This window comes from Pelophylax lessonae (genome assembly GCF_965119305.1).
Source record: "Pelophylax lessonae genome assembly, chromosome: 2".
NCBI lineage: Eukaryota > Metazoa > Chordata > Amphibia > Anura > Ranidae > Pelophylax > Pelophylax lessonae.
The window spans coordinates 660969601-661257958 of NC_138769.1; positions in this window are offsets into that span (position 1 = coordinate 660969601).

The following is a 288358-nucleotide window of genomic DNA, read 5'->3' on the forward strand; positions in this document are numbered from 1 at the left end:
AATTTTCATTGATCAATATGGACCATTCTAGACTCAAAGTCCTTTCTACGTTGTTTACCCATTCTTTGAACAAAAATGATAAAGATAAAAAGACAAGGCGCCTCTAAGTGCAGTAGGCTCTGAGTATTTATTAGGTTAAAAGTATAAAAGCACTCACATTTGGTAAATGTGACATGGGCATAGCAAAGATCTGTCTGGAGTCTTCCTACTCGCTGTGCTGAGTGGTTGCAATGGGGACATCCGGTGATCCGCTTCCTGTAGATGCGTCCTTTCGTCTGTGTCTCAGCTTAGTCGGCATGAGATTTCCTGAAGGCAGGGTGTGGACGCAGCGGCTGGTGTCCAATAGAACGGGTGGATGGCGGTTACATGTTTCAGAGCTCAGCTCCTTCGTCAGAAGGGGGTCTGACGAAGGAGCTGAGCTCCGAAACATGTAATAATCTAAATTATTGGATTCATTGTAAGATTTGTTCTGCCCCTTGTATGTGTTTGGAATCACCACATGAATTAACACACATTTTCTTTTCACTTTTAGGGCTTAAATATTCATAAAAAGATAACAATAATTTACATGCAGCATTAAACTTAGTTGTTTCTTTGCTAAACATGTTGTTGTATCAATTCCAAATAGTACAGGTACATGTTTATACTTCTGAGCTTGAGATGTTAACCATTCCATTTTATCTACTTATATGAACAAACACACTCACCCCTATTAAGAATGACACTTCTGTGCGCACTTACAGAAAAACAAGAGATGAGTAGGGTCTTTTTGCTTTTGCCTTTTGTTCTTTCTTTTGTCCTTGGACTTCCCTCTTAAATATTCAGAATCCGACTTCCAAACTTGTCTCATCCAAAAAGAACATCTGCCGGGTTTTCTGTAATGATGGGCTTTAACCACTTGCCGACCGCCGCAAGTAGATTTACTGCGGCGGTCAGCCCCTCACAGGCAAAGTGACGTATATTTACGTCACTAGCCTGTGAGGCTCTGGGGAGCGATGCGCGCGCCACCGGCGGCGCGCTCCCACTCCTGCGCGGTCACGGACCCTCCCGCGCGTGTTACCGGCGGACCCGATGTTCGCCGCTCACTCTGCGATCGTCGGGGGAGAGGGAGAAAGGCAGGCAGCTTGTGTAAACAAGCTGCCTGTCATTCTCCCCTGTGTAGAAACACTGATCATAGGGTTCTACTATGTAGGACCGTTGATCAGTGTAACTACAGCTCAAGCCACAGCCAATCACAGTTAACGCCATTACGCATTAAAAAAAAAAACAACAAAAATCTTTCCCTTTGTTAGTAAACGCAATGACTTTTGCGCAAACCAATCAAAATACGCTTTTTGCATTTTTTTTTACCAAACATATGTAGCATAAAACAAATTGGCCGAAAATGTTAAAAAATTTTGATTTTTACTTTTTTTTGGGGGGGAATTTCATATAAAAAAATGTGAAAAATATTGTTATTTTTGCAAAATTGATGCTCTTTTTTGTTTATAGCGCGTGATCAAAAAATCGCACAGGTGATCAAATACCACCAAAAGAAAGCTCTGTTTGTGGAAAAAAAAGGACGTCAAATCCGTTTAGGTACAGCGCCGCATGACCGCGCAATTGTCCGTTAAAGTCACGCTGGTCAGGAAGGGGGTAAAATCTTCCAGGGCTTAAGTGGTTAAAAAATAACACATATAAAAAAACAAGGCAATGGTCATGGGACTTTAAATGAGGTAGGTCACTAGATAGATGCAACCTAAGTACAAATAATAATTTATTACAAATTCCATCATAAACAATTACGCATTAGAATGATTTGCATTGATGATACAACCATATACAGTAAAAAGTAACATAGGAAAATCCATATATGATAAAACACCACATGTATAATAATGTTCATAAAACTCCAAAGTAAAATACACAGTAGGTCTGTAAATGAACAGATATATCTTGGCCTCTCTGGGGCTCTACACATTTTGTGGCTCCTAGTAAGGTTCACTCATCAGGAGTTTGATGCAACAAGGTGTCTATAAATAGGTAAAAATAATCTCATGTAAGTTTGAGATGTAGAAAGGAGATGTAATTTATGGTACTCCACAATAAAAAGGGAGGAAGTCAAATAAGTAGCCTTACTACTTACATGTGGGCTCAGGTCTTGTTCTTTTTTTTTTCTTCCCCTTGCTGAACCGCAAGCTGTTAATGGGTGAGAAACACAGACAAAAAACTCACCCCGATAGTAGGATCAGTAACTGGAGTCAGATAAATATACTTCATTCAGGTCTGCATTTTTCACCAAAATGTTCGAAATAGACTTCTCAGCTATCACAATACTTCAGGAAAGTTGTTTATTTTCTTAAAGTAAAGCAAAACATAAAAAACATAATAAAATAAAAATGGACAGAAGGAGAGAGAGATTTTACGTTTCCTCAGAGTGTAAGGCTTCTTTCACACGGTCCGCCTCCGCAGGCGGATCCGTGTTGCTCAGGGGGGATCGATCCGCGATCCCCGCTGAGCCGGGCGGATGACAGCTCCGTCTCCGCTTGCTTCCCCCTCTATGGGGGATCGGAGGAGAGCGGACCGCTTGTCCGCTCTCATCAGATCCACTCCGCTCCGATTACTGAACGGATGGAAAAATAGGGTTTCCATCCGTCCAGATTTCAGCACAGGATCCGATGCGGATGGCAGCGGGTGTCAGCGGAGGTCACCTCCGCTGACACCCGCTGCCCCATAGAGCTGCATGGAGGATCCGATCAGATCCGCCTAAAAAACTGACAGGCGGATCTGATCGGACCGCCCGTGTGAAAGAGCCCTAAGATGTTATTTTCTCGTCTCTCTCGCTAGAACAGGGGTCTTCAAATTACGGCCCTCCAGTTATTTGGGAACTACAATTCTCATCATGCCTAGTCATGTCTGGGCATGTTAGAGTTTTACAATGCCTCATGGGATGTGTAGTTCCACAACAGCTGGAGGGCCGTAGATTGAGGATCCCTGCTCTAGAACATTTAACATGGTGTATTATTATACTGTATGTAAAGACGATGTCAGCAAAAAGTGTGTCCCAAGAAGGTAGTAATTCTAAATATAAAAGTAACACACACTTTTGCATATATGGTTTCAATTTATAGTAAGACACAACTCCACCAAACATACTGACATAGAAACTCAGAATACATACATAGCAAAATAGCTTCTCTGTCCTTCACAAAGACATAATAAAGTAGCCTTCAAAAACTAACATTTTACATTATAACATTCATATGTATTTCAGAGACTTTTATTATTTTAAATAATATTAAACTCTAAATCTCTAACGGGGGGGACCTTTGCCACAGCCGTTCTATCCATGCTGGCTGTCATCTCCGATTGGCAGCTCAACCGGCCTGCTGTGGGAGGGGGGGGTATGGGGGGGAATCAAGAAGATCAATGCAGATCCAGCAGAGCACTTGGCTATATATTTAATGCCAATACTTTTTCTTCAGTTTTGTATAACTTAGGGATTGGTTAAAACCTCAAATCTTCATTTACATGGGTAAACTGCTTTCATTTGGGATGCAGCAGCTGCAGGGACATTGACTACGTTTGGGTAACCTGACTGTCAAATTGGGAGCAGTGTCTCAGCAGTAGTGATGAGCCGAACACCCCCCTGTTCGGTTCGCACCAGAACATCCAGAACAGGGGAAATGTTCTAGCGAACATACAAACTCTATTAAAGTATATGGGTAGGGTTGAGCGAACACCTAGATGTCCGTGTTCGACGGGTTCGGCCGAACTTTAAAAAAAAGTCCGGGTCCGTGTCCCGGACTTTTACCGAACTTTTCCCGGACGCCGAACCCCATTGAAGTCAATGGGGACCCGAACTTTAAGGCACTAAAATGGCTCTAAAACACCAAAGGAAAGGGCTAGAGTGCTGCAAATGGCAGCAAAACGTAATTAAGAGCATGGCAAGTGCTCTGCAAACAAATGTGGATAGGGAAATAACTTAAAACAACAAAAAAAAACAGAAAAATAAAACAATGTTCTTCTTCATCTCTGAAGGACGAGGCCCATATGGAGTAGGAGGGAGGTTAAGGTGGTGGTGGATGTGGCGGTGACATAGGCGTGCGCACAGGGTGTGCTGGGTGTGCCTGGGCACACCCTAATCACCTAGGGCACATAGCATTGCCAGTGAGGAGATGGGAAAGATCTCCCTGGGACCTGCTCTGCTCTATTTCTCCTTGCCTACAGGTACATGGCCCCGATACATTACTCTCCCTGCTGGCAAACACATGCATGTGTATTTCAACTTTGGGGTGCACACCTTAATGCAATAGGGTGCGCACACCTATGGGCGGTGTAGGTGGAAGCGGCGGTGGAGGAGGACCAGGGCCGGATTAACAGCATCATGGGCTTGGTGCTGAGGATTTTGAAGGGCCTTAGGGCCGTGCCTTGCCATGCACCCAGAGGAGGAAGGGTGCAGCCATGCATGCCTAATTCAACATGGGATGCTGTCTCTGAAGCCCATAAACACATCCATGCATCGCCAACTGTCCCTCCTTGTCCGGCCTTCACGCTGTGTGGGGAGGTTCTGAGGGTGCTGCCTGGGGAAGCGAGCATAGAAGCCAGACTTCTGTGTTTACAAGTGACAGAAGAGCGGTAACAGTGAATATGGCCAACCCGGGGCCTATATAAAAGGTAGGGGCCTGGAGCTGCAGCTCCAATAGCCCCTACATTAATCTGGCCCTGAGGAGGAGGACGAGGTAGCCAACACTGCTTCTTTTCACAAATTTTAAATGAGGGTACACCCCAAAAGAGTGAGAAAGAGCAAAAATGGAACAATGGGTGGGTAAGGTCGGTATCCATTGCTATTCTGCATAAGGTACGGAAAAGTCCCGTGGGATCCATGCCTGGTTCATTTTAATGAACGTGAGCTTGTCCACATTGTCTCTGGACAGGCGGCTGCGCTTGTCTGTTATAACGCCCCCAGCCGTGCTAAATACCCGTTCAGATAATACACTGGCTGCAGGGCACGCCAGCACCTCCAAGGCGTAAAGGGCAAGCTCAGGCCATGTGCCCAATTTGGAGACCCAGAAGTTGAAGGGGGCAGACCCGTCATTCACTACATGTAGGCGTGTGCACACATACTGCTCCACCATGTTGGTAAAATGCTGCCTCCTGCTAAGACGTTCCATCTGAGCTGCTGGTGCTGCTGTTTGTTGTGGCGTGCTGACAAAGCTTTTCCACATTTCGGCCATGCTAACCCTGCCTTCTGAGGTGCTGGCGGTGCCCTGGTTGCGTTGGCGACCTCCTCCTCCTCCTCCTCTGCCTTGTGCTTCCACTGTGGCCCCGCTGTCAGATGGGAATGCCAGCAGCATGGCGTCTACCAGCGTGCGCTTGTACTCGCGCATCTTGCGATCGCGCTCCAGTGAGTGAATTAAGGACGGTACGTTGTCCTTGTAACGGGGATCCAGCAGCGTGGCCACCCAGTAATCAGCACAAGTTAGAATGTGGGCAACTCGGCGGTCGTTGTGGAGACACTGCAGCATGTAATCGCTCATGTGTGCCAGGCTGCCCAGAGGCAACGAAAGGCTGTCCTCTGTGGGAGGTGTATGGTCCGTGTCCTCTGTATCCCCCCAGCCACGCACCAGTGATGGCCATGAGCTGGCCTGGGTGAACCCTGCTGTGAACATGGTTCCATCTCCTCCTCCAGCTCCTCCTCCTCCTCATCCTCCTCATCCTCCAGAACTGTGCCCCTGCTGGACAATTGCGTCCCTGGCGTTTGCGTGTGCAGGAACCCACCCTCGGAGCCCCTTGCGAATGACTGCCCTGAAAGCCTTGGAAATGTTACCTCTTCATCCTCCTCCTCCTCCTCATCCTGTGCCACATCCTCTTCCATCATCGCCCGAATTGTTTTTTCAAGGAGGCATAGAAGTGGGATAGTTAAGCTGAGAACGGCGTCATTGCCACTGGCCATGTTGGTGGAGTACTCAAAACAGCGCAACAAGGCACACAGGTCTCGCATGGAGGCCCAGTTAAATTAAATAGCGGAATAGAAAATATGATCCAAAAAAAGTGTATGTATATCACACGTACACAACCACACTAGGCCCCAATTACTATTGTTTGTACCCCTAAAAGGCTAGATGAGGAGTAGGGGGAGTATGGAACAGGCAGCACCCTCAAACCTTCAGAAGTATGAGATGAACCCCAACAACTTGGAAAGGTGGATCTCTCTCACACGTACCGACACAGACTATCCCGCAATTCAATTGATCCTCAAAGGTTTTTATTGAATAGCGGAATAGGAAATATGATCAAAAAAAGTGTATGTATCTCGCACGTACACAACCACACTAGGCCCCAATTACTATTGTTTGTACCCCTAAAAGGCTAGATGAGGAGTAGGGGGGGTATGGAACAGGCAGCACCCTCAAACCTTCAGAAGTATGAAATGAACCCCAACAACTTGGAAAGGTGGATCTCTCTCACACGTACCGACACAGACTATCCCGCAATTCAATTGATCCTCAAAGGTTTTTATTGAATAGCGGAATAGGAAATATGATCAAAAAAAGTGTATGTATCTCGCACGTACACAACCACACTAGGCCCCAATTACTATTGTTTGTACCCCTAAAAGGCTAGGAGTAGGGGGAGTATGGAACAGGCAGCACCCTCAAACCTTCAGAAGTATGAGATGAACCCCAACAACTTGGAAAGGTGGATCTCTCTCACACGTACCAACACAGACTATCCCCCAATTTAACTGATCCCCAAAGGTTTTTGATTAAATAGCGGAATAGAAAATATGATCCCAAAAAAGTGTATGTATATCACACGTACACAACCACACTAGGCCCCAATTACTATTGTTTGTACCCCTAAAAGGCTAGGAGTAGGGGGAGTATGGAACAGGCAGCACCCTCAAACCTTCAGAAGTATGAGATGAACCCCAACAACTTGGAAAGGTGGATCTCTCTCACACGTACCAACACAGACTATCCCCCAATTTAACTGATCCCCAGAGGTTTTTGATTAAATAGCGGAATAGAAAATATGATCCCAAAAAAGTGTATGTATATCACACGTACACAACCACACTAGGCCCCAATTACTATTGTTTGTACCCCTAAAAGGCTAGGAGTAGGGGGAGTATGGAACAGGCAGCACCCTCAAACCTTCAGAAGTATGAGATGAACCCCAACAACTTGGAAAGGTGGATCTCTCTCACACGTACCAACACAGACTATCCCCCAATTTAACTGATCCCCAAAGGTTTTTGATTAAATAGCGGAATAGAAAATATGATCCCAAAAAAGTGTATGTATATCACACGTACACAACCACACTAGGCCCCAATTACTATTGTTTGTACCCCTAAAAGGCTAGGAGTAGGGGGAGTATGGAACAGGCAGCACCCTCAAACCTTCAGAAGTATGAGATGAACCCCAACAACTTGGAAAGGTGGATCTCTCTCACACGTACCAACACAGACTATCCCCCAATTTAACTGATCCCCAGAGGTTTTTGATTAAATAGCGGAATAGAAAATATGATCCCAAAAAAGTGTATGTATATCACACGTACACAACCACACTAGGCCCCAATTACTATTGTTTGTACCCCTAAAAGGCTAGGAGTAGGGGGAGTATGGAACAGGCAGCACCCTCAAACCTTCAGAAGTATGAGATGAACCTCAACAACTTGGAAAGGTGGATCTCTCTCACACGTACCAACACAGACTATCCCCCAATTTAACTGATCCCCAAAGGTTTTTGATTAAATAGCGGAATAGAAAATATGATCCCAAAAAAGTGTATGTATATCACACGTACACAACCACACTAGGCCCCAATTACTATTGTTTGTACCCCTAAAAGGCTAGGAGTAGGGGGAGTATGGAACAGGCAGCACCCTCAAACCTTCAGAAGTATGAGATGAACCCCAACAACTTGGAAAGGTGGATCTCTCTCACACGTACCAACACAGACTATCCCCCAATTTAACTGATCCCCAAAGGTTTTTGATTAAATAGCGGAATAGAAAATATGATCCCAAAAAAGTGTATGTATATCACACGTACACAACCACACTAGGCCCCAATTACTATTGTTTGTACCCCTAAAAGGCTAGGAGTAGGGGGAGTATGGAACAGGCAGCACCCTCAAACCTTCAGAAGTATGAGATGAACCCCAACAACTTGGAAAGGTGGATCTCTCTCACACGTACCAACACAGACTATCCCCCAATTTAACTGATCCCCAAAGGTTTTTGATTAAATAGCGGAATAGAAAATATGATCCCAAAAAAGTGTATGTATATCACACGTACACAACCACACTAGGCCCCAATTACTATTGTTTGTACCCCTAAAAGGCTAGATGAGGAGTAGGGGGAGTATGGAACAGGCAGCACCCTCAAACCTTCAGTATGAGATTGTGTTCACTGTACCCCACAAAGATTGAGTTCACTGCACCCCACAATGATTGTGTTCACTGCACCCCACAAAGATTGTGTTCACTGCACCTCACAAAGATTGTGTTCACTGTACCCCCCAAAGATTGTGTTCACTGCACCCCACAAAGATTCTGTTCACTGTACCCCACAAAGATTGTGTTCACTGCACCCCAAAAAGATTGTGTTCACTGCACCCCAAAAAGGATGTTGTTCACTGCACCCCAAAAAGGATGTTGTTCACTCCACCCCAAAAAGATTGTGTTCACTGCACCCCACAAAGATTGTGTTCACTGCACCCCAAAAAGATTGTGTTCACTGCACCCCAAAAATGATTTTGTTCACTGCACCCCAAAAAGGATTTTGTTCACTGCACCCCAAAAAGGATGTTGTTCACTCCACCCCAAAAAGATTGTGTTCACTGCACCCCAAAAAGATTGTGTTCACTGCACCCCACAAAGGATTTTGTTCACTGCACCCCAAAAAGATTGTGTTCACTGCACCCCAAAAAGGATGTTGTTCACTGCACCCCAAAAAGGATTTTGTTCACTGCACCCCAAAAAGATTGTGTTCACTGCACCCCACAAAGGATTTTGTTCACTGCACCCCACAAAGATTGTGTTCACTGCACACCAAAAAGGATTGTGTTCACTGCACCCCAAAAAGATTTTGTTCACTGCACCCCAAAAAGATTGTGTTCACTGCAGCCCAAAAAGATTGTGTTCACTGCAGCCCAAAAAGATTGTGTTCACTGCAGCCCAAAAAGATTGTGTTCACTGCAGCCCAAAAAGATTGTGTTCACTGCAGCCCAAAAAGATTGTGTTCACTGCAGCTCACACACAGAAAAATGGATGTGGATCACTGACACCTGCCTATCTCCAATCCCACACCACACAGCAATATCGATTGTAGTTTGTAGAACACAGTTTCCCTAAAATTCAGCAGACTCTGTCCCTAACAGGATTGAGAAGAGATCGTAGATCAGGATTGAGTGCAGATTCACCCCACCCCCCACACAGCAATATCGATTGTAGTTTGTAGAAGACACTGACCCTATATAATTCAGCAGACTCTATCCCTAAAATGCCTACAACTCGCCCTGCCTAAACACTCCGACCTGTCCCTCAATTCTATCCGGACACAAATGGTTTTTTCCTGCCTATCTTTCCCTAATCAGCAGCCAGCACGTTGATGTGTGCTCTGTCCCTGAATCTAAGCAGCATAATGACGCCGCTGCGGCTGCCTCGAACTTATAAAGACTTGGTCACATGCTTCAGACGGCCAATCACAGCTACTGAGACATTTGCAGGCATGGCTGGGATGGCTTAAGGCACACCAGTTAAACGATTGTTGATTGGCTGTTGAAAGCCCGCCATGAAAAGAGCGCCAAAGCATGCAAAACCCGGAAATAAAACGACCGAACACGGATTTTTACCCGAACATACAGTAAAGTGTCCGTGTCCGTGTTCGGGTACAAAAAATCCAATTATTCGGTACGAACACGAATAATACAGTCCGTGTTCGCTCAACACTATATATGGGACATGAACATAAAAAATCAAAAGTCCTCATTTTAAAGGCTTAAATGCAAGTTATTGACCAAAAAAAGTGTATGGGGACCTGGGTACTGCCCTGGGGGACATGAATCAATGCAAAAAAATGTTTTTAAAACAATCATTTTTTCAGGAGCAGTGATTTTATTAATGCTTAAAGTGAAACAATAAAAACGAAAAATTCCTTTAAATATCATGCCTGGGGGGCCCCCTTAATGTGCCTGTAAAGTGGCACATTTGTGCGATGTATGCAGCCTGCTGCAGCAATACTGACATTTCTAAACGAAAAAATGTCATTTAACCACTTAGCGACCACTCACCGCAGTCTTACTGCGGCAGCCAGCTGCTCCTGGGCAAAGCGACGTAGTACTCTGTCGCTCGCTCAGGAGACTCTAGAGGGTGAGTGCGGGGCGCGCTCCTGCCCCCGCTCGTCATCTGGGGAGCCAGCACGTGTGACCGGCGGGTCCGATGTCCGCCGGCCACTCGCGATCTCCCGCCACTGACAGAGATGGACGGACGGCTGATGTAAACACAGCCGTCTGTCATTCTCCCTGAAGTGATCACAGAGGCTATGTGATCCTGCTATATAGGATCTCATGTCTCTGTGATGATCTCACAAGCCACTCCCCTCTACAGTTAGAATCACGCCCCTAGGGTCACATTAAACCCCTTGATCACCAGTACAGTTAACCCCTTCCCTGCCAGTGTCATTTTTACAGTAACAGTGCATATTTTTAGCACTGATTACTGTAATAATGTCACTGGTACCCCCAAAAGTGTCATAAATGTCAGTTAGGGGTCCGAGCTGTACTCCGCAATGTCACAGTCCCGCAAAAAATCGCAGATCGCCGCCATTACTAGTAAAAAAAAGAAAAAAACAATAAAAATTACATAAATCTTTCCCGTAGTTAGTAAACGCAATAACTTTTGCGCAAACCAATCAAAATACGCTTATTGCGATTTTTTTTACCAAAAATATGTAACAGAAAACAAATTGGCCTAAAATGTTAAAAAAATTAGATTTTTAATTTTTTTTTTTAATTTCATATAAAAGAATGTACAAAATACTGTTATTTTTTCAAAATTGTCGCTATTTTTTTGTTTATAGCGCAAAAAATAAAAATTGCACAGGTGATCAAATACCACCAAAAGAAAGCTCTATTTGTGGGAAAAAAAGGACATCAATTTAGTTTGGGTATAGCGTCGCAAGACCACGCAATTATCTGTTAAAGTAACGCAGTGCCGAACCACAAAATAGGGCCTAGTCATTGAGCAGCCAAATCCTCCTGTCTTAAAGTGGTTAAACTTGCTCGCGGCTGTAATGTATTGTCGGCTCCCAGAAATACAGATAAAAAAATGAAAAAAAAAGGGTGCCAAAATTAAAATAAAAACGGTGTGGGGTTCCCCCTAAGATCCATACCAGACCCTTATCCGAGCACACAGCCTGGCTGGCCAGGATGGGGGTGGGGGCGAGCGAGCGTCCCCCCTCCTCAACCATACCAGGCCACATGCCCTCAACATGCAGGGTTGGGTGCTTTGGGGCAGGAGGGGCTCTGCCCCCCATCCCAAAGCACCTTGCCCCCATGTTGCTGGGGACAGGGGTCTCTTCCCCACAACCCTGGGCTGTGGTTGTGGGGGTCTGCGGGGGGAGGCTTATCGGAATCTGGAAGCCCCCTTTAACAAAGGGGGCTCCCAGATCCCCCCCATGTGAATGGATATCGGGTACATACCCATTCACTAAAAAAGTGTACAAAAAAAAATAAAGACAAAAGCCAGTTTTGGACAAGTCCTTTATTAAAAAATAAAAATATAAAAATAGTGTCCCCCAATGTTTGATTCAAACTCGAAGCTCATCCCTAATCAGCACCAGAAAGTAATGGTAGATATCTGCAGAGTGATGGCATTCCTATCTTAGATGGTTGTCACCGAAAGAGGTATTCCGATTGGAATTCCGATTGGAATCTTTACCATCACCACCAGTGTTGGTCATCTTACTTTAAAAAAGTAATTAGTTACAGTTACAAATGACTTCTCCCAAAAAGTAATTGAGTTAGTGGCTCAGTTACCACATTGAAAAAGTAATTAGTTACTCAGCAAAGTAACTGACTTTTTTTTTTACTATTCTATAATGCAATTATGTTCTATAAGATCTTTAATAGTGGTGGCGATGTGGCACATTGTGGGGGTCTGAGTCCTGAGTCCTCCTGACTGTGTGAGTAAGAGTCCATTCACACTGCCGCGACTTGTGAGGCGACTTGTGTGCCCTCAAATTGCCCCAAGTTGCTTGACATAACAAAAGCAATGTAAATCAATGAGAGCCATCTTAATTGGCACTACTCAAGTCGCTCCGACTTCAGAAAAGGGTCCTGTACTACTTTGAGGCGACTTGTATCCGACTTGTCCCAATAGACTTCAATGGGAGTCGCCTCCAAGTCGGATCCTTATCTTATTTGAAATGACTTGTGATCCGACTTTCCAGGAAGAAGAAGGAAAATTAACCATGTATTCCCCACATTGCAGCCATGCTTACAGTTCCTATATACCATTATTTCTGCCTGGTCTGTGTGAGTGGCACTGGTGGACACAGATAAGTGGCACTGGTGGGCAGTGGCACTGGTGGACACTGATACGTGGCATTGGTGGACACTGATTCATGGCACTGGTGGACACTGATTCGTGGCACTGATACATGGCACTGATATGTGGCACTGGTGGACACTGATATGTGGCACTGATACGTGGCACTGGTGGACACTGATTTGTGGCACTGATACATGGCACTGGTGGACACTGATACGTGGCACTGATACGTGGCACTGGTGGACACTGATTTGTGGCACTGATACATGGCACTGGTGGACACTGATACGTGGCACTGATACGTGGCAATGGTGGACACTGATTTGTGGCACTGATACGTGGCACTGATATGTGGCACTGGTGGACACTGATGCGTGGCACTGATATGTGGCACTGGTGGGCACTGATTCGTGGCACTGATATGTGGCACTGGTGGACACTGATACGTGGCACTGATACGTGGCACTGGTGGACACTGATTCGTGGCACTGATACGTGGCACTGATATGTGGCACTGGTGGACACTGATACGTGGCACTGATACGTGGCACTGGTGGACACTGATACGTGGCACTGGTGGACACTTAGTGTGAGGAAAGGGATATGCAGTGTAGTTAGGGTACTATATACCACTATTGTTAGATTCAATAATCTAGTTTCTGTAGGGAAAGTGTTAAGTGTCAGGGTGACCGTAGTGTAGTTTAGGGTGAACTGACTCTGACTGCTATGCCAGGGTGACATAACTCATCCATGTCAGGGTGACCGCCATAAGAAAAAGATAATTTTTCTTAGAATTATTAGTAGAGCAGGGATGGGGCTCTGCTCCTTTTATGCCAGGGTGACAGAACTCATCCATGTCAGGGTGACCGCCATAAGAAAAAGATAATTTTTCTTAGAATTATTAGTAGAGCAGGGATGGGGCTCCGCTCCTTTTATACCAGGGTGACAGAACTCATCCATGTCAGGGTGACCGGCATAAGAAAAAATAATTTTTCTTAGAATTATTAATAGAGCAGGGTTGTGGCTCCGCTCCTTTTACACCTGGGCGTTTTTGTTTCAGGTGTTTATTGGGCTTTTATGTGGACGTCTTTGGAGGCAGGCATGACATCTGAACTTCTGTATAGGGGTATATATACACACACACATATATATATATATATATATATATATATATATATATATATATATATATATACTGTACACATACACACATATAGGTGTGAAAGGAGCGGAACCCTATCCCTGCACTACTGAAATTATTTGCAGGGATGGTGTTACCCTCCTTTCACACCTATATGTGTGTTTGTGTATATATATATATATATATATATATATATATATATATATATGTGTGTGTGTGTATATATACCCCTATACAGAAGTTCAGATGTCATGCCTGCCTCCAAAGATGCCCAAAAAATGCCTAATAAACGCCTGAAACAAAAACGCCCGGGTGTGAAAGGAGCGGAGTCCCATCCCTGCTCTAATAAAAATTCTAAGAAAAATTATCTTTTTTTTCTGGTTCTGGACATGCTACAGAGCTGAAACTTCACGGGTACACTTTTTAGACCCCGCAGACACTAAATCCAAAGAAATCTAATTTTTTTTTTTTTTTTTCAATAATTGGCTCTCTATCAAAAACGACAATTTTTAAGAACTTTTTTTTGGTGGGCAATGAGGAAATGACAACACATCATATTCTGATTGGCCAAATACAAAGTCGTACAAAGTCGTCTATCATACAAGTCGCGCTGAAGTCGCGCTAAAGTATGGCTAAGTCGCGCTGAAGTTGCGCTGAAAGTCGTGCTAAAGTATCGCTAAGTCGCGCTATAGTCGCGCTGAAAGTCGCGCTAACAAGTCGCCCCTTATGAGGCGATTTAGGGGTCGCGGTAGTGTGAACCGGCTCTAACTGTATTTTGTTTTGTTTTTTGATACCTGCTGCCTGGAGTTGCTGGCTGGTGGTGGTCTGGCACACGGGTGGTGGGGGTGTGGCACACTGGTGGAGGTGATGGCGGTGTGGCACACTGGTGGTGGCAGTGTGGCACGGTGGTGGTAGTGTGGCACACTGGTGGTGGTGTGGCACACTGGTGGTGGTGATGGCAGTGTGGCACAGTGGTGATGGTGGTGTGGCACACTGGTGGTGGTGGTGGCAGTGTGGCACACTGGTGGTGGTGGTGGCAATGTGGCACACTGGTGGTGGCGGTGTGGCACACTGGTGGTGGTGGGGGTCTGAGTCCTGACTGTGACTGAGTCTGAGACTGAGGTTTTTGTTTTTTGGTACCTGCTGTGCTGGCTGCTGGTGGTGGTGTGGCCTGCCCAGGCACTGGCACACTGTGGTCGGGGTCAGTCCGGGTCCGTCTGGCTTTGTCCTCCTCCAGGCCTGTCTGTCTGTGCCTCTCTTCTCTTCTGGGCTGGCTGTGTGCGGTGGTGGACTGGTGGTGGACTTCCTGCTGCCCTGGTGGAGTCCTGGTCCTTGACTATATTTTTTTATACTTACTTTATCTATCTATATGGCCGGCCAGGCTGGCAAAGTGGCAGAGGGTCGCCGCATGCTCTGGCATGCCCTCCTCCTGGGCCTGGCGCGCTGTGCTCTCTCTGCCTCTTGCCTCTCTTCTCTCACACTCTGAGTCTTCTCCTCCTCTCTCTCCAGTAACGCGGACAGCGGTCATAGAGGAGAGGGGGAATTACAATTACATCTACTGCCATCTAGTGGCGGTAGATGTAATTGCGGTAACGCAGCCGAAAATAGCGGCAACGGTGTTACAGGGAGGGGATGGGTAATCAATTAGATTACTCGTTACCCTCAAAAGTAACTGCGTTAAGTAACACCGTTTACTTAAACGCAGTTACTACCATCACTGGCTGTTACTATGTATTTATGTGCTTCCATCAGGGGCAGGCAAATAAACATTGTGGAGGCAACAGAACCACAAGCTAACCCCTCAGTACCAGAAAATAGAGGGCAAAACTGTACATAAAAGCTTAACATACAATGTTCCGTAGGCACTTGCTTACAGCCTTTCTTGAAATAGGAAAGAAAATTGGAAAACAAAAAAGACAGGCATGACTGATCATTTCTGATGTGTCAAATAGGACTATGTAATACATAACTGCTGCTAATGAAACATGTAATTATGCAGAGCAACTAAGGCATTCTTCTCCTAATGCAGGTGAGTCTATTCAAGATCTAAATTATATCATTGCTTTTAACAAAGAAAGACACTACAACTTTCTAAAAGCCAGGGTTTGGGTAGAGGACAAAATGTTACAATTCTATGAAACAACATCTCTTTACTTGACATGCTAGGAGTTATTAAAACTTATAAGATTGTGTGCAGAACCTGAGGCCACCAAGGTACCAGCTGTCTTTGCAGAAAGTAGGGTAGAAATGGTGTCAGAAACTGCTGATATCCAGGCACAAGCTGTACTAAAGGAGACAGAAGCTGCCTATAAGAAAGTAGAAATAGACACAGAAACTGCCCACAAGAAAGCTGAAAAGAAGGACCTGCAAAGGAAATGTGACTAAGCTACAGCCAAAGTGAGGCTAAGAGTATTAGAACAAGCTGTTACCTGGTAACAGCTTGGTGAGGTAGTGTCAGCTTTGCAAAACAGAAGAACCCTTAGAGCGCACTAAGAGCTATGTTAGCTTATTAGCTAATTCTCAGCTACCTTTGATGCTCCTGGGTCTGGCGCGCTGTGCTCTCTCTGCCGCTCGCCTCTCCTCTCTCACAGTCTGAGTCTCCTCCTCTCTCTTCAGTACCGCGGACAGTGGTTATAGAGGAGAGGGGGAATTACAATTACATCTACTGCCATCTAGTGGCGGTAGATGTAATTGTGGTAACGCAGCCGAAAGTAGCGGCAACGGTGTTACAGGGAGGGGACGGGTAATCAATTAGATTACTCGTTACCCTCAAAAGTAACTGCGTTAAGTAATGCAGTTTACTTAAACGCAGTTACTACCATCACTGATCACCACTGTTCTGGTGTCAACTGTAGAAGTTTGGATTTCCTATCAATTCCTGTTATGATGACAGTGGTAATCAGGACTAATAATGATGGTGAATCTCTAAATACTGAACATGCTGCATGAGTAGAAACACAAAAACACATTTTTTGTGTTTCTGTGTATATTAGGGGTAGGGGCCTTTGAACTGTAATTTTTTTCTCAAATGCTGCAAGAGTAATCAACAAAACAACTGGGACTGCTGCATCGATTTTGACCTATAACAACCTCTATATATGTGTGATACAGCAGTTGCATGTCCTCATTATGTATGTTTCAGACTGTAGTAATATTTCCCAACATGAGCAGATCAGGCGTAACAGGTGATAGAGCAACCTAGCTATAGTCAGACTGTGCTTTCAGCAGTAAAGGGTTAAATGGCAAGAATAGTGTAGGTTCAAGCAAGGGTCAAGCCTATTACTAACCATGAAAGTGTCAGGAACATAGATAGGAATAGTGTACCAATGGTATTGGAAACCAAGCCTCATAAATAGGGTTGAGCGGACACCTAGATGTCCGTGTTCGACGGGTTCGGCCGAACTTTAAAAAAAAGTCCGGGTCCGTGTCCCGGACTTTTACCGAACTTTTCCCGGACACCGAACCCCATTGAAGTCAATGGGGACCCGAACTTTAAGGCACTAAAATGGCTCTAAAACACCAAAGGAAAGGGCTAGAGTGCTGCAAATGGCAGCAAAACGTAATTAAGAGCATGGCAAGTGCTCTGCAAACAAATGTGGATAGGGAAATAACTTAAAACAACAAAAAAAAACAGAAAAATAAAACAATGTTCTTCTTCATCTCTGAAGGACGAGGCCCATATGGAGTAGGAGGGAGGTTGAGGTGGTGGTGGATGTGGCGGTGACATAGGCGTGCGCACAGGGTGTGCTGGGTGTGCCTGGGCACACCCTAATCACCTAGGGCACATAGCATTGCCAGTGAGGAGATGGGAAAGATCTCCCTGGGACCTGCTCTGCTCTATTTCTCCTTGCCTACAGGTACATGGCCCCGATACATTACTCTCCCTGCTGGCAAACACATGCATGTGTATTTCAACTTTGGGGTGCACACCTTAATGCAATAGGCTGCGCACACCTATGGGCGGTGTAGGTGGAAGCGGCGGTGGAGGAGGACCAGGGCCGGATTAACAGCATCATGGGCTTGGTGCTGAGGATTTTGAAGGGCCTTAGGGCCGTGCCTTGCCATGCACCCAGAGGAGGAAGGGTGCAGCCATGCATGCCTAATTCAACATGGGATGCTGTCTCTGAAGCCCATAAACACATCCATGCATCGCCAACTGTCCCTCCTTGTCCGGCCTTCACGCTGTGTGGGGAGGTTCTGAGGGTGCTGCCTGGGGAAGCGAGCATAGAAGCCAGACTTCTGTGTTTACAAGTGACAGAAGAGCGGTAACAGTGAATATGGCCAACCCGGGGCCTATATAAAAGGTAGGGGCCTGGAGCTGCAGCTCCAATAGACCCTACATTAATCTGGCCCTGAGGAGGAGGACGAGGTAGCCAACACTGCTTCTTTTCACAAATTTTAAATGAGGGTACACCCCAAAAGAGTGAGAAAGAGCAAAAATGGAACAATGGGTGGGTAAGGTCGGTATCCATTGCTATTCTGCATAAGGTACGGAAAAGTCCCGTGGGATCCATGCCTGGTTCATTTTAATGAACGTGAGCTTGTCCACATTGTCTCTGGACAGGCGGCTGCGCTTGTCTGTTATAACGCCCCCAGCCGTGCTAAATACCCGTTCAGATAATACACTGGCTGCAGGGCACGCCAGCACCTCCAAGGCGTAAAGGGCAAGCTCAGGCCATGTGCCCAATTTGGAGACCCAGAAGTTGAAGGGGGCAGACCCGTCATTCACTACATGTAGGCGTGTGCACACATACTGCTCCACCATGTTGGTAAAATGCTGCCTCCTGCTAAGACGTTCCATCTGAGCTGCTGGTGCTGCTGTTTGTTGTGGCGTGCTGACAAAGCTTTTCCACATTTCGGCCATGCTAACCCTGCCTTCTGAGGTGCTGGCGGTGCCCTGGTTGCGTTGGCGACCTCCTCCTCCTCCTCCTCTGCCTTGTGCTTCCACTGTGGCCCCGCTGTCAGATGGGAATGCCAGCAGCATGGCGTCTACCAGCGTGCGCTTGTACTCGCGCATCTTGCGATCGCGCTCCAGTGAGTGAATTAAGGACGGTACGTTGTCCTTGTAACGGGGATCCAGCAGCGTGGCCACCCAGTAATCAGCACAAGTTAGAATGTGGGCAACTCGGCGGTCGTTGTGGAGACACTGCAGCATGTAATCGCTCATGTGTGCCAGGCTGCCCAGAGGCAACGAAAGGCTGTCCTCTGTGGGAGGTGTATGGTCCGTGTCCTCTGTATCCCCCCAGCCACGCACCAGTGATGGCCATGAGCTGGCCTGGGTGAACCCTGCTGTGAACATGGTTCCATCTCCTCCTCCAGCTCCTCCTCCTCCTCATCCTCCTCATCCTCCAGAACTGTGCCCCTGCTGGACAATTGCGTCCCTGGCGTTTGCGTGTGCAGGAACCCACCCTCGGAGCCCCTTGCGAATGACTGCCCTGAAAGCCTTGGAAATGTTACCTCTTCATCCTCCTCCTCCTCCTCATCCTGTGCCACATCCTCTTCCATCATCGCCCGAATTGTTTTTTCAAGGAGGCATAGAAGTGGGATAGTTAAGCTGAGAACGGCGTCATTGCCACTGGCCATGTTGGTGGAGTACTCAAAACAGCGCAACAAGGCACACAGGTCTCGCATGGAGGCCCAGTTAAATTAAATAGCGGAATAGAAAATATGATCCAAAAAAAGTGTATGTATATCACACGTACACAACCACACTAGGCCCCAATTACTATTGTTTGTACCCCTAAAAGGCTAGATGAGGAGTAGGGGGAGTATGGAACAGGCAGCACCCTCAAACCTTCAGAAGTATGAGATGAACCCCAACAACTTGGAAAGGTGGATCTCTCTCACACGTACCGACACAGACTATCCCGCAATTCAATTGATCCTCAAAGGTTTTTATTGAATAGCGGAATAGGAAATATGATCAAAAAAAGTGTATGTATCTCGCACGTACACAACCACACTAGGCCCCAATTACTATTGTTTGTACCCCTAAAAGGCTAGATGAGGAGTAGGGGGGGTATGGAACAGGCAGCACCCTCAAACCTTCAGAAGTATGAAATGAACCCCAACAACTTGGAAAGGTGGATCTCTCTCACACGTACCGACACAGACTATCCCGCAATTCAATTGATCCTCAAAGGTTTTTATTGAATAGCGGAATAGGAAATATGATCAAAAAAAGTGTATGTATCTCGCACGTACACAACCACACTAGGCCCCAATTACTATTGTTTGTACCCCTAAAAGGCTAGGAGTAGGGGGAGTATGGAACAGGCAGCACCCTCAAACCTTCAGAAGTATGAGATGAACCCCAACAACTTGGAAAGGTGGATCTCTCTCACACGTACCAACACAGACTATCCCCCAATTTAACTGATCCCCAAAGGTTTTTGATTAAATAGCGGAATAGAAAATATGATCCCAAAAAAGTGTATGTATATCACACGTACACAACCACACTAGGCCCCAATTACTATTGTTTGTACCCCTAAAAGGCTAGGAGTAGGGGGAGTATGGAACAGGCAGCACCCTCAAACCTTCAGAAGTATGAGATGAACCCCAACAACTTGGAAAGGTGGATCTCTCTCACACGTACCAACACAGACTATCCCCCAATTTAACTGATCCCCAGAGGTTTTTGATTAAATAGCGGAATAGAAAATATGATCCCAAAAAAGTGTATGTATATCACACGTACACAACCACACTAGGCCCCAATTACTATTGTTTGTACCCCTAAAAGGCTAGGAGTAGGGGGAGTATGGAACAGGCAGCACCCTCAAACCTTCAGAAGTATGAGATGAACCCCAACAACTTGGAAAGGTGGATCTCTCTCACACGTACCAACACAGACTATCCCCCAATTTAACTGATCCCCAAAGGTTTTTGATTAAATAGCGGAATAGAAAATATGATCCCAAAAAAGTGTATGTATATCACACGTACACAACCACACTAGGCCCCAATTACTATTGTTTGTACCCCTAAAAGGCTAGGAGTAGGGGGAGTATGGAACAGGCAGCACCCTCAAACCTTCAGAAGTATGAGATGAACCCCAACAACTTGGAAAGGTGGATCTCTCTCACACGTACCAACACAGACTATCCCCCAATTTAACTGATCCCCAGAGGTTTTTGATTAAATAGCGGAATAGAAAATATGATCCCAAAAAAGTGTATGTATATCACACGTACACAACCACACTAGGCCCCAATTACTATTGTTTGTACCCCTAAAAGGCTAGGAGTAGGGGGAGTATGGAACAGGCAGCACCCTCAAACCTTCAGAAGTATGAGATGAACCTCAACAACTTGGAAAGGTGGATCTCTCTCACACGTACCAACACAGACTATCCCCCAATTTAACTGATCCCCAAAGGTTTTTGATTAAATAGCGGAATAGAAAATATGATCCCAAAAAAGTGTATGTATATCACACGTACACAACCACACTAGGCCCCAATTACTATTGTTTGTACCCCTAAAAGGCTAGGAGTAGGGGGAGTATGGAACAGGCAGCACCCTCAAACCTTCAGAAGTATGAGATGAACCCCAACAACTTGGAAAGGTGGATCTCTCTCACACGTACCAACACAGACTATCCCCCAATTTAACTGATCCCCAAAGGTTTTTGATTAAATAGCGGAATAGAAAATATGATCCCAAAAAAGTGTATGTATATCACACGTACACAACCACACTAGGCCCCAATTACTATTGTTTGTACCCCTAAAAGGCTAGGAGTAGGGGGAGTATGGAACAGGCAGCACCCTCAAACCTTCAGAAGTATGAGATGAACCCCAACAACTTGGAAAGGTGGATCTCTCTCACACGTACCAACACAGACTATCCCCCAATTTAACTGATCCCCAAAGGTTTTTGATTAAATAGCGGAATAGAAAATATGATCCCAAAAAAGTGTATGTATATCACACGTACACAACCACACTAGGCCCCAATTACTATTGTTTGTACCCCTAAAAGGCTAGATGAGGAGTAGGGGGAGTATGGAACAGGCAGCACCCTCAAACCTTCAGTATGAGATTGTGTTCACTGTACCCCACAAAGATTGAGTTCACTGCACCCCACAATGATTGTGTTCACTGCACCCCACAAAGATTGTGTTCACTGCACCTCACAAAGATTGTGTTCACTGTACCCCCCAAAGATTGTGTTCACTGCACCCCACAAAGATTCTGTTCACTGTACCCCACAAAGATTGTGTTCACTGCACCCCAAAAAGATTGTGTTCACTGCACCCCAAAAAGGATGTTGTTCACTGCACCCCAAAAAGGATGTTGTTCACTCCACCCCAAAAAGATTGTGTTCACTGCACCCCACAAAGATTGTGTTCACTGCACCCCAAAAAGATTGTGTTCACTGCACCCCAAAAATGATTTTGTTCACTGCACCCCAAAAAGGATTTTGTTCACTGCACCCCAAAAAGGATGTTGTTCACTCCACCCCAAAAAGATTGTGTTCACTGCACCCCAAAAAGATTGTGTTCACTGCACCCCACAAAGGATTTTGTTCACTGCACCCCAAAAAGATTGTGTTCACTGCACCCCAAAAAGGATGTTGTTCACTGCACCCCAAAAAGGATTTTGTTCACTGCACCCCAAAAAGATTGTGTTCACTGCACCCCACAAAGGATTTTGTTCACTGCACCCCACAAAGATTGTGTTCACTGCACACCAAAAAGGATTGTGTTCACTGCACCCCAAAAAGATTTTGTTCACTGCACCCCAAAAAGATTGTGTTCACTGCAGCCCAAAAAGATTGTGTTCACTGCAGCCCAAAAAGATTGTGTTCACTGCAGCCCAAAAAGATTGTGTTCACTGCAGCCCAAAAAGATTGTGTTCACTGCAGCTCACACACAGAAAAATGGATGTGGATCACTGACACCTGCCTATCTCCAATCCCACACCACACAGCAATATCGATTGTAGTTTGTAGAACACAGTTTCCCTAAAATTCAGCAGACTCTGTCCCTAACAGGATTGAGAAGAGATCGTAGATCAGGATTGAGTGCAGATTCACCCCACCCCCCACACAGCAATATCGATTGTAGTTTGTAGAAGACACTGACCCTATATAATTCAGCAGACTCTATCCCTAAAATGCCTACAACTCGCCCTGCCTAAACACTCCGACCTGTCCCTCAATTCTATCCGGACACAAATGGTTTTTTCCTGCCTATCTTTCCCTAATCAGCAGCCAGCACGTTGATGTGTGCTCTGTCCCTGAATCTAAGCAGCATAATGACGCCGCTGCGGCTGCCTCGAACTTATAAAGACTTGGTCACATGCTTCAGACGGCCAATCACAGCTACTGAGACATTTGCAGGCATGGCTGGGATGGCTTAAGGCACACCAGTTAAACGATTGTTGATTGGCTGTTGAAAGCCCGCCATGAAAAGAGCGCCAAAGCATGCAAAACCCGGAAATAAAACGACCGAACACGGATTTTTACCCGAACATACAGTAAAGTGTCCGTGTCCGTGTTCGGGTACAAAAAATCCAATTATTCGGTACGAACACGAATAATACAGTCCGTGTTCGCTCAACACTATATATGGGACATGAACATAAAAAATCAAAAGTCCTCATTTTAAAGGCTTAAATGCAAGTTATTGACCAAAAAAAGTGTATGGGGACCTGGGTACTGCCCTGGGGGACATGAATCAATGCAAAAAAATGTTTTTAAAACAATCATTTTTTCAGGAGCAGTGATTTTATTAATGCTTAAAGTGAAACAATAAAAACGAAAAATTCCTTTAAATATCATGCCTGGGGGGCCCCCTTAATGTGCCTGTAAAGTGGCACATTTGTGCGATGTATGCAGCCTGCTGCAGCAATACTGACATTTCTAAACGAAAAAATGTCATTTAACCACTTAGCGACCACTCACCGCAGTCTTACTGCGGCAGCCAGCTGCTCCTGGGCAAAGCGACGTAGTACTCTGTCGCTCGCTCAGGAGACTCTAGAGGGTGAGTGCGGGGCGCGCTCCTGCCCCCGCTCGTCATCTGGGGAGCCAGCACGTGTGACCGGCGGGTCCGATGTCCGCCGGCCACTCGCGATCTCCCGCCACTGACAGAGATGGACGGACGGCTGATGTAAACACAGCCGTCTGTCATTCTCCCTGAAGTGATCACAGAGGCTATGTGATCCTGCTATATAGGATCTCATGTCTCTGTGATGATCTCACAAGCCACTCCCCTCTACAGTTAGAATCACGCCCCTAGGGTCACATTAAACCCCTTGATCACCAGTACAGTTAACCCCTTCCCTGCCAGTGTCATTTTTACAGTAACAGTGCATATTTTTAGCACTGATTACTGTAATAATGTCACTGGTACCCCCAAAAGTGTCATAAATGTCAGTTAGGGGTCCGAGCTGTACTCCGCAATGTCACAGTCCCGCAAAAAATCGCAGATCGCCGCCATTACTAGTAAAAAAAAGAAAAAAACAATAAAAATTACATAAATCTTTCCCGTAGTTAGTAAACGCAATAACTTTTGCGCAAACCAATCAAAATACGCTTATTGCGATTTTTTTTACCAAAAATATGTAACAGAAAACAAATTGGCCTAAAATGTTAAAAAAATTAGATTTTTAATTTTTTTTTTTAATTTCATATAAAAGAATGTACAAAATACTGTTATTTTTTCAAAATTGTCGCTATTTTTTTGTTTATAGCGCAAAAAATAAAAATTGCACAGGTGATCAAATACCACCAAAAGAAAGCTCTATTTGTGGGAAAAAAAGGACATCAATTTAGTTTGGGTATAGCGTCGCAAGACCACGCAATTATCTGTTAAAGTAACGCAGTGCCGAACCACAAAATAGGGCCTAGTCATTGAGCAGCCAAATCCTCCTGTCTTAAAGTGGTTAAACTTGCTCGCGGCTGTAATGTATTGTCGGCTCCCAGAAATACAGATAAAAAAATGAAAAAAAAAGGGTGCCAAAATTAAAATAAAAACGGTGTGGGGTTCCCCCTAAGATCCATACCAGACCCTTATCCGAGCACACAGCCTGGCTGGCCAGGATGGGGGTGGGGGCGAGCGAGCGTCCCCCCTCCTCAACCATACCAGGCCACATGCCCTCAACATGCAGGGTTGGGTGCTTTGGGGCAGGAGGGGCTCTGCCCCCCATCCCAAAGCACCTTGCCCCCATGTTGCTGGGGACAGGGGTCTCTTCCCCACAACCCTGGGCTGTGGTTGTGGGGGTCTGCGGGGGGAGGCTTATCGGAATCTGGAAGCCCCCTTTAACAAAGGGGGCTCCCAGATCCCCCCCATGTGAATGGATATCGGGTACATACCCATTCACTAAAAAAGTGTACAAAAAAAAATAAAGACAAAAGCCAGTTTTGGACAAGTCCTTTATTAAAAAATAAAAATATAAAAATAGTGTCCCCCAATGTTTGATTCAAACTCGAAGCTCATCCCTAATCAGCACCAGAAAGTAATGGTAGATATCTGCAGAGTGATGGCATTCCTATCTTAGATGGTTGTCACCGAAAGAGGTATTCCGATTGGAATTCCGATTGGAATCTTTACCATCACCACCAGTGTTGGTCATCTTACTTTAAAAAAGTAATTAGTTACAGTTACAAATGACTTCTCCCAAAAAGTAATTGAGTTAGTGGCTCAGTTACCACATTGAAAAAGTAATTAGTTACTCAGCAAAGTAACTGACTTTTTTTTTTACTATTCTATAATGCAATTATGTTCTATAAGATCTTTAATAGTGGTGGCGATGTGGCACATTGTGGGGGTCTGAGTCCTGAGTCCTCCTGACTGTGTGAGTAAGAGTCCATTCACACTGCCGCGACTTGTGAGGCGACTTGTGTGCCCTCAAATTGCCCCAAGTTGCTTGACATAACAAAAGCAATGTAAATCAATGAGAGCCATCTTAATTGGCACTACTCAAGTCGCTCCGACTTCAGAAAAGGGTCCTGTACTACTTTGAGGCGACTTGTATCCGACTTGTCCCAATAGACTTCAATGGGAGTCGCCTCCAAGTCGGATCCTTATCTTATTTGAAATGACTTGTGATCCGACTTTCCAGGAAGAAGAAGGAAAATTAACCATGTATTCCCCACATTGCAGCCATGCTTACAGTTCCTATATACCATTATTTCTGCCTGGTCTGTGTGAGTGGCACTGGTGGACACAGATAAGTGGCACTGGTGGGCAGTGGCACTGGTGGACACTGATACGTGGCATTGGTGGACACTGATTCATGGCACTGGTGGACACTGATTCGTGGCACTGATACATGGCACTGATATGTGGCACTGGTGGACACTGATATGTGGCACTGATACGTGGCACTGGTGGACACTGATTTGTGGCACTGATACATGGCACTGGTGGACACTGATACGTGGCACTGATACGTGGCACTGGTGGACACTGATTTGTGGCACTGATACATGGCACTGGTGGACACTGATACGTGGCACTGATACGTGGCAATGGTGGACACTGATTTGTGGCACTGATACGTGGCACTGATATGTGGCACTGGTGGACACTGATGCGTGGCACTGATATGTGGCACTGGTGGGCACTGATTCGTGGCACTGATATGTGGCACTGGTGGACACTGATACGTGGCACTGATACGTGGCACTGGTGGACACTGATTCGTGGCACTGATACGTGGCACTGATATGTGGCACTGGTGGACACTGATACGTGGCACTGATACGTGGCACTGGTGGACACTGATACGTGGCACTGGTGGACACTTAGTGTGAGGAAAGGGATATGCAGTGTAGTTAGGGTACTATATACCACTATTGTTAGATTCAATAATCTAGTTTCTGTAGGGAAAGTGTTAAGTGTCAGGGTGACCGTAGTGTAGTTTAGGGTGAACTGACTCTGACTGCTATGCCAGGGTGACATAACTCATCCATGTCAGGGTGACCGCCATAAGAAAAAGATAATTTTTCTTAGAATTATTAGTAGAGCAGGGATGGGGCTCTGCTCCTTTTATGCCAGGGTGACAGAACTCATCCATGTCAGGGTGACCGCCATAAGAAAAAGATAATTTTTCTTAGAATTATTAGTAGAGCAGGGATGGGGCTCCGCTCCTTTTATACCAGGGTGACAGAACTCATCCATGTCAGGGTGACCGGCATAAGAAAAAATAATTTTTCTTAGAATTATTAATAGAGCAGGGTTGTGGCTCCGCTCCTTTTACACCTGGGCGTTTTTGTTTCAGGTGTTTATTGGGCTTTTATGTGGACGTCTTTGGAGGCAGGCATGACATCTGAACTTCTGTATAGGGGTATATATACACACACACATATATATATATATGTATATATATATATATATATATATATATATATATATATATATATATATATACTGTACACATACACACATATAGGTGTGAAAGGAGCGGAACCCTATCCCTGCACTACTGAAATTATTTGCAGGGATGGTGTTACCCTCCTTTCACACCTATATGTGTGTTTGTGTATATATATATATATATATATATATATATATATATATATATGTGTGTGTGTGTATATATACCCCTATACAGAAGTTCAGATGTCATGCCTGCCTCCAAAGATGCCCAAAAAATGCCTAATAAACGCCTGAAACAAAAACGCCCGGGTGTGAAAGGAGCGGAGTCCCATCCCTGCTCTAATAAAAATTCTAAGAAAAATTATCTTTTTTTTCTGGTTCTGGACATGCTACAGAGCTGAAACTTCACGGGTACACTTTTTAGACCCCGCAGACACTAAATCCAAAGAAATCTAATTTTTTTTTTTTTTTTTCAATAATTGGCTCTCTATCAAAAACGACAATTTTTAAGAACTTTTTTTTGGTGGGCAATGAGGAAATGACAACACATCATATTCTGATTGGCCAAATACAAAGTCGTACAAAGTCGTCTATCATACAAGTCGCGCTGAAGTCGCGCTAAAGTATGGCTAAGTCGCGCTGAAGTTGCGCTGAAAGTCGTGCTAAAGTATCGCTAAGTCGCGCTATAGTCGCGCTGAAAGTCGCGCTAACAAGTCGCCCCTTATGAGGCGATTTAGGGGTCGCGGTAGTGTGAACCGGCTCTAACTGTATTTTGTTTTGTTTTTTGATACCTGCTGCCTGGAGTTGCTGGCTGGTGGTGGTCTGGCACACGGGTGGTGGGGGTGTGGCACACTGGTGGAGGTGATGGCGGTGTGGCACACTGGTGGTGGCAGTGTGGCACGGTGGTGGTAGTGTGGCACACTGGTGGTGGTGTGGCACACTGGTGGTGGTGATGGCAGTGTGGCACAGTGGTGATGGTGGTGTGGCACACTGGTGGTGGTGGTGGCAGTGTGGCACACTGGTGGTGGTGGTGGCAATGTGGCACACTGGTGGTGGCGGTGTGGCACACTGGTGGTGGTGGGGGTCTGAGTCCTGACTGTGACTGAGTCTGAGACTGAGGTTTTTGTTTTTTGGTACCTGCTGTGCTGGCTGCTGGTGGTGGTGTGGCCTGCCCAGGCACTGGCACACTGTGGTCGGGGTCAGTCCGGGTCCGTCTGGCTTTGTCCTCCTCCAGGCCTGTCTGTCTGTGCCTCTCTTCTCTTCTGGGCTGGCTGTGTGCGGTGGTGGACTGGTGGTGGACTTCCTGCTGCCCTGGTGGAGTCCTGGTCCTTGACTATATTTTTTTATACTTACTTTATCTATCTATATGGCCGGCCAGGCTGGCAAAGTGGCAGAGGGTCGCCGCATGCTCTGGCATGCCCTCCTCCTGGGCCTGGCGCGCTGTGCTCTCTCTGCCTCTTGCCTCTCTTCTCTCACACTCTGAGTCTTCTCCTCCTCTCTCTCCAGTAACGCGGACAGCGGTCATAGAGGAGAGGGGGAATTACAATTACATCTACTGCCATCTAGTGGCGGTAGATGTAATTGCGGTAACGCAGCCGAAAATAGCGGCAACGGTGTTACAGGGAGGGGATGGGTAATCAATTAGATTACTCGTTACCCTCAAAAGTAACTGCGTTAAGTAACACCGTTTACTTAAACGCAGTTACTACCATCACTGGCTGTTACTATGTATTTATGTGCTTCCATCAGGGGCAGGCAAATAAACATTGTGGAGGCAACAGAACCACAAGCTAACCCCTCAGTACCAGAAAATAGAGGGCAAAACTGTACATAAAAGCTTAACATACAATGTTCCGTAGGCACTTGCTTACAGCCTTTCTTGAAATAGGAAAGAAAATTGGAAAACAAAAAAGACAGGCATGACTGATCATTTCTGATGTGTCAAATAGGACTATGTAATACATAACTGCTGCTAATGAAACATGTAATTATGCAGAGCAACTAAGGCATTCTTCTCCTAATGCAGGTGAGTCTATTCAAGATCTAAATTATATCATTGCTTTTAACAAAGAAAGACACTACAACTTTCTAAAAGCCAGGGTTTGGGTAGAGGACAAAATGTTACAATTCTATGAAACAACATCTCTTTACTTGACATGCTAGGAGTTATTAAAACTTATAAGATTGTGTGCAGAACCTGAGGCCACCAAGGTACCAGCTGTCTTTGCAGAAAGTAGGGTAGAAATGGTGTCAGAAACTGCTGATATCCAGGCACAAGCTGTACTAAAGGAGACAGAAGCTGCCTATAAGAAAGTAGAAATAGACACAGAAACTGCCCACAAGAAAGCTGAAAAGAAGGACCTGCAAAGGAAATGTGACTAAGCTACAGCCAAAGTGAGGCTAAGAGTATTAGAACAAGCTGTTACCTGGTAACAGCTTGGTGAGGTAGTGTCAGCTTTGCAAAACAGAAGAACCCTTAGAGCGCACTAAGAGCTATGTTAGCTTATTAGCTAATTCTCAGCTACCTTTGATGCTCCTGGGTCTGGCGCGCTGTGCTCTCTCTGCCGCTCGCCTCTCCTCTCTCACAGTCTGAGTCTCCTCCTCTCTCTTCAGTACCGCGGACAGTGGTTATAGAGGAGAGGGGGAATTACAATTACATCTACTGCCATCTAGTGGCGGTAGATGTAATTGTGGTAACGCAGCCGAAAGTAGCGGCAACGGTGTTACAGGGAGGGGACGGGTAATCAATTAGATTACTCGTTACCCTCAAAAGTAACTGCGTTAAGTAATGCAGTTTACTTAAACGCAGTTACTACCATCACTGATCACCACTGTTCTGGTGTCAACTGTAGAAGTTTGGATTTCCTATCAATTCCTGTTATGATGACAGTGGTAATCAGGACTAATAATGATGGTGAATCTCTAAATACTGAACATGCTGCATGAGTAGAAACACAAAAACACATTTTTTGTGTTTCTGTGTATATTAGGGGTAGGGGCCTTTGAACTGTAATTTTTTTCTCAAATGCTGCAAGAGTAATCAACAAAACAACTGGGACTGCTGCATCGATTTTGACCTATAACAACCTCTATATATGTGTGATACAGCAGTTGCATGTCCTCATTATGTATGTTTCAGACTGTAGTAATATTTCCCAACATGAGCAGATCAGGCGTAACAGGTGATAGAGCAACCTAGCTATAGTCAGACTGTGCTTTCAGCAGTAAAGGGTTAAATGGCAAGAATAGTGTAGGTTCAAGCAAGGGTCAAGCCTATTACTAACCATGAAAGTGTCAGGAACATAGATAGGAATAGTGTACCAATGGTATTGGAAACCAAGCCTCATAAATAGGGTTGAGCGGACACCTAGATGTCCGTGTTCGACGGGTTCGGCCGAACTTTAAAAAAAAGTCCGGGTCCGTGTCCCGGACTTTTACCGAACTTTTCCCGGACACCGAACCCCATTGAAGTCAATGGGGACCCGAACTTTAAGGCACTAAAATGGCTCTAAAACACCAAAGGAAAGGGCTAGAGTGCTGCAAATGGCAGCAAAACGTAATTAAGAGCATGGCAAGTGCTCTGCAAACAAATGTGGATAGGGAAATAACTTAAAACAACAAAAAAAAACAGAAAAATAAAACAATGTTCTTCTTCATCTCTGAAGGACGAGGCCCATATGGAGTAGGAGGGAGGTTGAGGTGGTGGTGGATGTGGCGGTGACATAGGCGTGCGCACAGGGTGTGCTGGGTGTGCCTGGGCACACCCTAATCACCTAGGGCACATAGCATTGCCAGTGAGGAGATGGGAAAGATCTCCCTGGGACCTGCTCTGCTCTATTTCTCCTTGCCTACAGGTACATGGCCCCGATACATTACTCTCCCTGCTGGCAAACACATGCATGTGTATTTCAACTTTGGGGTGCACACCTTAATGCAATAGGCTGCGCACACCTATGGGCGGTGTAGGTGGAAGCGGCGGTGGAGGAGGACCAGGGCCGGATTAACAGCATCATGGGCTTGGTGCTGAGGATTTTGAAGGGCCTTAGGGCCGTGCCTTGCCATGCACCCAGAGGAGGAAGGGTGCAGCCATGCATGCCTAATTCAACATGGGATGCTGTCTCTGAAGCCCATAAACACATCCATGCATCGCCAACTGTCCCTCCTTGTCCGGCCTTCACGCTGTGTGGGGAGGTTCTGAGGGTGCTGCCTGGGGAAGCGAGCATAGAAGCCAGACTTCTGTGTTTACAAGTGACAGAAGAGCGGTAACAGTGAATATGGCCAACCCGGGGCCTATATAAAAGGTAGGGGCCTGGAGCTGCAGCTCCAATAGACCCTACATTAATCTGGCCCTGAGGAGGAGGACGAGGTAGCCAACACTGCTTCTTTTCACAAATTTTAAATGAGGGTACACCCCAAAAGAGTGAGAAAGAGCAAAAATGGAACAATGGGTGGGTAAGGTCGGTATCCATTGCTATTCTGCATAAGGTACGGAAAAGTCCCGTGGGATCCATGCCTGGTTCATTTTAATGAACGTGAGCTTGTCCACATTGTCTCTGGACAGGCGGCTGCGCTTGTCTGTTATAACGCCCCCAGCCGTGCTAAATACCCGTTCAGATAATACACTGGCTGCAGGGCACGCCAGCACCTCCAAGGCGTAAAGGGCAAGCTCAGGCCATGTGCCCAATTTGGAGACCCAGAAGTTGAAGGGGGCAGACCCGTCATTCACTACATGTAGGCGTGTGCACACATACTGCTCCACCATGTTGGTAAAATGCTGCCTCCTGCTAAGACGTTCCATCTGAGCTGCTGGTGCTGCTGTTTGTTGTGGCGTGCTGACAAAGCTTTTCCACATTTCGGCCATGCTAACCCTGCCTTCTGAGGTGCTGGCGGTGCCCTGGTTGCGTTGGCGACCTCCTCCTCCTCTGCCTTGTGCTTCCACTGTGGCCCCGCTGTCAGATGGGAATGCCAGCAGCATGGCGTCTACCAGCGTGCGCTTGTACTCGCGCATCTTGCGATCGCGCTCCAGTGAGTGAATTAAGGACGGTACGTTGTCCTTGTAACGGGGATCCAGCAGCGTGGCCACCCAGTAATCAGCACAAGTTAGAATGTGGGCAACTCGGCGGTCGTTGTGGAGACACTGCAGCATGTAATCGCTCATGTGTGCCAGGCTGCCCAGAGGCAACGAAAGGCTGTCCTCTGTGGGAGGTGTATGGTCCGTGTCCTCTGTATCCCCCCAGCCACGCACCAGTGATGGCCATGAGCTGGCCTGGGTGCCACCCTGCTGTGAACATGGTTCCATCTCCTCCTCCAGCTCCTCCTCCTCCTCATCCTCCTCATCCTCCAGAACTGTGCCCCTGCTGGACAATTGCGTCCCTGGCGTTTGCGTGTGCAGGAACCCACCCTCGGAGCCCCTTGCGAATGACTGCCCTGAAAGCCTTGGAAATGTTACCTCTTCATCCTCCTCCTCCTCCTCATCCTGTGCCACATCCTCTTCCATCATCGCCCGAATTGTTTTTTCAAGGAGGCATAGAAGTGGGATAGTTAAGCTGAGAACGGCGTCATTGCCACTGGCCATGTTGGTGGAGTACTCAAAACAGCGCAACAAGGCACACAGGTCTCGCATGGAGGCCCAGTTATTGGTGGTGAAGTGGTGCTGTTCCGCAGAGCGACTCACGCGTGCGTGCTGCAGCTGAAACTCCACTATGGCCTGCTGCTGCTCGCACAGTCTTTCCAGCATGTGCAAGGTGGAGTTCCACCTTGTGGGCACGTCACATATGAGGCGGTGAGCGGGAAGGCCGAAGTTACGCTGCAGCGCTGCCAGGCGAGCAGCAGCAGGGTGAGAACGCCGAAAGTGCGCACAAACGGCCCGCACTTTCTGCAGCAGCTCTGACATATCGGGGTAGTTTTTAAGGAACCTCTGCACCACCAAATTCAGCACATGCGCCAGGCAAGGGATGTGCGTCAAACCGGCTAGGCCCAGAGCTGCTATGAGATTTCGCCCGTTATCGCACACCACCAGGCCGGGCTTGAGGCTCGCTGGCAGCAACCACTCATTTGTCTGCTGTTCCATGCTCCTCCACAACTCCTGCGCGGTGTGTGGTTTGTCCCCCAAACAGGCAAGTTGTAAAACTGCCTGCTGTCGTTTACCCCTGGCCGTGCTGAAGTTGGTGGTGAAGGTGTTACGCTGTCCGGATGAGGAGGCGGTAGAGGATGAGGAAGCGGAGTAGGAGGAGTTAGGAACAGGAGGCAAACTGAAGCGCCCTGCAATCCTCGGTGGTGGAAGGACATGCGCCAAATTGCTATCCGCCTCAGGCCCATCCGCCACTGCATTTACCCAGTGTGCCGTTAGGGAGATATAACGCCCCTGACCGTGCTTACTGGTCCACGTATCCGTAGTTAGGTGGACCTTGGCACAGATGGCGTTGCGCAGTGCACACCTGATTTTTTCCCCCACTTGGTTGTGCAGGGAAGGGATGGCTTGCCTGGAAAAGTAGTGGCGGCTGGGCACGACGTACTGTGGGACAGCCACCGACATAAGGTTTTTAAAACTGTGCGTCTCCACCAGACGGAATGACAGCATTTCAAAGGCCAATAATTTTGAAATGCTGGCATTCAGGGCCAGGGATCGCGGGTGGGTAGGGGGGTACTTCCTCTTCCTCTCAAGTGTTTGGGAGATGGAAAGCTGAACGCTTCCACGGGACATTGTGGAGATGGTTGTTGGTGACCCAGGTGGTGGTGTTGCTGACAGATCGTCTGTTTGCGGGGTGGCAGGTGCCGGTATCACTACAGATGTGGCTGGAGCGGCCGAGACTGCAGCAGAAGAGGAAGCAGGATGAGCCAGAGACGTTTCTTGGTTTTGAAGGTGTGTACTCCACTGCAGCTCGTGCTTTGCACTTAGATGCCTGATCATGCAGGTTGTGCTCAGGTTGAGAAGGTTCATGCCTCGCTTCAAGCTCTGATTGCACAGGGTGCAAACCACTCGTGTCCTGTCATCAGCACATTTTCTAAAGAACTTCCACGCTAGAGAACTCCTTTGAGCTGACTTTGGTGCGCTCGTTCCCTTGCTGCGTTGGGCAGTAGCGGGCGTAGTGTCTAGGGCACGGCCGCTCCGCTTCTGCACCCTGCTCCCTCTTCTGCTGTGCTGGTGGCTCTGTGCGACCACCGCCTCTTCCTCCAAACTACTCAGTTCACCTGCATGACGTTCATTCCATGTGGGGTCGAGGACCTCATCGTCCTCCACATCATCTTCCACCCAGTCTTCACCCCTGCCCTCCTTGTCGGTCTCCACAATGCTGAACGCCGCAGCAGTTGGCACCTGCGTTTCGTCATCATCGGAGACGTGCTGCGATGATCCTTGCATGTACTCATCTTGAGGAATAAGTGGTTGGGCATCGCTGCACTCAATCTCTTCCACTTCTGGGGCAGGGCTAGGTGGATGGCCCTGGGAAACCCTGCTGACAGAGTCCTCAAAAAGAATAAGAGACTGCTGTATGGCTTGGGGCTCAGACTGCTGGCCTGATTTGCAAGGGGGTGAGGTGAAAGACGGTTGGACATTGGCTGCAGGTGCCAACTCTGACCTTTCTGCAGTAGACTGGGTGGGAGACAATGTGAAGGAACTGGAGGCACTGTCAGCAGCAAACCAATCTACTATCGCCTCAACTTGTTCTGGCCTCATCACTTCTAGGGGCGTTTGATGCCCTACCAAATACTGATGCAGGTTCTGTCGCCTACTCACACTTGAGGAAGGTGTTTCACTTGTGCGTGTAGCTGGCACAGATCGACCATGTCCTCTCCTTGCAACAGGAGCTCTACCAGCAGCACCACGACCCAGGCCACGGCCCTTATTTGACGGTCTCCTCATATTTCTGTAATTTAAGATCTTGCCCTAGAAAGGTTTTTATTGAATAGCGGAATAGAAAATATGATCCAAAAAAAGTGTATGTATATCACACGTACACAACCACACTAGGCCCCAATTACTATTGTTTGTACCCCTAAAAGGCTAGATGAGGAGTAGGGGGAGTATGGAACAGGCAGCACCCTCAAACCTTCAGAAGTATGAGATGAACCCCAACAACTTGGAAAGGTGGATCTCTCTCACACGTACCGACACAGACTATCCCGCAATTCAATTGATCCTCAAAGGTTTTTATTGAATAGCGGAATAGGAAATATGATCAAAAAAAGTGTATGTATCTCGCACGTACACAACCACACTAGGCCCCAATTACTATTGTTTGTACCCCTAAAAGGCTAGATGAGGAGTAGGGGGGGTATGGAACAGGCAGCACCCTCAAACCTTCAGAAGTATGAGATGAACCCCAACAACTTGGAAAGGTGGATCTCTCTCACACGTACCGACACAGACTATCCCGCAATTCAATTGATCCTCAAAGGTTTTTATTGAATAGCGGAATAGGAAATATGATCAAAAAAAGTGTATGTATCTCGCACGTACACAACCACACTAGGCCCCAATTACTATTGTTTGTACCCCTAAAAGGCTAGATGAGGAGTAGGGGGGGTATGGAACAGGCAGCACCCTCAAACCTTCAGAAGTATGAGATGAACCCCAACAACTTGGAAAGGTGGATCTCTCTCACACGTACCAACACAGACTATCCCCCAATTTAACTGATCCCCAAAGGTTTTTGATTAAATAGCGGAATAGAAAATATGATCCCAAAAAAGTGTATGTATATCACACGTACACAACCACACTAGGCCCCAATTACTATTGTTTGTACCCCTAAAAGGCTAGGAGTAGGGGGGAGTATGGAACAGGCAGCACCCTCAAACCTTCAGAAGTATGAGATGAACCCCAACAACTTGGAAAGGTGGATCTCTCTCACACGTACCAACACAGACTATCCCCCAATTTAACTGATCCCCAGAGGTTTTTGATTAAATAGCGGAATAGAAAATATGATCCCAAAAAAGTGTATGTATATCACACGTACACAACCACACTAGGCCCCAATTACTATTGTTTGTACCCCTAAAAGGCTAGGAGTAGGGGGAGTATGGAACAGGCAGCACCCTCAAACCTTCAGAAGTATGAGATGAACCCCAACAACTTGGAAAGGTGGATCTCTCTCACACGTACCAACACAGACTATCCCCCAATTTAACTGATCCCCAAAGGTTTTTGATTAAATAGCGGAATAGAAAATATGATCCCAAAAAAGTGTATGTATATCACACGTACACAACCACACTAGGCCCCAATTACTATTGTTTGTACCCCTAAAAGGCTAGGAGTAGGGGGAGTATGGAACAGGCAGCACCCTCAAACCTTCAGAAGTATGAGATGAACCCCAACAACTTGGAAAGGTGGATCTCTCTCACACGTACCAACACAGACTATCCCCCAATTTAACTGATCCCCAGAGGTTTTTGATTAAATAGCGGAATAGAAAATATGATCCCAAAAAAGTGTATGTATATCACACGTACACAACCACACTAGGCCCCAATTACTATTGTTTGTACCCCTAAAAGGCTAGGAGTAGGGGGAGTATGGAACAGGCAGCACCCTCAAACCTTCAGAAGTATGAGATGAACCCCAACAACTTGGAAAGGTGGATCTCTCTCACACGTACCAACACAGACTATCCCCCAATTTAACTGATCCCCAGAGGTTTTTGATTAAATAGCGGAATAGAAAATATGATCCCAAAAAAGTGTATGTATATCACACGTACACAACCACACTAGGCCCCAATTACTATTGTTTGTACCCCTAAAAGGCTAGGAGTAGGGGGAGTATGGAACAGGCAGCACCCTCAAACCTTCAGAAGTATGAGATGAACCCCAACAACTTGGAAAGGTGGATCTCTCTCACACGTACCAACACAGACTATCCCCCAATTTAACTGATCCCCAGAGGTTTTTGATTAAATAGCGGAATAGAAAATATGATCCCAAAAAAGTGTATGTATATCACACGTACACAACCACACTAGGCCCCAATTACTATTGTTTGTACCCCTAAAAGGCTAGGAGTAGGGGGAGTATGGAACAGGCAGCACCCTCAAACCTTCAGAAGTATGAGATGAACCCCAACAACTTGGAAAGGTGGATCTCTCTCACACGTACCAACACAGACTATCCCCCAATTTAACTGATCCCCAAAGGTTTTTGATTAAATAGCGGAATAGAAAATATGATCCCAAAAAAGTGTATGTATATCACACGTACACAACCACACTAGGCCCCAATTACTATTGTTTGTACCCCTAAAAGGCTAGGAGTAGGGGGAGTATGGAACAGGCAGCACCCTCAAACCTTCAGAAGTATGAGATGAACCCCAACAACTTGGAAAGGTGGATCTCTCTCACACGTACCAACACAGACTATCCCCCAATTTAACTGATCCCCAGAGGTTTTTGATTAAATAGCGGAATAGAAAATATGATCCCAAAAAAGTGTATGTATATCACACGTACACAACCACACTAGGCCCCAATTACTATTGTTTGTACCCCTAAAAGGCTAGGAGTAGGGGGAGTATGGAACAGGCAGCACCCTCAAACCTTCAGAAGTATGAGATGAACCCCAACAACTTGGAAAGGTGGATCTCTCTCACACGTACCAACACAGACTATCCCCCAATTTAACTGATCCCCAGAGGTTTTTGATTAAATAGCGGAATAGAAAATATGATCCCAAAAAAGTGTATGTATATCACACGTACACAACCACACTAGGCCCCAATTACTATTGTTTGTACCCCTAAAAGGCTAGGAGTAGGGGGAGTATGGAACAGGCAGCACCCTCAAACCTTCAGAAGTATGAGATGAACCCCAACAACTTGGAAAGGTGGATCTCTCTCACACGTACCAACACAGACTATCCCCCAATTTAACTGATCCCCAAAGGTTTTTGATTAAATAGCGGAATAGAAAATATGATCCCAAAAAAGTGTATGTATATCACACTTACACAACCACACTAGGCCCCAATTACTATTGTTTGTACCCCTAAAAGGCTAGGAGTAGGGGGAGTATGGAACAGGCAGCACCCTCAAACCTTCAGAAGTATGAGATGAACCCCAACAACTTGGAAAGGTGGATCTCTCTCACACGTACCAACACAGACTATCCCCCAATTTAACTGATCCCCAGAGGTTTTTGATTAAATAGCGGAATAGAAAATATGATCCCAAAAAAGTGTATGTATATCACACGTACACAACCACACTAGGCCCCAATTACTATTGTTTGTACCCCTAAAAGGCTAGGAGTAGGGGGAGTATGGAACAGGCAGCACCCTCAAACCTTCAGAAGTATGAGATGAACCCCAACAACTTGGAAAGGTGGATCTCTCTCACACGTACCAACACAGACTATCCCCCAATTTAACTGATCCCCAGAGGTTTTTGATTAAATAGCGGAATAGAAAATATGATCCCAAAAAAGTGTATGTATATCACACGTACACAACCACACTAGGCCCCAATTACTATTGTTTGTACCCCTAAAAGGCTAGGAGTAGGGGGAGTATGGAACAGGCAGCACCCTCAAACCTTCAGAAGTATGAGATGAACCCCAACAACTTGGAAAGGTGGATCTCTCTCACACGTACCAACACAGACTATCCCCCAATTTAACTGATCCCCAGAGGTTTTTGATTAAATAGCGGAATAGAAAATATGATCCCAAAAAAGTGTATGTATATCACACGTACACAACCACACTAGGCCCCAATTACTATTGTTTGTACCCCTAAAAGGCTAGGAGTAGGGGGGAGTATGGAACAGGCAGCACCCTCAAACCTTCAGAAGTATGAGATGAACCCCAACAACTTGGAAAGGTGGATCTCTCTCACACGTACCAACACAGACTATCCCCCAATTTAACTGATCCCCAAAGGTTTTTGATTAAATAGCGGAATAGAAAATATGATCCCAAAAAAGTGTATGTATATCACACGTACACAACCACACTAGGCCCCAATTACTATTGTTTGTACCCCTAAAAGGCTAGATGAGGAGTAGGGGGAGTATGGAACAGGCAGCACCCTCAAACCTTCAGTATGAGATTGTGTTCACTGTACCCCACAAAGATTGAGTTCACTGCACCCCACAATGATTGTGTTCACTGCACCCCACAAAGATTGTGTTCACTGCACCTCACAAAGATTGTGTTCACTGTACCCCCCAAAGATTTTGTTCACTGCACCCCACAAAGATTCTGTTCACTGTACCCCACAAAGATTGTGTTCACTGCACCCCAAAAAGATTGTGTTCACTGCACCCCAAAAAGGATGTTGTTCACTGCACCCCAAAAAGGATGTTGTTCACTCCACCCCAAAAAGATTGTGTTCACTGCACCCCACAAAGATTGTGTTCACTGCACCCCAAAAAGATTGTGTTCACTGCACCCCAAAAAGGTTTTTGTTCACTGCACCCCAAAAAGGATTTTGTTCACTGCACCCCAAAAAGGATGTTGTTCACTCCACCCCAAAAAGATTGTGTTCACTGCACCCCAAAAAGATTGTGTTCACTGCACCCCACAAAGGATTTTGTTCACTGCACCCCAAAAAGATTGTGTTCACTGCACCCCAAAAAGGATGTTGTTCACTGCACCCCAAAAAGGATTTTGTTCACTGCACCCCAAAAAGATTGTGTTCACTGCACCCCACAAAGGATTTTGTTCACTGCACCCCACAAAGATTGTGTTCACTGCACACCAAAAAGGATTGTGTTCACTGCACCCCAAAAAGATTTTGTTCACTGCACCCCAAAAAGATTGTGTTCACTGCAGCCCAAAAAGATTGTGTTCACTGCAGCCCAAAAAGATTGTGTTCACTGCAGCCCAAAAAGATTGTGTTCACTGCAGCCCAAAAAGATTGTGTTCACTGCAGCCCAAAAAGATTGTGTTCACTGCAGCTCACACACAGAAAAATGGATGTGGATCACTGACACCTGCCTATCTCCAATCCCACACCACACAGCAATATCGATTGTAGTTTGTAGAACACAGTTTCCCTAAAATTCAGCAGACTCTGTCCCTAACAGGATTGAGAAGAGATCGTAGATCAGGATTGAGTGCAGATTCACCCCACCCCCCACACAGCAATATCGATTGTAGTTTGTAGAACACAGTTTCCCTAAAATTCTGCAGACTCTGTCCCTAACAGGATTGAGAAGAGATCGTAGATCAGGATTGAGTGCAGATTCACCCCACCCCCCACACAGCAATATCGATTGTAGTTTGTAGAACACAGTTTCCCTAAAATTCAGCAGACTCTGTCCCTAACAGGATTGAGAAGAGATCGTAGATCAGGATTGAGTGCAGATTCACCCCACCCCCCACACAGCAATATCGATTGTAGTTTGTAGAAGACACTGACCCTATATAATTCAGCAGACTCTATCCCTAAAATGCCTACAACTCGCCCTGCCTAAACACTCCGACCTGTCCCTCAATTCTATCCGGACACAAATGGTTTTTTCCTGCCTATCTTTCCCTAATCAGCAGCCAGCACGTTGATGTGTGCTCTCTGTCCCTGAATCTAAGCAGCATAATGACGCCGCTGCGGCTGCCTCGAACTTATAAAGACTTGGTCACATGCTTCAGACGGCCAATCACAGCTACTGAGACATTTGCAGGCATGGCTGGGATGGCTTAAGGCACACCAGTTAAACGATTGTTGATTGGCTGTTGAAAGCCCGCCATGAAAAGAGCGCCAAAGCATGCAAAACCCGGAAATAAAACGACCGAACACGGATTTTTACCCGAACATACAGTAAAGTGTCCGTGTCCGTGTTCGGGTACAAAAAATCCAATTATTCGGTACGAACACGAATAATACAGTCCGTGTTCGCTCAACACTACTCATAAACAATTCATGGAACAAAGTTGTATGTAAAAAATGCCAACGGAGTGTAAAAAATATACCTAATAATTTTTAATGAGCATTTAAATGGATAAAAAATGTGTTTAATAGATATCTGAAGATTTGATGGTCCTTTCAATAAGTGCTGCACTGCAAAACATAATGCTGATATTCATGGTACAGCATTCTGTATGAAAACATATGATGTACTGTACATGTGTAGAGAAGTCAGAAGGACAGTCAGTAATGTTATTGTAAACTCACACTGGGATCTGCTGGTGAATTCATTAGCCCCGGGTTGTCACCTAGTGAACCTAATTATCCAGCACATAAATTAGATTTCATTTTAGTCATTGGCCAGCATATAAATTAGCTCTTTTTATGTGACTTTTAATGTTTTTGTGGGTATGCCCTTCAGAATAACCTTTAAATAAGTGTTTTGCAGCAAATATTTTGGGATTTGGGTAGCTGGTGAAAAAAGGGAGAATCGTAATGATGAGCATGATGGTTCCCAACAACTTATCTCTGTGAGACTGTCCTTGTATAAACTATGAAGCTTAATATAAGGAACTGTCAAGAAAATTGGACTTCTGCCCTATGCTTTTTGTAAAATCAGTTTATTATTATACTTCTGTAAAGCATAAAAATATCTTGCATAAAAATACTGTATCCGTCAACGATCTGCACATCAACACTTGGATGCTTTTATATTCCTGGATGAGATCTATTTTTGTATTCTCTGTATTGTTGCACATATGTTATTCTTCTGAAAAACTATTGTCATATAATTGCATAAAAATGTTATAATCAAAATACATGGAGTGGGGCTGAACCTGTTTCAATGTGTAACAAAAAATAATAAGGTGCTAAAATTTACATATAGAAATGAATATACATAAAACAATGAAATAGGAACAATTAATCAGAATGCCACTCAAAAGTGACAACAATATCCAATAAAAACGTGAATATCAAAACAAATGATGAATAAATACTAGTGTTGAGCGAACACGGACTGTATTATTCGTGTTCGTACCGAATAATTGGATTTTTTGTACCCGAACACGGACACGGACACTTTACTGTATGTTCGGGTAAAAATCCGTGTTCGGTCGTTTTATTTCCGGGTTTTGCATGCTTTGGCGCTCTTTTCATGGCGGGCTTTCAACAGCCAATCAACAATCGTTTAACTGGTGTGCCTTAAGCCATCCCAGCCATGCCTGCAAATGTCTCAGTAGCTGTGATTGGCCGTCTGAAGCATGTGACCAAGTCTTTATAAGTTCGAGGCAGCCGCAGCGGCGTCATTATGCTGCTTAGATTCAGGGACAGAGAGCACACATCAACGTGCTGGCTGCTGATTAGGGAAAGATAGGCAGGAAAAAACCATTTGTGTCCGGATAGAATTGAGGGACAGGTCGGAGTGTTTAGGCAGGGCGAGTTGTAGGCATTTTAGGGATAGAGTCTGCTGAATTATATAGGGTCAGTGTCTTCTACAAACTACAATCGATATTGCTGTGTGGGGGGTGGGGTGAATCTGCACTCAATCCTGATCTACGATCTCTTCTCAATCCTGTTAGGGACAGAGTCTGCTGAATTTTAGGGAAACTGTGTTCTACAAACTACAATCGATATTGCTGTGTGGGGGGTGGGGTGAATCTGCACTCAATCCTGATCTACGATCTCTTCTCAATCCTGTTAGGGACAGAGTCTGCTGAATTTTAGGGAAACTGTGTTCTACAAACTACAATCGATATTGCTGTGTGGGGGGTGGGGTGAATCTGCACTCAATCCTGATCTACGATCTCTTCTCAATCCTGTTAGGGACAGAGTCTGCTGAATTTTAGGGAAACTGTGTTCTACAAACTACAATCGATATTGCTGTGTGGTGTGGGATTGGAGATAGGCAGGTGTCAGTGATCCACATCCATTTTTCTGTGTGTGAGCTGCAGTGAACACAATCTTTTTGGGCTGCAGTGAACACAATCTTTTTGGGCTGCAGTGAACACAATCTTTTTGGGCTGCAGTGAACACAATCTTTTTGGGCTGCAGTGAACACAATCTTTTTGGGCTGCAGTGAACACAATCTTTTTGGGGTGCAGTGAACAAAATCTTTTTGGGGTGCAGTGAACACAATCCTTTTTGGTGTGCAGTGAACACAATCTTTGTGGGGTGCAGTGAACAAAATCCTTTGTGGGGTGCAGTGAACACAATCTTTTTGGGGTGCAGTGAACAAAATCCTTTTTGGGGTGCAGTGAACAACATCCTTTTTGGGGTGCAGTGAACACAATCTTTTTGGGGTGCAGTGAACAAAATCCTTTGTGGGGTGCAGTGAACACAATCTTTTTGGGGTGCAGTGAACACAATCTTTTTGGGGTGGAGTGAACAACATCCTTTTTGGGGTGCAGTGAACAAAATCCTTTTTGGGGTGCAGTGAACAAAATCATTTTTGGGGTGCAGTGAACACAATCTTTTTGGGGTGCAGTGAACACAATCTTTGTGGGGTGCAGTGAACACAATCTTTTTGGGGTGGAGTGAACAACATCCTTTTTGGGGTGCAGTGAACAACATCCTTTTTGGGGTGCAGTGAACACAATCTTTTTGGGGTGCAGTGAACACAATCTTTGTGGGGTACAGTGAACAGAATCTTTGTGGGGTGCAGTGAACAAAATCTTTGGGGGGTACAGTGAACACAATCTTTGTGAGGTGCAGTGAACACAATCTTTGTGGGGTGCAGTGAACACAATCATTGTGGGGTGCAGTGAACTCAATCTTTGTGGGGTACAGTGAACACAATCTCATACTGAAGGTTTGAGGGTGCTGCCTGTTCCATACTCCCCCTACTCCTCATCTAGCCTTTTAGGGGTACAAACAATAGTAATTGGGGCCTAGTGTGGTTGTGTACGTGTGATATACATACACTTTTTTGGGATCATATTTTCTATTCCGCTATTTAATCAAAAACCTTTGGGGATCAGTTAAATTGGGGGATAGTCTGTGTTGGTACGTGTGAGAGAGATCCACCTTTCCAAGTTGTTGGGGTTCATCTCATACTTCTGAAGGTTTGAGGGTGCTGCCTGTTCCATACTCCCCCCTACTCCTAGCCTTTTAGGGGTACAAACAATAGTAATTGGGGCCTAGTGTGGTTGTGTACGTGTGATATACATACACTTTTTTGGGATCATATTTTCTATTCCGCTATTTAATCAAAAACCTCTGGGGATCAGTTAAATTGGGGGATAGTCTGTGTTGGTACGTGTGAGAGAGATCCACCTTTCCAAGTTGTTGGGGTTCATCTCATACTTCTGAAGGTTTGAGGGTGCTGCCTGTTCCATACTCCCCCCTACTCCTAGCCTTTTAGGGGTACAAACAATAGTAATTGGGGCCTAGTGTGGTTGTGTACGTGTGATATACATACACTTTTTTGGGATCATATTTTCTATTCCGCTATTTAATCAAAAACCTCTGGGGATCAGTTAAATTGGGGGATAGTCTGTGTTGGTACGTGTGAGAGAGATCCACCTTTCCAAGTTGTTGGGGTTCATCTCATACTTCTGAAGGTTTGAGGGTGCTGCCTGTTCCATACTCCCCCTACTCCTAGCCTTTTAGGGGTACAAACAATAGTAATTGGGGCCTAGTGTGGTTGTGTACGTGTGATATACATACACTTTTTTGGGATCATATTTTCTATTCCGCTATTTAATCAAAAACCTCTGGGGATCAGTTAAATTGGGGGATAGTCTGTGTTGGTACGTGTGAGAGAGATCCACCTTTCCAAGTTGTTGGGGTTCATCTCATACTTCTGAAGGTTTGAGGGTGCTGCCTGTTCCATACTCCCCCTACTCCTAGCCTTTTAGGGGTACAAACAATAGTAATTGGGGCCTAGTGTGGTTGTGTACGTGTGATATACATACACTTTTTTGGGATCATATTTTCTATTCCGCTATTTAATCAAAAACCTTTGGGGATCAGTTAAATTGGGGGATAGTCTGTGTTGGTACGTGTGAGAGAGATCCACCTTTCCAAGTTGTTGGGGTTCATCTCATACTTCTGAAGGTTTGAGGGTGCTGCCTGTTCCATACTCCCCCTACTCCTAGCCTTTTAGGGGTACAAACAATAGTAATTGGGGCCTAGTGTGGTTGTGTACGTGTGATATACATACACTTTTTTGGGATCATATTTTCTATTCCGCTATTTAATCAAAAACCTTTGGGGATCAGTTAAATTGGGGGATAGTCTGTGTTGGTACGTATGAGAGAGATCCACCTTTCCAAGTTGTTGGGGTTCATCTCATACTTCTGAAGGTTTGAGGGTGCTGCCTGTTCCATACTCCCCCTACTCCTAGCCTTTTAGGGGTACAAACAATAGTAATTGGGGCCTAGTGTGGTTGTGTACGTGTGATATACATACACTTTTTTGGGATCATATTTTCTATTCCGCTATTTAATCAAAAACCTCTGGGGATCAGTTAAATTGGGGGATAGTCTGTGTTGGTACGTGTGAGAGAGATCCACCTTTCCAAGTTGTTGGGGTTCATCTCATACTTCTGAAGGTTTGAGGGTGCTGCCTGTTCCATACTCCCCCTACTCCTAGCCTTTTAGGGGTACAAACAATAGTAATTGGGGCCTAGTGTGGTTGTGTACGTGTGATATACATACACTTTTTTGGGATCATATTTTCTATTCCGCTATTTAATCAAAAACCTCTGGGGATCAGTTAAATTGGGGGATAGTCTGTGTTGGTACGTGTGAGAGAGATCCACCTTTCCAAGTTGTTGGGGTTCATCTCATACTTCTGAAGGTTTGAGGGTGCTGCCTGTTCCATACTCCCCCTACTCCTAGCCTTTTAGGGGTACAAACAATAGTAATTGGGGCCTAGTGTGGTTGTGTACGTGTGATATACATACACTTTTTTGGGATCATATTTTCTATTCCGCTATTTAATCAAAAACCTTTGGGGATCAGTTAAATTGGGGGATAGTCTGTGTTGGTACGTGTGAGAGAGATCCACCTTTCCAAGTTGTTGGGGTTCATCTCATACTTCTGAAGGTTTGAGGGTGCTGCCTGTTCCATACTCCCCCTACTCCTAGCCTTTTAGGGGTACAAACAATAGTAATTGGGGCCTAGTGTGGTTGTGTACGTGTGATATACATACACTTTTTTGGGATCATATTTTCTATTCCGCTATTTAATCAAAAACCTCTGGGGATCAGTTAAATTGGGGGATAGTCTGTGTTGGTACGTGTGAGAGAGATCCACCTTTCCAAGTTGTTGGGGTTCATCTCATACTTCTGAAGGTTTGAGGGTGCTGCCTGTTCCATACTCCCCCCTACTCCTAGCCTTTTCGGGGTACAAACAATAGTAATTGGGGCCTAGTGTGGTTGTGTACGTGTGATATACATACACTTTTTTGGGATCATATTTTCTATTCCGCTATTTAATCAAAAACCTTTGGGGATCAGTTAAATTGGGGGATAGTCTGTGTTGGTACGTGTGAGAGAGATCCACCTTTCCAAGTTGTTGGGGTTCATCTCATACTTCTGAAGGTTTGAGGGTGCTGCCTGTTCCATACTCCCCCTACTCCTAGCCTTTTAGGGGTACAAACAATAGTAATTGGGGCCTAGTGTGGTTGTGTACGTGTGATATACATACACTTTTTTGGGATCATATTTTCTATTCCGCTATTTAATCAAAAACCTCTGGGGATCAGTTAAATTGGGGGATAGTCTGTGTTGGTACGTGTGAGAGAGATCCACCTTTCCAAGTTGTTGGGGTTCATCTCATACTTCTGAAGGTTTGAGGGTGCTGCCTGTTCCATACTCCCCCCTACTCCTAGCCTTTTAGGGGTACAAACAATAGTAATTGGGGCCTAGTGTGGTTGTGTACGTGTGATATACATACACTTTTTTGGGATCATATTTTCTATTCCGCTATTTAATCAAAAACCTTTGGGGATCAGTTAAATTGGGGGATAGTCTGTGTTGGTACGTGTGAGAGAGATCCACCTTTCCAAGTTGTTGGGGTTCATCTCATACTTCTGAAGGTTTGAGGGTGCTGCCTGTTCCATACCCCCCCTACTCCTCATCTAGCCTTTTAGGGGTACAAACAATAGTAATTGGGGCCTAGTGTGGTTGTGTACGTGCGAGATACATACACTTTTTTTGATCATATTTCCTATTCCGCTATTCAATAAAAACCTTTGAGGATCAATTGAATTGCGGGATAGTCTGTGTCGGTACGTGTGAGAGAGATCCACCTTTCCAAGTTGTTGGGGTTCATCTCATACTTCTGAAGGTTTGAGGGTGCTGCCTGTTCCATACCCCCCCTACTCCTCATCTAGCCTTTTAGGGGTACAAACAATAGTAATTGGGGCCTAGTGTGGTTGTGTACGTGCGAGATACATACACTTTTTTTGATCATATTTCCTATTCCGCTATTCAATAAAAACCTTTGGGGATCAATTAAATTGCGGGATAGTCTGTGTCGGTACGTGTGAGATCCACCTTTCCAAGTTTTTGGGGTTCATCTCATACTTCTGAAGCTTTGAGGGTGCTGCCTGTTCCATACTCCTCCTCCTCCTCATCCATCCTTTTAGGTGTACAAACAATAGTAATTGGGGCCTAGTGTGCTTCTGTACGTGTGAGATACATACACATTTTTTGATCATATTTCCTATTCCGCTATTCAATAAAAACCTTTGGGGATCAATTAAATTGCGGAATAGTCTGTGTCGGTACGTGTGAGATCCACCTTTCCAAGTTTTTGGGGTTCATCTCATACTTCTGAAGCTTTGAGGGTGCTGCCTGTTCCATACTCCTCCTCCTCCTCATCCATCCTTTTAGGTGTACAAACAATAGTAATTGGGGCCTAGTGTGTTTCTGTACGTGCGAGATACATACACTTTTTTTGATCATATTTCCTATTCCGCTATTCAATAAAAACCTTTGGGGATCAATTAAATTGCGGGATAGTCTGTGTCGGTACGTGTGAGATCCACCTTTCCAAGTTTTTGGGGTTCATCTCATACTTCTGAAGCTTTGAGGGTGCTGCCTGTTCCATACTCCTCCTCCTCCTCATCCATCCTTTTAGGTGTACAAACAATAGTAATTGGGGCCTAGTGTGCTTCTGTACGTGTGAGATACATACACATTTTTTGATCATATTTCCTATTCCGCTATTCAATAAAAACCTTTGGGGATCAATTAAATTGCGGAATAGTCTGTGTCGGTACGTGTGAGATCCACCTTTCCAAGTTTTTGGGGTTCATCTCATACTTCTGAAGCTTTGAGGGTGCTGCCTGTTCCATACTCCTCCTCCTCCTCATCCATCCTTTTAGGTGTACAAACAATAGTAATTGGGGCCTAGTGTGTTTCTGTACGTGCGAGATACATACACTTTTTTTGATCATATTTCCTATTCCGCTATTCAATAAAAACCTTTGGGGATCAATTAAATTGCGGGATAGTCTGTGTCGGTACGTGTGAGATCCACCTTTCCAAGTTTTTGGGGTTCATCTCATACTTCTGAAGCTTTGAGGGTGCTGCCTGTTCCATACTCCTCCTCCTCCTCATCCATCCTTTTAGGTGTACAAACAATAGTAATTGGGGCCTAGTGTGCTTCTGTACGTGTGAGATACATACACATTTTTTGATCATATTTCCTATTCCGCTATTCAATAAAAACCTTTGGGGATCAATTAAATTGCGGGATAGTCTGTGTCGGTACGTGTGAGATCCACCTTTCCAAGTTTTTGGGGTTCATCTCATACTTCTGAAGCTTTGAGGGTGCTGCCTGTTCCATACTCCTCCTCCTCCTCATCCATCCTTTTAGGTGTACAAACAATAGTAATTGGGGCCTAGTGTGTTTCTGTACGTGTGAGATACATACACTTTTTTTGATCATATTTCCTATTCCGCTATTCAATAAAAACCTTTGGGGATCAATTGAATTGCGGGATAGTCTGTGTCGGTACGTGTGAGAGAGATCCACCTTTCCAAGTTGTTGGGGTTCATCTCATACTTCTGAAGGTTTGAGGGTGCTGCCTGTTCCATACCCCCCCTACTCCTCATCTAGCCTTTTAGGGGTACAAACAATAGTAATTGGGGCCTAGTGTGGTTGTGTACGTGCGAGATACATACACTTTTTTTGATCATATTTCCTATTCCGCTATTCAATAAAAACCTTTGAGGATCAATTGAATTGCGGGATAGTCTGTGTCGGTACGTGTGAGAGAGATCCACCTTTCCAAGTTGTTGGGGTTCATCTCATACTTCTGAAGGTTTGAGGGTGCTGCCTGTTCCATACTCCCCCTACTCCTCATCTAGCCTTTTAGGGGTACAAACAATAGTAATTGGGGCCTAGTGTGGTTGTGTACGTGTGATATACATACACTTTTTTTGGATCATATTTTCTATTCCGCTATTCAATAAAAACCTTTCTAGGGCAAGATCTTAAATTACAGAAATATGAGGAGACCGTCAAATAAGGGCCGTGGCCTGGGTCGTGGTGCTGCTGGTAGAGCTCCTGTTGCAAGGAGAGGACATGGTCGATCTGTGCCAGCTACACGCACAAGTGAAACACCTTCCTCAAGTGTGAGTAGGCGACAGAACCTGCATCAGTATTTGGTAGGGCATCAAACGCCCCTAGAAGTGATGAGGCCAGAACAAGTTGAGGCGATAGTAGATTGGTTTGCTGCTGACAGTGCCTCCAGTTCCTTCACATTGTCTCCCACCCAGTCTACTGCAGAAAGGTCAGAGTTGGCACCTGCAGCCAATGTCCAACCGTCTTTCACCTCACCCCCTTGCAAATCAGGCCAGCAGTCTGAGCCCCAAGCCATACAGCAGTTTCTTATTCTTTTTGAGGACTCTGTCAGCAGGGTTTCCCAGGGCCATCCACCTAGCCCTGCCCCAGAAGTGGAAGAGATTGAGTGCAGCGATGCCCAACCACTTATTCCTCAAGATGAGTACATGCAAGGATCATCGCAGCACGTCTCCGATGATGACGAAACGCAGGTGCCAACTGCTGCGGCGTTCAGCATTGTGGAGACCGACAAGGAGGGCAGGGGTGAAGACTGGGTGGAAGATGATGTGGAGGACGATGAGGTCCTCGACCCCACATGGAATGAACGTCATGCAGGTGAACTGAGTAGTTTGGAGGAAGAGGCGGTGGTCGCACAGAGCCACCAGCACAGCAGAAGAGGGAGCAGGGTGCAGAAGCGGAGCGGCCGTGCCCTAGACACTACGCCCGCTACTGCCCAACGCAGCAAGGGAACGAGCGCACCAAAGTCAGCTCAAAGGAGTTCTCTAGCGTGGAAGTTCTTTAGAAAATGTGCTGATGACAGGACACGAGTGGTTTGCACCCTGTGCAATCAGAGCTTGAAGCGAGGCATGAACCTTCTCAACCTGAGCACAACCTGCATGATCAGGCATCTAAGTGCAAAGCACGAGCTGCAGTGGAGTACACACCTTCAAAACCAAGAAACGTCTCTGGCTCATCCTGCTTCCTCTTCTGCTGCAGTCTCGGCCGCTCCAGCCACATCTGTAGTGATACCGGCACCTGCCACCCCGCAAACAGACGATCTGTCAGCAACACCACCACCTGGGTCACCAACAACCATCTCCACAATGTCCCGTGGAAGCGTTCAGCTTTCCATCTCCCAAACACTTGAGAGGAAGAGGAAGTACCCCCCTACCCACCCGCGATCCCTGGCCCTGAATGCCAGCATTTCAAAATTATTGGCCTTTGAAATGCTGTCATTCCGTCTGGTGGAGACGCACAGTTTTAAAAACCTTATGTCGGTGGCTGTCCCACAGTACGTCGTGCCCAGCCGCCACTACTTTTCCAGGCAAGCCATCCCTTCCCTGCACAACCAAGTGGGGGAAAAAATCAGGTGTGCACTGCGCAACGCCATCTGTGCCAAGGTCCACCTAACTACGGATACGTGGACCAGTAAGCACGGTCAGGGGCGTTATATCTCCCTAACGGCACACTGGGTAAATGCAGTGGCGGATGGGCCTGAGGCGGATAGCAATTTGGCGCATGTCCTTCCACCACCGAGGATTGCAGGGCGCTTCAGTTTGCCTCCTGTTCCTAACTCCTCCTACTCCGCTTCCTCATCCTCTACCGCCTCCTCATCCGGACAGCGTAACACCTTCACCACCAACTTCAGCACGGCCAGGGGTAAACGACAGCAGGCAGTTTTACAACTTGCCTGTTTGGGGGACAAACCACACACCGCGCAGGAGTTGTGGAGGAGCATGGAACAGCAGACAAATGAGTGGTTGCTGCCAGCGAGCCTCAAGCCCGGCCTGGTGGTGTGCGATAACGGGCGAAATCTCATAGCAGCTCTGGGCCTAGCCGGTTTGACGCACATCCCTTGCCTGGCGCATGTGCTGAATTTGGTGGTGCAGAGGTTCCTTAAAAACTACCCCGATATGTCAGAGCTGCTGCAGAAAGTGCGGGCCGTTTGTGCGCACTTTCGGCGTTCTCACCCTGCTGCTGCTCGCCTGGCAGCGCTGCAGCGTAACTTCGGCCTTCCCGCTCACCGCCTCATATGTGACGTGCCCACAAGGTGGAACTCCACCTTGCACATGCTGGAAAGACTGTGCGAGCAGCAGCAGGCCATAGTGGAGTTTCAGCTGCAGCACGCACGCGTGAGTCGCTCTGCGGAACAGCACCACTTCACCACCAATAACTGGGCCTCCATGCGAGACCTGTGTGCCTTGTTGCGCTGTTTTGAGTACTCCACCAACATGGCCAGTGGCAATGACGCCGTTCTCAGCTTAACTATCCCACTTCTATGCCTCCTTGAAAAAACAATTCGGGCGATGATGGAAGAGGATGTGGCACAGGATGAGGAGGAGGAGGAGGATGAAGAGGTAACATTTCCAAGGCTTTCAGGGCAGTCATTCGCAAGGGGCTCCGAGGGTGGGTTCCTGCACACGCAAACGCCAGGGACGCAATTGTCCAGCAGGGGCACAGTTCTGGAGGATGAGGAGGATGAGGAGGAGGAGGAGCTGGAGGAGGAGATGGAACCATGTTCACAGCAGGGTGGCACCCAGGCCAGCTCATGGCCATCACTGGTGCGTGGCTGGGGGGATACAGAGGACACGGACCATACACCTCCCACAGAGGACAGCCTTTCGTTGCCTCTGGGCAGCCTGGCACACATGAGCGATTACATGCTGCAGTGTCTCCACAACGACCGCCGAGTTGCCCACATTCTAACTTGTGCTGATTACTGGGTGGCCACGCTGCTGGATCCCCGTTACAAGGACAACGTACCGTCCTTAATTCACTCACTGGAGCGCGATCGCAAGATGCGCGAGTACAAGCGCACGCTGGTAGACGCCATGCTGCTGGCATTCCCATCTGACAGCGGGGCCACAGTGGAAGCACAAGGCAGAGGAGGAGGAGGAGGAGGAGGTCGCCAACGCAACCAGGGCACCGCCAGCACCTCAGAAGGCAGGGTTAGCATGGCCGAAATGTGGAAAAGCTTTGTCAGCACGCCACAACAAACAGCAGCACCAGCAGCTCAGATGGAACGTCTTAGCAGGAGGCAGCATTTTACCAACATGGTGGAGCAGTATGTGTGCACACGCCTACATGTAGTGAATGACGGGTCTGCCCCCTTCAACTTCTGGGTCTCCAAATTGGGCACATGGCCTGAGCTTGCCCTTTACGCCTTGGAGGTGCTGGCGTGCCCTGCAGCCAGTGTATTATCTGAACGGGTATTTAGCACGGCTGGGGGCGTTATAACAGACAAGCGCAGCCGCCTGTCCAGAGACAATGTGGACAAGCTCACGTTCATTAAAATGAACCAGGCATGGATCCCACGGGACTTTTCCGTACCTTATGCAGAATAGCAATGGATACCGACCTTACCCACCCATTGTTCCATTTTTGCTCTTTCTCACTCTTTTGGGGTGTACCCTCATTTAAAATTTGTGAAAAGAAGCAGTGTTGGCTACCTCGTCCTCCTCCTCAGGGCCAGATTAATGTAGGGTCTATTGGAGCTGCAGCTCCAGGCCCCTACCTTTTATATAGGCCCCGGGTTGGCCATATTCACTGTTACCGCTCTTCTGTCACTTGTAAACACAGAAGTCTGGCTTCTATGCTCGCTTCCCCAGGCAGCACCCTCAGAACCTCCCCACACAGCGTGAAGGCCGGACAAGGAGGGACAGTTGGCGATGCATGGATGTGTTTATGGGCTTCAGAGACAGCATCCCATGTTGAATTAGGCATGCATGGCTGCACCCTTCCTCCTCTGGGTGCATGGCAAGGCACGGCCCTAAGGCCCTTCAAAATCCTCAGCACCAAGCCCATGATGCTGTTAATCCGGCCCTGGTCCTCCTCCACCGCCGCTTCCACCTACACCGCCCATAGGTGTGCGCAGCCTATTGCATTAAGGTGTGCACCCCAAAGTTGAAATACACATGCATGTGTTTGCCAGCAGGGAGAGTAATGTATCGGGGCCATGTACCTGTAGGCAAGGAGAAATAGAGCAGAGCAGGTCCCAGGGAGATCTTTCCCATCTCCTCACTGGCAATGCTATGTGCCCTAGGTGATTAGGGTGTGCCCAGGCACACCCAGCACACCCTGTGCGCACGCCTATGTCACCGCCACATCCACCACCACCTCAACCTCCCTCCTACTCCATATGGGCCTCGTCCTTCAGAGATGAAGAAGAACATTGTTTTATTTTTCTGTTTTTTTTTGTTGTTTTAAGTTATTTCCCTATCCACATTTGTTTGCAGAGCACTTGCCATGCTCTTAATTACGTTTTGCTGCCATTTGCAGCACTCTAGCCCTTTCCTTTGGTGTTTTAGAGCCATTTTAGTGCCTTAAAGTTCGGGTCCCCATTGACTTCAATGGGGTTCGGTGTCCGGGAAAAGTTCGGTAAAAGTCCGGGACACGGACCCGGACTTTTTTTTAAAGTTCGGCCGAACCCGTCGAACACGGACATCTAGGTGTCCGCTCAACCCTAATAAATACCAAATACTACTCAGAAGTGACCACAATGTGTGGAATAGTGAAAGTCCAGTGCAAAACACATTAATTATCACAATAATAAGACACAGTTCTTAGTGAGAGTGCTAAATAAATGCTTCAGAATCCAGTGATAAAAAAAAATCGCTCGTGCAGTCCGGAGCTCAATCCGAAAAAATAAACACACTCCACCAATAGGTGCAATGGCTGCTCACCTTAAAGCGGAGTTCCACCCTGGGACATTTTTTTTAATAAAAATACCCCCGAGACAGTCAGGGCTAGTGCATTCCACAATGGCTAGCCTCTGATCTGTCCCGGGTTGCACTTACCTGCAAGAAGAAATACTTACCTTGAAAATGTATTGTCCAGCGCTGCCATCTCAGGTGTGGGCAGCTTGAAGCCAGCGCGATCCTCTTCTGTGTCCTCTTCCGTCTTCTTCGGTCCCACGATGCACTGCACCGGCCCCGCTGTCACTTCCGGTTTGACAGCGTCATCCCTGCACAGCTTCTGGGCATGCCCAGAAGCTGTTTAGCAAGGTATGACGGCGCCTGCACCGGAACTGACGTCGGGCGCATTGATTCCTGGGAGCGATGACGTTAAGCTCCCAGGAATCATTGCAAAGCCAGGAAATGATGAATCACCGTGGCCGCCGAGGGGAGGAAGAGGAAGTAAGGTAAGTATATTTTCTTCGAAACGAGGTAAGTAAAAAAAAAAAAAAAAATTGCGATTATCCATTTGTTTTTCAGGTGATCCGGAGCGAGAAGATGGAGGGAAGTTTAATTTTAGGGTGGAACTCCGCTTTAAGTAACAGGAATTGGATCAAACACTGGTCTCCATAAAGTATCTGTCACTCAATCAGGGTGGTGATTGAACAGCTCGTGTATAAAAAATAATAAGTGACATCACCCGACTCCCATGTGTCACCATAGGAAGCAGTTTACTACGGTGGCACATGTACATAAGGAGGAGCAGAGATCACTGGCAGGGGACTTGAGAAGAAGAGGATCAAGGCTGCTTTGTGCAATACCATTGCACAAAGCAGGTAAGTATGTCATGCTTGTTTTTTTTAAAGAGAAAAAAAAAACTTTACAATCACTTTAAGCCCAGCTCCTGGATATTAGGACATTAGCAAGAAAGTATCAACATGCCCATTTTATTTGAAGCCACTGTCATATGATGATCCTTCTCTCATCTTCTGTTTACTTTCTATGGTTCTTCTCATAGGCTCCAGAGTCAGGGGAACTCATGGGGCATGGAGGAAATACACCTTGTCCCCAGGGCACATAATTAGCTTGGCTCATAAATGAAACTGTGATTTGATTCATTAAACAGCAGGATGGCTTAGGTAAAGGTGTTTGAAATCAAGACTGTGAAGTAAGGTAATTGATGCACAATGCACTTTTAACTGTAATTTTTGTCTGGAGTTGGGCCCTAAAGTACTACCGTACCTTTATTAATTAATGAAATACAGAAGCTACCCTACTGAGTGCAGCCACCTGATGGAATACTTACATTTCACCCCATTCCAGTAATCCTCACTGTGATGCCCTGCATGGAGCAGAGCCTTTCCAAGATAAAAGTCCCAGGCAGGTCTTCTTTTTACTGCACACGTGCCACAGTTCCATTCAATTTTTTTGGATGAGCCATACTCATGACGGCCTCCAGATTTTTAGTGCAGTATAGCTCATTTATAGGATTCAATGGGACTGTGGCATGCATGAGCTATATGAAGAAGAACCGGTGGAGGTGGAGGCATCTTTCCTGCAAATGCTGAGGGGTGGCGGGTAAGGGACTGAAGCAGCTGGAGCTGAAAGCGTAACTCCACTTTTGTTGAGAAAAAAACATTCCCCTCTGGGTGATCTACAGCCCTGGTCCCCAACCCTGGTCCTCAGGGCCCACTAACAGGCCAGGTTTGCAAGATAACTGAAATACATCCCAGGTGATATAATTTGCTGCTCAGTGATTGCAGTATTCTAGTCTGCATCTCCCCAGGGTAATACTTAAAATCTGGCCTGTTAGTGGGCCCTGAGGACCGGAGTTGAGGACCACTGATCTACAGTATGTAGTTTGCAAGGATTTTAACCAACTTTTGGTATTCTGCAGAAATCACTGTTTGTTACTCCACTGTTTGTTGTGCCCCTATGCTGAGTGAGTCTTATGGGAGTGGTTTCATAATTATCAACCAGTTGCAAAGCACTAACAAGAAAAATTGCAGGGTCTGCGTCCCTTTAGACGTGTTCCTATTGGGAGAATCTCACCAGAATGAAATTTTTGTTGCAGGGGATGCCTGAAATAGGATTTGTTTCTTAGTGCAGACTTCTGGGAAAATCAGTGAGCCAATCACACAAACGGGAAATTATGTTTCTGGGGGAGGTTCTATACACATTCACATTCATAGCCATATTGCATAGCGTTTTCGGGAAATTACAGCAGCTGCAGATTAAAAAGGAAAGGTAATTTTTAATAACAATCAATTACAATATGACTTGTGTCACAGTTTTTTATGCTACATTATTTTTTCTTTATTTGAGTTTTTTTTCCCCATGAAAGTGGAGTTACACTTTAAGGCCAGGGGAGATGGCAATGGGAGCTGCTGGAGCCTAAAGCGTTTATTACCCTAAAAAAAAAAAAAAAAAAAAATTGATTCTGTTCCTTTAAAGCATGTTATGCAGCACAGTGCTTGTGCTGTGTAGTATGGCCCCCTGTATCAATTAAAATATCTGGTTGATCCTGCCTGGTTATGCCCAACCCCCTGTGAACTGACCATGGTTGATCATGGCTGCTGAGCCCTGACACTGTGGTCAGTTTACATGCCTCAATCATCCACAGCTCTCCTTTGTCCTTCTCTGTCCTCCTCTGTCCTTCTCTCCCCCACCCCGCCACCTGTCAGCTCATGACAGTGTCTTCTCCTTCCCCTCCTGCTGCTCTCATAATTGTTTTATGTTTATACAATCCCCTGTGTTTAATAAAGATATGTGCCCCAGTGTCTGTGCTTTATAAAAAAATATGGTGATTTCTACCTTATTTCACACCTGCCTCTCTCCTCCTCTCCTTTCCTCCTCCCCGGCTGATGTCAGTGGGATTTCTCAGCTCCTCCCACTGTAGTTGACAGTCCGGGAAAGGAGAGAGCTGAGCAGTCACGTGAGCACTGGGAGAAATTGTCATACTTTTTATAAAGCACAGACACTGGGGCACATATCATTATTAAACACAGTGGATTGTACTGTATGTTCCTAAACAAGTGGCTTTAAAACCACTTTAAGGTCAAAGGAGCTGTGGACTGAAGCTCCTGGACCTGAAGATCTGAGTAGAAGGGCATTATGGCTCCTAAACACCAAGAGCTACATAGTAGGTAGCTAGTAGATAAAACCCTTGGGGGTGGGGGGGGGGGGGGTGAGTCTGCAATAAAATAATGAGTGTATTTAGAAGGAGAACCATGGAGAAGGGAAGTAAGGACAGCTTTTAGAATGAACAGTAGGGCACGTGCTAGTTCCCTAGTACAGTATACACTATATTACCAAAAGTATTGGGATGCTTGCCTTTACACGCACATGAACCTTAATGGCATCCCAGTCTTAGTCTATAGGGTTCCACTTGCTTTGTGCACTGGTCAAAATCATTGATGGAGGGGGGTTGATGGTGTGGGGTTGTTTTTTTTATTGATTGGGCTTGGCCCCTTAGTTCCAGTGAAGGGAACTCTTAAGGCGTCAGTATACCAAGACATTTTGGACCATTTCATGCTCCCAACTTTGTGGGAACAAAGCAAGGTCCATAAAGACATGGGTGAGTGAGTTTGGGGTGGAGGAACTTGACTGGCCTGCACAGAGTCCTGACCGCAACCCGATAGAACACCTTTGGGATTAATTCGAGTGGAGACTGTGATCCAGGCCTTCTCTCTAACAGCAGTGCCTGACCTCACTGATGCGCTTCTGGAAGAACAGTCAAACATTCCCATAGATACACTCATAAACTTTGTGGACAGCCTTTCCAGAATAGTTGAAGCTGTTATAGCTGCAAAGCTTGGGCCAACTCAATACTGAACCCTACAGACTAAGACTGGGATGCCATTAAAGTTCATGTGCGTGTAAAGGAAGGTGTCCCAATACTTTTGACAATATAATATAAGAGTTTACAGGCACATTAGAAGAAGAGCATTTACAGGCTGAAAAAAAGAAAAACATCAAACGTGCATTCAGGAAAGAAGCTTTTGAGAGAAAATGCTTGACGCGTCTAAACGTGCTTAAATGCATTTAGGCGCTTTTTAGCATTAATGCATTCCAATAGCCAGAATAAATTAATGTTCTGGGCAATGGAATCCATTAACAACTAAATGCTTGACACACCTTAATGTGTGTAAATGTGCCTGCCTAAAAACATGTGTAATACAGGGTTTTGGAGCGTTTTTTAAGCAGCTTTTCTCCTGCCTGGAGTTCTAGCTTTCAGAAGAGAAAAGCAAATGCCCTGTGAGCGAGAGGGCTTATTTTGTAAGGTGATATACAAACTGTTATTGCTACATAGATTATGTATAATAATAATAATAATAATAATTAGCATTGGCCTCAGAGCCTATTTTTTTAAAGAGGCCAGCATTCACAGCGACCACATTTGTCTAATGACTGATTTCCTTAAAGAGATGTTCAGGGATTTTTTTGGGGATGGAAAAATCTCTCCAAGCGCAATTGTGTCTGCTGCAGACCCCCCCCCCCCCCCCCTAGACTTTTGGTGTAGTTATCAACTTCGACACTTCCTACGTCAATGCCTCTGTTCACCAGGTATTCCCCGGCAACTTACGGAGCTAGAATGCATTTGTCGGAGGGAGGAACCAATTAGCCACAGCCTATCAATCTTATACACCGCCCTGCTTCACCCGACACCTGACTTTTGTCCCCCATTTCTTTTCTGTTGAGAATCCAACCTCGTCACTACCTTTGCGGCCTCTCAGAGGGAGAAGATCCTATATTTTGCGCAAAAATCCTCCATAGCCTCGAAAGTCCAAGAATCTGGCTACAAGATTCTGATTGGTGGTACAGGGTGCCCACAACTTTACATCTATACTTTCCACAGGTTCCTGATACATGTTGGCGGTGTAATGCCAATCGGGGCACCATACTGCACATTTTTGGGGATTGCCCAAAAGTCAAACATTTTTGGCAGGCAGTGACTAGCACCATTAAACATCTGACCAATGTGGATCTGGTGGACGACCCAGTGGCATGCTTGCTTCACCTCACGCAATGGCCAATCCAGAAATATAAATCTTCCCTTACCATTCAGCCCTGGAACGCGGCCAGGGCCTGCATCCCCCTCTGTTGGAGATCAGTACACCCACCAATGAGGTCTCTCTGGTTTTCTAAAATCAATGAACTCAGGGACATGGAAGACCTTACAGCCTCTCACCTGGAGACCATGGCAATACTTTGTCGGTACGGATGCATACATACAAAAGTACGCACAACATGGTGTCTCGACATAAGTACTGCCTGGCGGCTTCGGGTGGGGGAGCCTATCGGCACAGTCTTTCTTATCCCCTACAGTCTGTTTACCCTCTCGCTTCTTCTTTCCACCTACTTATATACCTAATGTACTTCCCCTTCAATCTCTGAAAAGTTGACGTTCCCATTTTACCCCCTTTACCACAAAACCCACGATTCTTCTCATGCAGTCATGTTACGATTCCCTAACTTCAGACTACTTCCTTATTGAATACACATCCCCCACTCGGCACCTACACAGTATATCTCTGTGCCGGGGGTTGTACCTCCTGAGGCATTAACTGCACATTATCTACTGTTCATTCAAAAGGGTTATTGCTACCAAGACAAGGTGGTTCCTTGTATAGGAATTCACCGACCCTTTTCTATCCATGTACTCTGGTTTTATGTTTTGCCATCTTGATTTGGAACTGTTCACATAGCTCTAACATCCTGTGTGGAACTTTTACTACTGTTGTCTTTGTTGCATATCACTTGTTTACACCGGTTGGCCTTAAATCGTTGTATCCCTGTACATTGTCCTCTGCCTATTTAATACTGTACAATGCAATTTTGGATAAATAAAGAAATAAAAAAAAAGAGAGATATTCAGGGTTTTAAAAAACATTTATACTCCACTACGTGGATGCAGCATTAATCGAATGCTGTATCTGTACCCCGCCAGCTCTGTAGTTAGAACTGATCGCACAGCTCGCCCCCTCTGCTCTGAGCAGAGAGCCGTGACTGTCAGTCAGGGGCTCTCTGCTCTCTCCTCCAGTGCTCACTGGAGCACTGGGCTGTGGAGGGGGCAGGAGGGGAAGGAGGGGCTGGCTCAGGCTCTCAGCATCAAAAAAGCTTTGGCCATACTTCTTTAAATTAACTGTTAAGTCAGCACATGCCTGAGAACTCGGATCGGATCACATGCCTGATGAACTGCCATCGGATCGGAGGACTGAGCCAATGAGCACCAGGTAACTGAGGTAACAGGGGGTTGCCAGGAATGGTGAGGGACTGTGCCTATTTTGCCACTGTTTATTTATTTACTGCAAATTTAAAGGGACGGTAATTAGGTGCACCACCGTACAAATTGGTGTTAGCCAGCTGAAGTTGCAAATCAGACACCAGATCCTGTGCAACTATTTTCCAGGGGTAGCCCTTTATCCAATCAACAGGCTGCAGAAAAGAAGGTGACACCAATGTATTTCTAAGTGATTCTAAAGGCTGAAGATTTTTTCATAGAATGCATGAAGGTAAAAAATACTTGAGTGTGCAACTTTATCCTCAGCCCCCTTAATACTTACCCAAGCCCCGATTGTGATCCAGCGATGTGAACAAGAGCAGTGACTATCCTGGGTCTCTTCCTCCTCATTGGCCATAAGCCCCCTTCTGCTGTCAATTACGGCCAGTGAGGAAGGAGGGGGGGGGGGGGCAGGGCTGATCCATGCTCTCTGTATCTTATGGACAAAGAGAGCCAGCTCAGAAGCGAGCATTCTCCAGTTCTCCCATAGGAAGGGGCTTACTATGGGGGAAATCAACAACAGATCTGATAAGAGGAGGATGGGGCAGCTCTGTGCAAAACCGTAAGGTAAGTATGACATGGTTGTTATTTTTAAAAAAAATCCTTTAAAAACACTTTAATGCTCAAAGAGAAAGTCATCCTCTTGGCTGTGCTATCAAGCGGAGGATTGTAAATAACCAAAGTAGATGGATATAAATACAAATCCTTTGCTGGATAAAATAATTCACATATGTTTATTAAAACATGTATATTTGGCTGTAGTTCATCTTTAAATAAGATTCTGGTTTTCTAATCCACAACTTGCCATTATACAGATTTTGCATCTGAATTTAGAATGTTCAAAATAATAGTTATTGAATATGCTGCATGTGAGTTGGCATAATTATTAGGCACAAGTAAATAGTGAAATTTGCTAATCTCAGTAGTCACAAACCGCAAATCATCCCATAAATAGCTGATTGCAGCTAAAAATAGCAATACCATTGATTCTCTAGGATAGAGGTTTGTGCTGTAGTTTGGCTACGCAGGAGAAAGACTGTTATTCATATTACATATTACATGGCTAGTATTCAAGAAACTTGCTGGCTTGAACTGGGCTGGCATAGCAGTAAAGCATTCTCTGGATGCTTGCTGATACGAATCAGCAGCAAAGCCAAGTTCATTACATCAGAAACGCAGGGATAAGCAATGTTTCACATATTTCAACAACTTCACAAGCAATTTAGATTGCACTGCTAGAATGCCATTTTTCAGGCATTATCTGCTTTAATGTTTCCCGGCATTTTTGTGATGCTTTTGCTTTTACCTCTTATTTCTGCTGCTTTCAGTTTTTATTAAAGGTCCACAGAACTGCCCCTAAGATCAGGCAGCCCCCAAAGGTGTGTTGGTGGGGAGAACTGGTGAAACTTCATGCCACCAAGCTGTAGACCCAGGTACCATATAGTAAATGGTTCACACATGCAGGGATAGTTAACAACAACTTGGAAGCCCTGACCGCTCAGGAATTTTAAGTATGGATATTCACAATGTATCACCACAGTTCTGATTGGAATTGACCTCACCTTAGATGAGCCATATCTCCAGGTTTTAGTCTGTGTGCTGTCCTCTACCATGCTCAATCTGAGAGTGGATATCCATACTGACGATTCCTGAGCGATCAGGGCTTCCAAGTTGTTGTTTACTATCCTTTTTTTTTTCAATCAGATTTTTATTAAAGAAAAATTGACAATACAACAAGATAGGTACAATAATCAAAACTCAGACAAATATATATATAGACCAGTTTAACAACAGATCTTTGTACATCCATCAATACATATATATGTGATCATTATTTATCTCTATACAAAAATACCTTCATCTCGTCACATGCACATACTCCTGTACATAACTATTTTTTTTCCATTTTAATTCCTAACTAACTACATTCTTAACATAACCCCCCCCCCCCCCCCCCCAAAAAAAAAATCTATTCTTCCTCTGCCAAGATCGGTATTCTCGGGATCTATATAGTTTTCTCCTGACACATTACATTGGTCTACCTTTTAAGACCTCTGAAAGTCAGTAGTTTTCTAAATTCGAATGGCGGCCAGCTATGTCAGGGCCAACCCCGGAACAGCTAGCATTTGTTCCCAAATATGATCAAATTTTCTAGAACTGTCTCTATGTTTGTATGTGAGATATTCACAAAGTAGTTTCATATTCACCTCCCCAACCCACTCGGAATGACTAGGGGAGAAGGAGAGAGCCACTTCCTCGCAACAAGCTTTCTGGCTAAAAAAAGCACTCCAAGAATTGCCGTCTGTATATATGGAGAATATTCCTTCTCATTCAAGCAACCTAACAGACCTATTTTTGGTTCATAAGGGAGAGTAATATTCCATGTATTATTAATAGTTATTATTGTTTTCCAGAATCGGGTAAGTTTGAGGCATTTCCATAGCATATGAATAAACGTACCATTATGAATCTTACACCGAGGGCATAATGGAGAACCCCTCCTCTGCCATTTATATAAACGAGTAGGGGTGTGGTATGTACGATGCACAATAAATAACTGTGTAAGCTTCTGTGTGGATGAGAGGGAGACCTTAGTCACATTCTCCAAAATATTGGACCATTCCTCATTAGATATGGGACCAATATCCTCCTCCTATCCCTTCCTACATGTTAAACACATCACATTGGATACTTGATTCAAAAAGGAATTATATAAAAATGAGATAGTACCTTTTTTTAATATATTTTCAAATTTTTATAATTTTTTTACAATCCTTACATGTGTGACCCAAATATTGCATGGTACCTGGGTCCACAGCTTCTGGTAAGCACAATACCCTTATCCGTGGTGGTGGGATTGTCACATTGGTGACTATTGGTATCTGGATATCCCTATCTTCATTCAGTTTTTAAGTACTTTAATTCAAGCACTTCTCTAGAATGTGGATTTTATGGACACTTTTTTGGTTGTGATTATGTTGGACTTTTTTTCTTCTTCTTTTTTCATGAACTTTATATTTTTTATTGATTCTTCATGAATGTGTATATATATGATCAATACATATATGTCATTTTTTTAGCGCTGCGCTTTTATTTATAATTTGTTTACACAATTTTTCGTAGATTGTGGTGCTAGCAGCTTTGATTTTCATTTTGTATTTTTTCACTTTTTATGTTAGTGTAGGTACATGTCACGTACCTGGCTGGAGGCTGAAGTAACGAGAGGGCTTCCCCTGTTGCTGAGTGCAGAGTACCCCTGAAGTTATTGACAGTGGGTGCTTTGCCCAAAGATGCACGGGTCACCTGCATCTGAAACTGCCTAATGAAACCAGATGTGAGGACACTGACGGTAGAGAAGGTGGTCAGAGCCAATGGTTCTCCAGAGGTGCATGGTGGTCTTGGCAGTAGGGTAAGCAAGTGTAAGGTCAGAAGCCAGGCTGGGAGTCAAACACTGGATATCAATCAGGATCATAGGCAGGTAGCGGAGTTGAGGTCAAGCCAGCGTCAAACACAGGAAGACAATCTGAAATAGACAGGAGCAGGTCCGTGAAGCAAGCCGGGTTCTGAGTCAGGAGTGAAGCCAGAGCAGGTCAGGGGTAAGCCGGGTCAGTAACTGGTAATCAAACAGAAACACAAGGCAAAGAAACACAGGATACAAGCTGATGATAATCCAGCAATGTATGATAGCCACTGATGTCCTTAAATAGGCCAGTGAACACTGGCAATTAGAACGCTTTGCATACACCAATACGCTGTTGTGTATCACGATTCGCCATTGCGTGCCTTTCTCTAATGTGCATGCGGGAATTAATGCACCCATATTGGGCATTGGCATATTTGCCAGTTCTTCTCCAACTTCTTCCCTGACAGTACATTTTTTGGGTCAGGTGAGTGACTCAGGTAGGCTGGATGACTCAGCAGCTTCTCTGGGGACTCCTCCTGCTATTTGGAAACTTGAAGAAGATTCCCAAAGCAGTTAGGAGGGGTTTAGGAGGAGCTAACTGGAGTGTTCTGAGGGCTCTGTTCAATCCCCAACAGAGGGTTGGCAGGGGCAGGCCCCCTCAAACACTCAGGTTTAGCACAGCTGGGGGGGGGGGGGAATTTGGGTGGAAGCTGGAGATGGAGTGATAGGCTGTGGTGGGAGCTCCCTAGTCTGGGGGGGGGGGGGGAGGGTGACCTTGGGCCTGGGCTCAGGTGTGGACAGGACCCTCTTCAATATCAACCCAAACAAAGCTGCAAGGACTGCTTCTTGTCTATGAAATGTTTGGAAATTTGTGTGCCTGGTTGTTCAGGGTGGGAGACGACCACATACACCAGCGGCCCTTACGGAGGTAGTGCTACACACATTGTTATTCTCTACATGTACTCTTCAACCCAAAACACAGAGAAAGAGATGTACACAGCTCAGGCGGTTGGAGCTCCACAGCCAGCCATGGGGGCAGGACCTCGGATCGCCACCGCAAACAGGATACAAGAGAACTGGCCACACACCAAGCGATGGCTCACGATGAAAGTGAACAAGCACGCTGTGAGTCGTGTGAAACATGTCTACCATCCATTTTGCTGTTCCTTGCATTGTTGTTCAATAAAGCCTTTCATCGTGAGCCATCGCTTGGTGTGCGGCCATTTCTCTTGTATCCTCTTCAACCCAAATGCATGGGGGGAAGCTGTTGTATACTTCATGAGGCCTAGCACACTCATGATCCAGGCCCAGTCCATAAGAGAGTTCTACTACACAGCAGGTCCTGGCCTAGGGTCCTTACCGCATACTTAGGCCATACAGCCCCAATCAAACCCATCTGGCATAGTCCACCATAACCTCCTCTCCAGGACTGTCTGCTTCTTCTTCCTTTTACCTCTTACTTGTTTATCGCCCAGAAGGTTAACATAGAAGTTTACACTTTGTTCCCCATTCCGGTACACTGTAGGGTTTTACTTTCACTCCATACTCCCATTAAATCAGACCAGATGACTCAGTTTACTGAATAAATGGCACAGTTACTCAACTAGCTCTTCAAGTACTGAGGTACAGAGGAGAGATAGCCGCTCAGGTGAAAGCAATTCAGCACTTCAGATCCGCAATACCAGCAACATGTAATCACAAAAGAAGAACCCGCACTCCGGCATGAAAAAATCAATTGATTTATTCACTGTTTCATAAGACAGACATAGAACATCATTGACAAGAACCAAAATAGTTGACGCATTTCATGAATCACATTCGCTTAATAATAATGTGGTATGGTAGTTATGATTAAGCGAATGTGATTCGTGAAACGCGTCAACTATTTTGGTTCCTGTCCATGATGTTCTATGTCTGTCTTATGGAACTGTAAATAAATCAATTGATTCTTTCATGCCGGAGTGCGGTTCTTCTTCTTTTGTGATTACATAGCTCTTCATGTAGTCTGTTTCAGTAATCACATGGTAGTGCAATAGGCATTATGTGAGCAGCAACAAGCATGGTTCTCCTGGGCTATGCTGTAATGTCTCATACCTTTAGCTTGTAATAGTTCCCAATCAGTAGAAAATTCATAGCTACTGTATATAGTCTCATTTTCAGGGTCCTGGAAAGGGGTGGCCAACAAAGTATAATGCTACATCTCCTTGTGTATGATCCTTCTCATTCCCATGACCAATCTCCAACCAGTAACTCTCCACAGACTGATGCTAGGCTCAACCCCCTCCCACTTAAAACCCTATCTATTGGGGATACCGGACACTATGCAAGATTTGGATTCCTGCCTATGCTTGATTTAATGCTATCTTTTACATGTCTTTTACCCCCCCTCCCCATACTACCCTTTTTCTCCTATTACCTTCCTCCTCCTCCTTCCTTCACACCCCCCCCCCCTGTGGTCCTGGAAGTCCTTGACAGCTTGTATTATTGTTATATACATAGTTCCTAGGCCACATATTGATGTATGATCTATGTTTTATACTTACTTCTGTGGTTTTGCATTTTAGAAAATGCAAATAAAATTTATTAAAAAAAAAAAAATACCCTACTTATGGAAATTTCAACAGGCCAAATGGCAGACATAACATAGCAAGTTAACCCTTTCATTACTACACAGTAAACATGTGCAGAACAGAAAAAAAAGTATATTGTTTTGTATATATATTTATTATATTACTAATTTAGTTTTGTTCTGTAATTGGTTTAGTGTGGTTTCAGAATTTGTTAAATTTTGTTTAGTTTTCGTCAAATTTCGTTTAGTTTATTCATTTTCAACTAATTTCCAAATTTGTAGAATGATTCGAATTTGAATCGGTTGAAAAATTATCGAACGATTCAAATTCTATATGAAGTATAGCTGGTTGTTGAGCAGGGAGGCGTGCAGCTGGCCGCCGCATCCTTAAAAACCAATGAGTCATCAGCTGTTAGCTTGCTTCTTCACTGACAGCTGAAATGTAAAACAAAACAATGCTGGAAATAGAAAATTCAGAAAAAAAACTGTGTGAGGCCCCCCCCCCCCACCCCAATTAATACCAGTCCCTTTGGGCCTTTTAGGGATTCTAAGGGGAACCCCATGCCAAAATTTAGAAAAAAAATTGCTCCCCTCAAAATCCATACAAGACCCTTATTTGAGCATGCAGCCTGGCAGGCCAGGAAAGTGGTGGGGCGAGAGAGCGCCCCCCCCTGTACCAGGCAACATGCCCTCAACATGGAGGGGAGGGTGCTTTAGGGCAGGGGAGGCTCTGCCCCTCCACCCCAAATCACCTTATATTGTGGAAAGCCAGGACATCAAGTGGAAGAATGTAAAGCGAAGTTTCCAGCGGAGGTTAGCAATCTAAAATATCCTCTACCTCACAATTGCTACATACCATGTGCTCTCATTTAATCATCTCCCCCTCTTTACAGTGGAATAAAAAGCTTGTGAATCCTAATGCAATGATTGATTCCAGAGCAAGTGGCTGCTTTATGGACACTACATTAGCTAAAGCTTTTTCAGTGCCTATTACCAGTAAAGAAGTACCTACACAAATACGGTTAATAGATGGAACTCCTTTAAAATCTATTCCTATTACCACAGAAACCATTCCTCTAGAAATGACCCTGGGATCATGCCACAGAGAGACACTCTCTTTTAACCTTGTCTGTTCTCCCAATTTTCCGCTGGTATTATGAATAAATTGGTTACGGAGACACAACCCTACCGTAGACTGGCAAACTGGTGTATTAAAGTTTTCTTCTACACACGGTCTATCTAGTTGTCTAAAACCTCAAGCTGTAAATCTGACTTTGAAGCCTACTACTAACGATAACAATATGTTAAAGATTCCTGTACACTATTTGGTCTTTGTTGATGTTTTTGAGAAGAAAGGGGCTGATATTCTCCCTCCTAACCGAAGATTATTATTGTCCTATTGAATTGTTACCAGGGGCTCCAATACCTTATGGCAGGACATATCCCCTTTCAGAGCCTGAATTACAAGTTTTGAAAGAATATATTGATAAAAATTTAAAGAAGGGTTTTATAAGGCTATCTACCTCCCCTGCCGAGGCTGGGATTTTTTTTTTTTTGTAGGAAAGAAAGATGGAGGCCTCTGTCAATGTGTGAATTACTGCTATATCACTATAAAAAATAAATATATACTGCCTTTAATTCCTGAATTAATGGAAATATTGTGTTCTGCCACATTTAGAGCAAGATCGATCTACGGGAAGATTATAACTTATTGAGGATTGGGAATGGAAATGAATGGAAAACTGCCTTCAGTTCTTGTTATGGACATTATGAATAATTGGTAATGCCATTTGGATTTTGTAATGTTCCTGCACATTTCGTTTTGTCAATGATGTTCTGTGGGATATTCTAGATACCGATGTAGTATTATACTTTGGATAATATATTGATGTACTCTTCCACAGGGAAAGAACATGTTGAACATGTTAAGACAGTGTTGCCCCTACTAAGGACTATTATTTGTATGCAAAACTAGAAAAATGTGCTTTTAACGTGAAAAATGTTAATTTCCTGGTGGTACATTATTTTACCTGGTTACATAGAGATGGACACCTCCAAGATTTAAGCCATATTTATTCAGCCAGTACTTACAAACAAAATAGTTCATTGTTGTTTTACTGGCTTTTGTACCTTCTATAGAAGATTCATATGTAATTTCTCAAAGGTTGTTCAGCCAATTACAGCTATCACAAAACAAAAAGGGAAATGTCAATGTACTGAACAAGCCCAACAAGCTTTTGATGAGTTTAGAGGGTTTTTTACTTCCGCACCTATTCTAATTTCACCTGTGCCCAACAAGCCATATTATGTTGAAGTAGATGCTTCAGATACAGCTGCAGGTGCTGTACTATCAGAGAGATCCAGGGAAAAAGAACTCCTACATCCAGTGGCCTTTTTTTCCACGCTTCTTTACTCTCGCTGAGAGAAATTATTATGTGGGGGAAAAATAATTATTAGCAATCAAACTTGCATTAGAAGAGTGGAGACATCTGCTAGAGGGCACTAGCATACTAATCACTGTTTATACAGACTATCGCAATCTTGAAAACTTACGGTCAGCTAAAAGATTAAAACCATTTCAAGCCAGATGGGCTCTTTTCTTCAGCCAGTTCCCGCTGCTTATCCTTGGTCATCCTAGGTCCTGAACCTTCTATTATACTAAGTAAAGACTGTTTTTGGCTATTATGCCATCACTATGGGATACTATAAGATCTCATACTAATGTGAATTATAATCCTTCCACAAAACCCCCCAATGAACTATCAATATGGACTTTTGTTGTAAAAAAGAAGTGTTTATGTTCCTCCTGCTGCAGTCGCTGAAGTTCCTACAATACTGCCACGACACTCCCATAGGGGGTCATGGAGAAATACAAAAAACATGTGAACTGATTCAAAGAACCTTCTAGTGGCCTTCCTTATTATAAAATGTGACATATTACCTGTTCTATTTGTATTCCTGCTAAAGACAGAGACAATCGCCCTCAATGTTCTCTTTTGCATTTGCCTGTTCCTTCCAGGATCTGGACTGTGTTTTTAATAGATTTTATTGTTGAATTAGCCTTGGCACATGGTTACAATACAATAGTGGTAATAGTGGATCGTTTTAGTAAAATGTCTAATTTCATAGCCACTAAGAATTTATCTACTACCAGTCAGATGGCTACTTTATTCATACAAGAAGTGTTACGTCTTCATGGTTTACCAGAATCCATTGTTAAGGAAAGAGGAACTCAATTTACATTGAAATTCTGAGCTTCCTTCTGTAGAGGTCTTCATATCCAAGGCTCATTGTCAACCGCTTTCCATCATTTGGCAAAACAGAGCATACCAACCAAACTTTAGAACAACACCTGCGGTTTTATACAATCTATCTTCAAGACGATTTGGATTCATATCTGTCTGTAGCTGAATTTGCATATAATAATCTATTCTATAGTTCCATCAACTCCTTTCCGTTCTATGCTAATTATGGCTATCATCCCACTATGTTGCCTGGATCCTTAGTTGCTGATACTGTACCTGCTACTAATAAACAGTTTGAAGAAATTGTGAAGAGCTTTTTAGTACTAAAGAAGACTATAACTTACAGTGCATCTGAAAAGTATTCACAGCGCTTCACTTTTTCCACATTTTGTTATGTTACAGTCTTATTCCGAAATGAATTAAATTTATTATTTTCCTCAAAATTCTGCAAACAATACCCCATAATGTCAACATGAAAGAAGTTTGTTTGAAATCTTTGCAAATGTATTAAAAATAAAACATTTACATAAGTATTCACAGCCTTTGCTCAATACTTTGTTGAAGCACCTTTTGCACCAATTACAGCCTCAAGTCTTTTTGAGTATGATGCTACAAGCTTGGCACACTTTTTTTTGGGCAGTTTCTCCCATTCTTCTTTGAAAGACCTCTCAAGCTCCATCAGGTTGGATGGGGAGTGTCGGTGCACAGCCATTTTCAGATCTCTCTAGGAATGTTCAATCGGGCTCAAGTCTGGGCTCTATCTGGGCCACTCAAGGTCATTCACACAGTTGTCCCATAGCCACTCCTTTGTTATCTTGGCTGTGTGCTTAAGGTCATTGTCCTGTTGGAAGATGAACCTTCACCCCAGTTTGAGGTTGAGAGCGCTCTGGAGCAGGTTTTCATCAAGGATGTCCCTGTACATTGCTGCATTCATCTTTCCCTTGATCCTGACTGTCTCCCAGTTCCTGCCGCGGAAGAACATCCCCACAGCATGATGCTGCCACCACCATGCTTTATTGTAGGGATGGTATTGGCCAGTTGATGATGTCACCTGACACCTGACGTCACAAGCCACCCCACAATGCACTGCTCAGATGCAGTGAATAAATTACTTACTGAAAAGGCCCGGAGGTGAACCTGCGCTTAGGAATATGTGATAAATTAAATGTGTATAACAATATATAAATAACGTGATATAAATAATTTTGGTGCTCAAAATATTAACTAAATTTACTTAGGCTGCTGCTGATAAAAAGGAATAAATTCCTTCAAAGTGTCTCTATGCAAATGTGTCAGGGCTGCTCTAAAAATTGTGCAATAATAAATACCTTTTAAATACAATAATTAAATTAATATTATTACTATGCTGAATAGACAATAGCTTAATAAATAATAGTGCCGTTAGCATAAATGGATAAATCTAGTGACTGTATAAATAAATATCAATTTCATGCAGTGACAATAAAGTGATGAGTGCTTGTGCAAAACAATTATATCTGGGCTCCTCCTCCTAATATTTGAGAGTCCTTTCGTCAAACTGTCCAAATGTAAATCAAGGAAGTGGACATTGTCCACTGAGCACACTGGATAACACTCGTGAGTTCACTCTGTGCTGTGTCAGAATTAATTAATAATAATTAATAATATCTCGCTGTGCCTCCATTATGTCAGAATGTTTATACTGCTCTGAATATAACAGTGTTTATTTATGGTTAATAATAAGCAAAGATCTGTGCGAAAGGAGAATCTCAACTTATTCCATAAATCAATATGTAGCGAGTTCTTTTTATTGATTAATTTCTTTTTTAAAGCATATACCAATCTTAGTGAAAACAGTCTACAGTATGGAATATATAAAAGTTTTATTCACGAGACATGTAATCACGATAAATGATCAAATTTGAGATGAAACAAAAAGATAACTTCACAAAAATACAAACTTCAAACAATAACTGCAATGTGATGTGTAGCTCAATAATGAAAGTGAAACTGAAACAAAGTTAAAGTAAAACGAAAGCAAGATTACCATTTCCCCAGATGTAGTAGAAACCATATTTAAGTATACTATACAATCAGACCCCAATTGTCTGCGCAATCACACGGCCGAAAGTCATTCCACTGCAGATGGAATGAGAATAAGCCATGCAAAACGGAAGACGTAAAATTGAAAATAATGCACTTAATCTGATATTAATAAAAATGGATTTTTGTAAAATCTTACCGTAAAATCCTTTTCTCTTAAGCTCATTGACAGACGTAGTCCTCGTTGATTAATAACAACTCGGGTTATACTGCCCTCTACTGGAGTAGGACTAGACAGGAAAGAAAACGTTCTGGCCACACCTTAGGGGCAGTCCCAGAGGGTATATCCTCTCTCTCTCTGCTACAGCAAATCAGTTATGTCACAAAGCAGTGTTTAGAGAATTTAACCCAACCCAACTCCAAAACAGAGGGGCGGGTACTACGTCTGTCAATGAGCTTAAGAGAAAAGGATTTTACGGTAAGATTTTACAAAAATCCATTTTTCTCTGTCGCTCATTGACAGACGTAGTCCTCGTTGATTAATAACAACGAGTCCCAAAGCAGTACCACAAATGAGGGGTGGGAAAATGGAAATCAAAATCCAATCTAGAAGGCCCAACCGGTGCCAACTATAAGTTTTAAAGGCTCATCAATCCCACGATGAGACTCAACTGAAATTCCAACGGAAAAAAACCCTCGAGGTAGACCACCGGTCTCCTCAAATTGCGGCCTGCAAAACCTTGCAGCCAAATGAGGCATCCGCCGATGCCATCATATCAACTTTATAAAATTTCGTAAAGGTATGTACCGACGACCAGGTGGCCGCCTTGCACACCTGGACCACTGACGCCTGATGGCGGTAGGCCCAGGAAGTACTGAGCGCTCGAGTGGAGTGCGCCTTAACAGGGAACGGAGGATTCCGACCCTTAATAGAATAAGCCTGTACCACCGTCTGTCTAATCCATTTGGAGATAGTTGCGGCAGATGCAGGCAACCCCTTTCTGGGGCCATCCGTGATCACAAAAAGTGAATCCGTCTTACGGAACGTTTCCGTAGCCTTCAGGTATACCCTGATTGCCCGAACCACATCCAAGGAATGCAACGCATATTCCCGAGGATGATTGGGCTGAGGACACAAGGAAGGTAGCACAATATCTTCATTCAGATGAAATTCTGAAACCACCTTAGGAAGAAAGGATGGCTTCGGATGAAGAACTACCTTATCCCTATGAACCACTAGATATGGGGAATGGCATGATAATGCAGCCAGTTCTGACACCCTGTGTGCAGAAGTGATAGCCACCAAGAAGGCCACCTTCTGGGATAATGTAAGCAAGGAATCTCCCTGATATTTTCAAAGGGAGATTTCTGCAGAACCGACAAAACCAAATTAAGATCCCAGGGTGGTAAGGGCGCGCGGACTGGCGGAGCCAAGTGCCGTACCCCCTGGATGAAATTCCGCACCAAGGAATGAGTAGCCAAAGGCTTCTGAAAGAAGATTGCTAATGCTGAAACCTGACCCTTGATGGTGCTCAAGGATAGTTTCTGCTCAACCCCCTTTTGCAGAAAAGCCAAGATTCGGGTCACCGAATAGGTACGTGGGGGAAATCCCAAAGATTCACACCACGCAATATAAGTCTTCCATGTGCGATGATAGACTTTGCTGGAAGTCGCTTTCCTTGCTTTAATTAGAGTAGGAATAACTGAAGCTGACAGCCCTCTGTCCTTCAGTACCTGGGTCTCAATGGCCAGGCCATTAAAACCAGCGACTGTAAAGCACGATGGAAGATCGGTCCTTGAGACCGCAGATCCTCCTTGAAAGGAGGTCTCCAAGGAGCGTTCACGACTAGTATTTCCAAGTCGGCCTGACCGGCTTGACGAGGCTAGCCTCGAATTTCCAGGATAACTGGAGTTCCCTCCATCTCTATCCTGCGGAGAAATCTCAGCAGCAATCTGAGAGGAGGGAAGACATATAGTAGCTGACACTGCCTTTACAGGCCGTTCAGCGCGCCTGCTGCGTCCGCTAGAGGATCGCGGGTGCGCGTTGCCCACCTCCGCGCCTTCCTGTTGAGCCGATATGCCAACAGATCCCCCTCCGGGGTGCTCTGATGAAGACACAGATGGTGAAATCCTTGGTGATCGACCTAAGTCATCACCCAGATATTGTCTGACTGGATCCGAGCCAGGCTGCCCTAGAGCTGCTTGGTCCAGGTAATCCGACAAAGTCTGATCGCTCTCTGTTCCCACACATTTATCAGAAACTTGATTCCTATCAGGAGTGGTGATTTCTCCTGGTTGAGCATAAGAGACCGAAGTCACCCGACTAGAGGCTCCTTAGTCCGCTTGCTCAACCGGATCCGCTTCCTGGAGGGAACTGAGAATGATCTTTGGAAAAGGTAAGGAAAATGATCTGTTCAGGGAACGGGAACTATCGCTCCCTGTAGCACCTAAATGTTGGAAGGGAATAATCGCACCGGTAGCAGTGATCGACACTCGATCTTGTATCCTGATCGTATGATCTCCTGAACCCCTTAGTCCGGGATTCAGGAAAGTCCTAGATCTGAACACCGGTGAAGACGTCCCCCCACCCCTAAGCCGGGTGGGGGCGCACCTTCAAGCTGTGTTAGCCTTGACTTCAGGTTTGGCTGAGTCGGCCTTTTGTTTGCCCGACCAGCGCCTCTTGAACCCTCCTAAAGGGGCTTTGCCTTTCCCGCTCGCCCCAGCGGAGCGAACGAACCCTTTATGAGCGGCAAAGAAAGGTCCACGCTTGTTACGAGGTCCTTTAGCTTTAGCAGCCTGCGGCAAAAAAGTGCTCTTGCCCCCAGTGACATCCTTAATGATCTCATCTAGGGTGGCCCCAAATAGGCGATTCCCCTGAAAAGGGAGATTCGCCAAGGTTTTTTTGGAACCTAGATCCGCCGACCAGCACTTTAACCACAGCACACGTCTGAGGACTACCGCTGACATCGATGCATGCCCTAACAAGGGGGTGGCATCCAGGGCTGCGTCACAGACGAACTGCAGTTCTTGTATGATTTGCTCCATCAAATCAGACGCTACCTGGGGGATACCTTCCCCCTTTAGGTCATGGCGTAACAATCTTGCCCATTCCGTTAATGTTTGTGAAACTAAACCAATGACAATCACTGGTCTAAAGGCTGACCCTATCAGGGAAAAAATGGTGCGGGACTCCGCTTCCATTTTCCGATCCACCGTATCCTTAAAGGATGGAGCGTCCTCCAACGGGATAACCGTGGCTTTATTCAGTCTGGAAATAGGTGGATCCACCACTGGTGGTACCGTCCATTTCTTAAAGAGGGATTCCTCAAACGGATAGCGTCTAGCAATGCGCTTGGAAACAGTAAGGGTACGTTTAGGATGATCCCATTCCTCTTTGATTTTATTACCAAAACATTTGGGTAAGGGAAAAACCTTCGCCGTCTTGGTAGGCTTACTAGTACCAAAGGGAATTTCTATCTCGGTTATCTCTGCCGGTAAAACCTCAAGTCTTAAGGTTTCCCGGACCGCCACAACTAGTGCGTCCACCAATACTGCTTCTTGTGCTATGGCGGAGGCAGGAACGTCCTCCTCACTGTCTGAGGGAACTTTACCTGAGACAACAGCCCCTGCAGAGGGACCTGCAGCTGCAATGACCATCTCAGAATCTGAATCTGAAGTATCAGATGAAATAGGGGTAGGCGGGGGTCGCTTCCTCCCCCGTCCCTGACAGGCCATCTCCACCCGGGATACCAAAGACTCCAAAACTGCTGTAAATGCATCAATATTCTGTGAACTGGAGGGTCCTGCGGCCACCTCGAGGGGATCAGGTGGGGGCACTTGTGTGGCAGGGTCCATGATTATTCCAGCACTTGCCGGGGAAAAAAAAAAATTATTTGCAAAAATAAAAAACTTTTTTTTTTTTTCTTTAGACCCCCAGCGCCACAGCGCCCCTTAGTGTTACCTGCTTTAGGACCCCTACAGAGAGAGAGAGAGAGACCCCAAGGCTCACCACTTGATGCTCAGAAGTTTCAATACAACCTGTTCCAGCACTGTCTATTACAGACAGGAAGTCTTTGGCTTGCTTTCCCGGGTAAAAGGAGGCGGCTCCGCCCCTTTACACGCCTGCCGGCGCCTCCCCATAGCTCCTCGAGGTGTTTGGTCACCTCAAACATGGCCGCCCCCATGCTGGAGACATGAGGCTACGCCAATATGGCGGCCTCGTGTGCTCTACCAAACAATGGCGGCGGCCTGTGTGGGATAGCGGCGGCTAGCAGCGGCTAGCAGTGGCCTGTGGGAAGTATGTATTCGGCCTGGCGGCCTGCGGGAGCTTGGCCCCACAAACTTCACCCTGAATGATGAAAAAAGCCTGGCTGGCGGTATAGGACCCTGGTGGGCTGCATGCGGTCCCTGGGCTGCTGGAGGAATGGCGATCTGGACTGCAGTAACTCAGGCTGTGTACACACTCTGACAGGTGGGATACCTTTTACTTCAATAGTAATGCCCTTTTGTACTGCCACTGACTTCAGTCACCTTTACAGTCTTACAATGACTCTAGATTGTCAGCTCCCAAACCAAGCCTCCTGGTTTCTATTCACAAACAATCACACTCAAATAGGGGGATCTGTGACATGTAATAGGATAGAGGGGAGACCCACCTACCATCCCAGAGAGGGCCCGCGTCCACCAACAAACCCGACAGAGGGAGAGGGGGAACATTCTACTCACCATACCGGAACCGGGCGGGCGCCAACTCCTGACAGAACGCCTCTCCACCGGGGTGGGGGGGCTGTCGACCAATACGGACGCCGTGACTCTGTTGGTCATTGGCGTCCAGGCGAGACGTTTAACTCGCAGGGTCAGTCCCCGTCCAGTGGGACTATGTCGCGGCCGACCTAGCGCGACGCTATGGCCTGCACGCACTCGTAGGCTGAACTGGGGTGACCACTGGATCTCAACATCCAGCCCGTCGCCAAGTTCCAGCTTTCTTGCTTGAAGATCTCACAGGAACACTGGAGAAAAAAGCTGTCTAAAAAAATCTTTCTAAGAAAAAAATCCTGCCAGGACCGAAGATCCCAGCAAGGCATCTAGGTCCTTACTCCTAACTAGACAGAAAAAAACTGATTTGCTGTAGCAGAGAGAGAGAGGATATACCCTCTGGGACTGCCCCTAAGGTGTGGCCAGAACGTTTTCTTTCCTGTCTAGTCCTACTCCTGTAGAGGGCAGTATAACCCGAGTTGTTATTAATCAACGAGGACTACGTCTGTCAATGAGCGACAGAGAAAAAATGTTATAAAAACAAAAATCATCTCTTTAGAGAAAAATCTACATATGGTTTATACGGCTGGGATTGTACTCTCGTTACCCTTGAATATGAAATGTAAAACATTTAAGGAAGTATATAAACAATATTGAATAATAATCAAATAAACAGCAAGGCATATTTACCATATTCAAGATGGCCGCTAGCTTAGAATAGTTGTTACCAGGTTCCTTAAGATGGCTGCTTTTCCAAGATGGTGGCCAATTAGGGAGGAGCTTCATTTGGCGTCCCTCAAAGGTTCAGATACATGGCAGATTGAAATGATGTCTGTGTAGATGAGTCTGTGCATGGTTGTAGTAGTGTGTATGTTGTAAGCGTGATGTATATTGGGCAAAATGTGATGTGCCATGTGTCTCTCTCATCTGGGCTTTGATATGGTATAGAACAAAAGACTATTAAAATTACCATAAGTTAAACCCAGAGGGAGTAACATGATCATCATTGGTTGGAACATCTTATTCATTAACTGGTGATGTCATAGGGTGACACCTCTTGGTTAACCAGTATATTAAAATTAAATAAAGATTTCTCCATTTAAGACTATTATAACACAACAAAAATGTAACCATGCTTTCATCTACTAAATGTCCATTTAATCCACCAGGTATCTGAATAAAGAATTAATCTTGGTAACACCATTCTAATATATATATTGGAAATTACTTTTTTAACCCAAGACTTCAATTACTGTAGTAGCATTCAGTGACCAGAGATGGCACTCTTGCATTGCTCTTTAGGTTCAACATACAACAATATTTATCTTCAAATAAACTTCAAACTTTATATTGACAGAGCTTACAATCCAGACCTTCTAAAGTCTAGCAAGGTCAAACAAAATTTTATGATGTTTTCTACATCTTACAATTTACAAATGTTTACTGAAGTCTGTCTTGACATAAAGAGATGAGTCATCAAAATCAGTAAAGTTAGAAGTTAGCAAAATATGAAACAATTATAATATATAACGGTCTTCTACATATCTATGTATGCTAGTTCATATATATATTTCAGTGTTAATATTCCTTTACATATAAGATATAACGTATCTGTAAATCCTATTTTTAAATGAATTTAAACACAGAATACCTGACCAGTGTTTTATGATTACCACATAAACAGGATTACCTTGGTATATTGTCAGCTAGTCTTTATCTTAAAGAAAGTCAACAGACTATTTACTTATTATCTTAGGTCAACACAGCATGTCTGGGGTAAACCTGTGTGTAAGAATTTCCTGAACAGGCATTTTTCTGTTAAAGGAGATTTAACCTTTTAGTAACCTGACAAAAATGGATGTCATAGCTTCATATACATAACAAAATATAACATTTAATTTTCTTCTTATGAAATTAAATCTCCCCAAATAACCCTGACATATCCCCCCCCCCTTTTCTCCCAGTAGGTAGGTGATCAGCCTTAAAACTAACTGGGAGGAAGTTTCATTAAAACGGAAAATGTCCTGTCATCTTTTCTAAGAGAGTAGTTCATATTGGGGATTGTTCATTATAACTTTCAAGCAAAGCAATGAAATGAAAAAGCAGTTCTAAGTGTCAGTTCGTAGCGACTTTGCTATTGTTAGCTATGTCACAACTGTTCCTTGTTAGTCTTTGAGTTTCGATCTTCTAGTAAAGAAACTCAAATTTCCTTGAACCTTAAGTTTGCAAAGTTTTTGATAAATATAGAAATGAACTACTGCGATGGTATTGGCAACAACTTCAAAATGCAGTAAAACAATGTTGGCAAACAGGAATCCGAGAAATCTCCTTTAACGTGGATTGAACAATGAATGGTCTCAGCATGGTCTAGAGTGTCAGACACCCAGACTGAGTTTTGCTCACATGTGCAATGCACCACTCTCACATCTCCTTCAACTGAAAACAGGAGGTAGTGCGATTCATCTTTAGTGGATTTCCTCGGATCAAATGCACAAAGATCTTTTAAAACAAATCTTCCTCTCCGTCAACAAGAATTTTGGGCGTCTCGTAGCATGATTCCTGATTCAATGAGGGGTTCCGTCCTGAGCTCGGCTCCAAGGAGTAAGATGACCCATCCGATTGCCGCGTCTATGGTTAACATCATCGTCTGTACCAATTAACGACCTGGCATGGAAGGTTATTCTCCCTCTATTGGATGAAATATACAGTATGAATATATATTCTCATCAATTGACATTTCAATGTGAGGTTGGTAATCTAAGCTTTCTCAGAGTTCTCCTTTATTCCATTGTGGGATCAGTCTTTTATCTGACCACCACGGAATGTGAGACTATGTATGACACCTTTCCTAGGACGATTGACTCCCGGGGCTCATCAACATGGGGATGTGTTTATCGCCATGGATACCACACATTGAACAATTGTACCATGATACAATATTTTGTTAAAATTACCTACTACTTAGGAGGAAAAATATAATATCTCCCCCTTTGGGGTATCAATACAATTTATTGTATGCAACAAAACTACCTGACATTGAGGATTCCTTCTTGGTTACCGTATACAACCTTTAACCTCTTGACTTCATTAGGTCATTAGAGTTTGATCCTCCTTGGTATCACCGTCATTGGCGATTTTTTTTTAAATGTGCCCGATTTGAGTGACCTGTTTGAGTCAGAGGGATGAAGTGACCACTGAAAAATAGGAGGGCAGTTAGTATCTAACAACCAAGATCCCCCCTGGCAGAGATTTCAGGTTCCTCAATACTGTGACCTGGGGATAAAATGGTGTTAGAACCTCTGTCTCCTATGCCTTCATTCAGTGTATCCCTCTGATTCCTTGCTACTTGGGCATTTAAGGATTTTGTGGCCTTTGGCTGGCCACAGGATTTGTTCCTAAAGAGGGCTTATTTTAGTTCTGGGCTGCAGTGCCCTGAGTGAACCAAGTGATCATCTGATCCAACTTGGCATCTACTCTGCTGAAAACCTTTTCAGAATTGGATTGTTGGCTCCGCCTCCTGCGGTGCCTATGTCTCTCGGGTACAGACAGATGGGACAGATCCCCATCAGAACTACTTGCTCGGTTCTGGCATGGAGTCTGGACCTTAATGTCTCTTGATCTTCCCGAGGATTTTGGGGAGCCCTAAGATGGGGCAAATCCCTATTTATTTGCGGGTCCCCCCCTTTGTTAAGGATATTGGGCATGGCGAGGTTTCCCATCCTCAAAGGTGAATTGGGCTCTTTGGGTATGCTCCCTAGAGATTCTTTTTAAACCTTGGGCCCTGTTCCCTTGGAAGGAAATCCTAAAATGGCCTCTGTTCCCACCCCTCCTAATTGGTGGGGTGTCCGGTGTCCTCCTTGAGGTATCCGGTATAAAATCTTGCTCCTTTTTATTTATTTATTTATTTTTTTTTTTGAGGGTTGAGAGGAAAGATGCGTTTCTGCCACAATTTTGGTGACAGGCTCACGCCTTTCTTTGTATTCACTGGTCTGTTGGATGGAGTACAAATTGTCACTCTCTCTTTTACCAACCATTCCAGTGAACACCTCAACTTGTAGTCCCTTGCCAAACGTATTATTTATGTACATGGGCAATGCCTCAAAGAACAGGGATTTAAATTCCCGGTGGTTGTACTCAGGCGCCTTCATTGAAGGATGTTAGGCACTTTTGAGTATAGCTAAAAATTCAATGGGCTTTGGTGCTGTGTACATTTTAAATTATATATAACAGCTCTAGCAGCAGTAAGGTTTTTTTTTTATGTGTGGGCCGACTTTTAAATTACATCTTTGAGGCACAACACAGAAAGAGTGTTTTCATAGGCCTCAGGCTTATCAGTAATGTCTAAGGACCCTTTCATAACAAAAATCTGGACAGTATTCTTTTTAAAAACTTTTTAAATCTGGAGGTGTATGGTATATTTTTAGGGGTGCTAGTCTTTTTGCAGTGACCTTGATATGACTCATACCTATTTATGCATGGCTGCCCAATTTCTGCCCTCCTATATTAGGAATATGGCTGGGGTAGGACGTGGACTCTTTGCCTGACTTCCCCCCCCCCCCTTGTCTGGGTCATAACCATCAGACTGGGAATCATATCTGGGTCTAATTAATTATTTCATATTTAATGCAGGACTAATAAGCATTACCCTTTTGTATGGACACCATGACCTTTTGGAACTCTCATATTTATTTACTAATGAGTTCCTGTCCTTACTTGAACTGTTACACTTTTTTTTTTTTTTTTCCACTGCTGATTACTCGACAACTTCTGCTAGACAACATTTTTCCTTGCTCAAACACTTCCTAATACTTGTTGCATTAATCATTTACATTTCTCTTACAATTGTTTGCTTTCATTACAGCTTTCTTGATGGGACTTCTGCCACAGTTCTACTTCATTTGCAGTTTCACGCTACATTCTCTTTACTGATGTGTCCCAATAGAGGTTACTTTTACCTGCTCAAGGAGATTCCTTATCTCACTTCCTATTATTTGGAGTGGAGATTAGAACTTTACTATTTTCCTTTTTGCTGAGCCTTCTGGTGCAGTTCCTCACAGAGATACAGTAAGATTGGCCATGATTCTAAAAGTATGTGATCACGCTTCCTGACGTCTTTGGTGTTAGATAAGCTATTGGTGAGTTCATACAGCGGGTTATCCTCTACCCACGTCAGGTGCCCATATTTGGCCCGACTTTTTCTGAGGATTTTGGTATGACTCCAACCAGCCTCTACATATTTCACCATTTCAGACTCAGAGAGGTATTGTCACGGAACCATGAACCAGACGTACAACAGATAAGTGAAAATAAGAAAGCTTTATTGAAAAACAAGCTATAAAGCAAAAGTCCAAACGGATGGCGAAACCGATGCAGAGTCTTGCGAAGCCAGGGGTCAGGAACCAGGAGGGTAGTCAGATGAAGCCGGGATCAGGAACCAGCAGGGTAGTCAGACGAAGCCAGGATCAGGAACCAGCAGGGTAGTCAGACGAAGCCAGGATCAGGAACCAGCAGGGTAGTCAGACGAAGCCAGGAACAGGAACCAGAAGCAGCAGCAGCAGTCTTAGAAGCATGTGAACACAGGAGGACCAAGCAGGGAACTGAAGCCACAGACCTCCTATATATATGAGCTAGGCATCCAGCTCCTCCCAGTGGGAAGGAGGAGCCGCAGGGTGGGAGGCTACAAGAAACCCAGAAACCAAGATGGCCGCCAGCACATGTCAAACGAAGGAGAACAGCAAGAAGGTAAGACCATGACAGTACCTCCCCCTCAAGGGCCCCTCCTCCGCAGAGTAAAGAACGGTTTCTGAGGGAAGCGTGCGTGGAAGGCTCGGAGCAAGGCAGGAGCATGGACATCTGCGGAGGGAACCCAGGAACGCTCCTCTGGACCATAACCACGCCAATGAACCAAAAACTGCACCCGACCGCGGACCAGGCGTGAGTCCAGGATATTGCTGACCTCATACTCCTCACGATTGCCCACTCGGACCGGACGAGGCCGAGGAACCGAGGAAGTGAAACGATTACACACCAGTGGCTTCAACAGGGAGACATGAAACACGTTGGAGATCCGCATGCCAGGAGGAAGCGCAAGGGCATAGGCTACCGGGTTTACCCTGCGAAGCACTCGGAAGGGACCAACAAAGCGAGGCGCCAGCTTGGGAGTGGGTACTCGAAGGTTGAGGTTGCGGGTGGACAACCATACACGGTCTCCGGCCTGGTAGGAAGGAGCAGGCGCTCGTCTGCGATCAGCCTGGAGTCTCTGGCGCTGCGCAGAGACCTCAAGGGACTTCTGGATCTGTACCCAAGAAACACGTAGGACGGAAAGGTGATCCTCCACAGCCGGAATATCCTGGGGAGAGAATACCTCCGGTAACACGGCAGGTTGGAACCCATAGTTGGCCATGAAGGGAGACGTCCCAGAGGAAGAGTTCACCGCCGTGTTCCTGGCAAACTCAGCCCAAGGCAGGAGGTCAACCCAATTGTCTTGGTGATCGGAGACATAGCAACGAAGGAATTGCTCCAAGGCCTGATTGGATCGTTCTGCGGCCCCATTGGACTGAGGGTGGTAGGCCGAGGAGGAGAGATGAATCCCCAACTGGGAGCAAAAGGCGCGCCAGAACCTGGACACAAACTGACTCCCCCGATCCGACACAATCTCCTTGGGCAAACCGTGCAACCGGAAGACCTCCCTGGCAAAAATCGTGGCCAACTCCTGTGCAGAGGGTAACTTCTTGAGAGGAACACAGTGGCACATTTTGGAAAACCGATCCACAATCATGAGAATGACCGTATGGCCTCGGGATGCAGGGAGGTCCACAATGAAATCCATCCCCAGGTGTGACCATGGGCGCTCCCCGGTGGCTAAGGGTTGCAGAAGGCCCAACGGAAGGTGCCGAGGGGACTTACTCTGGGCACAAACGGAGCATGCCGCTACATATGCGGCGATGTCGGAACGTAGGGAAGGCCACCAGAACAGACGTGAAACAGCCCAGGACAGCTGATTCTTTCCAGGATGCCCCGCGGTCTTGGAGTTATGGTAGGTTCGCAACAACCGAGTGCGCAACTCCTCAGGCACAAAACATCTGCCGTTGGGTCTCCCAGAGGGAGCACCAGATTGAGCCGCCAAAATCTGCTCACCCAGGGGAGAGGTCAGGCTGGTGCGAATGGCGGCCAGAATCTGATTCGGAGGTATGACCGAAGTCGGAATCGACTCCTCCCTGGACAGGTCGGAGTACTGCCGTGATAAGGCATCCGCCCTGATGTTCTTGGAACCGGGTAGGTAGGAGACCACGTAATTAAAACGAGACAAGAACAGAGCCCATCTGGCCTGACGTGGTGTCAATCTCTTGGCCTCAGAGAGGTAGGTCAGATTCTTGTGATCCGTCAGGATGAGGACCGGAACCACCGAACCCTCGAGCAAGTGCCTCCATTCTTTAAGAGCCTGCACGATGGCCAATAACTCCCTGTCACCAATCTGGTAGTTGCACTCCGCGGAAGACAGTTTCCGGGAGTAAAACCCACAAGGAAGCAGAGGACCCTCTGGTGTTCTACGCTGAGACAGAAGGGCGCCTACTCCCGTCTCAGACGCGTCCACCTCGAGGACAAAGGGCAACCCAGGGTTGGGATGCGACAGAATCGGAGCCGACACAAAGGCGGACTTTAGAGCCTCAAAAGCTCGGATGGCCTCGGGCGGCCAGACCTGGGAATTACTGCCCTTCCTGGTCAGATCCGTGAGAGGCTTGGCTAGCATGGAAAAGTCCCTGATGAACTTCCGATAATAATTGGCGAAGCCCAAAAAGCGCTGCAGGGAGCGAAGACCACTGGGCTGGGGCCACTGTAAGACAGCCGAAACCTTCTCAGGATCCATGGAGAACCCCTCAGCGGAAATGATGTAACCTAAGAAGGTTACCTGGGATCGGTGAAATTCGCATTTCTCAAGCTTACCGAACAGCTTGTTCTCTCGTAACCGTTGCAACACTCGTTTGACATCCAGAATGTGGGTCTCCATGGACTCAGAATATACCAAGATGTCATCCAAATAGACCACCACACACTGCTGCAACAGGTCACGGAAAACATCGTTGATGAATTCCTGAAAGACTGCGGGCGCATTGCACAGCCCAAAGGGCATAACCAAGGATTCATAATGACCGGTCCTGGTGTTAAACGCGGTCTTCCACTCATCGCCCGCCTTGATCCTTACGAGGTTATATGCCGCCCTCAGGTCGAGTTTGGTAAAGACCGTGGCCCCTTTAAGGCGATCGAACAGCTCGGAAATCAAGGGTATCGGGTAAGCGTTCTTGATCGTGATGCGATTGAGACCCCTGTAATCGATGCAAGGCCTCAACTCACCGCCCTTCTTTTTCACAAAGAAAAATCCAGCCCCTGCCGGGGACGAGGATTTGCGAATGTGTCCGCGTGAAAGCGCCTCCCTCACGTACTCCTCCATGGCCTCATTCTCCGCTACCGACAGTGGATAGACTTTGCCACGAGGAGGAACGGCACCAGATTGTAACTCGATGGCACAATCGTATGGGCGGTGCGGAGGTAGGGCAACCGCGCGCACCTTATCGAATACATCCCGGTACTCCTCGTATTCAGGGGGCAACAGAGAGTCCGAGGAAGTACACAGCAACTTGACAGGCCCATGGATGCAACTAGCCCCACACTGCGGTGACCACGAGAGGATCTCGGCCGATCTCCAATCGAAAATCGGATTATGCTTCTGGAGCCAGGGGTACCCCAAGACCACCGAGTAGTGTGGAGACGAGATAACCTGGAAGCAGACCGACTCTCTGTGGACGGCACCAATGGCTAACCCCACTGGAAGGGTCTCATGAGTCACGTGTGGCGGCAGAAGGGGTCTGCCGTCTATCGCCTCAAGAGCCAGAGGAGAACCTCGAGCCTGCAGAGGAATGGAATTGGCGGCAGCGAACACACTATCAATGAACAAACCACCAGCACCAGAGTCCACCAACGCCTGGGTCGTCAACGAGCCCCCGACCCAGGAGAGGACAACAGTGATCAGTGGTTTGTCAACACGGGAAACCGGGGACGAGGAGACTCCACCCAAGATCTGCCCCCGACAGGATCTCAGGTGCGAGCGTTTCCCGGACGGTTCGGACATGCCAACCGAAAATGCCCACCGAGACCACAGTACATGCATCGGCCCTCGCGTCTCCGGAGTACCCTCTCCCCCTCGGACAGGCGAGCAAACCCCAGCTGCATGGGTTCACCCCCAGACAAGTCATCCCCAGGAGGCGTGGGAGGAGAGGGAGGCACGGGTGGGACAGCAAAGGTAGGCGCCAATCTGTTAGGAGGCCTCCGCAGACTCTCCTTAAAGGAAGGTCTCTCCCTGAGTCTGGTGTCAATCAAAATCAGGAAAGAAATAAGAGACTCGAGCTCCACTGGTAGGTCCTTAGCTGCAACCTCATCCTTCAAGGCATCCGAGAGACCATGAGAGAAAGCAGCGACCAGAGCCTCATTATTCCAGCCCACCTCTGCTGCCAGGGTACGAAACTCAATGGCGTATTCAGCTACGGATCGTGAACCCTGTCTGATGGACATAAGGAGCTTCGCAGCAGAGGCAGCACGAGCCGGCACATCGAATACCTTCCGAAGAGAAGCAACAAAACCGGAAAACTCGGCAACCACCGGATTGTTGTTCTCCCATAAAGGGCTGGCCCAGGCCAAGGCCTTGTCCGAGAGCAGCGAGATTAAGAAGCCCACCTTTGATCTCTCAGTAGGAAAGGCATGTGGCAGCAACTCGAAATAAATGCCCACCTGGTTAAGGAAACCTCGGCACTGAGTTGGCTCTCCCCCAAAGCGCTGTGGAAGGGGGGCAGAACCGGACATACCCCGAAACACCGCAGGCGCAACAACAGGTTTCGGGGTAGACTCTGGCGCAACAACCGGAGCGGCAGTAGGAGCGGGCCCAGGAGCGACAACCGACCCATCGGCAACGGGAGCGAAATGAGCCGTGCGTTCAAGCAGGGTTTGCAACGCCACGGCGAACTGACCCAACAGGTGATCCTGCTGATCAAGTCTGGCAACCAGCGTGGGTAGTGAGGATGGCCCTGTACCGTCAGAATTCATGGCCTGTGGTACCGTGCGTTCAAGCAGGGTTTGCAACGCCACGGCGAACCGACCCAACAGGTGATCCTGCTGATCAAGTCTGGCAACCAGCGTGGGTAGCGAGGATGGCCCTGTACCGTCAGAATTCATGGCTTGGTCCTAATGTCACGGAACCATGAACCAGACGTACAACAGATAAGTGAAAATAAGAAAGCTTTATTGAAAAACAAGCTATAAAGCAAAAGTCCAAACGGATGGCGAAACCGATGCAGAGTCTTGCGAAGCCAGGGGTCAGGAACCAGGAGGGTAGTCAGATGAAGCCGGGATCAGGAACCAGCAGGGTAGTCAGACGAAGCCAGGATCAGGAACCAGCAGGGTAGTCAGACGAAGCCAGGATCAGGAACCAGCAGGGTAGTCAGACGAAGCCAGGAACAGGAACCAGAAGCAGCAGCAGCAGTCTTAGAAGCATGTGAACACAGGAGGACCAAGCAGGGAACTGAAGCCACAGACCTCCTATATATATGAGCTAGGCATCCAGCTCCTCCCAGTGGGAAGGAGGAGCCGCAGGGTGGGAGGCTACAAGAAACCCAGAAACCAAGATGGCCGCCAGCACATGTCAAACGAAGGAGAACAGCAAGAAGGTAAGACCATGACAGGTGTCTCTACATATTTTTGATCTGTGCCGAATCTACTGGGGCTGTGGGATTGACATCTTGCCAGAGTTGGCAGCGTGAACCTTACCTTCTGTAGACATTTTTAAGGCATTTCTATCAACATCACAATCAATACATTTTTTTTTTGAAGTTATGAATTATGTCATCATGATCATAATTATGATTGGCATATGTAAGAAATTATTAATATCTCAGCAGTGCCTCCATTATGTCAGAATTAATTAATAATAATTAATAATATCTCGCTGTGCCTCCATTATGTCAGAATGTTTATACTGCTCTGAATATAACAGTGTTTATTTATGGTTAATAATAAGCAAAGGTCTGTGCGAAAGGAGAATCTCAACTTATTCCATAAATCAATATGTAGCGAGTTCTTTTTATTGATTAATTTCTTTTTAAAAGCATATACCAATCTTAGTGAAAACAGTCTACAGTATGGAATATATAAAAGTTTTATTCACGAGACATGTAATCACGATAAATGATCAAACTTCAGATGACCCAAAAAGACAAACTTCAAACAATAACTGCAATGTGAAGTGTAGCTCAATAATGAAAGTGAAACTGAAACAAAGTTAAAGTAAAACGAAAGCAAGATTACCATTTCCCCAGATGTAGTAGAAACCATATTTAAGTATACTATACAATCAGACCACAATTGTCTGCGCAATCACACGGCCGAAAGTCATTCCACTGCAGATGGAATGAGAATAAGCCATGCAAAACGGAAGACGTAAAATCGAAAATAATGCGCTTAATCTGATATTAATAAAAAATGTTATAAAAACAAAAATCATCTCTTTAGAGAAAAATCTACATATGGTTTATACGGCTGGGATTGTACTCTCGTTACCCTTGAATATGAAATGTAAAACATTTAAGGAAGTATATAAACAATATTGAATAATAATTAAATAAACAGCAAGGCATATTTACCATATTCAAGATGGCCGCTAGCTTAGAATAGTTGTTACCAGGTTCCTTAAGATGGCTGCTTTTCCAAGATGGTGGCCAATTAGGGAGGAGCTTCGTTTGGCGTCCCTCAAAGGTTCAGATATATGGCAGATTGAAATGTAGTCTGTGTAGATGAGTCTGTGCATGGTTGTAGTAGTGTGTATGTTGTAAGTGTGATGTATATTGGGCAAAATGTGATGTGTCATGTGTCTCTCTCATCTGGGCTTTTATATGGTATAGAACAAAAGACTATTAAAATTACCATAAGTTAAACCCAGAGGGAGTAACATGATCATCATTGGTTGGAACATCTTATTCATTAACTGGTGATGTCATAGGGTGACACCTCTTAGTCAACCAGTATATTAAAATTAAATAAAGATTTCTCCATTTAAGACTATTATAACACAACAAAAATGTAACCATGCTTTCATCTACTAAATGTCCATTTAATCCACCAGGTATCTGAATAAAGAATTAATCTTGGTAACACCATTCTAATATTTAATATATCTTATTTATATATATATATATATATATATATATATATATATATATATATACATACATACATACATACATATATATATATATATATATATATATATATATGTATATATATATATATATGTATATATATATATTGGAAATTACTTTTTTAACCCAAGACTTCAATTACCGTAGTAGCATTCAGTGACCAGAGATGGCACTCTTGCATTGCTCTTTAGGTTCAACATACAGCAATATTTATCTTCAAATAAACTTCGAACTTTATATTGACAGAGCTTACAATCCAGACCTTCTAAAGTCTAGCAAGGTCAAACAAAATTTTGGCGCAGGGTTCCCCTTAAAACCTCAGGACTGGTATGGATTTTGGGGGGGACCCCACGCCATCTTTTTAATTTTTTTATCTGTATTGCCAGGAGCCGATAATACATTACAGCTGCGGGCAAGTTTAAATTACATATTTTCCTTTAGATATGTCAGTATTGCTGCAGCAGAGTACAAACATCGCACAAATGCGCTACTTTACATGCACATTGAGAGGGCCCCCCAGGCACGATATTTAAAGGAATTTTACATTTTTAATGTTTCACTATAAGCATTATTAAAATAACTGCCCTGTAAAAAACGATTGTTTTAAAAAAAACATTTTGCATCGATTCACGTCCCCCAGGGCAGTACCCGGACCCCCATACACTTTTTTGGGCCAATAACTTGCATTTTAGGCTCCATGTACACGGGACGTTGTAAATGGCCGTTTAGGAGCAGTTGGGCGTTTTTTTCAGAAGCCCCTGAACCCATCTACATTTTATCTTATCTGTCCATGTGCACAGGGTCGTTTACAGTCATTTGCAGGCAGTTGAGTTCAGGGACGTTTTTTGGAACGCAATTATTTGCGTTCGAACGTGTGTTTCCAGGCGTTTCAAACGCAGAAACGCGGCCGAACGTGACCAAACGTGATGAACGTACGTTCAGCCACGTTATAAGTTTTTTTTCTTCCATTCAAAATCAATGGTTCCCTATGGGAGCCTATTGAATTGAATGGAAGTTGCACCGCAAGTCGGATCAGGATGATTCGACTTGCGGCGCGACTTGCACTGTGAGAATCTTGAGGGGGAACTCCATGCCAAAAATGGGTAAAAAACTGCGTGGGGGTCCCCCCCAGGTTCCAAACCAGGCCCTTCGGGTCTGGTATGGAATTTGAGGGTAGCCCCACGCCGAAAAAATGGCGTGGGCCCCCCCCCAAAATCCATACCAGACCCTTATCCGAGCATGCAGCCCATAGGGAACCATTGATTTTGAATGGAGGCAGAAAAAAACGCTGCTAAAAGCAACGTGGCCAAACGTGCAATAACGCAAATGGAAAAAGCTACTGAAAGCACATTTAACAGCTGCTTTTTCCCAACGTCAGAACAAGCTTTGCAGCACGTTTTTTCTAACGTCCGTGTACATGGAGCCTAAGCCTTTAAAATGAGGACTTTTGATTTTTCATGTTTGTATCCCATAGACTTTAATGGAGTTTGCGCGTTCGCTAGAACATTTCCCCTGCTTGAGATGTTCTAGTCCGAACCGAACAGGAGGATGTTCGGCTCATGACTAATGGAATCATCTAGCACATGTCTAATGACATCCTCATATCAAAATGATAGCACTGAAGTGCTTGCTGTAATAAACAGCAACTGCAGCACTTCCACCGTCTTTCTTGAGATAATTTCCTGTTTGACCACTATAAAGCTGAAGGGTTCCAGAGAGAGAGAGTGTGTTGTTTTAGAGCTGTCCACAGTGTGTACCCGTTGCTAACCCTGTGATTATGTAAGCTGATCTTTGCTATGTTTATTGACTCTGATCCTTTGCTGCCTGCCCTGACCTGATTCTACGTTTGACTTTGATTATGGACTTTCCCTTTTTGTATCACGTTATTGGAAACTGTGCCGGATTCATCTCCTGAGGATCCTTATCCAAGATACGTGCCCCTGCTATTGGGCCCCCATATCTAAACACTGACATAACAACTGAGCCAGTATGGAGTCTGCAGGGTTAACTGAAGCATTAGCGACATTGACTCAACAGATAAACATTCTGACACAGTCTGTACAAAACCTACAAATTACTCAAGCAAACGTACAAGCCAATTGAGCAAGATTGGACAAACTGGTGAATACACCTCCACCTGCTCCTGTGCTGCAGTGTGATATATCCAGAAAGAGGTGCTGCTGCTTCTGAACCCAAAGTTGCATTACCTGATAAATTCAATGGAGATCACTCATCTGATAGAACATTTATAACCTCATGCCAACTCCTCTTTTCTCTACAAACCTGTACCTATGCAACATATTTTGTCAGGATATGACTGGTGATCATCTACATTCTTATGTTACATTGACTTTGATTATGGACTTTCCCTCTTTGTACTACGTTTTTGGAAACTGCCGGATTCATCTTCTGAGTATCCTTATCCAAGGTGTGTGCCCCTGCTATTTGGCTCCCAATATCTAAACACTGACACTTACACAGGACAATAAACTCCTCCCTACCCCTATATGGGGCCTGACGATGATTGGCTGCTCCAGGGTGAGCATTGCATTGCGGGGAGACAGAGAGAGCATCCAATGTGCTCTATACCCAAAGTACAGGGCATTTTTCTAGCATTTGACTGCATGATGGCTTGAAAGATCATTGGCAACTGTAATGAACAAGCAGTTAAATCCAATGCAGCTGCTTGAATTTTGCTTCTGAGGTTGGCTGTCTTAGACAGCGGTAACTGTTTGGGTATTCTGCAGTTGCTCAAGGACATTAAAAAATTGGCCAGATTTGGCGACAATCATCTAATTTCACTTTTAATTGAGATAAGTGTGGTCAGTATTGCAAAAGCACAGTGAATTTTCAAGAAACTCTGACAAAGACAAACTGCAACTGAAGACTGGAATAGGAAGCGAATAAACATTTTGCTCATTTACTTGTGAAGATAAAAATGAAAACGCATTATTTTTAGAGAAACCATTTGTTTTGTTTTAGTTTAAACCCAATAAGCCTCTTAAAAAAAGGCAGTTATCTTCTAGCAATTAAGTTCTGCAAAGTTCTACCAAGAAAAATGACAACAGGGATGTTACATAAGCCTGTTCGAGTAATAATTATATTGGAAGAGATTACTGTGAGAATCTTTTTTTTTTTACCAGAATATTAAAAGAACCACAGGGGAATCATGCGGTGTATGACTAAATTAAAAATAAAAACAAATAGCTCGGGCCACTTTTTTTCCATGAGAGCTGATAGCGGGTGACTGAGAGTATATGATTCATTTGTTTCTTTAATTCATCCATTAGCCGATTAACCCTGAAGGTTTCATAAATCAAGCAGACTGAGATGTTGGGACTCAGGTTAGCCTTTGCCAGGCAACACATTTCAGCTCTTTTTTAAACAATTCCACTGGAATAATCACACCACTGTATTGTGGGCCTTAAGCCCTCCTACCAATCTGGTTCCAGTTCTAGTCTGAGATACCAGCCAACTGAAACACTCCTCACCATTGTATATTATTAACAGAAATGTCCTATTTATAGGTCAACTGTGGGAAAAGAAAAAGTCCTCCCTTGAGTTAAATGCTTGCTTAGACTAGGGAACAGCAAAAGCACTTTTATTTACCTGATCCTCCATTGCAAAGGCACTCCCTACAATCCGGCAGTTGACTGTCAGTTGGCATCCTCACTCTGAACTGGACTTGATGATGTCAGAGGAGCTTAGACTGTCAGAGTGCAGTGGGACAAGAGGATGCAGGGACCAGTCTAGCAATGCGGGGGAGCTTGTTGGAGCAGAGGAAAAAGTAAGTAAAACTGCTTTATGTGGTCCCCCTACACATAAATAAGTAGTTAACCCTTGCAGTGTGGGCGCAACCCCACTGAAAGAGAGTACTTTTAACTTCAGCTATTAGAACATGTAGTGAATGAAGTAATGGCTGCACACTACCGCTAGTCCCAAGGTCCTTTAGTGGAAATCCCAGCGTGACACATACAGGACACTGACAGGCTGCATGATTGACGCGTTTCTCACAATGAAAATGTGCTCGGTTATGATTAAGCACATTTTCATTGTGTGAAACGTATCAACGATGCAGCCTGTCAGTGTCCACGCTTGGACTTCCAATAAAGGACTTTGGGACTATCCATGCTGTGTAGCCATTTCTTCGTTCATTGCATACTATACAAAGGTGAGCCGGAGGGGGGGAATCCATGCGCAGAGTCCATTATTCTTTAACACCTCACCTGGAACGGCCGGTCTATATTATAATCCATAACAGAACAGGTATATGGTTGAATGATCAGACAAGGGGTAAAGCTGGCCATACTCACAGCAAATTTCAGTCAGTTCCTGATGAACTGGCTAAAGTTCAAGTTGTTGGTGGCCCCTACCAACTGACATCCTTCAATCTGAGGAGCCAGGCAGAACATTTTTGACCAAAAAGCTGCTTCCTCCAGCTAGAGTCCAGTTAGTGTTTGCATAATCTGACAGCTACAGGTGTCGGCTGTAAGAATACATTAGGCAGCATGGGAGATATCTCCATTCAGACTGTTTAGCGTGGATAGGGGAATGGGCAGAGTTGCACAGTTAGAAAAAAGAATGCAAAACAGGATGGCAAAAACATGCATAAACTGCAGAAAAATTAAAAAAGGTTTGATGGCGGCAAAGAACATGCAGAATCGAATTATAAAAATGGCATAAACATGGATGCTTCACAGCAAAATCAAGGGTAGCTCACGGGTGAACAGCTGGAGGGAGTCAAGTCAAAAGGACAAGGGGCTACCCTGATGTTACTGGAGTACACTGGGAGCAATCGGGGCAAGTCCCCCTACAGTAGCTTGGTATTCTAGAAAAGCTGCATGCTAATGGAATTTTAGTAGTGGTAGTTTTAGAAGTAGTTTCTGGTGTAGGAAACCATATAACATATGTCAATAAAGTTCATTATATTAAAGCTGAACTAAAGTTATTGACCACTTTAAGTATGCATATCTCATACCTGATGAACTGCTAGAGAAGCTGGTAACTACTACAGTGATAGAAATTATCTTTTGGGTCCAGTTGGGGTCTGTGTGAGTTTCTTCCCCTCTACACACTGACCACAGAGGTTTGTTCACTAGGCACTGCTGCCATTCACAGAAAACCTTGTACTTATTTCAATAAATACAAGGCATTCTCTGGGTGAGGTGGAGATTATGACATCACCACCCCTCCTTTCCACCTTGTCCAATCAGAGAATACCTTGTGTTCATTTAAAAAAAAAAAAGGTATTCTGTAAATGGTGGCAGTGTCGGGACAGCGACCCTCTGTGATCAGGGTGCAAGGGGAAAGTTTCTTGGCACAGGACCTGCAAGACAGCCGCTATTATCAAAAAACTTTAAAAAACTTGCGCTATGTGTATGTGATTCCAAAATGTTTTGCAGCTGCTGTCCACCCAGTGCTAGATAGACCTCAAAAATGCAATTGTAATAATACAGCACTTGTAAACCAAAACATATAATCGTATAACGCAATGTGCTCAAAAAACATGAAAAACATTTACAAAATCAAAGTCTTTCAAAAGCTCTCATATAAAGTGCTCGGTGCTCCAAAATCCATATTAAAGTGCTGAAGTGCTTCATATAAGCATGCTGTGAAGTGTGCCACACTCCCCTCTCGTATTCCCCACTCACCAGAGAAATTGGACTCAGCTTTTCAGTCTGCAGGTAAAACACGCTTGTACAGTATCTGGTATTGTGAATACCAGGCCTCTAAGCGTATTTAATCGGTTCTCCACAATATTACTCTTTGGGCAGCTCTATTATCCACCAAGCTCAATAAAACAGAATGATAATCATAGCAAAGTACTGGAAAAAAAAAGGAGGAGGGGAGAAACATGTTGACATAATTTCAGGTTCCATAAACCAACAATGTCACTTCCATTCTCCATGGAATGCACACCAAGCTGCGGCGAACCCGGAAGAGCCTTATGGTTGTTTTATGCCCGTTTTTATCTACAATTTTGTAAGTTGTTTTGCATTTGCGCAAATAAATATGGTTTTACAGTACTTTACTATGAGTATCATTCTGTTTTATTGAGCTTGATGGATAATAGAGCTGCCCCAAGAGTAATATTGTGGAGACCCGATCAAATACGCTAAGAGACCTGGTATTCGCAAAACCAGATACAAGCGTTTTTGACCCCCAGACTGAAAAGCTGAGAGTCTGATTTCTCTGATGAGTGGGGATTACGAGAGGGGAGTGTGGCACATTTCGCAGCATGTTTACATGAAGCACTTCAGCACCTTTATATGGATTTTGGAGCACCGAGCACTTTATATGAGAGCTTTTAAAAGACTTTGATTTTGTAAATGTTTTTCATGTTTTATTTAGCGCATTAGGTTATATGATTATATGTTTTGATTTGCAAGCGCTGTATTATTACAATTGCATTTTTTGCGGCTATTACTGTAGTAGCACCATCTACTATAGTGATTGTCAGCTTCCCAAGCAGACCCTTAGGTATTAGATGAGCATTTTTATATTGTGCAAAGCTGGATCAAGTGTGCAATAAAGATTATCACTAGAGTTCAGCTTGAATTTGCAAAACAACTATGAGAAAGAAAAGCCAGATACAAAACGTTAATTGTATAGGCTGCAATGACATAAATATTGTTCGATATGACTGCAGTACCCTTTAGCTGTTTCTTTAACCGCAAATGTCTAATTTTTTTATTTGAAGAACCTACTGCCTACCAACTATTAGTGCTTTCAAATCTAGGTCACAAAAAAAGCCTATTCCTTAAAGATTGAAATTTGGTCTGTGGAGCTTAATCATGAGCTGGAATTGTTGTTTTAATAGTCATATTGATCCAGAGGAAATCAAAGGCAAAGAATAGAGTCCCGGAGAGGCATTTAGCATACACCTTTGCCTCCTAAGGGAAAATGAAAGTGTTTCCTTGCTCTGGTCTCGGTGACTAATTCCAGGCCATTCTTCTCTTCTTTGCTGTCCATGCTTTTGTGTGAGCCGCATTTACAGCTATTGTGTTGTATTGACTAAATCACATGTACACTCTTGTAATCTATACAAACAATGAAAGGAAGATAAGTGAGCCAGGACTAGAATCTGAAGATGACGGTTCATTGAGGAACATAAAAGAAAAGAAAGTCTATTTATTTTCTCAAAGAAAAATCTGTCCACAATATGTTTAAAGTAAACCTGCACTTTGTCCATAGTAGGAAGAGAGATGGGTTCACTTTATAGCTATCACAGAAAGCTTGCTATACAGATATACAGTAATTCCATATTCTGTACTGCCTTGTAGGCAGGTGCAGTTAGCTTTCCTGCCTGTAGGTGACTCTGTGCCATTATTACATGAGAAGGAGAGTCTCAAAAGGGAGTTGAGCCTTTAGAGATTCCATACAATATCTCGAGGCAAGAATCAGTTTGATTCAGCGGCGTAACTAGAACCTTCAGTGCCCCGGTGCAAGAAACCATGAAGGGCCCCCTTGGACCCCTGGCCGGGGGGCCTTCCCTTCAAGCCTGGGGCTCTTCCCACTGATCCTGGGGCCCTTTACTCTCGTTATAGTTATATCGTTATTATAGTCTCGCAGTGGGACCCTTTCACAAGTTCTGTAGTGGGCCCCCAACCTGCCATCTTGGGGCCTACCCACGGTGGTGGAATGCCAGGGTGACCTTTGCGATCCTGGAAGTTCACCCACTGGTGTCAGTAGTTTTTGTTGGTATTTTAATCATATTATTTTTTATCATTTTATTTTATTTTTTTACAATGTCACTGACTATGACTCTGTCCATTCAGAAAAGGAAGGAGCTGGTAAATTACATATTTACCGACCCCTTCATGGTTCTATATTGTGACACATCCCCTGCAGCAGCCGGCAGGAGAGGAAAGGGAGCACATTAGGGGGGCAAGACAGTGAGGGGGGGAACCAGGGGAGCACACAGGGGCCCAGAGACAGCAGAACACAAGTGAACTGGATAGGAGTAGTGGCGGGGGCAGCATACAGAGGAACCAATCTCCTCCATTTTCCTCCTGCGGCTACAGGAGTAAAAAGGAAGACAGTGATTTCTCTACATGCTGCCCCCGCCGCCCCTCCTATCCAGGTGTACAGGGGAGCCGCACCAGCCCCCTGGAGCATGGGGCCTGGTTGCAATTACAACCCCTGTAGTTACGTCCCTGGTTTAATTAGACTCTGACTTGTCAAGAGACTTTAGCAACCTTTTTGTGTGAGGGAACCTTTTAATTATGGAAACCCACAATACTTTGTATGCTTCTGGAGAGCGGATGGTCAGGGATGCTAGCTGAAGTCCTCCTCTGGCAACACAGTTGGTGAATACATTACTATACATTGCCTCACTGCTCTGTATATTCTGTACAAATCTATTTATCTGTTCCAAAGACTGTTTGCCTGGGTGTATTGCATGATTACAAGAACTTGGAAAAGGAATACTCTGTTTTATACGAACTGTGTGGCTGGTTACTCTCAAGTCAAGGTATCTAACGTAGGCCCAGCCTCCAATCTTGTCACCTAATTTACTGCCAGAGACCTGTGCTTCTAAGTATGGGGAAACATATAGCACTTCCACTGCTTTCCACAATACAGTGATTGGCACCTGAGTCGCCAGGTGTCAGGCCCAAGCACTGTTATGTAAGACCTCCATTGGAAAACCAGCAATACACCACATGTATCCAATGTTCTCAATTTAAATGTATTGATCCAGATAGTCAATTCAAGCTCCCAAACCTGGATGCTGCTAGTTTCTCCCACCAAATGGGCTTATCCCAAGTTACGAGTTGAAGGATCCAGGTGGGGTCTTGTTTGACCTTTTGGAAAAATAAAGTTTCTTTGAGGACATTAGATACACCTGGGGGTTTAATAAAGATAATAAGCCTGTTTGTTTTGAATGTTTCCTTAGCTTATAAAATGTGGTGAAGCTCTGCTGTCTTCCATCATTCATTTATGTGCCAGCAAAAATACTGTTTTTGTTTGCTCTTTCTGGAACATGACTGGGTTTTATTTGAATAGTCAATTATAAGAATCGTCTGCCATCAACTCTCTGCATTTGTGAGTGTATATCTAAATCATTGTAGCAGAATATCTCTGCCCTGTCTTTGTTATTATTTCACATGCACAGTGCCAGACAGCTAGGTCTATGCTACTGTGTGTATGTAGTGGTCACCTTGCTATACATTAGTAAGTGACCCTGTTTATTGCTATAGAGCTTATATAATGCTCTAGACAATGATAGGGAGGGACTAATTCCAGTGCCCCTCCACAGTTACTGCTGGTGAGATGTTCCATTCCAGGCTGGTTGGACAACAGTTGAAGGATTCCCCCTGTTACTGCTGATCTTGTCTTCAGGTCTCTGACACAAAGACAGATTCTTCATTACCTTAGAAGCCCCTGCAACTGGACTTTGCTGCAACATTTATCTGGAGGTATCTCTATTAACCCCTTCTGGACCAAGCCCATTTCTGACACATGTTGTTTACAAGTTAAAATCTGTATTTTTAGCTGGAAAATTACTTAGAACCCCCAAACACTATATATATTTTTTTGGAAAAGGCTCTGAAGAATAAAATGGTGGTTGTTGCAATATTATTTGTCACGCGGTATTTGCGCAGCGGTCTTTCAAACTCCATTTTTTTGGAAAAAATACATTTCACTGCATTTAAAAAAAACTAAACAGTAAAGTTAGCCCATTTTTTTGTATATTGTGAAAGATGATGCCACGGTGAGTAAATAGATACCTAACAGGTTACGGTTTAAAACCGCGCCCGCAGAATGGTGACAAACTACGGTTAATAAAAATCTCCATAGGCAACACTTTAACATTTTTTAACGGCTACCAGTTTAGAGTTACAGAGTAGCTATTTTTGAGAATGATTGTTCTCGCTCTGGCGATCGCGGTGTGTGGTTTGAACAGCGTTTTCATTGTTGGGCGTGACTTCCGTATGTGTTTCTTTCGTGCACAAGCTCACGGCAACGGTATCGCTTTTAAAAAAAAAAATGTTCCTATTTATTTTATTAAATTTTTCAATTTTAACACATTTAAAAAAATAAATAAATAAATCTGATCACTTTTATTACAGTCACAAGCAATGTAAACATCCCTTGAGACAGTAATAGGCAGTGACAGATACTCTTTATGGAGGGATCGGGAGTCTCAAAGACCCTAGACCCCTCCACTACACGTCTATATATTCAAAATGCAGAAATCAGCATTTTTGAATACTGTCACTATTTTAAATTCAGCGCCTTTAGCAGCCGAGTAATCCGGACTTGACGTCATCACGTCGCTTTCGGGTTACTACATTGGAGACCGGAACAAAGCCGATTACGGCTTTGATCAGGATTCCAACCAGTCGGCGGATGTGCCGGCTGGTTGCTCCGGTCTCCCAGTGGGATGGAAGACCCGGGCAGAGCCGCAGGAGGGGGGGGCATCCCCTCCCGCTCGCTGGGGTAACGGGCGATTGGCTCCTGAGCTAAATCAGCCATTACCACCTGAAAGCTGACCGCCGGCTCTAAAAAAATGTTTGTACATTGGATGTATATACTGTTATCATTCTCTTCTTATATAAATATAAAGCTTGTATTATTTATATACTGGTGTGCATCTATAAATTTATGGTAAATGGTATTTGCTGGTTGCAGTAGTTCATTTGCTCCCATGTGCCTTGTTTAGATTACTGATTCATTTCCCAGAAGGGAATCCCCTCTCTTCTGGTTCTCCCATTCACCTACAGATTTCATGCAATTTCCTGTTTGAGGAGGGCCATTTCTCATAACCCCCCCCAAGATGGGTACACAATTTTTACTAAATTTACTAAGCTATGGGAAAAGCACATTTGCCTTTAACCACTTTACCACTAGAGGATTTTGCTGTCTTACATCTGGGCCACTTTTTGCGATTCGGCGCTGTGCAAATTTAACTGACAATTGCGCGGTCGTGCGATGCCATACCCAAACGAAATTTATGTCCTTTTTTTCCCACAAACAGAGCTTTCTTTTGGTGGTATTTGATCACCTGTGCGATTTTTACTTTTTGCGCTATAAACAAAAAATAGCGTAAATTTTAAAAAAATAACAATATTTTTCACATTTTTTTATATGAAATTCCCCCCGAAAAAATGTAAAAATCAACATTTTTTTAAATTTTTGGCCAATTTGTTTTCTGCTACCTATGTTTGGTAAAAAAAAATCACAATAAGCGTATTTTGATTGGTTTGCGCAAAAGTTATTGCGTTTACTAAGTAAGGGAATGATTTCTGTCATTTTTGGTGTTTTTTTTTTTAAACGAGTAATGGCGGCAATCTGCGATTTTTTTGCGGGACTGCGACATTGCGGCGGACAGATTGGACCCTTGACTAACATTTTTGACACTTTTGGGGCTACCAATGACATTACTGCAGTAATCAGTGCTATATATATGCACTGTTACTGTAAAAATGACACTGGCAGGGAAGGGGTTAATTTTAATGGAGAGGGAGGGGTTAATGTATGCCTGGTGCTTACTGACGTGTGTGGGGGGAGGTGACTGTGTGACACAAGGACAGCTCGAGGGTTCAGCTATGCTGAACCCTGCAATCTGACCCTGCCTGTCACTTAGGAGATCCGCCCGCTCTGTTTACACAAGCAGGCGGATCTCCACACTCGATCCCCGACGATCGGGGAAGAGCAGCGGCGATCGTACGATTTTCACCTAGTGTGTACACAACTTTCAGCAGCCGATGCCGACATTTTCAACGAAAAAAAAAAAGGGAGGGACAAACACCAAAATTTTTATCGTCCATCACCAGATGACCAATTTTCCTTTAATGTGTATGCAGTACGTCAGTGGAAAATCGGATACGAAAGACAGCGCATGATCTGAAGTTGCTGACAACCTGGAAGTCTAGGAACAAATGTGCCCAAAAAAAAAAAAAAATCGGACGAGAAATTTTGTGAACATTTTTGCACTGTCAACTGTATGCATTGCCTAAGCTTTATGTGAAGCTGCACTACTGTGTTAGCTGCCCCATTCACAGCAGGGTGGTCAGAAACCGCTCTCGTGAGGCACATAAGGATCACACACCACCACCAAGGTTCCGACCTGCGGGTGCACCTCCAAGAGCACCTCCCAAACCAATGTAAGGAAATCTGCTCACATGTCTTGTCCAATAAACTGTTAAAAAGGAAAAAAAAAAAAAAACGGTAATGAACGCTGAGCAAGAGAGAGAAAAATCTGAGGATATTTCGTCCGATTTTTGTCAAGTGTGTTCGGGCCTTTAGTAAATCAACCGTATTGGCTTGTGGCTGCTTATCTTATAGTGTTGTTACATTTAGGGAATGGAGTTCTAACCATAGCCAGCAGGGCCGGACTGGGAATAAAATTCAGCCCTGGAAAAAATGTCATACCAGCCCCATAGCATTATTATACCGGTGTTGTAAAATTTTGTCGGACCCGTGAAAAAATCGGACCTCGTCACTTCCGGTCATGGGAGTCTCAAGTGCGCATGCGCACCAGACATTATCTTGGTTTGGTAAACTTATAACACAGAGCGACCAGTTGAATGAGAGGAGGCGGGGCTGAGGTGGGACGGAAGACACCGCCGCGTCATCTGCAGAGCTGAATAGAGGAGGCGGGACGGAGGCGTGGCTGTGTAATAAATGCAGGACTTTAGCGACTCCCTGTTTTATTATCTTTACTAATTATCGTATTATTTATCCTTAGGATTTCATTACATTTAGTATTTCTTATTTTGCATTATAGAAATACTAAATGTCATGAAATCCGAAGGATAAATAATACGATAATTACTAAAGATAATAAAACAGGGAGTCGCTTAAGCCCTGCATATATTACACGGCCGCACCTCCGTCCCGCCTCCTCCGCCAGCTCTGCATATGTGCCTCCGTCCCGTCGCACCTCAGCCCCGCCTTCTCACAATCAGCTGTCCGTTCTCTGTTATAATTTTGCCAAACCTCGAAAAATGTCTTCTGCGCATGCGCACGGACGACTTCTATCAACTGTTTTGTGACGCTCTGTCACCGGAAGTGACGAGGTCCGATTTTTTCACGGGTCCGACAAAATTTTAGAACACCGGCCCAACACCATAACGCCATTATTTTCTTGTTCATAAAAGGGAAAACCATGCATTTTAAAGCAAATTTGAAGAGTGTACTATCATAGATAAGATAGATATAAAAGCAGGGCTTTATATATAAAAGAGCAAATTATAGTTAAAAGTGGTAAAAGTGCGGGCATGATACAGGAGATGTCAGGGGCTGTGCGGACATGGTACAGGAGATGTCAGGGGCTGTGCGGACATGGTACAGGAGATGTCAGGGGCTGTGCGGACATGATACAGGAGATGTCAGGGGCTGTGCGGACATGATACAGGAGAGGTCAGAGGCTGTGCAGACATTGTACAGGAGATGTCAGGGGCTGTGCGGACATGGTACAGGAGATGTCAGAGGCTGTGCGGACATGGTACAGGAGAGGTCAGGGGCTGTGAGGACATGGTGCAGGAGATGTCAGGGGCTGTGCGGACATGGTACAGGAGATGTCAGGGGCTGTGTGGACATGGTACAAGAGATGTCAGAGGCTGTGCAGACATGATACAGGAGAGGTCAGAGGCTGTGTGGACATGGTACAGGAGATGTCAGAGGTTGCAGACATGATGAGGGGGGTGGGATGAGTGGCAGCAGGGGTGGTGGTGAGGGGGGTGGAATCAGTGGAAGCGGTGGTGATGGTGAGGGGGGTGGGATAAGTGGCAGCGGTGATGGTGAGGGGGGTGTGATCGGTGGCAGCAGGGGTGGTGGTGAGGGGGTGGCAGCGATGGTGGTGATGAGGGGGGTGGGTTTGGTGGCAGCGGGGGTGGTGGTGAGGGGGTGGCGGTGAGGGGGTGGCAGCGGTGGTGGTGATGAGGGGGGTGGGGTCGGTGGCAGTGGTGGTGGTGAGGGGGATGGGGATCAGTAGCAGGGGTGGTGGGATCAGTGGCAGGGGTGGTGGCATCAGTGGCAGGGGTGGTGGCATCAGTGGCAGGGGTGGTGGGGGGGATCAGTGGCAGGGGTGGTGGCATCAGTGGCAGGGGTGGTGGCATCAGTGGCAGGGGTGGTGGAGGGGATCAGTAGCAGGGGTGGAGGGGGGGGGGTGGGATCAGTGGCAGGGGTGGTGGGGGGGATGGGATCGGTGGCAGTGGTGGTGGTGAAGGGGATGGGGATCAGTAGCAGGGGTGGTGGGGAGGATGGGATCGGTGGCAGTGGTGGTGGTGAGGGGGATGGGGATCAGTAGCAGGGGTGGTGGGATCAGTGGCAGGGGTGGTGGCATCAGTGGCAGGGGTGGTGGGGGGGGGGATCAGTGGCAGGGGTGGTGGCATCAGTGGCAGGGGTGGTGGGGGGGGATCAGTGGCAGGGGTGGTGGCATCAGTGGCAGGGGTGGTGGGGGGAGGGGATCAGTGGCAGGGGTGGTGGGGGGGGATCAGTGTCAGGGGTGGTGGCATCAGTGGCAGGGGTGGTGAGGGGAGGGGATCAGTGGCAGGGGTGGTGGCATCAGTGGCAGGGGTGGTGGGGGGGGATCAGTGGCAGGGGTGGTGGCATCAGTGGCAGGGGTGGTGGGGGGAATCAGTGGCAGGTGTGGCGAGATCAGTAGGGGCCAGGGGGCAGTGGTGGTCTGGTGGAGGTCGGAGGGTGGGACCAATAATTGCACTGCTGCTGATTTTTATTACTAACTTGGTCCGTCGATCATGCTGCTGCCGTCTGTGTGTGTACTGCCAGACAGTACTGGATGTGGTGTGGGACTCTCGGCGCCGTGACGGTCCGTCTTGCTGAGCCTGGGTCACATGATCCACCGCCGACTCCCGCTCCCGCAGCCGCTCCCGCCAGATGTTATGTCATGCCGCTCATAGCGGCTGACGTCACGTTGGAAAGACTTCACCGGGGCGGGGCTGCAGCGGCCGTCACAGCGCGGCCGCGGCGCGGTCCCAATAGCGGCCGCGTCTTAAAGCGGCCGCGTCTTAAAGCGGCCAAATGAATCTTAAAGCGGCTCCAATCTTAAAGCGGCCCCAGGGCCGGCGGCCCACCGGGAAATTTCCCGCTATCCCGGTCGGCCAGTCCGGCCCTGATAGCCAGCACCTGTTTGTTGGAAGTATGCACTGGTTGGGGACTGCAAACAATATCATTTTTTAAACTGCACAGTATATGTAAAGATTGGAGGGGGCATGAAGAGCCCTGTGAACATCTTAACTTTTTCAGGAGTGTTCGTACTGTCATCGAAGCTCTGAACAACAGTAGCATGTGGAAAAAGTACTTATAGCTTGCATTCTCTGCTACTTAACCAAACCTATAAATTAAACCTGTTGCCTAATATGCCATGATAGAGGTTAATATTGACATGGAATGTCCAGATTTTCAGAGGGACACTTGAAAACTGCAATTATGCTTTGAGAAGGCTTTTGTAGATGTAGCACTATCCCCCAAAGGCTGCTGGTAACTGGTTCCCCTTTTCCTGCACAGCCAGGCAACAAGCATTTTCACTTTCATCCAGACACCAAAAAAGCTTGGTTTTGTTGTTTTATTAGGGATAATAACTTGGATAGGGTAAAGGGGTTATGGGATTCCAAGCTTGACCAAAGCAACGAATAGGGACTTCCTTCCTATGTACAAAATCCTGGACTGGACACCAACAGTCTTTAATGATCAAAAGCAAAAGTCCCTTGAGGACTTAGAGCTCTCAGTCATTGACTTATTGCAGAGAGAAGTGACTAATGCAGACAGCAGAGAGAAATGACACTCAGTAAAGTTCATTCACCCACATATTGCCTTTTGTACTCCGCTGATTTTAGTGTGCCACTGAATGTACCCAGAACCCAGTTCTCTGTGCTCCACAGATAACTAGCAGGGTGTGGGCACATAGCTTAGGTGCCTTTTATTTTATTAGCAATGGCTTTGCATAGAAACATGGAAAAGTGCCGGCAGAAAAAGACAGAGTAGTCCATTGAGTCTGCCCATTTGTTTTGTTTTTGTTTTGTTTCTTTTTTTTTTCTGTTTTTTTTGTTTAGTTTTTTTGGGGGCTTTTTATTTTTTATTTTCCTTTATTGTCTGGGTATAGATCTATGTTTGTCCCAAGCATGTTTGAAGCCATTTACTGTTGATTGTCTCTCTACCTCTGCTGGTAGTTTATTCCAAGCCTTAACTACCCTTTAAGTAAAATACTACTTTATCCACTTGCCGACCGCCGCACGACTATCTACGTCGGCGGTCAGCCCCTCACAGGCAAACTAACGTAGGGCTACGTTGCTTGCTTGTGAGGGTCTAGGGAGCGAGCGCGCGCCCCCGGGGGCGCGCTCCCGCTCCCGCGTGGTCACGGACCCCCCCGCGCGTGTGACCAGCGGACCCGATGTCCGCCGGTCACTCGGCGATCGGCGGGGGAGAGGGAGAATGTCAGGCAGCTTGTTTAAAACAAACTGCCTGTCATTCTCCTCGCTGCAAAGACACTGATAAAACGGATCTGGTATGTAGATCCGTTGATCAGTGTCCTTACAGCTAGAGCCACAGCCAATCACAGTAGAAACCACGCCCCTAGGGACACACACAGCCCCTCCCTTCCAAATAAAGTTAACCCCTTCACTACCAGTGTATTTTTACAGTAACAGTGCATATGTATAGCACTGATTACTGTAGAAATGTCACTGGTAACCCCAAAAGTGTCAAAAATGTCAGTCAAGGGTCCGATCTGTCCGCCGCAATGTCGCAGTACCGCAAAAAAAATCGCAGATCGCCGCCATTACGCGTTAAAAAAAAAAACAACAAAAATGACAAAAATCTTTCCCTTTGTTAGTAAACGCGATAACTTTTGCGCAAACCAATCAAAATACGCTTTTTGCGATTTTTTTTACCAAACATAGGTAGCATAAAACAAATTGGCCGAAAATTTTTAAAAATTTTGATTTTTACATTTTTTTTTGGGGGAATTTCATATAAAAAATGTGAAAAATATTGCTATTTTTGCAAAATTGACGCTCTTTTTTTGTTTATAGCGCGTGATCAAAAAATCGCACAGGTGATCAAATACCACCAAAAGAAAGCTCTGTTTGTGGGAAAAAAAGGACGTCAAATTCGTTTAGGTACAGCGTCGCACGACCGCGCAATTGTGCGTTAAATTCACGCAGTGCCGAATCGCAAAATACCCCCTGGTCGGAATGGGGGTAAAATCTTCCGGGGCTTAAGTGGTTATAAGATTAGTTTTGAACTTTTCTCCATTTAGTTTGAGGTAATGTCCCTGTGTTATTGATTTTGTTTTCATATAGAAAAAACTGCCCTCCTGAACCTTATTCCCCCCCCCCCCCCCCCCCTGATGTATTTAAAGGTTTCATTATGTCTCCCCATTCTCGCTCTCGATATGTTTCATAAAGGAACCCTACATTTCAGTTTCCATTTTCTGATAAAGTGCAAAGTGGGCACAAGTTTACTAAGAGCTTCAGACTCACTCGGAGCAGCTCTGAGGATTTATTGTCTATTTCACAAATCAGAAAAAAAACATTTTATATAAAAAGATAAATAAGTAAAGTATGTTAGTGTCAATTATATTTAATTTAAACACTGAGTTCATAACTCCTATAAATAAGTTAAAGTGATTATTTTTTGTTTAATTTCTTTTTATTGAAAATTTAAAGAAACAAAAACAGAACAATGGCAATACAATCCGACATGAAATAAAAGAAGAAACAATGGAACAATATCATTGAGTGCATGAAAGCCCCAGCATGTGCCGTGCACACATAGTCGTAAAGCAGGTATCTATTGTCTAGATAATCATGGCACAAATAAATCTGGGAAAGCATATCTATAACACAACACTTTGCATAATAAAACCAATGTCGGGATGAGCACAGAGAAAGATGAGGGGATAGTGAAGAACACAAGAGAAAGAAAAGAAAAGAACAGCCAAAAAGAGAAGGGACAACAGGTGAGGGGGGGGGGGTAAGTAGGCCACAGGTGACATATATTCCACATAAGAAAAACATCAAACAGTCAGGTTTGCATTAGAAGGCGGTAAACCAGGTGAGGTGTCCTCAGTGAGCAAAGCAACATAGGACAAAGTGGTTTTGAAGGAGGACCAAGGATACCGGGTAGAACGAAAACGGTCCAATTTATCTCGGGCTATGAAGGTAAGTTCCTCTAGTTGGTATGTCATGTCCACCTTCAGTAGCCATTGTCGCACTGTGGGAATGGTAGGTGTGCCCCAATAGGTGGGTATCAGGGCTTTAGCAGCATTGAGCATATGAGGAATCATTGATTGTTTGTACTTAGATAGTGGCGTGGTAGTTCCATGCAGCAGGACAACCCATGGGTCGAATGGAATAATATCTTCCGTTATTACCTAAATGAGTCGGATAACTTCCAACCAGAATGGCTGTATCACTGAACAGTGCCACCAGATGTGTGCATGTGAAGCGGTATCTCCGCATCCCCTCCAGCATAACGGGGAAATGGCCGGAGAAATATTGTGTAGTTTCCGTGGGGTGTAGTACCATCGGGAAGTTAAAGTGATTATAGAGTCAAACATTTTTTTAAATTAAAATAAAAAAGATGTTATACTTACCTGCTCTGTCCAAGGGCTATGATACAAGATACAAGATACAAGAGAGGCCAACCTCGTTATTTCAGTCTCTGCTTTGGTACATGACATGATGACAGGCACTAGGGGACAGATGCAGCATCCACCTAGGTAAGTATGAATCCTAAAAAAACTAAATAAAAACCATACATCTCTTTTAAGGTAAAAAAAAAAAACCTTTTGACTTTAAAAAACACTTTAAACTTAATGAACAAAGCATATCCTTATACAGTGGGTACTTGCGTCACTCTAAAGCACTTGTTATGATTTCTGTCTGCTGTCTCTTTCCCACTTTCTGAATGAGTCACTTCTGACAGGTTCTGCCAACTCCAAGGGATCCAGGGGGACAAGAATGGCAGCTCCAGCACACCACCTGTGATTGACAGCCTCCATTGTGCATGTTTCCCTATCAGACTGTGTAGAGTGTGGTGTGGCCTTCCCCTCCATTGAGGTCTCAGATTACACTCAGTTTCCTGCTCTGTGTTGTTCAGTATGGGACTTGCTTCCTGGTGCTCAGAAATGTTGCATAAATTGTGTGCTTTAGAAGACTGTAGAGGAGAAGGGGCAGCAGATAAACAGGTACAATTTATGAAGGAGGCTTTGTTTAATCTCTGTGCATCACCTGAGACCAGTCACTTCAGCAGGCACAGTATAAGCCAGGATTTACAACCATGTTAAATTAAATTAAACATCAAATAATGGTGATTCAGATGTCTTTTCCATCACATGTACAAAATAATGTTTTTATTTAGCACGTGTATCCCAAAACAGGATGCTATCCAGCTATCTTCAGAGTTTAATATTGTGCACATTTGTAGGCAGGTGGAGTACTCCTTAAGGGATGCTCCTCCTTTTAGTAGAGCATAGTGGGAGTCCCTATATATAAGTAGGTGGAGTTTAGGCTAAAGAGTCTGGGACTGGAATTCGAGAGAAAGAGGGGAGCCTGCGTAGGGAATTTGTGCTCTCTCCTTTGGTAGAGGAGCTGGAGCAGCTTTCCCATCTTTGGAGCTCATAAGAGCTCCCAGTACGGTCCCCTCTCATTGGGTCCTTCCATTCAGGTCCCAATAAGGCATATAGGTCAAATAAAAAGAAGGAAGGCTCTCCTAGCACAATCTTTTTATTAAAATAACTTAAGAACACTCACATTTACAAAGTGTCAACCCGACACTAGGGAAGTATTGCTTGATTGTGTTACCATTTCTCCCCGACCGAAGATTAGAGCCGTGGGTGTAATCTGGTAAGCTTGGGGATGTCAGCGTCCCTGCCTTTCCCTACGTGTTTCGTCATCTAATGTCTTCTCAGAGCAGAAGGAACCCACTGAGAGGGGATCGTAGATCTTACTGGGAGCTAGCAACTTAGAGTCTAATAGTCTAAAGGGATTAGTAAAAAGTGCAGTGGCTGCTTTTATGAGCCCAGCCATTAACTCCTGTGAGTTAATTTAGGTTGGTATGTGAAAGGTCTCACTGGGTGTCACCTTTATTGTTTGGAATACAGCACTTTCATACAAGACTGATCACTTTTTTTGAGGTTTCATGGGACTTTCTCTGTTTCATCACGGAGGACTTTTTCACTTTATAAACTTTTTAAAATATTTTTTGAGTTATACTGTGTTGTTTTTGCACCGCATTTGCACTTTTTTGTGCATATAGTGCACCTATGATCTAAGGAAATTGTACATTTGTTATATATTGTGTCCCATTATCTTTGCATTGCACTAGCACTTTGTTTGTTTGCATATATTGCATTTCTTAAAAGTAACTTCTATAGTGCTGCATTTTATATACAGTATCTCACAAAAGTGAGTACACCCTCACATTTTTGTAAATATTTTATTATATCTTTTCATGTGACAACACTGAAGAAATTACACTTTGCTACAATGTAAAGTAGTTAGAGTACAGCTTGTATAACAGTGTAAATTTGCGGTCCCCTCAAAATAACTCAACGCACAGCCATTAATGCCTAAACCGCTGGAAACAAATGTGAGTACACCTCTAAGTGAAAATGTCCAAATTGGGTCCAATTAGCCATTTTCCCTCCCCGGTGTCATGTGATTTGTTAGTGTTACAAGGTCTCAAGTGTGAATGGGGAGCAGGTGTGTTAAATTTGGTATTATTGCTCTTATTCTCTCATACTGGTCACTGGAAGTTCAACATGGCACCTCATGACAAAGAACTCTCTGAGGATCTGAAAAAAAGTATTGTTGCTCTACATAAAGATGTCCTAGGCTATACGAAGATTGCCAAGACCCTGAAACTGAGCTGCAGCATGGTGACCAAGACCATACAGGGGTTAAAGAGGACAGGTTACCCTCAGAACAGGCCTCACCATTGTCGACCAAAGAAGTTGAGTGCATGTGCTCAGCATCATATCCAGAGGTTGTCTTTAGGAAATAGACGTATGAGTGCTGCCAGCATTGCTGCAGAGGTTGAAGGGGTGGGGGGCCAGCCTTTCAGTTCTCACACCATATGCTCCACATTGCATCACATTGGTATGGATGGCTGTTGTTCCAGAAAGAAGCCTCTTCTGAAGATGATGTACAAGAAAGCCCGCAAACAGTTTGCTGAAGACAAGCACACTAAGGACATGGATTCCTGGAACCAAGTCCTGTGGTCTGATGAGACCAAGATAAACTTATTTGGTTCAGATGGTGTCAAGCGTGTGTGGCGGCAACCAGGTGAGGAGTACAAAGACAAGTTTGTCTTGCCTACAGTCAACCATGGTGGTGAAAGTGCCATGGTCTGGGGCTGCATGAGTGCTGTCAGCACTGAGCACTCGGAGCTAAAGTTCATTGAGGGAACCATGAATGCCAACATGTACTGTGACATACCGAAGCAGAGCATGATCACCTCCCTTTAGAGACTGGGCTGCAGGGCAGTATTCCAACATGATAACGACCCCAAACACACCTCCAAGATGGCCACTGCCTTGCTAAAGAAGCTGAGGGTAAAGATGATGGACTGGCCAAGCATGTCTCCAGACCTAAACCCTATTGAGGGTCTGTGGGGCATCCCCAAATGGAAGATGGAGGAGCTCAAGGTCTTTAACATCTACCAGCTCCGTGATGTCATGGAGGAGTGGAAGCTCCAATGGCAACCTGTGAAGCCCTGGTGAACTCCATGCCCAAGAGGGTTAAGGCAATGCTGGAAAATAATGGTGTGATGATGTCAGGAACAGTTGGGGGGGGGAAGGCAGGAGCGGCGGGGACCAGTCTGGTGGTCAGCGGATCAGCGGATTAGGTAAGTATATCTTTGTTATGCAATCCCATATACAAAAAGGAGCAGTTAACCCATACAGTGCGGGCACAGGGGGAAATACATTTTTTTCTGGAGTTCTTCTTTAAATTCCAGGGAAGCATTTCGTAGATAATCTTATGAGTTAAAAAAACGACTTTAAATTTTTGACATTCATTTTTACTATTGGGCGAGATGGGTAGAGTAAGGATAGGGAAATCTACCACCGAATCATTGTTTATTTTCTACCATAAAATACTGGCTGACATTTCTCTTGCAGATCAAAGTCTGAAAATACAAAAGAATCCACAGGCAAATGCCACATGTATCATCATTTTGTTTGCTTGCTTTTCCTTTCCCAAATTATGTTTTTTGATTACTAATTGATTATTCTGGTATTTTGCAGAGAAACTTCAGCTGAAACCTTTCAATATCTTACATTTACCCTCTATGTTCTATCAATAGAGGACAGCAGATAAAGGGATTATACTGTATACTAATAGCCAAATGAAAGCCATCTATGGCCCCCCCATAGGGATAAGATAAGGAACGCCAATCTGGTAAATTACCTTTAGTACCAAAATATTCTATAAACAGTAACAATTTTCTGCATTCTTTCCTTGAATAGGTTGCTTAACCACTTCAGCTTCAGTTTTTCCCCCAGGCCATTTTTTGCGATTCGGCACTGCGTTACTTTAACGGACAATTGCACGGTTGTGCGACGCTGTACCCTAATAAAATATATGTCCTTTTTTCCCCCCACAAATAAAGCTTTCTTTTGGTGGTATTTGATCACCTTTGCAATTTTTATTTTATTTTAATTTTATTTGCATCAACAATTCTGAAAAAAATAACTGAAAAAAAAAAAAAAAAATATATATATATATATATATATTTATATATATATATATATATATATATATATTTTTTTTTTTTTTTTTTTTTTACTTTCTGCTATATAACATTTCCAAAAAAAAAATATTTACAAATCCAATTTTTTCATAATGTCAGGCCAATTTGTATTCTGCTACATATTTTTGGTAAAAAAAAAAAAAATCACAATAAGTGTATTTTGATTGGTTTGCGCAAAAGTTATCGTGTCTACAAACTAGGAAAAAGATTTATGTAATTTTTATTTATTAATTTATTTTTTTACTAGTAATGGCAGCGATCTGCGATTTTTAGCGGGACTGCGACATTGCGGCGGACAGATCGGACCCCTAACTGACATTTTTGACACTTTTGGGGGGACCAGTGACATTACTACAGTAATCAGTGCTAAAAATATGCACTGTTACTGTAATAATGACACTGGCAGGGATGGGGTTAACCCTGTGGGTGATCAAGGAGTTAAATGTAAGCCTAGGTGAGTGATTCTAACTGTGGGGGGGCATGGCTTCTGAAATTACCATAGAGACATGTGATCCTATATAGAAGGATCTTATAAGCTCTATGGTCATTGCAGGGAGAAGAACGGTCGGCTGTGTTTACAACAGATGACCGTTCTTCTCTCTCAGTGGGGAACGATTGAGGGGGTCAGGCGGCGGGGTGACCAGTGCATTAGCTTCCCCGTCCCCTAGCTTCCCGTGCGCGACCGACGTAGACCTACATCGGTTTGTGCAGGAGAGCCACCCTGCCGCAGTATAAAGGTGGTGGGTGGTCGGGAAGTGGTTAATATACTTATTTGGCACAGCAATAAGCTTGATGTGTATAGGTTGTTCATCCAAGGGAAAATCAATAATAAATTAATAAATGTAAATAAAATGTATATTTTTTATGGATTTTCCTTCTGTCTCATGCAATGCCAATAAAGTCCAGTACAAGCAGGGTGAGTCCCTGCAAACCCTGCAACCCCCCTAACCCCCCTAACCCCTTTAACCACATTGGGTACCAATCCAACAGCGCCTGCAAGAAGAGGGCATTTTGTACTCCGGATCCAGCATCAGGGAATGCCTAGACCGACAGGTGTCCAACTAGATCGGGTTAACGGCCGATGTGGACACTCTGAGAAGTAATGAACCCCTGGACTACTGGGTGGGAGGGCTTGACCTCTGGCCAGAGCTTGCACAATTTGCAATGGAACTGTTGGCTTGCCCCCCGTCCAGTGTCCTGTCCGAAAAGGACATTCAGCGCAGCAGGGGGGATCGTGACCAATAAGGGCACTTGCCTAATTCATGACAGTGTTGACTACCTCACATTTATAAAAATGAATGAGGCATGGATCTCAGAGGAATTCAACACATGTGACCATTAGACCATGTTTGATAAAAATTCCTCATGACAGGCCACAAATATCCACCAGACAGTCATCCACCCATAACAATTCATGGTCCTTGTCTTCGGTAAATACAGCGGCATAAAAGGCATTTTATGTCCATTGAATGTCTAATTTTTGGGGCCTTTCATGGCCGACAATTATTTATCCTGTCAATGCCTAATGTACCTCCAACAACAGAATACATCATTCTTAGCTGTCAGGTGAACGCTTGTGGGCTAATGTTTGGGGCCTGGAATGGGCGACACTTACTTCTGTATACTGTGAATGTCTAATGTACCTTCAGCCACAGAATACAATGTTCTTAGCTGTCAGGTAAACACATGTAGGCTAATTTTTGGGGCCTGTAATGGCCGAGCGACACTTACTTCTGTATCCTGTGAATGCCTAATGTACCTTCAGCCACAGAATACAACATTCTTAGCTGTCAGGTAAACGCATGTGGGCTAATTTTTGGGGCCTGGAATGGGTGACACTTACTTCTGTATCCTCTGAATGCCTAATGTACCTTCAGCCACAGAATACAACGTTCTTAGCTGTCAGGTAAACGCATGTGGGCTAATTTTTGGGGGCTGTAATGAGCGACACTTACTTATTTATCCTGTGAATGCCTAATGTACCTTCAGCCACAGAATACAACGTTCTTTGCTGTCAGGTAAACGCATGTGGGCTAAATTTTGGGGCCTGGAATGGGCGACACTTACTTCTGTATCCTGTGAATGCCTAATGTACCTTCAGCCACAGAATACAACGTTCTTTGCTGTCAGGTGAAGGCATGTGGTCAAATTTTTAGGGCCTGGAATGGGCGACACTTACTTCTTTATCCTGTGAATGCCTCATTTTTTAGACTGGAATTTAAAATCAATGGGTCTGTAAACGTTCCGCCACATTGTGGAACGGATGCGGACCCATTTTACAGACGTGTGAATGGACCCTATATGTATTTGACATGTATTTACCGGCTGCAGTCAGTTCTGGCTGATTTAGAAAAAAAAAAAATTTTTTTGCTGGAAAAAAAAAAAAAAAACATTTTTATGCCAACTTTTCCAATAGCAATACTTCTGTTATGACAGTGTCCATGTTGTGGGGCTATTTGTGCACAGCTAGTAAGTATTTTGTGGCTGCAAATATGACCTGAAGGTTTTTAAAGTTCGCCTGCCATTAAAGTCAATGGGACCCGCCGCGAACTTGGGGTTCGTGAACATTTGAGAAAGTTGCGGATAACGTTCGAGAACCGCCCCGGCCGATGTTCGTCCATCACTATTAAGGAGTATCTATGGTTATGATTATTTTACCTTTTATTACACCATTACTGTTATTTTAGCACATTAAGTTATTATTAGAAATTTTAATAGCAGTACACTTTCTACACTATTACTGTTACTATTTGTTTGTGGTAACACAAATAAGTGTTAGCAGCAAGCTGTATATGAATTCACATTTATTTATTTATTTATTTTCTTAAGCACTTGAGCACTTTCACTATATTGTAATTTGATTGATTTGGTAGCACAGGAGTACCCACACTAGTTTTTTTCTTCCTAATTCCTAGCATTGGACTTTACATTTCTGGTTTCTATAGAATACAATTTTCTATATATTGGTAGACTATTTTTAAACTAATAAAGTTCTCTTTGTTCAATGAGAGTAAACTCATTGAAGGGAAGTATAAAACAAAAAGTGACCCTGCAGGAGCAGAGCAGACCACCTTTAGCACTATTAGTGCTGCTGCACAGCTCTCTAACCTACTGCTGCAAACTCCATTAAATACGCACACTTCCAAATAAAGGGCAATATGGGTAAATATTTTATACAGGGCAACACCAGTTGAAGCTGTAATTTCACCCTCATCCTAAATTGTCTAGTGCCTTAGCAAGCTAACAAATGGTGCAGGCATTGCCATTGAAGGGGGTGCCTATGACTATGCAAATACTGACTTTAAGAAATGTGGTATTTGCATAGATGCTCCAAGAGGGCTGCAAGCTTTGTTGAATTAACAGATCCTCAAGATAGAGGTAAATCATACCAGCCTATACTCTTCAATCTTCCAGGGCCATTAGTTCAGGAGGATAATTAATCCCAAAGGTTTACTTCGACTAATGCACTTTGAGATGCTTTTCTGCTCCTCTGCAACATAGCTTTAAAGATTTCTACATGTACTCAGATATTTTAGAAGTAATTATTGAAGCTTCTCTGCAGAGCAGTTGAGTGTGTGCCTTCATTAGTTTCCTATCAATGAAGAAACACCAGCTACTGAAATATTATATGCATTGTTGTTGAGTGTCTAGACATTTCTGCAGCATACAGGTAAGGTTAAATTCAGACATGTGTCAGGAAAATAAATTGAAACTCCTTAAGAAATAGGCACAGGGTCATGGAATCTCAGTCTCCATGGTAAAGCAGCTATATAGCAAGAGCACTGAATTATTTTATTTGTAAACCTTTGAAAAGGTGGATTAAGACAGACACTGGCTACCCATGTGGGCTGAATAAACTTTCACACTTAGTTCAGCACAACTAATTATTATCATTGTGTCATATCGTAATTAAGGTATGAAACAGAGAAAAGCCATGAAGTGAGATCTGAAGATCTCACATCCGTTACTCTGAAGTACAGTATCTCCCTCCCAGATTCTCTAGCTCAGAGTTGGAGAATATGGGAGAGAAGCTGGTGCGATTAGCGGGTTTAAAATGAATATAAACACACACACACACACACACATATATATATATATATATATATATATATATATATATACATATATATATATATATATATATATATATATATATATATATATATATACACATATATATACATATATATACACTGTATATATAGTAGATATATATCTATCTACAGTATCTCACAAAAGTGAGTACACCTCTCTCATTTTTGTAAATAATTTATTGATCTTTTCATGTGACAACACTGAAGAAATGACACTTTGCTACAATGTAAAGTAGTGAGTGTACAGCTTGTATAACAGTGTAAATTTGCTGTCCCCTCAAAATAACTCAACACACAGCCATTAATGTCTAAACCGCTGGCAACAAAAGTGAGTATACCCCTCAGTATAAAAAAGTCCAAATTGAGCCCAATTAGCCATATTCCCTCCCTGGTGTCACGTGACTCGTTAGTGTTACAAGGTCTCAGGTGTGAATGGGGAGCAGGTGTGTTAAATTTGGCGTTATCGCTCTCACTCTCTCATACTGGTCACTGGAAGTTCAACATGGCACCTCATGGCAAAGAACTCTCTGAGGGTCAGAAAAAAAGATCTGCTGCTCAACATAAAGATTTCCTAGGCTATAAGAAGATTGTCAAGACACTGAAAGTGAGCTTCAGTACGGTGGCCAAGACCATACAGCGGTTTAACAGGACAGGTTCCACTCAGAACAGGCCTCGCTATGGTTGACCCAAGAAGTTGTGTGCACGTGCAAGGTGTCATATCCAGAGGTTATCTTTGGGAAATAGACGTATGAGTGCTGCCAGCATTGATTCAGAGGTTGAAGGGGTGGGGGGGGGGGTCAGCCTGTCAGCGCTCAGACCATATGCTGCACACTGCATCAAATTGGTCTACATGGCTGTCATCCCAGAAGGAAATCTCTTCTAGAGATAAGGCACAAGAAAACCCACCAACAGTCTGCTGAAGACAAGCAGACTAAGGACATGGATTACTGTAACCATGTCCTGTGGTCTGAGGAGACCAAAATAAACGTATTTAGTTAATATGGTGTCAAGTGTGTGTGGTGGCAACCAGGTGAGAAGTACAAAGACAAGTGTGTCTTGCCTACAGTCAAGTATGGTGGTGGGAGTGTCATATTCTGGGGCTGCATCAGTGCTGCCGGCACTGGGGAGCTACAGTTCATTGAGGGAACCATGAATGCCAACATGTGCTGTGACATACTGAAGAAGAGCATGATCCCCCTCCCTTGGGAGACTGGACCACAAGGCAGTATTCCAACATGATAATGACCTCAGACACACCTCCAAGATGACCATTGCCTTGATAAAGAAGTTGAGGGGAAAGGTGATGGACTAGCCAAGCATGTCTCCAGATCTAAACCCTATTAAACATCTGTGAGGCATCCTCAAATGGAAGGTGGAGGAACGCAAGGTATCTAACATCCACCAGCTCCATAATGTCATCAAAGAGGAGTGGAAGAGGACTCCAGTGGCAACCTGTAAAGCTCTGGTGAGCTCCATGCCCAAGAGCGTTAAGGCAGTGCTGGAAAATAATGGTGGCCACACAAAATATTGACACTTTTGGCCCAATTTGGACATATTTACTTAGGGGTGTACTTACTTTTGTTGCCAGCTGTTAAGACAATAATGGCTGTGTGTTGAGCAAATTTACACTGTTATGCAAGCTGTACACTCATTACTTTACATTGTAGCAAAGTGTAATTTCTTCAGTGTTATCACATGAAAAGATATAAAAAACTATTTACAAAAATTTGAGGGGTGTACTCACTTTTGTGAGATCATGTATAGATATCTATATATACAGTTGTGCTTGTAAGTTTACATACCCTGGCAGAACTTATCATTTCTTGGCCATTTTTCAGTGAATTTGAATGATAACACAAAAACTTTCTTTCACTCATGCTTAGTGTTTGGTTGAAGCTATTTATTATCAATCAACTGTGTTTACTCTTTTTAAATCATAATGACAACAGAAACTACCCAAATGACCCTGATCAAAAGTTTATATACCCTGGTGATTTTGGCCTGATAACATGCACACAAAGTGACAAAAAGAAGTTTGAAAGACTATTAAAGGTAACCATCCTCACCTGTGATCTGTTTGCTTGTAATTAGTGTGTGTGTGTGTGTGTGTGTGTGTGTGTATAAAAGTTCAATGAGTTTCTGGACTCCTAACAGACCCTTGCATCTTTCATCCAGTGCTGCACTGAAGTTTCTAGATTCTGAGTCATGGGGAAAGCAAACAAATTGTCAAAGGATCTGCTGGAAAAGGTAGTTGAACTGTATAAAACAGGAAAGGGATATAAAAAGATATCCAAGGAATTTAGAATGCCAATCAGCAGTATTCAAACTCTAATCAAGAAGTTGAAAATGAGGGGTTCTGTTGAAACCAAACCACGGTCAGGTAGACCAACTAAGATTTCAGCCACAACTGCCAGGAAAATTGTTTGGGATGCAAAGAAAAACCCACAAATAACTTCAGGTGAAATACAGGACTCTCTCAAAAACATGCGGTGTGGCTGTTTCAAGATGCACAATAAGGACGCACTTGAAGAAAGATGGGCTGCATGGTCGAGTCGCCAGAAGAAAGCCATTAATACGCAGATGCTACAAATTATCCCACTTACAATACGCCAAACAGCACAGAGACAAGCCTCAAACCTTCTGGCACAAAGTCATTTGGAGTGATGAGACCAAAATTGAGCATTTTTGCCACAACCATAAACGCTACATTTGGAGAGGAGTCAACAAGGCCTACGATGAAAGGTACACCATTCCTACTGTGAAATACGGCAGTGTATCACTGATGTTTTGGGGATGTGTGAGCTACAAAGGCAGAGGAAATTTTGTCAGAATTGATGGCAAGATGAATGCAGTATGGAGGAAAATTTTCATTCATCAGCCCGGAAGCTGCGCATGGGACGTACTTGGACATTCCAACATGGCAATGATCCTAAACACAAGGCCAAGTCGACCTGTCATTGGCTACAGCAGAATAAAGTGAAGGTTCTGGAGTGGCCATCTCTGTCTCCTGGCCTCAATATCATTGAGCCACACTGGGGAGATCTCAAATGTGTAGTTCATGCAAGACAGCCCAAAAATTTACAGGAACTGAAGGCTTTTTGCCAGGAAAAATGGGCAGCTTTACCATCCAAGAAGATAATGAGCCTCATCCCCAAAATACTTCAAGCTGTCATTGATGTTAAAGGGGGCAATACACGTTTTTAAGAACTGGGGTATGTAAACTTTTGATCAGGGTCATTTGGGTAGTTTCGGTTGTCATTATAATTTAAAAAGGGTAAACACAGTTGGTTGATAATAAATGGCTTCAGCCAAACAATAACCACGAGTGAAAGAACATTTTTTGTGTTATCATTTATATTCTCTGAAAAATGGCCAAGAAATCAAATTCGGCCAGGGTACAGTGGGTACGGAAAGTATTCAGACCCCCTTAAATTTTTCACTCTTTGTTATATTGCAGCCATTTGCTAAAATCATTAAGTTCATTCTTCTTCCTCATGAATGTACACATAGCACCCCATACTGACAGAAAAACACAGAATTGTTGACATTGTTGCAGATTTATTAAAAAAGAAAAACTGAAATATCACATGGTCCTAAGTATTCAGACCCTTTGCTCAGTATTTAGTAGAAGCCCCCTTTTGATCTAATACAGCCAGGAGTCTTTTTGGGAAAGATGCAACAAGTCTTTCACACCTGGATTTGGGGATCCTCTGCCATTCCTCCTTGCAGATCCTCTCCAGTTCTGTCAGGTTGGATGGTAAACGTTGGTGGACAGCCATTTTTAGGTCTCTCCAGAGATGCTCAATTGGGTTTAAGTCAGGGCTCTGTCACGGAGTTGTTGTGAAGCCACTCCTTTGTTATTTTAGCTGTGTGCTTAGGGTCATTGTCTTGTTGGAAGGTAAACCTTCGGCCCAGTCTGAGGTCCAGAGCACTCTGGAGAAGGTTTTTGTCCAGGATATCCCTGTACTTGGCCGCATTCATCTTTCCCTCGATTGCAACCAGTCGTCCTGTCCCTGCAGCTGAAAAACACCCCCACAGCATGATGCTGCCACCAGCATGCTTCACTGTTGGGACTGTATTGGACAGGTAATGAGCAGTGCCTGGTTTTCTCCACACATACCGCTTAGAATTAAGGCCAAAAAGTTCTATTTTGGTCTCATCAGACCAGAGAATCTTATTTCTCACCATCTTGGAGTCCTTCAGGTGTTTTTTTAGCAAACTCCATGTGGGCTTTCATGTGTCTTACACTGAGGAGAGGCTTCCGTCGGGCCACTCTGCCATAAAGCCCCGACTGGTGGAGGGCTGCAGTGATGGTTGACTTTCTACAACTTTCTCCCATCTCCTGACTGCATCTCTGGAGCTCAGCCACAGTGATCTTTGGGTTCTTCTTTACCTCTCTCACCAAGGCTCTTCTCCCCCGATAGCTCAGTTTGGCCGGACGGCCAGCTCTAGGAAGGGTTCTGGTCATCCCAAACATCTTCCATTTGACTATTATGGAGGCCACTGTGCTCTTAGGAACCTTAAGTGCAGCAGAAATCTTTTTGTAACCTTGGCCAGATCTGTGCCTTGCCACAATTCTGTCTCTGAGCTCTTCGGGCAGTTCCTTTGACCTCATGATTCTCATTTGCTCTGACATGCATTGTGATCTGGAAGGTCTTATATAGACAGGTGTGTGGCTTTCCTAATCAAGTCCAATCAGTATAATCAAACACAGCTGGACTCAAATGAAGGTGTAGAACCATCTCAAGGATGATCAGAAGAAATGGAAAGCACCTGAGTTAAATATATGAGTGTCACAGCAAAGGGTCTGAATACTTAGGACCATGTGATATTTCAGTTTTTCTTTTTTAATAAATCTGCAACAATGTCAACAATTCTGTGTTTTTCTGTCAGTATGGGGTGCTATGTGTACATTCATGAGGAAGAAGAATGAACCTAAATGATTTTAGCAAATGGTTGCAATATAACAAAGAGTGAAAAATTTAAGGGGGTCTGAATACTTTCCGTACCCACTGTATGTAAACTTACGAGCACAACTGTATTTATATTTACTTAGCTATTTATCATGTGTCAGAACATGTCATTACATGTTTTACATGGATCTCAGCCATTTTCAGAGGAAAAACTTCTCCTCTATGAAGCGGAGAACTTCAGTTCTCACAGGGAGAACAAGCCGGCTGCAGAGGAGATAATTTTCCTCTGAGAACTGCCGAGAAATATAATGAGAAAAAACTTTAATTTTAATAAAAGGTACATCTAAGTATACTTGCCAAAAACATTTCCTGCCACTACCTCATATTCAATTATTTTTGGCTTTCTCCTATTGAAATCAAACTACTGTATATGTGTAGCACCCTTGTCTTAAGCAGGGTTGCTAGTAAAATTTAGTTTGCTGGGCAGTAACTAGCCTGGCTGATTTATAGCACTGTGGTATATTGGACTTCCTCTTAATCTGGGTTTGGCTGTAGTTCTCCCTTCTGTCAGTAGTTGGCACTGTTGCCTCTGACAGAGTGAGAAATACAGTTTAACAGGCTATGAATATTTATGTCTCTCTTAGCCAATTACATTGCAACTGGTGCATGCTGGGAGAGGCTATTTAACTGGGGGGAATTCCAATGATCGCTCTCTTGCCTCCCCCCCCCCCCGACCCCCTCTGGGGTGGGTGTGTGCATCTATGCTGCTGCTGCTGGGTAGGCATTAAGCCTGGGGCCTAGCCACATGCCTGGGACTCTGCTGAGGAGAGCCAGTGATCTGCATGGAAGTGAGCATCCACAGAGATCCAGCAACCCTTGTGAGTTACCTGCCTGTTTAATATAGAAGACAGCTGTCTAGCCAGTACAGACCACTAAAAGAGATTGGATCTAGGGGAGAGGAGCTGCCTCCCAGATCAATCTGAAGTTTCATGGATACTGAAAGGGACTGGACTCAGGGGAGAGGAGTTTCCTCCCAAGCCAGTCTGAACCTCAAGGTCGGTTATCCTGTACCACTGTCTAAGTGCCTGTCAGTTTTGTAAAGGGAGTCTGCCAATTTGACTGTTCACTAAGGGTGTCCTGTGCCCTACCCCTCTCTCCCTTATCTTATTTTGTCCTGTTAAGAAGAAATAAAACTCTTCTGTTGTTTCAAGCATAAAAGTGACTGGCGCCCATCGTTTCTTCTACTTGTATCATTACCCACCATGCCTGACAATCCACACCCAAAGGAGGTATGTAGGCCCTCTCTGCCTCCACCACTAGGCCCTAGGAGGTTCCAGGGGCCCGCTAAATATGTAAATGCACTTTATTTTTCTCATCAGGTCACAGACAGCAAAAATTACTTGATAGGTTTTGAACACTTCCCTACTTTATCTAAAATAAAAAAATGTTTTTACAAACACTTTACAATGCCTTGAAAAAGTATTTACACCCCTTGAAATGTTTAACATTTTGTCTTGGTACCACCAAAAACGTAAATGTATTTTATTGAGATTTTATGTGATAGACCAACACAAAATGGCATATAATTGTGAAGTGGAAGGAAAATGATAAATGGTTTTCCCATTTTTTTTTTTTTTACAGATGTAGCACCCTCCAATGTAGTTGCTAGGTAAAGTATAGTGGGCCTTGTCTGCTTATCAGCAGGGCCATGTTTTCAGCTAGGCTGGCATGTGCTCCCAGGTGTGACTGTTGTGCTGGGGAGTTTCCCCACTGTATCCCAATGAGGGCTCTCATTGGGCAGTGGAGGAAACCTAGCCAAGAGCACACCAGGGCTTGTATCCATCCTAGAAGGGCAGATTTGGCCACACACCATTCTGGGAGGGGGTATAAGTCCGTGGGTGCGCATGTCAGATTGTCTTTGGCGGGAAGCAGAGTCCCAGGAGGGACGTGACGGCTGTCTCTCCTTCTGTCAGGGAGAATCGGGTGTCCCAGGGGGTTGCCCTGAGTGGACACAGGGCTGAGCTGAGCTGCAGTAAGGATCCAGGTGTGCTGAGGACCAGCGGAGCGTTGGGGTCGAGTTTCAGAAAAGCATTCCGAGTCGTGAGTACTGCAAATTGCCCCCGGGGTCTGCCTAGCAGAGGGGACCACTCCGGAGAAGGTCAAAGGGATCCAGGAGCTAGCTAGCCGGTGCAGGATTATAATAAAGGGGTGCCAGTGATGACCCTGAAGAGTAAGGGGGGGCAGCGGTTGGGCCCTGAAGTGTAAAGTGTTGCAGCAGCATTGCAAGTAGCTACCTCAGTCAGTGAAGACTACAGGGAGCAGTGTAAAGGACTTTTGAGCTGTGAGGAAGTAGCAAAAGTCAAGTTTCAGTTCACAGACCACAAGTCAGATTCACGATCGCCAGTAAGCATTGGTCGGCCTTCAGCCGGCGCCAAGACAGCGCTAGGCGGCATTTTTCTCAAGTGTCCCCGATTTGTACCTAGTTGAGCCAGAGGAGTATGCCACTCATTCCCTTCTCCCATCCAAGTTTCTACAATAAAACTAAAAACCAAAGATGCCGGACTGTTCATTGTCTCAGATCTCACACTTGGGCAACAAGCATAAATGTGGTGTTGGTAGTAACGGTAACCATGGCTGACCCACATCACGCCCAATGCCTGGAAATACTGCTACACAAATAAATATCTAAAAAGCTTGGCGTGCATTTGCATTCAGCCCCCTTAACTCTGATAAAATCTAGTAAAACCAATTGCCTTCAAAAGTCACCTAATTAGTAAATAGAGTCCACTTGTGTGTAATTTAATTTCAGTATAAATACAGCTGTTCTGTGAAGCCCTCAAAAGTTTGTTAGAGAATCTTAGTGAACAAACAGCATCATGAAGGCCAAGGAACACACCAGACAGGTCAGGGATAAAGTTGTGGAGAAGTTTAATGCAGGGTTAGGTTATAAATAAATATCCCAAGCTTTGAGAGATCCACAGCTCAGATGGGAGAATCTGTCAACAGGACAACTATTAGTAGTAATTGAAGAGACAAGGACTCACTGCTCAAGGTGGTGTAATTGCCTGATGACTCACACCGGTGCATGCCCCGGCTCGCCTCCGTGAAAACTTGATCAAGAAAAAGGAATTGGCAGCACTCCAGGTTGAGTCAAAATCCAGATTTATTGACTGGACATCCAAATTATGACAATCGTGACAAGGTAGACGCGTTTCACACACTGACTGGTAATGATTAAGCACACAGTCAGTGTGTGAAACGCGTCTACCTTGTCACGATTGTCATAATTTGGATGTCCAGTCAATAAATCTGGATTTTGACTCAACCTGGAGTGCTGCCAATTCCTTTTCCTTTATCAACTATTAGTTGTGCACTCCACAAATCTGGCCTTTATGGAAGAGTGGCAAGAAGAAAGTCGTTGTTGAAAGAAAGCCGTAAGAAGTCCTTTTTTCAGTTTGCAAAAAGCCAATTTGCTGTTTGCTTAAAAGCTATGTGTGGTGGAAAATTAACACTGCACATCCCCCTGAACACACCATCCCCACCGTGAAACATGGTGGTGGCAGCATCACGTTGTTGGGATGCTTTTCTTCAGCAGGAACAGTGAAGCTGGTCAGAGTTGATGGGAAGATGGATGGAGCCAAATACAGGGCAATCTTAGAAGAAAATGACCCTAAACATACAGCCAGAGCTACAATGGAATGGTTTAGATCAAAGCATATTCATGTGTTCGAATGGCCCAGTTAAAGCCCAGAACTAAATCCAATTGAGAATCTGTGGCAAGACTTGAAAATTGCTGTTCACATATGCTCTCCGTCCAATCTGACTGTCAGGACCCAGACTTGAACTTGGGACATCTACTGTGCCTGGCTCTGCTTGCTGAGCCACCTGGAATGCTGGACAGTTCCCTGGACAAATCCTTGAATGATCCTTCCGTGAATCTTAATTGCCTTGAACCTTGAACCCTTTGCTCCTCCCATGAACTTCCTGATTTATCTTGCTTGTCTCTCCTACTGCCGTCCGTTTCTCTTACTAAATACCTTGGACTGGCTACTTTCCAAAAGGGGGTAATTTGGGGTATTTTTTTTACTGTCTTGGCATTTTCAGGCCTCAAGGAATGAGAAATGAGCCAGTCCATCAGTATAGATCAATTTTCAGATATATACCGTAGTTTGTGGACTCTATAACTTTCCGACTAAATAATAACCTCTGATTTGGGTTATTTTCATCAAAGAAATGTAGCACAATACATTTTGACCTAAATTTATGAAGAAAGCTTATGTTTATTGTTTTTTTAGCAAACAAGAAAAAACCCAGTGGTGAATAAATATAACCAAAAGAGAGTTCTATTTGTGTGAAAAAAAAATGATAAAAAATGTCTTATGGGTACAGTGTTGCATGACAGCGCAATTGTCATTCAAAGTGTGACAGCGCTGAAAGCTGAAAATTGGCCTGGGCAGGAGGGGGGGGGGGGTTAAAGTGCCTGGCATTAAAGTGATTTAACAGTTAATCATCTTGAGAAGGTAAACATGGGACACTGGTGTCTTTTGGTTCTAGGCTTGAAGAGGTTACGTGGCAAGGAACAACTTCATAGGCCGGCGGTTTCTAACCTGCCTCCAAGAGGCAAACTCTCTGTTTCTGTGGCTAATACCCAGGGCCGCTGATAGGGCAGTACAACCGGCCCTGTTGTACCGGGCCCGGCCCCATCAGGGGCCCCGAAAGCTTTGTAGTCAGTGTCTGCCAAATAAAGAAATAGGGCTTACTAAAATACACCCTCCTCACTCTTACATGCTTTGGGGGTGTATAAACACATTTTTCTGGGGCCCATCAGATCAGCTGTGGGGTCCAGGAGGTCGTAGCATTGCAGGGACTTTTTAATCTTTTTCGGGGCGTAAGAACATTCCCTATGCTGCAACCTGCTCTGCTAAGTTATAGTTCTGGTCAGTCAGCTGCCTGCTCTGGCGGAGTGATTTTATGTACATGTCCCGCTCTATCAGGACAGATGCAGAGACCGAGTGGAGGCTGCTGACACTGACAGGGAGAAGCAGCAGCACTAGTTCCAGCTGCGGAGGCAGCATCACACAGTGAGTGACACTAGTATTCGGATACAGTCCCCAGAATCCTCACTGTGTCTTCTGAACATTAGCATTAGTATATACACACAGTACAGCAGGCTCACAGCGCATCACATGGCAGTTCATTGCTGACTTTGCTCAATTATTATGGCTGTACTGAGTGTTACAGACTGCAGCCCAGTACAGCTATGATAAATTCAGCAATGAACTGCCATGTGATGCGCTGTGAGCCTGCTGTACTGTGTGTATATACTAATGCTAATGTTCAGAAGACACAGTAAGAGTATACTGTACATTTGTGTTTTGGGGGGAGGAGCTGTGCATTTTTACTGCCCCAACCACTCCTCTTTAACCCCTTAATGTCAGTGCCTCCATGCTTTTTAAGAGGTTTCTGATGCTGGGAGGTGGGGCAGTGTTCCTGACCATGATTGGCAGACACATGATCGGAAATCTCCCAATTGTAAGTAGAGATTAGGAGCTTTCCATTAATCGCCAATAACTGTCCAGGGAGCGCACAGGGCGCACGCTTTCCGCACAGCAATGTGTACATTCAAGTCCACCAGTCAAGAGGCTGTATTGATGCGTGCGTCCGGCGTGAAGAGGTCAAGAACGTTCCAAGCTTTCCAGTTAGGGCCGCCTGTCAGTTTTTCACGTGGACTTAATTGAAAGCACTCTTTAGGTCTACACCTAGCTTTATGTCCGTTCAGGATAGAAAAAACTATGGAAAAGGACTGCATCTTTTTCTTTTTTTTCCAGAGCAGATTTACAAATCGTCACCCATAGAGCCATCACAATTCCACCCTTGTCCATTGTATGGTGCATGCAAACACAAACTGAACAGGCGGAGTCAAGGGAGGGACCAGGGGTGGGGCAGAGGGCGGGGCCAGGGGTGGGGCAGAGGGCGGGGCCAGGGGTGGGGCAGAGGGCAGGGCCAAGGGTGGGATCAAAGGGGGCCCCATCATGTAGGCTGTAGGGGGCCCCATGATTTCTAACAGCGGCCCTGCTAATACCCTACAACTTGTTCTTTACTGTTAGAACGATATGAATGTGGACTTCTCATGCACAGTTGATGGTTTAAGAGTGTAGATAAATAAAATACCTTTTAGATGTGTTTCTTACGCAGTGTACAGGAATATAGAATATACCGTAATAGTGACAAAAAAAACATACACTTAAGTTGAATCTGATGGACTGGTGTCTTTATTTAACAGTACCAACCATGTAACTATGAATGGAAATGATGTTCTAGGTCTGGTTCTAGGTATGCCATATGTTCTACCATTCTGGCAGGACCTTGATACCTGCTGTGTATGTTTACTGCTGAGTGTAGTACTGCATCTTTTAAAGGTTAGCCAGTGTTGGATAGTTCGTCAATCCATTACCAGCTAAGCAAAAACCAAGGATGTCACCACTTCTACAAGAGGCATGGAGTGACTCAGTGCCATTGCATACTGTTTAGAACTTTAGGGAAGCGCTGGTCTACTAACCTATCATGTCCTGCAACCAAATGGCACAAAGTCCAGAGCAGTCTGTGGAAAGGAAATAATTTGATAGAAAGATGAGCATTTGTGTTGCCCATGGTGACAAAAACGCATTTCTTCAAATGACCTGCATGCAATTTTATATTATACACCAAACAGTGCTCATTGAAAGGAATTCAATATATTTCACCCTGTTTTGTCTGCATATGAAAATAGTTTAGTGGCTGCTTATTTCAGATACATGGCATTGGTATTTACCAGAAATCTTTACAAAACAGTCACTTTGCTTGAGATTTCATATCTCTGCAAGTCTCAGACCCTTTAGCTTTTCATCTTGTTCATTTCCTTATAAGCACAATTTCATGCCACTTTAAAAGAGACTATCAGATCCCTGTCGCTTCTAATAAAAGGTCTCATCTATTCTAAATTTTGGATTTCTTAGACCACAGAGAAAGGGCAATAGTTCCTTTGAAAGAAAAAAAAACAAGCATCCCAAAGTTCACTGCTTCCCTGATAACAGTTTTCAGCATCGAGCAGTGAACATGAATCACAGCTGAAATCCATTTTACAAAACTGCTTTCAATGTTAACATTTAACGTGCGTGAAAGTGCATGGATAAAGAACATTATGTACACCACCGCCAGATTAAAGCTTGTGTTTCCAGAGCATGGTGACATTTAAAGCCTGAGTATTTTCCAGCATGCTCACAAAATAAAGGCTGATTATTTTTAGATGCTATATCCATATTTCTTAAAGTAAATCCTTCATGAAAGGAATACTGTATAAGCACTGCCGTTGCAGACTACTTTTAGAATTTGCTACGATTGCCATACTCATGACTTCATTGATAATGAGCCACTGACATGGAACAGGCATGAATCCAGGGAGGAGGAATATCCTCACTAGGGATGATCGAACGGTTCGGGTCCACCATCGGTTCGGCCCGAACATTGGGTGTTCGAAGTTCGGCCGAATTTAGAACTTTTTGCCCAAAAAGTTCGGAATTCGGCAACCAGAACCGACCAAAATACAATGCTTCAGGAAATGGGCTTTAAAAGCCCGTGATTGGACCAGAACCATTAGCAAAAGCCAATTGAGGGGGCAGGAGAATGCTAGGAATGTGATTGGAGTGACTAGGGGGTCCCTAGACCAATCATTAGTGAATACGCCCCCCAGTATATAAGATCGCCCCCGCCATATTCCTAGCATTGTTATACTGGACATGGAAGAGAGTGGAAGCAGTTCTGTTAATTTTACTTTAAAAGTGTCATTTAGCATTTATTAGTGTGAGGAAAGGGATATCTAGTGTAGTTAAAGTGCTCCTTTACACTTAAGTTAGCTTCAAAAATTTAGTTTCTGTAGGGAAAGTGTTAAGTGTAAGGGGACCGTAGTGTAGTGTAGGGTTAACTGACAGTGACTGCTATGGAAGGGTGACAAAACCCTTCCATAGCAGGGTGACCGCTATAGAGAAATGATCATTTCTCTGAATTGCTTCGGGACAGGAATATGGCTTCTCACCAGCCAAGCATTTTTCATGCTGCAGGGGCTGCCACTGCCAGTGCTTTTTTGAGGACATGTTTGATGTCAGACATGACATCTGAACATGTGTATAGGGGGTATATATACACATATATGTCTGTATGTATACCCCTAGACATATATAGGTGTGATAGTAGCAGAAATATATGCTTGCGCTAATGAAATCATTTACAGTAATATATTTCTGCTACTATCACACCTATATATGGCTAGGTGTCTATATACATATAATTATGTGTGTATATATACCAATATACACAAGTTCAGATGTTTTTCCTGCCTCAAAAGAACCCCAAAAAATGCCAAAAAAATTGCTAGCGTCAAAAAAAAAAAAATGCCCAGGTGTGTTTTTGCTGGCATTTTTTGGGGGTTTTTGGAGGCAGGCAAAACATCAGAACTTGTGTATAGTGGTGTATATACACACATACATATATTTATATACACACCTAGACATATATAGGTGTGACAGTAGCAGAAATATATGCTTGCGCTAATGAAATCATTTACAGTAATATATTTCTGCTACTATCACACCTATATATGGCTAGGTGTCTATATACATATAATTATGTGTGTATATATACCACTATACACAAGTTCAGATGTTTTGCCTGCCTCAAAAGAACCCCAAAAAATGCCCAAAAAAACGCTAGCGTCAAAAAAAAAATGCCCAGGTGTGTTTTTGCTGGCATTTTTTGGGGGTTTTTGGAGGCAGGCAAAACATCAGAACTTGTGTATAGTGGTGTATATACATATATATATCGCTCAAATAGCTGGGGGTCAAAGAACCCAAAAAAATGCCTGCTTTGAAACCGGCAAGGTGTGAAAACCTGCAAAGAACCCAAAAAAATGCCTGCTTTGAAACCGGCAAGGTGTGAAAACCGAGGAGAGAAGCTAACCCCCTGAGCTGAAAGTTTTCTAATACAAACAATCCTTTATTTTCTGGTTCTGGACATGCTACAGAGCTGAAACTTCACAGGTACACCTTTTAGACCCCCCAGACACAAAATCACACAAAAAAAGTTCTTAAAAATTGTCATTTTTGATAAAAAAGCCAATTATTGAAAAAATAAAAAAAAATAAAAAAAGAGATTTTTTTGATTTTGGATTTCAGATCTGGGGGGTCTAAAAAGTGTACATGTGAAGTTTCAGCTCTGTAGCATGTCCAGAACCATAAAAAAAAAGATTGTTTGTATTAGAAAACTTTCAGCGCAGGAGTATGGCTTCGCTGCTGTAACACCTTGCCGGTTTCAAAGCAGGCATTTTTTTGGGTTCTTTGCAGTCAGGAAAAACATCTGAACTTGTGTATAGTGGTACTGTGCACAAGTTCTGATGTTTTGCCTGCCTCCAAAAACTCCCAAAAAATGCCAGCAAAAACACACCTGGGCATTTTTTTTTTTGACGCTAGCGTTTTTTTTGGCATTTTTTTGGGTTCTTTTGAGGCATGCAAAACATCTGAACTTGTGTATAGTGGTATATATACACACATAATTATATGTATATAGACACCTAGTCATATATAGGTGTGATAGTAGCAGAAATATATTACTGTAAATGATTTCATTAGCGCAAGCATATATTTCTGCTACTATCACACCTATATATGTCTAGGTGTGTATATAAATATATGTATGTGTGTATATATACACCACTATACACAAGTTCAGATGTTTTGCCTGCCTCAAAAGAACCCCAAAAAATGCCAAAAAAAAAACGCTAACGTCAAAAACAAAATGCCCAGGTGTGTTTTTGCTGGCATTTTTGGGGGTTTTTGGAGGCAGGCAAAACATCAGAACTTGTGCACAGTACCACTATACACAAGTTCAGATGTTTTTCCTGACTGCAAAGAACCCAAAAAAATGCCTGCTATTTAACCGGCAAGGTGTTACAGCAGCGAAGCCAACCTCCTGTGCTGAAAGTTTTCTAATACAAATGATCTTTTTTTTTATGGTTCTGGACATGCTACAGAGCTGAAACTTCACATGTACACCTTTTAGACCCCCCCAGATACGAAATCCAAAGTAAAAATCAAAAAATCTTTTTTTTTTTTTTTTTTTTTTTTAATTTTTCAATAATTGGCTTTTTTTATCAAAAATGACAATTTTCAAGAACTTTTTTTTGTGATTAATAGTTAATGGGGCATGACCCAGAACCCTAGGCACTTTTTAGGGGCATTTATTGGGTTTTAGGGCTTAAAAATTGTGTTTTTTGATTACCGAAGTTCGGGTCCCATTGATTTCAATGGGGTTCTGAAATCCAGGCCGAACTTTCGGGAAGTTCGGATGTTCTGGCCGAACCGAACTTTTCAAAAGTTCGATCATCCCTAATCTACACCTGTAAATTTGTTCTGGGTCAAAGACTCACTAATAAGTAAAGAAGAGCATGATAGTCCTGCCCTCGGCTGGCTAAATTTAACATATGACTTTCCCTTTAACCACCTAAGCTCCAGTTTACTTTTTAGGTCTGGTCAGGTTTATCCCTAAACTTGGTGGCTAATGCCTCGTACACACGCACCGATTGTTGGCTGACCGATCGGCCGTCTTTTGTCCAGTGTTGTTGTGTTGGTTGAAATGTGCTCTAGACTGCACACAAATTTTCTCGGCCAACAACAACCAACTGCAGAAGTGATGTCATATTCTTGTTTACTTTTCGTGTGTTTTTTCTTCTCTGAGCATGCCCAGTCTTGCTCATCCCATTTTTGTCTGCCGAAATCTGTACTTACTGAAGAACAATTGGCCGTTCTGGTGGCGGCCAACAAAAATTTTATAGCATGCACACCAGATTTTGTTCGGCCGAAAAGTCGCAGTCGGTTGTCGGAAGCATCATACTAACAAGCCGAAAATCGGCCGATCGGACGTTGGCTTAAATTTCACGGCCAACAATCGGTGCGTGTGTACGAGGCATGATTGTTTGTTTTTTTTGTATGTCTTTTAGGGTTCTTTGTGTTAGAAGCAAGGAAGCAATAAAATCTCTGTAGTGTATAAATTTGCATTTTCTAAATAAAATGCTGTACATATAAACTATTACAATTATATGAATACAATACAAGACTGACAGATATACATACAGGGGTCTGGTGCATCCCTGTTCTCTGTTTCGGGGCGAATTAGGCCGGAATTATTGCCTGAATTCGGGCCTGAAATGGAGCCAAAGGTGCCCAGGACCCTGTGCAATCCGCCCTGGAGTGGGGGGGGAATGGCTCCATTGAGAGACAGTCACAATCTCCTGCCATGCGAAGTGGATGATGGGAAACCCGCATCCAATTCGCATAAGTGTGAACCCAGCCTAAAAGTTACTTAGATAAGGTTATAGCAGCTTCATGATCTCTATAGGCAATCAGGACCCCCAGCTATTTGAGCGATTGCAGAAATTGGATGCTAGAATATTCCCCAGGTTGAAGTTTCTTCTGGCACAGACCTTCTTTGTTGTTCCATCATCATGGAGTACTCTTTCAGCTTATGTTGCTTGCCTTTTATTTAAAAAGTTTAGGTAGATAGTCCCATATAGAAATTACTACTTGACATTAACTTTCTATAGGTGAAACATTTCCCAATTCAACCTCTAGTTGGCACTGTTGTATCGTACATGCCATAGGTCATGTATGGCAAAATGTAATGCTATTTTTGACCATTACTTTTACAGCTGTTTGACCAGAACACCTTTAAAACCAATTCAAACAGAGGGGACAGCGAGTGCAAACATTACAAGGACATTTGTTGGATAAAAAAAAAAAATATATATATATTATATATATGGTTCCCTGTCATGGGGTATGTCTTCCAGGATTTTTAACCAGGCAGGCTCGAGGAAGATTATTTAATTTGGGGGCAACTGTGTTTTCAGTTTCCTCTGTGGTTTGTAAAGTTCAGTTGGGGACCTGGAGCCTGGAGATTTTGCAGCGATCTGGGTGGGAGGAAATCTCAAATCCTGGGACCAGGTTTTTGGAACAACCAGGAGATTGATTGTGCAGGTGGGTCCTGGGCTAATAGTAGAGTCAGGACCAGGTTTCTGGCCTCTACCCTCCCGAGGAGTCCAGGTGTGCAAGGGAGAAGCGTGCATTTCTGCACAGTACAGTCGGGACAGAGCAGACAGAGGGCCATAGCATGTGGGCTGGAGCAGCAGGAAGGCTTCGAAAGAGAGTGTCAGCAGAGGTATAGAGTGTGCACGAAAGAGGGACACTGTTACAGGGTCCAGAGGACCGAGACCAAAGCCTGAGCAGTGGTGCTGATCAGAGAGCCAGGTGGCTCAATATTTTTCATTTACATTGTTGCTGTGTAAAGCTAAAAACCCCTGCACGTATAATAAAAGTGGGCCAACAGACCCTTAAACGGTAGAACTGGCGTTGACTGTTTCTCACTGGTAAGCTCTTCACTTAACTTAAATAACCCCCAAGATCACTGACTTCAGGAAACTTACTGAAGAATTCATGCCTGTAGAAGCTCAGCAGAAGAGATTCACTGCTCACTAAGGAAGAGATGCAAAAGTTGTTGCAAGGCTTGCAACTACTTCCATAGGGTCTCAGATTAAGTATCTGTCCCCTCTTCCTTTAGCATAATTTCTGAGGCTGCTACTAAAGGGTCGAATACTGCTGAAACAGGAAAGCTGTCCTCCAAGATTTAGGAAAGCTATCCTCCAAGATTTAGGAAAGCTGTCCTCCAAGATGTATGTGCCTTTGTGTATCCTGCAAAAAATCAAACCTCCCTGCATGCGTAAAAGATCTGCAATTAATCATCAAAAAACACCTCTAGACGAAGACTGCACTATTCGGTGAGCTTCGGGAGGAGCATTGTAAAGTTATTGTGTACCTTTAAAGTTGTGACTTTGAGGGTCAGCATTTATTTTTGTGAACAAAAAAAGTAGAGGAGTTTGAGTAACATTTTTATAATATACTTAATGTTGCGCACCCCACGTAGGAGTCACTGGTGAATAGGGATACCCTACCCTGCACAGCCAGGCACACAAAATTTCCACAGGCACTCTTGAGACAGGAAACAGTCCAGGAAATAGATTTTTGGGTTTTATTTAGGGGATAATATACTTTGATTGGAAAGCCCACATGACTGGAACAAACTTCTTCGGGGACACTTTCCTTCCTCATGCACAAAACTTGCTTGCAAATCCACTGTGCTGTCACCCTAGGAAAAGTCTATAGTACATGTGTCAAACACAAGGCCCGTGGGCCGAATGTGGCCCTCCAGGCCATTTTACATGGCCCTCACACCCAGGGAATGTTTTCAGCTGAAACGTGATGGAAACTCTCACAGATTACTGCCTGCCCTGTACTCATGGCGGGGACAAGGAAGATTCAGATGACAGGTGCAGCGTGGGATGGGGCATCAAGTGGTAAGTAGGGATGGGCCGAACACCCCCCCTGTTTGGTCCGCACCAGAACATCTCGAACAGGGAAAAAGTTCTAGCGAACATGCAAATTCTATTAAAGTCTATGGGACACAAACATGAAAAATCAAAAGTCCTCATTTTAAAGTCTTATATGCAAGTTATTTCCATAAAAACTGTATAGGGACCCAGGTACTACCCTGGGGAACATGTATCAATGCAAACATTTTTTTTTTTTAAAGAACAATCGTTTTTAAAGGAGCAGTGATTTTAATGATGCTTAAAGTGAAACAATAAAAATGAAAAATTCCTTTAAATATCGTGCCTGGGGGGTCCCCTTAATGTGCCTATAAAGTGGCACATCTGTTAAGATGTATGGAGCCTGCTGACATATCTAAAGGAAATAATGTCATTTAAACTTGCATGCAGTTGTAATGTATTGCCGGTGTTCCGTGAAAAAACCATACCCGTGAGAAAACCATACCCTCGTCACTTCCGGTGCAGCTACGGAGGGTATGGATTTCTCACGGTAGTTAAACTTGCGGCGCTTACATTAAAACAGCTCCTATGCAACATAAATTATCTCCGCTCCTTCCCCTGTCACTTCCCTCATCTCCGGTAATAAATATAAAAGCGGATCACGGAGCCGCGATCGCCGTCATTTACATCTCATACACTCGCCGCCGCTTTTATATTTATTACCGGAGATGAGGGAAGTGACAGCGATAGCAGAGGAGATGATTTATGTTGCAGCCGAAGTGTTTTAATGTACCCGCCGCAAGTATAACATTAGAAACGGTGCCGTGATAATTTCATGCCCACCGAGCATGCGCACTTCTCAAATCCTTTCATGTTCAATTAGGTATCCGGGGCCCTTAGCATGCACACTGCTGCGCTGCTCAGCTGTTTCAGACCGGAAGTGACGAGGGTATGGTTTCTTCACGGGGTATGGTTTTTTAACGTTACACCGGCTCATGGCAATACAAATAAAAAAACATGAAAAAACCTCCTGTGTGTTTTGCGGCCCTGCAGGAATGGTATCTGCATAAAAGGGACCTTGTGTGGAAAGGAAGTCCTCCTCTTCCTCCCGCTCTTCTGCCTCAAGTGCCCTGTCCATGATTTCACGAAGTGTGTGCTCCAGCAGGAAGACTTGAGAAATAGTGTCACTGATGAATGCATAAATTCTTGTGGCCTCCTCATATGGTGACAGGACAGTGCATGCATCCTCTATCAGCAGCCACTGGCGTGGCGAAAAGAAGCCAAACTCCCCTGAGCCTGTTCTTGTGCCAAACTCACACATACAGTGGGTACGGAAAGTATTCAGACCCCCTTAAATTTTTCACTCTTTGTTATATTGCAGCCATTTGCTAAAATCATTTAAGTTCATTCTTCTTCCTCATGAATGCAAACATAGCACCCCATACTGACAGAAAAACACAAAATTGTTGACATTGTTGCAGATTTATTAAAAAAGAAAAAAACTGAAATATCACATGGTCCTAAGTATTCAGACCCTTTGCTCAGTATTTAGTAGAAGCCCCCTTTTGATCTAATACAGCCAGGAGTCTTTTTGGGAAAGATGCAACAAGTCTTTCACACCTGGATTTGGGGATCCTCTGCCATTCCTCCTTGCAGAACCTCTCCAGTTCTGTCAGGTTGGATGGTAAACGTTGGTGGACAGCCATTTTTAGGTCTCTCCAGAGATGCTCAATTGGGTTTAAGTCAGGGCTCTGGCTGGGCCATTCAAGAACAGTCACGGAGTTGTTGTGAAGCCACTCCTTCGTTATTTTAGCTGTGTGCTTAGGGTCATTGTCTTGTTGGAAGGTAAACTTTCGGCCCAGTCTGAGGTCCAGAGCACTTTGGAGAAGGTTTTTGTCCAGGATATCCCTGTACTTGGCCGCATTCATCTTTCCCTCGATTGCAACCAGTCGTCCTGTCCCTGCAGCTGAAAAACACCCCCACAGCATGAAGCTGCCACCACCATGCTTTACTGTTGGGACTGTATTGGATAGGTGATGAGCAGTGCCTGGTTTTCTCCACACATACCGCTTAGAATTGAGGCCAAAAAGTTCTATTTTGGTCTCATCAGACCAGAGAATCTTATTTCTCACCATCTTGGAGTCCTTCAGGTGTTTTTTAGCAAACTCCATGTGGGCTTTCATGTGTCTTACACTGAGGAGAGGCTTCTGTCGGGCCACTCTGCCATAAAGCCCCGACTGGTGGAGTGCTGCAGTGATGGTTGTCTTTCTACAACTTTCTCCCATCTCCTGACTGCATCTCTGGAGCTCAGCCACAGTGATCTTTGGGTTCTTCTTTACCTCTCTCACCAAGGCTCTTCTCCCCCGATAGCTCAGTTTGGCCGGACGGCCAGCTCTAGGAAGGGTTCTGGTCGTCCCAAACGTCTTCCATTTGAGGATTATGGAGGCCACTGTGCTCTTAGGAACCTTAAGTGCAGCAGAAATCTTTTTGTAACCTTGGCCAGATCTGTGCCTTGCCACAATTCTGTCTCTGAGCTCTTCAGGCAGTTCCTTTGACCTCATGATTCTCATTTGCTCTGACATGCATTGTGATCTTGAAGGTCTTATATAGACAGGTGTGTGGCTTTCCTAATCAAGTCCAATCAGTATAATCAAACACAGCCTGACTCAAATGAAGGTGTAGAACCATCTCAAGGATGATCAGAAGAAATGGAAAGCACCTGAGTTAAATATATGAGTGTCACAGCAAAGGGTCTGAATACTTAGGATCATGTGATATTTCAGTTTTTCTTTTTTAATAAATCTGCAACAATGTCAACAATTCTGTGTTTTTCTGTCAGTATGGGGTGCTATGTGTACATTCATGAGGAAGAAGAATGAACTTAAATGATTTTAGCAAATGGCTGCAATATAACAAAGAGTGAAACATTTAAGGGGGTCTGAATACTTTCTGTACCCACTGTATACGGTACTCATTGATGGCCCTCTGCTGCATGAGTCAGCAGTAATGTGAACCTTGCTGCTGACTGCTCTATCCAAAGAGGCCAACACATTTCCTTCCACATGATGGTACAGAGCTGGAATGGCCCAACATCAAAAGACGAAAAGGCAGCAGTTGCAGTGCTAGCAATTTGGCCAAGCTAGCATTTCGATGCTGAGCATGTGGATGGCTTAGACAGTATTTTTTTTTTACGGTTCAGCAACTCGGGTGGCGAAATTTGTCTGGTGGTGAAATCAACAGATGATATACTGCTAGCAGATTGGGTGCAAGTACCTGTGGCACCCATTGCTATACCATCATCCCTCTCGGTGCAGGTTTTTGAGAAGACTTGAGGTGTAGTAGGGTAGAGATCCCAGGAGAAGTCTGCATTTTTTTGGTGGGTCTTTTAGGTTCTGTTGCCAACGGACTGCATGGCAGGTCATCATATGTCTTGTCAAGCAGGTGGTGCCCAAGCGGCTGGTGTTCTGGCCATGCTTGCTCCGCTTCAGACAGAGATTGCAAACAGCAACGTTGCGATCTGCTGCACGTTTTTAAAAAAGCCCACACCAATGTGGTGTGATGCAATAGGGTGGCTGCCCTTAAGTCGGCCCCTGGAGGAAATCCTGCCTCTCTTGTGTCTCCTCCTCCTCCTCACTTTCCTCTTCTATTCTCTCAGGCACCCAAGTACAGTCAGTGACCTCATCATCCCTTCCCTCCTCATCACTGGAGCAAACCTGGCAATATGCTGCAGCAGGGGGAACATGACTGCTAGTTTTTGTCTGTCAATGGCACCCCTCTCTTCAGGCTCATGTTATTCCCTTCCTCAACCTGGGAACCAACATCAGATCATTCAAATTGCTGCGCATCCTCCAGCAGCATGTAACTGACACTATGATCGAATAATTCAGGTGACTCCTCCGTGCATGATGGTGGGACTACAGAAGGAGTAGCTGTGGACAAGGAGCCTGTAGAACAGGCCGCTTTGGCAGCTGCGGTGGAAGGCAAACTAGTATGTGCCTGGGTGACATAGGATGAGGAGGATGAGGACGGCTTTGTTATCCACTTGACCAACTCTTCTGCATGTTGTGGCTCAATAACCAGCACCGGAAACAAAGGACAAGTGTGCCCCACCTGCAGAGGATGTACCATGTCTGTGACCATCACATTTCACTGTAGACACAGAGGCTGCTTGCCCTCTTTTAGTGGCCTGTGAGCGTTTCCTACTCCTTGTTGGCCTTTCGGACATGATTGGGACTTTTTGGGGGGGGTTTTATAACTTTTTATTAAAGAGTGTGAGATGGAGAAATGGTGCTTGGGTGAAATACTTTTGTTCACCATAAAACGTTTTATTACTGTTTTTTATTTTTTGGGGGGTGGTTTATAACTTTTTAATATAGAGTGTGGGAAGGGAATATGGTGCTTGGGTGTAAAACATCTGTGCTTGGTGCACTATAAACCGTTGTATTATAGTTTTTGTTTAATAAAGAAATAATTGTTAAAGCCAAAAAAAAGAAAACCACTGCTGACGCAGAAGGAAGATGCACCTGTGATGCAGAAGGCGGGGGACAGTAATTATGCTCTAAATTTTATTAGTGCTGCTGCGCCAAAAAAAAAAAAGAAAACCCGTGCTGATGCAGAAGGAATAGCACCTGCGATGCAGAATGGGGGACAGCAATTATGCCCTAAATATTAATGCTGTTGCGCAATAAAAAAAAAAAAACACTACTGACACAGAAGGAATAGCACCTGTGACACAGAAGGGGGGGCAGCAATTATGCCCTAGCAGCCACATAAAAAAAAATCACTGCTGACACAGAAGGAATAGCACCTGCAACATAGAAGAGGGAGTACTAATAATGCAGCAACATAACCTAATGATGCAAAAAAAAATGAAAAGAAAAAAATATGTCAATGAAAAAAAAAAATGGGTCAGTGGGGTGACACAGATGTGTTGTATACACCAACACTTCAATGGCACCACTACACTTTTTTTACACAAGAATCAGCAAAGCACTACACTTCACTGACTGCACTATACTGACTAAATACACAGTCTACTAACTACCTGTCTAATCTCTACTCCTAACACACTACACAGAGCTGCCTTTTTAGCAATCTTATATAGTGTGGGGCTTAGCCCCTGAGCCATGATTGGCTAAAGGCACCCTGCCTTTGGCCAATCATGCCTCTGACAGGACATTGTGCTGTGAATAGCCAAAGCATACAGGTCAGGTGCATGCTTTGGCCAATCACAAGCACTTAATGCACTGCGATCGCGCAGTGCATTATGGGGCTTTCATTGGCGGACAAACTTCCAACCGAGCGCTGCGGGTGTCCTGCTGTCCTCACTCTTGCTCCTGTGCCTCTGAACAGGACTCCTCTGTGTGTTGTAAGAGGATCCATCCAGCACCTGAGCCCCAGATCACTCCCCCACCCCCAGACTAGGGGGTTACCCTCAAGAGCCACCAGCTGCCTCCTAAGCACTCCATCTCCAGCTTCCACCTAAACTCCACTGCCTCAGGGGGCCTACCCCCTCCCAGATAATTTACTTGGATTGGCAAGAAGGGGAGGTACCAGAGGTGCTGCCTGATGAGTCATCCAGCCTCCCTGAGTCACTCACCCTGACTCAGATTCAACCCAGCCTGGCTCTCGGTCAGGCCAAATTTACCTACACAACAACTAACACTAGCAAACAAAGCTAGAGAGTGCTGTATAAACATAAGTTTAAATCTTGGTGAACATTTCTTTTTAAATATGTTAATACAACAAATATTGAACCCAATACAATTTCTGGTTAATTCCGGGGTCCTGGTCTTCAAAGGTTTGAGGATCACTGGATTAGAAGCCATTGCTCTCTGCAACAGGCACAACATGCTCGGTATAAATCCGAATCTCATTTGCATAGATCGAGCAAGGTTTTTTAAATCTCTTCTGGAGAGGAGAGAGGCTTAGAAAACATCCATGCTTTGCCTGATTACACAATGCACAAGATGCCGTTTAGTTGACACAGAACTACATACAGTACTAACAGATTCTCTTTAAGAACTATGGCTATAGGCAACGAAAATAATTCCAGGCTAAAGCCCCGTACACACGTACCGATGGTCGGCTTACAAATGTTCCTCTTTTCTCCCCGGGATGTCGGTGTCTGCTGAAAAGTGCAAAGACAGCACAAGGACAGCACAAGAATTTTGTCCGCCGACTGCAGAAGTGATGTCATGTAATGGTTAACTTTCCCTGTGTTTTCTATTTTCTGAGCATGCCCAGTCTTGCAAATCTGCGGTCTGTCGGCCGAATTGTGTACTGACAGGCGAACAATCGTCCGTTCTGGTGTCGGCATACAAATATTTTCATGTTTGCACGAAAGACTTTTGTCCGCGGATTGTGCGCAGACATCTGTCGGAGGCACCATACTAACACGCGTACAATCGGCAGATCCTTCGTCCACCGACGTTTGTATGCCGACGATCGGTACGTGTGTACGGGCCTTTAGAAACAGCATTTTGCTTCCTAGTAAACCTGAATTAGGCATCTCACAGGAGCATTTCACAGTCAAAAACAGCTGCAACAAACCACCATTTCATTCCCCAGCCAGCTAATCAGCAGTGCATGTCTGTTGCACACACCGCTTATTTTTAGTAGATACTGGTTCTCAGAGCAATAAGTCATATCACAGTTTGAAGTAATTTTCAATGTATTTGCAGGAGAGGTGGTTCAATCTGATAGAAAAACTAGACAGATGAAAAAGCATCAGCAAGAAGTGACATGTTAATACAGCCTTGGGTGGCCATAGATAGACAAATAAATGGAAATTATGAGCAGCAAGACATTTGCCCATGTTCAAATGAATCATGCACCATGGAAACCTTGTGTAACCTTTTCAATTGGTCAGTGGGAAGATGTGCCACTTATGCAGTTAAACTATTATCCCTTTCCGTCCCTAGAAGGTGAAACAGACAGCTATTGGTGACTAAAAATACTGTATATAGAAATGCCTGACTTTCACTACTCCAAGCTGCTGCACATGTTGACATACAAGTAACCAGGGCCAGGACAAGGGGTGGGCAGGAGGGTCGGCTGCCCTGGGCACTGTGGTGTCATGTGAGGTGGGGGGGGAGGGTCACCAAGAGGAGATGGGAGGAGGGGGAGGGGATTTGTGTTAGGAGGAGGAAATTTAGGGTAATAATGAGGGGAAATTTGGGGATGTGTGCTAGGAGTGGTGATTTGGAGGGATCTGTGTTGGGAGGGGGAACAGAATTTGTTCTAGGAGGGGGTATTTGGGGGGGGAGGGGGTTGTGCTAGAAATGGTGACATGGTGGAGGGGGGAAAGGGATGTGTGCCAGGAGGAGAAATATTTTTTATTTGTTTGGGGGGGGGGGGTGGTATTTGTGCAATTATGGATGTTAGGGGGGTATTTGTGCCAGGAGGGAAACTTTGAGGGGGAGGGATTCATGTTCGGATGGGGAATTGGGGGAGGGGAATTTGTGCTCAGAGAGGACATTTGAGGGGTTTGTGCTAAGAGGGGGGCTCTTTTTGGGGGAGGGGGAATTTGTGCGGGGGGCATATGGGGAGAGAAGATTTTAGCTGAGGGGGGCAAAGATTTGGGAAGAAGGGAATTTCAGTAGGGTGCCAGATTTGTTCTGGGAGGAATTTATGCTTAGGGGGTAAGAATGCAGATTAGTGTTTGATTTGTATGGGGTGGGGGATTTTGCTGACACATAATGGCCATACATCTTGGGGGGGGGGGCGCAATTTGACATGTTTGCCCTGGGCTCTAGATGACCTTGTCCCTGCACTGCAAGTAACGTACACTATTTTATACATGTGAGCACCGCTGTGCACGTGTATAGCTCTTGGATGGTGGTGGAGACCAGTCCACATGACATTTTAAAGTGGTTCTAAAGGCAGAAAGTTTTATACCTTAATGCATTCTATGCAATAAGGTAAAAAAACTTCTGGGTGCAGCTACCCCCCAGCCCCCCTTATACTTACCTGAGCCCCATCTCGATCCAGTGATGTGCATGAGAACAGTGGCTCTCCCAGAACTATCTCCCCTCATTGACTCACACAGCAGTGGGAGCCATTGGCTCTAGCTGCTGTCAATTACAGCCAGTGAGCCAATGAGGAGAGAGTGGGGGCGGGGCTGAGCCACGCTCTGTGTGTTAATAAACAATATCCATTCACAAGAGCGCGGCTCTTGAGCAGGCCGGCTCAAATGACCCCCATAGCAGGAGGCTTGCCATTGAGAACACTCAGTGGGGGGGGGGGGAGGAGCCGGGACCAGCAGCAGGGGACCCAAAAAGAAGAGGATCGAGGGCTGCAGGTAGGTAAGTATAACATGTTTGTTATTTAGAAAAAAAAAAGAAAATCAGGACCTTTAGAATCACTTTAAGCATGGGAGTCTTATTTCCACTAAAATCTGTTGCTTGTCTTAGCAGGGTTATGGCAGCTGAAGATAAAAAAGGGGGTCTGAGAGGCTGCACTGATGGACACTGAAAGGTGGCACTGATGGGCATTGATGAGGGAGCACTGGTGGGCACTGATGAGGCTGCATCGATAGGCAGCACTAAAGGGCACTGATAGGCGGCACTGAGAGGTGGCATTGATGGGCACTAATGAGGTGGCACTGATGGTCGCTGATGAGGCTGCACTGATGGGCACTGATAGGCTGCACTGATGGCCACTGAATGTGGCACTGATGAGGCAGCACTGGTGGGCACTGATGAGGAAGCACCAATAGGTGGCACTAAAGGTCGCTGATAGGCAGCACTGAAGGACACAGAGGTGGCACTGATGGACACTGAGAGGTGGCACTGATGGGCACTGATAGTGACACTGATGAGGTGGCACTGGTGGGAACTGATTGGCAGCACTGGTGATCACTGATTGACAGCACTGGTGGGCACTGATTGGCAACATTGGTGGGCACTGATTGGCAGCACTCGTGGGCACTGCTTGGACTTCACTGATATTCAGGATACTGATAATCAGTGCCCTGATTATCAGTGCACATGTCCTTAACATAAAATGAATACCCACAGGGCCTCAAAACCAAATAAAGAGATTATGGGCAAACCCAATCGCTTTAAGATATGTAATCGTTATGCTACTACTTGTCAAAAATCATGTAAAGTTGGGAAAATAAGAGATTATATAAGAGATTATATAAATATAATTAATTAATTAATTCCAGTAGCGCAGGGATGGTGGCAGTGGTGGGATTCAAAAATTTTAGTAATCAGTTCCGACTTTCAATGCACAGTGACCAGCGTGCCCCCTTTCAATGCACAGTGACCAGCGTGCCCCCTTTCAATGCACAGTAACCAGCGTGCCCCCTTTCAATGCACAGTAACCAGCGTGCCCCCTTTCAATGCACAGTGACCAGCGTGCCCCCTTCAATGCAGTGACCAGCGTGCCCCTTTCAATGCAGTGACCAGCGTGCGTGCCCCCTTCAATGCAGTGACCAGCATGCCCCCTTTCAATGCACAGTGACAAGTGTGCCCCCTTTCAATGCACAGTGACCAACGTGCCCCCTTTCAATGCACAGTGACCAGTGTGCCCCCTTCAAAACAGTGACCAGCGTGCCCCCTTCAAAACAGTGACCAGCGTGCCCCCTTCAATGCAGTGACCAGCGTGCCCCCTTCAATGCAGTGACCAGCATGCCCCCTTCAATGCAGTGACCAGCGTGCCCCCTTCAATGCAGAGACCAGCGTGCCCCCTTCAATGCAGAGACCAGCGTGCCCCCTTCAACGCAGTGACCAGCGTGCCCCCTTTCAATGCAGTGACCAGCGTGCCCCCTTCTATGCAGTGACCAGCGTGCCCCCTTCTATGCAGTGACCAGCGTGCCCCCTTTTAATGCACAGTGACCAGCGTGCCCCCTTTTAATGCACAGTGACCAGCGTGCCCCCTTTCAATGCACAGTGACCAGTGTGCCCCCTTTCAATGCACAGTGATCGGCGTGCCCCCTTTCAATGCAGAGACCAGCATGCTGCGTGCCCCCTTGCAATGCAGAGATCATCGTGCCCCCTTTCAATGCAGAGACCAGCGTGCCCTCTTTCAATGCAGAGATCATCGTGCCCCCTTTCAATGCAGAGACTAGCGTGCGGCGTGCGGGGTGCGGCGTGCCCCCTTCAATGCAGTGACCAGCGTGCCCCCTTCAATGCAGTGACCAGCGTGCCCCCTTCAATGCAGTGACCAGCGTGCCCCCTTCAATGCAGAGACCAACATGCCCCCTTTCAATGCACAGTGACCAGCGTGCCCCCTTTCAATGCACAGTGACCAGCGTGCCCCCTTTCAATGCAGAGACCAGCGTGCTGCATGCCCCCTTTCAATGCAGAGATCATTGTGCCCCCTTTTAATGCAGAGACCAGCGTGCCCCCTTTCAATGCAGAGATCATCGTGCCCTCTTTCAATGCAGAGACCAGCGTGCCCCCTTTCAATGCACAGTGACCAGCGTGCCCCCTTTCAATGCAGAGACCAGCGTGCTGCGTGCCCCCTTTCAATGCAGAGATCATCGTGCCCCCTTTCAATGCAGAGATCATCGTGCCCCCTTTCAATGCAGAGACCAGCGTGCGGCGTGCCCCCTTCAATGCAGAGACCAGCATGCGGCGTGCCCCCTTCAATGCAGAGATCGTCATTCGTGCCCCCTTTCAATGCAGAGACCAGCGTGCCCCCTTCAATGAGATCATCATTCATGCTCCCTTCAATGCAGAGATCATCATTCATGCCCCCTTCAATACAGAGATCATCATTCGTGCCCCCTTCAATGCAGAGACCAGTGTGCCCCCTTCAATGGAGAGACCCGAGTGTCCTTGAGTCCTCCCGCCTCCTTCTTGGCCAATGGCATGGGGTTTGCCTTTCGTCCAATCAAGAAGCGGGTCTTAGACCCGCTTCCTGATTGGCCAGGAGGAGGATCCATGTGACAATAGCAAATTTTTATTCGCTATTGTCACACAATGGGTGGGCTCGGGGCGCACTGCTCTGTGCCCCGGGTCAGCCCTTTCCTGAAGCCTACTAGAGCCAAATTGTAATAGACGGGGACTGTTTGGGAGGCGGCGGCGCGAAGTGGAGAGTGGAGAAGACCAGAGAAGACTCTTCTCTGGTCTTCTCCACTCCAGTCATGACAATCCCAACACGAACAAACTTCAAGTTCTGCGAAGCGTTCTGATGGTTTAGCTGGCAGATGGAAAGTCTGTGCTGTGATTGGTACAAGTGAAGCCAGGATCCGGACTCTGCTTATATCTGTAGAAGGGCTGTCCATGATGATTCATTTGGATGTGGCTATGATCTTTACCCGTTAGATTAACCACAAGAGTGGGTAAGCAACTATATCTGGTGAGTGTGCACTTCAGTCTTTCCCCGGACGCGGTGGTGGTGGAGAGCGGTGATCCAGTATCTTATTTCACATCATCATATTATCCCTTGCATTTTTTGCTCATGGACTTTTATGGACTTTATGTGTTTGATCATTTTGTTCATTTATTTGTGTTTAATGGTACATATTAGTTCATGTTCATGTTCATCGTGTATGGGGGTGATTATACACGATATACTATCACTCCCACAGTTGTAATTGTGTTTAAGTGGTAGTGAGAGGATACCACCATCCCTGCACTACTGGAATTAATTAATTATATTTATATAATCTCTTTTTTCCCCAACTTTACACATGTCCCTTAAATAAGCCGGTTACCGACATGAGAAGAGAAAAGCCAATAACCGGCTTGTGTTTATATCCTGTGATCAGCTGCTGTGATTGGCCCTTTACCCGAATCTGAGTCGCGATCACAGGAGGATGTCCATAGACTGTAGCCATCTTTCTGACCCAGAAGCCAGTGGCAATCACTGTAGTAATGTGCCTACTACTGTGATTTCAAAGTTCGAGGGGGACTGCACAGGTATGGTATATGCATAGTTACATTGGATCAAACTGGACCATTGCAACTTTACAAAAATATCCATAACCTGAATGCAGCTTTAAGCAAAATAGCTAGCTCGAAACATGACCCTTATTGAAGTGCGTCAATGCCTCCCACTGGTAAAAGGTTGTGTGGACGGAGCCCCCACACTCCAAAGCCTGTCAGTTTACCCAGGACTTGTCATAAGGTGATATTCTGTCTGGCAGCATTAGCCCACACACTGTGTATATTACACGGAAACATAGAGAATGGTTATTCATTTCACACTTGTCAGGCAGAAATCACAGGAGCTTTCCAGTTGGTGGCAGATAGAAGTAACAGTGTAATTGGAAGCTATGAAAGGATTGCACACAGAGGTCAATATTCTGGTCTTTAGTATGTAATCTTGTGGGTTCATTTCCTGTCAGAGCCATTTACAGAAATTGAAAAAGTCACTTGTTTCTTTTACCTCCTGATTGTTCAGTGATATACGAGAGGTGGTGGAGCGCTTCAGCAGGCACTGAGACCGCAGTGCTGCTCTCCGCCCTGCTAATATTTTCTATGTGACGTTATTAAAGTCATGTTTTGTCAAATACCTAGAAATATTGGATCCCATACAGCCAGGGGATGTCAGAATGGGTCCTGCTCGTAAGCACCGCTCCCGTAGGTCTGTCACTGACCTCCCCTCACATACACAAAGCTCCCCGCTCAGAATGTACAATTGGATGGATCCTCCTGCTACCTTAACAAGCAGATTTGCATAAATTCTATTACCTCTGAGAAGCAGCTGGTTCCTTGCGAACAAAGGAGAGATAATTACTTTATTCTAATGGAGCTTTAGCTTACAGAAAAGATCTGGGCCATCAGATGTGCAATTTTGTAATTGTGTAGGCAGGAAAAAAGTGTCTTAAATGCCCTGATACGTACCCAAAAACGCTGGTAAAAAAAAAAACATAAAAATCCTTTGGGGTTTACATGAATATTAAAAAGCATGGGGAGGAAAAAATAAAATAAATGTTAAAGTATGATGGAAAAAAAAACAGAACTAATATGGGCAACAAGAGCATGATAAGAATTTTGTGGAAATAGGAGAACGTTTTCTTTTGGGCAACTACTTTTAGAATTACCGTCAGGGAAAAAAATACAAAATGTGCAAAGTTTACAAAAAAATAAAGCTGCCTTCGGTACTCCATGCCAGTTAGATATAAAAGAATCGACCTATCATTCAAATTTACAATTTAGAGCAGATGTCAGCATTACCAAATCACATTATTATTTAAAAGCTGGACTCTGAGCAGATATAAGAGACAGAGAGACATGTTACTGCGGCTCTGTAATTATTAATACAGCATTCAATGTATTTTTAAAGCCTAGGTTTAGCTAAAATCAAAAACATAAATCAAAAACACATGATCCATGACTGAGGGATGGGTGGTTGATTGATAGCTCTGCCCCCTCCATTCATAGAAGTTGTAGCATGGATTCTATTAATGGTGGATCTGGCAGGAAAGATAAGAGTAAAGACAGAGGCATAACTAGAACCTTCAGGGCCCTGATGCAAGAAACCATGAAGGGCCCCAAGCCAGGGCCCTTACTTTCAAGCCTGGGGCTCGTCCCACTGATCCTGGGGCCCTTTACACTCATTGCGGGGCCCTTTATTATGGTCCTGCAGCAGGACCCTTTCACAAGTTCTGCAGTGGGCCCCCTTCCTGCCATCTTGGGGCCTCCCCACGGTGGTGGAATGCCAGGGCCCGGTCACAAGTGTGACCTTTGCGATCCTGGAAGTTCACTCACTGGTGTCAGTAGTATTTATTGTTTGGTATTTTAATTGTATTATTTTTTATATTTTTGTTTTATATTTTTACAATGTCACTGACTATGTCTCTGTCCATTCAGAAAAGGAAGGAGCTGGTAAATTACATATTTACCGACCCCTTCCTGGTTCTCTATTGTGACACATCTACTGCAGCAGCCAGAAGGAGAGGGGAGGGTGCACATTGGGGGGGGCAACACAGTGGAGGGGGGGGACCAGGGGAGCACACAGGGGCCCAGAGACAGCAGAACACAAGTGAACTGGATAGGAGGAGTGGCGGGGGCAGCATCCAGAGGGACCAATCTCCTCCATTTTCCTTCTGCAGCTACAGGAGGAAAAAGGAGGACAGTGATTTCTCTACATGCTGCCCCCATCGCCCCTCCTATCCAGGTGTGCAGGGGAGCCGCACAGGCCCCCTGGAGCATGGGGCCCGGTTGCAATTGCAACCCCTGCAGCCCCTGTAGTTACGCCCCTGAATAAAGATAAACTAAAAGTCCAATTAAAACGTATAAAGACACCAATCCACAAGAGTATTCACAGCAGGGAAGGGACCACCATTGATGATAGATGTAAACCTTAAGGGAAGTAAAAGGGTGACTCAGAATGATAACTTCAAACCCAAAGTGAGTGATATAATCTGCATTAAAAGAATACCCCTTTAATAGGTAGATACAGATTGCACTTGCAAGATTCAAGATGTAAACCAAAGTGAGCAATAGATTCTGCTTACCAGATTATAAAACCACTAAATTATAGGTGGTCAAATGGAGCGTATACCAATAAATATCTCATTGAATTTAGGGGTAAACCCCATTCAGCAGGCACAGTCGAATCCCAGAAAATATAAGACAAATAACGTCTTCTGGGGTTTTGGACCAACCCCAGAAGACGTTATCTGTGACGAAACGCATAGGGGACGTCATCACATTGTTTCCACCTGATTGGCTAGTTTTCCTTTTGGAGTCGAATACACAAGGTGAAACCCACAGGAACGCTGTTGTACACATGTCGTTTACATCTTGGATCTTGTAAGTGCAATCTGTCTCTACCCATTAAAGTGGTATTCTTTTATTGCACATGGAAGCATTTTTTGTCTTATATTTTCTGGGATTTGACTGTGCCTGCTGTTTCGGGGTTTACCCCTACATTCCATGAGAAATTTATTGGTATACGCTCCATTTGACCACCTGGTAAGCAGATTCTATTACTCACTTTGGGTGTGAAGTTACCATTCTGAGTCACCCTTTTACTTCCCTGAATGTTTACATCTGTCATCACCGGCGGTCCCTTCCCTGCTGTGACTACTCTTGTGAATTGGTGTCTTTATACATTTTAATTGGACTTTTAGTTCATATCATTAGTCTCTTTATCTTTTAGCGCTGCACTTTTCTTGTTTGTATAATTTTTGAAATGTGTATGTTTGCTCTTAGTGCTGGTAGCTTTATTTTCACTTTAGCACAGTGTTTTCTTGTCTATTAGGAAACATAAGAGCTCCTGACAGCTTGTTTTTTGTTTTTATAGATAAACGTTATTAGCAGTGCCGGCCGGTGTGTTGGGGGCGCAGGGGCGCCGCCCCCCCTATCAATGCGTCCGGCCTCCTAATCTACATGCGGGGCGCCGTATGCATGGAGTTCAATGGGTTTTTTTTTTAATCACCTGATTAGAGCCAGAGGCTCTAATAGGCTTCAGCAAAGGGTGGACCTGGGGGCGCAGAGCAGTGCGCCCGAGCCCACCCATTGTGTGACAATAGCGAATGAAAACTTGCTATTGTCCCACGGATCCTCCTCCTGCCAATGTCCTCAGTCCTCCCGCCTCCTCCCCAGCCAATGGCATGGGGTTTGCCTTTTGGCCAGTCAGGAAGCGGGAGGACCGTCGCTGCCTGGGGTAAGTGCACTGGTCTCACGGGGGGGGGGGGGACATGCTTACGCTGGTCACTCTGCATTGAAAGGGGGCATGCTGGCATCTCTGCATTGAAAGGGGGCATGCTGGCATCTCTGCATTGAAAGGGGGCATGATGGCATCTCTGCATTGAAAGGGGGCACACTGGTATCTCTGCATTGAAAGGGGGCACATTGGTATCTCTGCATTGAAAGGGGGCACACTGGTATCTCTGCATTGAAAGGGGGCATGCTGGCATCTCCGAATTGAAAGCGGGCACGCTGGCATCTCTGCAATGAAAGGGGGCACGCTGGCATCTCTGCATTGAAAGGGGGCACGATGATCTCTGCATTTAAGGGGGCACACTGGTCACTGCATTGAAAGGGGGCACGCTGGCCTCTGTGCATTGAAAGGGGGCATGCTGGTCTCTGCATTGAAAGGGGGCATGCTGGTCTCTGTGCATTGAAAGGGGGCACGCTGGTATCTCTGCATTGAAGGGGGAGGCACGCTGGTATCTCTGCATTGAAAGGGGCACCCCGCATCTCTGCATTGAAAGGGGGCACAATGGCATCTCTGCATTGAAAGGGGGCACAATGGCATCTCTGCATTGAAAGGGGGCACAATGGCATCTCTGCATTGAAAGGGGGAACGCTGGCACCTCTGTATTGAAAGGGGGAACGCTGGCACCTCTGCATTGAAAGGGGGCACGCTGGTCACTGCATTGAAAGGGGGCACGCTGGTCTCTGTGCATTGAAAGGGGGCATGCTGGTCTCTGTGCATTGAAAGGGGGCACACTGGACTCTGCGCATTGAAAGGGGGCACGCTGGACTCTGCGCATTGAAAGGGGGCACGCTGGTATCTCTGCATTGAAAGGGGGCAAGCTGGCATCTCTGCATTGAAAAGGGGCACGCTGGCATCTATGCATTGAAAGGGGGCACAATGATCTCTGCATTGAAGTGGGCACGCTGGTCTCTCTGCATTGAAAGGGGGCACGCTATACCTTAATTACTGAAGGCCCCTTTCACACTTTTGTGACCTCAAAGTCACACAATTTTTTACAGCGTTTTTTGCCGCAAAGCAATGCCTATTACATTTTTCTGTTTGCGCCCCCCAAAAAAAATTTAAGCACCAGCCGCCACTGGTTATTAGGACAATTACAGCAGTGCACGTGTAAAAAGTAATAAGGACAATCATTACAATACAAGTACGTAGACCAAAAATTGGTAGCAAGTGAAAGATATGGCTCTACACAGAACATTTAGTAGATTTCCAGTAGTCCTTCATATGCACACTAGGAACAAACCAAACTTAAATCTTTAGTGTAGCGTCACAAGCTAAAATACAATACAACATATCTCAAATCTTTGAGTAAGGGGTAGCACACGGGGGGAATGAGGTAGGGTAGGAAAGTAGGAGGGGGAGAAGGGGGGCATAGAGGGGGGGGGGGGGAAGGACAAAGTAAGATAAGGGACGGGGGGAGAATAGGGCACCCAGACCCAGATTGGTGTTAAGTGTAGGATAAGAGCAGGAATACGGTCTAAGGAAGAGAGATAGTATGTAGCAGAAAGAATAACATCACTTGGGAGCACCAAGTGAGCCTGTAAAGAGAAAAGAGCTCCTTAGATTTATGAATCCCTGCGGCACCAGGAGATGGCGGCAAGGATGGGGGGGCAGGATAGAGTAAGATTTCTTTTAAAATAGGAAGCAGCAGCACAAGGGACACATCATATTAACTTTAATTAATGTCCGTTGTGCTGAATTTGATGTTTTTGTAGCTAAATTTAGGCTTTAAATGCAAGCAGCTTAAAGTAGAACTGTAGGAAAAACTTTATTTTAATTTTAGATAGGAGCAAGGGAGGGTTATAACCCCTGTCAGATTTTTTTTCGCCACCTGTGTCCCGTAACTCCCGTTGTGGAGATTTCCCTTCACTTCCTGTCCCATAGCCAAACAGGAAGTGAAAGGAAATCCCTGTAAATCAAGGGAATTCCTTGGGGACCCCCAAGTCATCAGAACTAGTATCCCCATTGGAAGATTTCCCCTCTGACTTTTCTGGGGACAACCCAAAATGTGGGCATTTTTTTTTTACTTTCACTTTCAATAATAATGGTAAACAGGACAAACAGACAGGTGTTCTAATCCCTCTCCACTCTATCCAAAACTAAAAAATAAAAGTTTTGCCTTTAGTTATACTTTAAAGTGTTACTAAATCCAGAACCTGCATTACTATATCTGGTCTCCCGCAGTACACAGAACATGGAAATGCAATTATTTTAGTAAATATAAAAACGGACAAATACCTTTTCTCAACAGCAGTGTATAGCAGCCTTGTGACTTGTATAAGTTCCTAGTAAAGCTTGTAGGAGGAGTTTTCATTCTCCCCTGACCCTATGTCTGGACAGTGCTGATTGGCCCTGTGCTGATCACATACACTCTCCCAAGAAAAAAAAACTCTTTAGCAATACACACCAAAATGAGCATGTGCAGCCCTTCCCCTGGCTCTGTAAATATCAGGTTATTTTTTTGAAGACAGTGAAAGAAGGGGAGGATCAGAGAGACAGGATCAAACAGCCTTTATATGAAGCAAAAAGAGATGACCGCACTCCGATGTAAATCAAAATTGGAGTATATTTATTCCACATCAAACAAATAAGCAAACTGGAAACATCACACTGAGTGCAGGACACAAAGGCAGACGCGTTTCACGACTTAGAGATGTCGCTTATTCATTGCCATGTCCATTCTGTGTGTGAACCTGCCACAGATAAACCTATGTATGCAGCTGAAAGCGTTCAGGTTCATTAGTTGATTGTTCATTCAAACAAGCTGCTTCTACAAATCTGTGGCTTTGATTACACAAACAGGATGGCCCCAAACAAAAACCAAATCAAACACACAATATAGTGATTATATACAGCTAAACATTGATCTGAAATTTAAAATCAAGTGAAATGTGTACTTTTGCTGATTAAAACTCAATACACAATGGTTCTGACAACATTCAAAATATTATCAAAAAACTTTACATGGATGCATTAAAATCACCCGGCAGAAACTTTATGTGTAAACATTAAATGTGTATCAAAAGTGTTTCTCGAATTGTGCTAAAAATACATGTAATAGTGAAAAAATATATGTATATGAACCGTAAAGATTCGAATCCAATGTGAATATAACAAAAATAAATTTGAGTGATTTGAGAGTGTACCAAGTTACTGATCGGTGTTCGATCAAGAAACATTGTGGCCGATATGTGCAAATCCCCAATGTGGTGCCGATAAAGTGAACGGAGTATATACTATGGTGAAAAAATATACACATATATGTACTAAAATTATATATGATAATAAACTCCGGCCCAGAAATATATAAACACTGTTAAAGATTATTATATGAAATGGTGAAATATTAAGGATAAAAATATATATATATAAAAAAAATATATATATCTGTGTGTAGTGAGCTGAAAAAATAAATAATATATGTAAAGGTGTATACATGAAAACATAGAATGTGAATATACATGAAAAATATATAAAAATATATAAAAATTAGTTTGATAAACTGTATCATGTATTGGCGATCCACAGCAATAGGGACCATATATGGTATCTTCCATCGCTATGAAACAACATCTATAAGAATTCATTTGTATATAAGATATTTCTTCAACTCATTCCATGAACAGTGTTTAAAACCACAAAATATGAAAAAACTCACAATATAAAAAGGTAATGCTGGTTAGCAACATAGAAGTATATTTTAGTGAGTATAGAAAAACGGGGGGGGGGGGGGGGGTGAATAGCAGATTAAATCAGATTGCATAGCAATCTATCTGATCCGATTAACCCATTATTGAATGGCTAAAATTGCTGCTAAAGAACCCCCGATGTCTGAAAATCGGCCTGTGTGTGGATAGTGTGGGAAAACATCCAAATCAAATCTGAATCTGACAGAAACATTTGGTTCTAAATCCAGTTCCCTTATCCGGAACCATGTAACACAACGGTATATAAAGACTTCATAAATTGTAGCTGTCAGATTACAGATTGTGGATGAAAGAGCTATAATATGTTTATTCGCTCAATTGCAAAGAAGTATTTAAAAAGCTACTTGTTCCCACTCCACTGGCGGGGAAAAGATAGATTATAAAAAATCTTGTTTGAATGAACCAGCCAGAAGTAGAACCAGGACTATTTTGGCCAATTGTATTTAAAATATTTAAAGTGAATTTTGACAATATTAGAATATAAAATATAAATACAACTATGGGCCTATCATGTAAAGATTGCACAGTAATTTATTGTATGAAAAATTCATTAGATCTATACATATCTAAAAGGATGCATTTTAGGGATAGATCTGGAAAAAGTTATTGAGAGATTAGGTGTAAAAATGTGTCACGTCCCACTCAAAGTTCAAGCCTTCAGGTATTCGTGTACGGAGTTTAAATATCCAGAAAACCTCCCTTTTACAGAGGATCTGGAATAAATCTCCCCCTCTCTTGGGTTTTAGGACTTTTTCTATTACTTGAACCATTACTAGGGAAGTGTCACCTCCATGTAAATCATTGAAGTGGCGGGCCACATTTGTCGATTTTAAGCATCGGATGTCACTTAGGTGTTCCCTAAATCTATCTTTTAGTCTCCTAGTGGTTCTGCCTATGTATTGCATTAAACAACTTTTGCATGTAATCAAATATATAAAGTAATCAGTATTACAGTTAAAGAATTTATTAAGTTTGAAATTACTGCCGTTAGTAGAGGAATGAAAATGGGGGCTTTTCAAAATGTGGGGACAGGTGACACAATCCTGCATTCCACATCTGAAATTGCCCTTGCAATGTAGCCATGTTAGTGATGGGGTGGTGGTTTTTGTTGAAAACAAGCTAGGTGATAATGTATTTCCAAGTGTCACCGCTCTCTTTGCTACAATGTTGACTCCCTTATTTAGGATGTTGTCACATATGTGATCCATATGCAAAATTGGCAGATGTTTTCTGATTATTTGTTTAATATCATTAAATTCCAAACTGTAAGGAAGTGCCAAGGTAACGGAAGGTATGCTTTTATTTTTCTTGGTGTGTTTCTTATGTGTATATAGTTTTTTATCTATTGGCACTAATGAACCATTAGAGTTGGAATGATGATTTGCTGCCATTTGGTTAAACCCTGTAGGCTGTAATAGATCAGTTCGGTTCCTCTGGAGGGCTAGATGGTATGCTCTGTCCAGCATCCATCTAGGATATCCTCTCTGGAGGAACCGCTGATATAAATGAAATGATTCCTTTTTAAAGGCATCAGTGTCACTGCAAATTCTCCTAAGTCTAAGGAACTGTCCTACAGGTATACCTTTTATGGTGTGGAGAGGGTGTCCTGATTTGGCATGCAGTAGTGTTAGGATTGAGTTCCCCTGCTGGTGACACTGTGTTGCCCTGGGCTGAATCCTGCACTTCCATTGTCCACCAGCAGGTGTCTCCCAGAAGCCAGCAGGCTTCTATGATCACCCAAACTGTGTTCAGCTGCCAGGTGGCTATTTAAGGCTGCTCCTCCCTTTCCCAGGCGCGTCACTATTTTGAATGCCTCCTTGCTGCCTGAACCAGTTGTCTGTGATCCTGATCCATACCCTGATCTATCCTGTACCCCTTGCTCCTGCTCTCTGCCTTGTATCCAGTCATCCAGTCTAGTTTGCCCTCTTCCTTGCTACCCTGCTCCCCTTGTCCTGTATAGTGTATATATTTGTAGATAGTTGGTTCTTTAGTTATTGTGTCTTTGGGGTTGGTTTTGTTTACTGGTATTTGCTTTGTTCACTGTTGCTGTGTATATTTGTTTTGTGGTTCACTATAATAAATTTTACTTTAAGGCTATCTATATAGTGTTGGTGTGTAGCTACATGTGTCTGGTCTCCCTAGTTGCTGCTGAACCCTGACAAGTAGACTGTTGCCTGCCTGGGGTTTTCTGTAGAGAGTGGAGGTGACTTTTTTACCTTCATGTTTTAAAGTTACATCAAGAAACTCTATTTTTTCTGGGCTGGAAGATCCCGTAAAGGTAAGGTTCAGATCGTTATCGTTCAAAAAACATAAAAATGTATTGAGGTCAACAGATCTATGGCATACAAACAGTAGATCGTCTATATAACAAAAGTATAAATGTTAGTTCCCTATATGGATTATTACCTCCAAAGATGCGGGACTTCTCCCACCAACCCATGTAAAGATTGGCTAGGGAGGGTGAGAACTTGGCTCCCATCGCTGCCCCGCATCTTTGGAGGTAAAAGACATCATCAAAAGCAAAATAGTTGTGTGTAAGTAAATAATCAAGGACTTCCACCACAAAATCTTGTAAAACAGTAGACATCTCCGTGAACATTTCCAAACTGTATCTAACAGCTTCTAAAGCTAAAGTGTGGGGGATAGACGAGTACAAGCTGGACACATCGCATGTTATCCAGCTGTACTCGTCTGACCACACGAAAGAATCCACAATTGTTAGCAAGTGATTTGTATCTTTTAGATAGCTAGGAAGTATATGCACTATGTGTTGGAGTTGTCCATCCAGCCATTCTCCCAATCGTTCGTTTAGAGACCCAATACCTGCTACGATTGGCCGACCTAATACAGGGTCCAGTCCCTTATGTGTCTTTGGCAAATGATGGAATATTGGTGTTATCGGAAACTCAGGGATCATGTTCTCAAACTCCCTGATGGAGAAAGCTCCTATAGTGGCACCTTTCTTTACCAAATCACTTAGAATATTTTTATACTTGTTGGTCGGGTCACTTTTAAGGGTTTGATATGTCTTAGAGTCCGATAGCTGTCTCATGGCTTCCACTTTATATTGTGCTTTATCCAGGACCACTACAGCTCCTCCCTTATCTGCATTTTTAATGATGATCGAAGAGTCTTCTTGAAGAAGTTTCAAAGACTTCCTTTCTTCTATAGTCAAATTATCCATATTTGATTTAACATATGGAGGTATATTAGATGCCATTTTAAAGATATCTCTTTCAATTAATTTTTGGAACTTATCCATTTCTGCAGATCGAGATTGTATGGGGTAAAACGATGATGGTGTTTTTAGGAGCACCCGACGGGTTCCTTCTTCTCTATCAGCATAAGATGTAGATGATTCATGGATCAGATCTCACAGTGTGATGTTTCCAGTTTGCCTATTTGTTTGATGTGGAATAAATATACTCCAATTTTGATTTACATTGGAGTGCGGTCATCTCTTTTTTGCTTCATACGATTTTAGATTGCGGATCCGACCAGCACCTGACACCCATCCCACCTGGAGCGGTCTCTCCTATCTGGACTCTATCTTAACAGCCTTTATACACAATGCAAAGGATTAACCCCTTAGGTTCCACAGTGAGTATACCAAGCATGTTTTAATGCATATACAGACCTATTTTACTTTTGTGGGTTTATTACACTTACTAGACATGTGTGTTTCATTTGGTTTTGTTTTTTTATTATAAACGCTTTTTATTAAAGTCATAAAGAGAAAAACAACTACAAGAAGTGAGGCAGAAAATACAAAGGCACTAACAGACTATTTGTTTTTTAGACTAAAATTTAATTTTTGGTGATTCGAATGTATACGATTCTCTGAATAGACATAGTAATGAATATCAATGATTCTGAAAAAAATATATATCGAAATTAGCAAATGCATTTTTTTCATTTGTTTTATTCGGATGATGACATATGGTGCAATAGTAGTTCAGGCCCATGGGGAAATTAATTACATTTTCGAATTAGTTCAGATTCGGATAACGAATGTATCCAAATTTCGTTCCATCGGTCAATTCGGATTCACATGATGCCAGACGATATTGTCCAATCAGCTAATGCCATTTCTTTTGTGGGGTTGTACTATTGTCCGAAAATATTGAATTCTTCGGATTCAAATCCATCTGATTCGATAATTTAATGTATTAAATACATAGCAATCTTCCGAAAAAACTGCAACATTTTTCAAATCCACCCGGACCAACGAATTTATGAAACGCATTCCGTAGATATGAAATGAATTCCAAAAACAAATCAGGTTAACATAACGAATGACGAAATGAGAGTCTTCAATGAACAGATGCATCTGAAACAATGGCAGTCCGTCCATAGGGGGAGCAGGGGCGCCGCCCCCCCTATCCATGCGTCCGGCAACCTAATCTACATGCAGGGCCCTGGACGCATGGATTCCAATGTTTTTATTTTTTTAAGCACGTGATTAGAGCCAGAGGCTCTCATAGGCTTCAAAAAATGGTGGGCTTGGGGCGCAAAGCGCTACGCCCTGAGCCCACCCAGTTGTGTGACAATAGCGAATGAATATGTCAAATGGGCCCAGATGCAACCTGCTCTCCGCCATAACCTGCTCCTTAGGGACACGGTTATTGCATGGAAGTATGTAAACTTTTGAAATTGCCTCTCTACTTTTCCAAGTACCTCCCGATCAGGGGCAACCCTGCCTTCCCCCCGGGTATAGATCATGGGTATATAAGGTATGGGAAATGAAAGGACTGAACACCTTCGCTCAACTATGCGACCCCCAAACGGGGACACTGCTCTCTAACTCTGAAATTGTGGCTAAATACAACTTGCGGGCATCGGACTCCTTTTACCTGAACCAATGTCTCCATTTTGTACATACTATCTCAAGCAAGTCTGAGAACAGATTCCGGCTCTCGCTCATTGACAACCTCCTGGACTCTTGCAAATTCACCATTTCGGATATCTATAAACCACTATTGAAGTCGTGTCCACCTGCCTCCTTCACATCCTCCGCCTAAAACTGGCTGAAAGAGTTTCCTGGAGAAGATACCTTGCCTAGCATGATCAGCGGTCTCCGGACCACTCTCGGACTTACCCCTAACTCTACCTGGAAGGAAACCCAGCTTAAAATCTTTCAAAGAGCTCACATTCCTTTCCTCTCTGACAAGACGATCCCGGACGCCCATAAGTGTCCTCTATGCTCTGCCGAGAGGCCTCCCTCTTTCACAAATTTTGGGGCTGTCAGTACATTTCGCTATTCTGGGATCAAGTCCTTGCCTTCATCAAAAGTGTCACTAATTTATCTGCCCCAAAAGACCCTCTCCTACTATTGTTCAGCTACTGGGACAAGCGCTTACAGAAATGGTCGAGCACCTCGGCTGACTCTCCTCATCTCTGGATCCTCACCAGCTTACTTGTTGCCAGACGAATGATCTTGAAGCATTGGATCTCTTCCACACCTCCCCCTATCTGTAGGATTACGTTAGAGCTAACCACACTCCTATCTATTGACCGCCTCAACACACGTTCCATTTGGCCCCCTCGGCGGACCAGTCCTTCCACGCCAAATGGAACACTTTCCTCAATCACCTATCTAAGGACTCGGACTCTCCCCTTGATGATTTCACGTTTCGAGTACGAGACCCCCTTTATTCATGCAACCTCGACATTCCCCGATCCCGCCCACGACTAGGTCATTGAGTTCTGACCATTCCTTCATCCCACCCCTCCTTCCCTTGCTCGCCACGGGCATGCCCTCTACCCCCTTCCTCTCCAATGTACTTGTGTTTTTACTGGTTCAATGTATTTGTCTATACAAGTTTTATATTTTGTTCTACTTGAACATTTTAAATAAAAATAAAAAAATAAAAAATGCTTGCTCTTTTTTTCGCTTTTTTATTACAAAAAAAAAAAAAAACTCAGTGGTGAATAAACACCACCAAAAGAAAGCTATATTTGTGTGAAAAAAAAGGATAAAAATTTTCTTGGGTACAATGTAGCATAACTGAGTAATTGTCATTCAAATTATGGGACCACTGAAAGCTGAAAATTGGTCTGGGCAGGAAGGGGGTAAAAGTGCCCAGTATTTAAAGTTATTCTAAAGGCAGAAGTTTTTTTTATCCTAATGCATTATATGCATTAAAATAAAAAAACCTTCTGTGTGCAGAAACCTTCCTCAGCCCCCCTAATATTTACCTGAGCCCATCTCAATCCAGCCATGTGCAGGAGTGCCTTGGCCATCCGGGACTCTCCCTCTTGATTGGCTGAGACACAGCAGTGGCGCTGTCAATCAAAGTCAGTTAGCCAATCAGGAGAGAGAGGGGGCGGGAAGATGAATCAAAGAAACTCCCATAGTGTGTAGGCTCTTGAGGACGTGATTTTTGCACAAACGCATTTGGCGGAGTCCATGATCGTGACGTTACCACGCTCGCCGACCCCACAAGGCTGTCGGCTTGAATCCTGGGATGGATATACATTGCATATATGCTCATTTTTAACTGCCTCTATGTAAGTAGTTGGTATCTTTTATTTTTAATAAACTTTATACGGTTTCACACTATGGGGGTTTTTTTTCAGCTTACATGCATGATTTGTCGTAGAACCATTGATTATTCAATATGGACACCAAAGAAATGCCACAGAGGTCCCCCGTTTCGCTGCAAAGGAAAAGGGGGGGTTGATGAATCCTGTCTTAAGGATATTCTATCATACTGCGTTCATGACTCTTAAAATCTAGAGTCCATTTCCTCTGGTAAGCGACCATCTCGTATTATATGGTGGAGGCGCACCTGAGTCTTTCACCTTTTTATACGATATTCACTACCAAGGTGTTTTTTTCACATATGTTGAACACGTAATCCCTCACATTTTCCTTGGAGTGATCTACTAGTTTCATGATTGGACTATCACTTTTAATTGGACTGTAATATTTATGGGACTTTCTTTGTCATTTTAGCACATCAATTTTCTGTTTGTACAGTTATGTGTAGAAAGGTTTCCAGGCCTGTGGCCTGATGTGGGTCTGCCGTTGTTACCTCTCCAGCCCATGTGAGCTGCGACCCTGGGTGTGAGAACTAAGACATTGACAACTCCGGCATCTTTTTGTTTTGTTGTTTTATTGGATTTAAGGGGATGGGAGAAGGGAATGAGTGGGATACTCCGTTAGGCTCAACTAATTACACTTGGGACTTAATCCTAGAAAAATGCTCGTTGGCGCTTCCTTGACGCCAGCCATCGCTCTTTAACACTGAGAACACACTGTAGCTTGCTAGAAGTGCAGGATACTCGACTAGAAGTCCAGAAGACCCAAGACTATGAATTGTAGAATTACTGACACTGCTGCACTGCAAAGTCACTGAATACGCGCCCTCCCGCCTTGCACTGGCTTGAGGTAGTACACTGTAGGTTTCTGTGAAGCATCAACTGTTAACTGACACACACTGTACACTTCTGTGCCCAACTGCAGGTGCCCCCTTTAACTTGAATTCTTCGGGGGTTCACTGACTATGTACCCACCTCTGTAACTTCAGGGTCCTCAACGTAGGTACCCCCTTTCAGCTAGCTGGCACTGCATCCCAGAACCTCTTCCGGAGTGGTCCCCTCTGACTCTGGAAGACCCCCAGGGGCAATCCGCAGTACTCACGACCTGTGTAGGCTTTCCTGGGACTGGACCCCTCTCTTTCTCCGCAGGCTCTCGGCACACTGGATCCCCTCAGCTCAGCTCAACACTCTCTGGATCCTCAGGTGACACCCCGAGATATCCACCTCCTCAGACAGGAGGAGAGACAGCCGCACTCTCCCTCCTGGGACTCTGCTCCCGCCAAAGACAACCTGTCACGCACTTCCCCCAAACTTATACCCACTCCCAGAATCCTTTGCAGCAAAATCTGCCTTCTGGGGTAGTTACAAGCTTGGATGTGTCCCCTGATTGGGCTTCCCACACTGCCCTATGAGAAGCCTCTCACAGGAGCCGGTGGGGATACTTCTCCCCTCAGCAGGCACATCTGGAAGCCCTGACACCCTAACTAAATACATCACAGCCCTGCTGTTAGGCAGACAAGGCCCGCTATACATTTACCTAGCACCTACCTGTAGGGTGCTACACCAGCATAACATGTTTGTTACTTTTAAAGAAAACAAAAACGAGAGTTTAGTATAACTTTAGGTGGTTATTCATAAAAAGGTAAAGCTCTTTCGGAAAAAAATTTACGATTGCTGATTTTGTGACCTGCATGGCACACATGGTAGACACATGGTAATGTTCCTAAGTAATACAATATTCATAGCACGAAAAACAACAAATAATTACAAAATAAACATTATAAATATCCAGCTCCAGTTAATTTCTTAACTATTTTCCAAAGTAGGATTAATTTACTGAAGCTTAGAGAATGTTTACAAAGTGCATTAGGTGACATCTTCTTTCACTGTTTCCAAAAAATACCCTGATATTTACAGAGCCAGGGGACGGGCTGCACATGTTCAGTTTTGTGTGTATTGCTAGAGAGTTTTTTTTTTTTTTCTTTGGAGGGTTTATGTAATAAGCACAGGGCCAATCAGCACTGTCCAGACATGTCCAAACAGAGGATGAGGGGAGAATCAAAACTCCTCTTACAAGCTTTACTAGGAACTGACACAAGTCACAAGGTTGCTTTATACTGCTGAAGAAAAAAGGTATTCATCTGTTTATATTCACTAAAATAATTGCATTTCCATGTTTTGTGTATTATTGGAGACCAGATGTAGAGAATGCAGGTTTTGGGTTTAGTAACATTTTAAATGTTGTGGCTGCATTTATTTTCCTTTTTTAGTATTTTTTTCCCTGTAATTTTACCTGGTTATTCTTTCAGTAATATGCCTCCTGTCTTAGGGCGTCTCCACTCTGGATGGAGGAGCAACATAGACACCTTTGGACAGCATCATTGTTAATCTGGGTAGAGTATAGTTTTAGATGTACTAGTAGATTTAGATAGACTTGGCTAACAAATTAAAGCCAAACTCCATTTAGCCAGGTGTTTGGCTAAGAATAGAGAACGTGTGAAACACTGGCTGCAGCTGCTCTCTGTAACTGCAGCCCTGCAATGCTGAATTAATTAACAGCTACAGTGCCTTGAAAAAGTATTCATACCCCTTGAAATTTTTCACATTTCGTCATGTTGCAACCAAAAATGTAAATGTATTCTATTGGCATTTTATGTGATAAATCAACACAAAGTGGCACATAATTGTGAAGTGGAAGGAAAATGATAAATGGTTTTCAACATTTTTTTATAAATAAATATGTGAAAAGTGTGCGGTGCATTTGTATTCTGCCCCTTTACTCTGATACCCCTAACTAAAATCTAGTGCAACCAATTGCCTTCAGAAGTCACCAAATTAGTAAATAGAGTCCACCTGTGTGTAATTTAATATTAGTATAAATTAGTGATCGACCGACTATCGGCAAAGCCGATATATCGAGGGCCGATCTGCACTTTCCCCGATATATCAGAATCGGCCACCAAGGAGACCGATATTGCCAATATTTCAGGAAAGTGCATGTACTGGAGTGATGCCTGCAGCTAGAGGCATCACCCCAGAATTGACGTTCATAGCCGACGGTCGGCTGTCTTGTAATGACAACCGATGCGGCTGAGAAGCCACTCGGCTGTCATTACAAAGAGAGGACGCCTCCCCCCCCCTCCCCCCTCCGAGCAGCTTGACCAGGGCAACCAGCCTGCACAGCCGCTGAAGACCCGATCAAAGCCGCATTCGGCTCTGATCGGGTCTCCATGTAAAAACCCGGAAGTGATGTTATGACATCACTTCCGGGTACTTGGCACCAGATTAAAAAAAATAACAGCATTCAAAACAGCCAAACTTGGCATTTTGAATGCTTTTAAGTGCAGAGGAGGGGTTTGGGGTCTTTTAGACCCCTAGAACCCTCCACAAGACTACCTGTCAAGTGATAAAAATAAAAAAACTTTTAAATGTACGAAAATATCAGCCAATATCGGCCGATACGCAATGGGCAAAATATCGGTATCGGCAACGAAAAAACAATATTGGTCGATCACTAGTATAAATACAGCTGCTCTGTGAAGCCCTCAGTGGTTTGTTAGAAAACCTTAGTGAAAAACAGCATCGTGAAGGCCAAGGAACACACCAGACAGGTCAGGGATAAAGTTGTAGAGAAGTTTAAAGCAGGGTTAGGTTATAAAATAATATACCAAGCTTTGAACATCTCACAGATCACTGTTCAATCCATCATCCAAAAATGAAAGAGTATGGCACAACTGCAAACCCACCAAGACATGGACGCCCATCTAAACTGACAGGCTGGGCAAGGAGAGCATTAATCAGAGAAGCAGCCAAGAGGCTCATGGTAACTCTGGAGGATCTGCAGAGATCCACAGCTGGGAGAATCTGTCAAGAGGACAACTATTTGTCGTGCACTCCACAAATCTGTCCTTTATGGAAGGGTGGCAAGAAGAAAGTCATTGTTGAAAGTAAGCCATAAGAAGTCCTGTTTGCAGTTTGCGGGAAGCCATGTGGGGGACCATAGGCGTGCCCACAGGATGTGCTGGGTGTGCCTGGGCACACCTCATTTACCCTGTGTGTCACCAATTTCCCCTGCTTCCTGGTGTCTGTCCCCTGTCTTTCCCCTGAAGTGCTGCCAGCTTCCCTCCTCTCCCACTGGCTGCTGCGGGGGATGTTTCAGGATGGATGAATGAATGAACACAATGAGTGTTTTTGAACAGGAAGCTGCTTAGCAAAGAGCACTTCCCATTTGTTCATTATGCAGTGCAGCTGGGGCTGCAGAGAAAAGGGACTGGGGAAGCTCTGTCCTCAGTTCCTTTCTTTCTATTTAGACCCTTGATATTTCACCAAAGCCCCCCCAACGGGCCTCCAAAATAAAACATAAAAAATAATATTGTAAAAAATAAACTTCAAAAACAAAATTGTATAAAAAATAAAAACTACCGACAAGGTCCACTGCCCTACTGACACCAATCTCTGCTCTACTGACCCTGTCCACTGCTCTGCTGATATACACACCTGTGTTTGTGCTCTGGGGTGCACACCCTAATGCAATAGGCTGCACACACCAATGTGGGGGACACAGCAAACATGTGGAAGAAGGTGCTCTGGTCAGATGAGACCAAATATTAACTTTTTGGGCTAAAAGCAAAACGCTATGTGTGGCGCAAACTAACACTGAACATCACCCTGAACACACAATCCCCACAGTAAAACATGGTGGTGGCAGCATGATGTTGTGAGGATTCTTTTCTTCAGCAGGGACAGGGAAGCTTGTCAGAGTTGATGGGAAGATGGATGGAGCCAAAAACAGGGCAATCTTAGAAAAAAACCTGTTAGAGTCTGCAAAAGACTTGAAACTGGGGCAGAGGTTCTCCTTCCAGCAGGAGAATGACCCTAAACGTACAGCCAGAGCTGCAATAGAATGGTTTAGACCAAAGCATATTCATGTGTTAGAATGGCCCAGTCAAAGTCCAGACCCAAATCCAATTGAGAATCTGTGTCAAGACTTAAAATTGCTGTTCACAGACCCTCCCCATCCAATCTGACAGAGCTTGAGCAAAGAAGAATGGGCGAAATGTCACTCTCTAGATGTGCAAAGCTGGTAGAGACACCCCCAAAAAGAGTTGCAGCTGTAATTGCAGTGAAAGGTGGTTCTACAAAGTATTGACTCGGGGGGTGAATCCAAATGTACGTCACACTTTTCACATATTTATTTGTAAAACATTTTGAAAACCATTTAGCATTTTCCTATCACATAAAATCCCAATAAAATGAATTGATGTTTTTGGTGGTAACATGATAAAGCAGTGGAAAGTTTCAAGGGTTATGAATACTTTTTTAGGGCACAGTATATCAGCAAGCTTTTGAACTACATTTCTCAGAGAGAGCTTGCCAGATGGTGGGGAGAGAGCTGCATTTTCTCAGGCTGTACAGGACACAGATTCCTCTTGCCCCGAAGGGGATTGGAGTGAGCAAATTGCTGTCCAGCATGCACCATCATGGCCTGAGTCGAATCCTGAGTGCTGAGTTCGAAAACATAGACCAACAGAGTCACCTGGGTGCAGAGCAGAGAGTGGACTAATTACTGTGTGTAACCAGATAGTGAGCTGCATTATCCTTGGGACTGGTGAACTGCTGCTGTGGGGATTTACTATCTTCTGCTAGAGTGACTGGGCCCTTTACGAACTAGCCATACAGCCATTTAGTAGCCTTGTTGCTGCCTGCAGGCTTGACTGAGACTATTCTCATATGCACCAATGGTACAACTGGGCCCCAACACTAGCCAGCTGAAGAGTTATGACTAAAGACTGTCCCTTTACAGCTGCTACACACAGGGCCAGTGCAACCACTAAGCAAACTAGGCAGCTGCCTAAGGCGCACTGCTACCTAGGGCACACTGCCACCTAGGGCGCAGCCACCGCCAGTGCCACATCCCTCTCCTGTCCCCTCCTTGAGGCCCCCCAGGCAATTTCATGTGGCCCTCGCACCTCTCCTGCAGCTGCAGCACCCCCCTTGTTTCTGCCCCCTCCCCTTGTCTCAGTAGTCAGGCAGCAGAGAGAACAGAACTCCTTTGCCAGATCCAGCGCTTTTCTGTGCAGCTGCGGAAAGGCTCGCCTTTACCCCCCCTCCCCCCTTCTCAGCAGTCCAAATCATAGAGGAGATTAGAACTCCACCTACGGATCCTGCACCTCTCTGTGCTCCACCTTGTCTCTGCCTCCTCCAATGACAGAGATAAACAGATATAGAAAACCCAGGAAGACAGAGAAATGTATATACAAGATGGATCACTGGATAGATAGATTTTATATATATATATATATATATATATATATATATATATATATATATGTGTGTGTGTGTATATGTATAAATACTAAATATATACTGTATGTAAATTCTGTATAAACTATGTATATAATTAAATAAATATACAATTATATATATATATATATATATATATATATATATATACACATACACACACACACACACACACTGTATATTTGTATGTATAAAAATACTGTGTGTGTGTATATATATATATATATATATATAAATAATTATTATTATTATTATTATTATGATACAGGATTTATATTATAGCAGCAACAGTTTGCACATTGCTTTACAGCCTATATATTATACAGTATGGATGGATGATGTGAAGGCGCCTTGTTCTTAGGGGATTTTTTGGATTGTAGAACCTGCTGCCCTTTTAATTGCAAGATGCAATACAAGCTAGATAAAAATGGTAAAAAAGGCGCTGGTATCCCTGAATATAAAATAGATATCAATGGTGCACCAATTTTCTGAAAATTATATAAATGTGTAAAAATACAAATATCTGTGACCAATTAATTAATGTTATAAAATTAAAAAATGAATATAAGGTGCAATGCCTGGTGTTTGTCTTTGACGAGGAATAAATTAAGGTAAATAGTAACTTATTCTTAAAAAATTGTAAAAAATATGTAGGTTAAATTTTATAACCACTAATCATATATACCATCATAAACCTTTTTGTAAAGTGCTAGTGCCACAGAATATATTGTGCAAACCCAATAAGGTGCAATAAAGAACCAATAAAGTGCTAGTGATCACTTAATAAACTTCCAATTAGAAAACGTATGTGAATAATAACGCATATACAAAATAATGTATGAATTAAATTGAAAATTGGTTCCACAAGATGCATTTCTAAGGTGCACCTTAATAAACTTCTAATTAAAAAATGTATGTGAAAAAACACATATACAAAATAATATATGAATTAAATTGGAAATTGGTTCCACATATACAAAATAAGGTGCATTTCTAAGGTGCTCAAAGGGTTAAAGCAGTGATCCAACAAAGACAGTTCGTGCAGGGTAGTGAATGATATTGCTTGAATATCAGGTGCTCCAGTGCATAAAGATGCTCACAGGTGTTTTTTAAAGCCCATGTGCAGGGAGACAAATAGAAAGCTCCTAACCACACGCACTGGTACACAGGTCGGATCGCCTATTGGCACCGCTGCACGCTACAGGGAGCAACACAGAGGGATACACAGCAGGAGTCTGCAGATCCTGTCCCCATCCAGCGACCTATAGCAACCAATGCCTATTGCCAAGTGCCGGGTGGGCACAACTAATAGTAAGCAGCCACTTTTTAACTAGATGTATATTTGTTAATAAAGTTGCAGTATTACACTATTTTTGGCTATTTGTCTCCCTGCACATGGGCTTTAAAAAACACCTGTGAGAGGTAATTATTTGGAGGAGTGAGGAGAAGGAGCTAATTATCTTTTTGGAGTCATTCAACTATTATCCAAGAGGAGAGGAGGTGTTCCTATGGTTTGATCCACCAAAGGATAAAGGGATCACAGGCTTGTGGGGTCTGTGTGACCCACCTGTATCCGGTAAGAGGCAAAGATTATCATCTTTATGCACTGGAGCACCTGATATTCAAGCAATATCATTCACTACCTTGCACAAACTGTCTTTGTTGAATCACTGCTTTAACCCTTTGAGCACCTTATTTTATATATGTGGAACCAATTTTCAATTTAATTCATACATTATTTTGTATATGCGTTTTTATTCACATACGTTTTCTAATTAGAAGTTTATTAAGTGATCACTAGCACTTTATTGGTTCTTTATTGCACCTTATTGGGTTTGCACAATATATTCTGTGGCACTAGCACTTTACAAAAAGGTTTATGATGGTATATATGATTAGTGGTTATAAAATTTAACCTACATATTTTTTACCATTTTTTAAGAATAAGTTACTATTTACCTTAATTTATTCCTTGTCACAGACAAACACCAGGCATTGCACCTTATATTCATTTTTTAATTTTATAACATTAATTGGTCACAGATATTTGTATTTTACACATTTATATAATTTTCAGAAAATTGGTGCACCATTGATATCTATCTAATATTCGGGGATACCAGCGCCTTTTTACCATTTTTATCTATATATATATATATTATACAGTATCTCACAAAAGTGAGTACACCCCTCACATTTTTGTAAATAGGTTATATCTTTTCATGGGATAACACTGAAGAAATTACACTTTGTTACAATGTAAAGTAGTGAGTGTACAGTTTATATAACAGTGTACATTTGCTGTCCCCTCAAAATAACTCAACACACAGCCAATAATGTCTAAACCGCTGGCAACAAAAGTGAGTACACCCCTAAGTCAACATGTCGAAATTGGGCCCAAAAGTGTCAATATTTTGTGTGGCCACCATTATTTTCCAGCACTGCCTTAACCCTCTTGGGCATGGAGTTCACCAAAGCTTCACAGGTTGCCACTGGAGTCCTCTTCCACTCCTCCATGGTGACATCACAGAGCTGGTGGATTTTAGAGACCTTGCACTCCTCCACCTTCCGTTTGAGGATGCCCCACAGATGCTCAATAGGGTTTAGGTCTGGAGACATGCTTGGCCAGTCCATCACCTTTACCCTCAGCTTCTTTAGCAAGGCAGTGGTTGTCTTGGAGGTGTGTTCAGGGTCGTTATCATGTTGGAATACTGCCCTGCGGCCCAGTCTCCGAAGGGGGGGGATCATGCTCTCCTTCAGTATGTCACAGTACATGTTGGCATTCATGGTTCCCTCAATGAACTGTAGCTCCCCAGTGCCAGCAGCACTCATGCAGCCCCAGATCATAACACTTCCACCACTATGCTTGACTGTAGGCAAGACACACTTGTCTTTGTACTCCTCACCTGGTTGCCGCCACACGCACTTGACACCATCTGAACCAAATAAGTTTATCTTGGTCCATGGTTCCAGTAATACATGTCCTTAGTCTGCTTGTCTTCAGCAAACTGTTTGCGGGCTTTCTTGTGCATCATCTTTAGAAGAGGCTTCCTTCTGGGACGACAGTCATGCAGACCAATTTGATGCAGTGTATGGTCTGAGCACTGACAGGCTGACCCCCCACCCCTTCAACCTCTGCAGCAGTGCTGGCAGCACTTAGAAATCTATTTCCCAAAGACAACCAATGGATATGACGCTGAGCATGTGCACTCAACTTCTTTGGTTGACCATGGCGAGGCCTGTTCAGAATGGAACCTGTCACGTTAAACCACTGCATGGTCTTGGCTACCGTGCTGCAGCTCAGTTTCAGGGTCTTGGCAATCTTGTTATAGCCTAGGCCATCTTTATGTAGAGAAACAATTCTTATTTTTAGATCCTCAGAGAGTTCTTTGCCATGAGGTGCCATGTTGAACTTCCAGTGACCAGTATGAGAGAGAGTGAGCGATAAAACTAAATTTAACACACCTGCTCCCCATTCACACCTGCACACCTGAGACCTTTTAACACTTAACGAGTCGCATGACACAGGGAAGGGCAAATGGCTAATTGGGCTCAATTGGGACATTGTCACTTGTGGGTGTACTCACTTTTGTTGCCAGCGGTTTAGACATTAATGGCTGTGTGTTGAGTTATTTTGAGGGGACAGCAAATTTACACTGTTATACAAGATGTACACTCACTACTTTACATTGCAGCAAAGTGTCATTTCTGCAGTGTTGTCACATGAAAAGATATAATAAAATATTTACAAAAATGTGAGATAATATATATATATATAGTTATATAAAATAACAATTATTATTATTATTATACAGGCAGCAGCAACAGTTTGCAGTGCATTAAAGCATATATATTATACTGTACATACAGTATATATATATATATATATTTTTTTTTTTATTTTTTTTTTTTATCTGTATATTTACAGTGTATATATATATATATATATATATATATATATATATATATATATATATATATATATGGTGTGCGCTAAACAAATAAATAATGAATATATAACATATCTATATGTGAACCAAATCAACAAAAGTAAATATATATAACATATATCAATCTGTGAAGCCAATTAATAATGCAAATCAATTGGTGCATAAACATAAAAGATCATAAGTGTCCATAAATATTGTGCAGGTGAGTAGAATTGTATTCTATCCAAATAATACGTGTATCCACCACCGAGTGAAATTCATCCTTACCAAACGGAAATAAATAAGGTGCAACTATAGTTTCTTGTGCTGAAAAATTATCCAATCTCCTTGTGAACAAACACCACGTGTAAATCACCAAGAATTAGCCTCTTACCAGATGGTAATAGGTATGCACTTGTTCAGTGAAACCACCGCCTTGCTTCCTCTTTAAAATCCTGAAGTGGGATGTAGAACCGCTCTACCTTTCTTTCTCCACTAGATGGCAACGAGTACCAGCAAGAAACACAGCCTCATCCTTCTTTACAAGCTCACAAAACCACCGTGTATTAAAGGAAAAAGAAGGACTAATAGTGCATTACCCTTAAGATTTATTCAAAAAACAGTTGATAATGCACTTACAATTAGATGTCTTGTATTCAGCATAAACATAGGCATACGAATTCCTGCAAAGGCTTGCGGCCGGCTGCAGCACGGACCGCAAGTTGTGTGTGACGTGTGCGCCTCCTAATCTGACCGGTTTCTTCCCATAGGACTTCTACTGAGACAGGAGTACTGGCGCATCGTCACTTCCGCTTTATTTATACAGGTGGAAGCAAATTGTCTAACTTCCGGTGTCTGCAGAGCAGGTAGTATAAAAACATCGATCCATAGCACATCCTGGTGACACAGGAAGTAAACACTTCACTTCCTGTCTGCACAGGAAGCAAACACTTCACTTCCTGTCTGCAGAGCAAGTGTCTGCAGAGCAGGTATGCTTTGGAACTTCTGGCTGATAGCAATTTAACCGCCTTAGCGGTAATCCCGAGCGTGACTCGGGGTTGATTTTTCATTGCAGGAACGGTAACCCCGAGTCACGCTCGGGGTGGATTGCAGAGAGCGCAGCGGAGCTTCTCTTACCTTATCCTGGCGATCCAGCGATGATCTCTCATTGCTGCGACCGCCAGCCGAGAGTCCCGCCGCTCCTCCGTCCCTCCGTCGGTACGATCACTTCCTAGTTCCGTTCCCTGCAGCAGCAATGCTGCATGGGAGCGGAACTAGGGAGGGAAATTCAAAAAAAAAAAAAAAAACGTTACACAAAACACACTTTATATTATATATATATATGCATATATATATATATATATATATGCATATATATATATATATATATATATATAATATGCACACACACACACACACATATATATATATATATATATATATATATATATATATATATATATATATAAAATTATATTATTGATTCAATTATAATTCATGCGTTATATATTATATATATATATGTGTGTGTATATATATATATATATATATATATATATATATATATATATATACACACACACATATCTGTATATAATATATAATGCATGAATTATAATCTAATCAATAATATAATTTTATTATATATATTATATATTAAATAATAAAATAATATTATTGATTTGATTATAATTCATGCGTTTGTGTTTCAAATTTATCACATCTGGGATGTCTACTAGAGTCTTGTTTTGGTCAGGTTTAAGTCAGTAATTACTAAGAATTGTAGGCCTATAATACATAACGCCAAATTTCCATGAAAAGAATTGTACCGCTTTTGGTATGTAATTCCAGACATAATCATACCGCCAGGGAGGTTAAGGCAAATTACTTAAATATGGGTAACTTTCCTTGTGTTAAAAGGAATGTATAAAAACATACTTTATTATTTGTTAAAAACAAATGTATAAAAACATCAATCTGTGGGACATCCTGGTGACACCGGAAGTAAACACTTTCCTTCCTGTCCTACAACACACTGCTTTAGGAGCGTAGTGGGAAAGGGGTGACACCGGAAATATGTGTATAATAAAATGTATTGAACTATATTAAACTATATGCTCCAATACAAATTTAAAATAAATGTTAAAAGATAAATAAAATATAAAACCTGCCAAAATATATGTGGGGATCAACAGTTATTGATGTGTGCGTTTATATCCCACTCTATGTTGAGTCCCCAGGGTCTGGAGCAGCCGAGCTCATATATCCAGAAGGTTTCCCTCCTGGATATAGACCTCCTCAGATTGCTCCCCCTCCAGTGTGGTGTATATTTCTCAATAACAATGATTTTTAACCTCTTGGGATTTTTTCTGTGACATTGGGCGAAGTGTTGGGATACACTATGCCCAGGAAAAGCTTTGTGTATGTTGGTCAGATGTTCTCCAATACGTATGGCGGCAGTACGTATGGTTCTTCCAACATACTGGTAATTGCACTCACACTGTAAAAGGTATACAACCCCTTTCGTATGGCAGGAAATAAAATTTCTAATGGGGTACTCTTTACCTGTCACAGTTGAATGAAATGTATTAGTCCTGATAGTTTGAGCTTCTTTACACACTCTGCAACTCCTGCAGGGAAAGAAGCCCTTCATATCAGGAAAAAATTTTGGGATGGTAGGAGGATCAATGGGATTGGGGGCTACCAGATCTCGTAAGTTCTGTGCCTTCCTGTAAATGATAGGTGGAACTTCTGGTAGCATGGGTCCTAAAATTTTATCTTTCTGTAGGACTCCCCAGTGTTTCCGGAATACATGATTTAGCCACTTGTAGTTTTGTGAGAATCTCGTAATGAAAGCAAATTCAAACTTGGAACTGGTTTTTCCTGGGTTCTGAACTTCCTTAGGTTGTATCAAACTTCCAATCGGAAGCTCAATGTAGAAACCAATGGAATTTTTAATCTCATTGGGATCACATTGACGAACTCCGAAAAGCATACCCTCAATAAAGGGCTCAAGTACGCTCCAAAAAAACAATTGAATAAATTCGAAACCTTTATTGACATCCACAAGTATGTGAGAAAATTGAATGTCAAGCGGCACTTTTTGTCCAATGCTTATGAAAGAAATCATGTTTCTTATACATCCACCACTTCCATTCCAACAGGTCTTAGGAATGCTTCCTTATTTAACCCCCAAGGAGTACAGAGTCACCATGTGACCATTTTTAAGGACCTAGTTTTAAAGGAATTGGAAGAGAAGGAATTTAAATCACAACCGCAGAGAGATCTGAAAAAAGGTGTGAAATCCCTTTGCGAGAATAAAAACCTTGTGATAAGACCGGCGGATAAAGGTGGGGGTATCGTTCTTCTCAATAAGGAACAATACACTGAAGAAATGGAGAGGTTGTTATCTGATAATGGCACCTATGAAGTTTTGAAAAAAGACCCCACCTTCAAATATAAGAAACAGTTGGAGAAAATAGTGACTAAAGGTTACGAGGAAGGTATTATAAACAAAAAAGAGAAGGAATTCTTGGTACCTTTGGCTCCCAGGATTCCGACCATATATTATCTTCCCAAAGTACATAAAAGCCTCACTAGACCACCTGGGAGGCCCATAGTGAGCGGAATCGATTCCGTTACCTCCAGGATTGGAAGGTATGTGGACCACTTTCTGCAACCCCTGGTCCAAGAAACCCCTTCATATCTTAAAGATACGGCTCAATGTATCAAGGAAGTGACACAATTAGAGGTGGAGGGAGACGTACTGCTGGTCACGGCAGACGTGACGTCTTTATATACCGTGATACCCCACCAGATAGGATATGAAGCGGTATGCACTTTCTTGGACACTGATTATGAAATACCGATGGACCAGAAGAAGTTCATCCTGGATCTACTCATTTTCGGCATGGAGCACAACTATTTTTATTATGGCGAAAAGTTCTACCTACAGAAAATGGGCGTAGCTATGGGGGCCAAGTTTGCCCCCAGCTTAGCCAATTTATTTATGGCACTGTGGGAAGATAGAAACATTTATTCCAACAGACCCAGGCAACTGGTTATGTTGAGAAGGTACATAGATGACACGCTGTTAATATGGCAGGGAGAAGAAGATTCACTGAGAAGGTTCATGAGAGATCTGAATTGTAATAATTGGGGGATCAGGTTTTCTTATGAATTTAGCAAGACCTCAGTGAACTTCTTAGATCCTAGTCATATCCAGGGTAGGTTCCAGTTTTTCCACCCATACCTATTATAAGCCGACTGATAGGAACGGCTTTATAGCCCTGGACAGCTGTCACCATCTAGCCTGGCTCAGATCTGTACCCAAATCACAATTCAGAAGAGTCAGAAGGAATTGTACCGACAGCCAAGTATTCCGGAAACAAGCTATGGTCCTGAAAGAAAAATTTCTGGAAAAAGGCTACAAACCAGAAGTGCTAGAGAAAGAAATTCAGACCCTGGAGTTAGTTGAGCAAAGAAGTTTGATACAACCTAAGGAAGTTCAGAACCCAGGAAAAACCAGTTCCAAGTTTGAATTTGCTTTCATTACGAGATTCTCACAAAACTACAAGTGGCTAAATCATGTATTCCGGAAACACTGGGGAGTCCTACAGAAAGATAAAATTTTAGGACCCATGCTACCAGAAGTTCCACCTATCATTTACAGGAAGGCACAGAACTTACGAGATCTGGTAGCCCCCAATCCCATTGATCCTCCTACCATCCCAAAACTTTTTCCTGATATGAAGGGCTTCTTTCCCTGCAGGAGTTGCAGAGTGTGTAAAGAAGCTCAAACTATCAGGACTAATACATTTCATTCAACTGTGACAAGTAAAGAGTACCCCATTAGAAATTTTATTTCCTGCCATACGAAAGGGGTTGTATACCTTTTACAGTGTGAGTGCAATTACCAGTATGTTGGAAGAACCATACGTACTGCCGCCATACGTATTGGAGAACATCTGACCAACATACACAAAGCTTTTCCTGGGCATAGTGTATCCCAACACTTCGCCCAATGTCACAGAAAAAATCCCAAGAGGTTAAAAATCATCGTTATTGAGAAATATACACCACACTGGAGGGGGAGCAATCTGAGGAGGTCTATATCCAGGAGGGAAACCTTCTGGATATATGAGCTCGGCTGCTCCAGACCCTGGGGACTCAACATAGAGTGGGATATAAACGCACACATCAATAACTGTTGATCCCCACATATATTTTGGCAGGTTTTATATTTTATTTATCTTTTAACATTTATTTTAAATTTGTATTGGAGCATATAGTTTAATATAGTTCAATACATTTTATTATACACATATTTCCGGTGTCACCCCTTTCCCACTACGCTCCTAAAGCAGTGTGTTGTAGGACAGGAAGGAAAGTGTTTACTTCCGGTGTCACCAGGATGTGCCACAGATTGATGTTTTTATACATTTGTTTTTAACAAATAATAAAGTATGTTTTTATACATTCCTTTTAACACAAGGAAAGTTACCCATATTTAAGTAATTTGCCTTAAATTGCTATCAGCCAGAAGTTCCAAAGCATACCTGCTCTGCAGACACTTGCTCTGCAGACAGGAAGTGAAGTGTTTGCTTCCTGTGCAGACAGGAAGTGAAGTGTTTACTTCCTGTGTCACCAGGATGTGCTATGGATCGATGTTTTTATACTACCTGCTCTGCAGACACCGGAAGTTAGACAATTTGCTTCCACCTGTATAAATAAAGCGGAAGTGACGATGCGCCAGTACTCCTGTCTCAGTAGAAGTCCTATGGGAAGAAACCGGTCAGATTAGGAGGCGCACACGTCACACACAACTTGCGGTCCGTGCTGCAGCCGGCCGCAAGCCTTTGCAGGAATTCGTATGCCTATGTTTATGCTGAATACAAGACATCTAATTGTAAGTGCATTATCAACTGTTTTTTGAATAAATCTTAAGGGTAATGCACTATTAGTCCTTCTTTTTCCTTTAATACACGGTGGTTTTGTGAGCTTGTAAAGAAGGATGAGGCTGTGTTTCTTGCTGGTACTCGTTGCCATCTAGTGGAGAAAGAAAGGTAGAGCGGTTCTACATCCCACTTCAGGATTTTAAAGAGGAAGCAAGGCGGTGGTTTCACTGAACAAGTACATACCTATTACCATCTGGTAAGAGGCTAATTCTTGGTGATTTACACGTGGTGTTTGTTCACAAGGAGATTGGATAATTTTTCAGCACAAGAAACTATAGTTGCACCTTATTTATTTCCGTTTGGTAAGGATGAATTTCACTCGGTGGTGGATACACGTATTATTTGGATAGAATACAATTCTACTCACCTGCACAATATTTATGGACACTTATGAACTTTTATGTTTATGCACCAATTGATTTGCATTATTAATTGGCTTCACAGATTGATATATGTTATATATATTTACTTTTGTTGATTTGGTTCACATATAGATATATGTTATATATTCATTATTTATTTGTTGTTTAGCGCACCCCACACCACATATACATTTATCTATATTCAAAAGCACTGAATACCGGGAGCAGCTTCAACACACTATCAGCGCACCCATCCCCCTTACAACATATATATATATATATATATATATATATATATATATATATCCTTGGTGCCTGTGAAAGAATTATTTTATCTGGCTTAAGATAGTTAACTGGTTTTGCCTATTTCTGTCACATATCTTACTTTTTGCTGTTCGGTTCATCCCTTTTTTTCTTTTAATGCTCCAATTTCCTCTGATCTTTTCTAATGGATCTTTCTGAGAAAAATATCAAAAGTGGCTCAAGTAATTTTTTAAAAGGACTGTAGGGAGCACAGATGTGGAAGCTCTGATTTGTAAATGGGTTGTAATAGCAATGATCTCTAGCGGTCTCATGTAATGTGTCTCCATTCTATAACGGTGTCCTGAAGCATTTCCCCAGTCTCCAACAACTCCTCTAGTCTGTTTGTAGTCTCTGAGCATCTTTGCATGTCTGCAGTTCCTGACAGCTTTCTGTAGCATTGCATTCACTGAATATTATGTGCAGTCCTTTGGTAATGTCAGGGGCCACACTTGATGCTCTCTAGATCTAGAAGGTTGACCATCCTAATAAACTGAGTCAGTGGAAAGGATGCTGACCAGCCACATGGTAAATCCCCCAATTTTTTTTTTTTTTGCGGCACTGAAAAAAACAAAGGTACTTAGATAAGCGCTTGCCTATGTACCTTTGTCTGCACTTTGGATTTGCCATTTGACTGTGCAGCATCCTTTCCTTGAATCCTATTTCTTCATAATTGTGTATAGAGCATGTTTGGTGCTTGGCACCCATGCCTGACTGGACATGTGTTAACCCGGCCATAGAGAATTAGACTCTTCCTCTTCCTGCTGAACTGGCCGAGATTCGAACCATGTATGGGAAAGGTGAATGTACCCAAGTTTATCAAAGATAGGGCAAGCAATATTCTCATCCTCCTCCGGATATGCCAGATGACAATCATATGGATCCCATTAATGTGTCGGGGTCTGCTTCCTGCTATATACTGGTGGACTTAATGACTGCTCTGTGTGTAGTTGCCCTGTGGGCAGGCAGCTCTGATACTTCAAGGATGGAGTAAGTCCTGGGATGAGATGTCCAGAGACGTCAGCCTAACAAGGCTGGTGTACAGGGGGAGAGCGCAGTGCAACAGAAGGCCGTGGTCAGTTGTAACCAGGCTGGAACGCAAGCCAACCAGGAGAGCGTGTCCAACCGGCATCTGGCCGTGATAACATCACACATTGGGCAGTTAAGTGGGCGGCAACATGTTTTGGAGCCTCCTAGCTCCTTCGTCAGACCGAATATGGCTTGGCCACGGTCCTTGGCATGATTCAACAGAAGAAGTCCCACCCTCAACATTTATTTTATTTTTTTATAAACATGCATGCAGAGGTCCTAAACTTTCCATATACAGGGTTGTTGTTAGAAATCATGGGGCCCTGGGGGCGTGGCTGGCAGCCGTGGTAGATGGCCGCGTGAGAGTCGAGTCCCGTATCCTTCGATCCCTCTACAGCTTCACAAGCGACGTGGGTAAGCGACACCAGCTCCTTTAGCTACCCTCACCCTCTGTCCACACCCTGCGACCATGGGGAAGAGGAAAAACCACGGGGGACCCCGCAAATTAACAGGCTTTTTTGTGTCAGCCAGCACGCTGCGCTCTCGAAATGGCGCGGAGGCCTGCAGGCAGCGGAGCGGGGCCTCGCGCCTCGAGGTGGAGGATCGGAGCACTCACCATCTCAGGCTCCCCTCTCACCAGGCTCCGGTAGCCACTCATCCCTAGGTCCTTCCCCGACAGACAGTCCATGGAAAGCGGCTCCAAGGCGCTCCTCTGAGCATCACTGTGTGGGGGACACGCCGGCGGGAGACATTTCCCAGGACAGTACTCTGGAGTTTTATGATCACATAAGAGACTTCCCCACTACAGGGCAGCCCCTCAACAATACTAGAATGAAATAAATGCTGCTCACATTAACGGGTTCACTGTATAGGGATCTTATTGCCTGTGTCACTCATCTCAGGACTGATGTGAAAGTTTTAGGTGACCGGGTAGACCATGTTGAGGCGAAAATGGCAGACTCAACTGTCCTGTGTGTGCCTGTCCCCATGTAGGCAGACAGGTGTTCCTGCAGTTGTGGGCTCCCCCTCCGTGGCCTAAGTGGCCTGACAGCAGCGCAGGGCCGACAGGCGCTTGCCACCTGATAAGTTTGGCACACGGGAATCGGGACTAATGCTTGGCTGGGGCTAGGTCCAGTGTGTCCATTCGGTAAGATGGCCCTGCCCATAACGACATCTCTGATGAGATGGAGGCCCTTAAAGCTAAACTGTCCGACTTGGAAGATAGGAATCGGCGGAACAACGTTAAATTGAGGGGAGTGACGGAGACAGTCCCTCCTGCTGAGCTGCGCTCCTATGTTCTAGCCTTCATTATGGCCTTGCCACCTGACACCTTGGTCGGAGAAGTTATCGTGGACAGGGCTCATCGCCTACCTAAGCCCCAACATCTACCTGAAAAAAGTGCCCAGGGATGTAATAGCACGTATACATTTCTTCCATGTGAAAGATGAACTTATGCATTTCGCTAGAAAGACTCCCCCCCCCCCCCCCCCCTCCCAGAACCCTACCATGGGATCTCTGTGTATGCGGACCTCTCTCAATACACTATGACTGCCCGCAAGAAGTTGGTGCCTCTTACAAAATTGCTCAAGAACAACAAGGTGGTCTACTCTTGGGGATACCCCACCAAATTTCTTATCGTCAGAGAAGGACGCACGCATGTTATCCGCACAGAAGAGGAGGGATTTCGCCTGGCCAAGACCTTGGGCCTGCTGCCTGGTTCGGATGCCTCTCCGCCTGTGTCTAAATCTCCCTCTTACCTGGATCCGGAATGGACATTAGTGAAAAAGTCCTGACTTGGCCCCTCTGCCTGTTTACATCGGAAATATGGGGGTGATGCTTCTCGGCTCTGGTGATCTGGAGGTGATCGGAGGGAGGGAGTTGTCCCCCCCCCCCCCCCCTACCCACTACCTGCGATTGATTTTGCATGATGGGGTTTACCCCATGCTCTACCTCTGTTACGTCTTGTGTTTTCTTTGGACTTTTGTTCTTGTTTTGCTTTGTTTTTTCAGCCTCCTCACAAGCTACGATTGGATTGAAGAATATGGACTCCTTCCATCTGCTCAGCTTCCTTTTTTTTTCTGGGATCTGTCATGGACCTGCTCTTGAGGACATACTCTCTTGGTGCGGTGAGGGTACACCTTGTAAACCTGAATCTCTCATTTGTGTGTTTTATTTTTCACGGTTACGGCCTCATCTTAGTGATGAGCTTTGATCATTTGTTTCTTGCTAAATTATGACCATACGGTTTGTGACCTTAAATGCCCATGGTTTGAACAGCCCATTTAAGCGACGCTCTCTCTGGCGAGAGGCCCGTAGTCTTAAAGGGGATGTTGTTTGTGTACAGGAGACCCACTTTGCGAGATCTAAACAACCAAAGTGTTCGGATAGAAGCTACCCCCATGTATTTACATCCTCCGGTACATCCAAAAAGAATGGGGTTCTCATAGCTATTGCCCAATCTGTGGCATTTCAGTTACATGATACTGTAATTGACGAAGCGGGACGCTACTTGGTACTTATTTGTGACATTAATAATGTCACGTATACCATAGTCACCGTCTATGCCCCTAACCAACGCCAACTTCGATTTTTACGGTCACTAACCAAAAAAATAGATCGTGTCAAAAGGGGTCTCCTCCTGTATTGTGGGGATTTCAACTTATCACTGATGCGTTTTTAGACTGTTCTCTTTCTCAGAAACATGCACGTACCACACTGCAGCAGTTCTTGCATTCTTCTGATCTTTATGATTTGTGGAGGTGTGTTAATTCCACAAAGAGGGACTACACTTATTACTCGGCCCCCCACCAGTCGTACTCTAGGTTGGATCTCTTTATAGCGGATCTATCTGTGTTGCGACTGGTGGAGTCAGCCACTATACACCCTATTTCTTGGTCTGATCACGCCCCGGTCTCGATGGTGGTTGCGGAGACCCATAACACTGCCCCTGTGCATCTGTGGCGCAATAACGTTTCTCTTCTCCGGGACCAAGGCCATGGGGAGCGGTTGCGGGGTCAGATCCAAGACTTCTTCCAGCATAAGGATAGGACTGACACGGATATTTTTACCTTGTGGTGTGCCCATACGGCTTATGTTAGGGGCCTCCTTCTTCAGTTGGCCTCCAGGGTAAAAAGAGATCGAACAAGGGCTATGTCCTCTCTCATGTCTAGGCTTAAGGGTTTAGAGGCTCAGCATAAATCCAACCCTACTACTGCACTTCTGCAAGAACTGAACGAGTGCCGGACACTTGTTAGGACTAAATTACTGGAGGAACATCAATCTTTGCTCTTTCGCTCTAAAGCACGGTTTTATGCTCCGGGTAATCGAGCGGGTAGGATGTTGGCTAATTACCTTAGGAAGAGACAACAGCAATCTAAACTGTCATCCATAAGAGATCCTCACACTGTCCATCACCCATCTGAAATAGCCAATGCCTTTGCTAAGTATTATGCTGATCTTTATAACTTAAAGGACGATGCTGTTACGCTATTATTCGGTGGAGGGTATCCAGAGGTTCCTAAGTGGGCTCCGATTGCCAACGGTCTCGGAGGACATGTTGGTTCAATTGAATGCCCCCATAACAGAGCAGGAAATTGATCTGGCAATTGGGTCTCTCCCTTCTAATAAGTCACCAGGGGCGGACGGCTTTTCTGCCGAATACTTCCAAACCTTTAGGTCTATCGTGACACCGTACCTAGCCCGGGTATTTAATGCTGCCATGACTAGATCCTTCTTTCCCGCAGAGATGCTTCAGGCTATTATGGTAGCATTGCCCAAACCGGGGAAAACCCCTGATGCCCCATATCCTTGCTTAATTCGGATCTGAAATTATATGCAAAGATATGGGCGCAGAGACTGGCAAAGGTCACCCCTTATCTAGTGCGCTCTGACCAGGTTGGATTTGTTACGGGCAGGCAGGCCCCCGACGGCACCAGACGGATGTATAACCTCCTGTCAGTGGTGGAGGGATGTAAGGTGCCCTCAGTGTTCCTGACACTTGACGCAGAAAAGGCGTTTGACAGGGTTCACTGGGGGTACCTAAGTGCGACACTCTCAAAGTTTGGGCTTCGGGGTCCTGTCTGCTCGGCCATATTGGCCTTGTACACCATTCCCTCGGCGAAGGTCTACACCAGTAATGCCATGTCTGACTCCTTTAATATCACGAATGGCACCCGCCAGGGGTGCCCCCTATCTCCTCTGATCTTCTCCCTTGTCATGGAGCCGCTGGCGGAGGCCATTTGAAGTGACCCTTCTATCTCAGGCATCAGAGTAGGAGACAAGGAGCATAAAATAGGCTTATTCGCAGATGATGTCATCCTTACCTTTACTTCCCCGATTACATCCCTGCAGAATCTTACTAAGGTCCTGGATATGTTTAGTGCTTTTCCTATTACAAGTTAAACACTGCTAAATCCCAATGCTTATCAATCTATGTGTCCTCTGGAGCCCTGGGGGTGCTGAGGAGGGATCACCCCTTTCAATGGGCCTCTAAGTCCCTTCTGTATCTGGGCATACATTTGTCCTTCCCAACAGCATCTGCTTACTCAGTTAACTATTCTGAGCTTGCTAGGATAGTGCACCAAGACTTATCCCACATTGCTCAGCATGAACTCTCGTGGATGGGCAAAGTTGCGGCGCTTAAAATGATTGTCCTACCAAAAATCTTATACTACTTTAGAACGATACCTTTAGCCCTCCCACATTCCTTTTTTACTGATATGGATAAACAATTTAGGAGATTTCTGTGGAATGGGAAAGTGCCCAAGATTTCCTACTCTACCCTTCTCAAGCCTAGACGGTGGGGTGGGATTACCGGACCTTCGTAGTTATCATGCTGCGGATATTTTAGATCAGGCGAGGGAGTGGTTCAATCCCACCTCTGACAAGTTGTGGGTTCAAATGGAAAAGGCCTTAATAGCAAATAGAGACCTTCCCTCCCTGTTGTTGGCGACTCAGACTGGTCGGGATCTCCAGCTTCCTGAGATCCCGTCCATTCAGGCTACAGTAGCGGGCTGGGGGTCCTTGAGATTGGGATCTGGGATTCCAACCTTATCTAAGGAGCTTACGTTTGCATCTTACGAATTCCTACTCCCCTCGTTACATTGTCCCCACCATCATATCCCGCGCTCCTTTACATACTCCCGAATCCTGCACTCTGTGCGTAATGTACTCGCAAATCCTGCACTCTGTGTGTAATGCACACCTGAATCCTTCCACACTTTAGTGAGACTCTTGCTTGTGGCACAGCAATAAAAGCATATTTCATAGGTACAAAGAAGCCCGGGTTTTGTTTAACCACTTCTTGGCCACGCTATAGCTGAAAGTGCGGGCTTACTTTGCCAGGAGGGCGTCCATGGAAGTCCTCCCGTGATCATGCTGCCAACACGCCCCCTGCGGCACACTCTGTGATCACTGAGTCCTTTGGATTCAGCTGATCACAGATCTGGGTAAAGGGCAATCTCAGTGACCATTTACCAGGTGATCATCTGTGTCCAATGACAGCTGATCACAGATGTAGTAAACACAAGCCGGTTATCGGCTTTTCTTTCCTCGTGCTTACAGCGTGAGGAGAGAAGAAGAGAGCCAATAACCAGCTTGTGTTAAAGGGACATTGGCACAGATTATCAGCGTCCTGATTATCAGTGCAGTCCTAACAGTGCCAACCACTGCTGCCAATCAGTACTCATCAGCGCTACCAATCAGTGCCCATCAGTGCTGCAATCAGTGCCTCCTCATCAGTGTCACCTATTAGTGCTGTCTCCTACCAGTGCCTCCTCATCAGCGCCTACCAGTGCCGCCTCATCAATGCCCCCTATCAGTCCTGATCAGTGCCATCTCATCACTGCCCATCTGTGCAGCATATCAGTGCCCATCAGTGCAGCCTCATCAGCGTACATCGCTTTTGAAACTAGGGCCTGCGGCTGTGTTCACCCCCATAGTTTAACATAGGCTGCCTGCACACAGCTTCACACACATAAACGCAGATCACACTGTACAACCCCCGACACCCCTGTTATTGAGCCCCAATACCTCATTCACACACAGGACTTTTTTTTTTTTTTTTTTACCTCAATACAGTTTTATCTTTTAGATTTAGCAGGAATAGTGTAATGCTGGCCATACACTAGCTGAAAAATCGTTCGAAAATCTGTCATTTGGTCCGTTCGTTCGTTTTATGACCAGTTAATGGGCACAAATAGAAAATCGTTTTTAACTTTTCAGAGTTGGAAGGAACAGTTTGGAAAATTCTGCCGAACGAACGATAAATTGAAAGGTTAATGTGTTTCTTGGCCCAACTGTTTGTACTAGGCATATGTGACAAACTGAATGAAAAACGTCCATTGAACGATTTATCGTTCGAAATTTGGTCATTACATGATGGCACGATCGTCTACTGATTTTTTTTTTTTTGTTTTTTTGTTTTTTTTGTTTTTTCGCCCGATTTTTGTATGGCCAGTTTAAGTTATGTTATGTTTGTGTCTGTTAACCACCTTACGACCGCCTGTCGCAGTCATACTGCAGCAGGCAGCCACTCCTGCACGAACCGCCATAGGTATATTTGGATCCCGCCCCCGCTCGTCAGTGGGGAAGCCGATGCACGGGGAGGGTGGCTCCGATTGCCGCCTGGCACCCGCGATCGTTCCCCAATGAGAGAGAAGGACGGTCGGCTGTTGTAAACACAGCTGAACGTTGTTCTCCCTGGAATGATCATAGAGCCCATGTGATCCTTCTATATAGGAACACAGGTCTCTATGGTCATTTCACAAGCCACGCCCCCACAGTTAGAAACACACCCCTAGGTACACATTTACCCCTTGAGCACCCACAGCATTAACCCCTTCCCTGCCGGTGTCATTATTACAGTAGCAGTGCATATTATTAGCACTGATTACTGTAGTAATGTCACTGGTCCCCCCAAAAGTGTCAAAAATGTCAGTCAAGGGTACGATCTGTCCGTCGCAGTCCCGCAAAGCAAAAAAAACGCAGATCGCTGCCATTACTAGTAAAAAAAAAAAAACAATAAAAATGACATAAATCTTTCCCGTAGTTAGTAGACGCAATAACTTTTGCGCAAACCAATCAAAATATGCTTATTGTGATTTTTTTTTTTTACCAAAATAGCGCAAAAAAAAATCAAATACCACCAAAAGAAAGCTCTATTTGTGAGGAAAAAAATGACGTGGATTTTATTTGGGTACAGCCTAGCACGACCGCGCAATTGTCTCTTAAAGTAACGCAGTACAGAATCGCAAAAAATGGCCTGGTCATTAAGGGGGACAATCTTTACGGTATTAAAATGGTTAATGAGCCCCAATATCTGCCACACACAGGATTTTTTTTTTTTTATTTAATTTACCTCAGTACAGTTTTATCTTTTAGATTTACAAGGAATAGTGTAAGTTATGTTATGTTTGTGTCTGTTAATAATGGTTTTAATATATTTTTTAACGAAAATATCGTTTTTAGAGGGGGGATGGGGTTCTGTCAGGCAGGGCCGTTTGAAGGAATTTGGGGGCCCCAAGCAAAATGGATATGGAGGCCCCCCCCCCCCCCCCCCCCCGCACACACGCAAAGCCTACAGTAACCACAACATATCCATACAGTTTAAGTTCACCCACACTTTATATAAATAAAAAATGAGTACAGTGCAAATACTGCCTGAAAGAATATTTGAAATTTGAACATTTTCAACAATTGAACATTTGCAAAAAACACCACTGTACCATAAAATCAAATATACATTAAAAAGTGCACAATAACTAAATCTAACATACTTACACACACACACTCACATTAACATTTTTAAGTTCTCACAAACCTGTGCAAATTATCTAAAACTGTTGTTTGCGAGCCTTGTTTTCTGCAAAGGCCATCACAATGTCCTCCATGTCCAAAGACTGGCGAACATCACACTCAATTGACATAAGTGCCAGTCCTGTGAGCCTTTCTTGGCCCAAGGTGGACCTCATGTAATTTTTTATCAGCTTCAAAGCTGAAAAGCTCCTCTCACCAGAGGCCACTGACACAGGGAGAGTCAGGAGTAGACGCAAAGCAATGCTTAAATTACTGTACAAATCCAGTAGCTTCTCACTGTATATATAATTAAGCATGTCCAATGGGGAAGTGGCTACATGGTCTGGAAAAGTGTAGAGAGATGAATTGATCTCAAGTGCCAAGTCATCAGCATCAATGTCATGGAGGGTTTATTCCAATTTTTTGCATCGTTCATGAAGTTTTCCATTCTTTATTGTCTGCTTCATGTTGTCCTTTGAGAACAGAAAGTCATAAAGGTCATAAACACCCTTCAATCTTGAAAACCTGTCACTTGGGCTTCTGAGGGCAGTGTCAACCATGGGCAAAAAATGGAGTGACAGACTGTCAGTGTGATCATACCTGTCGCTGGCCTGGTCCGGTCCATGTGTGTGAGGAGGATGTGATGTGATGACTCGTAGTGTGTCTCTCTCTGGCGAAGTTCGCGGGCCTGGTGGGGTGGCGCCACTCCCGCGCACGCTTTAGGTCGCCTAGGCTGGGGCGGGGCTGGTGCGCACTGCGCAGATGTGTGCCGCCGCCGCTCACTCTACACCAAGCGAATCGTCTCGGCCGCGGCGTTTGTGTTTTGGGTTTTTGGGATAATGTCAGTCTGTGTCTTGGGTCTGTTGGGGGCCCCAGGCCAGCTCGGGGCCCCAAGCAATTGCTTGTTTTGCCTGCCTTGACGCGACGGTCCTGCTGTCAGGTGATTTCCAGCAGCAGCCCAGCACAGGTCCCTGGTATATTCTAGAACGGTGTTTTGCAGCCACAGAGCTCTCACACAGCTCCTTATTCATAGAGCTCACATAGTATTATGTATAACGTCATTCACAGGAGAGCAAGACAACAAGGCGTGCACAGCCATAGTATCACCCCGCCCCCCTGCAGCTATCACCCCGCCCATTATCACTTCTCTAATCTGCCTATCGACAACTTTTGACCCGCCCCCTTTAGGCTGGCGGCTCTATTTGTGACCGGCGTATCCGGTGGGCGGTAGCAAATTCAAAACTTGAGCGCCTTGGTTGAGGAAGGGGGACGTTGTGAACGGAAAGTCGGAAGACAAAGCGGGTAAGGCGGCGCCGGTTCTCGGGCGGGAGCGGGCAGATAAGATATATATACATATATAGCCCGGGGCTGGGTGTACCTGAAGCGGCCTGCAGGTGGGGGCTGGGAGTGTGTGCCGTACAGGGAGGAGAGGTCCCGGCATGCAGCGGGCTGGGGAGGTGTGCTTGGACTTGTAGTTGAACTTTGTGGCATAGAGAGCCCTGCCTGCATACTGCCCAGCATTGCTTTTCTCTGATCGTTTTTATTTTTCCCCCTTTGGGCCCCTTTTACTCTTCTGCAACTTGGGCCTGCAAAATCGCACAAGTCGTACCCCCATGATTTCCAATGAGTACCATTCATATCTGTGCAACTTCAAAGTAGCACTACTTTGGTCTGACTTTGATGCGCTTTGAGGTCCATAAACCTCAAGATTACACAGGCATTGCTTCAAGTCCAGGCAAAATCGCAGCAAAAAAAATTGTGCGACTTTTAGGTCACACAAGTGTAAAAGGGGCCTTAAAGTGAATTTCCAGTCATTTTTTTGTTTATTAAAAGTTAGCAGCTACAAGAAGTTACTTTTAAGTCCCGGGTTCACACATATGCAATGTGGGAACCCTGCAAATCCACTGCGGGTTCCCGCATCACACTCACAGGCACACGCATGCGATCCGATTCTGCTGGGCACTCAAAAAAGAGTCCAATGGGAGTTTGGTCCGAATGTGATGTATATGGCTGAATTCACATCGCATCGCATGTGATTTGCAGAGCAGTGCGCTGTGATTCACATGCGATGTCTGTCATCACATGTATGTGACTCGGCTCTAAAGGTTCGGGTTTCTTTTTTTTAAAATACCAAACATGTTATACTTGCCTGCTCTGTACAAGGGTTTTGCACAGAAAAGCCCCGATCCTCCTCATCTGGGGCGCCCCATTGTCGCTTCTGACTCCTCCTTAATCGGGTGCCCCCATGGAGAGCTGCTTTCCATGAAGGTGCGCTCCCGAGTCCTGCTGCGTCTATTGACACAGACAGCAGGACCCCCCCCGATGGGCTCGTTCTCGTCACTGGAATGTTCAGGTAAGAATAACGGGGGTGAGGGGAGCTGCAACCAAAAAGGTTTTTCACCTTTAATGCATAGAATGCATTAAGGTGCAAAACCTTAAAGCGGAGTTCCACCCAAAAGTGGAATTTCTGCTCATTTGCTTCCACATTTGGTACCTTTCACGGGGGAGGGGGGAACGGGTACCTGTTTTTGACAGGTACCCTTCCCCACTTCCGGGGGCCGTGCCGTCCCTCGGAGGTTTAGCCCCCTCCTCCTTCCCCTGCCGCTGAGCCAGTCCAAATGCGCTTCACACATGCGCAAGGCTTCACTGCCAGTTTCCCTAACTGGCAATGGCGGCGACAGCACCCGACAGCCGATGGAAACATCGGCTGCGGTGCCGACATCGCTGGACTCCTGGACAGGTAAGTGTTCTAATATTAAGTCAGCAGCTACAGTATGTGTACAGTATGTGTAGCTGCTGACTTTAATTTTTTTTTTTTGGGGGGGGGGGGGCTCCGCAGAACTCTGCTTCAAGACTTTACAACTCCTTTAATAAACAGTCACTCACCTCTGCGACGATCCAGCGGTGTACTCACCCCAGCTGGCGCCGGCATCTCTACTATGGGCACCCGGCTATATGACAGCTTGCGGCTTCACAGCTGGATGCCAACTGCATGAGCGACGCTGCACTCTGTGACTGGTCCGAAAGTCTTCTAGAACCTGTCATGTCCCAGAAGACTTCAGGAAAGAGAATTTCCACTTCTGATCGCCTAAGGCAACTGGAACGGAAGTAGGAGCAGGTACCTTTCAAAATCGGGTACCTGCTCCCTCCTCCTTCCCAAAAGCTCTGTTTTACAAACAGGAGTCGGGGAGGAGCCCTTAAAGCGGAAGTTCCACTTTTGGGTGGAACTTCGCTTTAAAGTAAAGCAGAGCTCCACCCAAAAGAGGAAGCCTCGCTTGTTCGCACTCTCCACAGCCACATTTGGCACTTTTTGTGGAGCAGGGCGGAGTGGGTAACTGTCGACACCAGGTGCCCGCTCCAATTTCCAGGTAACATCACCACACGCATCTGCGAAATTTCTCACCTCTGTGCACCACCTCAGGGCTCGACAAACCCTGGGCGCCAGGTCGCATTGGCGACTAGAATTAGCGACCTGGCGCCTGGGGTGCACTGCAAAAGGTGTCCTGTCCCTTTTGCGCCTCACCGAGTGCATAGACTTCCGCCGTCCGAAAATTGAGGCCGCGGCTTTAAGGCCTTCTTTAGTGAGAGAACGGGGAACTGGCGCCCTCTTGTGGTGGCCCGGGAGTTTGACAAGCAGTAACTAATGGCTGTTTCCCCTGCCTGTCCATCTCCTTCCCCAAGAGGAGATGAGAGGAAAGTTTTTGCAGGCTTCATCTTCCTGTCCACTTACCTTAAAAGGTAAGTGGACAGGGAGTGTGGTTATTATTATTATTTTATTTTTTTAAATTATTAAAAAAATAATAATAATTTTTCTTTTTTCAATTATAAAAAAATTATTTTTCTATTTTTTTTTTTCAATTATTATTCAAAAAAATGATATATTATATAATATAATTTTTTTTTCCTCATCGCCATGCCACAGCCGAAGGCCCCTTTCACATGGGTGGCTGATCAGGTCTGCCTGTCAGTTTCTCAAGCAGACCTGATCGGACCCTTCAGTCTCCTCTATGGAGCAGTAATCTGCCGCCATCTGATCCTGTCTGCCAAAAACATACGGATGGTGGTTCTATTTTCTATCCATCCCGTGGATCGGATCAGATGGCATCGGATGGAAACAGACAGTCTGTTTCCATCCGATTTGTGCTATAGAGGAGAGTGGGGTTCTAGTCGTCTTTATGTGTAAATTTAGTATGTTATTTTTTTGGAAATAAAGCTTGGTTGTTTGTTTAAAAAAAAACTGGCTCCTAACTTTTTTAGCTGGCTTCTAGATTTCAGGCATATTTGTCAAGCCCTGCACCACCTTGTCTCTGCCTCCTCTGATCTCTGCATTCATCTTCTTCCTGGCAGCAGCCCAAGGTAAGGGGGTGCATTGTAATGTAAGCAAAGGTGGGTGACTCTACTACAGTCACTTTAAGTGGTTTATTGCAGAAGCTGCATCAGTTTGGCCTTAGAAAAGAAAATCCTAAAAGGATGAATGTTTCAAGGCATTGCAATTCAGAATTTCACCGTAGCCATGCCAGACTATTTGCATTCCATTTTGTTCTCGTTGACATTTTACATAAACCTATTGACTTTTCCAGCAATGCGCTGTATTTACTTTCTAAGTACTGTAGTTTTCAATGACAAAGATAAACAGATATAGAAAACCCAGGAAGACAGAGAAATGTATATACAATATGGATATGGATATGGATATGGATATATATATATATATATATATATATATATATATATATATATATATATATATATATATACAGCCCTCAAATTATCCACTCGCCTGCTTGCATTTTGCGAGTGGAAAATTATGTATGTACAGTATATATATATTTACAGTGTGTGTATCAGTGTTGCCAACCGCCCGTAGATTTACGGACAGCCCGTTAAAACAGGGCACTTTTCTCCTGCCCGTAAATGCCCGTAGCAGGAGAAAAGTGCCAGTAAATCTACGGCGGCGGCACGGTCGGAACTGCGCATGCGCGGCGCGCAGTTCCGGAGATCCCTGAGTTATCGCCGGACGAGTGCCACGGCCCGCCTCTGCCTCAGCCCCCGTCTCCGCCCCTCCGCCATCATTTAAGTTTTCCCGGCGGCCGAGATCAGCATGTACTAAGGTGTCCTGGATGGATGTTTGGACCTGTCACCCACATGAGCAGCCCCCCCCCCCTCCTCCCCGATCGGCTGTGGGATGAAGCCGGGACTGGAGCCGTGCTGGGCACCATGCTGGCCAGTGGCCACTGACCGTCCAATGATCCGCCGCAGGTAAATCAGAGCCGGCTCCTCTCATCTGGATGGAAGGATGAGGGCACACACTGGTCCTGGCATCACGAGGAGATGTTTTATGTAAGTGTAACTTGTACTGCCTTGGCTTGCCTTCCCTGACCCACTTCCCTGCCTCTGAGTCTCTGACCCCGCCGGACACTGTCACTCCATGCCCTGCCTCACTGCCTGTCACCTCACTGCCTGTCGCCTCACTGCCTCACTGCCTGTCACCTCACTGCCTGTCACCTCACTGCCTGTCACCTTACTGCCTGTCACCTCACTGCCTGCCACCTCATTGCCACTCCTGGACCCCAGGGGAGCTACCTATCTATCCACTCATTTATCTACCAGTACCTGTGTGATATCAGGGGCAGCTACCTACCTACCTACCCACCCATCCGTCTACCTACCTAGCTGTGTGATGTGGAGAGCTAATATGAAGGGGGACATAGGAAGAAACTACTGTGAGTGGGTGAGGAGGGCACTTTCATGTCCACGCAGGCTCTGACCATCTCCTGTATTATGTACACAGTCTCTGACCACCCCCTTTACCATATCTGCAGTCTCTGACCACCTCCTGTACCATGTCCGCAGTCTCTGACCACCTCGTGTACCATGTCCCCAGTCTCTGACCACCTCGTGTACCATGTCCGCAGTCTCGGACCACCTCCTGTACCATGTCCGCAGTCTCGGACCACCTCCTGTACCATGTCCGCAGTCTCGGACCACCTCCTGTACCATGTCCGCAGTCTCGGACCACCTCCTGTACCATGTCCGCAGTCTCGGACCATCTCCTGTACCATGTCCGCAGTCTCGGACCACCTCCTGTACCATGTCCGCAGTCTCGGACCACCTCCTGTACCATGTCCGCAGTCTCGGACCACCTCCTGTACCATGTCCGCAGTCTCGGACCACCTCCTGTACCATGTCCGCAGTCTCGGACCACCTCCTGTACCATGTCCGCAGTCTCGGACCACCTCCTGTACCATGTCCGCAGTCTCGGACCATCTCCTGTACCATGTCCGCAGTCTCGGACCACCTCCTGTACCATGTCCGCAGTCTCGGACCACCTCCTGTACCATGTCCGCAGTCTCGGACCACCTCCTGTACCATGTCCGCAGTCTCGGACCACCTCCTGTACCATGTCCGCAGTCTCGGACCACCTCCTGTACCATGTCCGCAGTCTCGGACCACCTCCTGTACCATGTCCGCAGTCTCTGACCACCTCCTGTACCATGTCCGCAGTCTCTGACCACCTCCTGTACCATGTCCGCAGTCTCTGACCACCTCCTGTACCATGTCCGCAGTCTCTGACCACCTCCTGTACCATGTCCGCAGACTCTGACCACCTCCTGTACCATGTCTGCAGACTCTGATGTAAGGGGGAACTCTGTGCTGGCTGGGTTATGGTAACCCAACCTTCATGTAAATTTGAGAAATATGTTTTTTGACTTTTGTTTAACTTTAACACATTGCTAATAGCACCAGCTATATGTTTATAGTTAAAATATTGATATCTGCACTGTTTAGCACTGAAATTTTTTATTTTAGGTACTTTTTTCAGTGTCCGTAAAAAATGCGGCTTGGTCAGTAAATTTCATGATTTTTTGCCAGTAAAAAATTGGTGCCGTCCGTAAATTTTGGACGTTCTGCCAGTAAATTTCCCTCCGGGGGGTTGGCAACACTGGTGTGTATGTGTGTGTGTGTGTGTGTGTGTGTGTGTGTGTGTGTGTGTGTGTATGTATATGTGTAAAATATATATATATATATATATATATATATATATCCTTGGTGCCTGTGTCTGATTCCTTTCTGTCAGTACGTAATCCAACGAAGGGAAAGAATTATTTTATCTGGCTTAAGATAGTTAACTGGTTTTGCCTATTTCTGTCACATATCTTACTTTTTCCTGTTCGGTTCATCCCTTTTTTTTTATTTTTATGCTCCAATTTCCTCTGATCTTTTCTAATGGATCTTTCTGAGAAAAATATCAAATGTGGCTCAAGTAATTTTTTAAAAGGACTGTAGGGAGCACAGATGTGGAAGCTCTGATTTGTAAATGGGCTGTAATAGCAATGATCTGTAGCGGTCTCATGTAATGTGTCTCCATTCTATAACGGTGTCCTGAAACATTTCCCCAGTCTCCAACAACTCCTCTAGTCTGTTTGTAGTCTCTAAACATCTTTGCATGTCTGCAGTTCCTGACAGCTTTCTGTAGCATTGCATTCACTGAATATTATTTGCAGTCCTTTGGTAATGTCAGGGGCCACACTTGATGCTCTCTAGATCTAGAAGGTTGACCATCCTAATAAACTGAGTCAGTGGAAAGGATGCTGACCAGCCACATGGTAAATCCCCCAATTTTTTTTTTTTTTTTGCGGCACTGCAAACAAAGGTACATAGATAAGCGCTTCCCTATGTACCTTTGTCTGCACTTTGGATTTGCCATTTGGCTGTGCAGCATCCTTTCCTTGAATCCTATTTCTTCATAATTGTGTATAGAGCATGTTTGATGCTTGGCACCCATGCCCGACTGGACATGTGTTAACCCAGCCATAGAGAATTCGACTCTTCCTCTTTCTGCTGAACTGGCCGAGATTCGAACCATGTATGGGAAAGGTGAATGTACCCAAGTTTATCAAAGATAGGGCAGGCAAAATTCTCATCCTCCTCTGGATATGCCAGATGACAATCGTATAGATCCCATTGATGTGTCGGGGTCCGCTTCCTACTATATACTGGTGGACTTAATGACTGTTCTGTGTGTAGTTGCCCTGTAGGCAGGCAGCTCTGATACTTCAAGGATGGAGTAAGTCCTGGGATAAGATGTCCAGAGACGTCAGCCTAACAAGGCTAGTGTGCAGGGGGAGAGCGCGGTGCAACTGAAGGCCGTGGTCAGTTGTAACTAGGCTGCAACGCAAGCCGACCAGGAGAGCGTGTCCAACCGGCATCTGGCCGTGATAACGTCACATATTGGGCAGTTAAGAGGGTGGCAACATGTTTTGGAGCCTCCTAGCTCCTTCGTCAGACCGAATATGGCTTGGCCACAGTCCTTGGCATGATTCAACAGAAGAATCCCACCCTCAACATTTATTTTATTTTTTTTATAAACATGCATGCAGAGGTCCTAAAACTTTTCATATACAGGGTTGTTGTTAGAAATCATGGAGCCCTGTATAGCCTTCCTGATTGGGCCTCCCACCCCCCCGATATGCATTTCAGGGGCTCTGTCCCTTTGTCACGGAACCAGTGCATAAACTAACAGCTGGCATTTATACATTGCTGGCCGAGAAAGAAGGCGGCAAGGGGCAGGACCAATTGGAACTACTGCATGTGCACCCACAGTGGTTTATAATAAACCTGAATTATACACCGCTGTGAGTGCACATGCATTCGTTCCAATTGGTCCTGCCCCTTGCCACCTTTTTTCCAGATGCCACTGTAAAAATGCCAGCTGTTTCCTTATGAACGGGTTGCTTCACCAAGGGGGCCAAACCCCCTGAAATGCACATCGGCCCCATTCGACCCTGACATCACAGGTTGGATTTGAGAGCTGCACTCTCGCTCATTGCAATCGTACCCCCACTGACTTGCTCACCAATCCCTGGCTGTGCTAAATGTTCACACTGCTGCATGTCCTGTCCTGCTCAGCTGCACTTATTTGTTATCCATCTGATGCCTGCGTTCTTGCCTGTATCTGAGTCCTGCATGCTGTTAATCAAGATTTTGGAACGTAAGTATGCTATGTTTAATTCATTGGTGTCTTTGCGGTGTAACTAACTCCTGAACCTTGCACTCTGCACGTAATGCGTTCCTGAACCCTAGACTCTTGTCAGTAGCGCACTCTTGAATCCTGCACTCTGTTCATAGCACATTCCTGAAACTTGCACTCTGTACGAGACGCACTCCTAAACCTTTTACTCTGTACGAAATGCATTCCTGAATCCTGCACTCTGTGCGTAATGCACTCCCAAATCATGCACTCTGTGCGTAATGAACTCCCGAATCTTGCACTCTGTGCGTAATGAACTCCCGACTCTTGCACTCTGTGCGTAATGAACTCCAGAATCCTGCACTCTGTGCGTAATGAACTCCCGAATCCTGCACTCTGTGCGTAATGAACTCTTGAATCCTTTCACACTTTGCTTAGTGAGACTCTTGCTTGTGGCACAGCAATCAAAGCATATTTTATAGGCACAAAGAAGCCCGGGTTTTGTTTAACCACTTCCTGGCCATGCTATAGCTGAAAGTGCGGGCTTACTTTGCCAGGAGGGCATCCATGGAAGTCCTCCTGTGATTATGCTGCCATCACGCCCCCTGCGGCACACTCTGTGATCACTGAGTCCTTTGGATTCAGCTGATCACAGATCTGGGTAAAGGGCAATCACAGTGACCATTTACCAGGTGATCAGATGTGTCCAATGACAGCTGATCACAGATATAAATAAACACAAGCCGGTTATCAGCTTTTCTTTCCTTGTGCTTACAGCGTGAGGAGAGAAGAGAGCCAATAACCAGCTTGTGTTAAAGGGACATTGGCACAGATTATCAGTGTCCTGATTATCAGTGCAGTCCTAACAGTGCCAACCACTGCTGCCAATCAGTGCCCATCAGTGCTGCCAATCAGTGCCTCCTCATCAGTGTCACCTATTAGTGCTGTCTCCTCCTCTTCAATGCCCCCTATCAGTCCTGATCAGTGCCACCTCATCACTGCCCATCAGTGCAGCCTCATCAGCGTACAGCGCTTTTGAAACTAGGGCCTGCGGCTGTGTTCACCCCCAGAGTTTAACATAGGCTGCCTGCACACCACTCCACACACATAAAAAACACAGATCACACTGTACAACCCCCGACACCCCTGTTATTGAGCCCCAATACCTCATTCACACACAGGACTTTTTTTTTTTTACCTCAATACAGTTTTATCTTTTAGATTTAGCAGGAATAGTGTAATGCTGGCCATACACACGCTGAAAAATCGTTCGAAAATCTATCATTTGGTCCGTTCGTTCGTTTTATGACCAGTTAATGGGCACAAATAGAAAATCGTTTTTAACTTTTCAGAGTTGGAAGGAACAGTTTGGAAAATGTTGCAGATCGAACGATAAATTGAAAGGTCAATGTGTTTCTCGGCCAAACTGTTTGTACTAGGCATATGTGACAAACTGAACGAAAAACGTCCATTAAACGATTTATCGTTAGAAATTTGGTCATTACATGATGGCACGATCGTCTGCTCTCACGCCCGATTTTTTGTTTTTCGAAAAGGAGTTCGCCGATTTTTCGGCTAGTGTATGGCCAGTTTAAGTTATGTTATGTTTGTGTCTGTTAACCACTTTGCGACCGCCCGCCACAGTCATACTGCGGCAGGCAGCCGCTCCTGCGCGAATCGCCATAGGTATATTTGGATCCCGCCCCCGCTCATCAGTAGGGAAGCTGATGCACGGGGTAGGTGGCTCCGATTGCCGCCTGGCACCCGCGATCATTCCCCGATGAGAGAGAAGGACGGTCGGCTGTTGTAAACACAGCTGAACGTTCTTCTCCCTGGAATGATCATAGAGCCCATGTGATCCTTCTATATAGGAACACAGGTCTCTATGGTCATTTCACAAGCCACGCCCCCCACAGTTAGCAACACGCCCCTAGGTACACATTTACCCCTTGAGCACCCACAGTGTTAACCCCTTCCCTGCCGGTGTCATTATTACAGTAACAGTGCATAATATTAGCACTAATTACTGTAGTAATGTCACTGGTCCCCCCAAAAGTGTCAAAAATGTCTGTTAGGGGTCCGATCTGTCTGCCGCAATGTCGCAGTCCTGCAAAAACCCCCAAAAAATTAGTTTTCTCCATCCCGAAAAACAATTCTGGAGCCCCTCACATATGTGAGACCCCTGTGTACTACAGTAGCAGGGCAACAGATCAGTTCAAGCAGTAGGCAGAACCATAGTCGATAAAACAGGCCAGGGTCAGTTCATAGGGAAGCAATCCAAACAGTAGGAAGAAGCGTAGTTGCTAAAACAGGCCAGGGTCAGTTCATGGGGAAACAGTCCAAACTGTAGGCAGAAGCATAATCGGTAAAACAGGCCAGGGTCAGTTCACGTGAAAGCAGTCCAAACAGTAGGCAAAGGCATAGTGGAAAAACAGGCCAGGGTCAGTTTACGTGGAAGGCAATGGCATGGTTATTTGAGGAAACATGGAAAATGGTCAGCACAGATGAAAACGGGAAAATGATTAAAATAAGGGCTAATATTTTATGGATGTGTGATAACGTCGGAAACATTCTCCAATGAACAGGCCGGGTTGGGAGGGACAGTCCGGACAATGGTAGCTGGTATCTCTACGAAATCCACTTTTGCTGCATACACGACATCTTTTTTGGCGTCTTCGTCCTGATTCAGATGGTGGAATGTTGTCTGGGAAGTGGCGCTCATGAAGTCGGCTAACAGCATCAGAGAGAAGGTTTTCTGGGGGGGGGTCTTGTTGATAGATGAGGGACGTGACAATTTCTTCGATGAATTTTAGGAAGGGGGTGGGGCTTTCCGTCTTCTTCGAACCTCAACTGTGGTGTCATTATGGATGGTGGACATCATATATATATTTCTACTATCCTTCCACCTCAAGGCCAGCACTTCGTTGCTTCTCAAAGCTGCTTTTTTCCCCTTTCGCATTTTTTTATTGACCAAGGATTGTGGGAAGCCCTTCCGGTTCTTTCTGGTGGTTCCACAGGCCAGGGTTTTTGCAAGGTATAGGTGTTTGAAAAGGGGCAGGCTGGTATAGTAGTTATCCAGGTATACAGTATATGATAATCTTTGTTCAGCAGTGGGTACGCCAGGTCCCATATAACTTTTCCGGTTGTGCCCATGTAGGCCTGGGCACTAAGGGGGCTCGAGATGGGAATCTCTTCCTTCATATATGCGGAATGCATACAGATATCCTGTGGCTCTTTCACATAGTTTGTAGAATTTGACCCCGTATTTGGCACTTTTGCTAGTGTAGCACCCTCCTAGGTAGGTGCCTGGTAAACACATGAGTGGCTCTGTCTGCTTATCAGGAGAGCCTGATCTGTTAGTTAGCCTGTCACATGTTTCCAGGTGTGACTTATTGGGTCTAGGGAGTCTCCGCATTGTATCCAATGAGAGAGCTTGTTGGAACTTTTTTCACAGCCAAGGGCAAAGTGAAGCAGCGGCCTAGCCATGCTCAACTCAGCGTTACTCAGTGTTACCCAGCATTACTCAGCATTTTTCAAGTTGTCCCTGCATATTGTGCATAGTTCTAGTCAGTTGGAGTATCCCACTCATCCCTTCTCCTATCCAAGTTCCTAATATAACATAAAATCCAAAGAAACTGGACTGATCCTTGTCTGAGGTAAAACACTTGGAAAAATGCCAGATTGTTCTACTGTTGCTAGTTGTAACCCATGGGAACCTGTAATCAGCAGCCCCCTTGGGAGTAGTGCTACACTAGGAATATATTGTTTTATTCCAAGCTGGCCTGTAAAGTGTAGCAGGGACTTATCCACACATATGTTCTGGTCAGGGACATACATTTCTGCAAATCTTTGAGAAAAAAATTTGAGGGGGAGGGTTTTACATAACGTGTTGTTATAATATGGATGATTTCGGGGATGGCACTGGGTGTTGCTGCTGAAGTGAAGGAAGCACATTATCATCTCATATCGGGACCTAGACATTATGGAAGAATACATGGGCATGTGGTGTATGGGGTGGGTGGACCAATAGGCATGTCCTTCATTTATTTTTATTTTTTTTGTAACCCTCATGTTTATAGTGAGGCCCAACAACAATTTGAACTCTTCCAAATTCAAACCTCTCCACTCAAACGGACGGGCATAGGATGATTGGGGGTTGTTTGCAATATACTGCTGGGCATAGAGATTGGTTTGGTCCACGATAAATTGCAGAAAAGTGTTGGGCAAAAATAAAGAAAGAAAATCAATTTCTGAGAAATTCTCCGGATTGACTTGCACACCTGGCTGTGTGGTGAAATGGGGAATGCTTGCTGATCCCGAGTTGGAGGGCAGCCATGTTGGGTTGGCAAGAGAATCTGGGAGGTATGTAGTGGCCCTGGCTCTTGGGGGGGATGTGACACTCCAGTGTTGGTAGTTGAGGGATTTGAAATTTCCACGCTGGGACTTGGGAGTGATACCGCAGCGCTGGTGCTGGGCATTCGATCCTGGGGTGTATCACTGGTGGCAGTGCTGGTACTGGGCCTGGGCATAGGATCCTGGGGTGTATCGCTGGTGGCAGTGCTGGTACTGGGCCTGGGCATTCGATCCTGGGGTGTATTGCTTGTGGCTGCCTGGTTTCCAGAGCATCGTGCCCTTTTAGGAGGGATCCATTCTTCCTCCGAGTCCATTGCCGATCCGCTACTATTTATTATTTCAAATTCAGAATTGGATTCGGAATATGATGAGAACTCCACAGTGCTCTCATCAGTTAAGGAGAGGATCTGAAACGCCTCCTCGCTGCTGTACATTTTTTTTACATGGCTTTGATGGGCTGACAGATGATTGCTGATAAACACTGATGGGTGGAAGATGACTAATAGGTGGCAGGTGATGGTCACTGATGGGTGTTTGATGGGCGACAGGTGACGATCACTGATGGGGTGACAGGTGATGGTCACTGATGGGTGATTTATGAGTTACGGTCCCTGATGGGTGACTGATGGCGGTCACTGATGGGTGACTGATGATGGTCACTGGTCGTTGCCCGCGTGAGCGGGAGGGGACGTCTTCCCCCTCCCGCCGCCTTCCGTGACTTTGCCCGGGCCTCCCGTCCCACCAGGAGACCCGAGCACCCAGCCGGCACGTCCCCCGGCTGGATGGAGCCCCAATCGAAAAATAACAGTGCAGCGCTAAAACGATCAATAAGGATATAAAACAGGTAGAATACAAATAGAATCACATAAAATTTTCATAAAAAGTCCATATATTTGAAATCACTGTAAATCCTAAAATCCTTAAATAAAGGAAGGGGTAAGTGACTCCCCGCTCCGGACCGGTAATGGACTGGATGAGGAGAAGAGGGGAGACATGAACTTCTCTGAGGTGTTCAAACTGTGCAATCAGCTGTGCCGGTGTTCCGTGAAAAAACCATACCGTGAGAAAACCATACCCTCGTCACTTCCAGTGCACCTACGGAGGGTATGGATTTCTCACGCTAGTTACACTTGCGGCGGTTACATTAAAACAGCTCCTCTGCAACATGGCTCATCTCCGCTCCTTCCCCTGTCACTTCCCTGCTCTCAGGTAATAAATATAAAAGCGGATCACGGAGCCGCGATCGCCGTCAATTACATCTCATACACCCGCCACCGCTTTTATATTTATTAGGTGAGATCAGGGAAGTCACAGGGATAGGAGAGGAAATTATTGATGTTGCACCCGAACTGTTTTAATGTTACCGCCGCAAGTATAACATTACACACAGTGCCGTGATATTTTCCTACCCTCCGAGCATGCGCACTTGTGAAATTCTGTGCTGTTCAATTACGTATCCGGGGCTCTGAGCATGCGCACTGCTGCGCTGCTCAGCTGTTTAAGACAGGAAGTGACGAGGGTATGGAAATCTAACGAGGTATGGAATTCTAACGTTACACCGGTTCTCCCCCAACGGGAGGTATCTGGGGATAACCGTAGCTTCTGATGATCCAGTGTGGAGACAGTGCTGTGCTGTGCTGCTGTGCTGGGTATTGGTTACACAAGTGCAAGGCTGTTATTGTACAGCCCTCAGGTGAGAGGCTAGTATCACTGGTGGAGGCAATAGCATAAGGATTTTAGGATTTACAGTGATTTCTGACATATGGACTTATGGACTTTTTATGAAAATTTTATGTGATTCTATTTGTATTCTACCTGTTTTATATCCTTATTGATCGTTTTAGCGCTGCACTGTTATTTTTCTAGTGTAGTGGAGGGGTCTAGGGTCTTTTAGACCCTCGATCCCTCCATAAAGAGTACTTGTCACTCAGGGTTGTTGCTAGGTGGGAAAAAGACCCGGGGCTTCAGCTCGAAAGATAAATTTGATAACCCCTCCCACATTTTAAAGTTAGTCCCGCCCAAGCTCCTCCCACATTTAAAGTACTGCCCAAGCTCCGCCCAATGCCCCACCCTAAATGAACCCATTATGACACCAAATCTTGGAATTGTTCGTATTTGTCAAGTATATATCCCCTGCGCTCAAAAGGTGCATGTAGGCCAGAGATGCATTGGCTGTATCATAAGCATCAAAAGGTCTTGCTGCCCTCTCGGGATGATGGGTATCCACATAAACTGAAAGCAAAAAAACAAGAGAAGGGCGCCGACCTAGTGTAATAACATAAGATATTTATTAAAAAATAATAAAAACAACATATATTCTACTCACAAGAGTACGCTATATACAAGCGATAAAGAGAGTCCGTTCAGCCGTCCAGAGACCACAGGACAGTAATACTTAGTTGTGACAGGCAAGCTTGAAGGTGTTCATATGGCTAACACGTTTCGAGGGCGAACCCTCTTCCTCAGAGCCGTGATTGACAATGACCAGTTAGGTCTATTTATACTGCCAGGCATCATGGACAGGACCTCCCACAGGTGGGCCCTGTCCCACCAATATTACCCACATACACTTGTGAAAAAGCAGAGGCAAAAAATACATACAATGCATAAAATATGCAATACATTTTCAAGTTAAAAATTAATATACACATGATAATAGATTACTAATGTAGCAGCTTTTCCAGGCATTGAGCCTGAGGTGTCAATGACAATTCCTGCATCTTTGTTTGGTTGTTTTATTGTATTTTAGGGGATGGGAGAAGGGAATGAGTGGGATACTCCTCTGGCTCAACTAGGTACACTTTTGGGACTGTTAGAAAAAATGCCTGTTAGCGCTGTCTTGACGCCAGCCGACGCTAGCCAATGCTTACTGGCGCTTTGAATATACTGTAACACTGCAAGCTGTGCTGGAACCTCGACTTTAATTCAGAAGATCCAGGACTGTAGAATACTTGACTTTTAACACTGCCTTGCTCAAAAGTCACTGAACAGCTCCCTCCAGGCCTGCGTTGGCTTGAGGTAGCTCTTGTGAATTCCTGTGCTGCTGCAACTCTCAACTGATGCATTCACACTGTGCACTGACTCTTCAGGGCCCAAACTACAGGTGCCCCCTTTACACTTCAGGGTCCTCAACCTAGGTACCCCCTCTAATACTTCAGGGTCCTCAGACCAGGCACCCCTTTTACAGCTGGCTGACACTTGGATCCTAGAACCTCCTCCGGAGTGGTCCCCACTGACACTAGGCAGATCCCCAGGGGCAATCCTCAGTACTCACGACCTGAGTAGGCTTTCCTGGGACTGGACCCCTCTCTCGCACTGGATCCCCTTCAGTTCAACTCAGCACTCTCTGGACTGTCAGGCGACACCCCAAGATATCCGCTTCCTCAGACAGGAGGAGAGACAGCCGTTCTCTCGCTCCTGGGACTCTGCTCCCGCCAAAGATGCTGAGTCATGCACTCCCCTCAAACTTATACACACTCCCAGAATAGTTTGCGGGTAGTTACAACTTTTGGTGGTATTTGATCACCTGTGCGATTTTTTTTTTTTTTCGATTTTTTTTTTATTTTTTATTTTTTTTGCGCTATAAACAAAAAAGAGCGACAGTTCTGAAAAAAACAATATTTTTCACATGCTGCTATACATTCTAAAAAAAAAAAAACAAAAAAAAATTAAAAATCTAAATTTTTTAACCTTTTAGGCCAATTTGTGTTTTTGCTACTTATTTTTCGTAAAAAAAAAATCGCAATAAGCGTATTTTGATTGGTTTACGCAAAAGTTTACTAACTTCGGGAAAGATTTAGGTAATTTTTATTGTTTTTTTACATTTTTTTCACTACTGATGGCAGCGATCTGTGATTTTTTTTTTGCGACATTGCGGTGGAGAGATCGGACCCCTAACTGACATTTTTGACACTTTTGGGGGGGGGACCAGTGACATTACTACAGTAATCAGTGCTAAAAATATGCACTGTTACTGTAATAATGACACTGGCAGGGAAGGGGTTAACACTGCGGGTGATCAATGGGTTAAATGTGAGCCTAGGGAAGTGATTCTAACTGTGGGGGGGTGTGGCTTGTGAAATGATCATAGAGACCTGTGATCCTACATAGAAGGATCACAGGGGCTCTGATCATTTAAGGGAGAAGAACAGTCAGCTGTGTTTACAACAGCTGACCATTCTTCTCTCTCAGCGGAGTACGATCGCGGGTGTCAGGCGGCAATCAGAGCCGCCTGACCCGTGCATCGGCTTCCCCGGTGCCGACTAAGGGCAGGAGCGCGCCGCCAGCTGTGCACTCTCGCCCCCTAGCTCACTGCTCGCGACTGACGTAGGTCTACATCGGTTTGCCTGGGGGAGCCACACTGCCGCAGTAAATAGGCGGCGTGTGGTTGGCAACCGGTTAAGTGGTTAGAGAAAATAGTAGTGGAAGTAGCTAGTGGTGAACAATCTAAAGCCCACAGCTGAAGACCGTGGAGCAAGTCTTTTGGCATCTGGTTACCTTGTGCAGGGATCAATTTTAGGTCACTACTCACAAGTCCCCAGCACAGTTGCCTCCTTTCAGCTTGCCCAGGACATAGTCCAGTGAGTGAGACAGCGCCTCTTAGGACCAGATCCCTTGTGGTGTGGATCTGCAATCAGCTTTAAGCAAAGTCAATTCAAGCCCTCAGTCCTGGCACCTCTGAGGTCTCTGGAGCAGTTTCACAGTCCATGGGCTGCCTGAGGGCAGCAGCCCCTGCACCGCTGGAACCCTCCTTGGGATAAGGAACCCTACTCTCCAGTGTCTAAGACTATTTAGCTCCATCCCAGTCCTCTACTGGACACTTCCTTTCCAGGGATTGAATAAATATTCAGACTGGTTGGTTTGAATCTCCTGCGCTAAACTCTGGAAGCTTCATTCAGAGGCAGTGGGAAATAATTAAACTCCCAGCCTGTGAGACCCTAAACAGGCCAAAACAAACAATTACTGCTCCCTTGATTACAGAAGGAGCTAAAGCTAAATTTGCCTAGCAATCTATACTAGGAGGGTGCTACATATGTGACTATATACAATTAAATTATTGATTTATTTAGTAAATAGCTATATTTTTATTGGAATTCTACTTTAAATTATGTACATTCACTTACCTTTTTTTTTTCTTTTTAGGCTGAAATGCAGCGCACAGAGGGAGGAGGAGGAGGACAGAATGAAAATTGAGGAGCAGTACAAAAAGGAAGAGGAGTCCAGAAAGATGTTGGAGTTGGAGTACATAGATTACAGATTACGGAACAATGCATTCTAGCAACTATCGATGCAAACTCGCTCTACACCAGTTTTAGGCAACCGGATGGTCTCAAAGCAGTGAACAAGGCCCTACACGAGAGAACTAAATTAAAGCATACACAAATTCAATACATTATGGAAAGGTCTGAAATTGGCAATGGGAAATAACTTATTTTGGTATAACCGAGATTACTACCTACAGACAAAAGGAGTAGCCATGGGAGCACGTTATGCACCAAGTGTTGCCAATCTACTTATGGATATGCTTGAAGAAGAATCTATTTATACACAAGACATCCCGCAACTTACCTTCTATAGGCGATATATAAACGATATTATTATTTTATGGGAAGGCTAAAAAGCAAAACGTTTTTTTAAAACCACGGACAGAAACGGTTACATACCTATTACCAGTTGTCACCACCCCACTTAGAAGGAGAACATCCCAAAAAGGGCAGTTCATCCGAATTAGGAGAAATTGCGACAACCTCGAGGACTTTTTAACACAAACAGATGTGCTACTTAACAGATTTATAGAAAAAGGATATAACAAAGAAAAATTACTCAATACTAGAGAAACAGTATTAAATATGAGCAGAGAAGAATTATTACAAAATAAAGATCGCTCATAAACCAAGCGAGAAGATACTGCTTTCATTACTGGTTTCCATAGTAACTTCAGACAGACTGAGCGTATTAAGAAATACTGGCCGATATTAAAGTCAGACAAAACACTGTCCAAATTATTACCAACAAAACCTAAATTCATTTACAGGAAAGTGCCTTCATTACGTAACCAACTAGTTCATAATGTGGTTGACCCTCCAAAACCTGTAAAAATGTTTACAGACCTAAAAGGATTTATTAGATGCAACAGATGTCTACCTTGTAAAACCAGTAGAATATTTAAAGTTCAAGTCCAGATGGAATGGAGAAGAGTTCAATATCAACAAACTAATCACTTGTCAGACTACTTATGTTACGTACCTTATAGAGTGCCCATGCCGGCTACAATATGTCGGAAGGACCACCAGGCCTCTATATATCAGGATACGAGAACACATTAAGAACATAAGAAAACACAGCCTGTCCAGACATTTCGCACACAACAAAGACCCAAGCGGACTTACCTTTTGCGGAATTGATTCCATATCTGGACACTGGAGAGGAGAAAATAAAAAGATCAAAATTTCTAGAAATGAGACTGCCTGGATATATAGACTCAATACACTCCAACCAAAAGACCTAAATCTAGATATTGACCTCAATTGCTTTATTTCAAAATTTTAGACTCCCCCTTTTTTGAATTTTTTTATATTTTTTTATATTTCTTATAAATTTTTTACCCACTCGCATCAGACCTATTTTTTTTATATCTTTTATCTAGTCATTCTTGCACACATCACCGAGCTTTATTCCACCCAATTTGTATATATATTCTTTATATATATGTATTTTAAATACATATTATTATATATCTCATTTACATTACATATTATATTAAGGCTTAACATTTTATATATTCACATATTCTTCTTATATATTTTTATATTTTTATACCTTGTCAATCATATACCCATTTTTGTACATCTGCCTCTCTCCCATTTATACAATCCCAGTACTGTATACATTTTACCCTCATACAATAGTTTATTTAAAACTATTTCCCCAAGTAGTTTCCACTTTCAACCACTAGCTGTCTCCCTCATCTTTTTAACATACCATAATATTATTATTTTTAACAATAAAACATTTTCTCTTTTTCCTTTCTTTTTATTTTTAATTGTAATATTAATCACGTGTGATATTAAAGTATTTATATTTTATGAGGCACGGAATAAATTTAATTTTATTGATATTTATTTATTTATAATAGAATTCTCAGGCCGTTATCTTTAAGATCAGCTTATATTTAAATTACTTTCCTTTTTTTTGGACCCAACCTTACTTTTTGAACTTATTTCTTATTCAATAGCCCACCATTTTCTCGGAGTCCGCGGGGTTTCTTTCCCGTCCGCTGATCTAATACCCGACTTGTTTACACATCCTGTTGCCTAGTAACCACATGTACTTAAGGGAGCTAATCGGAAGTGACCCAAAGCTGCTGAAGACGTATGCTTACGAAACGCGTACAGCGTATATCTCATCACTTCCGGTTCCGGCATTTGGCGTGGATTGCATTGCGTTCCAGACGCACGATATACCGCTTGCTTATAGCATTACAAATGTGAGTACCTTTGATTTACAAATAAAACACCTACCCAACAGTATTACACTATGTGCCTTTCCCTTATTCTATACGGCTTTGATGCACATTACCTGTCCCATTGAAACGGGCTGACCCATCGTGGAATCTTGGAGCTATCATTCCATACTGACAGGACCCCAACAGACCCCAGCCATCCTCCTTTAGGAATCCTTCCATACCCCGGTACCATACAGGGACCCACAGAGGGAGCAAGGACCTACCTACAGGATCCCCATCCATTTTATATACCCGCTCTATACCCCTGTGTGGGGTGGGTATTTCTGGTGAGTGGGCTACCTATTAAAGGGGTCATGGAGCACCTCACCACCCACCATGGGGTCACCTAGTGTGTATTATTTACACAAAGATTTTGTCACCTGTGGAGTTGAGCGGACACCTGGATGTCCGTGTTCGGCGGGTTCGGCCGAACTTGAAAAAGAAGGCCGGGTCCGTGTCCCGGACTTTTTCCGAACTTTACCCGGACACCGAACCCCATAGAAGTCAATGGGGACCCGAACTTTCAGGCACTAAAATGGCTCTAAAACACCAATGGAAAGGGCTAGAGTGCTGCAAATGGCAGCAAAACGTAGTTAAGCGCATGGCAAGTGCTCTGCAAACAAATGTGGATAGCGAAATAACTTAAAACAACAAAAAAAAACAGAAAAATAAAACAATTTTCTTCATCTGTGAAGGACGAGGCCCATATGGAGTAGGAGGGAGGTTGAGGTGGTGGTGGATGTGGCGGTGTAGGTGTAAGCGGCGGTGGAGGAGGACGAGGTAGCCAACACTGCTTTTTTTTCAGTCATTTTAAATTAGGGTACACCCCAAAAGAGTGAGAAAGATCAAAAATATAACAATGGCTGGGTAAGGTCGGTATCCATCTCTATTCTGCACAAGGTACGGAAAAGTCCTGTGGGATCCATGCCTGGTTCATTTTAATGAACGTGAGCTTGTCCACATTGTCTCTGGACAGACGGCTGCGCTTGTCTGTGATAACGCCCCCAGCCGTGCTAAATACACGTTCAGATAATACACTGGCTGCAGGGCACGCCAGCACCTCCAAGGCGTAAAGGGCAAGCTCAGGCCATGTGCCCAATTTGGAGACCCAGAAGTTGAAGGGGGCAGACCCGTCATTCACTACATGTAGACGTGTGCACACATACTGCTCCACCATGTTGGTGAAATGCTGCCTCCTGCTAAGACGTTCCATATGAGCTGCTGGTGCTGCTGTTTGTTGTGGCGTGCTGACAAAGCTTTTCCACATTTCGGCCATGCTAACCCTGCCTTCTGAGGTGCTGGCTGTGCCCTGGTTGCGTTAGCGACCTCTTCCTCCTCCTCCTCTGCCTTGGCCTTGTGCTTCCACTGTGGCCCCGCTGTCAGGTGGGAATGCCAGCAGCATCGCGTCTACCAGCGTGCGCTTGTACTCGCGCATCTTGCGATCACGCTCCAGTGAGTGAATTAAGGACGGTACGCTGTCCTTGTAACGGGGATCCAGCAGCGTGGCCACCCAGTAATCAGCACAAGTTAGAATGTGGGCAACTCAGCAGTCGTTGTGGAGACACTGCAGCATGTAATCGCTCATGTGTGCCAGGCTGCCCAGAGGCAACGAAAGCCTGTCCTCTGTGGGAGGTGTATCGTCTGTGTCCTCTGTATCCCCCCAGCCACGCACCAGTGATGGCCATGAGCTGGCCTGGGTGCCTGCCACCCTGCTGTGAACATGGTTCCATCTCCTCCTCCATCTCCTCCTCCTCATCCTCCTCATCCTCCAGAACTGTGCCCCTGCTGGACAATTGTGTCCCTGGCGTTTGTGTGTGCAGGAACCCACCCTCTGAGCCACTTGCGAATGACTGCCCTGAAAGCCTTGGAAATGTTACCTCTTCATCCGCCTCCTCCTCCTCCTCATCCTGTGCCACATCCTCTTCCATCATCGCCCGAATCGTTTTTTGAAGGAGGCATAGAAGTGGGATAGTTAAGCTGACAACTGCGTCATCGGCACTGGCCATGTTGGTGGAGTACTCAAAACAGCGCAACAAGGTACACAGGTCTCGCATGGAGGCCCAGTTATTGGTGGTGAAGTGATGCTGTTCCGCAGAGCGACTCACGCGTGCGTGCTGCAGCTGAAACTCCACTATGGCCTGCTGCTGCTCGCACAGTCTTTCCAGCATGTGCAAGGTGGAGTTCCACCTTGTGGGCACGTCACATATGAGGCGGTGAGCGGGAAGGCCGAAGTTACGCTGCAGCGCTGACAGGCGAGCAGCAGCAGGGTGAGAACGCCGAAAGTGTGCACAGACGGCCCGCTCTTTCTGCAGCAGCTCTGACATATCGGGGTAATTTTTAAGGAACCTCTGCACCACCAAATTAAGCACATGCGCCAGGCAAGGGATGTGTGTCAAGCCGGCTAGGCCCAGAGCTGCTATGAGATTTCACCCGTTATCGCACACCACCAGGCCGGGCTTGAGGCTCGCTGGCAGCAACCACTCATTTGTCTGCTGTTCCATGCTCCTCCACAACTCCTGCGCGGTGTGTGGTTTTTCCCCCAAACAGGCAAGTTTTAAAACTGCCTGCTGTCATTTACCCCTGGCTGTGCTGAAGTTGGTGGTGAAGGTGTTACGCTGACTGGATGAGGAGGCGGTAGAGGATGAGGAAGCGGAGTAGGGGGAGTTAGGAACAGGAGGCAAACTGAAGCGCCCTGCAATCCTCGGTGGTGGAAGGACATGTGCCAAATTGCTATCCGCCTCAGGCCCATCCACCACTGCATTTACCCAGTGTGCCGTTAGGGAGATATAATGCCCCTGACCGTGCTTACTGGTCCACGTATCGGTAGTTAGGTGGACCTTGGCACAGATGGCGTTGCGCAGTGCACACCTGATTTTTTCCCCCACTTGGTTGTGCAGGGAAGGGATGGCTTGCCTGGAAAAGTAGTGGCGGCTGGGCATGACGTACTGTGGGACAGCCACCGACCTAAGGCTTTTAAAACTGTGCGTCTCCACCAGATGGAATGACAGCATTTCAAAGGCCAAGGCATTCAGGGCCAGGGATCGCGGGTGGGTAGGGGGGTACTTTTTCTTCCTCTGAAGTGTTTGGGAGATGGAAAGCTGAACGCTTCCACGGGACATTGTGGAGATGGTTGGTGACCCAGGTGGTGGTGTTGCTGACAGATCGTCTGTTTGCGGGGTGGCAGGTGCCGGTATCACTACAGAGGTGGATGAAGAGGCCGAGACTGCAGCAGAAGAGGAAGCAGGAGGAGCCAGAGACCTTTCTTGGTTTTGAAGGTGTCTACTGCACTGCAGCTCGTGCTTTGCACTTAGATGCCTGTATTGCCTGATCATTCAGGTTGTGCTCAGGTTGAGAAGGTTTATGCCTCCCTTCAGGCTCTGATTGCACAGGGTGCAAACCACTCGTGTCCTGTCATCAGCACATTTTCTGAACAACTTCCACGCTAGAGAACTCCTTTGAGCTGGCTTTGGTGCGCTCGGTCCCTTGCTGCATTGGGCAGTAGCAGGTGTAGTGTCTAGGGCACAGCCGCTCCGCTTCTGCACCCTGCTCCCTCTTCTGCTGTGCTGGTGGCTCTGTGCGACCACCGCCTCTTCCTCCAAACTACTCAGGTCACCTGCATGACCTTCATTCCATGTGGGGTCGAGGACCTCATCGTCCTCCACATCATCTTCCACCCAGTCTTCACCCCTGCCCTCCTTGTCGGTCTCCACAATTCTGAGTGCCGCAGCAGTTGGCACCTGCGTTTCGTCATCATCGGAGATGTGCTGCGATGGTCCTTCCATGTACTCATCTTGAGAAATAAGTGGTTGGGCATCGCTGCACTCAATCTCTTCCACTTCTGGGGCAGGGCTAGGTGGATGGCCCTGGGAAACCCTGCTGACAGAGTCATCAAAAAGAAGAAGAGACTGCTGCATGACTTGGGGCTCAGACTGCTTGCCTGATTTGCAAGGGGGTGAGGTGAAAGACGGTTGGACATCGGCTGCAGGTGCCAACTCTGACCTTTCTGCAGTAGACTGGGTGGGAGACAATGTGAAGGAACTGGAGGCACTGTCAGCAGCAAACCAATCTACTATCGCCTCTACTTGTTCTGGCCTCAACACTTGTGAAGGCGCATGATGCCTTACCAAATACTGCTGCAGGTTCTGTCGCCTACTCACACTTGAGGAAGGTGTTTCACTTGTGCGTGTAGCTGGCACAGATCGACCACGTCCTCTCCTTGCAACAGGAGCTCTACCAGCAGCACCACGGCCCCTATTTGACGGTCTCCTCATATTTCTGTCATTTATGATCTTGCCCTAGAAAGGTGTTTATTGAATAGCGGAACAAAACATCAACAGTATCGCACGGGTGTATCTCACAGTCAAATATGCAAAGTATGCCGCAATTTAATTTTTTTCACCCCAAAAGGGTGTATATTGAATAGCGGAATAGAAAAAAGGATATAAAACGGTGTATCTCACACGTACAAACACAGACTAGGCCCCGATTACAATTTTTTGTACCCTAAAGGGAGGATGAGGAAGAGGAGTAGGAGGAGTTCGGAACAGGAGGCAAACTAAAGGGCCCTGCAATCCTCGGCGGTGGAAGGAGATGCGCCAAACAAATTTAAAAAGGTGTATCTCACACGTACCGATACAGACTATGCCGTAATTTAATTTTTTACACTCCAAAAGGGTGTATATTGAATAGCGGAATAGAAAAAAATTTATAAAACGGTGTATCTCACACATACAGACACAGACAAGGCCCTGATTACAATTTTTTGTACCCTAAAGGCAGGATGAGGATGAGGAGTAGGAGGAGTTCGGAACACGAGGCAAACTGAAGCACCCTGCAATCCTCGTCGGTGGAAGATGTGCCCCAAAAATTTGGAAGATATATCTCACACGTACCGATACAGACTATGCCGCAATTTAATTCTTTTTACCCCAAAGGGTGTAGATTGAATAGCGGAATAGAAAATATGATATCAAAAGGTGTATCTATCTCACACGTACAGACCCAGACTAGGCCCCGGTTACTATTTTTTTGTACCCTAAAGGCAGGATTAGGAGTAGGAGGAGTTCGGAACAGGAGGCAAACTGAAGCACCCTGCAATCCTCGGCGGTGTAAGATGCGCCCCAAAAATTGGAAAGGTGTATCTCACACGTACCGCTACAGACTATGCCGCAATTTAATTATTTTTACCCCAAAGGGTGTAGATTGAATAGCGGAATAGAAAATATGATATCAAAAGGTGTATCTATCTCACATGTACAGACCCAGACTACACCCCGATTACTATTTTTTGTACCCTAAAGGCAGGATGAGGAGTAGGAGGAGTTCGGAACAGGCAGGAGGCAAACTGAAGCACCCTGCAATCCTCTGCGGTGGAAGATGCGCCCCAAAAATTTGGAAGGTTTATCTCACACGTACCGATACAGACTATGCCGCAATTTAATTCTTTTTACCCCAAAGGGTGTAGATTGAATAGCGGAATAGAAAATATATGATATAAAATTGGTGATTTTTCAATAGCACATGTGAACACAGCAGTATCTTATGTTTTATGTCACGGTCAGCTCTGCAGCAGGCTATGAAGGGGAAAAAAAGAAAATTCCCCTTTAAGTTTGTAATTTTTAAATAGATTAGTACAGACTATGCCACAATTGTTTTTTTTTTTTTTTTTAACACAAAAGGGTGTATATTGAATAGTGGAATAGAAAAAAGTGTATAAAATTGAAAATCACTCAATAGCACATGTGAACACAGCAGTGTCTTATGTCACAGTCAGCTCAGAGTCAGCACTGCAGCAACCAGGCTATGAAGGGGGAAAAAAAATCCCCTTTAACTTGTAGTAAAATATAGCTGATGAACGCTGCACACAACTGACTGATAAAAATAGATTTTTTTTTCTCCCTCCTCCTCCTCCTCCTCAGTGGGCTCAAGTGAGGGCAAAAAGATTGTTCACTGCACCACCCCCACACAGCAAAATCGATGTAGACTGTCCCTGCCTAATCTCCAGCCTGGCCCTAAAATGCTCAAAAAGATTGTTCACTGCACCACCCCCCACACAGCAAAATCGATGTAAACTGTCCCTGCCTAATCGCTCCAGCCTCTCCCTAAAATGTTCTAATAACTTTCCCTGCCTGTACTCCGACCTGTCCCTGCATTCTTTTCGGACACAATTTTTCACAGAATCACTGTCTGTCCCTAATCAGCAGCCAGCACGTATGATGTGGGCTCTCTCCCTAATACTACAGCAGAATGACGCAGCGCGCTGGGTCTCGAACTTATAAAGACATGGTCACATGCTTCAGATGGCCAATCACAGCTACTAATACATTAGTAGCCATGGCTGGGATGGCTTAAGGCACACCAGTTAAACGCTTGTTGATTGGCTGTTGAAAGCCCGCCATTAAAAGCGCGCCATTACATACAAAACAGGAAATAAAATGACCGAACACGGATTTTAAACCCGAACATACAGTAAAGTTTTCGGGTCCGTGTTCGGGTAACAAAAATCCAATTATTCGGTACGAACCCGAATAATACAGTCCGTGTTCGCTCAACAATAGTCACCTGCTTTCCAATAAATATTGGACTTTTTTAGCCACTCAATCACCATTTGTATTTACTTTAGATATACTTTACCACTAAGTCACTTTATATCACCACCTGCCATTTGATTCAACTATTTTCACTGAAGTCACTTATTTTGACCATATTTATTTATTCATCTATATTTGGTCACGTTTATATTTTATATATTTTATATGTGCACTTGTGACTTCTAGACACCTATGCACATGTCACCACTTTGACCTATTGATTTAAAAAAAAATTATTATTATATATATATATATATATATATATATATATATATATATATAGTCTATATATTGTATACCCCTTGCCACCCTGCCCCCCGGCGCAGTCCGCCCCTGCCACTATTGCCTTATATTTACCTTGGTTTCCTTTGGATTATATATATATCTATTAGCGCGTAGTCCCTTTACGAACACACTTTTCCTACAGGTCTTTATTTTCATGTCTATTCATTGATTATTTGACATCTTACATACTATATATCAGACATCTTACATACTATATATCAGGTTTTCTTCGGAACAACCCTTCCACTATACTATCTTCATATTTATATATTGTTATTAGGCAGCGCCATTCCCTTACTCCCCTTAATATCTTTAGGCGTTTCATTTTGATTAGCATTGATAGCCTGTGGCTGTGTTCAACCACTGCGTCCCCTTAGAGCAGGGGTGGGGAACCTTTCTTCTGCCAAGGGCCATTTGGATATTTATAACCTCATTCGGGGGCCGTAAAATTAAAAATGAGCCTGTTATATTTGGTCAAACATTTAATTAACTCACCCCTAATGTGATGTCTGGAATTGCTTCTCTTTGGTGAGGTGTATGATGTTAGCTGGCATTGATTAGGGATGTATCGATGCAACTTTTTTGGACCCGATACCGGAACCAATCCGGAGCTACACACAAAGCAAGCGGCTGCAGTACAAAGCAAAGCTGCTGCTTCATGTGTATGGCTCCTCCATTTACAGGCGGAGTGCATCTGATATCACTCCGCCTGTGAGCCGGACCTATACAGGAAGTAGTGGCTCCCATCCCATACTACTACTGCACCTAGTAAGGGATGGCTGAGCCGTTACCAAGCAAAAACCGGATCGGACAGTGGATCATCAATGTTACCGATCCATCTAAAATAGCCATATCGGCGCCGATATCCGATCCGAATATAGGATCGGTGCATCCCTAGTATTGATGATGTTGCTACTTGCAACTGGTTTTCTAGGTTTGTGTCGGTCAGTCTGGAATGCAGTCAACTCTTTGCAATGGTAAGTTTTGAAAAGAACTGCTCGCAGCAGTAAGTTGTTCCTGCTGGTGAGTACTGCTGGTGGGTACTGCTGGCTGGTACTGCAAGTGCATACCAAAAAGGGGAAATACATTGGACACACAAACTTAAAAGATTTCAGTTTCAGCAAGCAGAACATAGCTTTCTATGCGGATTCTGTGTGTGTGAGTGTATGCATGGAGGAAAAAAAAAAAGTAACACCAAAAATAGCTTAGCGGATGTTGGCTTTATCAGCTCAGTATAGAAAATCTACTGCAAATGAGGATATGTCATCATGCAGACTGACCTGCCCTATGGTGGTTGGAGCTGTGTTATGTGATGCATTTCCCATATCTCATCAATAGAAATTTACTGGCTATGAAATAAAATCCTAGTTAACCATTCTCAGAATTTTTTGTAGGGAAATGCATGCTTTAGGCATTGCTAAAAGAAGGGAAATTACAGGTCAATATATATATTGCTTTCAAATATACATGGGCTTGATCTTGATCACCTCCTGGTGGGGCAATCCTGAGGATCGCAACCTTGCACTAGCACGATGGGAAACTCATCTCCACCATTAGGAGCTCTGGTGAAGACCAGTTAGTGCTTAGAACCCACACCTTGGGTGAACCAGACTCGCTTACCAGGAGGACTAGCTTGTGCATTTATCCAGCTGGTTTTAGTGTGATTCCTTCCACTGCTAAAGCTGCTTGCCTCTGAGCCAGAACCCTGATCATGACAGCTTTGATGGTAGAATTGGAGTCATTTTTTTTTTTAAACCTTCTTGAAGAGCTCAACCAAAGCCTACTAGCATATGACCTCATACCAGTACAACAGGAGCTCTTACATTTTCAGCCCTATTGATATTAAGACAACATTCCCTGTGTTTGGTGTGTCAGGCTATATCATTTTAGGGGAGCCATGCTTGGGGAAAAAAATTAAAGTGAACTGCATCCTAGGAGATCAGGAGTTACTTGCAGATATCAGCTGGCTACAAATTAGTCTGGTCCACCATTACCTTCTAAACAACACATTGCTGATCCCTATCCTGTTAGTACTGCTCTCCCCTGTTTAGCAGCATGAGATGATCTAATAAAAGTCACTCCAGTCCAGAATACATACTTATTTACTGTGCTTTGCACAAAATGATGGAATTCAATGTTATTCATTTGGCCTAGTTACGACGGACTTCCCTAACAACCCAAGAAGCAGACAAATGTAAGTTTTCTGCTGTATATATAAACAATACATTATGCAGGGGAAATGTATGCAAAATAAGAGGTCTTCTTTAGGGTGAGTGACACCATGACCATGTAAACCCTAAGCTTGCTTGAATTAATAGATTATTTTTTAACTACTGAGACTTTTAGGAAACAATTTTATAAATCTATGGTTAAAGCACAAAACCCCTTTAATCACTTCTGGACCTCAAGATTTTCCCCCTTAAAGCGGAGTTCCACCCTGGATTTTTTTTTTTTAATACCCCCGGGACAGTCAGGGCTAGTGCATTCCACAATGGCTAGCCTCTGATCTGTCCCGGGTTGCACTTACCTGCAAGACGAAATACTTACCTTGCAAACGTCTTGTCCAGCGCTGCCATCTCAGATGTGGGCAGCTTGAAGCCAGCGCGTCCTCTTCGGCGTCTTCTTCCGCCTTCTGTGGTCCCACGATGCTCTGCGCCGGCCCCGACGTCACTTCCGGGTCGCGCGCGTCACCCCTCCACAGCTTCTGGGCATGCCCAGAAGCTGTTTAGAAGGGGATGACGCGCGCGACCCGGAACTGACGTCGGGGCCGGTGCAGGCGCAATGATTCCTGGGAGCTATGACGTCCAGCTCCCAGGAATCATTGCAGAGCCAGGAAGTGACGACGGGCCGCGGCCGAGGAAGGAGGAAGAAGGAAGTAAGGTAAGTATATTTTCTTCGCTACGAGGTAAGTAAAAAAAAAAAAAAATATGCGATTATCCATTTCTTTTTCAGGTGACCCGGAGCGAGAAGATGGAGGTAAGTATAAAAATAGGGTGGAACTCCACTTTAAAGATTAGGCCATATTTTGCAATTCGGCACTGTGTTACTTTAACGGACAATTGCGCGGTCGTGCGACGCTGTACCTAAATAAAATTGATGTCCTCTTTTTCCCACAAATAGAGCTTTCTTTGGTGGTAGTTGATCACCTGTGTGATTTTTATTTTTTGCAAAAAAAAGAGCGACAATTCTGAAGAAAAAAAAAATATATATATATTTTTCACTTTCTGATACAGTATATAACATTCTCAAAAAGAAATTTAAAAAACTATTTTTTTTAACATTTTAGGCCAATTTGTTTTCTGCTATATATTTTTGGTAAAAAAAATCGCAATAAGCATATTTTGATTGGTTTGCGCAAAAGTTATCGCGTCTACTAACTTCGGGACTTCCAGGGAGAAGAACAGTCAGCTGTGTTTACAATCGGAGTCCCCACTGGGGGTGGGAGCGTACCGCCAACGGCGCGTGCTCGCCCCCTAGCTGCAGGCGCGACCGACGTAGGTCTACGTTGTTTCGCACAGGAGGGCTGCACTGGCGCAGTAAATCGGCGGTGGGCTGTCGGGAACCGGTTAAAACAAGGGTCACTTAGCTGCTGTGGGGCTACAACTCCCAACATGCTCTGCCTGCTGTTTGTTAAACATGGCATATTCAGAGATTACAAGACAAATTGCTGATTTCCTTTACCTGTACTTCTATATTACTGGTTAATTAATGCCAGTTTTCCCACAGTTTTTGATAATATATTACAGTAAGAGATATTTATAAATCTGTCAAAAGCATACAGCTTGTGTAGTTATTAATTTAAAGCATACCTGTATTTATGTGATGTGGTCTAAAGCGAACAAACTGTAAATACATCTCCGTTCATGCTTTTACTTTCAATCACAACACCATTGCTCCAGCACTACCAAAGGCTAAGTAATAATGATCTACATACTAAATCATTTCCATAAATTTGCTGACTCACAGCAGCATTGATCAGTCCTGCCATCAAGTTCTCCACTTCCAGGCAAGGGAATTAAATCTTCCAGCATCTTACAAGTCTCTGCATTCCTGCCAAAATCTCGAGCTTCTGAATTATTGCAAAGGTGTATGAGAGAGATACATTGGATTCTGGAGCTCTTCTAGTCTAGCCTTTAAAAGAGGGCCAAAGACAACATTGGGTTAGCTTTCTTTTGTAACATACCACATTTATCAAGATGCATGTTTGACATTGATTGACTTATTCTTTCAATAGAAATGCACAGAAGTGTTAGCTGCACTTGTTTGTATAAAAGTGTCAGCTTATGCTCATACAAAAAAACAAATGTAGCACCCTCCTAGGTAGGTGCTAGTGAGAGAGAGTAGTTTTTGGCTCTGTCTGCCAATCAGAGGAGCAGCAGGTAAATCTATATTGCTCTCTGCTTATCAGAGAGCAGGATCTGTTAGCGAGGTCTACTCATTGTGCTCAGTATGCGATTCATTCTGTCTAGATAGTGTTTCACACTGGTCCAATAGGAAGGCATGTTGGACATTCGGATGAAACCTGATCAATGGATGCATGGGCTTTGATACAGTCCCTGTGATTGGCAGAGACAGGTCGTCTCAGTGCATTCTGGGGTACTGTATAAAAGCTAGGAGCACATGTGCTGCGGGGGGCTGGAGAGCAGAGTCCCAGAGGGAGGGTGGCGGCTGCCTCCTCCTCTGTAGCAGTGGCACGTGACCTCAGGAGGTCGCCCTGAGGGCCAGAGGAGTGGAGCTGAACCCAGAGGTACAGGAGAGCTGACTGAGGGGGAGACACTGGAGACTAGGCCTGCGGAATATAATCGCCGAATCGATGCATCGCGATGCGACCCTTCGCGATTCTGCATCGATTCGGGGTGACTGGAAAATCGATTAGCTAATGACGTCACTCCCGAGGTGGGCAGTGCTGGCGCTTGATGAGAGTGGCGGCGGCCGGGCTTGTGGAACACGGAGCTCCTCGCGGGAGAGGAGGAGAGCGGAGCTATCAGTGCTCTGGCCCCGGGAGGGTTCGGGGAGGCCGTGGCCTTCCCAGCCAGAGATGTGACGGTGGAGGATGAGGAGGCCTCGTCCGAGCCGGAGGAGAAGCAGGAGAGAGGCAGAGCCAGGTGAGGGGGCAGACAGTGGGAGCACACTGAGGGAGAGGGGGAGCCGGACTATCCGGCATGATCACAGCAGTAAGAAGAAAATGACTTCTAGCCTTCCTGATCTGAATACTTGATTCTGTGCTAGAATCCCAGCTCCCCCCGCCTCTGCAAGTACAGCCCGGCTGCCAGTGCATTCAAAAGTCAAAACAAATTAGTGTCAGTGACTCAGTTTCAGGGCACACTTCCAGTGTGTAAGGGTTAATGTAAACTGATGCCTGATTTTACCTTATCTCTGGATGGACTTTACATCTCCGCTCCGCACAATCATGTGCCCTCTGGCCGCCGATATCCTCCTCCTCCTCCTCCCTGCCGATCTCCTCCTCCTCCCTGCCGGCTGAGTGCAGGAGACTGAGGAGAGACTGACATGAAAATACTGGAGATAATAAGGTAATCAGTCACTCAGGCATCAGTTTATATTAACCCTTATACACTGGAAGTGTCCCTGAATGGAGTCACTGACACTAATTTTGCAAATATGTGCTGAATGTAAAGGGTTTAAATACCAGCGCTATGGAGTTTCAGTACTTTTTGGACTAAAAAATGGTGGTGTAAGCTGCCCCCAACCTACCACTGAGGTAGTAGAATGGTAAAAAGTGCAAGTGATGTTGGGACCGGCGCTACCACATAAATATTGTGTCTGTGCAATTCCATACACTGTATAATTCATATAAAACATATAAAAGTGCATATAGTGCTTAAACCAAAGTGCTGCGTGCTGTAAACCTTTTATATATTCGCATGGGCTGTGCTCAGTGTACCATATAAACACATGTATACATATAAAGTGCTGAGTGCTATTGATAACCACGTGTGTGATTGCGTGCTAAACAAAGTTTGGCGCCAGTGGGTGTACCACCAATTGCACCGTTGCTTACCGCACTCTTAGGAAGGTGGCTCAGCACTCCCTGGTCACTAGAACAGAAAACAAGCCTCCATTGCGTAGTATATCCTTGTTAGGGTAAAACAACGTAGCATCCACTCACATTTAGGGAGTTCACTATCAGCTTGAGGTGTTCGCCGGGTCGCTTCCGCGTTCCACCAGCTCAAACCACCGTTCCCGGAAGTGACGTACTGACGTTCGCAAACCACGCCCTACGCGTTTCGTCATACGACGTCATCTGGACGCTCCAGATGACGTCGTATGACGAAACGCGTAGGGCGTGGTTTGCGTACGTCAGTACGTCCCTTCCGGGAACGGTGGTTTGAGCTGGTGGAACGCGGAAGCGACCCGGCGAACACCTCAAGCTGATAGTGAACTCCCTAAATGTGAGTGGATGCTACGTTGTTTTACCCTAACAAGGATATACTACGCAATGGAGGCTTGTTTTCTGTTCTAGTGACCAGGGAGTGCTGAGCCACCTTCCTAAGAGTGCGGTAAGCAACGGTGCAATTGGTGGTACACCCACTGGCGCCAAACTTTGTTTAGCACGCAATCACACACGTGGTTATCAATAGCACTCAGCACTTTATATGTATACATGTGTTTATATGGTACACTGAGCACAGCCCATGCGAATATATAAAAGGTTTACAGCACGCAGCACTTTGGTTTAAGCACTATATGCACTTTTATATGTTTTATATGAATTATACAGTGTATGGAATTGCACAGACACAATATTTATGTGGTAGCGCCGGTCCCAACATCACTTGCACTTTTTACCATGTGCTGAATGTGCTAGTACAGTCCTGATATGAGTACTAGATCAAAGGGTATAAGAGGTGCTAGCAAGAATGTGTAGTATAAAACATATATGAACTCACCCAATATAATATATAAGTGCGTAAAGTAGTGCAAATTGGCAAAAATAAATCACAATATATAATACAGTGCAAGTGACATAGAAAACCTCTATTACTGATATTATCCCTAGAGGTTTTCTATGTCACTTGCACTTTATTATATATTGTGATTTATTTTTGCCAATTTGCACTACTTTTCGCACTTCTATATTATATTGGGTGAGTCCCTAATCCAGAGTAACATGCACACCGACTCCATCCGCCTGCTGATTGCCGGACTGTGACTGTGTTGTTTACACACTTATGCACTTTAGATCATGATTAATAATTATTACTGCTTCTAAGTGGTATATATATATTTTTTGCACTTTATATTGCACATTGTTTATTGATATTTGTATGCACTTGGTATACTCATATTATAAAATATTGTAGCAGGGTGATCTATGCACAATAGGATTACTGCACTGCTGGTTTTGGTAATAATAGCACCTTTATACCCTTTGATCTAGTACAGTACTTCTCACATCAGGACTGTACTAGCACATTCAGCACATATTTGCAACATTTGCACACTTTTTCTTATTTTGCACATCATTTATGTTAGTAGCGCTGTATCTTTCTATTCATTTATGATCCTTCTATGTGCAGTGATTCACAGATTTTGATATAGCTGCTGCGAGTATTATATTGTATACTAGTATTGTATTCCACACATTGTCGCGCTGATACTTTCACCTTTTTGAAAACCATTGTGCAGTGGGCTGGGCATGGGCATTGGGCAGTAATCGTGATGCATTGCGGAATCGAATCATATTGAATCGTGACCCTAATAATCGTAATCGCATCATGAGGTAAGTGAAGATGCGCAGCCCTACTGGAGACCCTGGAAAAACGGTATCATGAGTACATTGGATCGTGTTAATGGGCCTGACCTGAGGGCCACCCCCCCAGGAGTATGATAGTCAGTGGATGGGTGTCAGCAAGCAAGAAGGAGGATACTAAGGAGAGTGTCCTGAAGATAAAATCAGTTCATCAAATCATCTGGGAAAGAGACTTAAAACGAAATTCACCTCAGTGGCAAGGTGGATCAACAGCCTGGCTGTACCAAGTGATAGAAGTCCTCAAATCTTGTGCATAGTTAATTCGGAGTATCCCACTGTTCCCTTCTCCCATCCCTAATTTATCAATAAAACACAAAAAACAACTACATACACCTGGATTGTTTATTGAATGAACCAAGGAGAAAAGTGAGAGATTGTTAAGGTTGCTAATGGTAACCCAGGGGGACCCGTAAGTGTGAAATCCAGCAGTCCTCAAGGGGGCAGCGCTACAAAAATACTAAAGCGGAGTTCCACCCAAAAGTGGAACTTCGGCTTTAAATAGTCCTAACCCCCTGACATGCCATATTTGGCATGCCATTTTTTTTTGGGGGGGGGGGCGGGTACCTAGTTTTGACAGGTACCCACTCCCACTTCCGCTCGGAGCGCCGAGGCGCCCTGAGCGGAAGTTCTCCTCTCTCCCTCCCTCCCTGCAATCTTCTGGGACATGTCAGAGGTCCCAGAAGATTGCCGGCCAATCACGACGCATAGCGCAGCTCACGCATGCGCAGTGCGTACCCGGCTGTGAAGCCGCAAACTGTCACAGCCGGGTGCCCACATCAGTGATGCCGGCGCCGCAGAGCAGAGAGGGAGAAGACGGCGCATCGCTGGACCATGGGACAGGTGAGTGTGCGGTTAGGCTGGAACTTGGGTATTTACATTAAGCTCATACATGACAACTGTCCCAGATTTGCCATCACCATCCCACAATTTAGATGTTAGTCCTGATGATGCTGTATCCTGGGTGATGTTCTGGGATCACAGTATCACTTTCATCTAAGTTAATGCACAGTAACTCCATGGGGTTGATTTACTAAAACTGGAGAATTCAAAATCTAGTGCAGCTGTGCACGGTAGCCAATCAGCTTCTAACTTCTTCAATTAAGCTTTGACAAAGAAACCTGGAAGCTGATTGCTTTCTATGTAGAGCTGCACCATTTTTACACTCTCCAGTTTTAGTATATCAACCCCAATAAGGCATTCCTTAAAGTGATTCTAAAGGTATATTTTTTTTTAAATAATAAAAACATGTTATATTTACCTGCTCTGTGTTATGGTTTTGCACAGAGCAGCCCCGATCCTCTTCTTTCTGGGTCTCCCGCTGGTGGTCCTGGCTCCTCCCCCTGCCGAGTGCCTCCTCCCCAAGCCTCTTGCTATAGAGGCACTGAAGCAGGCTTGCTCCCATGCTGCGCTCCTGTGAATGGACGTTGTTCATTAACACACAGAGCATGGCTTGGCCCTGCCCCTGCTCTCTCCTCATTGGCTCACTTGCTGTGATTGACAGCAGCAGGAGCAAATAGCTCCCTCTGCTGTGTGAGCCAATGAGGATAGAGAGACCTAGTAGAGCCCCTGCTCTCATGCATATCATTGGATCAAGCTAGGGCTCAGCTAAGTAAGGGAGGTTGGGGAAGGAGCTGTACCCAGAAGGTTTTTTGCCTTTAAAACCGCTTTATGGTGATCAAGTTGTGTCAATGAACAGTGCCATTAAAGGGCCCCGGGCAATGCAGTGCACTGGGGCCCCGCCTACACAATCACCCACAAGAATAAAATTGCAAATTATTAATAAGGCGATATTTATCCAGGCTAATAAAGGCTTCCAAGTTGGGCGGCTGGGTCCAGTGAACACACACACAGACGGGAGTCAGACTCGACTGTCCTGTGTGTGCCTGTTCCTATGGAGGCGGACAGATATTCCTGCAGTTGTGGGCTCCCCCTTCATGGCCCAAGTGGCCTGACAGCAGCGCAGGGCCAACAGGTGCTTGCCACCTGCTAAGTTCGACAGCGGGATGCACACAGGAATCGAGACTAATGCTTGGCTGGGGCTGGGTCACTGGGCAGGTGGGGCCTCCCGGGCAAATGGGTCCCCTGTACAACAGCCCAGCGTGCCCATTCTGTATGATGGCCCTGTCAATGGACAGCCCCTGCATTTTTAGAGGTGGGATTTTGGTGGGTCACACCAATAATGAGTGGGGTCTTGGTAGGACTACCTGGTCATTGGGTAGGCTGTGGTAGGTGTTAACTATGCCCCAGTGGTCACAACTGGGATGATAAGTTTGGAACATCTGACTGATATGAGGAGATTCCTACAGTTCAAGAATCTAGGCCATTGTGTTTCTTGTATTGGAGGTTTGGATAAATCTTCATGTATATACCTGGGCTAGTCAAAAAATTGCAGTTCACCAATCTGTCTGATCGTAAACTTGCTTATAGCCGTGTTGAAAACATTTAAGGGTCTATTTATAAATGTTTTCACACAAGATTGACAGAACTTTCTTTCACAATACACACATTTTTTAAATCAAAGTTCAGTAAACATAGCATTTATAATAAAACCTCCTTATAGTGTATGCAAAACCAAATTTATGAATAGGTTAGGTAGGGGATAAGACCTCTGTCGTGTTTCTTTTGCTGCCTTTGTCCATTTGGGGAGAAATCTCCCCAATGTAATGTCATGCGCATGTCATGCAGTGCGCTCCGACATTACATGCGAACCCCGCACACGCACAAGTGTGAACCGGGGCTAAAAGAGAATTTTGTAGAAAAATGATTGGTTAAAAACTCACAAGTGCTTTTTTTTCCCCATGACTTTTCCTTTATACTGGCTTTTGAAATTTACAAAAGCAGCAGTTTAGGAATTGGATAAAAATGTAGCACTGGGAAACACTTTTTGAAAGATAAAAACGTCATTGTATATACTGTACAACTACAGTATCTCACAAAAGAGAGTACACCCCTCACATTTTTGTAAACATTTTATTATATATTTTCATGTGACAACACTGAAGAAATGACACTTTGCTACAATGTAAAGTAATGAGTGTACAGCTTGTAAAACCGTGTAAATTTGTCTAAACCGCTGGCAACAAAAGTGAGTACACCCCTAAGTGACAATGTCCAAATTGAGCCCAAAGTGTCAACATTTTGTGTGGCCACCATTATTTTCCAGCACTGCCTTAAGCCTAAGTCCTCTTCCACTCCTTCATGATGACATCACAGAACTGGTGGATGTTGGAGACCTTGCACTCCTCCACCTTCCATTTGAGGATGCCCCACAGATGCTCAATAGGGTTTAGGTCTGGAGACATGCTTGGCCAGTCCATCACCTTTACCCCGAGCTTCTTTAGTCATCTTGGAGGTGTGTTTGGGGTCGTTATGTTAGAATACTGCCTTTTGGCCCAGTCTTCGAAGGGAAGGGATCATGCTCTGCTTCAATATGTCAGAGTAGATGTTGGCATTCATGGTTCCCTCAATGAACTGTAGCTCCCCAGTTCCAGCGGCACTCATGCAGCCCCAGACCATGACACTCCCACCACCATGCTTGACTGTAGACAAGACACGCTTGTTTTTGTACTCCTCACCTGGTTGCCGCCACACACGCTTGACACCATCTGAACCAAATAAGTTTATCTTGGTCTCATCAGACCACAGGACATGGCTCCAGTAATCCATGTCCTTAGTCTGCTTGCCATCATCAAATTGTTTTCAGGCTTTCTTGTGCATCATCTTTAGAAGACTCTTCCTTCTGGGACGACAGCCATGAAGACAAATTTGATGCAGTGTGCGGCGTATGGTCTGAGCACTGACAGGCTGACCCCCCACCCCTTCAACCTCTGCAGCAATGCTGGCCGCACTCCTTCATCTATTTCCCAAAGACAGCCTCTGGATATGATGCTGAGCATGTGTACTCAACTTCTTTAGTCGACCATGGTGAGGCCTGTTCTGAGTGGAACCTGTCCTGGTTACCCGCTGTATGGTCTTGGCCACCGTGCTTCAGCTAAGTTTCAGGGTCTTGGCAATCTTTCTATAGCTTAGGCCATCTTTATGTAGAGCAGCAATTCTTTTTTTCAGATCCTCAGAGAGTTCTTTGCCATGAGGTGCCATGTTGAACTTCCAGTGACCAGTATGAGAGAGTGAAAGCGATAACACCAAATTTAACACACCTGCTCCCCATTCACACCCGAGACCTTGTAACACTAATGAGTCACATGTCACCGGGGAGGAAAAATGGCTAATTGGGCCCATTTTGGACATTTTCATTTAGGGGTGTACTCGCTTTTGTTGCTAGCAGTTTAGACATTAATGGCTGCGTGTTGAGTTATTGTGAGGGGACAGCAAATTTACACTGTTATACAAGCTGTACACTCACTACTTTACATTGTAGCAAAGTGTCATTTCTTCAGTGTTGTAACATGAAAAGATATAATAAAATATTTACAAAAATTTGAGAGGTGTAGTCACTTTTGTGAGATATTGTATATAGATCAGACCAAAAGGAGGGACAAATGAGGAGGAAAGAGGGACATTGTTCCAAATCAGGGACAGTACCTCAAAATCAGGGACAGTTGGGAGCTATGACCATGACCACAGTGTCATACTAATGCCTAGCTCCACTATGTCCACTGTTGAACAATAGAAGCCCCTAATTCAGCTTTACCCTATTCCCATGCCAATGATCTCAGTTTCTCTATGTCCACAATGCCATAGTAATGCCCAGGTCCACCATATCAGCAGCATCATGCAAAAGCCCTCCTCTACTGTGCCCACAGGTTGCATTAATGCCCCCGGTTTCAGCTTGTCCATATCTACAGCATATCTACAGTATTACTATAGCCCTGCTCCATAGATTCTCATGGATGCTCCCAGTCTTAGCTCCAATGTGCCCACAATGTCACATCACATTCCCAGGTATTGTAAGAGCAATGGCTACCACATGGAGCCATGCAGGCAGAGATCCACAGAAGCAGCAGTGCTGAACTTTTCTAATGCGTACCAGGCCAAAAACATTACAGTGGCTTTATGCAACTTCCTTATTGTGGGATAATAATGCTCTGCCTATACAATCAGCTGAAGCCCGCAAGGTTTGCCGATTGCCAGCAGCCAGCACTTTTCTGTGGGTAAATGTGACTTTGGAATTTTGACATGAAGTACTAATTGCCATGGGATTTTGAGAATTTCAACATGAAGTACATGTGGCCATGGGATTTTGACCCAGGGTACACGTAACCATGGGATCTGGCCGTAAAAGTAGGACTTTTTTGTTAGACACTAGCCCTATTTGAAGGAGTTTGGTTTTCTTTTTTATAACTCTTGAAGACTCTGTCAATATCTTGGCACATTGGTTCCCGGTTCTGTACACCAACTGCTGCAATTACAAAGGGGTTTCAGCACACCTTAAGCCCCGTACACACGCAACGATTATCGGCCGACCGATCGTCCGTCTTTTGTCCAGAGTTGTGTTTTGTTGGTTGGAATGTGCCTAGACTGCACACGAATTTTCTCGCCCAACAAAATTCTACTTCAGAAGTGATGTCATGTGTTGGTTTGCTTCCTTTGTGTTCTTTCTTCACTGAGCATGCCCAGACTTGCTCATCAGATTTTTCCCTGTCGAAATCTGTACTGACTGCACGAAAATCGGCCGTTATGTTGACGGCCAACAAAAATTTTATAGTCTGCACACCAGATTTTTTTCGGCCGAAAAGTCGAAGTTGGTTGTCGGAAGCATCATACAAGACGAAAATCGGCAGATCAGTCGACGGACGAAAATTCCCTGCCAATTTTCGACGCGTGTGTACAGGGCTTTAGTGCGGGATTCGTAATTTATTTAGGTTATAAAGAATGAGCAGGGAAACACAGAATCACTCCTATTATACAGGGAGGTTGAGAATCTGATGTAAAAGGGAACAGAGTAAAGGAGATCAGGCTAATGGAGTCCCCAAGAGAAATAGGGGTTGATTTACTAAAAGCAAATAGACTGCACTTTTGCAAAGTGCAGTTGCTCCAGAGCTTAGTAAATGAGCAGAAGCTCTGCTGACTTCCATCAACCAATCATGTGCAAAGTGCACAGTCAATTTGCCTTTAGTAAATCAACCTTGTAAGCATGCAGCTTCTAATTCAGACTTGAAGCACAACTAATAATACTTTTGGCTAACCAGAAGCCTGGGAGAGCATTTCTGGAACCAAGTATTGGCCCCAGTGTTAATCACAACCTGTTAAGGGGGTAGATCTACATCTGAAAACACTGAATTAAAGTATAACTAAAGCCTCATACACACGCAACAAATTTCCGCCGACCGGTCGTCCGTCTTTTGTCCAGAGTGGTGTCTGTTGGTTGGAATGTGCTCTAGACTGCACACGAATTTTCGCGTAAGACAGAATTCTACTTCAGAAGTGATGTCATGTGTTGGATTGCTTTGTATGTGTTCTTTCATCTCTGAGCATGCCTAGTCTTGCTCATAAGATTTTTCCCCATCGAAATCTGTACTAATGAGATGAAAATCGGACGTGTTTTGATGGTCGACAAAATTATATAGCTTGCACACCAGGATTTTTTCGGCCAAAAAGTCGGAGTCAGTTGTCGGAAGCACCATACTAACAAGCCGAAAATCGGCAGATCGGTCGTCGGACGAAGTTTCCCGGCCGAATTTCTACTCGTGTGTACGGGGCTAAAAGGCAAAACTAGAGTGGAGAGGGGTTAGAATTCCTGCTAAGTTTTTATTGCTACCTCTGCCCTTTTGAGGAAGATTTACCCTCTCTTTTGTCCTATTTACCATTATCATTGAAAGTGAAAGTAAAAGAAAAGGAAAAAAGGGGAAATTTTTCAAAATTCACACTAGTTCTGGTGCCATGGGGGGTCCCAGGAATTCCCTTAATTTGCAGGGATTTTTCTTCCTATGGCTATGGAAGAAGAAATTAAGATAAACCTCCCCAATCGGACACAGATGGCAAAAAAAAAGGACAGGGGTTATAACCCTCCCTTTCTATATCCAAAATAAATAAATATATAAAAGTTTTGTCAAAAAAAAAAAAAATACTCTTTTTTAAATACAAAGATATAACATGATATAGGCAATGTTTTTGACAAGGGCAGTTTTTTTTTTTTTTTTTCCTTATCTTGCATTATTGATGACAGATTTGTGTGCAGCCATACATCATTATTCAGACTGTTAACATTCTATCCCTTTTCCAGGAATGTTCCAGAGCAGTGTTTAATCTATGGAATTTCATCCACCAAAATAAGATACACTTTTGACATTCCAAATTTTTTAAGTGTGCTCTCAAATCTAACCTCTTCAAACAAACATATTGCATCACCTCATACCAATACTGTTGGATCATAACTGACATGCTTTTTTATTCTTGCCTTCGCGTGACAGGGACTGACATAACCTTATCTAAATGGCAAAGGCCTGTGGCCACAGGAAGTGTTTGGAAGTATACGGAGGGTTGGTTGTACAGTGTAGCCCGGAGGTGATCTTGGCCAGTAGGATTACCGTATAGCAGGGAAGCAATCAAGGATGGTAGGACTACAGAAGGGGGGTGGTGATCCAGAGCGATCATGTCAAAAAAATGATGTCAGTCTATATAGCCTAAAAAGAGCTTAAGCACCTGTGCATGTTTTCTACATAGAATTGTACAGGGTCATCGGTCTTTACCCACAGTGGCCCTAAACAGACTATAACGTGAGCCCAACCAGGCCTCAGTACTGAAAGGTCTTTAGCAGTACACCTGTGACCTATAATTTCTTCATCTTGACTCTGTTGATTCATGTTACTGATCCGGTTTGTTTTCTGAGCTGTCTGTAACATCTGCTTCCCTGCTCCTTTGTTCCTGTACTGACCATGGTGCCTGTTGCTGACTTTGGCTTATCTCTGACCCCTTCTCACCTGTAAACTACATCTCCTCATTACTTTAAATCATTTGATGACCACACTTTCATAGTTCCTGTGACATCAACATCACCAAACAACACTCATGTCACTCTCTTGTACCTCCACTCCCTTTCCCCTTATTCAGGAGTCTGTGGAGAGCAGTAAGAGAGGTTGCCCTTAGGTTTTCTATCCAGGTATATGACAGATGAGTGGTGGTGGATGTACAGTGTAGTGGGTAGGTGGGCTGGTGGGAGATGTACAGTGTTACATGTAGGCAGGTGCAGTCTGTATTGCCCCACTGTAAGTGGTGCTTGTCCAAAGTAGCAATGCAGAAGGGAAAAGAAGTTGTGAGTTCATCTATGACTTCCTCTGTGACTTCCTGCGGTCACAAGAAAACAGCTATCTGATTCAACTCTGGCAACCCACCTGATTTCAGTGGCCATCTTGGGTCAGGCAGAATCTATTTAGAAACTGGGAAATGGTCCGATGCTGTCTATTAAATCCACTTCCATTAGCCTTGTGCTATATATTCATATCCTTTCTGGCTACTACTTAGTGATACATTGTACTTCTTATACTCTGATATAAAATACTTACATCTTTCTATTCAGTCCTGCGTTCGGAAACATGCTCAGACCTCATTCACCACAAGTGTCCTCACCTTGGCTCCCTGTCTCTTTGCCGTGGACTCATGTTCCTTCAGCTCCCGGGTCAGACATTAGCGCCCCCACCACATGGCAATGTTGCTTTCACCAGTGGAACATGACTCTATGTAAGTATGGTTTCCCCACTTGGGTTATACAATTGTTGAAAATCCATACTTGCTGATTTATTCCCAATATCTATTGGTCTTGACATTACATACAATTCTGTTATTCTTTTGACAGGTTTACCTGTATCTAATCCTGATGAGTGGGCTACAGACCCACGAAACGCGTTGAGTTTCTACTATGTTGTACATTATATATAAGACAATTTTGTGTGTACTCTGTTCACTCCATGATATATGACGTTTTATATCAATATTGCTGTTGAAATCTTGCCATGCCATATTCTGTACTCCATCTGTTGGTCAATGCATGCCATTGCTTACATGTTTTTTACTTATTAAAACTATTTTTATGCATTAGCGACTCATGAATCCACTTCAATTAAAGTCCCATCTGGGCCATTTCTCTCCTTCAGGCAGAATCTATTTAAGACTCCTGAGTTTATGTGAGCGGCTAGTGTAGGGACAGGTTCCACGTCTAACAGGGACACTGCTTAGTGGCAGCAAAAGGTTCCAGATGCGTAGGGAAAGTGCAGAGACTATGCTATCTCCTCTTAGAAAACCTCCTGTTTGTGTGTGGACCGGCCAGGCCGCAATACCGATCCTCACTGCAGAAACTGTTGGCATCTTTCCAAGATCTCAATCCTCCACTACTGTTTGTAAGTGGCTCTGGTCAGTGGTGTCCACCCGCCAAGTTTGTTTGTATGTTATTGGAACACTCACAATATACTGTTTCCATTCATCTTGACCTGTGAATGTATTCTTGCCCCCACCGCACCACACTGCACCCTAGCCACAAACAAAAAAAGTGTAGGGGGAGGGGTGATCTGTATGGGTGGATGTATCATAAAGAGGGAAGCACTTGTTTGTGCTGTTACATAACTGTACCTGCTAAGCAATAACACTAGTTTATTCATGATTTAATCAGGACAGGTGTTTTTCGAAGCTTGCATTTCACACATAATCTCCTAAACCAGGCAGCCAAAATAAATAGTTCTCTCAGTGTCTGCCCTGAGTTTATATAATTGAGAGTCCACAGGAGTCGTTTGGGGGTCTGTGCCCATTTCTCACAATTTACTGGCATGAAATGTTGAAGAGGAGGAGGGGCTACACACATTTCCCATTTAATATTTACATCTTCCACATGTATATAACTAATGAATGAGTTGATGAACGACTTAAAGCAAAACCTTTAGTGTTTAAGTATGAATAGGGCTGCTGTTTAATAATAGTGGGGCCATATACAGCATTCCTGATGGGGTCCCCCAAAACGCCTACAGCCCCCCTCAGGTGCAGTGGAACCGTGGCACTGACATTATCTGCCTATGCCCTGAAAATAAAAATAAAAAGTTCCTTCTCTGCTCTCACCTCCTGGGCCGCTCTGTTGACGTTATGGGGGCCGAGGGAAATGTAATGAAATCACTGGTAAGCAAGTAGGAGCAGGGTGTGGTCTAGTAAAATCAATGTATTCATTTAGGCAGAAATGAACACTACAACTGCCCTGGGCCCCCCTGTTTAGCTGACAAGGCCTGGGCCCAGTATAACAGGACCAGTTGTACTGCCTGATCAGCAGCCCTGAGTATGAAGGCTGTCATCACTAACTTCCCTGTCTAACATGATGATTCAATGTCTTCATCACTTTCTGGATTGCTTATCAATGGCAATTATGCCTGTTCGTTCCAGGTCAGTGACTCAGAAAGTATTGAAGGCAGCAACAGCCTGGCTACTTGTAGTAATACATTTTTTAATATCTTTATAAATGATATAGGGTCTGGGATTAAAAGTACCATTTCAGTCTTTGCAGATGACACCAAGCTTTGCAGTGGAATAACTTCCTTACAGGATGTCTCCAATTTACAAGCTCAATGCACTGTCTGTTTCATTGATCATCTATGTGGCAAATGAGGTTTAATATTGATAAAAGTAAAGTTATGCACTTGGGGGCTAAGAATATGCATGCATCATACATACTAGGGGGAGTAGAACTGAGGGAATGCATAGCGGAGAAGGATCTGGGTGTTCTGGTAGATCATAAGCTTAATAATAGCATGCAATGCCAAGCTGCGGTTTCCAAAGCAAGCAAAGTCCTTTCTTGTATTAACAAAGGCTTGGAATCCAGAGAGAGAGATATAATTTCGTCCCTGTACAAATCATTAGTAAGACCTCATCTGGAATATGCAGTTCAGTTTTGGGCACCAGTTCTTAAAAAGGATATCGGGGAACTGAAGTAAGTGCAGAGAAGGGCAAAAAAACTGATAAGAGGCATGGAGGAGCTCAGCTATGAGGAGAGATTAGAGGAACTGAATTTATTCTCTCTTGAGAAGAGGAGATTAAGGGGGGATATGATCAACATGTATAAATACATAAGGGGTCCATATAGTGAACTTGGTGTTGAGTTAAAACCTTTAAGGTCAACACAGAGGACAAGGGGGCACTCTTTACGTCTAGAGGAAAATAGATTTTGTCTCCAAATACGGAAAGGTTTCTTCACTGTAAGAGCTGTGAAAATGTGGAATAGACTTCCTCCAGAGGTGGTTCTGGCTACCTCACTAGATTGCTTTAAAAAAGGCCTGAATTCTATCCTAGGTGTACATAATATAAATGGGTACTAATGTTTATAGTTAAATTTGATCCAGGGAATATCCGATTGCCTCTCGGGGGATCAGGAAGGAATTATTTCCCTACTGTAGCAAATTGGATCATGCTTTGCTGGGGTTTTTTCACCTTCCTCTGGATCAACTGTGGGTATAGGATTGTGTATATTGGATTGAATGGTTGGGTTTGCTTTACTGTTTTTTTTTTTTTTTTTTGTCTTTTATTGGTTGAACCAGATGGACTTGTGACTTTTTTCATCCTGACTAACTATGTAACTATGTAACTATTTTTTTACAGGTACTTTATATAGTGCTGTCAATTTACGCTGCGCTTTACATATATTTTGTACATTCACATCAGTCCCTGCCCTCAAGGAGCTTACAATTTACGGTTCCTAACTCACATTCATACATACACATACTAGGACCAATTAACCTATCAGCATGTTTTTGAAGTGTAGGAGGAAACCAGAGTACCTGGAGGAAATCCACGCAGGCACAGGGAGAACATGCACACTCCAGGCAGGTAGTTTCATGGTTGGGATTCAAAGTGACAACCCTAGTGCTGCTAGGTGGAAGTGCTAGCCATTTAGCCACTGTGCTTCCCCACATACAGTCAGGTCCATAAATATTGGAACATCGACACAATTCTAATCTTTTTGGCTCTATACACCACCACAATGGATTTGAAATGAAACAAACAAGATGTGCTTTAGCTGCAAACTTTCATCTTTAATTTGAGGGTATTTACATCCAAATCAGGTGAACGGTGTAGGAATTACACAGTTTGTATATGTGTCTCCTACTTTTTAAGGGACCAAAAGTAATGGGACAGATTAACAATCATAAATCAAACTTTCACTTTTTAATACTTGGTGTCAAATCCTTTGCAGTCAATTACAGCCTGAAGTCTGGAACACATAGACATCACCAGACGCTGGGTTTCATCTCTGGTGATGCTCTGCCAAGCCTCTACTGCAACTGTCTTCAGTTCCTGCTTGTTCTTGAGGCATTTTCCCTTCAGCAAGTGAAATGCATGCTCAATCGGATTCAGATCAGGTGATTGACTTGGCCATTGCATAACATTCCACTTCTTTCTCTTAAAAAACTCTTTGGTTGCTTTCGCAGTATGCTTCGGGTCATTGTCCATCTGCACTGTGAAGCGCCGTCCAATGAGTTCTGAAGCATTTGGCTGAATATGAGCAGATAATATTGCCGGAAACACTTCAGAATTCATCCTGCTGCTTTTGTCAGCAGTCACACCATCAATCTCAGTATTTGCGGATTATACTAAACTAAGCATGCCAATATCTTCTATGCAGGATGTGGAAACCTTACAAGCGGACCTGAACAAAATAACGGGGTGGGCAACTACATGGCAGATGAGGTTTAATGTTGAAAAATGTAAAGTAATGCACCTGGGTGCCAGAAACCAGAAAGCAAGCTACTCACTAGGGGGGAACCTCTGGGTGAGTCTAGGATGGAAAAGGACCTGGGGGTACTGGTAGACAACAGGCTTGGCAGTGGCATGCAATGCCAAGCCGCTGCAAGCAAAGCCAACAGAATACTGGGGTGTATAAAAAAGGGGATTCACTCCAGAAATTAAGAGATTATTCTCCCGCTCTACAAGACTCTGGTCCGGCCACATCTGGAGTATGCTGTCCAGTTCTGGGCACCGGTCCTCAGGAAGGATGTGCTGGAATTGGAAAGAGTCCAGAGAAGGGCAACAAAAATAATTAGGGGAATGGAGGACATCAGCTATGAGGAAAGACTACAAGCACTGAACCTATTCTCTCTAGAGAAGAGACGTTTGAGGGGGGATATGAGATCAATGTACAAATACTGTACTGGCGACCCTAGCATAAGGAACAAACTATTATTATTATTATAGAGTAAGGAAATACAACAAGACACGTGGCCACTCACTAAAACTAGAGGAAAGGCGGTTTAACCTTAAAATGTGTAAGGGGTTCTTCACTGTAAGAGCGGTAAGGATGTGGAATTCTCTTCCACAAGCAGTCGTATCAGCAGGGAGCATTGATAGTTTCAAAAAACTATTAGATGGGCACCTTAAAGACCACAACATACAGGGGTATACAATGTACGGTTAAAAGCAAACACACACACACATCATAGGTTGAACTGGATGGACTGATGTCTTTTTTCAGCCTTACTAACTATGTAACTATGTAATAAATACAAGAGAACCAGTTCCATTGGCAGCCATACATGCCCACGCCATGACACTACCACCACCATGCTTCACTGATGAGGTGGTATGCTTTGGATCATAAACAGTTAATTTCCTTCTCCATACTCTTCTCTTCCCATCACTCTGGTCCAAGTTGATCTTGGTATCATCTGTCCATAGGATGTTGTTCCAGAACTGTGAAGGCTTTTTTAGATGTTGTTTAGCAAACTCTAATCTAGCCTTCCTGTTTTTGAGGCTCACCAATGGTTTACATCTTGTGGTGAACCCTCTGTGTTCACTCTGGTGAAGTCTTCTCTTGATTGTTGACTTTGTCACACATACACCTACCTCCTGGAGAGTGTTCTTGATCTGGCCAACTGTTGTGAAGGGTGTTTTCTTCACCAGGGAAAGAATTCTTTGGTCATCCACCACAGTTGTTTTCCGTGGTCTTTCCGGGTCTTTTGGTGTTGCTGAGCTCACCGGTACATTCTTTCTTTTTAAGGATGTTCCAAACAGTTGATTTTGCCACACTGAATGTTTTTGCTATCTCTCTGATGGGTTTGTTTTGTTTTTTTTTTCATCCTAATGATGGCTTGCTTAACTTATAGTGACATCTCTTTGGATCTCATATTGAGAGTTGACAGCAACAGATTCCAAATGCAAATAACACACTTGAAATTAACTCTGGACCTTTTATCTGCTCCTTGTAAATGGGATAATGAGGGAATAACACACACCTGGCCATGGAACAGCTGAGTAGCAAATTGTCCCATTACTTTTGGTCCCCTAAAAAGTGGGAGGCACATATACAAGCTGTTGTAATTCCTTCACCTTTCATCTGATTTGGATGTAAATACCCTCAAATTAAAGCTGAAAGTCTGCAGTTAAAGCACATCTTGTTTCATTTCAAATCCATTGTAGTGGTGTATAGAGCCAAAAAGATTAGAATTGTGTTGATGTCCCAATATTTATGGACCTGACTGTAGTTCCCAACTGTCTCTCATTTTAGGGACCCATCCTTTTTTTCAGACCAAATCCCCTTGTTTCTTGTACAACCTCAGTTGTCCCTCTTTTTGGTCTAATGTGTACATCTCTAAACAAAGTTAACTATGTTATGCTGCACTAAATCTTTTATTCATCGTCTATAGCAGTGATGGAGAACATTAGCCCCCCCAGATGTTTTGGAACTACATTTCCCATGATGCTCATGCACTCTGCAGTGCAGTTGAGCTTCATTGGAAATTTAGTTCCAAAACATCTGGGGTGCCAAGATTCACCATCACTGCTCTATAGCAATGCATTTTCTTTTTTTGAAAAGCCAATATAAAGGAAAAAAAGAGGTCAAAAAGTACTTGTGTGGTTTAACCAATCATTTTCTGCATATTAGAGTGCTGTGGTCTGTGTTACTGGGGTTGCAGCAGGGACATGTCCTCTGCCTACCCTACTTTGTGCTAAAAGGTGTCCCTCTTTATCATTTCAGAGAGTTGGGAGGTATGATAATAGTGTGGCACAGGGCTTTTTTTTCCTCAGAGAATAGGTACAGGAACTCCCCCCTTCTGAGTCACCCTTCGTCTCTGCCACCTACCCACCTCTGAGCACTGTCTCTTGGCTCCACCCCCTACCCACCTCCCAGTACCACCCCTTTTAGAGAATACAGAACCAAGTATCATTATGTGCTACTAAGTGATTTGTATGGAATTTGATAGACCCCACCCCAGCAACAATAGACCCCCCCAGCATCCACAGACCCCACCACAGCAACAATAGATTCCCTACACAACAGCAGACCTCCCCCCAGCAACAATAGACCCCATAACAAAATACCACCCCAGCAACAATAGACCCCCAGCAGCAACAACAGATCTCCCAGCAGCCAACAACAATAGACCTCTCCCTCAACAGTTGATCCTTCCCAGCAACAATTGACTTCCCAGCAACATAAGGCCCCCATCCAACAACAATAGACCTACCCTGCAACAGTAGATGCAACAGTAGACCCCACAAAAAAACCAGATCCCTGTCAGCAAGAATAGACCCCCAACAAAAAAACAGATACCCGCTAGCAACAATAGATCCCCAGCAACCAGCATCAATAGACCCTCCAGCACACCTTGACATTAAATACATTCAGTGTTTGGAGGTGCCGGAACTGCGTTCCCCCACGTTCCTGCAAAAAAAAAAACCCTGGTGTGGCATATCATGTGAATGTATGGCCAAACCACATGAGAAGATGGCAGGGTTTTGTGCATATGCGGTTTACTATCCTGGGATCCACGATACCAGGAGGCCACCAGAGAACTGGAGGTCTGGGGACAGCTGTCACTTTGCCCTTGTGCAGCTTCACACACAAGTAGTGATAGATAGAAAGCAGAAGCAAGAAACTGTTTGTCATCTGGCCGCCTTTTGCTAATGGCGTATGACGAGGAGGGTAGATACAAAAATAACTAGTGTCCCCAGCTTATAGATATGGCTGGAGGCAACATAAGAAGAAGTAATTTCCTTGGTTTCCACCACGTATTATTATTTAAAGAGCAGGGGAAAGGCAATATGAGTCAATGACTCCCTGCTGCCCTCTACAGGGTGCTTGAGGCATATGGTAGAAATGCCCCTTGAGTACTTAGAAAATGTGTAAGCATTTATTGAACAATTGCTGCAGTTACTGTTTTGAGTTCTACAAGACAAACTACTGCTGTGGGTTATGAAACAACTAATAAAACTGTTAGCCTTAAGGTGATTGAGCACAGTTCTTTGGTACTTTCAGTATGTGGTGCTAAGTGAAACTGCATCTTTTTATTGAAGTGAATAATTCCAAAACCGTATCTGACGTTTGCAAAAAACAATACACAGAGCGGCGTCTGGGAACAGGAAATCAAACTTGCACTGACTCAGCTGGCAGGCCATTATAAACTGTGTGGATTTCTTGCCCTGGAGGGAAGACTCACTGCTGTTGACAAGCTGACGTTTTGCAAAGATTATTAGCTCAGTGCAGATTGCTATGGCATAGCCCACTCTAGGGAAGAGTTTACCTGTTTGTTGTTATTACATGTACCATAAACTGATGTTATGATGTGCATTGTGATTTGATGAGACATTTCACGTTATTTTATTTTTTTCTCACTATAAATAATATCTATGCTGACTTCAGCCAATAAACAGAGAAACATATAAAAGGGAAGAGTTCCGTCAGTCTGCACACCTGTGTCCCAACTACCCGCAGAATGCCATTCCAGATCCTGATTCTGAGGCTAACAAATAGACGGGCTGATTACTTCTGACAACTCTTGCAGGGAAAAATCTGTTTGTTGTCTGCATCTTTAGAAACCATTGCTGTTTATTGCTCTAGCCATTGAACATATTGAATCCGCACACATGTGGATTGAGAAAATGTATGTTTTTTTTTAACCTGACCATAATTTTCCTTTCCTGGCCTCTTCTATTATCAGCAGGGCATTTTTTTTAACTGGAACTTGGTGGAACTTCAGTTCCACCACCTCTGGCTAGAGCCCCCTGCTCCCTGCTCACCAGGGCCGGGACAAGGGGTGGGAAGGAGGGGCGGCTGCCCTGGGCACTGTGATATCATGTGGGGTTCAGGGGCACCCCAAGGAGATTGGGGGAGGAGGGGATTTGTGTTGGGAGGGGTAATTAGGGGGGTGGCAGGAAGTTCTAGAAATTGTTCTAGGAGGGAAAATTTGGGGTGGTGTGCTAGGAGTGATGATTTGGGGGGGTATTTATATTGAGAGGGGAGATAGGGGAGGAAGATTTGTGCTAGGATGGGAGATTTGGGGGTTTGTGCTAGAAAAAGTAATATGGTGGGGGGAGGGCAGCAGAGGGTAATTCTACTTGGAGGGAAATGTTTTTGGGGGAGGGGGATTTGTGCTAGTAGGGATGATTGGGGGTCATTTGTGCTAGGTGGGAAAATTTGGGGGAGGGGGGCATTTGTGCTAGGATGGGGGAAGGAAATGTGTGCTGGGAGGGGGGTATTTGGAGCGTGGGTGGAGGATTTGTGCTAGGAAGGGGACATTTTTTTTTTGGGGGGGGGGGGAATCGTGCTGGGAGCATATGTGGAATGAGAGGATTTGAGTTGAGCATGCAGATTACCGCTCAATTTTTTTGGGTGGGGGGGATTTTTCGCTGACACATAATGCTCATATACTTTGGGTGGGGGGGGGGGTGGTGCAAATTGGCACATTCGCCCTGGGCACTAGAGGACCTTGTCCCGGCACTTCTGATCACCATTATCACTTGTCAGCGCCATAGAATTGCTTCTATGTTTACAAGTGACAGCTCGTCTCCCAACGGCTGCCACAGATCTGATCTGCTGAGCGGCTTACTGTGTGTAGGATAGGGACAAGGGAGATGGAGGTGCCCAGGCACGATGTGGCTGCAGTGGTGGCCGGTTTATAGAGGGCGCTGGGGCGCCGGACCTACTGCTGGCTATGGGGGGGGTGGGGTTTTGCACCCCACGTGCGTCACGCAGAGGCGCCGATTGGCGGCCTTCTGGGTGTCATCTGGACGCAGAGCAATGCGCCCCGACACTCCCCACTGTGGTGCTGTCCTGGCTGTGATTGGTCCAGACTCCAGCCTGGACCAATCATAGTGGACATCCCGGGTGACGTCGCATGGGGGGTGGTGCGGGCGTTAGTTACGCACCGTCCCGACGTCACCTTCACGCCCGCCGTCAGAGAGGAGGGCAGCGGCGCGCATGCAGGTCGAGGAGGAAAAAGACGTCCAGAGACCAGAGCAGAGTCCGACTGAGTCTCCCGAGTCCCAGGCCGTCAGCAGCAGAGAGCAGCAAGCAGCACGCCAGGCAGTGACAGAGTCGGTCGTCCGATCGTCGTGAGAGAGAGAGCCAGCCCAAGAGGTAAGTGATTCTGCAGCCGCTGCCTCAGACTCAGTGCCTCCCTCCTCCTGTGTGTGGGACTGCGGCCAGGCCAGCAGCCTGATTAGCAGTGTACACAATATAAGACAGTGCAGGCCAGGCCAATTACATTGTACATCAGGTAAAGTGCTATGCTAACTTAGCATAGCACTTTTACCTGTGTACAATGTAATTGGCCTGGCCTGCACTGTCTTATATTGTGTACACTGCTAAGCAGGCTGCTGGCCTGGCACTATATATATTTATTAATATTAATAGTAAATGGCAGCCATGGGGACCAGTGACACCAATACAGTGATAAGTGCTAAAAAAAATATGCACTGTCACTGTACTAATGACACTGGCAGGGAAGGGGTTAACATCAGGGGCTATCAAAGGGTTAAATGTGTCGCTCTGGAGTGCTTTCTAACTGTGTGGGGGATGCTTTACCTGTGGAATAACAGAGATCTGTGTTCCTGCTTAGCAGAAACACAAGATCTCCATCTTCTTGTTTACATACGCAGAGTACTGTTCTGCCTCTCTCAGGAACGAACAGGGGGTCCTGGCAGACCGGAAGCACGAGATGACGTACAGATACGTGATTTCGCGCAGAAGAGCCTCCACCCTGCAGTATATGTACGTGGGGTGGTCAGTAAGTGGTTAGGTTTAAGCAGAACTTTAACCAAAAGGGGAAGTTCCACTCTTCCTCCTCTTTCACATTTGGCAAATACTTTTTTTTGGGGGGAGCAGGTACCTGGTTTTGACCTCTCACTTCCGGTTGGATCACAGTGGCATTCTAAGCAAAGTTTGGCACCCCCTCCTTCCCTCACAGCCTTCTGGGAAACATCACGGGTCCCAGAAAGAAGAAAACTTTAGAAGACTACTAAAAGATCATATGAAAAAGGTGCTTGTGAGCAGGGGAGGACTGGGCCAGGGGGCAGGGGAGCAATTGCCCCCTGGGCCGCTCTGATGCCCTGTAAAAAGGCTGCACCGCTTCTGCGGGTTGAAGACAAGGACAGAGCGCAGCCCCCCCCCCAGCATGGATGGTGTAAGGTTAATGCCCCACTGGAAACTCTCCTCCCCCCGGCCAGCCCCAACCAAGCTGTCCCAGCTCCCCCCAACTACCCCCTGCTGGCCAGGTCAGGAATCGGGATTCAGCCGGTGAGTAGAGAGTACCAGGAGCAGAGCTTCAGCCTGAAATGGAGGACAGGAAGAGGGAGAGTGGGAGGGGTGCCGAGTTGCTGCACCTCTGGTTTGTAACTGCCCCCTGGGCTGAAAGTTGCCAGACTGCCCCTGCTTGTAAGGCATGTAATAGAAAGTTGAATAGATTGTAAATAAAGGCTCTTTGTGCACCTCCCCAGAGCCATTCCACAGAACAGTGCAGATGGATATGTAATGGAAGACCCCACCTCACATAACATTCACTGATCTGCAGCTATTTGTCAACCATACTGTGGTTCTTCACTCTCGTTGACCAATACTTTTCTGATATACACCAATTACAAGAATGGAGGGAGAAACGAACATTGGGGGCAAAATAAGATATCTGTAAGCATTTTAAAGTAAGTGCCTAGAATTCATACAAACTTTATTAGAATTCTTTGCAAATAGCGTAATATCACTCTCATTTTCTGAAATGTCACTGAGAAGTCTGGCCACCCACTGTGATAACATAGTACATACATATCAACTGAGATGGATCTAGCAGTAAACAGATGGTTGTCTTTTTATAGAATTCTAGGATATGTGGCTGTCATTTTGTGTCAGGCGCTATTCAGTAAAAGAGAAGGGTTGGGAAACAGTAACTACCCCTTTTCAGTTAGAAAGGTTTTAGCTCATTTTAGATGTTGAATGATAACCCGGCATTTTGGGCTGAAATTGGTGATATACTGTAAATGCTGCATGACAATATAAGTGCTTGAATTTCATACGGAAAGATTATTCGCATCTACTGTGAAAAAAAGATCTGGATTTTGTTCTATTTTCAGCACTTCCAGACAGTGGACCAAATGTTTTGCTGTATAAAGAGCTCATAAAGACAGAACAAAGGAAGATATTTAGCTAAACAAAAGTTGTAAAGCAAATGTCTGTAAATGAAAGTATCTGGCAGAATGCCATCTATTGAATGTACCTTCAGAATCCCTAGAGTTCATTAGGATACTATCCACAGAGCGACTGTAAAACAAAGCAAGCACAAGATTATGTAAGACTAATAAATATGCATCCATTTGCAAAGAACGTGTTGTTGTCTATAAAATTCTTAAAGCAGAACTCCAGTTAAAAATACCAATATAAAAAATTAAGAAATAACATTAAAAAAAGCAGCCTTTACTAAAATATTCACATTTAGGCTTCCTTCACACAGCCATTGAGATACATCTACCAGATTCCAGCTTTAAGAAACAGCGGAGTCATGCAGCTGGAATGACCAAGGCATGACAATGGCAGTGGCCACTATTGACCGGCTGACAGCAGCTAATGTCTGATGTCTAGCTCACACCTCATGCTCCTACACTGCTCCCTGCCAAGTAGTGCAAGCTTACATGTCCCTTGGCTAGTGGTGGTTGCTTTCTTCTGCCTGGCCAGCTTCTATGTTGGTGGACTATAGGTCCTGCCCAAGGGACTGTTCATTCTTCGGTCCCATTGGTTGGCAGTGCACGCACAGTGTTCCAGTTGCCATGCTGCTTGTTTCATCTCCTCTGCACTGATTGGCTACTGCCCTACGGCACTCTATTTGAGCATCATTAGCCCAGGCTTCCCACCCAACCTTGTCTTGATGTTCCTGCCAGCTTTGCCTTGTCATTGGATTCTACTGCCCGCCTGCCTAGAATACAGAATACTCTTTTGGAATGCTGCTTGCCTTTTGACCTCAAGATGTTTCTGTATTAAACGACTCTGGTGCTTGCCCTGACCTCAGATTATCTCTGGATAATGCTTTCTATCACGAGCCTCTGAACTTTGGCATGGATGCTATTTTGCCATGCTATGCTTCATGCCTCCTGAATATACAGACAGGTACAAACGCTGTAGCACTGTGTACCGAGACCTGAGGGCAACCAAATACCATAAATGCCTTAGGGAACAGGGGGCACTCAGGATGAAGTATCACTCGCTAGTTATAGTTTCTGACATTGGCATCAGGGCGAGTGTCACACCAACATTATTAAACCCACTTCTGAGCCCTGGCTGTCTGAGACCTGATCCAGCCTGTGACTGGACAGTAAAAGAAGAAGCAGCACAGTGATGAGCTCATCTCTCTGTCAATCTTTATGTACATAGATAAGTTTCTTATAGAGCAGTAAAGAATTGACTTCATGACGCCAGGCTTGATGCATAGGAGGGAGTGCCTGCATCCAAAAGCAATACGCTTCAGAACAATAAAAAGCACTTTCTGTAAAAAAATATTATCCTAAACGTGTCATCTTCTGGGTTAGGAAAGAGACCTACCAGACACTGCTTTGGGTCGACTGTCAAAGGTGAGCCCATCTTATCATGAAGGAATTGAACTACTTGAGACCAGTAATCGTGTATAACCCTGACAAATCTCATCCATATGGAAAAAGGTCCCCCGGGAGTCGGAACATCTAGAACATGTAGGGAAATTGGAGGGGCGATATCTGACAATGCATATTGGGGTTAGGCATGCTCTATGTAGAATGTAAAGCTGTGTAAGGCGATCTGAGACCTTAGGAAACACCTGTTTACAAGCATCTAGTATCTTGTCCCAGTCCCCATCCTCCATGTCCTCGACATCCCATGCCCATCTGGATTTAGGCTAATAAGCCAACCTAGTGGCCGAGGGAGTGAGAAGATTATTATAAAATATTGAAATCAGTTTCTTAGGATCTTTTCCTAGTATTGTATCCATCTCTCTGTCTCTCTGCTTTCTCTTCTATAAGCATACACCCTATCAGTACATGAACTGATTGACTCCTTGCATTGCTTCCTCCATTCACAATCCAGCACTGCTGTACAGAGACAGCCAAATGCTGATCCTAATTCAAATCCAGGCGTAGGCAGGTACAGGTTTTCCTTCTGTGGAATGGAGTTTGATATGGAAAGTGTTCCCTTACTGACTCTGCCAATTCAGCTGTTCAATTTGGCAGTGCAACCTCTTGAGACCCGAGGTGGCCATTTTGACCAGGAACCTTATACATAGGGTCTCCCACGTCATTTGAGCGCGCCTGGAGCAAGAGGTAGGTCAGGGACAGACACCCCGCTGGCTAGAGAAAGTGATTAGTGCAGGGAGAGGTTCCTGGGGAGTAGGGTAAGGTCAGGGACAATGTCTGCAGAAAAGAAACATCCCTAAAACAGGAAAAGTAACAGGAGGCTCGTCCTAGCAGCATCACTGTCCTAGTGCACTGCAAACCACCACCCCTCCAGCAAAAGCCATCCTCTGGTATTACAGGCTGAAGCCTGGTAACACTGTGTAAACACAAACTATTCCGTTGTCCTATATCAGTGTATTCCAGAACTGTCCTTATTCATTACTGTTAACCTATATACAGTAATGGACAAGAAGATTAGTAACAATCAGGACTGTGTGTGTGGTCTCTCCCTGTCTGGGTATCTTGGCCTGGGGCCCGTCTATACAGGTACTTTTGCTGCTTGAATTAAAAATAAAAACATTTAATGATATAACAGAGCTGCATTAATTTGTGTCTTGTAATTAGAAAATGACTGCTCCTGTTAGTTGCTGTGATAAAGCTGGGTGATGCATGTTTCCAGCTAAGGATGGATTTTGCCTGGAACTGATGCCAGCCTACGCCATGCTGTGATGCCATTACAACAAATGTAATAAATTATTTTAAGTAAATTGCTGGCATTGTTCATGAAAAAAATGGATAACATCCACCTGTCCTCAGATAGCCTCTTTACTTTTCATATATTCTGCACTAACAACTGTCTACTGCAGCATCACGTTGATGGTCTGTTGGCTGATGTCACAACTCCCTTATAAACCATCTTCAACCATGTACAAAATTCTTCCTCTCTAGGTGCCTATTTCATTGCTAAATCCTTCTAAAAACCACCTATTACAAAGGACTGTATCATATGAGGTCCTATCATAATGTATATATAATGCATATAAAGTATGTATCATTTATGAGCAGAATGGGAGAGTTCTTTACCTGTATATAGGAAAAGAGTGAATCTTGGCTTGCACCTGTGTACCTATATATAAAAGAGCTGGATTTTTATTAGACAATTTAAATGAACTAGACAGTATTAGATCAGGCTTAAAGCATCTTGTAGCACTTTCCTACGAAGGGGCCACTGAGAATGTACCAAGGTCTCCCAATGTAGTACAGCAGCTGCCAGTCACAGACATAGTCCCACGCACACCAACAATTCAGATTCAGTTTAGGGCAGTGATGGCCAACCTTAGTACCCCAGATGTTTTGGAACTACATTTCCCATGATGCTCATGCACTCTGCAGTGTAGTTGAGCATCACGGGAAATGTAGGTCGAAAACATCTGGGGTGCCAAGGTTTGCCATCACTGGTCTAGGGGATGTCTTTTTAGTATTCATTGCTGAAGAAATAACAGGAGAGGCCACAGGACACTCCAAAACGATCAATGGCAATAATAGAAAGACAAACAAATCTTCTTTATTAGCAGCCTTTCCTGGAGGTAACAGGGAATTGCCAGTAAATTTAGAACCATATAGCAACAGTCCCAGTCCATATAGCCACTTATGACACTTAGCTCCTTTCTGGCACTTTCACAGCAAGGTCTTTACTCACAGTGTCCCAAGAACTGTCTGCCACCCAGCATCCACAGGTAAATCCTCGGTGAAGGAGATAACAAGATCCTTCTCCAGACCAGGACTTCAGGACAGTGCCCTCCAGCAAAAATCAATTAGCAATTTTCCCTAGGCCCTCAGCCCTGTAGCTGCTGAGGTCCAAATTGCAATTTCTTGTCTTAGTAAAGCCGCTTCCAGGGGCAGCAGCCCCAAGAGAACTGAAACCCTTTCTGCTGGGAAAAGAACACTCTGCTCAGTACTCCTAAACATTTATCACTTCCCCAGCCACCTTCTGGGAGACTCCTTTCAGGGATTGGCTGGAGCAAGATAAATATTCACACTAGTCATCTAAATCTTCCCGCTCTTTTCAGAGGCAGGTGGGGGAAATTAAGCATTTAGTTCAGGAAATTCTGAACAGACAAAAACAATCAATCACTCGCTGCTCCACTTACGAAGCCAAAAACTGAATTTAACCACTTCTGGACCGGAAGGATTTGCTCCCCTTAATGACCAGGCCATTTTTTGCGATTTGGCACTGTGTTACTTTAACAGACAATTGCGCGGTCATGCAAAACTGTACCCAAATAAAATTGATGTCCTTTTTTTTCCACAAATAGAGCTTTCTTTTGGTGGTATTTGATCACCTTTGCGATTGTTATTTTTTTGCACTATAAACAAAAAACAGCTACAGTTCTGAAAAAAAAACAATATTTTTCACCTTCTGCTATATAACATTCCAAAAAAAAAAAAATTTAAATCAAAATATTTTAACATTTTAGGCCAATTTGTTTTCTGCTACATATTTTTGGTAAACAAAATCGCAATTAGTGTATTTTGATTGGTTTGCGCAAAAGTTATCTACGGGAAAGATTTATTTTATTTAATTTTTTTACTATTAATGGCGGCGATCTGCGATTTTTAGCGGGACTGCGACATTGTGGCAGACAAATCGGACCCCTAACTGACATTTTTGATACTTTTGACCAGTGACATTACTTCAGTAATCAGTGCTAAAAATATGCACTGTTACTGTAATAATGACACTGGTAGGGAAGGGGTTAACACTGTGGGTGATCAAGGAGTTAAATGTGAGCCTAAAGGAGTGATTCTAACTGTAAGGGGGCGGGGCTTGTGAAATAATCACAGGGACCTGTGATCCTACATAGAAGGATCCACAGGAGCTCTGTGATCATTCCAGAAAGAAGATCAGTCAGCTGTATTTACAACAGCTGCCCCTCTCTCTCAGTAGGGAACGATCGCGGGTGCCAGGCGGCAATCGGAGCCACCTGCCCGGTGCATCAGAGTCCCCGGTGCCGAGTGTGGGTGCTTGTCCCCTAGCTGAAAGCACGCGACCGACGTATACCTATGTCGGTTCACGCAGGAGGGGCTGCCTGCCACAGTATAACTGCGGCGGAAGGTCCTTAACCGGTTAACTTAGCAGCCTAACCAGAGGAGGACACTACAGTAACTATAGTCTTTTTGTTTTAAATTGTAGGCAGGCAGGCGGTTTTGTGCAGAAGAAAGACGTCACCCCATGCTGGCCAATTAAAATGGTTGAAGACCATCACCCAGAGGAAGCGGGAGAGAAGATATCAGCTCCAACAAGGAACCTAATGGGTGTCAGACCATTGGTGCTAAGGTAACTATCTCAGGCTTTAGTTCTGCTTGAAGCTGGTCATTTACTATACAATTTGATTGTATTATGTTGTAATATTGGGTCAAATTTTAACAATCTATTTAATCGTTATAATAGGCAGGTCTTTGCACTTGTAGGCAGTCCCTAGTTGCTCCTCATGGCCAAACTAGTGCTCTCCAGGGATACAGGGCTTTCCAGGGCCATCTTTTGTACACTGTAACTGCCCAAGACTTCGCAGACCTCTATGTCTACTCACACTAGCAAGGATGGCAGGTTTGAGACCCCTTTTTTACTTCATCCCCCTGCCCCAAAGTCTATAACAGCTCTCTTATCCCTGGAGTACATCTTATGCAGGGCCTTGTATTACACTTGTGATTCATCTTAAGCCTCTGTATGTCCAGTCGAACACCTGGAAGTTCTGAGTGTACCTGGTGCATGTTCCGTAGTGGTGGGTCCTCTTTCAACTCCGGAAGGGGATCCCTTTCACTAACTACCACTAGGTTCTAGGCCGATTAGACTTGCACTCATCACAAAGGACACAGTGGTCTCCAGGCATTGGCTGTGTGCACTAGTCTACTCCTTTGTCTGCACATCGCTCCACGTGAAGGCTGATTACTGCATATAACTGCTTTAATAAAGGTAATTGCCAAAGGTCCACAGCAGTGCAATTCCATAATAGGACATAACAGTCCATGAAGATGGTAACCAGTCCCATAATAAGGTAGTTCTTCAACATTGGTCAGCAAGGGGGAAGGAGAGGGCATTGTGGTACTCATGATTATTGTGCCATTTCCTCTGCTTGCTCTCTAAATCCCATCCAAGGGTCAAATCCCTAAGCTACTGGCTAGGCCTCTCCTCCAAAGGGGATAAGTCACACACTCCTTCTGCTACATTCTTTTTTTTTTTTTTATATATATTTTTTATTAAGTTTGCATAACAAGATAAACAAAGTCAACACAGTATCAAAGTTATAGCATAGTAGTGGGATCATTTGACTTAACCAAGGAGGAGATAAACAATCAATCAAAAGTGGGGGGTAGACAACAGGGGGGGGAGGGGAGGGGGTGGGGAGTCGGAGAAGGTATCCATTAAGTCCGTATAGTAACAACATGTACAATGAGCTTGCTTGAGTGAGTCATGAAACCATAGAAATCATAGAAAATTTAGCAGGATGTGGGGAGGGTCCATCTCGTGGATTGCCCTATTGGGTCTCCAGCCCACGAGGTGGGGCCCCCTCACAGTGTGAAACACAAGTGGATATATTGTAACATTAAATATTCATTAGCCCAGAAGTTCCAATGGTTGTGGGATTTTTTAGGGAGAGAGAGTTAACCGCTAGTGATTTTTCAAATTGGTAGTTCACTTTCAGCAGTGTGATAATTTCAGACAGAGTCGGGGATGTGGTAGACTTCCATCTCTGCAGAATCAGCAGGCGTGTTCCAGTAGGATATGTGTGATCCATGGGCTAAAATGTGGGTAGTTGTCATTGCCCAAGTGCAGTATGGCTAGTTCCGGGGTAGGGGGGTTAAGGCAGCCAGTATGCGATGCTATATATCGGAAAACGGTGTGCCAAACACTGACAATAGCTGGGCAACCCCAGAGGATGTGCAATAAGGTCCCTGTGTGTCCGCAGTCCCGCCAGCATAAGGGGGAGTATGTCGGGGAGAAGCCCGCCAGTCTATGGGGGGTGTAGTCCCCCCCTTTGGAGAGTTTCATTGCCATTTCCCAGTGGGTAGTGCAGTGGGAGTGTTTTGGCGCTTTTCCACTGCATGGAACCGAACGGTTCGGCTCGCTTTTGTGCTTTTCCACTGCATGGTACCACATGGTACGGTGTTGGAACGGTTCGGCGGCTCTTTTCCACTACATGGAACCAAACGGTACGGCTCGCTTAAACCGTACCACCTCAGTTGTGGTTCCAAGAGGGCCGTACCGGTACCATATCCCACAATCCTTTGCATGCAGCCTTGACTGTTTGTCACTACTAGCCGCTGATTGGTCAGAGAATCATTGTTATCCCACCCACTTTACTTTAGTGGTAAAGCAAACCGTACCAAACTGTACCGAACTGTTCCAACACCGTACCATGCGGTACCATGCAGTGGAAAACCAAACAGAGCCAAGCAGGGCCGAGTGGAGCCAAGCCGGTACTTGCAGTGGAAAAGTGCCATTTGTGTATGGTGCGAAGCGCTATATGCCACTGTTTGATGGTGTAAGTAGTTCCCAAGTCTGCCTCCCACCTGAACATTGGAGGTGTTTTGAGAAAAGCAGTGTTATCTAGCAGAATGTCATAATAGAGGGAGACCCCACTAGGTTTGGGAGGGGGGTTTGTGTATTGTGTCCAAACCTTCCCATCCACTAGGATTTCTTTGAGGGGGTAGGTAGATAGGAAGTGGAGTATATGGGTGATAGTATAATGTACAGACACCGGAAGGCTGTGGGTTTGAATTAGGGTCTGGCCCGAAAGTAGGGATCCTTTTTGGAAGAATTGGGAGATATCGGTCAAGCCTTTAACAGATAGAGACTTTGTGGGGAGATTTGGGATAAGTTTGGTGATAAAGGATAGGGGGAGCGGGGTGGTTGGGAGGATATTTACAAGGTTTTGGAGTGGGCTTGGTCTACGCTACGCGCGAAGGGAGGCTTGCATCGGGAGGGTGAGAGATTTCAAGCCCCATTGTAGCCATCAGTCGCTAAGTAAGAGCAGACATAAATCAGGGACAGGCGCTATGCCCATTTCCAGTTCAACCCACAGCGGGGGGTTTTGACTACGGAGCCACCCACTAGTTTGAGACAGGATGGATGCCCAGTAATAAGTGGAGAGGTCGGGTAGACCAGCTCCACCCAATTGTCTGCGTTTAATCAGGACCGAGGTGGCACATCTCTCTCTACTACCGTCCCAGAGGAATTTGTGCATAGATCTAGTCAGCAATGAGATACTGGTTGCCGGGAAGGGGATCGGGAGATTGCGGAATAGATACAAGATTTGGGGGAGAATGAACATTTTATAGGCAGCCAATTTGCTGCACCATGCAAGTTCAAAGGAACCTAGACGTTTGAGTTCTGGGACAATTTTGGAAAGAATCCTGTTTAGGTTAGTATGAAGTAAAGCCGTTGGTTTGGCCGTGATATCTATACCCAAATAATGTATGCTACCTGATGCCCACCGGATGGGTACCAAGATTTGGAGGCTACGTTTGGTGGTGGGTTTCACTCCCAGGTCTAGGATAGAGGACTTGGATGCATTTAGCCTGTAGTAGGAGACTTTACTGAAATCCTGCAGTGTGTGGTACGCTGCCGGTAGGGATTGAGAGGGCTTAGTCATCATGAGAATGATATAGTCAGCAAATAGATTAAATTTGTGTTGGGATTCTCGAATCGGAAAGCCTGAGATAGAGGGGTGGGCCCTGATGGTTTCGGCCAGGGGTTCAATTACCAAGTTAAAGATGGTTGGGGATAATGGGCATCCTTGCCTAGTGCCGTTTGATATGGAGAATGGCTTGGAGAGGAGACCAGAGGTGTACACTTGGGCCGTAGGGATAGAGTAGAGGGCGGATATAGCTGATAGGATAGGGCCGGAGAATCCAAATTTCGCTAGGGTGGCGTGCATATATCCCCAGTGAACCCGGTCTAACGCCTTCTCAACGTCGATTGTAAGGAGGACTGAGGGGGTTTTGGATTGGGTTGCTAGTGGCATCTGCGCTTTGTCTGCCTGGCTTGAATCCCATTTGATCCCTCTGTATCAAACACGGGAGAACGACTTGGATGCGTTTGGCCAGCATTTTTGCAAAGATTTTCACATCAGAATTTAGCAGGGAAATTGGGCAAAAATTTGCAGGGGTGGTGGGTTCCTTGCCTGGTTTTGGGAGCGTGACTATGTACGCGTTCAACATTTCACGAGGTAGGGAGGTCTCTTGTACCACTTTCGCGAAAGTCCCTGTCAAGTGGGGTTTCAGTAAGGGAAGGAGTAGCTGATAGTACTCATTAGTGAGGCCATCAGGGCCAGGGGATTTGCCCTTGGGTAGGGATCTAACACTTGCAGCTATTTCCTCCGGTGTGAAGGGGGCGTTCAAGGATTGTAACTGTGATTCGTTAAGGGAGGGTAGGTTTATAGAACTCAGGAATCTGTTGATATCTAGTTCAGTTGGCTGATGCTCTGTGGGACTGTCTTTCAGATTATATAACGAACTATAGAAATCAGCAAAGGCATCTGCTATCTCCTGGTGGGAAATTTTTTGTTAGGGGGAAGCACCCAGCAAGAAGGGTATTCTAGACTTTGCCTGCCTATGCTTGACCCTGTTAGCAAGGTGTTTGCCTGCCTTATTGGCTTGAGTGTAGTAATGTTGTTTAAGGCATCTTAGATGTCTGTCTGATTGTTCTAACAACAGAAGACGTAGGTCTTGCCTCAGCTTGAGAACCTCGGAGGAGACAGAATCAGAGGGGTGTTGTTTGTTTTTGGAGTCTAGGATATGGATTTGGGTAAGCAGAGAGTTCAATTTCGAGTTCCACAGTCTCTTGGCCCCAGCGCGCTGCTGAATGCATACACCTCTTATGAAGGCTTTGTGTGCCCCCCACAACACCCAAGAATTAGACACCAAGGAAGAGTTAAGTTGAAAAAACTCTTGAAGGCTGTCATGTATGCGGGCATAGCACTTGGGGTCCTGCAGGATCTTATTATCACAGCGCCACACATATGCAGGTCTGAAGGGGGTTCCCTCCTCGATGGTCAATTTGACTGCCGCATGGTCTGACCATGTGATGTCCTTGACCACCGAGGAGGTAGACCTTCCCAAAAGAAATAGATCTATAGCAAACAGGTATATACGTGAGTAAGAGCGATGCCTAGAGGAGAAGAACGTATAGTCCCTTTCAGACGCATGTAAGCATCGCCACACATCATACAAACATTCCGTGTGTAACAATCCCCCTAGTGAAACTGGTCGGCCCCCGGGTGCACACGAGGAATCCACCCGAGGGTCGACTACAAGGTTAAAGTCCCCACAAAGGAGCAAGTGCCCATACTTAACTCGGTGGATTTCATTGAGTAGCCTGCGGATACATCTAAGTTGGTGAGAAATAGGAGCATAGAGAGTCACAAGAGTCATCTGGAGGCCATTGATATCACAGGTGAGAATTATATATCTACCATTAGGATCCAAGATAGAGTCCTTGAGTTTGAAAGTAAGCAAGTTTTTTATCGTTAGCATGACACCCTTCTGTTTCGTGGATGCATTGGCCAGGAATACGTGGGGGAAGTCTCTGTGTTGACAAGGAGGGTGATTCCCAGCTAGAAAGTGCGTCTCCTGCACGGCGACAATGTTCGCTTTGCTAGATGCGACTTCTTTCCATAGGGAATGTCTTTTCGCCGGATGGTTCAGGCCATTTGCATTGATGGATAAGCACTTTATGGTCATAGAATCAGGAGCTGAAATCGTTCAGGATGATGCCAATGTGTTTCAGTAGGCACAGAGGAATTGGCCTGTGCAAGCCGGTTGGCGCTGGGGAGGGAAGCGTATGGGCGAACCAAAGTAGGTGTTTTCAGAGGGGAGTTGGGAGTACTGGTAGGATGGATACAGTCAGAGGATAGGGAAAAGGAAACACATATAAAAAATGGACCGTCTCAGCAGTCCGGGAACAGTTAAGTCTGTTGAACAAGGGTAACATGTATCCTAAGGCCTGGGACACTTTCGTGGTGGTCCTAAGTGGGATTTGGGGTCCCGGAGCTTCTAATTTTTTCTTGGCTGACCATTTGCGGGAGACCACCTGCCACTCATTGCCATGATTCAGGGGTGCCGGAGATGTGGGCAAACCCGGTTGTACCGTGGGGAGGATGTTCCAGCTGCGCAGGGCGTCCAGCCTTTCCTCGAGGGTTTTTATCAGAACAGTTGAACCATTCCAGGTAACAGATAGGGTAGCCAGGTACCTCCATTTGTTAGGGAATATTGTGGTTCCTTAGAGATTTGGTAATGGTGGCAAGGTTTCTTCTGCTCTGCAGCGTGTGCCTGGATAAGTCAGGCAGTTGTTGGAGATTGCTATATTCCTCAGGGACATTGGCAGAGGTGCGGAAGGCTTGCATAATTTGCTCTTTAGCGTGGTAGAAATGAGCTCTCAGCAACACATCTCTAGGGAGATCCCCAGCACGGAATGCCGGTTTGGGCAGTCTGTGCACCCTGTCAATTAGGAGGTCAGAGCTAGGCAGGGAAGGCACGAGAGATGCAAAGAGATTTGTGGCAAAGGATTGTAACTGCGAGGAATGAACAGACTCTGGAATGCCCTTGATTTTAATGTTGTTCCTTCTGGAACGATCTTCCAGATCTGCCATTTTTGATTTAAGCCAGAGAATCTCATCCTTCTGTGCATTAAAAGCATCCACCATCTCATTAAAGGAGAAGGCCTGATCAGTAACTGCATGTTCAACTTCATCGACCCTGTTCGCCAGGGAGGTGAGCTCGGATTTAACCTGTTGCATGCCGGACATCATGTCCGTATGCATGGAGGTTTTCAATGACAGCAGCATGTCTTTCAGTACTGTATCCGATATAGGATGGCCCATCATGGGGAATGAGAGGAATGGATCTGGGGTATGTTGGGAGGGAGCCGAGGAAGTAGGGTGGGGTGCAGAGCAGTCCATACCTGTGAGGCAGTGAGGCCCAGGTGGCGATTCCCTCCTAGGTTTGTTTTTGGCTGGAATCCTTGAAGTTGGCGATGGAGGAGGTGATAGTGGGGATGAGGAGCCAGAGGAGCTGCTGCTGTCCGGGTTGGCCACAATCCTGAGAAAGGATGGAGCAGATGAGGGCAGATGGTGCCGGACGGCCTTCTTATGGCTGTGCTGTAGTTTTGCGCCGCCGCCATCTTGCCGGAGACCAGGGGCCTGCTGTATGAAGAAGCCGGCCAGTTTATTGAGCTGGCCGATCTCTTTTTTGCGGCGTGTCATGGCTCACTGGGATCCTGGAGGCGTCCGGGTGTGAGTAGGGTGGATTAGTAGCTGCAGGGATCCCTCTGTGTAGTCTGTGTCCCAGGTAGCAGAGCGGAGCGGAATCAGAAAGCCTCCATCCGCCGCGCCGTCAAGCCACGCCCCCCTTCTGCTACATTCTGAGTCCTCTTTAAGGTAATCACCAACTGCCAAGCCCTTCTCACCACTTTAGTAAAGGGAAGTCCTCAGTGTACACCTACAGGGCAGGTTGTACAGTTAAGGGGAAAGTAATCCCTTCCTAAACTCCACAATTGTTGGTAGATCTAAAGGAGATTATACAATTAGATTGTACATTGTATGGCCATCTTTATGCAAGTGGTCCCTTCTATATGGGCTACTGATTAGAATTATACTCTCAAGATTTTTATAAATCAAAAGAGGTGTTGAATGTCTTGCTATGCCTATTTGTGCCAAATTTGTTGACAATTTTGTATCTATGGAACTCACACTTGACAGATCTGTGGACAAAATGTAACAGTAAGAATAGAAAACGTGTCCTAGTTACTACTGCTCCCACCATGCAAACTCTATTTGCAGTATCTCCTACTCTCCTTGCATTTGACAAAAAATCATAATATTCCAGCCAAGTTGTGCTGACAAGTTTGTATGCCCACCAGGCAATGCTGATACCTGAAGTTGACTAGAGCATGCATGCATGAGCATTTGCCCTTGGATGTCTGTGGGTACTGTTACAGCTCCTGTGTATATTGTGTACAATTAGTACAATGTGGCATGATTGCTTATGTAGCACTGTTCCCATAGGGCTTGCTGGGTGATGACTTGTTGGTCCTCCTCTGATCACCAGCAAACAGTCACTTAGGGTACAGTTGAGTTCACACACTCGTCCTTACTCCCAATGGCTTGTTGCTCAATAAGCAGTCCAGGGGTATTGGTTTTTAGTATTTATTGTGGAACTTGAATGGGAGAAGGGAATGGTGGGATACTCCGAATGGAACTATGTACTTTGGATAAGGACAACTCTCACATGACCTCACCAGGTTGCTTGTGAAAGCGGACACACAGCTCAAACCATACTGCCACATGTATGGAAATGGTTAAGTCTCCTTGCTCTTTCTCTCCAGCAATAGACTCTCGTCATCACCTCTTAGAGAGCTTGAAAAATCCTTCTTTAGAGGCAGCCCTCAATCCATTTGATGAATTTGGACTGTTTTCAGGGATTCATATTAATTCCACGTTATTCCCTCTAAATCCCCAGGTGCAGGCCACACCCCCTGACAACGTCATCTACTGATGAAACGCGTAGGAGGAGCTTGCGGCACGCCACGCTGGGACACACGAGGGACGCGGCGGCCATTTTCTTGGTTGGGAACCGGACCCGAAAGGCGATATATGAGAGAGACATGCTATAATATCTGCTGCTAAATGTGAGTTGCCAATTTTATGCTAGTGCATCTAATAAACACACTTGTTACTGTACTTCACTATGGGAGTTGTCCCTCTTTCTTCACATATGCACCTATACCTGTGTCTGTAACCATTGGAGCTGATGTGGATGTCACTATGAGCCGGGCACTGTCTGATATGGTCATATAGACGTACGAATAGAGCTGGATCTGATCTCTGTAGTGGGGATCCATTCATTGCGGTAAGGGGCCATCTTTTCTCTTGGTGGTGGTCTCTCTGCACAGAATTGTTGGAGTGTGAAGTGATTGGCTACACCTTTGGGAGCACGTCTTTCTGATATGGACTTTCCTTCCAATGATTGATATTTTTATATGGACTGTGGAGTTCATTTTAATTTATTTTTTAAGCGCTACACCATTTATTTCTACAATTTTTTATGATCTGTGTTTTCTAATTCATGATCAGGTGTTGGCAGCTTTTACTTAGAGAGGTTGAGCTTTTATTCATTGTTGAGTGTGTAAGCTTATTTAATCATGTTTTAGCGCAGTAATTCCCATATTTTTAATAGACTTGGTGATCTACATTCTCTTCAGGACACTCACTAGAATCCCCTTTACTGATACCCGTCCACTGACTCTTCTAGCTGCAGGCATGCCCCCCCTCTGGTCAGGCCCCTTGACACAGCTCTGTACTCACTGTACTGCAGAATCAGATCCTCCAGTGTCTCCTCTCTCAGTCAGCTCCACGGGACCTCTGGGTTCAGTTCCTCTCTAGCTCTTTAGGCCCTCAGGTCGACTACCTAAGACCGCATGGCACCTCTACAGAGAAGGAGGCAACTGCCCCCTCCCTCCGGGACTCTACTATCCAGCCGAAAGACCCTGAGCACGTGTTCCTGGCTTTTATACAGTATTTCAGCATGCACCAATGCACTTTTCCTCTGCCAAATCACCACTGCCTGTCACTCATTTGTTGGGTTTCCTCCCACTGTCCAATGTGCCTCCCTATTGGACCAGTGTGAAAAACTCTGCAGACAGACTGAGTTGCACCTGAGCAGTGAGCACCATGAGCAGACCTCACTAGCAGATCCTGCTCTCTGGTAGGCAGATTTACCTGCAATCCCTCAGGTAAGCAGACAGGATTCAAAACTATACTCTCTCTCTAGCACCTACCTAGGAGGGTGCTACACTTAAAAAAAGCCTTGTCATCACACCATTCATTTCAAAAACATTCTTTCCATAAGACTATATGTGCATTTAACATATTTAATGCATGTTTATACCTTTAAAGGTCTCCATAGTGTAGACATCCAAAAGCTCTGAGACTGCCATCTTTGAAGTGATGTCAAATGACATCCTATAGTATATTGCCCTTCACTCCTTCCCGATTGCTACATAAAAGTTTGTAGGGACCTGAAAGAGCTGGGCCAGTACAGAGAATATTTTGACACTCCCAAAAGATGAGAGGGCTGTGACATGCAAGGAGGAAGGGCGTTGTACTGGGAAATTTCCTTTCCTGGAGTAGTCAAATTTGCTAGCAATTCAGAGGCACATTGCAAGCGAATAAAAATGATTTATGGAAAGTAAAAAACATAGCAAGTAAGCATTTAAATTGCTTGAATAATTGAAGTTGGTGACAGGGTCTCTTGAAACACCACCAAAAGAAAGCTCTATATGTGTGAAAAAAAGGATAAAAATGTTGTTTGGGTACAGTGTAGCATGACTGAGTAATTGTCATTCAAAGTATGGGAGCACTGAAAGCTGAAAATTGGTCTGGGCAGGAAGGGGGTAAAAGTGCCCAGTATTTAAAGTTATTCTAAAGGCAGAAGTTTTTTTTATCCTAATGCATTCTATGCATTAAGATAAAAAAAAAACCTTCTGTGTCCAGAAACCCCCCCTCAGCCCCCCTAATATTTACCTGAGCCCATCTCAATCCAGCCATGTGCATGAGTGCCTCGGCCATCCGGAACACTCCCTCCTGATTGGCTGAGACACAGCAGTGGCGCCAATGGCTCCCGCTGCTGTCAATCAAAGTTAGTAAGCCAATCAGAGAGATAGAGGGGTGGGAACATGAATCCAAAAAACTCCCATAGTGTGTAGGCCATCGAGGATGTGATGTTTCACAAAAAGCATTGGGTGGAGTCCATGATCGCGACGTTACCGCGCCCGCCGACTCCACAAAGCTGTCGGCTTGAATCCTGGGATGAATATACATTGCATATATGCTCATTTTTAACTGCCTTTATGTAAGTAGTTGGTATCTTTTATTTTTAATAAACTTTATATGGTTTCACACTATGGGGGTTTCTTTGATTCAGCTTACATGCATGATTTGTTGTAGAACCATTGATTATTCCCTATGGACACCAAAGAAATGACACAGAGGTCCCCCGTTTTGCTGCAAAGGAAAGGGGGGTTGATGAATCCTGTCTTAAAGATATTCCATCATACCGTGTTCATCATGACTCTTAAAAGTCAATTTCCTCTGGTGAGCGACCATCTCGTATTATATGGTGGAGGCGCACCTGGGTGTTTCACCTTTTTATACAATATTCACTGCCAAGGTGTTTTTTTTTACATATGTTGAACACGTAATCCCTCACATTTTCCTTGGAGTGATCTACTAGTTTCATGATTGGACTATCACTTTTAATTGGACTATAATATTTATGGGACTTTATTTCTTTGTCATTTTAGCACATCAATTTTCTGTTTGTATAGTTAAGTGTAGAAAGGTTTCCAGGCCTGTGGCCTGATGTGGGTCTGCCATTGTTACCCCTCCAGCCCATGTGAGCTGCGACCCTGGGTGTGAGAACTAAGACATTGACAACTCCGGCATCTTTGTTTTGTTGTTTTATTGGATTTAAGGGGATGGGAGAAGGGAATGAGTCGGATACTCCTTTAGGCTCAACTAATTACACTTGGGACTTAATCCTAGAAAAATGCCCGTAGGCGCTTCCTTGACGCCAGCCGACGCCAGCCAACGCTCCTTAACACTGAGAACACACTGTAGCTTGCTAGAAGTGCTAGATCCTCGACTATAAGTCCAGAAGACCCAGGACTGTGAATTGTAGAATTACTGACACTGCTGCACTGCAAAGTCACTGAATACTCCCCTCCCGCCTTGCACTGGCTTGAGGTAGTACACTGTAGGTTTCTGTGAAGCTGCAACTGTTAACTGACACGCACTGTACACTTCAGGTCCAAACTGCAGGTGACCCCTTTAACTTGAATTCTTCGGGGTTCACTGACTATGTACCCACCTCTGTAACTTTAGGGTCCTCAACCTAGGTACCCCCTTTGAGCTAGCTGGCACTGGATCCCAGAACCTCTTCCCGAGTGGTCCCCTCTGACTCTGGAAGACCCCCCAGGGACAATCCTCAGTACTCACGACCTGTGTAGGCTTTCCTGGGACTGGACTCTCTCTCTCTCCGCAGGCTCTCGGCACACCGGATCCCCTCAGCTCACTCAGCACTCTCTGGATCCTCAGGCGACACCCCGAGACATCCACCTCCTCAGACAGGAGGAGAGACAGCCGCACTCTCCCTCCTGGGACTCTGCTCCCGCCAAAGACACCCTGTCATGCACTTCCCCCAAACTTATACCCACTCCCAGAATCCTTTGCAGCACAATCTGCCTTCTGGGGTAGTTACAAACTTGGATGTGTCCCCTGATTGGGCTTCCCACACTTCCCTATGAGAAGCCTCTCACAGGAGCCGGTGGGGATACTTCTCCCCTCAGCAGGAACATCTGGAAGCCCTGACACCCTAACTAAATAAATCACAGCCCTGCTGTTAGGCAGGCAAGGCCCGCTATACATTTACCTAGCACTTACCTGTAGGGTGCTACACCAGCATAACATGTTTGTTACTTTTAAAGAAAACAAAACGAGACTTTAGTATCACTTTAGGCGGTTATTCATAAAAGGTAAAGCTCTTTCGGAAAAAATTATACTGTTGATGATTTTGTGACCTGCATGGCACACATGGTAGACACATGGTAATGTTCCTAAGTAATGCAATATTCAAAGCACGAAAAACAACAAATAATTACAAAATAAACATAAAAAATATCCAGCTCCAATTAATTTCTTAACTATTTTAGGGTCCTTTCACACGGCCGCTCCGTGTGTCCGCAAATCATCCCATCCGTTTGCGGATGATTTGCGGACATAATGTAAGTGAATGGCACTGCGGGTGTCAGCGGAATACCATCCGCTGACACCCGATTTTCCTCCTGTCAGTTCTGTTCCGTTTTTACGAATGGAACAGAACCCCATTTTTTCTTCCGTGTAAAAACCGGAAAGGAAGGAAAATCGGATGTCAGCGGTGTCATCCGCTGACATCCGCAGTGCCATATACTTACATTATGTCCGCATATCATCCGCAAACGGATGGGATGATATGCGGGGACACGGAGCGGATGACAGAAATGTCATCCGCTCCGTGGAAAAAAAAAAAAAAAAGTCCCGCAGCGGACCTTTCACACGGAGCGGCCGTGTGAAAGGACCCTTACAAAGGAGGATTTATTTACTGAAGCTTAGAGAATGTTTACAAAGCGCATTAGGTGACATCTTCTTTCACTGTCTCCAAAAAATACCCTGATATTTACAGAGCCAGGAGATGGGCTGCAAATGTTCAGTTTTGTGTGTATTGCTAGGGAGTTTTTTTTTTTCTTAGGAGGGTTTGTGTAATCAGCACAGGGCCAATCAGCACTGTCCAGACATGTCCAAACAGAGGATCAGGGGAGAATCAAAACTCCTCTTACAAGCTTTACTAGGAACTGACACAAGTCACAAGGTTGCTTTATACTGCTGAAGAAAAAAAAATTTAATCTGTTTCTATTCACTAAAATAATTGCATTTCCATGTTTTGTGTATTATTGGAGACCAGATGTAGAGAATGCAGGTTCTAAGTTTAGTAACATTTTAAATGTTGTGGCTGCATTCATTTTCCTTTTTTAGTTTTTTTTCCCTATATTTTTACCTGGTTATTCTTTCAGTAATACGCCTTCTGTCTTAGGGCTCTTTCACACGGAGCGAAAAGCATTGCGATCCGCTCCGGCACTTTTTTTTTTTCACGAAGCAGATGACACTTGTGTCATCCGCTCTGTATGTCAGCATATCATCCCATCCGTTTGCGGATGATATACGGACATAATGTATGTCTATGGGCATTGCGGATGTCAGCAGATGACACTGCTGACATCCGATTTTGCATCCGTTCCGTTTTTTAAACGGAACAAATATAGGGTTCTGTTCCGTTCCAAAAAACGGAACAGAACTGAAAGGACGAAAATCGGATGTCAGCGGATGGTCATCCGCAATCCCATAGACATGCATTATGTCCGTATATCATCCGCAAAAAAATAGGATGATATACGGACATGCGGAATGCCCGTGTGAAAGGGCCCTTAGGGTGTCTCCACTCTGGATGGAGGAGCAACATAGACACCTTTGGACAGCTGTTAATCTGGGTAGAGAATAGTTTTAGATGTTCTAGCAGACTTAGATAGACTTGGCTAACAAATTAAAGCCAAACTCCATGTAGCCAGGTGTTTGGCTAAGAATAGAGAGCGTGCGAAACACTGGCTGCAGCTGCTCTCTGTAACTACTGCCCTGCAATGCAGAATTAATTACCAGCTACAGTGCCTTGAAAAAGTATTCATACTCCTTGAAATTTTCCAAAATTTGTCATGTTACAACCAAAAGCGTAAATGTATTTTATTGAGATTTTATGTAATAGATCAACACAAAGTGGCACATAATTGTGAAGTGGAAGGAAAATGATAAATGGTTTTCAACATTTTTATAAATAAATATGTGAAAAGTGTGCGGTGCATTTGTATTCTGCCCCTTTACTAGAAGTCACCAAATTAGTAAATAGAGTCCACCTGTGTGTAATTTAATATTAGTATAAATTAGAGATCGACCGACTATCGGCAAAGCCAATATATCGAGGGCCGATCTGCACTTTCCCCGATATATCAGAATCGGCCTCCAAGGAGACCGATATTGCCAACATTTCGGGAAAGTGCATGTACTGGAGTGATGCCTGCAGCTAGAGTTATCACCCCGGTACCGGCGTCCGTAGCCGACGGTCGGCTGTCTTGTAATGACAACCGATGCGGACGAGAAGCCGCTCGGCTGTCATTACAAAGAGCGGGAGGGGACGTACCCCCCCCCCCCCCCTCCCGCAGCTTGCCCGGGTCTCCCGTCCCTCCGGGACACCCGGGCAAACCAGCCTGCACAGCCACCGAAGACCCGATCAAAGCTGCATTCGGCTCTGATCGGCTCTCCATGTTAAAACCCGGAAGTGATGTCATGACATCACTTCCGGATACTTGGCGACAGATTACCCAGATTTAAAAAAAACAGCATTCAAAACAGCCAAACTTGGCATTTTGAATGCTTTTCAGTGCCAAGGAGGTGTTTGTGGTCTTTTAGACCCCCAGATCCCTTCACAAGAGTACCTGTCAAGTGATAAAAATAAAAAATGGCCAAAATATCGGTATCGGCAATGAAAAAACAATATCGTTCGATCACTAGTATAAATACAGCTGTTCTATGAAGCCCTCATTGGTTTGTTAGAAAACCTTAGTGAAAAACAGCATTGTGAAGGCCAAGGAACACACCAGACAGGTCAGGGATAAAGTTGTAGAGAAGTTTAAAGCAGGGTTAGGTTATAAAATATTATCCCAAGCTTTGAACATCTCACAGATCACTGTTCAATCCATCATCCAAAAATGAAAGAGTATGGCACAACTGCAAACCTACCAAGACATGGCCGTCCACCTAAACTGACAGGCTGGGCAAGGAGAGCTTTAATCAGAGAAGCAGCCAAGAGGCCCATGGTAACTCTGGAGGAGCTGCAGAGATCCACAGCTGGGAGAATCTGTCAAGAGGACAATAATTAGTCATGCGCTCCACAAATCTGGCCTCTTGGAAGGGTGACAAGAAGAAAGTAATTGTTGAAAGTAAACCATTTATTTATTTTATTTATTTCAGGTTCTTATATAGCGCTGTCAATTTACACAGCGCTTTACATATACATTGCACGTTCACATCAGTCCCTACCCTCAAGGAGCTTACAATCTAAGGTCCCTAACTCACATTCATACATACATAGTAGGGCCAATTTTTATACAGGATCCAATTAACCTACCAGCATGTCTTTGGAGTGTGGGAGGAAACCGGAGTACCTGGAGGAAACCCACGCAGGCACAGGGAGAACATGAAAACTCCAGTCAGGTAGTGTTGTGGTTGGGATTTGAACCAGTGACCCTCTTGCTGCTAGGTGAAAGTGCTAACCACTACACCACTGTGCCGCCCTAAAGCCATAAGAAGTTTTGTTTGCAGTTTGCGGGAAGCCATGTGGGGGACCATAGGTGTGCACACAAGGTGTGCTGGGTGTGCTTGGGCACACCCTAATCGCCCTTTGTGGTGCCAATTTCCCCCTGCTTCCTGGTGTCCCCTGTCTCTCTCCTGAAGTGCTGCCAGCTTCCCTCCTCTCCCACTGGCTGCTGCGGGGGATGTTTCAGGATGGATGAATGAATGAACACAATGAGTGTTTTTGAACAGGAAGCTGCTTAGCAAAGAGCACTTCCCATTTGTTCATCATGCAGTGCAGCTGGGGCTGCAGAGAAAAGGGACTGGGGAAGCTCTGTCCTCAGCCCCTTTCTTTCTATTTAGACCCTTGATATTTCACCAAAGCCCCCCCCCCCCCAAATGGGCCTAAAAAAAAAAAAAAACATAAAAAATAATGTAAAAAATAACTTCAAAAATAAAATTGTTTAAAAAATAAAAACTACTGACACGGTCCACTGCCCTACTGACACCAATCTCTGCTCTACTGACCCTGTCCACTGCTCTGTTGATAAACACACCTGTGTTTGTGCTCTGGGGTGCACACCCTAATGCAATAGGCTGCACATACCAATACGGGGGACACATTAAACATGTGGAAGAAGGTGCTCCAGTCAGATGAGACCAAATATTAACTTTTTGGGCTAAAAGCAAAATGATATGTGTGGCGCAAACTAACAATGCACATCACCCTGAACACACCATCCCCACCGTGAAACATGGTGGTGGCAGCATGATGTGAGGATTCTTTTCTTGAGCAGGGACAGGGAAGCTTGTCAAGGTTAATGGGAAGATGGATGGAGCCAAAAACAGGGCAATCTTAGAAAAAAACCTGTTAGAGTCTGCTGGGGCGGAGGTTCACCTTCCAGCAGGACAATGACCCTAAACGTACAGCCAGAGCTGCAATAGAATGGTTTAGACCAAAGCATATTCATGTGTTAGAATGGCCCAGTGAAAGTCCAGACCCAAATCCAATTGAGAATCTGAGTCAAGACTTAAAAATTGCTGTTCACAGATCCTCCCCATGCAATCTGACAGAGCTTGAGCAAAGAAGAATGGGCGAAATCGTCACTCTCTAGATGTGAAAAGCTGGTAGAGACACCCCCAAAAAGAGTTGCAGCTGTAATTGCAGTGAAAGGTGGTTCTACAAAGTATTGACTCGGGGGGTGAATCCAAATGTACGTCACACTTTTCACATATTTATTTGTAAAACATTTTGGAAACCATTTAGCATTTTCCTATCACATAAAATCCCAATAAAATGAATTGATGTTTTTGGTGGTAACATGATAAAGTGTGGAAAGTTTCAAGGGTTATGAATATTTTTTTTAGGGCACAGTATATCAGCAAGCTTTTGAACTATTCTGTATTTCTCAGAGAGAGCTTGCCAGGTGGTGGGGAGAGAGCTGCATTTTCTCAGGCTGTACAGGACACAGATTCCTCTTGCCCTGAAGGGGATTGGAGTGTGCAAATTGCTGTCCAGCGTGCACCATCACTGCTGTGGCCTGAGCTGGATCCAGAGTGCTGAGTTTGAAAACATAGACCAACAGAGTCACCTGGGTGCAGAGCAGAGAGTGGACTAATTACTGTGTGTAACCAGATAGTGAGCTGCATTATCCTTGGGACTGGTAGCTGGGAGCTGCTGCTGTGGGGATTTAGGCCCCATGCACACGGGACGTTTTTAACGCCGCTGTAAGCAGCGTCAGGCGTTTTCTTTTTGCAGCCTAAAAACGCCCCTCCATGTTATTCTATGGCCTCATGCACACTCAGACGTTTTTGAGCTGTAAGTGGCTTAGACGTTTTTAGGCTGCAACAAGAACCCACCACCTGCGCGTTCTGAGGACCAGCGTTACAGCGTTAAAAACGCCTGACGCTGCTAAAAGCTGAATAACTTTGCTATAACGTTGCTTAACGTGCGTTAAGCCACGTTATACGTTTTTTTTTCTTCCATTCAAAATCAATGGTTCCCTATGGGATCCTATTGATTTGAATGGAGGTCGCACCGCAACACCGCAAGTCGGATCCGACTTGCGGGGTGACTTGCGCTGTGGGAATCTTGAGGGGGAACGCCACGCCAAAATGGGAAAAAAACGGCGTGGGGTCCCCCCCAGGGTTCCAAACCAGGCCCTTCGGGTCTGTTATGGAATTTGAGGGTAGCCCCATGCCGAAAAAACGGCATGGGGTCCCCCCCAAAATCCATACCAGACCCTTAACCGAGCATGCAGCCCGGCAGGCCAGGAAAGGGGAGGGGACGAGCGAGCGGCCCCACCCCCCCTGGACCACACCAGGCCACATGCCCTCAACATGGGGGGGTGTTGGTGCTTTGGGGCAGGGGGAGCTCTGCACCCCCCACCTCAAAGCACCTTGCCCCCATGTTGATGAGGACAAGGGCCTCATCCCCACAACCCTGGCCGGTGGTTGTGGGGGTCTGCGGGCAGGGGGCTCATCGGAATCTGGAAGCCCCCTTTAACAAGGGGGCACCCCAGATCCCGGACCCCCTCCCTATGTGAATGGGTATGGGGTACACTGTACCCCTACCCATTCACCCCATAAAAGGCAGTGTATGGAAATAACGACAGGAGACGTTTTGGAAAGTTTATTAAAAATCTTCATCCGACTCTTCTTGTCTTCTCCTCTCCGGGGTCTTCTCCGGGGTCTTCTGCTCTTTTGCTGTCCGCCCTTCTTGTCTTCTCCTCTCCGGGGTCTTCTGCTCTTTTGCTGTCCGCCCTTCTTGTCTTCTCCTCTCCGGGGTCTTCTGCTCTTTTGCTGTCCGCCCTTCTTGTCTTCTCCTCTCCGGGGTCTTCTGCTCTTTTGCTGTCCCCCTCTTCTTGTGTTCTTGTCTCCGGGGTCTTCTGCTGTCCCCTCTTCTGCTGTCCTCTCTTCTTTTCTTCTCCTCTCCGGTCTTCTGCTCTTTTGCTGTCGGCTGTCTTCTTCCTCCGGTCCTCCTCCGACGACGTCTCCGCTGATTATGCCTATCTCCGGTCTCTTCAGCTTATTATATAGCCATTAGGGGCGTGGCCCCGATGACGTCATCTGGAGGCCCCGCCCCCTCATGTCACATATGACGTCATCTGTGACATGAGGGGGTGGGGTCTCCAGATGACGTCATCGGGGCCACGCCCCTAATGGCTATATAATAAGCTGAAGAGACCGGAGATAGGCATAATCAGCGGAGACGTCGTCGGAGGAGGACCGGAGGAAGAAGACAGCCGACAGCAAAAGAGCAGAAGACCGGAGAGGAGAAGAAAAGAAGAGAGGACAGCAGAAGAGGGGACAGCAGAAGACCCCGGAGACAAGAACACAAGAAGAGGGGGACAGCAAAAGAGCAGAAGACCCCGGAGAGGAGAAGACAAGAAGGGCGGACAGCAAAAGAGCAGAAGACCCCGGAGAGGAGAAGACAAGAAGGGCGGACAGCAAAAGAACAGAAGACCCCGGAGAGGAGAAGACAAGAAGGGCGGACAGCAAAAGAGCAGAAGACCCCGGAGAAGACCCCGGAGAGGAGAAGACAAGAAGAGTCGGATGAAGATTTTTAATAAACTTTCCAAAACGTCTCCTGTCGTTATTTCCATACACTGCCTTTTATGGGGTGAATGGGTAGGGGTACAGTGTACCCCATACCCATTCACATAGGGAGGGGGTCCGGGATCTGGGGTGCCCCCTTGTTAAAGGGGGCTTCCAGATTCCGATGAGCCCCCTGCCCGCAGACCCCCACAACCACCGGCCAGGGTTGTGGGGATGAGGCCCTTGTCCTCATCAACATGGGGGCAAGGTGCTTTGAGGTGGGGGGTGCAGAGCTCCCCCTGCCCCAAAGCACCAACACCCCCCCATGTTGAGGGCATGTGGCCTGGTGTGGTCCAGGGGGGGTGGGGCCGCTCGCTCGTCCCCTCCCCTTTCCTGGCCTGCCGGGCTGCATGCTCGGATAAGGGTTTGGTATGGATTTTGGGGGGGACCCCATGCCGTTTTTTCGGCATGGGGCTACCCTCAAATTCCATAACAGACCCGAAGGGCCTGGTTTGGAACCCTGGGGGGGACCCCCACGCCGTTTTTTTTCCCATTTTGGCGTGGAGTTCCCCCTCAACATTCTCACAGCGCAAGTCGCCCCGCAAGTCGGATCCGACTTGCGGTGTTGCGGTGCGACCTCCATTCAAATCAATAGGCTCCCATAGGGAACCATTGATTTTGAATGGAAGAAAAAAAAACGCTGCTAAAAGCAACGTGGCAAAACGTGCAATAACGCCAATGGAAAAAGCTACTGAAAGCACGTTTTTACAGCTGCTTTTTCCGGCGTCAGAACTAACTTTGACGTACGTTTTTTCTAACGCCCCGTGTGCATGGGGCCTTATTATCTTCTGCTAGAGTGACTGGGCCCTTTAGGAACTAGCCATACAGCCATTTAGTAGCCTTGTTGCTGCCTGCAGGCTTGACTGAGACTATTCTCATATGCACCAATGGTACAACTGAGCCCCAACACTAGCCAGCTGAAGAGTTATGACTAAAGACTGTCCCTTTACAGCTGCTACACACAGGGCCAGTGCTACCACTAAGCAAACTAGGCAGCTGCCTAAGGCGCACTGCTACCTAGGGCACACTGCCACCAAGGGCGCAGCCACCGCCAGTGCCACAATCCTCTCCTGTCCCCTCCTTGAGGCCCCCCAGGCCATTTCATGTGGCCATCGCACCTCTCCTGCAGCTGCAGCACCCCCCTTGTTTCTGCCCCCCCCCCCCCTCTCAGTAGTCAGGTAGTAGATAGAACAGAACTCCTTTGCCAGACACAGCGCTTTTCTGTGCAGCTGCGGAAAGGCTCGCCCTTACCCCCCCCCCCACTTCTCAGCAGTCCACATCAGAGAGGAGAGCAGAACTCCACCTACAGATCCTGAACCTCTCTGTGCACCACCTTGTCTCTGCCTCCTCTGATCTCAGCATTCATCTTCTTCCTGGCAGCAGCACAAGGTAAAGGGGTGCATTGTAATGTAAGGAAGGGTGGGTGACTCTTGACTTCTGTTGGTGGGGGGGCTCTTGACATCTCATGTCAGGGTGTAAGGGGAGTGGGGTGCCCTGGACATCTAATCTTACAGATATAACCAGCCCTTTCAAGGGCAACCATAATGCTGATGTGGCCCACGATGAAATTTCTTTCAAAATTCGACCCATGTATGGCCAGCCTAAGCAGCTCCTGTGGGGATAGTGCTACATCCAGCTAACACTTTTTAAGTAGTTACAGAAACTGTTTTTTTCCCTTTTGGGTTTTACATAAATTAATCAAAGCTGACCATTGCAATCACCCCTGTAAGTGTTAAATGGTTTGTCTCAACTCTCTAAATGCCACCTTTGCTGGACAGCTTGGCCTGTTAAGGAAAGTTGGAAAATAACAGACTTAATAGCAGAATCAACAGGTGAAAATAATGGAAAAAAAGCCTAATGATAGAAAACTAATTGAGCCACCGCCTGTATTAGGTTACAAAACCTCTCTTGATCTAGTTCTGTGCCCATCTGCAGCAGCACTGGTCTCTCTTCTTGGGCTCACGGGACAGATTGAGAGCAGAGGGAGCCATTGGCTCATGCAGCTGTCAATCAAATTCAATGGGGAGGGAGTGAAGCTAAACCATGCTTTGTATATCTATAAATGCATACAGCCCGGCTTAGGAGTGCAGCTGCACGTGTGCCCCCATAACAATGGTGTCAGAAGAGGTAAAGCAGAGAGAGTGCTGGGGTGGTACCTCTGAAGAGGAGATAAAGGACTGCTCTGCGCAAGGATATTGAAAGTAAGTATAACATCTTTTGTATTTTAGGGGGAAAAAAAATTGCCTTTACAGTCACTTTAAGTGGTTTATTGCAGAAGCTGCATCAGTTTGGCCTTAGAAAGGAAATCATAAAAGGATGAATGTTTCAAGGCATTGCAATTCAGAATTTCACCTTAGCCATGCCAGACTATTTGCATTCCATTTGGTTCTCGTTGACTTTTTACATAAACCTATTGACTTTTCCAGCAATGCGCTATATTTACTTTCTTAGTAGTTCTCAATGACAAAGATAAACAGATATAGAAAACCCAGGAAGACAGAGAAATGAATGTACAATATGGATCACTGGATAAATATATATATATATATATATATATATATATATATATATATATACAGTCTATATATATATATATATATATTTATATATATATATATATATATATATATATATATATATATATATATATATATATATATATATATATATATATATATATATATACTAAATATATACTATATACTGTATATACATTCGGTATATATTATGTATATAATTAAATATATATATATATACAGTGGGTACGGAAAGTATTCAGACCCCCTTAAATTTTTCACTCTTTGTTATATTGCAGCCATTTGCTAAAATCATTTAAGTTCATTCTTCTTCCTCATGAATGTACACATAGCACCCCATACTGACAGAAAAACACAGAATTGTTGACATTGTTGCAGATTTATTATAAAAGAAAAACTGAAATATCACATGGTCCTAAGTATTCAGACCCTTTGCTCAGTATTTAGTAGAAGCCCCCTTTTGATCTAATACAGCCAGGAGTCTTTTTGGGAAAGATGCAACAAGTCTTTCACACCTGGATTTGGGGATCCTCTGCCATTCCTCCTTGCAGATCCTCTCCAGTTCTGTCAGGTTTGTTGGTAAACGTTGGTGGACAGCCATTTTTAGGTCTCTCCAGAGATGCTCAATTGGGTTTAAGTCAGGGCTCTGGCTGGGCCATTCAAGAACAGTCACGGAGTTGTTGTGAAGCCACTCCTTCGTTATTTTAGCTGTGTGCTTAGGGTCATTGTCTTGTTGGAAGGTAAACCTTCGACCCAGTCTGAGGTCCAGAGCACTCTGGAGAAGGTTTTTGTCCAGGATATCCCTGTACTTGGCCGCATTCATCTTTCCCTCAATTGCAACCAGTCGTCCTGTCCCTGCAGCTGAAAAACACCCCCGCAGCATGATGCTGCCACCACCATGGTTCACTGTTGGGACTGTATTGGACAGGTGATGAGCAGTGCCTGGTTTTCTCCACACATACCGCTTAAAATTAAGGCCAAAAAGTTCTATTTTGGTCTCATCAGACCAGAGAATCTTATTTCTCACCATCTTGGAGTCCTTCGGGTGTTTTTTTTAGCAAACTCCATGCGGGCTTTCATGTGTCTTACACTGAGGAGAGGCTTCCATCGGGCCACTCTGCCATAAAGCCCCGACTGGTGGAGGGCTGCAGTGATGGTTGACTTTCTACAACTTTCTCCCATCTCCTGACTGCATCTCTGGAGCTCAGCCACAGTGATCTTTGGGTTCTTCTTTACCTCTCTCACCAAGGCTCTTCTCCCCCGATAGCTCAGTTTGGCCGGAGGGCCAGCTCTAGGAAGGGTTCTGGTCATCCCAAACGTCTTCCATTTGAGGATTATGGAGGCCACTGTGGTCTTAGGAACCTTAAGTGCAGCAGAAATCTTTTTGTAACCTTGGCCAGATCTGTGCCTTGCCACAATTCTGTCTCTGAGCTCTTCAGGCAGTTCCTTTGACCTCATGATTCTCATTTGCTCTGACATGCATTGTGATCTGGAACGTCTTATATAGACAGGTGTGTGGCTTTCCTAATCAAGTCCAATCAGTATAATCAAACACAGCTGGACTCAAATGAAGGTGTAGAACCATCTCAAGGATGATCAGAAGAAATGGAAAGCACCTGAGTTAAATATATGAGTGTCACAGCAAAGGGTCTGAATACTTAGGACCATGTGATATTTCAGTTTTTCTTTTTTAATAAATCTGCAACAATGTCAACAATTCTGTGTTTTTCTGTCAGTATGGGGTGCTATGTGTACATTCATGAGGAAGAAGAATGAACTTAAATGGTTTTAGCAAATGGCTGCAATATAACAAAGAGTGAAAAATTTAAGGGGGGTCTGAATACTTTCCGTACCCACTGTATATATATATATATATATATATATATATATATATATATATATAATTATAATTATAGTACAGTTTGCACAGTGCTTTACAGCATATATATTATACAGTATATACAGTATCTCACAAAAGTGAATACACCCCTCACATTTTTGTAAATATTTTATTATATCTTTTCATGGGACAACACTGAAGAAATTACACTTTGCTACAATGTAAAGTAGTGAGTGTACAGCTTGTATAACAGTGTACATTTGCTGTCCCCTCAAAATAAAGTGAATTCACCCCGAACTGAAATGTCAAAATTGGGCCAAAAGTGTCAATATTTTGTTTGGCCACCATTATTTTTCAGCACTGCCTTAACCCTCTTGGGCATGGAGTTCATCAGAGCTTCACAGGTTGCCACTGGAGTTCTCTTCCACTCCTCCATGATAAAATCACAAAGCTAGTGGATTTTAGAGACCTTGCCCTCCTCCACCTTCCGTTTGAGGATGCCCCACAGATGCTCAATAGGGTTTAGGTCTGGAGACAATGCTTGGCCAGTCCATAACCTTTACCCTCAGCTTCTTTAGCAAGGCAGTGGTTGTCTTGGAGGTGTGTTTGGGGTCATTATCATGTTGGAATACTGCCCTGCAGCCCTGCAGGGGATCATGCTGTGCTTCAGTATGTCACAGTACATGATGGCATTCATTGTTCCCTCAATGAACTGTAGCTCCCCAGTGCTGGCAGCACTCATGTGGCCCCAGATCATGACACTTCCACCACCATGCTTGACTGTAGGCAAGACACACTTGTCTTTGTACTGCTCACCTGGTTGCCGCCACACACACTTCACACCATCTGAACAAAATAAGTTTATCTTGGTCAGACCACAGGACATGGTTCCAGTAATACATTTCCTTAGTCTGCTTGTCTTCAGCAAACTGTTTGCGGGCTTTCTTGTGCATCATCTTTAGAAGAGGCTTTCTTCTGGGACGACAGCCATGCAGACCAATTTGATGCAGTGTGTGGCGTATGGTTTGAGCACTGACAGGCTGACCCCCCACCCCTTTAACCTCTGCAGCAGTGCTGGCAGCACTTATACATCTATTTCCCAAAGACAACCTCTGGATATGACGCTGAGCATGTGCACTCAACTCCTTTGGTTGACCATGGCGAGGCCTGTTCTGAGTGGAACCTGTCGCGTTAAACCACTGTATGGTCTTGGCCTCCGTGCTGCAGCTCAGTTTGAGGGTCTTGGCAATCTTGTTATAGCCTAGGCTATCTTTATTTTTAGATCCTCAGAGAGTTCTTTGCCATGAAGTGCCATGTTGAACTTCCAGTGACCAGTATGAGAGAGTGAGAGCGATAACACTAAATTTAACTTTCAAAATATTTTATTAGTACAAAGAGCAAGGTTACAAACAAGAGCAAAACCAGAACAGGCGGTATGCAAGTTGGGATTGCAGAAGCAACTGGGTACAGGAATACAATGGGCTTCAAGGGGAGTGCAATCCAAATCAAAATAGACATATAAGAAGCATCAAGATGAAAAACCATCTTCAAAATGACAAAAAGCACAAAAGACTGTGAAGTGAAGAAAAGAGGACAGGAGAAGAAAGAGGAAGAGAAAGGCAAGGGAAGTGAAGGTGAAAAGATAACGAGTGGAAGTTGCCTTAGAGGTTTCCGGACGGGGAAGATAAGTGTCCTGGATAGAGGGGCGTGTTGGTATAGATCGCCCATGGTTCCCAGACCGCTTCGAAGGCGCTCTTCCTATCTAGGAGAGTGCTGGCCAATTTTTCTTGGGTCATAATCCAAGAAATTTTACGCTTGGTGGCTAAGAAGGAAACCGATTCCCGTTTCCATGATTTAGCCAAAGTCATTTTAGCACCAAGCAAAAGGAAGAAAAGGAGTTTAGACATATGTTTGGGCGCATGATCTATTTTAAAGTTGAGAAGAGCTATTTTAGGGTCCTGGGGTATAGTCAGGCCTGAGAGTTTCCGCATTAGATGAAAGATTTTGTTCCAAAACGATCTGATACGAGGACAGGACCACCAGGTATGGAACATGGAGCCTATCATTCCACAATTGCGGAAGCAAAGAGGTGAAGTGTTTGGAAACATCTTAGCCAGCCTGCTCGGAACTCTATACCATCTGGTGAAAATTTTGACATTGGCCTCGATCAAAGAGACATTTAAGACTCCTTTAAAGGAGCGTCGGAAGCACTGTGACCATACTTCGGACGAAAAGGAGTCACCCAGGTCAGATTCCCAGGCCAGCGCATAGGAAGGCTTATCGCCAACAGTCGCCAATGAGGCATAGATGCTAGATATGCCACCTCTCTGATCCAATATGTTAGAGCACCAGTGTTCATAAGGAGTAAGTTTAGGGGGTTCGCTCTTATTAAGCCACCTGGAGCGTAGGAAGTGGGCTATTTGAGTGTATCGGAACGATTCAGAGGGGGGCATTTTCAGTATTTTGGAGCAATGACCCTGACTAAGAGGGCCTAAGCTATTAAAAAAATGACCTATTCGAAATAGGCCCTTGTTGAGCCACCATTTGAAGGCCTCTATGTTCATTCCCGGAGGGAAGTCTGGGTTATGAAATATGTGGGTCAGAGGTCTCAAGTTCGAAACCAGGGCAGAGTTTTTGTGTAAAGTGTCACATAGGGCGATGGAATGGGAAAGTGTCGGAGCTAGTACTGGGGGTCTACGATTAGGGGGACACCAAAGCAAATAGTCAATGGTGTTGCGCGGGACTGCCTGTCTTTCCATGAGGATCCAATCAGGCTTTGGGCCCCTGGAATATACCATAGATATTTGGGCCAATTGAGAAGCTTGATAGTACCACCATAGATTGGGGAGACCTAGGCCTCCGTCTTCCTTCCGCCTAAGCAATGTGGATATTGGGCAACGATGTCCTTTAACACCCCAAACATATTGAACAATTTTGGATTGAAGCTTGGCCAGTTGTGATTTTTTGATGGGAATGGGCAGTGACCTGAATAGATAGAGTATGCGTGGAAGGAGTGTAATTTTGACCGTATTAATCCTCCCTATCCAAGACAGCTCAATTTTTGACCAGGACACTAGATCTGCTTCCAATTTCTTGAAGGCCCCTGGATAATTAACCGAGTAGAGTTTGTCAATGGAATGTGGAAGATTAACTCCCAGGTACGGTATGTAGAGGGGGTTCCAAGAAAAGGGAAAGTATGTTTTGAGCGTGTCCAGGAGACGAGTGGGAACTGAAACATTCAAGGCTGTGGATTTAGACATATTGACCTGCAGTCCAGATACTTGACCGAAGTCGTGTAACAGTTTGAGAATGTTAGGTGTTGATGTGAGAGGAGAAGTGACAAAGAGCAGGAGATCATCCGCGAAAAGTGCGCATTTATGTTCAGAGTTACCGCAGGAGACTCCTCTAATGTCTGGGTGTTTTCTGATGGCGGTGGCTAGGGTTTCTATAGCGATAGCGAAAACTATAGGAGATAGCGGGCAGCCTTGCCGCGTTCCCTTTTGTATAGAGAAGGGAGTCGAGTATTGTCCAGCAATCCGGATCTGGGCAGAGGGTTTAGAGTACAAAGAGCGTAGTATTCCCTGGAAGCTTGGACCAAATCCCCATCTCTCCAGAGTGTCAAAGATATAGGGCCACAGCACCGAATCAAAAGCCTTACAGAGGTCGATAGAGAGGAGGTAACCTTCCTGTTTAGCACCCCCGTCCCAAGCAGAGTTAAGGAGAGATACTATATCTATCGCTCTCCGAATCTGGTCAGTGCCTTGTCGGCCTGGGATAAACCCTGCCTGATCCATGTGGATGTAGCGGGCTATAAATGAGGAAAGTCTGTTCGCTAAAACCTTAGTAAGAATTTTAAGATCATTGTTGATTAGGGAGATGGGGCGATAATTAGCAACATCATTAGGGTCTTTACCTGGCTTTGGAATGAGGGAAACAGTAGCAAAATTTAGGTCTGCTCCTAGGCCGTGACCATCGCAGAGAGAATTAAAGAATCGAGCCAGATATGGGGCAAGAGTAGAGCCAAATTTTTTATAATATAAGTTAGAAAAGCCGTCAGGGCCTGGTGCTGATGACAGATTCAGGGATTTAATCACCCCCAGAATCTCCTCTTCAGAAATAGGTTTTTCCATCAGCTGGGAATGTTCTGTAGATAATTTGGGCAGATTAATGTCTTCCATAAAGGAGTCCAGAGTTTTGGGTGGGGCTGTGGGGGCAGAGTATAAGTTGGAGTAGAAATCGTGAAAAGCTGCCATCACCTTCTGGGGATGCTGAGTAAGATCCCCTTGAGCAGTTCGAATTTTGGGAATAAAAGTGGCCTGAGACCTGGGGGTCAGTTTGGATGCCAATCCAGGACCTATCCTATCTTTCTGACAATAGTGGCGGGCTCCGGACCATCTAAGATGTTTTTCGGCTTCGGTAGTAAGAGCTAAATTCAGAGCCAGACGAGATGAATCCAATTTGATCAGGGAGCCTGCAGAGGGGTTAGCTTTATGTTGCTTTGATAAGGATAGGAAGGTGTTGGTTAGGGTAGTAACAGTTTGTTTCCGCTCACGCTTCAGCTGTGAGGAGATTTGGATTAGTTTTCCCCTGATCGTGGGTTTGTGAGCTGCCCAGAGGGATTCAGGGGAGATGGGTGCTATATCGTTGTGGAGAAAGTACTCAGACAAAGCATCAGAGACAAGTGAGCACTGGGTCGGGTCACTCAGAATGGATTTGTTAAGTCGCCATCTAAACGATTGGGGAGAATGGGACGCCTTGGATATAGAAAGTAGCACCATAGAATGGTCCGAAAGAGCCGTGTCCCTAATTCTAGATTTCAGTGCGAAGGGGATGGTGGAGGTTTTGATAAAGATATGATTAATCCTCGCATAGGTGTGGTGGGGGGCAGAGTAGTGGGTGTAATCTTTAGTCTTGGGATTGAGTTCCTGCCAAATGTCGGTGAGATTGGAAGCGAATATGGAATGTACAATTTTAGTGCTTTGCCTGGGAAGGTGTTTGTTTTTGGGGGCGCCTGTTCTGGATTTGTCAACCGCTCGGTCCAAAGCGATGTTAGAGTCTCCACCCATCACAACAAAGCCCTCAAAGAGTGGCCCAAGAGTGCGTAACATGTCAAAGAAAAATTTTGCTTGACCTTTATTAGGGGCGTAGTATGAGATGAAGGTATAAACTGAGTTGTCAATGGTGCCCGAGATCAGTATGTAGCGGCCATCAGGGTCAGAAACTGTCTTGGTCAGGGAGAAATCAATGTGGCGAGCAATGCAGATCGCCACTCCTTTTGTCTTATTGACAGCATTAGCTAGGTAAAATTTGTTATATTTGTGGTGTAAAAAGGACGGCTGATAACTTTTAGGGAAGTGGGTTTCTTGTAGAAGGGCAATATCAATCTTTTGGGAATGGTATAATTGAAAGATCTTACGCCTCTTAACAGGAGAGTTGAGGCCCTGGGTGTTATGCGAAACTATGGTAAGACTAGGGTTAGCAGTACAGGGAGTCATATTGGATCAGAGAGGTAGGTAGCCTTTCGGCTCGCTGGCAACTCACCCCAAACGATTACCGGAAGAGTCCGAGCAGGGTGGCTAGTGGCTTGGTGTCATCCTGGAACATGGATACCCGGGGAACAGAGTGTCCGGGAAGCTCTGCGGCGACCTGGAATGGAACCATGGAAGAAGAGCAAGAACAGAAACAAGAAAGAGAAAGAAGGAGATGAGCTCATGTCTATGAAGATAAGATATATTGGTCTCAGAAAAAGGAGCATACCAAAAACCTGAGGTAACCTCAAAAAGGTAGTTTAAATTAAAAATGCAGAGAATGAAAACAACAAATGAAACAAGGGAGCGAGTTCCAGTAGCCCGTAGAGGCTAGGGAGGAAACTCCAGTCCCTCACAGAGGTCCCAAAAAAAAAAAAAAAAAAGAGGGCCCCAGAGAGGGAAAACAAAAATTGTCAGTGAATAGAATGGAGATACTACTCAAAGACAAGGCGAGGTGCACCTCCTTTGTGGTGGCTGTGGAAACAAGAAAAACCAGCAGCAATCAAAGTAGCGGATACATCAGACAACTAAGTAACATTTCAGCAGATAAGTGTTCATCAAAATATCAAAAAATGGAAAAGTCAGCATATGAAAGAAAAAAGCTTATATCAATTTGCTTAAACAGATAACCTCGGGAGCAGTGCTCCCAGACCAAAAACGTATGTGGGGGAGCGGGGGTGAGAAGGAGGTGAAAGCTAGGGGGGGGGAGGGGGGAAAATGGGGACAGGTAGGGTCAGGGAGGGAGAGTGAGGGACGGAGACAGGGAAAAGAGGGGGAAGGGGAAGGAGGGAGAGAAGGAGGGAAAGGAAGAAGGGTAAATGAAAAGAAGCGGGAGGCAGAAGTAGAACGGGGGGGGGATGATGTCAAGATCAGAAAATGTAGGACAATATGGGTCCATTTAGCCAGGGGGACCGAATCCAAAGGTGTGTGGATGGGGTCGGAGCCTCGTGGAATGAGGGCTCATCAAACAAAGAAGAAAAACCTGGGGGGTAGATCCCCTGTCACAGTCTCCGTCAGGGCGGCCTAGCATTCCTCGAGATTCCTTAGATTTCTGCTTAACCCAAAGGGGGGTCAAAGGGTTAGGAGAAGACGGTCGTTTGGGTGGTGCTTGGGATCTGTGTTGACTTGCAGGAAGTTGTTCCTGGGTGATGAGGCCCAGTTGAAGTAGGATCTTCTCGCCTTCTTGGAATGAAGAAAAGCCGTAAGATTTGTTGTTGAAAGAAAAGTTCAGACGAAATGGGAAGGACCAGCGGTAGGTGATGTTCTTTTGCGAAAGTATTAGAAGCAATGGTTTTAGAGATCTCCTCTTTTGTATGGTGTAGGGGGAGATATCCGCAAAAACCTGGATTGGGGAGCCCTGGGTGGTTAGCCGTTCCGCATTACGAGATAGTTTCATGACCTCCTCTTTAACAGCATAAAAATGGGGCTTGACAATTATGTCACGAGGTAGGCCGACAGATTCAGGGAGCCCCCTGATCCGAAAATTGTATCTTCTGGACCTGTTTTCTAGGTCATCTATTTTAGACATGGCATAGTCCAGCTGGTCCTGAAGCTCTTGAATGTGGGAAGAGTTTTGGTTCATCCTTGCTATAGTTTGGTCAGTCTTTTTTTCAACTGTTTCGATCCTAGCTCCCAGTTGCACTATATCCCTGTGGATAGAGGATGTGATTTGGGATGCATTTTGTGCCAATCCCCTGGAGAGCATCCTAGAGAATGAGGACATTAAGGAGGCAAAGTCTGTGGGACAGGGTGAGAGATCTTGTTCTGCCAGACCCTGTGGATCAGGGGTGGGCGGGAAGTCCCCCAAGGGTGTCAGTGCAAATTCCCCCAATGAACGTTCCAAAAGTGATTCGGTGGAAGCTGGGGATGTGTATGGTAGTCCCCTAGTACTCACTGCGCCCAGATGAGGGGTAGTCAGAGGTGTAGCTGCTTGGTCCTGGTCTGCTATCGAATCAACTGCTGCTGCTGACTGTTTTGAGCTTTGTGTGTCTGGCACCGTCAAATTGAGGGCCCCGGATGGCCACGGCCCGTGGTCGATTTGGGACATGATGTCCCTTCTGGCCGGTACACCGGACATCGGGTGTTGTGCTGTGGGTTTTCGTTAATCTGCCAAGGGTGTTGCGGAACAGATACAGCCGGTGACCGTGCGCTGAAGAAAGCTGTAGCGGCTGAGGCGGTGCGGAGCTCCGAGACTATGCCGTCATCCCGAGGCTGCCGCGCATGCACCCTCTCTCGAGGATCGCAGTTTAAGCTGCCATCAGCCAAACAACAAAAAAAAAAAAAAAAAAAAAGGGGGGGGGGGTTAAAGCTGTGAAGGTAGGCTGTTGTATGAAGTGGGGAAGTGAGCCAGGTAGAGTACTTGAACAGATACTCAAATTATGTATGCAGATGATGTGTAGGTTAAGGTGGAGGCGCTAGTGGGTGGTAGCGCACCTGGTGTCCATGGAGGCCAACAATATGCCACAAATGTGGTGGCAGCGGCAGGCAAGCTGGATTTGGCTGCGTCCTGGGCGGATGGGAATCCGAGGAAAAGTCTAATGCAGCAGTGCGGGGAAGCAGCTCAGGATGCAGGGCTGTGGGATCCAGAGTCACTATAGCGGGCTCGCCTGGAGGCAGCAGGCCTGGTATAGGCCGCGAGTGTCGCGAACGGCAAACCGGGTCCGGGAGCTGAAATATGGGCACCACGTCATGCAGGGTGATGGGCCCCACCCGTGGATGATGGTCACGGGCCCGTTGGTGGAGTATCCGCGCGGATGACTGCGGATGTATATGCCGCCGGGAGATGGCTAGCCTCGAGTAGGCCGCAGACCTCGCGGCCGGTAATCCGGGACTGGGAGCTGTAATACGGGCCCCGATGAAAGCAGGGTGATGGGTCCCCCCCGTAGATGATGGTCCCGGGCCTGTCGTTGGAGGATCCGCGTGGATGGCGAGTCCGCGATCGCGGCCGGATGCCGCCTCCAGGCGAGTCCGCGGCTTTTGTCCGGACTAGGCCCCGAATGGAATTCTGCTCCCGGTTGCCCGTTTTTTAAAAATTTTAGGCCAAGTGGGTCCCCCAGAGTATGGGGAGACTTAGTAGGGCAACGGTGGGTCTCTAAAAGCCTCCAGAACCGAGGATTGCGGTGGATTGTTTCTCCAGACCGGCAGAGCTCCTCTCCTGTACGTCCAGCTCGGTTCCCTTCCGGCCACGCCCCCCGATAACACTAAATTTAACACACCTGCTCCCCATTCACACCTTCACACCTGAGACCTTATAACACTAACGAGTCACATGACACAGGGAAGGGCAAATGGCTAATTGGGCTCAATTTGGACATTGTCACTTGGGGGTGTACTCACTTTTGTTGCCAGCAGTTTAGACATTAATGGCTGTGTGTTGAGTTATTTTGAGGGGACAGCAAATGTACACTGTTATACAAGCTGTACACTCACTACTTTACATTGTAGCAAAGTGTAATTTCTTCAGTGCTGTCACACGAAAAGGTATAATAAAATATTTACAAAAATGTGAGATAATATTTATCTATATATATATATATGTATATGTATATGTGTGTATATATATATATATATATGTATATATATATATATATATATAGTTATATAAAATAATAACAATTATAATAAATATTTTTATACAGGATTTATAGCAGCAACAGTTTGCACAGTGAGTTAAAGCATATATATTATACAGTACATACAGTATATATATATATATATATATATATATATATATATATATATATATATACAGTGCCTTGCGAAAGTATTCGGCCCCCTTGAACTTTGCGACCTTTAGCCACATTTCAGGCTTCAAACATAAAGATATAAAACTGTAATTTTTTGTAAAGAATCAACAACAAGTGGGATACAATCATGAAGCGGAATGAAATTTATTGGATATTTCAAACTTTGTTAACGAATAAAAAACTGAAAAATTGGGCGTGCAAAAATATTCAGCCCCTTTACTTTCAGTGCAGCAAACTCTCTCCAGAGGTTCAGTGTGGATCTCTGAATGATCCAATGTTGACCTAAATGACTAATGATGATAAATAGAATCCACCTGTGTGTAATCAAGTCTCCGTATAAATGCACCTGCACTGTGATAGTCTCAGAGGTCCGTTTAAAGCGCAGAGAGCATCATGAAGAACAAGGAACACACCAGGCAGGTCCAACATACTGTTGTGGAGAGGTTTAAAGCTGGATTTTGATACAAAAAGATTTCCCAAGCTTTAAACATCCCAAGGAGCACTGTGCAAGCTATAATATTGAAATGGAAGTATCAGACCACTGCAAATCTACGAAGACCTGGCCGTCCCTCTAAACTTTCAGATCATACAAGGAGAAGACTGATCAGAGATGCAGCCAAGAGGCCCATGATCACTCTGGAGGAACTGCAGAGATCTACAGATGAAGTGGGAGACTCTGTCCATAGGACAACAAGCAGTCATATACTGCACAAATCTGGCCTTTATGGAAGAGTGGCAAGAAGAAAGCCATTTCTTAAAGATATCCATACAAAGTGTCATTTAAAGTTTGCCACAAGCCACCTGGGAGACACACCAAACATGTGGAAGAAGTTGCTCTGGTCAGATGAAACCAAAATCGAACTTTTTGACAACATTGCAAAACGTTATGTTTGGCGTAAAAGCAACACAGCTTATCACCCTGAACACACCATCCCTACTGTCAAACATGGTGGTGGCAGCATCATGGTATGGGCCTGCTTTCCTTCAGCAGGGACAGGGAAGATGGTTAAAATGGATGGGAAGATGGATGGAGTCAAATACAGGACCATTCTGGAAGAAAACCTGATGGAGTCTGCAAAAGACCTGAGACTGTGACGGAGATTTGTCTTCCAACAAGACAATGATCCAAAACATAAAGCAAAATCTACAATGGAATGGTTCACAAATAAACATATCCAGGTGTTAGAATGGCCAAGTCAAAGTCCAGACCTGAATCCAATCGAGAATCTGTGGAAAGAACTTAAAACTGCTGTTCACAAACGCTCTCCATCCAACCTCACTGAGCTCGAGCTGTTTTGCAAGGAGGAATGGGCAAACATTTCAGTCTCTCGATGTGCAAAACTGATAGAGACATACCCCAAGCGACTTACAGCTATAATCGCAGCAAAAGGTGGCGCTACAAAGCATTAACTTTAGGGGGCTGAATAATTTTGCACGCCCAATTTTTCAGTTTTTTAATTGTTAAAAAAGTTTGAAATATCCAATAAATTTCATTCCACTTCATGATTGTGTCCCACTTGTTGTTGATTCTTCACAAAAAATTACAGTTTTATATCTTTATGTTTGAAGCCTGAAATGTGGCAAAAGGTCGCAAAGTTCAAGGGGGCAGAATACTTCCGCAAGGCACTGTATATATATATATATATATATATATATATATATATGTATATTCTGTATATTTACAGTATATATATATATATATATAGCTATATATATATAGCCTTGGTGCCTGTGTCTGTGATTCCTTTCTGTCAGTACTTACTTAATCCAACGAAGGGAAAGAATTTTTTTATCTGGCTTAAAATAGATAACTGGTTTTGCCTATTTCTGTCACATATCTTACTTTTTCCTGTTCGGTTCATCCCTTTTTTTCTTTTAATGCTCCAATTTCCTCTGATCTTTTCTAATGGATCTTTCTGAGAAAAATATCAAATGTGGCTCAAGTAATTTTTTAAAAGGACTGTAGGGAGCACAGATGTGGAAGCTCTGATTTGTAAATGGGCTGTAATAGCAATGATCTGTAGCGCTCTAATGTAATGTGTCTCCATTCTATAACGGTGTCCTGAAGCATTTCCCCAGTCTCCAAAAACTCCTCTAGTCTGTTTGTAGTCTCTGAGCATCTTTGCATGTCTGCAGTTCCTGACAGCTTTCTGTAGCATTGCATTCACTGAATATTATGTGCAGTCCTTTGGTAATGTCAGGGGCCACACTTGATGCTCTCTAGATCTAGAAGGTTGACCATCCTAATAAACTGAGTCAGTGGAAAGGATGCTGACCAGCCACATGGTAAATCCCCCCCCCAATTTATTTATTTTTTTTGTGACACTGCAAACAAAGGTACATAGATAAGCGCTTGCCTATGTACCTTTGTCTGCACTTTGGATTTGCCATTTGGCTGTGCAGCATCCTTTCCTTGAATCCTATTTCTTCATAATTGTGTATAGAGCATGTTTGATGCTTGGCCCCCCTTTCCCGACTGGACATGTGTTAACCCGGCCATAGAGAATTAGACTCTTCCTCTTCTTGCTGAACTGGCCGAGATTTGAACCATGTATTCTCATCCTCCTCTGGATATGCCAGATGACAATCGTATAGATCCCATTGATGTGTCAGGATCCGCTTCCTGCTATATCCTGGTGGACTAAATGACTGCTCTGTGTGTAGTTGCCCAGTGGGCAGGCAGCTCTGATACTTCAAGGATGGAGTAAGTCCTGGGATGAGATGTCCAGAGACATCAGCCTAACACGGCTAGTGTGCAGGGGGAGAGCGCGGTGCAACTGAAGGCCGTGGTCAGTTGTAACCAGGCTGGAACGCAAGCCGACCAGGAGAGCGTGTCCAACCGGCATCTGCCCGTGATAACGTCACACATTGGGTGGTGAAGTGGGCGGCAACATGTTTTGGAGCCTCCTAGCTCCTTTGTCAGACCGAATATGGCTTGGCTACAGTCCTTGGCATGATTCAACAGAAGAAGTCCCACCCTCAACATTTAATTTTATTTTTTTATAAACATGCATGCAGATGTCCTAAACTTTCCATATACAGGGCTGCTGTTAGAAATCATGGGGCCCTGTACAGCCTTCCTGATTGGGCCCCCCAACCCCCCTGGGGTACAGGCCCGATATGCATTTCATGGGCTCTGTCCCTTTGTCGCGGAACCAGTGCATAGACTAACAGCTGGCATTTATACATTGCTGGCCGAGAAAGAAGGTGGCAAGGGGCAGGACCAATTGGGACTACTGCACGCGCACCCACAGTGGTTTAATAAACCTGAATTATACACCGCTGTGAGTGCACATGCAGTAGTTCCAATTGGTTCTGCCCCTTGCCACCTTTCCCAGCTGCCACTGTAAAAATGCCAGCTGTTTCCTTATGAACGGGTTGCTTCACCAAGGGGGCCAAACCCCCTGAAATGCATATCGGCCCCATTCAACCCTGATATCACAGGTTGGATTTGAGAGCTGCACTCTCGCTCATTGCGACCGTACCCCCACTGGCTTGCTCACCAATCCCTGGCTGTGCTAAATGTTCACTCTGCTGCATGTCCTGCTCAGCTGCACTTATTTGTTATCCATCTGATGCCTGCGTTCTTGCCTGCATCTGAGTCCTGCATGCTGTTAATCAAGATTTTAAATCGTAAGTGTGCTATGTTTAACCACTTGCCGACTGCCTAACGCCGATCTACGTCGGCAGTCAGCTCCTCACAGGCAAAGTGACGTAGGGCTACGTCACTAGCTTGTGAGGGTCTAGGGAGCGAGCGCGCGCCCCCGGAGGCGCGCTCCCGCGTGGTCACGGACCCCCCCGCGCGTGTGACCAGCGGACCCGATGTCCGCCGGTCACTCGGCGATCGGCGGGGGAGAGGGAGAATGTCAGGCAGCTTGTGTAAACAAGCTGCCTGTCATTCTCCTCGCTGTAAAGACACTGATCAAACGGATCTAGTATGTAGATCCGTTGATCAGTGTCCTTACAGCTCAAGCCACAGCCAATCACAGTAGAAAGCACGCCCCTAGGGATACACACAGCCCCTCCCTTCCAAATAAAGTTAACCCCTTCACAACCAGTGTATTTTTACAGTAACAGTGCATATGTATAGCACTGATTACTGTAGAAATGTCACTGGTAACCCCAAAAGTGTCACAAATGTCAGTCAAGGGTCCGATCTGTCCGCCCCAATGTCGCAGTACCGTAAAAAAAATCGCAGATCGCCGCCATTACGCGTTAAAAAAAAAAACAACAAAAATGACAAAAATCTTTCCCTTTGTTAGTAAACGCGATAACTTTTGCGCAAACCAATCAAAATACGCTTTTTGCGATTTTTTTTTACCAAACATAGGTAGCATAAAACAAATTGGCCGAAAATTTTAAAAAATTTTGATTTTTACTTTTTTTTTGGGGGGAATTTCATATAAAAAAATGTGAAAAATATTGTTATTTTTGCAAAATTTACGCTCTTTTTTTGTTTATAGCGCGTGATCAAAAAAATCGCACAGGTGATCAAATACCACCAAAATAAAGCTCTGTTTGTGGGAAAAAAAGGACGTCAAATTTGTTTAGGTACAGCGTCGCACGACCGCGCAATTGTCCGTTAAAGTCACGCAGTGCCGAATCGCAAAATACCCCCTGGTCAGGAAGGGGGTAAAATCTTCCGGGGCTTAAGTGGTTAAACACTTTACCCCCGGAAGATTTTGCTGCTCAATGACCAGGCCACTTTTTTTCAACTTGGCACTGTGCGAATTTAACTGACAAAAGCTTTCTTTTGGTGGTATTTGATCACCTCTGCGCTTTTTATTTTTTTCGATATTTATAAAAAAAAGTGAACATTTTGTGAAAAATTTACATTTTCTACTTTGACAGTTTAAAAATATTCAATATATTCAATTTTTGTCATATATTTAGGCCAAAATGTATTTAGCTACATGTCTTTGACAAAAAAATTCTCAATGAGGGTATTTTTATCCACTTTAGGACCGGAAGATTTTACCCCCTTCCTGACCAGGCCATATTTTGCTATTCGGACCTGCGTTATTTTAACGGACATTTGCGTGGTCGTGCGATGATGTACCCAAATTAAATTTATGTTCTTTTTTGATCACTCTGCGATTTTTAATTTTTGAAAAAAAGAGCGACAATTTTGAAAAAAAAAAACAATATTTTTCACATTCTCATATATAACATTCCCAGAAAAAAAAATTGTAAAAATCAAAATTTTTTAACATTTTAGGACAATTTGTTTTCTGCTACATATTTTTGGTAAAAAAAAATTGCAATAAGCATATTTTGATTGGTTTGCGCAAAAGTTATCACGTTTATTAACTACGGGAAAGATTTATGTCATTTTTATTGTTTTTACTAGTAATGGCGGCGATCTGCGTTTCTTTGCGGGATTGTGACATTGCGGTGCACAGATCGGACCCCTAACTGACATTTTTTACACTTTTAGGGGGACCTGTGACATTAACTACAGTAATCAGTGCTAAAAATATGCACTGTTACTGTAATAATGACACTGGCAGGGAAGGGGTTAACACTGTTGGTGATCAAGGGGTTAAATGTATGCCTCATGCTTACTAACGTGTGTGGAGGGAGGGGGTTCTGTGACACAGACACAGATCGCAGGTTCAGCTATGCTGAATCCTGTGATCTCTCCCTGTCTGTTACTGAGACGATCTGCCTGCTTTGTTTACACAAGCAGGCGGATCTTCTCACACTTTCGCCTCTCCTCCTCCGGCCCAACTCCCGCTGTGTCTAAACACAGCGGGAGCGAGCCTCCGTCGGCCTGTGCTCCGCAGAGACAGCTAGGAGTCCAGCAACGTAGGTCTACGTGGCTGGACCCAGGGGAGCCGCTGTGCTGCAGTGGCAGCACAGTGAGCGGTCGGGGGGTGGTTAATTAATTGGTGTCTTTGCGGTTTAACTAACTCCTGAACCTTGCACTCCGCACATAATGCGTTTCTGAACCCTAGACTCTGTCAGCAGCGCACTCCTGAATCCTCCACTCTGTTCATAGCACATTCCTGAAAATTGCACTCTATAAATAACACATTCCTGAATCCTGCACTCTATCCATTAGATTGTAAGCTCTTCTGAGCAGGGCCCTCTTAATCCTCTTGTATTTTATTGTATTGTATATGTACTGTCTCCCTCTAATATTGTAAAGCGCTGCGTAAACTGCTGGTGCTATAGAAATCCTTAATAATAATAATATACGAAACGCACTCCTGAACCTTGCACCCTGTACGAAACGCACTCCTAAACTTTTCACTCTGTACAAAATGCACTCCTGAATCATGCCCTCTGTGCGTAATGCACTCCCAAATCCTGCGCTCTGTGCGTAATGCACTCCTGAATCCTGCACTCTGTACGTAATGAACTTCCGAATCCTGCACTCTGTGTGTAATGCACTCCCGAATTCTGCACTCTGTACGTAATGCACTCCTGAATCCTGCACTCTGTACGTAATGAACTTCCGAATCCTGCACTCTGTGTGTAATGCACTCCCGAATTCTGCACTCTGTACGAAATGTACTCCTGAATCCTGCACTCTGTACGTAATGAACTTCCGAATCCTGCACTCTGTGTGTAATGCACTCCCGAATCCTGCACTCTGTACGTAATGCACTTCCGAATCCTGCATTCTGTGTGTAATTCACTCCTGAATCCTGCACTCTGTACCTAATGCAATTCCGAATCCTGCACTCTGTGCGTAATGCACTCCTGAATCCTGCACTCTGTACGTAATGAACTTCCGAATCCTGCACTCTGTGTGTAATGCACTCCCGAATCCTGCACTCTGTACGTAATGCACTCCTGAATCCTGCACTCTGTACGTAATGAACTTCCGAATCCTGCACTCTGTGTGTAATGCACTCCCGAATCCTGCACTCTGTACGTAATGCACTTCCGAATCCTGCACTCTGTGTGTAATGCACTCCTGAATCCTGCACTCTGTACCTAATGCGCTTCCGAATCCTGCACTATGTGCGTAATGCACTCCTGAATCCTGCACTCTGCTCCTAAATGCACTCCCTAATCCTGCACTCTGTGCGTAATGCACTCCTGAATCCTGCACTCTGTACGTAATGCACTTCTGAATCCTGCACTCTGTGCGTAATGCACTCCTGAATCCTGCACTCTGTGCGTAATGCACTCCCGAATCCTGCACTCTGTGCGTAATGCACTCCTGAATCCTTCCACACTTTGTTTAGTGAGACTCTTGCTTGTGGCACAGCAATCAAAGCATATTTTATAGGCACAAAGAAGCCCGGGTTTTGTTTAATCACTTCCTGGCCACGCTATAGCTGAAAGATGGCTACAGTGCGGGCTTACTTTGCCAGGAGGGTGTCCATGGAAGTCCTCCCATGATCATGCTGCCCACACGCCCCCTGTGGCATACTCTATGATCGCTGAGTCCATTGGACTCAGCTGATCACAGATCTGGGTAAAGGGCAATCACAGTGGCCATTTACCAGGTGATCAGTTGTGTCCAATGACAGCTGATCACAGATGTAAACACAAGCTGGTTATCGGCTTTTCTTTCCTTGTGCTGACAGCGTGAGGAGAGAAGAAGAGAGCCAATAACCAACTTGTGTTAAAGGGACATTGGCACAGATTATCAGTGTCCTGATTATCAATGCAGTCCTAACAGTGCCAACCACTGCTGCCAATCAGTACTCATCAGTGCTGCCAATGAGTGCTCATAAGTGCTGCCAATCAGTGCCCATCAGTGCTGCCAATCAGTGCCTCCTCATCAGTGTCACCTATTAGTGCTGTCTCCTACCAGTGCCTCCTCATCGGTGCTCACCAGTGTCGCCTCATCAATGCCCCCTATCAGTTCTGATCAGTGCCACCTCATAACTGCCCATCAGTGCAGCCTATCAGTGCCCATCAGTGCAGCCTCATCAGCATACAGTGCTTTTGAAACTAGGGCCTGCGGCTGTGTTCACCCCCATATTTTAACATAGGCTGCCTGCACACAGCTCCACACACATAAAAAACGCAGATCACACTGTACAACCCCCGACACCCCTGTTATTGAGCCCCAATACCTCATTCACACACAGGACTTTTTCATACCTCCCAACTTTTTGAGATGGAAATGAGGGACACCTATTAACAAAAGGGTGTAGTAGGACACACTCCCTGCCACACACCCTTAACCACTTGCCGACCGCCGCACGACTATCTACGTCGGCGGTCAGCCCCTCACAGGCAAACTAACGTAGGGCTACGTTGCTTGCTTGTGAGGGTCTAGGGAGCGAGCGCGCGCCCCCCGGGGCGCGCTCCCGCTCCCGCGTGGTCACGGACCCCCCCGCGCGTGTGACCAGCGGACCCGATGTCCGCCGGTCACTCGGCGATCGGCGGGGGAGAGGGAGAATGTCAGGCAGCTTGTGTAAACAAACTGCCTGTCATTCTCTTCGCTGCAAAGACACTGATAAAACGGATCTGGTATGTAGATCCGTTGATCAGTGTCTTTACAGCTAGAGCCACAGCCAATCACAGTAGAAACCACGCCCCTAGGGACACACACAGCCCCTCCCTTCCAAATAAAGTTAACCCCTTCACTACCAGTGTATTTTTACAGTAACAGTGCATATATATAGCACTGATTACTGTAGAAATGTCACTGGTAACCCCAAAAGTGTCAAAAATGTCAGTCAAGGGTCCGATCTGTCCGCCGCAATGTCGCAGTACCGCAAAAAAAATCGCAGATCGCCGCCATTACGCGTTAAAAAAAAAAACAACAAAAATGACAAAAATCTTTCCCTTTGTTAGTAAACGCGATAACTTTTGCGCAAACCAATCAAAATACGCTTTTTGCGATTTTTTTTACCAAACATAGGTAGCATAAAATAAATTGGCCGAAAATTTTTAAAAATTTTGATTTTTACATTTTTTTTTGGGGGAATTTCATATAAAAAAATGTGAAAAATATTGCTATTTTTGCAAAATTGACGCTCTTTTTTTGTTTATAGCGCGTGATCAAAAAATCGCACAGGTGATCAAATACCACCAAAAGAAAGCTCTGTTTGTGGGAAAAAAAGGACGTCAAATTCGTTTAGGTACAGCGT